At 47.9% G+C, this 279,241-nt stretch overlaps 15 protein-coding genes, 2 long non-coding RNA genes and 1 pseudogene across 27 annotated transcripts; 8 read left to right on the top strand and 10 right to left on the bottom strand.

Annotated features, from left to right (window-relative positions):
- Positions 1–6,503: 6,503 nt before the first annotated feature.
- Positions 6,504–20,587, top strand: LOC122895373 (NXPE family member 3-like). The gene is made up of 6 exons (XM_044232739.1): positions 6,504–6,737; positions 8,949–9,063; positions 11,725–12,449; positions 16,889–16,962; positions 17,069–17,281; positions 19,086–20,587. The coding sequence occupies exons 1-6, from the start codon at positions 6,724–6,726 to the stop codon at positions 19,616–19,618; spliced, it is 1,674 nt and encodes a 557-aa protein (XP_044088674.1). The 5' UTR covers positions 6,504–6,723; the 3' UTR covers positions 19,619–20,587.
- A 9,216-nt stretch (positions 20,588–29,803) lies between these two features.
- LOC122895663 (paired immunoglobulin-like type 2 receptor beta-2) lies at positions 29,804–40,125 on the top strand. Its single transcript, XM_044233218.1, has 4 exons — positions 29,804–30,012; positions 30,341–30,730; positions 36,279–36,464; positions 39,689–40,125. The coding sequence occupies exons 1-4, from the start codon at positions 29,958–29,960 to the stop codon at positions 39,691–39,693; spliced, it is 636 nt and encodes a 211-aa protein (XP_044089153.1). The 5' UTR covers positions 29,804–29,957; the 3' UTR covers positions 39,694–40,125.
- MBLAC1 (metallo-beta-lactamase domain containing 1) lies at positions 35,206–45,511 on the bottom strand. Of its 3 annotated transcripts, none has more exons than XR_006382252.1 (3): positions 44,404–45,511; positions 38,628–38,803; positions 35,206–35,243 (listed from the first exon to the last, which is right to left on the bottom strand). XR_006382252.1 is itself a non-coding variant. In XM_044233217.1 (2 exons), exon 1 carries the CDS (start codon positions 45,171–45,173, stop codon positions 44,421–44,423), a length of 753 nt encoding a protein of 250 aa, XP_044089152.1. In that variant the 5' UTR covers positions 45,174–45,511; the 3' UTR covers positions 38,557–38,803; positions 44,404–44,420. The 3 variants fall into 3 exon arrangements, 1 of the variants encoding a protein (XP_044089152.1); XR_006382253.1 differs by lacking the exon at positions 35,206–35,243 and adding an exon at positions 38,422–38,444; XM_044233217.1 differs by lacking the exon at positions 35,206–35,243 and having other exon boundaries at positions 38,557–38,803.
- A 343-nt stretch (positions 45,512–45,854) lies between these two features.
- On the bottom strand, positions 45,855–50,096 carry CNPY4 (canopy FGF signaling regulator 4). Its single transcript, XM_044232553.1, has 6 exons — positions 49,861–50,096; positions 47,925–48,051; positions 47,731–47,827; positions 47,376–47,498; positions 46,753–46,870; positions 45,855–46,658 (listed from the first exon to the last, which is right to left on the bottom strand). Exons 1-6 carry the CDS (start codon positions 49,973–49,975, stop codon positions 46,498–46,500), a joined length of 741 nt encoding a protein of 246 aa, XP_044088488.1. The 5' UTR covers positions 49,976–50,096; the 3' UTR covers positions 45,855–46,497.
- Positions 50,097–50,273: 177 nt separating this feature from the next.
- TAF6 (TATA-box binding protein associated factor 6) lies at positions 50,274–59,087 on the top strand. Of its 2 annotated transcripts, none has more exons than XM_044232549.1 (15): positions 50,274–50,414; positions 54,031–54,246; positions 54,351–54,437; positions 54,581–54,734; positions 54,910–54,966; positions 55,069–55,188; positions 55,404–55,549; positions 55,645–55,722; positions 55,829–55,930; positions 56,022–56,204; positions 56,852–56,926; positions 57,048–57,173; positions 57,689–57,862; positions 58,103–58,300; positions 58,537–59,087. In XM_044232549.1, exons 2-15 carry the CDS (start codon positions 54,091–54,093, stop codon positions 58,915–58,917), a joined length of 2,037 nt encoding a protein of 678 aa, XP_044088484.1. In that variant the 5' UTR covers positions 50,274–50,414; positions 54,031–54,090; the 3' UTR covers positions 58,918–59,087. The 2 variants fall into 2 exon arrangements, with proteins under 2 accessions (XP_044088484.1, XP_044088483.1); XM_044232548.1 differs by having other exon boundaries at positions 50,377–50,393.
- AP4M1 (adaptor related protein complex 4 subunit mu 1) lies at positions 59,073–62,950 on the bottom strand. Of its 2 annotated transcripts, XM_044232552.1 has the most exons (15): positions 62,708–62,949; positions 62,518–62,606; positions 62,094–62,200; positions 61,912–62,008; positions 61,670–61,780; positions 61,511–61,591; positions 61,237–61,299; positions 61,062–61,128; positions 60,903–60,956; positions 60,660–60,766; positions 60,464–60,558; positions 60,152–60,196; positions 59,879–59,929; positions 59,636–59,747; positions 59,073–59,498 (listed from the first exon to the last, which is right to left on the bottom strand). In XM_044232552.1, exons 1-15 carry the CDS (start codon positions 62,763–62,765, stop codon positions 59,277–59,279), a joined length of 1,359 nt encoding a protein of 452 aa, XP_044088487.1. In that variant the 5' UTR covers positions 62,766–62,949; the 3' UTR covers positions 59,073–59,276. The 2 variants fall into 2 exon arrangements, with proteins under 2 accessions (XP_044088487.1, XP_044088486.1); XM_044232551.1 differs by lacking the exon at positions 62,094–62,200 and having other exon boundaries at positions 62,708–62,950.
- A 125-nt stretch (positions 62,951–63,075) lies between these two features.
- MCM7 (minichromosome maintenance complex component 7) lies at positions 63,076–70,308 on the top strand. 3 transcript variants are annotated; one of them, XM_044233060.1, is made up of 16 exons: positions 63,974–64,111; positions 64,213–64,308; positions 64,403–64,482; positions 64,769–64,933; positions 65,102–65,226; positions 65,301–65,481; positions 65,786–65,923; positions 66,193–66,342; positions 66,494–66,608; positions 66,700–66,831; positions 67,087–67,170; positions 67,405–67,798; positions 68,064–68,147; positions 68,741–68,909; positions 69,693–69,802; positions 69,941–70,308. In XM_044233060.1, the coding sequence occupies exons 4-16, from the start codon at positions 64,799–64,801 to the stop codon at positions 70,140–70,142; spliced, it is 2,019 nt and encodes a 672-aa protein (XP_044088995.1). In that variant the 5' UTR covers positions 63,974–64,111; positions 64,213–64,308; positions 64,403–64,482; positions 64,769–64,798; the 3' UTR covers positions 70,143–70,308. The 3 variants fall into 3 exon arrangements, with proteins under 3 accessions (XP_044088994.1, XP_044088995.1, XP_044088996.1); XM_044233059.1 differs by lacking the exons at positions 63,974–64,111; positions 64,213–64,308 and adding an exon at positions 63,076–63,210; XM_044233061.1 differs by lacking the exon at positions 64,213–64,308.
- An 845-nt stretch (positions 70,309–71,153) lies between these two features.
- Positions 71,154–76,942, bottom strand: COPS6 (COP9 signalosome subunit 6). 2 transcript variants are annotated; one of them, XM_044233320.1, is made up of 10 exons: positions 76,853–76,942; positions 73,600–73,725; positions 73,260–73,391; positions 72,839–72,927; positions 72,687–72,749; positions 72,323–72,370; positions 72,132–72,246; positions 71,947–72,039; positions 71,521–71,621; positions 71,154–71,413 (listed from the first exon to the last, which is right to left on the bottom strand). In XM_044233320.1, exons 2-10 carry the CDS (start codon positions 73,709–73,711, stop codon positions 71,273–71,275), a joined length of 894 nt encoding a protein of 297 aa, XP_044089255.1. In that variant the 5' UTR covers positions 73,712–73,725; positions 76,853–76,942; the 3' UTR covers positions 71,154–71,272. The 2 variants fall into 2 exon arrangements, with proteins under 2 accessions (XP_044089255.1, XP_044089254.1); XM_044233319.1 differs by lacking the exon at positions 76,853–76,942 and adding an exon at positions 73,947–74,070.
- Positions 76,943–78,536: 1,594 nt separating this feature from the next.
- On the bottom strand, positions 78,537–85,150 carry LOC122895706. Of its 2 annotated transcripts, none has more exons than XR_006382259.1 (4): positions 85,029–85,150; positions 80,646–80,738; positions 80,053–80,222; positions 78,537–78,608 (listed from the first exon to the last, which is right to left on the bottom strand). It is a non-coding gene; the product is annotated as an uncharacterized LOC122895706 (long non-coding RNA). The 2 variants fall into 2 exon arrangements; XR_006382258.1 differs by having other exon boundaries at positions 78,570–78,670.
- Positions 85,151–92,424: 7,274 nt separating this feature from the next.
- Positions 92,425–123,280, bottom strand: LOC122896050 (putative zinc finger protein 286B). The gene is made up of 10 exons (XM_044233991.1): positions 123,232–123,280; positions 116,080–116,119; positions 112,452–112,943; positions 111,626–111,815; positions 109,250–110,075; positions 102,443–102,557; positions 98,536–98,620; positions 97,231–97,322; positions 96,860–96,986; positions 92,425–95,191 (listed from the first exon to the last, which is right to left on the bottom strand). Exons 3-10 carry the CDS (start codon positions 112,839–112,841, stop codon positions 94,122–94,124), a joined length of 2,895 nt encoding a protein of 964 aa, XP_044089926.1. The 5' UTR covers positions 112,842–112,943; positions 116,080–116,119; positions 123,232–123,280; the 3' UTR covers positions 92,425–94,121.
- Positions 123,281–130,304: 7,024 nt separating this feature from the next.
- On the bottom strand, positions 130,305–132,560 carry LOC122895361. The gene is made up of 3 exons (XR_006382192.1): positions 132,538–132,560; positions 131,610–131,645; positions 130,305–130,345 (listed from the first exon to the last, which is right to left on the bottom strand). It is a non-coding gene; the product is annotated as an uncharacterized LOC122895361 (long non-coding RNA).
- A 63-nt stretch (positions 132,561–132,623) lies between these two features.
- ZKSCAN1 (zinc finger with KRAB and SCAN domains 1) lies at positions 132,624–180,116 on the bottom strand. 3 transcript variants are annotated; one of them, XM_044232691.1, is made up of 6 exons: positions 179,876–180,116; positions 145,062–145,577; positions 144,662–144,815; positions 142,332–142,423; positions 141,928–142,054; positions 132,624–139,563 (listed from the first exon to the last, which is right to left on the bottom strand). In XM_044232691.1, the coding sequence occupies exons 2-6, from the start codon at positions 145,485–145,487 to the stop codon at positions 138,671–138,673; spliced, it is 1,692 nt and encodes a 563-aa protein (XP_044088626.1). In that variant the 5' UTR covers positions 145,488–145,577; positions 179,876–180,116; the 3' UTR covers positions 132,624–138,670. The 3 variants fall into 3 exon arrangements, with proteins under 3 accessions (XP_044088626.1, XP_044088625.1, XP_044088627.1); XM_044232690.1 differs by lacking the exon at positions 179,876–180,116 and adding an exon at positions 155,235–155,376; XM_044232692.1 differs by lacking the exons at positions 141,928–142,054; positions 142,332–142,423; positions 179,876–180,116 and adding an exon at positions 155,235–155,376.
- Positions 180,117–185,984: 5,868 nt separating this feature from the next.
- Positions 185,985–192,058, bottom strand: AZGP1 (alpha-2-glycoprotein 1, zinc-binding). The gene is made up of 4 exons (XM_044232705.1): positions 191,916–192,058; positions 189,509–189,769; positions 187,077–187,352; positions 185,985–186,555 (listed from the first exon to the last, which is right to left on the bottom strand). Exons 1-4 carry the CDS (start codon positions 191,989–191,991, stop codon positions 186,200–186,202), a joined length of 969 nt encoding a protein of 322 aa, XP_044088640.1. The 5' UTR covers positions 191,992–192,058; the 3' UTR covers positions 185,985–186,199.
- A 22,603-nt stretch (positions 192,059–214,661) lies between these two features.
- On the bottom strand, positions 214,662–215,124 carry LOC122895357 (60S ribosomal protein L17-like). Its single transcript, XM_044232709.1, has one exon. The coding sequence runs from the start codon at positions 215,088–215,090 to the stop codon at positions 214,662–214,664; it is 429 nt and encodes a 142-aa protein (XP_044088644.1). The 5' UTR covers positions 215,091–215,124.
- Positions 215,125–223,327: 8,203 nt separating this feature from the next.
- Positions 223,328–224,305, top strand: GJC3 (gap junction protein gamma 3). The gene is given in 2 exon segments (XM_044232708.1): positions 223,328–224,268; positions 224,271–224,305. Coding segments are annotated over 2 exon segments (894 nt in total). The 5' UTR covers positions 223,328–223,409.
- A 957-nt stretch (positions 224,306–225,262) lies between these two features.
- LOC122896216 lies at positions 225,263–225,359 on the top strand (annotated as a pseudogene).
- A 3,852-nt stretch (positions 225,360–229,211) lies between these two features.
- Positions 229,212–248,001, top strand: TRIM4 (tripartite motif containing 4). Its single transcript, XM_044232698.1, has 6 exons — positions 229,212–229,764; positions 236,077–236,172; positions 236,815–237,045; positions 241,550–241,572; positions 241,810–241,907; positions 246,169–248,001. The coding sequence occupies exons 1-6, from the start codon at positions 229,372–229,374 to the stop codon at positions 246,750–246,752; spliced, it is 1,425 nt and encodes a 474-aa protein (XP_044088633.1). The 5' UTR covers positions 229,212–229,371; the 3' UTR covers positions 246,753–248,001.
- Positions 248,002–263,061: 15,060 nt separating this feature from the next.
- On the top strand, positions 263,062–264,006 carry LOC122895354 (olfactory receptor 2AE1). The gene has a single exon (XM_044232707.1). It carries the CDS (start codon positions 263,062–263,064, stop codon positions 264,004–264,006), a length of 945 nt encoding a protein of 314 aa, XP_044088642.1.
- Positions 264,007–279,241: the final 15,235 nt, after the last annotated feature.

Raw genomic sequence — 279,241 nt, 5'->3', positions numbered from 1 at the left:
AAAAAAGAAAAAAGAGGGGCACCTGGGTGGCTCAGTGGGTTAAGCCTCTGCCTTCGGCCCGGGTCATGATCTCAGGGTTCTGGGATCGAGCCCCGCATCGGGCTCTCTGCTCAGCGGGAAGCCTGCTTCCCCCTCTCTCTCTCTGCCTGCTTCTCTGCCTACTTGTGATCTCTCTCTCTCTGTCAGATAAATAAATAAAATTTTTTAAAAAAAGACAAAAAGGAAAGAGTTTAGGATGTTTGAATACCTGATGGACCCAGCACGTTGAATGAAAATCCGTCCATTCCCCGTAGCTCTGCCTCATAAATCAGGTGTTGGTTTACAGTTTTGTTTTGGGGCTGTCTATTCTGTTCTGTCTGTACCAGCACAAATACCACCCAGTCTTCCTAAGTGAGGTTCTGGAGTAATTCTGCATTTCTACAGGACAAAACCTACACTTTTGTTCTTTAAAGGGGTCTGGGCAGGTTTTGGGGTGTGTATGTGTGTGTGTGTGTGTGTGCGTGTGCGTGTGCGTGTGTGTGTGTGGTTTTTTTGGCCTTTTGCGCTTCCGTAGAAATCTTTTAACCAATTTATGAAATTGAAAAGAAAATTCCTGTTGGATTATGTTGTGATTATATTGAATAACTGTGATTATACTGAATTTGTAGTTCAGTTTGGTTTCAGCTGAGATATAATGAACATCTTTCCACTGGTACTATTTTTGTCATTGATTTCTGATGTAATTACACTGTGACCAGAGAATATATGTCATATAATTTAGTCTTTTGAGATTTGATGAGCCTTGCTTTTTGGCCCAGTATACAATCAATTTTTGTAAATGTTCCACATGCAGATTCTGCAATTTATAGTTCTATTGTCAATGTAGGACTAGTTGGTTTTTTAAAGTCTTTTACTTATTTAGGGATGCTTAGCTGGTTGAGCATCTGCCTTAGGCTTGGGTCATGATCTCAGGGTCCTGGACTGAGCCCTGCATTGGGCTTCCTGCTCAGTGGAGAGCCTGCTTCTCCCTCTCCCTCTGGCCCTCCTCCCCGCTTGTACTCTCTCTCTTTTTCTCAAATATTTAAGAGGGAAAACACACACATACCAGTGCAAGTGGACAGGGGTCACGGAACGCTCCTTCCTTTATGAAACCCTCTTTTCTCTCAGCTTCCATAATATCCCGTCCTTCTATTCAGACATGAGTGACCTAAAAAATAAGGTCCACACAAGAGTCCATTTTGCTGGGAAGAGCGACATCAGAGGTATGTGGCTGTCTGGCTGGCTTCCTTCATTCCTTCCTTCCTTCCTTCCTGCATGGACGGGTGTTTCTGTAGGGTGTCCCCTGGTGGTGGCTTTGCTGATTCTTCCTTCCTTCCTTTCATGGCTTTCAAGAGGTAGAGGTGGTTGCAAGGTCAGGCTCCTGACACAAAAATGGCACCCTTGGGGGCTCCTGGGTGGCACAGTCGGTTGTCTGCCTTCAGGTCTGGTCCTGATCCTGGGGTCCTGGGATCAAGCCCTGCATCGGGCTCCCTGCTCAATGGAAAGCCTGCTTCTCCCTCTTCCTCTCTCCCTCCCCGCACTTGTGTTTGCGTGCTGGCTCTCTCTCTGTCAAATAAGTAAATAAAATCTTTTTAAAAATTTGGCATCCTTGGTGTAAACAACAGTGGGAATTTCTCCTACTGCTTAGGCAGGCGGTAGCAGTGGTGGTGAATACCTCAGAGCATGGTGTGGGGTCTAATTCCTAGAAGCTTAGCATTCAAGCTTGCTTTTCGAGTCTCCGAGCAGTATTTGGGGTACCCAGAATCCTCCTATTAACATCCATGATTCTTTACTCGGGCGAATTAACTCCTGTTTCTGGAAAGTAAGAACTCTGATTAATCAGAGTAAGCAATCATCCTGCCCCTGGTGACCGGCAATTACAGTTTCATGTAAGGGGTGAGCTATGAGAGTATACAGGTAGGCATGTGGCCCAGCCTTTGGGGCCTAGGGAAGAATTCCACAAAGGGAAGATACTTGAAGTGAGTTCTAAAAGAGGATTGTGAGTGGGGCGCCTGGGTGGCTCAGTCGTTAAGCATCGCCCTCAGCTCAGGTCACAATCCCAAGGTCCTGGGATGAAGCCCCACATCAGACTCCCTACTCACTGGGAAGTCTGCTTCTCCTTCTCCTTCTCCCTCTCTCTGCCTGCCACTCCTCCTGCTTGTGTGCTTTCTATCTCTTTCAAATAAACTTTTTTTAAAAACTTAAAAAAAAAAAAAAGATTTAAGGGGCGCCTGGGTGGCTCAGTGGGTTAAGCCGCTGCCTTCGGCTCAGTTCCTGATCTCAGGGTCCTGGGATCGAGTCCTGCGTCCGGCTCTCTGCTCAGCAGGGAGCCTGCTTCCCTCTCTCTCTCTCTGCCTGCCTCTCTGTCTACTTGTGATCTCTGTCTGTCAAATAAGTAAATAAAATCTTTAAAAAAAAAGATTAAAAAAAGAAGAGGATTGTGAGTTATTCAGGCACAGAGAGCATTCTAGGATATTCTAGATCAAAGGGCATTCCAGGTTGGGAAACGGAGATGCCCAGGGATGATATAAATCACATGGCAACATTTCTGAGATGGGGACAGGGTGAGGGAAGAGGTAAGAGAGGAGAATTAAGCAAGAAGAAGATCCCTGAGGATTTATATACTATGCCCAAAGTGGTTTCTTGGACAAGTAACACGGCTTGAGCCCTTGCCTTGGAATGTATACCCTAGGAAAAGGTAGATGCTTGATGCTTCCTGGCTATGATTTTTAGATGAGGACGTACTCTGTATTCAGTTCTCAAACTTGCCTGAAAATTCAGGGAAGAGCTAGCTGAAAGTGACCATAGCCCGTGATGGATACGCCTGACCCAGAAAGAAACCAGAATGCTGGACCCGAACTCCTGAGCACGACTCCCCTCCCTGTGTCAGCTCTGAACCAGGTCAGCCAAACTCGATTCCCTTAGAGACCTTGTTCTCTCAAGTTCTCCCCCAGACAAGCTTCCTCCCTCCCCATGTCTTCTATAGTATAGTTAACAGCATTTTTCTCTAAAGCTGTATCTTATTGTTCTATATGGATAGATGTTTCTGTGATTTGTCCCGCAGAACTGACCACCCGGACCTGCACGTACACAGGCAGGCCAAGGAATATTGTTTGTGAGACTTGTGCCATGGGAATGACCTTGGGAGCCTGATGGTTTGAGATATATCATCTGGCCTCCAGATCAGAACTGTTCTTCTGTTCTGGACGCCAAGAGCTATAAATCCTGTGTCATATCCCCTCCTGCTCCAGGCTGGGCTGGACCCCCGGGATAGAATCCAGGAGGGGAGGCAGACACACATAACCCAGGCTCCTTGAAAATACAGAAAAATGATAACATGGCTCGCTCCAAACTGCACATCGGCCAACAAATGTTTAATTTCAAACCCTGTTACTTGCCCTATAATTACGGCCCTTTGGGGAATGGCCAGTTGGAAGCCTCACCCGACGAGAGGACACCCCATCCAGGCCTGTCCGTCAGAACGCCAGCCTGGCTATTTCCATGGGTTTCCCCCAGCTGAAGAGGTTGAGTGTTGTTAAGTACCTGATCTGATGTAACTAGCCTTATTTTCATTTACTGCCTACTGTTAACCTTCATCTGTATGTAGATTGCTTTCCTCTGGCTATTCCCGTCTGCTTCTTAAGGGATCGCTGCTTGGGTCCCGTTCCAATGAGCATCACCTGCTTTCCTCTTGCTGACAACACCTGATCGTTGCACAGAGCCTGATGCAGTGGTGCTTTTCCCACCACTTTCAGAATGAGTTGAACAGTGCCCTTCTACAGAGCGTTATCTCCATGGACTCCTATGTTTCTCAATTTTCATCATTCTAACAACCTCTCTCGGCTCCCTCAGTCCCAAGGGTGGTGGCTGCTTCCTGCGGTTGGAATCCACACTACACAGTGTTCTCATTCTGCTTTTCCAATTACCTCTGCGCAACTCTGTGTACCTGGTTAATGATTCATTATATTAAATTCTGTGTGTGATCTGGTGAGATTTCTGTCTCCTTACCAGACCCTGACCTAAATACTTTCCTCTCTGCTTCCTGAGTTTTCCTTTTTGTAAATCAATCTTTCTTATCTCGTCTGGTCAAATAATTTGTATTATGTATTTTGGAAGTAGAATCAAAAATAATATTTTCCTATACAAACTATGGATTTCAGAGTTTCTCTTTTCCCCCAACCTTCCATGCATTTCCTTCCATGCATTGGGAACCTTTCTCCCAGCTTGAGCCCCCTTTTCTCCTCTTAGTGCTTGAGGGCTACCTAGAAGACAATGAAAATTCACCCTCAGGAAAAAAGCACTCAGTCTTTTTTTTTTAAATATATTTAAAGATTTTATTTATTTACTTGACAGAGAGAGGCACAGCAAGTGAGGAAACACAGCAGAGGAGTGGGAGAGGGAGAAGCAGGCTTCCCACTGAGCAGGGAGCCTGATGCGGGGCTCGATCCCAGGACCCCAGGATCATGAACTGAGCTAAAGACAGAGGCTTAATGACTGAGCCACCCAGGCGCCCCAGCACTCAGTCTTTAAGCAAGGACATCATCCCCTGACAATTCCCTACATCTGCTTAGGTATGGGATTCAAGCCTAGTTTCTCTTTTAAAAGGACACAAACATGGCCCTCTCCCCAGGATGTTGCTCTGTTCTACAGATGTCAGTAGCAAAGGCCTTCTAGTGAGTGGGAAGAGGAAGTCATTATGCTTTGTCTGGGGGTTTGGACCATAGTGTTCTACAGTGGTTAAGCGCCTCTTGCCTGCAGACTTATTCCCACATTTCTTCTTTGCTGTTGCGTTCTCAGACTCTAAGTTTATTCTGCTGCAAAGCGTGGCTGTCTTTCCTACCACAGCGGTGTCTCTGCACATTGGGCTTCATCCTGGATGCCTGACTGGCTCCATCATCCACATGTTTGGAGATGCTGTACTTTGGAAATATTTGAAGCACTAGCATGACGTTACCCTGTGAGTTGCTATGAAGAGAGGAAACAAGACTTTGGGGACTTTGTAGAGGAAGGAAAGAAAGAGTAAGAAGCACTGGGAGGTATCCTGAGATGAGGTAAGCGGGCTTATGCTTCAGAAAGGAAATGTGAGCAAAGGAGGTAGACACATGGGCAGACTCAGGTTGAGGGAACAGGGAATTTGGGCTACTTGTCAAGCATGATTTGCCCAAATCATGAACTGGGAAAATTACTGTCTTTAATGTTTTGTGGAATACAAAGAATACACAAGATATGGTGCCTGGTTTTGAGAAAGTGATATATTGAACTAGAACATTGGGTAATGGACACAGAAGGGGGATGTGAGGCAACGCCAAGTGGTCAAGAAGACAGGAGACTCTGGTAAGGCTTCAGGATGGAGAAAGTAGTCAACATTTCAATACTGCTGGGAAACTTGAGAAAGCTAGTGGAGAAAGAGACCTCAGAGATGGCAGTTAGCACTGGCAACCCTGTGGAGAACTCGAAGCAGGTTCATGGTTGGGGGTGGTGGTGAGATGGACCTTTTATTTCTAGAAGATTGGAGTGTCTGTAGGATAGGATACCAGATGTCCACCCTTGAAAGTCAGTAGCCAGCATCCAACTGTACAAAGACAAGGATAATGTCTAAGCCATCTTGGAGTGTGGTGCTACACACCCACAGCCGACCCTGTGGTTCTGTAACCTACCTCATGGTTTCCCTGCAAGCTCATTCTCATTCATGAACTGGGTGAAAGGCGAAAGGGAGGTGGCTTTGGGTGGCAGGGGACCATCTTATTTCCCTTTTTGCTCCTATCGACCGTTGCCTGATGTGTGGCAATCATGTAGGTGGTCCTGAATACAGTGCTGGCTGGGAACCATGCCTGCTGATTGCCACCCAAATTTCCAAAGTATGTTCAAGTCTAGGTACAGTAGTGACTTACTCATCCACTAGCTGAACAAGCTTCTCTGACATGACTTTGCTGGCACCCCTTTGGGGACTGAAATATGACATCAACTTGACTCATCCCTGGGCAACATTTATAATTAGGAAGATTGATTCCTCCTCTTGGTCTGCCCTCGCTGAACGTGTCTGCCTAGGTCCCAGAGCTGTGTTGGGGAAAACATGGAGCCTACAACCTAGTCCCAGGAGTGAAAAGGAGCAACTGAGGGGTAGAATGTCTGGAATTTCTAAGGGAGGGTGGTCTGGATTCCTAGGTCTTTCAACAGCCCCAACAAGTAAGTGCGGAGGAGGACATAGCTCCTTCTTAAAGGAGGAGCTGGAAGGGGAGGAATCAAAGGTGAGGCAGCAGTTGCTTTATGAAGCTGGGAAAGAGATACCTGGCTCCATCTCAAGTGAAATTCTCCTATTAGTATTTGCCTTAGCTTTGATAAGATGTTGAATAAACATGATGTGGTAATAATTTGGAAGCAGATGCCCGACAGCGTAGGATGACTGCATTTATTACAGCAGTGCCAGCAGATCTTATATTTTTTTCAATTTTTAAAAAGATTTTATTTATTTGAAAGAGAGAGCACGCACAAGGTGGGGAGGAGCAGAGGGAGAGAGAGAACAGACTCCCCTGACGAGCAGGCAGCCTGACGGGGGCCTCGATGCCAGACCACGGGATCATGACCTGAGCCAAAGGCAGACACCTGACCGACTGAGCCACCCAGGCGCCCAGTTCTTGGATTTTGAAGGAAGTCTGTCCGGTGTTATGGGTGCAGGAAAGCAGGGCTGGAGTTTCTAGGTGCTTGATGGAGGTGAGTAGGTGAGTAAAACTTGGGGCTAAGTCCTCGCATTTCAAAGGGGAATCCAGAGGGAGAGGGAGAGAGAGAGAATCCCAAGCTCAGCACAGAGCCTGAGGTGGGGCTCTATCTCACGACCCTGAGATCATGACCTGGGCCAAAATCAAGAGTGGGGTGCTCAACTGACCGAGCTAGTCAGGCACTTCTGGGACCTCGTAATTTTTTTTAAAGATTTTATTTATTTACTTATTTATTTGACAGAGAGAGAGATCACAAGTAGGCAGAGAGGTAGGCAGAGAGAGAGGGGAAAGCAGTCTCCCCGCTGAGCAGAGGAGCCCGATGCGGGGCTTGATCCCAGGACCCTGAGATCATGACCCGAGCTAAAGGCAGAGGCCCAACCCACTGAGCCACCCAGGCACCCCGGGACCTCATGATTTTAATTGCATTTGCATGTTGTATATTTACTTGGTCTCCACATAGGCTCTGTTGGAGACCATAATATAGAAAATTATAATGGTATTGGTAACACCACTTACTGGCTTTATTGCTTTGGCCCAGGCCTTTTTGCTCTTCTGGATTAGAGAACAGACAGAAATTAATGCAGATGGTTGGGGTGCCTGAGTGGGTCAGTCAGTTAAGCATGTACCTCTTGATTTCAGCTCAGGTCTTGATCTCAGGGTGGTGTGTTAAAGCCCTGTGTATGTATCTATGTATTATGAATGAATGAATGAATGAATGAATGAATGAATAAGAAATGAATGCAGAAGGCCAAGAGGAGTCTCGGTTTATCCTCAGCTTTATGGTCCCCCATCCTACCCAACAGCCAGGTGGCCACTGCGTCTGGCAGAATGAACTCTTTGCCATTCCCAGGATTCATGCTGGACAGTGGAAGGCCTAGTTCTCAAGCTCCAGGCCAGGTTTCTAGTGGAGGTAACTCCCTCCGGCTGTAGACCGCCTATGTGCCCTATAGAAGTAGTCTTCTGAGCCCTCCCTTGGCTTTGCTCCTGGGCCACTAGGTCCTTCTTTAGCTCCTGACTCAAGTCCTTGGTCTTCTACGTTAACATGTAACCGAGGCAGTACTTAGGGCTATGCCTGTCTTTGCCCTCACTTAATCCTGTCTTTTCTTGGGATTTAGCAGAGGAGGAAGAGAATTCCTCCCCAAAAGTACGCTTTTTATTTCCACAATTAAACAGTGATCGTAGAGGAGCACCTGGGTAGCTCAGTCCGTTGAACATCCAACACTGGACGTCAGCTCAGGTCATGATTTCAGAGTCCTGAGATTGAGCCCTGCCCCGGGCTGGGCGAGCCTGCTTGAGATTCTGTTTTTCCCCTCTCCTTCTGTCCCTCCCCCAGTGCTTTCTCTTGGAAAAAAAAAAAAAGTGATCATATAAATAACACATGCTTTTTACTTGAATTTGAACAACACATGGAAATATAAAGGAGAAAATAAAAGACACCTGAAATCTCATTACCTTGGCATAACTAATTATTTGGTAACCATCCTTTCAAGAACTTCTTTATGCATTCAGGCATACGTGTGTATAGTTTTACATGAATGGGATCATATTACACATCCTTTGTGTGTGTGCGTGTGTGTGTGCGTGCGCACATTTTAAGTCATAGATTCTTTTCTCTCTCCCTATCTCTTCTTCCTAAATGAACACCCTGTCTCCCTGTTTCTGTCCTACATATGATCAATATTATTATCTACTGTGTGCCCTTCTATATTCTTCATATCCTATTACTATCATACAGATATATATGTATGTTTACATATCTATGCTTATATAATATGTATATATTTTATAAATAATTAGATAGGTTTTTTCCCCTTGCTTTTGAAATGTGATATCCTTTAATCCATATTTTCTTTCATCATGTTTTCTTTTTCTTGCTAGTTATTATTCAGTTGTAGGAACATATCAAAAGGTGCTTATCTAATCTTCCACTGGTGGATATTTCTGTATTCTTTTTCAATTTGGGACTATGATGAATAAGGCTGCTATGAACATTCCGATGTGGTTTTTTTGTGGACATAAATAGAATTGCTGGATCATAGTTGGTCCAAGGGACTTGTTGGAACTTCTCCATTGGACACCTGAACGTGGGCAGAAGCCTTCTCATCCACAGTCATTGTCATTATTGGTCTTCTTTGTAGGAGAGATCGTAGGAAACTCTTACTTCGCCATGACCATAATGACACTCCTTCTGATTTTCCACTCTTATCTACCTAGGCTCTTGATCACGTACCAGATGACTAGTAAACCATTCCAGGTTCCCACAGACCTGTTCATCAGACAGTTCAAGTGGCACATGACCATGATTGTGGGATCAGTTGTTGCAATTTGTGTAAGTATATTTCCTTCCATTTGTCTCTGTCCCTAAAGCTTGAACCGTTGCTTTCCATCTAGGAGAAGGAGGCTGAGGGAAGCTTTCCATTTTTTCGTTCCTTTTTTCCTCTTTCTAATCCAGAAACAGAAGTGGCAAAGAGGGACAAGCTCTTAGAAAAACAATGAGCAGGGCGCCTGGGTGGCTCAGTGGGTTAAGCCTCTGCCTTCGGCTCGGGTCATGATCTCGGGGTCCTGGGATCAAGCCCCACATCGGGCTCTTTGCTCAGCGGGGAGCCTGCTTCCCGCTTTCTCTCTGCCTGCTTCTCTGCCTACTTGCGATCTTTCTCTCTGTCAAGTAAATAAATAAAATCTAATATATGTGTGTGTGTGTGTGTGTGTGTATTTTTTTTAAAAGAAAAGAAAAACAATGAGCATATTATATCAGGGAAGGGTAGCTGTAATGGAGTCCAAAACATTAGCCCAAAAAGCAGTTTGTCTGAGGGGAGGGTGGAAACTTGAGCTCTCCGTGCTTTCTCCTTTCTCAAGGTGCTGTATTTCTGCTCCAGCCCACCTGACTCCTTTCTAGTTCTTCAAACTGAGATAGGCTCCATACCTTGTCTCTGAGGATACCTTGCTCTCCCTCTCTACCTCTGTGCATATGTAGAAGTTTTCTTTTCCTCTTGGTTCTGCTGAAAAATAGTTGAATTCTTCAAAAAGAAGCTTTATTGGGAATAAATAGAAGAAAAAGTAAAAGAAACCTTAAAGATAGACATCTATGTATTTACAAAGAACAAATTGTTTATCTGTGTATTTATTTGTTTATTTATTTAAAGATTTTTATTTCTTTATTTGACACAGAGAGCACAAGTAGACAGGGCGGCAGGCGGAGGGAGAGGGAGAAGCAGGCTCCCCGCTGAGCAGGGAACCCGATGCAGGGCTTGATCCCAGAACCCTGGGTTCATGCCCTGAGGTGAAGGCAGGTGCTTAACCGACTGAGCCACCCAGGGGACCCACAAATCATTTATGTTATGCTAGATAACAGTTGTCTTCAAACTGAGTTGCTTCCACAGCTCCTTTTTCTGGGCATTGGTTCAAAGTCTTTGTCATTTAACCTGGGATGAGTTTATGTTGTTGGTATGACTAGTTCTGGTGAAACTGAGAATCTCTTCTTTTTTTTTTTTTTTTGAAGATTTTTATTATTTATTCAACAGAGAGATAAAGAGCACAAGTAGGCAGAGTGGTAGGCAGAAGGAGAGGGAGAAGCAGGCTCCCCGCTGAGCATATTGCAAGATGGCCAACACACCTCCAGAGACTGAATCCCCATCACAGGTGGAAATAAAATAGGGGTGACCTCAGCTTTGTTGTTGCGTGACAGCTGTCTCAGATACTTCTCCTCAGACCTCTGCTTGTATCTTATTAGCCAGAACTGAGAAACTCTCAAGAACACTGGAGAAGTGTAGGGGTGCCCGGATGGCTCAGACACTTAAGCATCTGCCTTCGGCTTGGGTCATGATCCCAGGAGTCTGGGGGTCAAGCCCCACATTGGGTTCCTTTCTCAATGGGGAGCCTGCTTCTCTCCACTCCTGTTCTCTCTAACTCTCTCTCTCAAATAAAATCTTAAAAAAAAAAAAAAGCTTGCATTGCATTTTAAAAAGAAGGGGAAGTGTGGAATGTGACTGTTGGGACCAGCTCAAGCCAGTAATAATACCCCACATGATAATAACATAGCTCATTTGGCTGTATTATGTCCCAAACAAAAATGGGGTATTGGATAGGCAACCAACAGTGTCTGTCACAAACACCCTCCCTGAGTCTAGACCTGTCTCACAGACACATGCCTTGAGAGTTTAGAATGAAGGAATACAGAGAACAAGGAAGAAGGGCCTTCAGGGCCAACGGGACTCCCAAACTATCACTGCGCCAGACCCGCAACCACCAAAGTTAGAAAATGATAGCAAAATCCCATCCCTCTGAGCTGTGAGCCCAAGAAACAATATTCCCAGAGCCTAATACAATTCAATCTCTGGTTTTGGCAAAGAACAAAGCTGGGTTTCAGAGGTAGCTGAAGGCAAGTCAGTAGGCAGAGAAGACAAAAGCTTCTTGGTTTCGGCCTCACCAGAGGCTGGTCTGCACTGGTTGTCTGAAGTCCACAACCTATGAACTTGAATTCTGCTGGGACATTCCCCGCACTGAGGGTGACTGTCCTGTGCATATTCTAGCAGGGGGGAAAAAACCACGTCTGCCTGTTTCTTCCTCTTCCAGACAGTAGGGTGTGGGACATTCCCTTCCTTCTGAAAAATGTGGAAATGCATAATAGCAAAACCGTCATTGTCAGATCTTACTGGAAGGGTCCATCTTCCCCAGATCATGTATGTTTGAAACATCTCAATTTCCTGTTCTCCTTTAAGTTCCACGGTCCTGATATCCAACTGCTGTGTAAGGTGTGGGTTCTGTAAATGACCAACCTTGAGAAATATGGCAAAACCCACAGACATATGGTTTTAAACATGAGTTAGCATCTGCATACGTGTTTGGTGGTGACTGAGACACCAGCTTTGGTTCAGAAGGAACATGAGGTAGGGCAGGTGGGAGCACTAGGTCTGGTGGGCTGACCATGCCTTCCCAGAAGAAAGGTGAAGAGACATGAACGACTGACAGGTTCTTCTTTCTCTACCCACAGATCTTGTACATCAGAGTTTCCTGGCGTGACGGCACCGTTCCTCTGCCCCCACAGCCCCACCCAGCCTGCAAGTCTTCTGGCTCTTTCCTCCAGGAGCTCTTGGACCTGACCCATCTTCTGCACTGGCCTCCTACCCCAGGAGATGGAGGGAACCTTTTGTCCTCTACCAGTCCCCAGACCTCCACTTACCACCTGAGGGGACCTTCCCAGGCCAGCTACACCCTGGGCGGCTACCTGGAGGCCGTTCTTGTCGCCAGAGACCACCAGGGCAGGCCCAAGACCCATGGTGGGGATCTGTTTCGGGCACAGCTCCTGAGTCCCTACCTGAAGGCAGGAGTCCCTGGGGATATCCGGGATCTGGAGAACGGCACCTACCTGTTGACCTTCCCCCTACTCTGGGCTGGACAGGTCCAGGTGCAAGTGCGGCTGATCCACTCCAGTGAGGCTGTTGGGGTCCTGCGGGGAATCTGGAGAGACCAGTGGGCCACGGTTGATTTCACGGGCTATTTTCGAGGACCCACAGGACATGAAGAAATTGTGACTTGCAATGTGAATCCCCTACTAACTGGGGAAGAAGAATCCACCTGTCACTACAGGGATGAAGACACTGGTGAGCTCTGGTTCTGTGCTCGGCCTCCCACCCTGCCCTGCGACTCGCTGGTGGGCCATTCAAGTGGACATTATTGGAATGTGACCACACCACACGAGGAGGCCCTGCTGGCATGGTAAGAAACCCAGCATCGTCTGGGATATCGGCCTCGCACCCCCCAAACCCTGGTCCCTGTGATTTTTCTGCCCCAGCTGCCTTTATTCATAAAGCTACCTTTATTCATCTGTTCCCTTCTATCAAACATGTTTCCTGCTGTGGGCCAGGTCTCCTAGTAACTTCTGGCTACTTTCATGCAATGGTTGGCATCCCTGCCCTCTCCAAATTTTCAGTGAAGAGACTCATGGCTTTTGAAAACCCACAGTGTGATGAGTACTTAAGTGTAGTATTCACAGCGTGGGGTGAGGGCACAAACAAGGGGCACCCCACCTGGTAGGTCAGGCAGGTGGCAACTTAGCTAAGCTTCAAGGAGAACCAGGGACCTCTGGCAAAAGAAAAGCATTCCAGGACTCGCTGCTCTCCTGAGGGCTCTTGGGAGGAGAGAAGTGGTGCTGAAATCACCAGCATATGTGGTCAGGGAGTATGGAGGGTAGATGTGACCTCCCTGAGTCAGAGGGGAGCAGAGCCTGCAGCCTGGAAGCTGGGAAGGGCTGAGAACTGTCCTCAGTCTTGGGGGAGCAAGGCTCCCTGGGGGGACAGAGAATGGGAGAGAGGGAAGACGTGGCTCACTGTGAGCCTTACTGTCCCTGAGATCTAAGGCGTGGTGGGTGGGGACAGAGAGATCCCAAGGAGGAGAGGGGTATTTTGAGAGACCCCAAGAAAGAGGGAGGCATTTTTTTTTTTAAGGCAGGAGACATGGGCATCTGGTCTCCAGCAGGGAGAATAGGAAATGGAGGCAAAAACAGGGTCCCAGAAGAAGGCAGGGGTGCAGGGACACCCTCACTGAGTGCGGGGAGAGAAGAGCCAGAGGTGTTTGCGGCGAGGGCTGGCAGCTGGGATGCGTGCTGTTCCGTGGTCCCAAGGAACATGGAAGTTCTCACGGGCTGCCATGAGGATGGGAGGAGGTGAGCCAAGCTGGAGATGCCCGAGCTGCCAGGGTGCCTGCTGGCCCCACAAGACGCTTGTCTCTGAGAGGCGCTCAGGAGCTCAGACTGGGGAATTCCCATTAACACTGACTTTCTGGCATGAGAATTTAGTGCCAAGAAACCTTGGTCTTTCCAGACCAATTCTTATGCTCCCTTTGGTCAGAAAAGGAGAACCACACACCCTTTCTGCATTGGTCGATTAAAAGTAATTCTAAGATGAAATTACAGGAACCATCGCGGGATGGCGCTCGGGGTACAGCCCAGGAGTCTCTGGAGGGAGAGTGTGTGGGTTCTGATCCCGGCTCCACCTGCTCCGACTTGACAGCTTCCATCTGTGTGATCTCTGGGAAGTCACTTTACCTCTCTGTTCTCTCATCCATAGAGGGGAATAATAATAGAACTTCCCTCAGAGGCTTGTGGTAAAGAACAAATAAAGGAATGTGTGTAAAGTGCTTAGAACAGGGACAGCATATAGCGGCTCTGATGGCTCTTACAATCATGTCCCAAGTATTTTGCTGCTGTCGAGTGGCCCCTGCTCTGTCGGACATTGTCCAAAGGCCTGGAGGTCCTGGGGATGGGAGAGCAGGGCAGAAGTGGCCCCGTCCCGCGGGAGCCACAGTGTGCTGATAGAAGACGGGCGTTAAAGAGATAACCACACATGTACACATGTGGCAAATGTGTAGTTGCCATGCATTTGCAGCCCCAAGGTCAGGTGTTTTCTTTACATCAACTTTAATCCCATCTGAGGACCCCTGCAGCTGGGCTGGTGGCAAGAGCTCCCTCACCTAAGGTCCTGCAAAGAAACTGACACCTTGGCCATCTGGGATCCTTCCTTGGCCCTCTGGTCACCCCAAGGTGCCCACTGTCCAGACTTGTGTAACCTTGGGGTCTGCTGGGAGGGCAGCCAACCTCACCTGGGTCCAGTTTGGGACCATCCTTCACCCGCTTCCGGAAGCTTTTGCCTCTAGAGGGCGCTAGAGCCCTGACATTCAAGGAAGGCCATCCACAGGCATTTTTCTAGATTGTAGGGATATTCTCATCCCTTTCTCCCCAGAAGCAAATTCCTCTCTCCTCCTCAGACACAGCCCTTCAGGCAGTCCGTTCCTTCATTCAGCAAATGCAAGCTGAGCATGTCTGCCTGCATGGGCCTGCTGGAGGCCCTGGGAAGGCAACCACATGTACCCTGCTCCCGTAAAGCTTCCTTACGACAGGAGGGAGGGCCAGAAACAGTGAACATGGCAAGACCTAAGTAGTGTATAGAATGTTAGAAGGAGATACGGGAGCACCTGGGTGGCTTAGCTGGTTAAGCAGCTGCCTTCAGCTCAGGTCATGATCCTGCAGTCCTGGAATCGAGTCCTGCATCGGGCTCCCAGCTCCATGGGAAGGCTGCTTCTCCTTCTGGCCTCCCCTCTCATGCTTTCTCTCTCAAATAAATAAATACAATCTTTTTTTTTTTTTTTAAAGAAGGAGATACAGGTTGGGGGAAATTAAAATACACAGGAGTTGAGGACTAGGAGTATGGTGGGTTGCATGGTTAGGAGTATGGTTGCAATGTTAAATAGGGGGTCAGGGTAGACTTCATTAAGAAGGTGACATCTGAGCCAAGACTTGAAGGGGATGAGAGAGTTGACCCAGGCTATACCCGAGAGAAGAGGTTCGAGGCAGAGGAAATGCTGTGGTGTGCCTGGTGTGTCTAAGGAACAGCAAGGAAGTCCAATAACTGAGAGGGGGCAGAGGACAGGGAGGTGGCAGGGGAAGACCAGTAGCATTAAGGGAAGGACATGGCATGACCAGGAAGGGCTCTGTAGGCAACGTAATTTGGGGTGTAAGTGAAAAGGGAGTCACTTGCAGGATTTTGAGCAGAAGACAGGCACCCCGATCACATTTTTAAAGGGTCTCTCAGACCGTTGTTTTGAGGATGGATTGCAGGTTAAGGGAGAAAGGTGGGAGACCTTTGCTTCAGGTGGCGGTAGTCAAGGTGTCTAAAGTGATTCATTTCTGGGTATACTCTGAAGGCAGTACCTATAGGATGTCCTGAGAGAACAAGGAATGTGCCAAAAAGTGAGAGATCACAGGTGAGTGTGGGGTCTGGGGCCTGCTCACGTGGAAGGACAGTTGCCATCAGCTGGAGTGAGAAAGTGGCAGGTGGGGTGTCGGGGGCTGGAGAGGGGGAGTTTGGTCATGTGTATTAGACACCAAGCGGGGATGTTGAACAAATGACTAGACTCACAAACCTGGAATTCGGCAGAGAAGACTGGGCTGGAGATCTTGGTTGAGTGAGACCACCAAGGGAGGGAGTGTGATCTCGAAAGAGGAGCCAAGGGCTCTGGCCGGAGCCTGGGAAGAAGGGGCTCCTGCAACAGGTCCCTGGAGGGGTCCAGGGACCAGGGAGCAACTGCTGGCTTGATGATGGTCAGGGAGACTCCAGCAGGAGGGGGCTCAGTGAGACCACAAGGAGAGTCAGCACTTCTTGCAAAAAACATTCCAAGCCTATGAATCATGGGGTTTTTGTTTGTTTGTTTGTTGTTGTCGTTCTTTGTTGTTGTTTTTAAGAGAGCTCCGTGCCTGGTGGAGGGGGAGCTGTAATCTTAAGCAGGCTCCACCACACTCAGCGCAGAGCCCGAATCGGGGCTTAGTCTCATGACCTTGAGATCATGCCCTGAGCTGATTGAAGAGTTGGATACTTAACGGATTGAGCCACCCAGGCACCCCGAATCATGCTTTTAATTTCCTGTACTTCTGTGATGCTTTGACACCTTGGGGACTTGTGGACCAAGGAGGGGTGGCCACTCCCCAGGTTAGCTAGCTCCTGGAGAGAGCAAACAACCTGCCTTCAGCACAATCACCCACTCCTAAGTGCACACCGCCCCCTGCCTCCTTTTCTCGGGCTCTTACAGTCCTAGCCAACACCCCTGGCCGGTACTGATGATTAGAATCTCCCTCTATAGCCCAGAGCCTGCTGACGTTCCTCAAAGGATCCAATCCTAACACCCCCCACCCCCGCTCCTTGCCCTTCCTTGCCTATTCCTTCCTATGAAAATCACAACAAAGGTTTTGCCCTCTGCCCTTGCTCCCTCTGCCCCCGACTGACCCTGGTGCTTCTCTGTGTGCCCCTGCCTCTCAGGAACTCTGGGTAATCCCTTATCTTTCTCATGGCATCATCTCCTGATCCGTTGGCCTCCGCAATACCTAAATAAAACCGAAATCCTGGATACATTGTAAAACAGCTCTGCTTTCGGCACTGACGGAATCCCCAAGGCAAAGAACCCGGGTCCCTGGATCCCTGAACTCCAGCAATCCTCTCCTGGCCCCAGACCCGCACTGTCTCCCAGAAGCCCTGACACTGGACAGTTGCCCTTGACATTGAGGACATCCTTTCGTCCAAGAAGCCCCATGTCACTTCAGCCCAGGATTCCTTCCCATCACACATTCCCATTAAGGGCTCCCCTCTCGCCAATTGGTTTCTCTTCAGGAATGTGACAGACAAGGACCTCCCTCAGGGTATTTCTCCAATCTGGGTGGCCAAGGAGAGCAACAAGAGTCTGGGTAAGTGACACCAGGGCTTGCAGAAAAGGCAGCACTTCTTCCATGCCCGTGGCTTTGGACTCTTCTGCACCCCCAGATTGCTTTGCTTACAAATAATTATTTACAGTTGTGTCTCCTCAACAACCATGCCGCCCTGGGATCCCGGGCCCGAGGCCCTCTGGCTTCTACCACCGAGCTGTGTGGCACTCCCTGTCCTGCTCTGGCCGCTCCTTCTCTACCGCTGCCAGCGTCCTGGGCTGCCTGGCTGGCCGCATCGTCCACATGATGGGGGACTCCACGCTCCGGCAGTGGTGGGAGTATCTGCGGGACACCGTGCCCTGTGAGTGGCTGTGAGGGAAGGGGGGGGCGCTCCTCGGAAGAGAGAAGAGCCAGGGCTTTGAGAAGGCACAGAAGATTTCAGGACAAGGACCTGAAGGATCCCTGGGGAAGGACCAGATGCCTGGGTTTGGGGCAGAAACAGGGATGGGGAACAGGATGCCCAGTTACACATAATCTCAACAATTGGGTTGATGATGGGAGGCTCTCACAGGAGGGGGAATGGGTTTGAAGAATGATGAGTACATAACCCCATAACCCTCGCCGGAAGTGAGGATTTGCTGGGGGGCGGGCAGTAGATACTAAAGGAATCGAGTTCCAATTTAAGAAAAATATTGGAGGGAAACCAGGGAGTTGTCTTGTGACATTGGGGAGACGCTGAATGTTTGCAGAGTTTTCAGTTTGCTGGATTGATTGGATTGAAAAAGGAAAGTCCAAAGACCAGTTCCTCGTTAGGGGAGGTCAGTATGCAGGCCGGGTCAGCAGTCCAGGAACCACCATCCTGAAGGAACCGACAGCTTGTTGACTGATTGATTCTAGAGAGGGGGGAGGTGCCCAGGTAACTAGGGGTAAACGGAAACGGACTCAGAATGGGAGATCCTGGCGGGCCTGACTAGATGTGGGAGCAAGAAGCAGCAGTGGGAGGCGATGGTGTATTTATTTTATATTCTTCACATTGGGTTGAACAGGTGAGGAGGGGTCTTCCGGGGAGGGTGTGCATGAAGCTTTTGAACACGGGATTGGAACTGAATGGAGATGTCTGAGCTTCAGAGAGAGTTTCATGTTTATTCCCTGGAGGAGAAAAGTTAAAAGAGGCGAGTGTTGTGCAAGCGGGGTCCCATCAGAGCCTCCACGTTGTGGGCACAGATCCTACCATGTAACGTGACATGGGTTATCGAGGATGCTTGACTGGGGAGTGGGGGCAACATGACAGCCGAGGAAAGAAGGAACGTCAGCACCAAACCTTACCTCCCCTCACTGTCCCGCCATCACTCCAGAGAAGCGTGCAGAGCCCACAGGGCACAAGAGGGATGTGAGCCGCCGTTTGCTTACAGAAGTCCTAAAAGTACCCACTGGTCCCACCTAGAGACCTTAAGGTCTGTGGGATGTCATCTACCCTCCTGCTGCAGGAATTGAAGGCCCTTGCCTCCCAGGCAGATTAGCCTGGGTGAAGCCCCTTCCTTTGGGGGAAAACAAGAGCTCCAGTTCCAACTAATCTGATGTGTAAGCAACGTCAAGTGACCCCTGCCCCCCGGGTCACTTTGGGACAATTCTGCACATGGCAGGTGGAGGAGGTGACTTTCTTAAGCAGGAGATGTCTCTAGAGATGAACAGAAGCTCGAGTCAGAAAGTGGGGAAAACCAGATCCTCTGCTAGCCGATGTGGCACCTTCCTGTGAGATAGAAAAAGGGGCCCCTGTGCCCACAGAGCCCTGAAGCACAAGGTGAGGCAAACAGGCAGGGACTGTGTGCAGAGAAAGGAGGGTGAATCTGAGTTGAAGTGCTGGGTCAGACAGGAGACCGCAGAGAGTGACCACACACTGCTAAGAAAGGCGGGGGCAGCCAAAGGAACATCGACGAGACAAAATGCTCCAGGGGGCCAGGGAGGCCCAGGACCCAGAAGAGATCTGGGGTCTTGGAAACTGGGAGGTCACTGGCAATCTTACAGATTAGGGAGAGCACAACCTGCTGATAAGGCCAGAAGCTACTTGAGTCCTAAGAGGAAAGTGATGCTAGACCTTTTGTGTTTTTAAATGAGGAAGTACAGGCCCAGATTAACCCCTAAGCCTCCTCTTGTCCTCCCCACAGCTCTGAAGCCTGTGGATCTACATGCCACGTATCACACGGGGCCCCTGATGGCAGTGGAGACCACTCGGGACATTGTGCTGCACTGGCGGGCCCACAGCTGGCCCCTGCGCTCCCTGCGCACACCGGTGGCCTCCCTGCACTCTGTGGCGCGGGAACTGGGGGGCCTGGCCGGGGGCCCCCACACCGTGGTGGTGCTGGGCCTGGGCGCCCACTTCACCACGTTTCCCCCGTCTGTCTTTGTGCAACGCCTCGCAGGGATCAGGGCGGCGGTGGCAGCGCTGCTGGCCCGGGAGCCCCACACTCTCGTGGTCATCAAGCTGGCCAACACCGGCTACAAGTCCGTGTATGGCAGTGACTGGTTCACCCTCCAGGTGAACCGGCTCCTCCGAGCTGCCTTTGCGGACCTCCGTGTGGCCTTTGTGGACGCCTGGGAGATGACCTCCAGTCTGGGCCTGCCCGACAGGATCCACCCAGGCCGGCTTATCGTCCGCAATGAAGTCAACGTCTTCCTGTCCTTCGTTTGCCCCACTTGAGCGCTGCTGCGGGTCCTGGGCTGGGTGGACAGAGAAGCTGATGGGATGATCAAGCCTGGACGTCCTTCCCTTCAGCCGTCCTCACCTCTTCGCTGACTTTTCTCATGCCCAGGCCATATATCAGCCAGCAAGAATTGCGAGGGAAGCCTGGCAATGGTCCAGCGACATCTGTCACATCCGTGCCTGTGAGGATTGTCATTTTATGTGCCGGAGTCTCCATTTAGAGTGTCAGCGAGCCTTCGAAGTCAAACTTCAGTCAAACAAGAGATTACAGATAGGACCTGGCAATTCCGCTTCTGGGTATTTATCTGAAGGAAAGGGAAACACTAACTCAGAAATGTATCTGTACCCCCACACCTTCACTGTCGGCAGCTTTATTTACAACAGCCAAGACACAGAAGGAACCTGAGTGTCCACCAGTGGTTAAATGGATAAAGGAAATGTGGCCTCGATGAGATGGAGAAGGACCCTGGGAACAAGGCCCTCCCTGTGGACTCTCACCCCTTTCCTGCAGTGCACGAACCAAGGAGCAAACTCAGACCACTTCAAAATGATGCCAGACACATGGTCGCCAAAATTGACTTTTCATGGACTGTCCTCCTCATTTTAATGCTAAAAACATGCCCAGAGGTGGAGACTCCACATGCAAATGAAAGCCCAGGGTACGAAGGAGCAGGTTGTGTCAGATGCAGATACCGCCCACTTTCCTGGGAGTCCCCGCTCCTGCCTGCCGGGCATCATTCCTTTTTCCCACCTCAGCCCCTTTAAAACTTGCCCTGGCTGTTATTGAGAGAGCCAATGTGACACCTTAGTCGTGACTGTGTCTCCCTTCAGCGGTAGCTGCTGCCCCAAGAAAGCCTTGCCTGTACCTTTAAATTTGGGGTCCAGCCTTGGTTTCTATTGTAGCTGGGTACAAGGACCCAAGTCTGTATATAAGAGTCTGGTAACATATATACACAATAAAATATTAATCAGCCATAAGAGAGAAAGAAATCGGGACGCCTGGGTGGCTCAGTCGTCAAGCATCTGCCTTTGGCTCAGACCCTGATCCCAGGGTGCTGGGATGGAGTCCCACATGGGGCTCCCAGCTTGGCAGGAGGCCTGCTTCTCCCTCTCCTACTCCCTCTGCTTGTGTTTCCTCTCTTCCTGTCAAATAAATAAAATCTTTTAAGGAAAGAAAGAAGGAAAAAAATCCTGCCATTTGGAACAATGTGGTTGGCTTTTGAGGGCCTTATGCTTACGGAATACAACAGAGAAAGACAAATGATCTTACTTACATGTGGAATCCGGGGGGGTGGGGAAATGAAGAAACTCATAGGGAGAACAAAGCAGTGGCTGCCAGAGGTGGGGAAGGGGCCACCATGGGTGGAGGAGGTCATGTTAGGGTCCGTGATCAAAGGATTGAGACTAATACAAATTGAAGATCAAGCAAAGCTTTATTTTGCGCCAAGCATGGAGAATCAAACCAACCGTCAGAGCTGCCTCTTAGAGAGAGGGCGACTCCTCCCAGCCTCACAGACTAACTTTTATAGAGCAAAGGCCCTGTGGTGGAGCCTGGCCACACACAGGTGGCCAGTGAGATTGCAACATAGAGAGAAAGTTGCATAGTCATACTAGGCCACACACCAATTGAATTACAATTCACCCCATAGTAGCTATTTGAACTAGACTTTCACCTTGGTCAGGATTGGCTCCCAAAAGGGGCCTGACAGGCAGGACCCACGCTCCTTGGTAGCTAGGGAGACAGTATGCGCGCCCCACTGACTGGATGTCTCCATCTGGCCCGACTCATCCCTGCATTCGGGCTGTGTTATCTCCACCTGACCTCACCCACCCTTGTATTTGGGCTTTTTTATCAGGGACTGGTCGACCACATTTTACTGGTTTCCCAGACTTGCTTCTAAGTAAGTTCCTCTGGTGGGGGGAAGGGCAGGATCAGTTTAAGTTTTACTGCATAAACAACAAAATCCCTGTTTAACGGAGATGAAATCACTCGGGCTAAATAGGCTCTTACTTTCCTCCCTTTTCTTTGCATATTAGTCAAATCCTTGACTTTTCAGCCAGTCTATGTCCTCTTTTAATGGCTGCCAGACTGTTTTTAATGCCTCCAGTGTGATTTACCCAGAAACAGCATTCCTCTCCTAGGGCTATGCAGAGCCCCCCTTTTTCTAGAAATAGTATTTCAAGCCCTCCTCTATTTTGCAATTGTCTATACATCCCACCTATATTTTAACAATAGGAGCAACAATGAACTCAATGAACTCATTGTTTTTTGAGTCTTAGCTTTGGTCCATGATCTGTGGGGTCCATTGGCAGTGGCATCCATCCTGGGGTGCATTCTCGTCCTCGGCTCATTTGACAAGACCCATGTGAATCCAGGCCCTGATGCCTTCTACTTTCTTGCTGTGGCCGTGGTCAGGATGACAGTAAATGGTCCCGTCCAGTGAAGCTCCAAGTTTCCCACTCAGTGGCAGCATATTCAAACCAAGTCTCCGGGTTGGTAAGGATGTGTTTCCACTTCCGTCTCTGTCTCAGTGTGGGCAGTTCGGAATACTTTTACATCTCTGTAAATTACAGATAACTTAAGGAAAAATTTCCCTAGTCTGGAAGAACAAACATTACAGAACGAGTAATTGTTTAAAATAAGACAAAACATTAAGAGACACAACATTACAATCTTTCAGTTCATCTAGTCCCATGTAACTAATTCTGGTTTAGTCTGAATACAACTCTTACTTCTGGAAATTCTTACCCATTTCAGTTCCAGGATTTCAACCTATCAAAGACCTGAATTTGTCCTGAAATTCTCCCATATGAATTTCCTTTAAGGCAGAATTCATTTTACAAGAGAATTAAAACAATTACAAATGACAAAATCTCAGAATAGATATGGTTAAATATCAACTGATGACCCTATCAAAACATTAAAACTTTAGGAAATGTATAGAACCTCTAGAATAGTTACAGCATTTACCCAAATATAATCCAAGGTTTATGATTGGTTTAGCAGTACTTCCTGAGTAACTTAGCATATCAAGGAAAAGCCATATGAGTCAAGAGATATCCTTTACAGTTCTGGGCGGGCAAACAGAAAACCATTTACAATCTTCTGAGAAGCATCTCAATCTCTAGTGAAGACTAAATATTAACCAATTGTGAACTGTTACAACAGATTTCTTAGAAGGCAAATTTATGAATCAGTTAAGCACAAAACATGTTCACCAACAGATTTCAAAAGTGCAAACCTGGTTCAAGCAACCAGCACTCTAGCATTTTATCCCATTTAGTTAAGACCTAGATGTCCAACAAATTTAATTCCATTTGTCAGCCAAGCAAAACTTTAACATTTCAGGTTACCAAAGACTCTGAAAGCTCCTTTAACAATTACCCATTAAAACTTTGAGACAGGGCGCCTGGGTGGCTCAGTGGGTTAAGCCGCTGCCTTTGGCTCGGGTCATGATCTCAGGGTCCTGGGATCGAGTCCCGCATCGGGCTCTCTGCTCAGCAGGGAGCCTGCTTCCTCCTCTCTCTCTCTGCCTGCCTCTCCGTCTACTTGTGATCTCTCTCTGTCAAATAAATAAATAAAATCTTTAAAAAAAAAAAAAAACTTTGAGACAGACAATTAACCATTAGTTTTAGTCATCTCTTTGCTGACAGATGTCAACAAATAACACAAGCTTATTTGACCCTCAGTAAACTTTGATTGAAGTTTCACATTTACTGCTGTTAACTCAAAAGACATGTTCATCCTAATTAAACCAACAAACTTAACTTAGCTCAAATACTGATTTACGTCCCCACCTGGGCCCACTCCACTTTGAATGTTTACCTGAGACATGGGTGGGAAGGTCCAGAGTGGGGGGGTGTTAGGTCCAGGGGGTGCTCTTCTTGCTCCTTGAGAGTGAAGAGGGAAGGAGTTGTGGTGCAGGAAGCACCGAGGATGGTCTAGAGGCCAGTTATGCAGGCCGCACCCAAGTTGGTGCAGAAACAGAGCGGGGAGACAGAAGAACAAAGTGCCACCAGAAGGCAGAGAAAGGGTTACCAGGTTGAGAGCTTATCAGCTCCAACAGAGGAGCAGACGCCATGCTTTCCCACCAGCAAGGGGGAGGGGCTAGGCAGTCCACATCAGGCCAGAGAAGGCAAGGAATTTCCCCAAAACGAAGAGAGTTTCGGCAGCTGCTTGGGAATATTCCTTAAAGTCTCTGTCTCGAGTTAGACTAACCACAGTTGTCTCCAGTTATAGCCATTAACACAAGAAATAAGTAAGGGAGAAGCCCCACATCTATTAGGAGGAATGGAGAGATGAAAGTCAGAGTCCCCCTACTCTACTTACCCCACACAACAGACAACAAAAAGACAAGACAAAGACAACCACAGACCCTGAGGCCCTTACTCAGAACCTGCTGCTGGTGGGGATCTTCTCGGTCCCCTATAAATATAACAAGCAACACAACAGACAACAAAAAGACAAGACAGACAACCGCAGACCCAACAGCCGGTGGAGATTTTCTTGGTCCCCTGCAAACACCCACTGGTGGGGATTTTCTCCATCTCCTGACCACATAGGGGGACCCGAACCCCCTGGCAATCTACCAGAGGAGGGATGGGGCATCCCCGCATCCACTCCAGCCCTAGGGAGCAAAGCCGCGTCCAACTTCTCTCCAGTGGGCTATACCCTGGAGCTCTGCAATCAGGCAGACAGACTGGATCTCACAGAATAAAATCTTGAGATCGTACCTCTGGAGGCTTTTCCCAGGAATTCTGATGCTGGCTCAGTCTCGTTGTTTGATCCCAGATGAGCCCCCAAATGTTAGGGTCCGTGATCAAAGAAGCGAGACTGATAGAAAGCGAAGGTCAAGCAAAGCTTTATTTCACGCCAAGCATGGAGAATCAAACCAACCGGTTGGGGCCGCCTCTTACAGAGAGGGCGACCCCTCCCAGCCTCACAGACTAACTTTTATAGAGCAAAGGCCATGTGGTTGAGCCTGGCCACACACAGGTGGCCAATGAGATTGTAACGCACAGAGAAAGTCAACGAGACGTATTGTGATGATCGTTTGAAATAATACAAATATCAAATCATTATGTTGTGTACCTGAAGCTAATACAGTTCTATATGTCAATTATATTTTAATTCAAAAAATTAAAAACAGTGTTTCTTGGGTTAGCCGTGTGATAGACTTTTCCCAAGACCTACTGGTGTTCTTAGACAAAGGACTGTTGTGTAATTTGGCATTGCTGTGGATTAAAAAATACGTTATTTGGAAATATTGCTTATAACAACATATTCAGTGCTTTTACTGAGAGAAAAGATAATTTTTATGACATAAATATGTAATACTTGAAATTCCACATCTTTAACGTCCTGCAAATATCGCCAACCCCCAAACAGATCATCCAGGATCGTGTAATAATAATCAGTACAGTTGACTTTGTTTTGCTAACTTTTATTTGTGTAAAAACACATTTCTCAGCTCTGTATTAGGATGGTAGACTCCTCAGGGCAGAGAGATCTTATTTGGAGGATTATGATAACTTAAACAGTCTCCATAGGGCATGGGGCTGTGGTTGTGCTCTGACCCAGGTCTCACACAACCGATAGGCACAAACCCACCATCCAGAAGGAAGGTGACCCGGCCCAGAGGGAACCTGACCACAGCCCTGCAGGGTGCTGCCCTGCTGGCCTGAGGGACGCCAGGTGCCCCCACGTGACCACATCTCCCCGCTCCCCAACAGGATCCAGATGCTGCTCCCATTGGCTGAGTACAAGGGGGCGTCCGTCCATCAAACCGTGAAGAGCCTGGGCGACTGGGGCTCAGGCCAGTGAGGGAGGGAGAACGGGCCCCAGGTCCCACCAGAGGGCGTGTGCCCTGCTTTGGTACAGGAAGCCCAACTCTGAGTGACGCCACCTGCTTTGGTATCATCTCTACCTTTACTTCTTTTTTTTTTTTTTTTTGGTAGATTTTTGTTTATTTGTCAGAGACAGTGACAGAGGGAATACAAGCAGGGGTAGTGGGAGAGGGAGAAGCAGACATCCCGCTGAGCAGGGAGCCCAATGAGGGGCTCAGGGCTGATCCCAGGACCCTGATATCATGACCTGAGCCAAAGGCAGACGCTTAACGGACTGAGCCAGCCAGGCGCCCCATCCGCCTTTTCTTTTTAATCAGCTTTCCTAAGCAATTCATTAATCAGGCAGCATCCCATCCCACAAGCAGAGATGCTCCCCGTCTCCGCCTTCAGAAACGACATTCTCCAGTTTGTACCGAGAAACAGTGACTTTTGCTCGGACCAAAGTATTCCTTTTCTCCAGAGACCACAAGTTAAAACCTTAAAAAGAAAAAATTCCTTTATCTCACAGGATTGGACTGAAAAGGAAAGGTAAACACAAGACATGTCTTCCATGTCCATGTCCTTGCCCCAGGGCAGTGGTTCTCAAACTTCAACAGTCTGGAGTGGGGCCCGAGACTTCATTTTCACAAGTTCCCACATGCGGCTGGTCCATACTGTGATACAAGGTACATGTGTGTGGATGTGAAGTAGGTCTAACTTTGTAAGGAATGGCTGAATATTTGCACCTCTGTGCATTCACCCCAGCAGTGGATAACATCCCCAGTTGCTCCACTCCCTTGTCAACACTTAGCATTGGCTGGTCTTTCAGTTTGAGCCATTTAACAGATATGTGATGTGATCTCAATATGGTTTTCATTCACATTTCCCTAATGACTAATGTTCTTACACATCTTTTCATGCGGTCGTGAGCTGTATGTTTTCTTTGACAAAGTATATCTTCAAATCTTGAGCTCATGTTTTCAACTGGAATTTTTTTTTCACAAATGCTGAGGGTTCTTTGTGTATTTGGGATACAGATCCTTTGTGAGTTACATGATTTGCCAATATTTGCCAATATCTCCCAGTCTGTAGTGTCTCCTTACATTTTCTTGACAGTATCTTTTGAAGAACAGATTTCACTTTGAGGGGCTCCAATTTGTTAATATTTTCTTTAATACTTGTGGTGTTGAATCTAAGAAATCTGTACCTAACCCAAAGTCACAAAGATTTTCTCGGTTTTTTTTTTTTTCTTGACTTAAATAATTTAGGACTTCCATTTAGACTGATGATTCATTTTGAGTTAATTTTTGTAGATAGTGCAAAATATGAATTGAAGTTCATTTTTAAATGTAAATTTCCAGTTATTCAAAAGACTGGTTTCTCCACTGAATTGCATTTGCATCTTTGTTAGAAATAAACTGACCCCAGAATTGTGGATCTCTTTCCTTACTCTGTTCTGTTCCATTGATCTATTTCTCTGTCTTGACACCAGTACATTTTGATTACAGTATCTTTATACTAAGTGTTAAAGTCAGGTAGCGTAAACTTTGTTCTTCATTTTCAGTTTTTAGCCATTCTAACTTCTTTGAATTTCTATAGGAATTTTAGAATTGACTTGCCAATTTCCACAAAAGAGCCTGCTGAAATTTGGTTGGGATTGTGTTCTATGTACATATGAATGGGGAGAGAATTGACATCTGAACGGTATTGAATACTGTTCATACATATGTATGACATCTCCATTCATTAATCTTTAATTTCTCTCAGTAACATGTTATATTTTTGTGTTCAGATCATACACATCTTCTCTTGTATATATTTCTAAGTGTTTCATATTTTGAAGCTATTGTAAGTGGTACCATTTTCATTTAACTTCCATTTTTTTTCATTAGTATATAGCAAAACAATGGATTTTCATGTATTGCTCTTATATCCGGTGACCTTGCTTAAATCACTTACAGCTCTAGTAGCTTTTTTTGTCCATTTCATTGGATCTTCAACATATACAATCAAGTCATCTATAAATGAAGAGCTTTTCCTTCTTTCTTTCCAATCTGGATTTCTTTTGGCTCAATTCTTTTGGGGGGGGCGGGCTTGATTCTTATACTCACAGGGTTTTAATTTGTACAGGTGACTGAGTGATGACATAGAGCGGGTAATAACAGTGAAAGAAGATTTTGAGAACTTTCCTGCAAAGAATGAAAATGCTATGCCACAGAGGGCCTCCTGGGGAAGCACTAGAGGAGGTAGAAGCAAGACCAAGGAAAACACACACACCAGAGCCTTTAGTTTGTTTTCCCCTGGCAAGATAAGCAAGGAAGGGGAAACAGCTTAGGACTGGCTAGTTTGATTAATTCTCATGGGCTTTGGGCTACAAGTACTATCTCAAGTTCTCGGGCACCTGGCACAGGATTGAGTCAGGGCAGAGGAAATAGTGACTTGGTGTGTGAGAGTTAGATAAAGGAGGTGGTTTAGAGGATGGGCCCTGGATAATTTAGTTCGCATAGGAACTAGGAATGCCCTAGGAATGCCCTTTGCTTTAAGAACAGGTTAGCCCTGGGAGGGGCCATCTCTCCCCAGTCAGCAAGGCCTCATGTGTCAGAGCATCAAGAGTGCAGATAAGTTTTTTTTTTAATTAATAAATTGACCTGGATGAATGAATGCCAAATACATAATTACAAATCTAGAAAACACAAAACACTTTTGTCTCTTTGTCCTGCCTTACTGCAAGACAGTAAGGGCTACAACCTCCATCACAATAAATGGAGGTAGTGAGACCAAGCATCTTTGCCTTATTCCTGGTCTTGGGGTAAAGCAGGAGCAGGGTGAGGTACCCTGGAGTAAGAAGGGACTGCGGTAGTGATAGATGTGGCCAGTGAGGAGGGGAGAACAGAAACTTAGGAGAATTTGGGAGAAGCTCTGAGGTGATATTTTCAAAATGTGGCCCACCACTCACAGCCCTTGCTCTCTCTCTCTCTCTCTTTCTCCTCATCACATGGCTTCTGACCCCTCCCATATGATCACCTTCTGGGCTGAAAAGCTATATTTAGGCTCTGCCCATCTACGAATCGGAACTCCAGGCCCTCCTGCTCCCAGAACCCCACTCCGTGAGTAGAGTCACAACTCAAGGCTGATGACTGGTCCCTCTCATTGCTTCCACTGCCAGAAGACGAGGCCACTTCCTGTGACGGAATCGTGCTCTCCCACCATCACCATCTCCGCAGTAAGCCAACGCCAACCTCATCGTGGGGAGGGAGGGAGCAGAACCTCCTAAAACCTGCCCAGTGAGTCAGCAAAGGTCCTAGCCCAATGCTCTCACCCCCAACCGCCACCAGGCGCAAGCTGGCAGTGCGATCCTTTGGAGGTGGTCCAGAGACTGTCACCAGGGTGACTCTGTTGCTCTCGGCCTTATATCCCTCCTAGTCAAGGAAGGCTTTGGATGAGTCAGGAATCTCCCAGCTCTGGAGGGAATCACCCAAGGAGCATTAGAAAACTATAGCCTCCGGAGAGTCACCCTCCAGAACTCTGCTCTCAGGAGCTAAGGCCCAGAGGTTTTGTGGGACAACCAGACAGAAGCATCCAGAAGGAGCAGAATGGTCTGTGGACTCAGCAAGACTGGAGTTTGGGTCTTGGGCCTCCTACCTGAGAGTCATGCCACCTGGTGCGGGTCTCCTCTGAGCCTTGGTCTCCTCACCTAGAGTGGAGAACAGAAGGACCTACAGATACGGTCTAGCATCCTGGGGGTCAAAGAATGGCCTCCAGAAGGCCCCCTCACCTCTTAACCACAGGGAGGGTGTGAGGTTGCACAAAAGGATCTGATCAGGGTAGGGAAAGGGTCTGGTAGGCCTGGGTCCTGCACAGGACAGCAGGGGAGGGGCTGAAGGGGAACCCCTGCTGGGAAGGACAGGGAACAAGAGCAAGTTGGATGTTCCTAGTGCTGGGGCTGAAAGTCGAGGGCATCTCAACACCAGTGGGTCCCTCCTCCTTCTCTCTTCTCAGAGACTCCTGGCTGCCTGTCCTCTCGCTGACAGACCTGGAGCTGGTCCTGCTGGCACCCCTTCCCCCGGGAGGACAGACAGAGGCCAAGAGACACTCAGCCAATGAAAAGGAGAGCTAGAGAGACAGAGACTGACTCCTAAGGAGAGGTAGAGGTGCTGGCAGGGGCCAGGAGCGGAGGCAGCAGAGGAGAGGCCACACATGGCCAAGGGCAGAACCACGGCCCTCAGCATGAGGATAAAGCTGGGGCCTCTCTCATGGCTCTCTGGGCTCTGACCACAAGGAAGCACTTTTGCAATATAGGAAAAGAAGAAACCAGATTGATAAAGGAAGTGCTGGTCATTCTGGGGGCCAGTGAGTTTGGGGAAGGCTCTCACCCTCCCTTGCTCTTCTGAAGGGGCCCGATCCTCGCTCTCTGGGTGTTTCCTGACTCCCCAAGGAGGCACCTCCTAGGGCCTCCCCTCTGGCCTTGACAGAGCTGCTGTCGTCTCCTCCCCGGTGAGGAGAGTGAGAAATGGGTCCGTTCCTGGTGCTGTCTCTGCTGCTGCTGCCGTCACGTCTGCAGGCCGGTGAGTGTCCGGGACACCCTGGCTCTGTCCCAAGGCCCAGCGAGTCCCCAGCAAGGGCTGTGGCTGGGCAGCTGGACAGGGGGTCTGCTGGGGGAGCTGGCCAGGCCTCCCAGTCCCAGGAAGAGACGGGCTGGTCCCATAGTGCTGGTCAGCCCCAACCCTTCACCCTCCTCCCTACCCCATGCCTAGTAAGGGGAACACCCAGGCCAGGGAGCCAGTCCTACCATCTGTCCCACTACCGCCCGTGGGGGAGGGTGTCAGAAGGGCTGGGGTTATCGTCTTCATCTCTCCCCGTGGCTTCAAGTCTCTCCTCTCCCCGTTCCTGCAGGTAGATCAGCAGAGTGTGTTACAAATACTAACTATGGAATCAAGCAACCAGACCGCCTCTCAGCCCCCCAGGGTGGCTCCGTCCGGATCCCTTTCTCCTTCTATCAGGACTTGGAGTTAGCCAAGGATCCCAGAGTGAGTGTAGCCTTGAGACAGACACACTTCCATGGGGAGATCATCTACAACAGTACTCGGCGTTTCATCCGTAACGACTACAAGAACCGGATCTCCCTTGAATTATCACTGGGTCAGAGGTCTGGCTCCCTGCAGATATCGAACCTGCAGGAGAAGGATGGGAATATGTACTTTTGCCGGATCCAAGTGGAAACATTAAGATGCGGCAAGAAGGTGTGGCAGGCCATCAACGGGACCAAACTCACCATCACCCCTGGTGAGTCCAGCTGCCCCGGTAGCCACCACGCTCCCCCTGAGGCTCTTAAAGGCCATGGCGCCCGCATCCCCCCAGGCCTGGCCCAGGCCCCACTCTTCCTGTGTGTCTTTCTCTCAAACTCCTCTCCCCACACCACCTCCTCCCCAGCCCTCTGAGGACTTGACTCTTTCTCCGCCATCTCCCCAGGCCCGGGCTGCCCTCCTTGCCACCCCCTCACGGCTCCATCCAGACCCAGGCCCCACGCCCCCAGCCTCAGCACCTTCTGGGCTGCCCAGTTATCCTCCCTTCCTGCCCTAAGCAGAGGTTCCAGCCTGCCTCCCTGCCCTGCCCCCAGGCCGTCCTGATGTCTTCAGGATGTGGGCCGCCTTCCCTTTTTCATGCGTCCACATGTGCAGCCCCAGCCTGCCCCAGTCTTGCATCTCCCCAGCCAGGGGCTCAGCCCAGCACCCAGCAGGTACCCAAAGATGACCCACCCGAGAGCCCGGTCCCCTGGCAACGCCCCATGACCTGTTTTCCAGATCCCCCCACTTCCTCCTGCTCTGCTCCTCAGAACCCAGACCACAGTGCTCCCCGCCCAGCCCATCCCTCCTCTCCTTTCCCATCTCCCTCTTCCCCTGCCTCCATCCTCTTTCCCCTCCTTGCTCCCCCATCCCTAGTCCCCGCCTCTGCCTGTACTGTCCCCGCTGTCCCCTCCGATCCGGCCCCTCCGTGCTGGCGGTTGGAGGCACGGCTGCAGCACAGGTACAGCCGCTCCCGCTCACTGTGCCCTGTGGGGTGAACACTTGGTAGCATCTCCCTGGTCAACCTGCCCCACGGCCCTACAGTAACAGCAGGTACTGCCTTGTCTTCCTGCCACAGGTAGGGACACTGAGGCCACCATCTAGTGCAGGTGGTTCTTGAACCCAGCTTAACCCCGGAGCCTCCACTCTTAACCAGTAACTGCTCAGCCTCACCAGCTGACCTGAGGCTATCATTGTCTTGACCTATTGTTCATGAATAATGGATGTGCTACATTACTAGATCCTCCATGTAACCCGGCAGCCCATAGGAACTTGAACCTGCATTTGTCCCCACAGCAGGGGGGAGGGCATCTCTCCCAGGAGCAGGCACTGGGGGGTGCGCTGTGTAGACTTCCTTAAAAATGAAAAACCGTAGGTTTGCTTTTTACAGCTACTCGCGCTGGCTGTTTCAAACTATACATCACTGCTCCTGGCGGGAAGGTCACACTGTCTGTGTCCCCAGCCCTGGTAACCAAGCCCCGTAGGAGCACCGGGCTGGTTTTAGAGCAAACAGAAAATGGCTCACGACTGAATTAGGCCAGACAGGCTTGGGTTTATATTTCGGGCACTTCCTGCATCTTCCCTTAAATGGCCATTTTGGGGAGATTTTGGCTCTTCTCAGACCCCTCCTCCTCTTCCGTCCTTAATTCTCCTAACTCTTCTCATTTCTCAGTTTCAGTCACATTCACTTGAGTTTTTCATCAATAAATTAATTTTTTCAGTTAGTACAACTAATTGGATATTCATGCTCATAATTTTTTAAAATACATGGAAGTAATAAAAAGAGGAAGTCTTTACCTAAGTGAAGTATGACCACACAAAAACATCCCCCTAAGGGAAATTTGCAGCAAGTAGAACTGAGAAGTCTGTGGTTGGCTTAACCATGCTTTTTACATCCAGATGTTTTCTTTTTGTATCCAAGTCTCACTGCGTTCTCCTCTGTAAATTCCTCTTTTTAGCCCAAAGTCTGGTATTCCACTAGAAGCTGAAAATACTTTATTTTCTTCTGATTTTTGTATGCTTTCTTTTGGCAGTAAAACTCACTGATCTAGTGAGGATTTCTTTTGGTATATGGTGTGAGGTAAAGAAGTAAATTGATCTTCATAGCAAGAAACAAATCAATCGTCCCAGCTAGATTTATGGAATCTTTTTTCTCTTCTCCATTGACTCATAGGCCTGGACTTTTTGTAGGATAGCATCCACTTCTGGTCTGTCAACCTCATTTCCCTGTCTTTTCCCTTGTCGCTACCAACACTGTTCTAGGGATTGTAACTTGTCACGGTTCAGTGGCTGGTAAGTCTATGTCCATCAGAACCACGTTACTTCCCTAAAAACCTTACTATTGTTTTGGTCTGTTGTGTCACATGAATATTAGAATAAGCTCACCAAGTTCTGAAGAAAACACTTAGAGGTATTTTTAAAACCAGAATTGCATTAAACCTATAAGGCAATTGACAGAAACGGAAATCAGTGTGAGTCCAATCTTCCCACCAGAATGGCCCCTAATTTATATCCCTCAATAACCTCCGCAGTGTTCTTCCACAGACTATGTAAATATCTCACAAGACGCTTTCCTCTAAATCCTCTATTTTTTTTAACGAATATGCAACATTATTTTTTGAATGTTCATTTTCTATAATTTTCACTAGAAAACATTACATAAATTCGGGCCAAATGACGGGTTATATGCATGTTTACCTCTCCTCCCTACCAAACTCTATTAAAATGACAGCAAAGGGAAATTTTTTAACTTTTATTTTTTAATAAACATATAATGTATTATTAGCCCCAGGGATACAGGTCTGTGAATCGCCAGGTTTACATACTTCAAAGTACTCACCATAGCAGACACCCTCCCCAATGTCCATAACCCCACCACCCTCTCCCGACCCCCCTTCCCCCAGCCCCCCTCAGTTTGTTTTGAGAAGAGTCTCTTATGCTTTGTCTCCCTCCCTAGCCCATCTTTTTTCATTTATTCTTTTCCTACCCTCCAAACCTCTCACATTGCATCTCCACGTCTTCATATCAGGGAGATCGTATGATAGTTGTCTTTCTCCAATTGACTTATTTCACTAAGCATGATACCCTCTAGTTCCATCCACGGTGTCTCAATGGCAAGATTTCATTTCTTTTGATGGCTGCATAGTATTCCATTGTACATATATACCACCTCTTCTTTATCCATTCATCTGTTGATGGACTTACAGGTTCTTTCCGTAGTTTGGCTATCATGGACATTGCTGCTATAAACATTCGGGTGCACATACCCCTTTGGATCACTACGTTTGTATCTTCAGGGTGAATACCCAGTAGTGCAAATGCTGGGTCGTCGGGTAGCTCTATTTTCAACTTTTGGAGGAAACTCCGTGCTGTTTTCCAGAGTGGCTGCACCAGCTTGCATTCCCACCAACAGTGTAGGAGGGTTCCCCTTTCTCCACATGCTCACCAGCATCTGTCATTTCCTGACTTGTTAATTTTAGCCATTCTGACTGGTGTGAGGCGGTATCTCATTGTGGTTTTGATTTGTATTTCCCTGATGCCAAAGGACGTGGAGCACTTTTTCATGGGTCTGTTGGCCATCTGGATGTCTTCTTTGCAGAAATTTCTGTTCAAGTCGTCTGCCCATTTCTTGATTGGGTTATTTGTTCTTTGGGTGTTGAGTTTGCTAAGCTCTTTATAGATTTTGGATACTAGCCCTTTATCTGATAGGTCATTTGCAAATGTCTTCTCCCATTCTGTCAGTTGTCTTTTGGTTTTGTTAACTGTTTCCTTTGCTGTGCAAAAGATTTTGATCTGGATGAAGTGCCAATAGTTCATTTGTGCCCTTGCTTCCCTTGCCTTTGGCGATGTTCCTAGGAAGAAGTGGCTGCAGCTGAGGTCGAAGAGGTTGCTGCCTGTGTTCTCCTCAAGGGTTTTGATGGAGTCCTTTCTCACATAGAGGTCCTTCGTCCATTTTGAGTCTATTTTCATGTGTGGTGTAAGGAAATGATCCAATTTCATTTTTCTGCATGTGGCTGTCCAATTTTCCCAACACCATTTGTTGAAGAGGCTGTCTTTTTTCCATTGGACATTCTTTCCTGCTTTGTCGAAGATTAGTTGACCATAGAGTTGAGGGTCCATTTCTGGGCTCTCTATTCTGTTCCTTTGGTCTACGTGTCTGTTTTTGTGCCAGTACCATACTGTCTTGATGATGACAGCTTTGGAATAGAGCTTGAGGTCTGGGATTGTGATGTCACCAACTTTGGCTTTCTTTTTCAATATTGCTTTGGCTATTCGAGGTCTTTTCTGGTTCCCTATAAATTTTAGGATTCTTTGTTCCATTTCTTTGAAAAAAACTGGAAGGGATTTTGATAGGGATTGCATTGAATGTGTGGATTGTTCTAGGTAGCATAGACATTTTCACAGTGTTTGTTCTTCCAATCCATGAGCATGGAACATTTATCCATTTCTTTGTGTCTTCCTCAATTTCTTTCATGAGTACTTTATAGTTCTCTGAGTACAGATTCTTTGCCTCTTTGGTTAGGTTTATTCCTAAGTATCTTGTGGTTTGGGGTGCAGTTGTAAATGGGATTGACTCCTTAATTTCTCTTTCTTCTGTCTTGTTGTTGGTGTAAAGAAATGCAACTGATTTCTGTGCATTGATTTTATATCCTGACACTTTACTAAATTCCGTACAAATTGGAGCAGATTTGGAGTGGAGTCTTTTGGGTTTTCCATATATCGTACCATGTCATCTGCAAAGAGTGACCTCTTTTAGCAAAGAGGATTTTTAAAAAGTTTGACTTCTTCTAGCAAAGGGAATTTTAAAAGACAAAATGCTCAAGGACAAAAAAAATATGTGAGTCATGTGGTCAAAATCAGTATTTGGGAAGCTAGAAACACATACACTAATTACCTGGCCTAGGAGACCAGGGGAGCTTAGCCCTAAACCAGCAACGGGGAGACCAGGAAGAAAGTCGATTATTTAACAACAAAAACCCGCTGATGGTTCAGCAAGGGCGTCCCAGGAACGCCTGACAGTGGGAGTGCAAGGGCGTCAGAAAGCTGGAGGATTGGGCGAGAATCTATTTAAGAAGCAGGGAAAGCTCTGGGCCCCCTCCCCATCCAGCAGACTGGAGATTTGCTTTCCAGAAAGGATGGACCAGAGGGACTTTGGGAGCACTACCCCAGGCATACTGGGGGCAAGGGATCAGTCCTTAAAACTGGAGATTTGGTGAACTGATGAGACCCTAAACGCCCAGCCCCCTTAGATGCCTCCCAGTTCTCAGGCAACCCAGCTGGTATCCCCCATCCTGTGAGGGGCAAGAAATCAGGAGATTCTTCTCTGGGAAATATCTCTGATGGAAACCCCAAAGGATCCAGAAATCCTAACAGATCCTACAGCCCAGTAGCTGACAAGCACTTTCTCCCAGGCCTCCAGTCAGCGTGGCTTCTGTACATTGGCCCTCCAAGAGGACAAGGACATGGGGTCTTGGCCTCTCTGGGAATCTCCCAGCCCTGAGGATTACCTCTGCTGTGCCTGAGGGTAGAGTTTAGGGATCCCTATTTGTCAGCGATGAAATGAGGTTCTGAGGTCACACCACTGATGGGAGGTACAGTCAGCATCTGTGCTGGGTGATGTGGATTCATAACCCGCTCCCTGTGTGAGAGCTTCAGAGAGTGGTCCCCACCCCCAGTGTTCCCCAAAGTAGGGAACAAGATATGATGGTTTCATCCAGAAACCTCCAGTCCTCCAGGCGAGAATATGCTAAATTCTCATGTCTTCTCAGCTCTCGAGATGACCACCACTGCCCCCACGACTGCTGCCCCCACCAGTGGTGTCTTGGAAGGCAATTGGAGCTCAGCACCTTCACCCATGGGTGTAGGACCTATGGTCATAGTGACACTGGCTGACATTGTGCTCAAAATTGCAATTTTGGGACTGATACTCTACCTCAGGTGGAAGAGGAGCAAAGGTAAGTGGTTCTGGGCCATGGTCCCCACCAAGCTTCCCTACTGAGTGTTTCTCTGAACCACCTGCATCAGAATGACCCCGGGTCATTCTACTTTGAAAAATGCAGCTCCTTGCTGGGCTTGAGGTCTGGGCTTGGGAATTTGCATTTTTAGTTTTTTTAATTTTATGTTTTTAATAGGATTTATTTATTTTTAAAGATTTTATTTATTGATTTGACAGAGATCACAAGTAGGCAGAGCAGCAGGCAGAGAGAGAGGGGGAAGCAGGCTCCCCGCTGAGCTGAGAGCCCAATTCCAGGCTCCATCCCAGGACCCCAGGATCATGACCCCAGCCAAAGGCAGAGGCCTTGAACCACTGAGCCACCCAGGTGCCCTGGAATCTACATTTTTAAAGTCAAGTGTTTTTGTGTGAGTGATCAAGTTTGAGAACCAGTGCTCCATACCCTGGAGCAGGGTGACTGGAGATAACAAATGTAAATAGAGCATAGGTCCTGCGTTCAAGGAGCTCAGAGCTGGAGGCAGGAGAGCCCTTTGCCTCACTTGCAAAGAGCTGTGTAGGTCTGGAGAAAGGAGGGGAATCAGGGAGGACTTCCCATAGGAAGTGTCCCTATAAAATGTGAGGGTGGTGAAGAGGTCACTATCCATATAGGGGCAGGAAGTCAGTGAGGAAACTGTAGGTAGCTCAGTGCTGTGGAGGAGGCCGGCAATGGGAGAAGAGAACCTTGTAAATGACTCGCAAGAGCCTCTGATCCCAGAGGCAACGTGAAGCAGGGAAGTGGCCACCTCAGCTCTGCCTTTAAGATCCATCAGTCTGTGCTGGTGGGGCCAGAGGTGGGGCCAGAGGTGGGCCAGGCAGGGCCAGTCTAAGGCAATGGCAGTGGGTGGAGTGAGAGAGCCAGGTCCTAGAAAGTTTAAGAAGGGAAACCAGTAAGACATGGGGGTTGGGCTGGTGTAGAGGTGAGGGAGTGGGAAGAACTAGGGTGAATGAGTCCTTGGGGAAACCACCAAGCAAATTAGAGAACACGGAGGTCAAGACCATGTTTGGGGGAGGACGATGGTTCCTTAGTCTGGGGTATGTTGGAGATGTGCCTATGTGGCCTCTGCGTAGAGATGTCCCTCAGCAGTGTGGGTGTCTGCATCTATAGCTCAAGAGGACAGGGCTAGAGGCGTTCATCATTTACACCCCACCAGCCTCCAGGATTGATCTGAAATTCCTCTGAGGAAAACTTTCAGTGAGAGGAGATTAGCTGCGGGAGATACTAAAGCACAGAGTGAAGAGCACAGAGTCTGGGCTACTGCAGGCAGGTCCTGGCTGCGGAAACGCCAGTGCAATGGTCCTATTACTCTCTGCCCCAGCTCACCCGTCGGTGAAATGAGAAGAGTAATAACACTCACCCCAGGGTTGTCATGACAATCACATGTAACGCATCGAGTCTAGATCCCAGCACAGAATAAGGACATATACATTAGCGCCTGCAATTTTAAGCTGTAATGATTAAAATGATTAGATCCTGTCCTATGGAAACACAGATAAACCAATATCTGAGAAGAGAAAAGCCCCAAAATAGGCAGGATGTAACAGATCAAAGTATATTCAGAATTTAGTAGGTTAATCAGCAGCATTTCTAATCAATGGGGAAGGATGAGAGTCATTCAGTACACGGTGCTGGAACGAGTGAGCGGCCATCTGGGGAAAATAATATTATCTCATAATTTGCACCAAAAGAACTTCACAGATCAACCAAGGAGTTAAATGGGGCGGGAGGGGAGTAACCCTAGTACTCGAGGAAAGCACGTGAGACCATCTCATGTCCATGAAGTGGAGATGGCCTCCCTATGTATGACATAAAACCAAAAAGCCATGAAGAAAAGTGTTGACAAACTCAACATACACAAATTGTTTTTTATTCTGCAGAGGAAAAGTCACAACGGCTGTCTCTAGAATGAGGCTGAGGGTCGGAGAGGAAGAGCTGTGACAGTCACTGAGGGAACAGAAGATGGTATTTCAGGATTCCACCAGATGAGAAGCCAGAGCTCTCTAAAGCCCCTGATCATGCCTGTGCATGATCATGTCTCCCCGGTGCAGGTGTAGAAACTTCTAGAACTTGTTGGTTAGAAGTTATGTTCCCCTGCTGGCATCAGAGACAAACAGTAACAGGGCTTACCTTAGACAGAGTTCCTTGTTTCCCCTCACAGAAAAGGAGGAGGGAGGAGGATGGCAGAGGCCACTGTCCTCGGGCACTCAGGCTTCTAGCTTCCTGCTCACTGTCCTGGCTACTGGCTTCTGTCCCGAAGGTTGCCTCATGATCCAAGATGGCTGCTCGGACTCCAGCCATCATTTCTGTATCCAGGCAGGAAATAGGAGGAAGAAAGGACAAAAAGACCACGCTGCAGCTGTTTGTCCTTTAGTCCGTCTCCCTGAGAATCCTACCCACAACTTCCCCTTGAATCGTATTGGTGAGGATGCAGTCATATTCCCCACATCTGTCGGTAGGGAAGCACGCTGCCACCCCAAATAAAGTCAAGGTTCTATAACTGAGTAGAAAGAAATAAATGGAAATTGGGTAAGCAAAGAGCGTCCGCTGTCATAGGCCTCTTCCAGAATTAGAGATGTGTCAGCTAAGTGTGGCCTAAGGACAGGGGAACAGGAGAGGTCAAGGAGCTCGTGAGAGGGGGAATGCAGAGGAGAGGGTCAGCAGGGAGCTTGGACAGCCGGAAAGAAAGTGGATTATTAAGGGACAAGAGTTCATGGGGTCAAAGCGCAGGCATAGCAAGCAGGATGATAACAGGAGAAAACTGGAAGGAAAGAAAGTTGTAGCAGAGACGTGATGCTGGCATTTAATATTGCGGAGTTCTCAGTCCCATGGATTTAAAAAAAGAAAAAAAAAAAAAGTCCAGGGTATGGCAGGATAGAGGGTCTTGGAGTAGGAGTCCCGTGTGTCCAGAGGGTTGTCTCCAAGGATGGTGGAACCTCCCAGGATGGTGTTGGGTGGTGGAGGCATGTCTGTGATGCAGGGGCCAATTCTTGGGAAACGCCCCAGAAAGACTCTGGAGGATGAGGAAGGAAGGGGCTGGTGGGGAGACTGGCGGGTTTCGGGGTGGATGGAGGGTGGAGAGGAACGGGCTGCAGCTCAGACCCAGGTTCCAGCCATGAGGCTTACAAGGCAGGAGAGAAACAGCTGCCAGTACCTGTCCACGGTCTCACCCCCTTCTTCCTTCTCGCCAGGATGAAGCCCAGGACGACAGCCCCCACCCTCTATGCCTCCCGCACCCTCTCCAGCTCCTCATCACGGGCAGCACCTCCCCACCTCCCTCCCAAGGAGGCCCCCCAGGAGGAGACCCTATATTCTCTCGTAAAGACCTGACAAGTGGGACTGGAGAATGACTTCCTTTGACTGAGCTGCCCAGCGGGTCACAGCCTCTGATAATGACCCCGGCCAGACGGGAAGACTCAGAAGCCAGTGGCTGTGGAAGGCCTCCAAGGACCACAGAGAGACAGAGCCATCTGCTCCAACCCCCTCTCCACCTTCCCAGCCCTTGCCCAGAGAGTCACAGGGCTGGTGGAATTTGCCCGAAGGCATCTAAGGAGAAAACTGATGGCACCTTCCACTTCTGTCTTCTGCTTCTCTCCAAGAATGAATTATAATAAAAGGTCACACCCGAGATCCCTCCCCCAGTACTGGAGTTGGGTGACTGCCTTGGGGCGGGACACAATAAACCCGACAGCGCTGGTAGCCAGACCAGAAGCCAGGGGCTGCCCCTCTGCCCATTCCCCTTCCCCTCCGATCAGAACGAGCACACACTTGCCGAGTGCACCACCTCGTTTAGGCGCCTCCAACCAGCTGTGCCCGGACTGGATGCGCTCACCCAAGCCGTGAACAGGACCACAGGGGTTAGCGCTTTTCTCCAGGCCACGCGCCTAGTAAGTGGCTGAGCCGGGGTCTGAACCCAGACCTGCCCTCCCGGACGACGTCGGCCTTCTCCCAGGACTCAGGTGTCCCGGCCTTCCCACATCCCTCAGACTGTGCCAGCCTCCTGCAGACACAGGGACGTGCCCCAGGGAGCGGAGGGGAGGGAGGGAAGCCGAAGGGAAGCACGGGGGTTAGAGACCAGCTGCGGAGAGCTGGATCCTGTTTTATTAACACGGGAACTGCACAGCTAGGACTTCGGCCAGTTGACCTGTAGCCGGTGACCAAGCCCCACACTTAACAGCTTCTCAGGGACCCTCTGAGGGGCTCCCCCTGCAGCGGACAGGGAAGGGGGCGATAGAGCAGCAGGGAGCCAGGTGCACACAGCTATTCCTCGAAGAAGGCCAAGGTGAAGTCCCCGGCGGCATCTCCACACCACGGCTCCTCCAGCTGCTCTGGCTCCGTCCCAACATCTTCCAGGAACTGCTCCAGGTCCAGGTCACTGGAGGCGTCATCGTCAGCAGGTCACTTCCAGCCTCCTGAGGCTGTGGCTCCTTGGGTCCCGGCCCTTCTTCTCCCCTCCCCTCCCCCCACCATGGGACAGGCCCCCGGGGATGAGCTGGTGGGATCAGGCTCAGACAGGCTGGTTGCTTGCTTCGGGGAACTTCTTGTTATTTAGCCCGATTATTTTTTTCTCCCTCCTACAGCTTTGACCCATCAACTCTCAACCCATCCTGGGATCCCGGCCCCAAAGCCCCCCAAAGCAAGACACCTGGAGCTTCCCGTAGGAAGACGGGAACGGGGAGGACTTTGAGTGGTGCCCCTGTGTTTGCAGAGCGGACAGGATACTGGAACTTCTCCAGAAGCTGGGCAGGGTCAGACACTGATGTCCTGGGCAAGGAGTCAGAGCTGGGCCACAGGGAACAGATGCCCAGAGAAGTGAGGAAATGAGCAGTGTTTATTAATGGTGTTTACAGAGAAAACACCAAGTTCTGGAGCACTCAGAGGAACATTTTTCTCAGTTTCTGCTCTCAAGGAACACAGTGGGGAAAGGACATTACGCAAGAAAAGAACCAACACCAGCACATCTACTGCTCTGTGAATAATAAAGGGAATGCGTTACAAGAGTTTAAAGTATGGATGGAAAATTCAGAGGGCATTTTTCTGTACGGGATGAGCTGAGTTGAGCCTGGATGGTTGGGATGGTACAGGAGAAGGAGGACAGCAGGAAAGAGAGCGGGATCAGAGGCCTGCAGGAGAAGGCAGAAGGCGGTGACACAGGCCGACCCAGCCCAGCTAGAGCAGAGTTGGTTTTAGGTTGGGAGCGGAAGTTTGGGTTATTCTGCAGGCAAGGTGGAGCCCCTGAATATCTGTGAGTAGAAGCATCTAACCATATGGGTCAAGTTTTCCCAAGAGTTTAAACAAAAGGGAAGCTGGGAAAAACTTCTAAGAGGATAATCACCCTGGGCCTCACCCTCCAAGGCTGCCTTCCCACGGTTCCTTCAGCCTCTCTAATGGGTCATTTCCACGAGTGTTTGTATCCTCCCAGGACTCCTCTTGCTGTGACTGAAACAGCAGCTCAGGCAGCAAAGGAGGGGATTAGCCCAGGTGACTGAAGAATGCAGGGGTTGGTCCGGCTTTCAGAGCTCTAGCTAGTCTCTCTCCGGATGTTTTTCTCTGAACTGCTCACTTCTGCCCCCTACTGTTCAGCTTCATCCTCGGCCTCCACTGGGTCTCCAGGCCCACGGGCTCTTCCCACAAGGTGGCATATGACCTACTTTCTCATGTCAGTTTTTTAAGTTTTTATTTTTTTAATTTTTTAAAAAGATTTTATGTATTTATTTGACAGAGAGAGGGATCACAAGTAGGCAGAGAGGCAGGGAGAGAGGGGAGAAGCAGGCTCCCTGCTGCGGAGCCCCAATGCAGGGCTTGATCCCAGGACCCGGGGATCATGACCTGAGGTGAAGGCAGAAGCTTAACCCACTAAGCCACCCAGGCGCCCCTACGTTTTTATTTAAATTCCAGTTAGCTAACAGTGGAGTATTGGTTTCAGGTGTACACACTGTGATATATGTAACTATAGGGATTCAACAGTTCCAGAACTTTCCCATGTTGGTCTTTCAGGGAAGAACTACTTTTTTCCACTAACTCCAGCAAAACCCCTCAGATGGCCACGCCTCAACTAGCTTAGGTGACCTGTCCATCCTGGAAACAATCAGTGCGGCCATAGAGATGTGTTGCTCTCTACATGACCAGACCTGAGTCATGGGCAGAGGTACACGTTCTGGAAAAAGAGAGTCAGGACTGGAGTTTTTACTTGTATGAGTTGAAAGTGCATTGTTCTACATAACCCCCATCTGCCCCTTTTTCATCCTCCCTACAGCCCTGAAGGTGTTGGGAGCTGCACTCCGCATATCAGCCGGGGTCCCTGAAGGCCACAGTGCTGCAGTGATGGGCCCACAGCGGTGCCTGTACTCTCTTCCACACACACTGCGTGGCCCAGAAGCTAGAAGAGCTGCCCAAGGGCCCCCACGGCACGGCAGTTCTGAGGCCGGGTCCACCACATCGCCACCTTCACTCCATTTGTCTTTACGTGGTGACTGGCAGGGATCTGGACAAGCTGTGGCTGAACTGTTGGCCTGGGAACCCTGCACTCTGGGGTCATCAAACTGGCCAACACAGACTCCAAGTCTGTGTCTAGGGCAGCTTCTGGTTTCCCCTCTAGGTGAACCGGCCCCTCTGCGCTGCATTTGGGGCCCTCCACCTGGCCTTTGTGGACACCAGGGAAATAACCCCCAATCAGGCCCTGGCCACATGGCACCCCCCCCCCAGGGTGGTTCATCTGCAACAAGGTGGATTTGCTCCTCCCCTTCATCTGCCCCATCTGAGTGCTTCTGTGGGTCCTGCGACTGTGTGGGTGGAGGGCCAGGAACACAGTTGTGAAGAGGACCAGAGCCATAATAGGAATTCTAGGATAAAAGCAGGTGTCACTGACTTCTCTGGCCTGAAAGGCCACAGTAGTTTCTTAACCAGTCCAGCCCATTCTATTTTCATCCTACTCTGACCACTTCTCTACTCAGAACAAGAGTAGTTACTTCATTTTTTTTTTTTTTAAGAGTAGTTACTTTAAATGAGACCGTCATTAGCCTGCTCAAAAGCCGAAGCCAAATTTATATCTCAGTATAAATCCAAGTCCCTAACTGTGGTCCAACTTTCGGCCCGGCCGAACCCTACATCATTTGTTGTCACTCTCCTCTGCCGTCCAACCCCATGCTCTTCTTCCTGCTCAAGCAAGTCAAGTCGTCCGGCCTCAGGACCTTTATACCTGCTGTTCCTGTGCCTGGAATGCACATCTGCCAGACCCTCATATGGCTGGCTTTCTTCCCATTCAGCTCCCTGATTAAAAATCGTCTCCTCATAGGCTTTTCCTGACCACCTTCAATAAAAGAAGCCATCTTCCTATCCAGGCACTCTACCCCTGTCTTGCTCTCCTTTTCTTTCATATCACTAAACACAATCTGTAATTATCTGGTTTACTATTATTAGTTGTCTGTCTCTCCGGAGTGTAAGCTCCGTAAGGAACAGGGAGTTTGTCTAGCTTACTCACTGTCGCATCCCCATGACCTAGGGCAGTGCTTGAACCATTCCTCCAATGAACAGATGAATCAAAGGCAGGTGATTAAGGTGTTACTTCTGTGCCCTGCACCTTCTCTCAGCAATCCTGCATCTTGTAAGAAGTAAGCAATTGGCCCAAGTGCCCCTCTGTTGCGGTTGCTAATTACCAAACTTGCAGGATTATCTCCGTTAAGGATTCGCATTTACCTTAGGGCTTTATGATTTTCTATGCAGTTGCCTATTTTTATTTTGGACGACCCTCCCAAGAACATTCTCCTACTTTACGGGGGACCCTGAGAGGTGGCACACGGCTGAGCCAGTCTTTGGTCCTAGTTTGGTTGCAGAACCAGTGATAGAGATGACTGTCCTCGCTGGAAAACCGGCCTCTTGCAAGGGGGCTGGAAGCGATCACACTGACCTCTGGTCTTCTGGACATCAGTTCCGTGGCTGAGGGGCTTCTCTGACCACCCTAAAGGGGGCTCCGTGACCAGGCACGACTACGTCCGCAGTATCTAGGACCCTCTTCCGGCTCCGCTCCTGGGCCACCGGGTCTTCGCTCAGCGCTTGCCATGAGTCTTCGTCTCCGCTGCGTTCAAACACGTCGCCTGCCACCACCACGGTGCCCAGGGCCGTGCCCGCCACCACCACGCTCACGTCCCGCTGGCCCCCATGGCCCGGCGTGGCCCACACCTCGAGCCCGGGGCCCAGCTGCAGGGGCCGCTCCTCACCTAGCCCGTGGGGGAGGTAGCGGCCTCCGGGCAGGCAGAAGTCGTGCGAGACCAGCAGAGCCGCCCCAGGAAAAAGCCCCAGGTTCCCGATGTGATCCGAGTGTCCGTGGGTGCCCACCACCAGCGTCACGTCTCCAGGGGCCACGCCCTGCCCCGCCAGGGCCCCCAGGAGCGCCTCCCGAGCCCAGGGGCCCCCAGTGTCCACGAGGATGGGGCCACGGGCCGCCTCTTCCAGGGCGGTCTTCGCCCCGCCGCTGTGGGGCGGGGACTCTTGGAGGCTGGTGGCTGAGCCCCAGGCCTGAGGCAGCACAAGCGTCACGGAGCCGTCGGCGCGTACCGCGTCGTCGACCCCCTCCGGCTCCGCGTAGCCCTGAAGCAGGACCACCACCGAGTAGGGGTCGCCGCGCACCAGCAGAGGCGGCTCCCCGCGCAGCGGCTCGGTCCGCACCGCAGCGCTCATGGCAGGATCGGGACGGCTGGGGAAGGGAAGTGCGGATGTAGGCGACGGCCCAGTCTCTTTGGGTTCCCACGTGCGCCCCGCCTCCTCCAAGTAGCACCTTCCACGGCTGTTCTTTGCCACCCCCTAACTCCCTCAAGATGGTATCGCCCTAACCCCCTATCCGTAGATGGTCTCGTCCAAGCTTCCCTTAGCGCGAACCCCGCCAGTCCCTCGGTTTTCGGCCTTCGCCACGCTTCTCTTGTGGTAGGTCCTCACCCATCATCCCACAAAGGACATCCTCTTTATTTCCCTCAATCTAACCGAGGCGCTTCCCGCCTTGGACCTAGTGTCACCGCTTCTCCTAATCCTTCCCTCCCTGCCAGGTTAGCTCCGCCCCCCGGAAAAGCGCGCGAAATTTTGTCCTCTGCGAGCTCCCGTAAACCCGGAGGATGGTGGCCGAGACGCGCTGCCGGACGCGGTCTCTTAATTCCGGTGCCTTCCCCCGCACGCGCCGAGAGCCTGGCACTGCCCCGCGCCTAAATGGTTATCAGCCGGGGCACCCCTGCCAGCCTCCCTGGACTGCAAATTACAAACCACCATTAGCTTCCAACAGCGGGCGACGAACGGCCCCATTCTCTGGGCGCTGCTATATCGGCCAGGTATGAAGTGTGCAGGGAAGTTGTTTGAAACTAGGGGCCCAGGTGATGTTTTAAAAAATTTACTAGCAATGTAGAAAATTTGGCACCTGTGAAATTACATGGTGGGCCCTCGGTGATATTTGTATGAAGTAGACCGAATATCTACCCCACCTAACTTAACATCATTGCCCCATCTTCATAGTGTCCCCTTTTTTGTTCAGTTTCTTGGGTTGTAGCCTTGACGCAGGCGGTGTGTATAGGTCGTAGAGAATGTCCAAGCTGGCTTCTTCCTTGTAGGGATCTAAAAACGGACCCGAAGGACAAAGTGCCTTTCGCCTTAGACCCATAGGTCCAATGGCTTCACTGACCTCTGGGTGGGGTGGGAAGTAGTAGAGAGATTTAAAGGGGAAAGCCTTCAGCATTGTCACCACACACACACACCTGCCAGTTAAGGGGCTCTGTGGCAGGCAGAGGACTCATCGGTTGAAGCAGGCCTTCTGCCTCCTGTTCCTGGTTTTGTCCCCATAGCCTTGCTATGCTACACCACTAGGATCCTACCTGAGACCAGACAGGTGAGAACAGCTACAAGCTCCGGGGTGGGATCACTCACACATACACACATGCCCTTATGTGGAGCACAGAGAGCTCAGATTTCAGAGGGTTCTTCTCCATGACTCCTGCCCCTCCTGGGGGCTCAAAGGCAAGAGTCAGAGATCCTCAGGGTCATGCTTGGAGTGCCCTGGTGTGTTGATCCTCTCTTCCTCCTCTTCCTCTTCTTCCTCCTCCTGATCGTGTTCCTCCTCCCCTTCTGTCTTCTCTTGCCCATCCGTGATCTTTTCCTTTCCAGTCCAAGTTTCCTGTAGACATGCTAGGTTGGGTGTTAGAAAAACAATTTAGATATTCGTCTGGGGGATAGGGGAGGTTGTGGCTTGGCAGCAAAGGGGCCAGCCCCACACACTTACCAGTTTCAGCAGGGGGGAGCACATGACCTTCACAGAGAAAATGCTGTAACGGCTGTTCCTGATGATGGAAGTACCAGTCTCCCACGACATCTTCAAACTCCTCCAGCATTGTCTCACACTGATCAAGTACAAGGGTCAGAAGGGAGTCTACTCTGCTGGGCTTTGGAAACCCTCCTTTCTGCTCTACACTCCTGTCTGCCCACCCCACCCTGAAGAGCAGGAAGCTAAACTTGGCTTCCGAGGCGGTGATCCTCATTCATTCAAACAAACGTTTACTAGCACCTCTTCTGCCAAGTAGGCTATTAAACACTCTGTGTCTCAGCTCCTTGCCTATAAAATGGGACATGGTAACAGTACCTACCACATAAAGTTGTTGTGAGGGTAAAATGAGGCAGCAGCTGGAAAGTATGTGGGTCCAAATCTGGCACATAGTAGTGCTCAATATGTGGTAGTAGATATTATCAGCCTCTATTATTATTCCTTGATATGTTTCTGGGCCCACTTCAATCAATGACAGAGTTCTCATTCTGTCCCCTTCTCCCTGCTCAGCCTGGAGCAGGTGGACTCCCCAAGGATCTAGGTTCCCTTCTCGTTGCCCTGGGCAGTGCAGTATCATGTCCTACCTGCTTCTTGAGGAATGTGACTTCCACGCTGGGCTCGTCCCACAGCTCCAGAGGGATCCCCAGATCCACCTTCACCCCCTTCTGCACCAGACCTTTCAGCGTTGCCATGGTCTGACTCTGACCCTGAGAGACAGGAATCTGGGATCAGCCCAGCTCACTGCTTCACCTCCTTCCCCTTTCTGCCACAGCTGCATTGGTCAACTACCATAGACTGAGGGGTGAACTCCATGAGGGCGATGTGAGGGAGTCTAACGATGCGGAGGGGACGCTCTCCAGAGCCAGAGAGCTATGGGTCCCAGGGGATACCCACTGTTGTTTCTGAAAAGTGGGACGCTGCCCTAGGGAAGAGTCTGACCTTGGCATATCTCAGTGAGCCCTTGCGCTCAGCATGAACACTGTAGTCCAGGATCCGGTCACACAAATTCTCCAAGGCCTCTTCCAGCCTTGTCTCTCTGTGAGAAGAGGGGAAACAAAGATTTCTTAGATGCTGTAGGAGCTCCCAGGCATCCCTCGGGGTCAGAAGGTAGAGGATCAACAAGAGTAACTCACGAAACACTGTAGGGGATGTGCCTCTTTCTCTTGCCAGTGTCTAGCACCTGCCCCAGCTCCAGCACCTCTCGAGATCGGCCAGTGCGACTCAGCTTTTCCTGCAGCTCCAGGCTCAGCAACTTACACACTAGATGTCCACAAGGATGTGAAAGATAAACAGACATTCCCACAACTCATTCTGTCGGTGAGCAAAAGCAGCAGACTCAAGCCAGACTGGCTGGATTAGAATCCTGACTCAGCCACTTAATAGCTGTGTGGCAATTCTGCTGTGCCTTGGTTATGTGCCCTCCGCAAAACCTCACACCTGTTATTGAGATAACAATAGCGCAGAACCTCCTTCGTAGGCGTATGGTGAGGATTAAATAAATCAAGCTCGGTAAAGCCCCTAGAATAATGCCTGGCATATAGTGGGCACTGTATAAATGTTCGCTTTTATTCTGCAGTTATCTTTTGAGCTCCTGTATGCATGAGAGCAATAAGACCCACTGTCCCTATCCACAGGACATTGCTGATGTAGCTGGGTAAAAATGATGACAGTGCGGTGTGATGGGCCCCACACTAGAGGTTAACAAGAGATTCGGTCTCTTTAGGAAACACAAAATGCATTCAGCGGCCTTTTACTGACTTGCTGCTAGCTTGTGATTTCCTGAAGGATGAGCATTGCGTCTGGTGCCACCCTGTCTGCTAGCAACTAGCACCTGACCTGGTATGAGGTGGGTCGCAAGAAAGGGAGTGGCCTACAAAGAAGTACCAAGCAAGCTAAACACAGGGCAGGTAACAAAAGTGCCTAAGATGTTCCAGGCACTATGCTAGGACCTTGGAGACACAGGTACTCTCCTTCCCTCCAAGGGCTTACAATATAGTGGGAGGTGACAGAAAAGGAAGAAGGCTTCCAAAGAAATTGACATCTAAACTTGGTCTTGAAGAGTCAAATATAGAAGGGAGAGGGTTATTTCAGGCCAAGGGAAAAAGTGTGCTGAGCCACAGAGCGCAAGGGGATAAGGCCGGCTTAGTGACAGCTGTGAAGTTCAATGTGGCTGAATCATGGGCACTTTGAGGACAGGAGCGGAGGTACAGAAATATAAGAGCGGTGGGGGCCATACAGCAAAGAGACGTCTATAGTGTGCCCGAAACGGGTGTATTCTGATTGCAGCAGGAGGCCTGCGGAGGTGTTATAGCAAGGAGGAGAGGCGAGGTAGGCTCAGGTCATCTGGAAATGCAGGGTGGGGTAGGGTGAGGGGAAAAAGAATACAGGGAAGAAATTAAAGTCAGGAAGGCAACAAACCAGGGAATCCGGGAACTCAGTGGTGCAGCCCTGGTGTCCCCCCCGCCTCAGTCACCACTGTCATGCAGCCACATAAGACGCTGCTCACAGTAAAATCCATAAGTACACACACTTCGCAAAACCTCACACGTATGGGGAACTCCTCCATTTCTGGGGCCTCCTCTTTATGAGCTTCAGGGCGTTATTTGCATACACCCAAACCCTCCCCACAGCGTGGGGCCTGTAATTTGAGAGCTTCTCTGCAGGGGTGGAGCACAGGATGTCCACTGGTATGAGCCTCACACCCAGCTCCTGCAGGCTCCCCAGGCTTAGGTTTAGTGTCATGGGGGGGAACACACTTTAGATGCTCAGGAGAGTGGGTGATCCCGGGATTATAGTCTCTGAACTACAATTCCCACAGATCCGTGGGGCTACGCAAGCAAGAAAAAGCGGACTTCCTCTGGATGCCCTGTGGGAATTGTAGTGCCACAGCTGTGGGGTTGCTTTATGCATTCCCTCCCTTGACCCCCTTCGAATTCAGCCAGGCTTCACCAGAATCTCCCTCAGGTCTTCAAGGAGATCGAGTGGCCCGCCAATCACGGTCCATTTGGTCCTGTCCAGACTAAGGAGATGGGCTGAGGGATGCGAATAGGGGCCACTCCCTTTAGATACCTTCACATTTGCTGGGCAAGCGTTCTGTGTCATCGTCTTCCTCCTTCGGCGTCGCAACCCAAGCGCCATACACAGCCAAAATGAAAAGCAACATCCCCAACCGTACAGGTCCCATGACAAAGTGCTGTCCACAACCAACAAGCCCTTGCCTTCAGACCAACTTCGGGAAGGCAGCGGGCCCTTTAAATTCCGAGGTGGTCGGCGGGAATTTCCATCCAGCCTGGCCTGGGAGGCGCACGCGCAGTTCCGGGCCGGAAGTGGGAGGGGCCTCGTTGCCCTCCTGGCTATCCCGCCTAGGTTTTGTGGCGCTTCCTCGGGTCCTGGCCGCCGGGTAGTAAAAGTATAAACTGAAGTAATTGTAGCAGGAGGGTGTGCTCCTTGCACGTAGAGAGAAAACTCCGTTTTTAATTCCATTTCAGGCCGTGAGCCCAGGAGACTCATTCCGGCTCGGGGAAGGGGCAGTGACTCCCTCTCCGTCTCTGCCAGGACCTGCTCCTGGGAGGGGGCGGGGCCAACATGGCGCCGAGCGCCGGGTGAGCGGCGCTTTGGCGGCGGTGAGAGTCTTTTTCTGCGTGGGGCGTTCGGCTGGCGGGGGCGGGTCTGAGTGCCACCTGGGACTAGGCCCTTTGAGGGGTCTATGTGGGAGTCTGGAGGAGGACGGTGGGTTGTGTGTCCGCGCGCGTGCGGACTCTCTGTGTGCGTGTGTGTTTGCACTGGAGGATGTTGGGGGGATGAGGTGGGCTCTCAGCACCTTCTTCCACGCTGTACCCCATTGCTCGGGGAGCTTCGACTCGCTTCCTTGCTGGGGAAGCCACTACCCACATCCAGTTCAAGTTAACCCTCTTCTGTGAAGCTTTCCTGCCGGCTCCACTGACCCGAGGGGCTCCTGAGGTCGTAGCGTGTTTTGTGAGCTGTACGGAGGGTATTGAAGGCTTAGTAAGAGTTCGCCAGTGACCTCTGGGATACGACAGTGTCTTATATACCCGGCGCCAGGCACAGATATGCGTGGAATAAATGTGTTCCCTAAACATAAGGCAACAGTGGAGGAGGAGACCAAATTCTCTTTCGCCCCCGTGCTCACCCCTCCAGCACGCCATCATCAACACCCCGCAGTCAGTCCTAAACACTTTTGACAGTAGTCTTCCTAGTGCCAACTTCAAGCGAGCCACTTTCCTTTTGGCCACAAAGCATGTTCCAAGCTGGGACCTGTATCTTGTTCATCTCGACAATCGTGGTCGATCATAAATACCGTGAATTTATTGAACACCTACATCTCTAAGACTTATAATTCACTGATTTATTCAACAAATGATTTACTGAGTACAGATGCTCAGGTGCCGGTGTGGGATCTTGTATACATCGGTGAGCATAACAGACTTTTGTCCACACAGTTGGGGGGGGTGGAAAGGGCATGTGTGGTGGTGATAAATAATTAGAAATGATACAGTATCTCTTAGTAGATGTTAAATACCTTGAAGGGGAAAACCAGAGTGGGATTGGAGAGGGGTGCTGAATAGGGTGATGGGAATAGGCAGCCAAGCTGGCATCTGGGGAAGAGCATTCGAGGCAAAAGGAAAAGAGCAAAGGTCATAAAGCAAGAGCTTACCTGGGTGGTTTGAATAGTAGGAAGACATTGGGGCTGGAACAAGATGGAAGAAGGAAGGAAAGCAGACCAGAGATGTGGTAGGGAGAGAGGGCAAATTATGAAGGGCCTTATAGACTGTAATTAGAATTTTGGATTTTACTCTGTGGCAAGTGGGGAGCCATTACAGGGTTTTGAGCAGAGAAATGACCTAGTGTGACTTCTATTTTGACAGACTCGCTCTGACCGCTGTGTTGGGAATAGAGTGGGGAGCAAGGATGGAAGCAGGAAGACCTTGTCAGGAGACTGTGGAAGGTAGCCAGGCGAGAAATAATGGCGACTTGGCCATGCAGTGGGAGTGAAGAATCAGGTTGGGTCACCAGGCTGATTTGATGTGAGGGCTTACCTAAAGAGTGAGTTCCTGGATAGACGGCATTTTCATGAACTTGAAGAAAAACAAAGCAGATGGGGAGGGAGATTTAGTTGTAGAAGTTGTAGGAGTTTAGTTGTAGAAGAGATTTTAAGTCGAGAGGTTGATACACAAGTCCGATGTTAGGAAAGAACATTCTTGGCTGAGGGTATAAACTTGGCCGCTGTTAGCCTATTATCAGTACTAAAAATTGAGGGTAGTTGACATCACCAAAGGAGCACGTGTAGCTACAGAAGAAAACCAAAGACCGAGCCTACAATGCTCCAGCATTAGGCAGATGAGAAGAGGAAAAACTGGTCAAGGAAACCAAGAGGGGGTGGCCAGGGGGGTAGAAGGAAAGCCAGAAGGCAGCAGAGTAAGGAGTTTTCAGGAGGGAGTAGTCAGCTAGAGTGTGTGCTGTTGGCAGGTCAGTATGATGAGGAGGAAGAGTGGACCTTGGATTCAACAATGTGGAGTCATCAGTGACCTTGATGAGTGGTTTCGGGGACCTGGTGGTGTCGAAAGCCTGCGTGGAGTAGGTGCAGGAGAAGAGAGGAGAGGAATTAGAAAGTTAAGATAACTCAGGGAGTTTGGTTGCAAGGAGGAGCTAAAAACCGGGGTATATATTGGAGAGAAAGTGGAATGAAAAAAATACTGTTTTATATTTGTAATTGTGAAATACACAAAAGCTCACCATTCTAAACCAATTCAAGTATACAGTGTAGTGGGATTAAGTATGTTCACCTCATTATACGACTGTCACACCATCCGTCCTTCCAGAATTCTTCATGTTGTAAATCTGGAACTCAGTTGCCATCAAACACTGACTCCCCGTTTTTCCCTGCCCTACCCGCGGTAACCCATTTCCACTTGCGGAGTCTGTGAATTTGACGACTCTAAGAACCTCACGTTAGTGGAATCGTACATCATCTCTCCTTTTGTGGCTGCTTGATTATACTCCTCATCGTGTCCTCAGGGTTCATCCGTGGTATGGCACAGGTCCGAATCTCCTTCCTTTTTAAGGCTGAAAACAATTCCATTGCATGGATAGACCACCGTTTTGTTTTCTTAAGATGGGAGGAATAACCACATTTTGTAGACTGGCCGGAATGGCTGATTGGGTAGGTAGAAACCTTGGTGGAGATGCCGGGAGGAAGCAGTGTTGGGAGTTGGTGAGGGGCCCAAGCAGCTTCTCTTAGGTTGGGGATGCCTGGGTGGTTAAGCATCCAACTTTTTTTTTTTTTTTTTTTTTAAGATTATTTATTTATTTATTTGAGAGGGTGCATAAGCAGAGGGAGAAGCAGACTCCCTACTAAGCAGGGATCCCAGACGTGAGGCTCGATCCCAGGACCCTGGGATCATGACCTGAGCTGAAGGCAGACACTTAGCAACTGAGCCACCCAGGTACCCCAAGCGTCCAGCTCTTGATCTCAGCCCAGGTCTTGATCTCAGGGTCGTGAGTTCAAGCCCCGTAATGGGTGCTGTGCTGAGTGTAGAGCCTATTTAAATATTTAAGGTAGCAGGTGAGGAGGCAGAGGATGTGGGTGCCGGTGCTGTTAGGTCGGTAGATGTCGTGGGAATCTGTGGAGGTCTCTTCTGATGGCCTGAAGGAGGAGGAGAGGAGGTGTCACATGGGACAGAGGGAGACTGAGGGCACAGAGGTGTAGCACATGAAGAGCGGTTGTCCGGCAGCATGAGGGGTTCCTTCGAAGTTCACGGCCATGAGTTTAAAGTAAGAACTGGTCGGGGTGGTTGTGTGTGTCTTTTCACGCTCAGTTGTATGGGTGTATGGGCTCAGAGCGGGAGCGTTGTATCTGTTACTGCGTGTGCATCAAACACGAATAATGGTGCAAGAAGGGGCAGGAGAGGCGCAGGTGTACACAAAACCGCCTCAGGAAACCAGGCCCGTTCCGCATCCCAAATAATGGGGAAGAAATCCAGAGCTGGGAGAATGTCAGTAATTTGCCCAAATAACCCAGCTAGGGAATCGAGGGCCAGGATTTCCACCAAGGCCATGTCTGTTCACCTTGCCCAGCACTGGACACAGGATCGGAGCTCAGTACACTGTGTGCCACTGCGGATTGCTACCTGCTTCTGTTACCCTTGGTGCTGACATTTTTTTGTTTGTTTGTTTCTTTTTTTTTTTAAATCTCTTCTGCCCGCCCCCTCCACCTGCCAGGGTCTCCATCTCTCCACCCTGGGGTGTCACTCTTTGGGGGAGGGAAGGCGGGGCTCCAGAATGGCCGAAGAGAAGAAGCTGAAACTCAGCAACACGGTGCTGCCCTCCGAGTCGATGAAGGTGGTGGCCGAGTCCATGGGGATCGCCCAGATTCAGGAGGAGACCTGCCAGCTGCTGACCGATGAGGTCAGCTACCGCATCAAGGAGATTGCCCAGGTAACCTGACCGGTCCGCCCAGCGGTGCATCGTGTCAAGGCCGCCCTGCCCAGGACCCTTCTTCAAGCTGTCAGGCTGATGTCTGTCTGTCTCCCACCCCCCAGGATGCCTTGAAGTTCATGCACATGGGGAAGCGGCAGAAACTCACCACCAGTGACATTGACTACGCGCTGAAGCTAAAGAATGTCGAGGTGATCGGGACACGTAGGGTTGAGGCGGGCGCGGGGGCCGGGGGCGGCGGCAGGGTGGTGAGACCCGTCCTCTCCGGTGCTGCGTTTGCCTTCAGCCGTGCCTCCTCGGGCTCCCTACTTATCCCGGTGTCTCTCTCCTATAGCCACTCTACGGCTTCCACGCTCAGGAGTTCATTCCTTTCCGTTTCGCCTCTGGCGGGGGCCGGGAGCTTTACTTCTACGAGGAGAAGGAGGTTGATCTGAGCGACATCATCAATACCCCTCTGCCCCGGGTGCCCCTGGACGTCTGCCTCAAAGGTCAGGGGCGGGGAGAGCAAGGTGGTGGGGAGGAGGGAAAGGGGGTCGGGGTCGCAAGCGGAGAAGCCGCTGCGTGAGATGGCTTGTGACTTGCAGGAAGTGGGAGCAGCACAGGGGGGCTCCTTAGTGTCCATGTCCAGCCCGCAGTTCAACTTGACACCTTCTTTCCTTGCAGCTCATTGGCTGAGCATCGAAGGCTGCCAGCCGGCCATCCCAGAAAATCCGCCCCCAGGTAACCTTGTCCAGAGCCCACCCCCTCCACCTCCCCTCCCCTCTCCTTCCTTTCCAACCCCTGCCACTCTCGTCACCCCTGCTGTGACTGCTTTGCCACCAGCTCCCAAAGAACAGCAGAAGGCTGAGGCCACGGAACCCCTGAAGTCAGCAAAGCCAGGCCAGGAGGAAGATGGGCCCTTGAAAGGCAAAGGTCAAGGGGCTGCTCCAGCCGACGGCAAAGGTCAGTACTGCTAGGCCAGGCCTCCCCGGCTCCTGTGCCAGAGCCAGATGGTGAGCTGTGAGGCGGCTGAGGGCTGGGCAGGGGGCGAGACCGGTGGCGAGGGAGCCCTGAAAGGAGCCAGGCCCGGGTCTCACTGGGTGGGGAGCACAGGCTTGTCTGGTGTGAGGTCTCTCTTGGAGCTTTTGTTTTCAAACCTGTCTTCCCCATTCACCCAGGGAAAGAGAAGAAGGCACCACCCCTGCTGGAGGGCGCCCCTTTGCGACTGAAGCCGCGCAGTATCCACGAGCTGTCTGTGGAGCAGCAGCTGTACTACAAGGAGATCACCGAGGCCTGCGTGGGCTCCTGTGAGGCCAAGAGAGCGGTGAGGCCCCACTGCCCCTGCCCCCCGGGTCCCTTCCTCCCCAAAGCCCCACGGATCCCTGCCTGCCCTCCCCGACTCACGCCCTCCCCCCACAGGAGGCTCTGCAGAGCATTGCGACGGACCCGGGGCTCTATCAGATGCTGCCACGATTCAGCACCTTCATCTCGGAGGGGGTGAGCGCAGGCAGACGGCCGGGACGGAGGAGCAGGTTCCGGGTGGTGAGGCGGCGCTGGGGGAGCTCACCCGAGGGCCTCGCTGTCCTGTCCCGTCTCCCAACAGGTCCGTGTGAATGTGGTGCAGAACAATCTGGCCCTGCTCATCTACCTGATGCGCATGGTGAAGGCGCTGATGGACAACCCCACGCTGTACCTCGAGAAATACGTGAGCCGCCCTGCCCAGCCCCCTTGCCCCACCACGGCTGCCAGCGAGAATCCGCTTGTCTGAATCCGCCAGCTCTCGCCTTCTTCCTTAGGTGCACGAATTGATTCCGGCTGTGATGACATGCATTGTGAGCAGACAGCTGTGCCTACGGCCAGATGTGGACAATCACTGGGCCCTCCGGGACTTTGCTGCCCGCCTCGTGGCCCAGATCTGCAAGCATTTCAGCACGACCACTAACAACATCCAGTCCCGGATCACCAAGACCTTCACCAAGGTGAGCAAGAAACAGGAGCGTGGGGGCGCCTGGGCGGCTCAGCGGGCTGGGCGCTGGGCTCTTGATTTCAGCTCAGGTCGTGATCTCGGTCGTGGAATTGAGCTCTGGTGGCCCGTGCTCAGCAGGGAGTCTGCCTGAGAGTCTCTCTCCGTCTGCCTCTGCCCACCACCTCCCCCTCAAATTAGTAAATAAATCTTAAAGAATGAGGAGTGTAAACAGTTTTGCCAACCCAGGGTGGTGACCAGGACAAAGGTCTTCAGCCAAGCCAGAGGCCAGTCAGTGTGGAGCGAGGAAAGGACACTGAAAACAGGGCAGAGGGGCAGGGCCTCGAACTCGGGCCTTCTCTGTAATGCCTTAATGATTCACAATAAAAGGGTGTTCATGAGACTCGGTCCTTAATAGTCTCTCAGGCCCCCCACATTTTTTTAAGATTTTATTTATTTGACACAGATCACAAGTAGGCTGAAGGCAGGCAGAGAGAGAGGAAGGAAAGCAGGCTCCTTGCTGAGCAGAGAGCCCAGTGCGGGGCTCGATCCCAGGACCCTGGGATCATGACCTGAGCTGAAGGCAGAGGCTTTAACCCACTGAGCCACCCAGGCGCCTCCTTGCAGGCCCCTTGACCCAGGTTTTTATTCTTTCCCCAACAGAGCTGGGTGGACGAGAAGACTCCGTGGACCACGCGTTACGGCTCCATCGCCGGCCTGGCAGAGCTGGGACACGATGTGAGGCCCCGGGAGTGGGGGGATCGTGGAGGAAAGGAGCTATCTTGGGTCCTAGTGGGCAAGAGCCTCACCCGGGAGACCCCATGGTGACCCCAGGTTCCTGACTTCACTTTTCCAACAGGTGATTAAGACTCTGATTCTGCCACGGCTGCAGCAGGAGGGGGAGCGGATCCGCAGCGTCCTGGACGGCCCTGTGCTGAGCAACATTGACCGCATCGGAGCTGACCACGTGCAGAGCCTCCTCCTGGTGACCAGAGCCCCCATCCCTGCCCTCCCTGCCTTCTTCGCACTTCTATCCCGCCCCCTCCCCACACACACACTATCTTCAGCCAGGGTTGGCTTTTATTCCCTCACCCCGTCCTTGTCTCATACATTCAGAGCCCAGTACTGCTGTGCAGATGGAGACCAAGGCATGGAGAGGTTAACTAAGAAAAGAGATCATAACTCTCAGCCTAGGACGTCCCCTAGTTGGGACTGCCCAAGGCTTCTGCGTCACTGCGCTCCGTTCTGTGCAAGGCCTCACCCTATGGACCAACCACCCCTTAGAAATCACCAGTGTATTCAGCAAGCCGCCCAGTCACACCAGTGGGTGCTTGTTCTCTTCTGCAGAAAAACCAGTGGCCCTCACACACACGGCAACCCCAGCAGTCCGGCCTGCGCCCGGAGCATATTGAAATATCAGGCGTCTCCTCCTCACCCCTTCCCTGTCCCACTTCCTGGCGGGCCCGGCCTCCACCTACTGGCTTTTTGCTTTCTCTGCAGAAACACTGTGCCCCTGTGCTGGCAAAGCTGCGCCTGCCACCTGACAATCAGGATGCTTATCGGGCAGAATTTGGGTCCCTCGGACCCCTCCTCTGCTCCCATGTTGTCAAGGCCCGGGCCCAGGCCGCCCTCCAGGCTCAGCAGGTCAACAGGACCACTCTGACCATCACTCAGGTCTGTGATGGGGGCGGTGGGGGGCGGGCGGTTGGTGAAGAAACACGTGGAGGGCGGCACTCACACAGACTTGAGCTTGCTTTTGGAAATCACAGGCCCTCTGAGAGGATAGTGTTGGGGGAGTCCGGGCCCCCTTCGTGGATGATTCCCCAACCCCAGGGAGACCCGCCGAGGAGCAGCAACAGGGGCCCTTCCTTTCCTTAGACGTTGACGTTTTGTTCCCGCCTCTTCTTCCTGCAGCCCCGGCCCACGCTGACCCTCTCACAGGCCCCTCAGCCCGGCCCTCGCACCCCTGGCTTGCTGAAGGTCCCAGGCTCCATCGCACTGCCGGTGCAGACGTTGGTGTCCGCGCGGGCTGCTGCCCCGCCTCAGCCGTCCCCTCCCCCGACCAAGTTTATTGTAATGTCGTCCTCCTCCAGCGCCTCCTCCACCCAGCAGGTACTGGGAGCCATGTGGGACCAGGGGGGAGAGGGGGAGAGCATGACCAGGGTTACCTCCAAGTACCTTGGGGGCCCCAGAGTAGAGCCCAGTTCCCTCTGGGCCCAAAGACGAGAGCAGGAAGGGGCACTCTGAGGAGGCCCACGAGGCCATGGCCGCTCGTCCCTGAGCAGCGCGCTCGGGCTGGCAGCAGCCTGCAGGCTCCCCCAGGCAGCGCCTTTCCTTCCCTCCCCCAGGTCCTGTCCCTCAGCACTTCAGCCCCTGGCTCAGGCTCCACCACTACCTCTCCCGTCACCACCACAGTCCCCAGCGTGCAGCCCATCGTCAAGCTGGTCTCCACGGCCACCACCGCCCCCCCCAGCACTGCTCCGTCTGGGCCCGGCAGCGTCCAGAAGTACATCGTGGTCTCTCTCCCCCCTACAGGGGAGGGCAAAGGAGGCCCCGCCTCCCACCCTTCTCCGGCTCCTCCCCCGTCCTCAGCCCCCTCCCCGCTTGGGGGCAGTGCCCTGTGTGGGGGGAAACAGGAAGCTGGGGATAGCCCCCCTCCGGCTCCAGGGACTCCGAAAGCTAATGGCTCCCAGCCCCCTGGGTCTGGCTCCCCTCAGCCTGCGCCTTAATGCTGTTGCACATCTGCCAACTTTCTTCTGTCCTCAACTCTGTCTCTCTCATGCGCACGTGCGGGGTCGAAGGAAGTAATAGTTTGCTTCCTCCGTGTTACTTTTTTTTTTTTTTTTAAGATATTGTACAGCCAGTTCCTCAGAATAAAAGTCTGATTTGTAAGTTCTGATCCACCTCAGCCCTTCCTGTGTCAGGTGCCACGGGAAGGTGGAGCCTGCCGACCCGGCCTCGTCTCCGGGCCTCTCAGGACTCCCCAGCCAGGTCCACAGCCACGGGCCAGAAGCTGGACGAGATAGGGTCGTCCTCTCCAGCTGCACAGACGACCACCTCTGCTGCCTGGGGCCTGGTCTGGGGAGCCTCAGATCCGGATGACGTAGGCATCGCTGTGGCTCAGGTGTCGCACCCACTTGTGGGGGTTGGTGTTGCCGCAGGGTCTGAACGCCAGCCTGAGGAAGCGAACCTGGAGGCCGGAGCACGTGTGCCGGGGAAGTTCAAACGAGAGGCTGGCAGGGCCCAGACCCAGAGGGGCCGAGGTGGAGGGTCCTTGACCGGGAGGCCCGGGGAGGCCTGGAACATCCATCTGGAAGGGACAGAGGCCAGGGAGAGGTTCTTAGGCCCAGAGAGGATGGAGAGCAGGGAGGCCCACCGCGGGAGGAGGGACGGGTTGGGGCTGAACGTGCAGGCGGATGAGAGGATCTGAGAGTCCGAAGCTTGTACCTGGAAAAGGCCTGACAGCTGGGAGCCGCCCTGAACCCGAGGCAGGTCCCAGCGAAGGGCGCCCTCCCCCAGCTCTGCCTTCTGCTCGGGGCCGCTCAGCTCCTGAGACAGGCTGGAATTCGGAGAAACGCTGGGCTCAGTCCCCGCCTTCCCGGGGCAGGCCAGTTCCACCCTTCCCGGGGCCACCCTCTCATCCAGGGAAGTGGGTGCAACTGCCCGAGCCCCCGTGGCTCGCCCACTAACCTGACCACCCCTCGTGGCAGGGGAAGGTGCAGTCTGACATTGAGAGCTTGGCTGCAAAGGAAAAAGGAACAGAGTCAGCCCCGTGTTTCATTAACGTCACAACTAGGGATCAGCACCAATGCTCCCCCGTCCCCTTCCCCTTCCCGAGCCCTCCTGCCTCTAACTGAACAGGATTCTGAAGCTGGCGGATGCACCTGAAGGCAGGAGCAGTCGGTATGTGGGCCCTGTGTCCATCTCCCCCCCAGAAGGAGCTAGGCTAACCCCCGCCTGTACCTTTTTGGGGGCAGGTCGCATCGTAACTTCAGGTAAACCTGGAGCCTGGGTGGAAGGGCACGGTGGTGTTACTGGCAGCTCACATCCTCCCTCTCACCCCCCTGCCCCTCACAACCCCACGGCCTCCGTGCATGGCTGCTGGTGAGTCGTGCCCCAAGCAACGGATCCACTAAGGGCTGAATCCACGTTGGGGGGAGGGTGTTTTTTTCTGACTTCTGTCCTGTTACCACCACTCCTCCGTAATGAGTTTTGGGAACATCTTTGTATTAGCTTAGACTTCAGAGAAGTTCCAGAACAGGGAAATGGTCTCACCTGCCTGAGCCTCGGTCCCACTGCACAGAGGGAAAGAGCCGGAAGGGGAGCGGGGAGGGGAGGTCGTCTGAGAGTTGGTACCGCATCACAGTCAGCTGGGACCAGACAAGAACGGAGATCAGTTTGGTCTCCTCACCCCTGAACTGCCTTCCTTCCCCATAGTGGATGGAACACGCTAGGCCAGCCCGATCCTCACCTCGCCCTGAGGGGGCTGTAGGCGCAGAATTCGATGAGACTCAAACTCTTCCAGAAGCACTGAGCTGTGAAACGAGACCTCATCCACCCGGATCCCCGGTCCGTAGCCTGGAAGGAGAGAGAGTCTCTTGGAACCCACGTGTGGGAGAGGAGAGCAGCCGGGGAGAGCTGGGCGAGAACGTCTCTCTGTCCCGCGCCACTTCCGGCTGGTGATGCAGGAGCGGGAGACCTACTTTCTTCTCACCTCTCAGTTCTGACTTCCCCACACAAAATTCTTCCGTCAGACCGATGCGCATTTCTGTCAGAGAAAAGAATGTCAGGAAAGGCTGCCAGATACCACCGTACACGGCACCAAGGAGCCTGTGCCAGAACCCACCCTGGGCCAAGCCTACACGCTTCTCACCAGAGCCACTGGGAAGAAAGCTCTTGAGCCGGATCTCTCCCTGCACGTCTACCTTCAGCAACGAGCCCTAAGAATAGCAGAGAGCTCAATGCCCAGAGGTGACACCCCGCAACGCCCCAGACATTTTTCCAAATGCCGACTGTCCTCAGCTTCAGGGCTGGGGGCCCAAACTTACATTAGAGGCTATGAGCACGGACAACCTCTCGACCACATCCAAAAACACTTCGTTCTTTTGGCTCTGAGGAAGAGAGATTTGGATGCTTGGAGGCTGAACGGCCTGTGTCCTCAAGTGGACAGACAGAAAGGACAGGGCAGTGGAGGCTAGAACCCTGGGGTGGGGACACGGGGGTTAGGGAAGAGATAATCCACATCTAGCAACGCAAGGATCTCCATCTCTGGCGTCCCAGGAAAAAAATCAGAGGGTCTGAACCCATCACACCTGTCCTCACCTGGTCAGAGCGGCTGGCCAGGACGGGGCGGCTGGCTGCACTGCTCGGGGCCACTTTGCTCTGCTGCGTCTCGGCCCCGAACTGGAAAGCACCCAGAACAACAATATTCAGGTTCGACGCCACCCACCAACCCTCCTCCTCCTCCTCCCCTTGACTAACCAAGCCAACACTGCTGAGGTCAAAAAGGCTGAAGGGCTTGCTGACCACAGCCTCCGTCTGGATGAAGTTTCGCAGCATCTCCATGGACGTGGTCTGTACATAGCCATAGTCCTGCGGGCAGAGGAAGGACAACCCGTGGGTGATCAGCGGAGGAAAGGGGTGAAAATCAATGTACTCAGCCTCCCCATCGCAGCACATCAGCAGGGTGTGGAGTGCCCTGGGGGAGACCCCCTGGCCCTCACCAGCACTTCATCCAGGAGTTCGTAGACAAGAGCCACGTTGCGGGAGATGGTCCCCTCATTCAAGGAGCCACAGTAATCGCCCAGGAGAGTGGCCAACCTGAAAAAACAGGGCGGTCGGAGTGTGCATATCCTCCTGCGCGCGTGCATCCCCGCGCCCCGGTGCCCGGTCCTGCCCTCCTCACCGGGAGAGCAGCTCTAGGAGGCTGAAGGGAGAAATGTTTTCTGAAGTCGTGGCCACCAAATAGAGGCCGCTGTGTCTGATGTGAATGAAATGACGGTCATCGTGGTGCTGAGGCAGAGGCGGGGAAGAGAGCGTTAGGGACAGAACTGTGCGAAGGGCCCGCGAGACTTCCCAGCGGTGGGCCTTGGGGTGAGCCAGGGACCCAGCTGCTTCATGTGTCGGCGGAGGGAGTCCCCAGCACCAACTCCGGAGTGGCGGAGCTGTGCCCGGTATAGCGTTAGCGCTCGAGAAACTGTCGCTCGGATTATTTGGTAGCGTGTACCCCCCACCAAGCACAAGCTCTCAGGGAAACAGCGCCGGGAGGAAGGAGGCGCCCCCCACTCCCAGGCCGACGGGAGCCTACCCCACGCCCCGCCACTGGTTACCATGACAACCGGGGACTCATCTCCGGACAGTCCCGTCAGCTTCCGGTAGAAGAGCTCGGCCACATCCCGACCGCCAGTGTCCCCGCGGACTGGCCGGATGGAAAGACAGCTAAGGAGTCAGCGACACAGGCTGGCTCTGGGGCGCTACTCCCACCCAGGCCCCTCCTCCCGCCCCGCAGGTCAAGGATACAATCCTTGTAGATGAGCGGGTCCCCTTTGGAGGACAGAATGAAGAACTGGGAGATCATGGCGGTTCCGGAGAGTAGGCAAGGAGACAGCGAAAGTTGGCCCTGCCCCGCCCTGCGGCCCCGGAACAAAAGGACGCGAGGAGGCTGGCCCTTTAAGAGCGATCTCTCCTCTGCCGGTGCCAGCTCGGACCGCGGGAAAGCCGGCGCCCGCCCCGCCCCGTCCCGCCTTTTCCTCCCGGTGCCCGCGATGCTGCCCCGTCACTCAGTCCACGCTCGCCCGGTAATTGGCCGAGGCTGGTGCCTGGGAGGGGCGAAGAGCCTCCTCTCTGATAGGCCTGCTCGCAGCGGCGCCGGTCACGTGGGGCGCGACGTTTCGCGCCAATTTCGGTTGGTCCTGAGCAGCCCGCCGCGCGGACGCCTTCTGCCGTCCCAGGAGTGAGAACCTTCAACTCGCCAACTGCTGCCGCACGGGCAATGGCAGTTAAGGACTACGTGCTCGAGAAAGGTGAGGGTGTGCAGACTTGGGAGGAGCGTCCTGCGCAGGAAGCCTTCCGGCCAACACCTGTTGGTGTGAACCGGCGTCCCGGGGGTCTGGGGTCGGTGCGCGAGGCCAGAGGCAGGGTCGGGAGGCGGCGGGACCGAGGCAGACGGTGCCTGGGAGGCGCGCGGGCCGCCGAGGTCGGAGAAGAGTCGGTCATCTTGTTTGGGGAAGGAGTGGGGGGTTCGCGGGGTGTGGGGGGTCTGATAGCCGGGCTGGGGGCTCCAGAGGAGAGGGTCGCGCCCAGGAGAAACCAAGAGCTCAGAAGACCCTGCCCAAGGGCCCCGCGTCCGCAGGGACGGCCACCCCGGGTTCGCTTAACTCCGCGCCCTTAAGCATTCGGAGCGCCCGCGTCCTTCGGAGACGCGCCGGAGTCCCGGGGGCGGGCGGGCCCGGGCCGCTGCGCGTCGGGATTGGCCACTTTAGGCCAACCTCCAAGCGGAAGTGAAGGCGGGCGGAAGTTGCGCGACGTCGCTGGAGGGAGTGTCGTGTGTAAACAGTGTCCTTCCGCGCGGCGGCCCGGGGGAGAGCTGCTCGGGGCGGGGGCGTGCCTGGAACTGGGGGGCTTCGCGGAAGCCCCGGGGAGGAGGTGGTGCGGCGGCACGGCGCGGCCTTTGACGAGCCGGCCAATCGCCGGACGGGCTCCCGCCCTGGGCGGAGGAATCCCGGGCTGTGAGGCGGCTGCATCTGGGCCCATGTGCTTCTTTGTTTACTAAGAGCGGAAGCAGTGGCGGGAGAGGGGGTGGGGTGGAGCACGGGCCTAGGGGAGAGGTTGAGGAGCCCGAAAGAAAAGGGGGACTCTTAGGCGTGGAAGAAAAGCTGAGAACCTTGAGCTCGGAGTGTGTGGCGGAGTGCGGGAGCCCTTTGGGTAAGGGTACTGAGAATTTTAACTAAGAGCCTGGAATTCCCTGGGGGCGGGCGTAGGTTTTTGGGTAATGCTCTAACTGCCCGGGGCCCCTTCTTCCGTAGGTAGGAACGGACTTGTGAGAAGGAGTTCTGTCCTACTTGGGGAGAATTCCAAAGGCTTTCTTCGATGTTCATGTAAACTGATTACTTCATACATTTGTAAGCGAAGCGAGTTTTTTAGGTTTGCATCAAGGGGTTTTTTTGGCAAAGTATCTGAAAGACTGATTCTGGTGGTTTTACATCTTTTTTCTAGAAAAGGTTAAGAAATTCCTACAGGAGTTTTACCAGGATGATGAATTTGGCAAGAAACAGTTCAAATATGGGAACCAGTTGGTAAGTTTAAGATAAAGTGGAGGGAATGGGTGTTTGCTTAAGGAGTTATAAAAGGTGTTCGGTTGATTTTCTTAAGTATATGTTGTAAGTGATCGCTGGGGTGTTCTATTTAGTACTTAGTAAGTGGGTGTAGTTGTACATGTTTAAAGATCAGAGTGTACTTTACGAGTTAGGATGTCTTTGGGGGGCTGAGAAGGGAGTATTACTTGGTCTTTCCCCACTGTGGCGGGTGGACACTGCCCGGCGCGGTAAAGCGTGGCTCTGTTGCTGTCTCTTCTTGCCGCAGGTTCGACTGGCTCATCGGGAGCAAGTGGCAATGTACGTAGACTTAGACGATGTAGCTGAGGACGACCCCGAGTTGGTGGACTCGATCTGTGAGAACGCCAGGCGCTACGTAAGGCTCTTCGCCGACGCTGTGCAGGAGCTGCTTCCTCAGTACAAGGAGAGGGAGGTGAGTGGTTGCAGAAAACCGCAGGGCGAGGGACAAGTTGCTTTTGGGACGCTTCTCAGATACTGGCGATTTTCTTGCTGGCAGAAAGAGAGCAGTCAGTTCTGCCTTGTGCCCTTCGTGGTCTTTGCTTACCTCATTCAGCTCCTCCTTTTTCTCATCTTTCTTTAGGTGGTAAACAAAGATGTTTTGGATGTTTACATCGAGCACCGGCTGATGATGGAGCAGCGTAGCCGTGACCCTGGGGCAGCCCGAAGTCCGCAAAACCAGTACCCCCCTGAGCTCATGCGCAGATTGTGAGTGGTCTCCGTGAGGGAGGCTGTGGGAATTTGTTCTCCAGGACGTTAATGTGACCGTTTTCTACACGTAGCGAGCTGTACTTTCAAGGCCCAAGCAGTAACAAGCCTCGTGTGATCCGGGAAGTGCGGGCTGACTCTGTGGGGAAGTTGGTCACTGTGCGTGGAATTGTCACTCGTGTCTCTGAAGTCAAACCCAGAATGGTGGTGGCCACTTACACTTGTGACCAGTGTGGGGCAGAAACCTACCAGCCGGTATGTACAGAGCAAGAAATAGAAACATATTTAATTGTTGGTGATTTTGTCCAGAATTAGTTTATGTGCTGATGTTTGTTTGTCATTTATTTTATTCTTGTTAAACGTGACTGTGTTCACTTGCTGGTCTTTTTCTGGTCTGTAGTGGTCGTTTCATCTATTTTGTGTTTTTTGGTCGTATCATCATTTCGCTCCAGACGGGTCAAGACATCCTTTACCATTTGTGGTGTGTGCTGTGAGGAGGAAGTGTTCACTCAGGTGACTGACTTCCGTTTCCTTCTGCTTTTCCTTTCTCACATCCCAGATCCAGTCCCCTACTTTCATGCCTCTGATCATGTGCCCGAGCCAAGAGTGCCAGACCAACCGCTCAGGAGGGCGGCTGTATCTGCAGACGCGCGGCTCCAAATTCATCAAATTCCAGGAGATGAAGATGCAGGAACATGTGAGTTTGGGGTACGGGGCCTGGGGAAAGAGAGTTGAAGTGTCCACTCAGGTTCCGCAGCCACTCACAGAGCGGAAGGAAGAAAAAACAAAGAGGCCGAGGCAGAGGGGTGACCTAGAGCAGGAGGGAGATTTGGCAAAGATGATCTCGGGGTCCCTTCTTTTGGCTCCTCAGGCTGAGAAGCGGGGTGGGATGCGTAGGCCCAGAAGATGAGGGCCTCGTCGGCTTCATGTACCTTCCTCCTTGCCCGCGGGCTTTCTCCCCTGTAGAGTGACCAAGTGCCTGTGGGAAACATCCCTCGGAGCATCACCGTGCTGGTAGAAGGCGAGAACACGAGGCTCGCCCAGCCCGGGGACCACGTCAGTGTCACTGGTATCTTCTTGCCGATCCTGCGCACTGGCTTCCGACAGGTCGTACAGGTAGGAAAGGGGCTTGAAAGGAGGAAAGATGTGCTTTTCTCTGCCTCCATTCTCGCCACCCCCGCCCCCCAAGAGAGAACCGTCAGTGGCAAAGTAGCACAAATGCCGGTGAACGGGCCTTCACCCGTGTCCTGGCGTTTTCCCACCCAAGGGTCTCCTCTCTGAAACCTACCTGGAGGCCCATCGGGTCGTGAAGATGAACAAGAGCGACGACGACGAGGCTGTGGCTGGCGAGCTAAGCGCGGAGGAGCTGAGGCACATTGCAGGTGAGGGGCCTGGGCGAGCCTGGGAACGGGGTTTTCTTTCTGATTTCCTCCCCCCCCCGCCCCCCAGCAAGTACTCTAAACTTTCCCGCAGAGGAGGATTTCTATGAGAAGCTGGCGGCCTCCATCGCCCCAGAGATCTATGGGCACGAAGACGTGAAAAAGGCTCTGCTGCTTCTGCTGGTGGGAGGGGTCGACCAGTCTCCTCGGGGCATGAAGATCAGGGGTAAGGCCGGGGGAGGGAAAGGGGGGGACAGGGCAGGTGGGAGGGAGCCAGAATGTCAAGGGCCCAGCGTCCTGTGACAAGTCCAATCTGGGACCTCTGTGTCACAGAATAAGAGAGCATGCGGGCTTCGTGGGCACGGGGCGGGGTGGGGGGTTGAGAAGTAGCGCTGGCTGTCGGGGAGCATCTCAGGAGTACGTGTTGTCGGGCAGCGCGCGTGGAGAGAAGGGGTCAGCTGGAGTTCAACCCTTCTTCCAGGCAACATCAACATCTGCCTGATGGGCGATCCCGGCGTGGCCAAGTCTCAGCTCCTGTCTTACATCGATCGCCTGGCGCCCCGCAGTGAGTAACAACCCTGGGAGGGGTGAATGTACCAGACAGCGGGGCCCTATGCTTCTCTGTTCCTCGGGGGATCGGGGAGAGCACGTGGTTCCGGAGCCAACACCCGATTTCAGAGGCCTCGGGAAACCCCGGACCTGGCGGGCCCCACCTCCGTCCTGTCCTTGCTTCTTCCCTTGTTCTTTTCCTCTTCTTCAACGTGTCTGCTTTTTCCCTGTTCCTGATGGTGTCGTTTAGGCCAGTACACCACGGGCCGGGGCTCCTCGGGAGTGGGACTCACAGCGGCTGTGCTCAGAGACTCGGTGACCGGAGAGCTGACCTTGGAGGGCGGGGCCCTGGTGCTGGCCGACCAGGGCGTGTGCTGCATCGACGAGTTCGACAAGATGGCGGAGGCCGACCGCACGGCCATCCACGAGGTCATGGAGCAGCAGACCATCTCCATTGCCAAGGCCGGCATTCTCACCACGCTCAACGCCCGCTGTTCCATCCTGGCTGCCGCCAACCCTGCCTATGGGCGCTACAACCCTCGCCGCAGCCTGGAGCAGAACATACAGCTTCCTGCCGCGCTGCTCTCCCGATTCGACCTCCTCTGGCTGATCCAGGACCGGCCTGACCGGGACAATGACTTACGGTAAGTGGAGCTCAGCACTGCAGGACACACCGCCGTGGTGCTCCGCAGGGAGGGAGAAGGTGTTGGAAACCCCTCCAGTTCCCTGCTTACGGGAGCTCTGGAGCCTTTCCTTCCTACATGGGAGTCCTCGGTTCTTCAGGGAGATAGGGAGTCGGGACTAAAACCCCAGCGAGGATTCCACACTGTGAAGAGCTGGTGGCCTGGGACGGGGCACGGGGTATGTGGCCCCAAGGAGAACGTGTCTGCTTGCCTCCGCTCTGCCCAGGTTGGCCCAGCACATCACCTACGTGCACCAGCACAGCCGCCAGCCCCCAGCCCAGTTTGAACCCTTGGACATGAAGCTGATGAGGTAGGACAGCGGGGGCAAGGCCAGCGTGCCGGGCCCGTCCCCCCACATGACAGCAGCTTGGGCCGTGTGTGCGTCTCCTGGAATGGGGTGTTTCTCACCACCGCCCTGCTCCCCTCTGGGGCTGAGAGCAGGGAGTCTGTGCCCACCCCCACCCCACTGGTGGCCTCATAAGACCTGGCATCAGAGCCTTTCTTGCCAGCTGCCCGTCTCGGGTGGAGGCAGCTGCCCGTCTCGGGTGGAGGCAGGTCCAGATTTCAGAAGTGGCTGGACACTGTTCCGTGGAGTTGATGGGTTTGCTCCAAGGGGCCCCAGGAGCCCCCAGTTCTCCTGGTCTTGTCCCTGTTCTCTTGTTCTATTGCAGTGAACAAAGCACAGTGGGGCCCCCGTCCCAGGTTAAGGGGAGGGGACTTGACCATCTTTTATGACTGGTGGATTTTTCCTGTAAAATCCTTTTTCTGAAAACTTTGAAGTCCTTTGGAAGGTGCCATGGGGAGAACTCCAGCGGTGCTCAAGCGAATTTGTTTTTCCTACTTGGGGGAGCAGGTGTTGCCTTCAGTGGAGAACTCTTGCTTTCCCACAAACCTCTTCCGCAGACGTTACATCGCCATGTGCCGGGAGAAGCAGCCCACGGTGCCGGAGTCTCTGGCCGACTACATCACAGCCGCGTACGTGGAAATGAGGCGGGAGGCCTGGGCCAGCAAGGACGCCACCTACACTTCCGCCCGGACCCTGCTGGCCATCCTGCGGCTGTCCACAGCTCTGGTGAGCGCCCGGGCCCGCTCCGCCGGCGGGGGGGCCGTTCCAACGTTCCCCGGGCAGCCCCCACCCCCCTCACCACCCCCCGCCCCAGCACCCCGGCCCCGCTGTCCCCGCGGCCGCCTCCCTCCCGCTCAGGCCCTGCCGGTGCTAAAGTGCTGACAGTGCAGATAGCGGTCCTGCGGGCTACCGCACTGTGGGTACTTGCTGCTCCGGCAGGGCACGCACGGCGTCCCGGGAGGGAGAGGCCTGCCCCCGCTGCTCCAGCCTCACGGCGGGGGGAAGGGGGTCGCCTGCGCTCCCCCGTGTCCTCCGTCCTTGCTAGAAACCTGCAGTTTGTCCGCACACCTTGGACCTTAGTCCCAGGGGCTCCAAAGTGCTGTTCGTGCAGGTAGTGTGATTACCTGACCTACTGCTGAGCTAGCACTTCCCGAGCCCCAGGGACGCGACCTCTCTGCCAGCCGCCTTCCTGGCCGAGCTCCCCCTGCTCTGTCTGTCGTGGTGGGGAGCCCAGGGGTGCTCCGGAGGGTCTGGTCTCCCTCACAGGACAGCGGAAGCCCGGGACTGGCCAGCGTTGCAAGGCGGAGACTTGGGCAATTGCTGGACGCTGCCCGCGCATTGCACTTGTCTCGGTCTGACAGTGCCGGCCCCGCACTGCGGCTGCTGGGCTGGGGGCTCTCCTCTCGTCTTCGGGGCTGCCCTTCTTGAAGCTGGAGCCGGGTGGCGGGGGGGCCCTGAGGTGGTTCCCTCTCCTCCTCCCGTGCCCATCTCTCCTTCCCTTCCCCTCAGGCGCGGCTGCGGATGGTGGACACAGTGGAGAAGGAAGATGTGAACGAAGCCATCAGGCTCATGGAGATGTCCAAGGACTCCCTGCTGGGTGACAAGGGGCAGACGGCGAGGTGAGCCACACCAGGCCCCGTGCCTCACTTGCCTGACTTAGCCTTACGGCTCCCGCATCCTCACGTGTGTGGTGCTGGCCTCGGCGCTAACGTGGCCAACGGTCCTCTGACCTTATACCGCCCTGCTGTTCCCTATAGGACCCAGAGGCCCGCAGATGTGATATTTGCCACCGTGCGGGAGCTGGTCTCCGACGGCCGGAGCGTGCGCTTTGCAGAGGCGGAGCAGCGCTGCATCTCCCGGGGCTTCACCCCTGCCCAGTTCCAAGCGGCGCTCGATGAGTACGAGGAGTTAAACGTCTGGCAGGTTAACACCGCCCGGACACGGATCACTTTTGTCTGAGTCCATCCTGCTGGTGAGACTCTGCATTCCATGTGGTGACACCCCCCCCCCCAAAAGAGCCCGTGGTGCCTTTGAGGGGAAAAGAGGACCCCCTCGTTTCTCTTGAACTGCACTTGTTTTATTCTTCTTGCTAATAAAGTGTTTGTAGGTTGCTTTATTCTATTCAGACAGGGTTTTAAGAATTTTCTAGATTCTTACCTTGTTCCCTTCGTGCTTCTTACCCGGTTCACTCCATAAACTGACCGAGTAATGCGCCCGCTCTACCTGCCAGACACTGTTACTCCTTGCTGCGTCCCCAGCCTGTAAGTCCCGCTGTGCGGAGATGACACGAAAGATTGGTCTCCAGTCCCTTTCCCGGTCCTACTGTGCCTCGCGGCTCTGGAGGTTCACCTTGCGGAGGTGAACCGCAAGGCTTCCAGGCAACTCCTCCCCTTGTCTACTTCCTGAAATGCCTCAACGCTCAGACCTTCTGTTGCCAACTCTCCCTCTAAAGCTTTGTTCAGGGGTGAGGACAGGGAGCTGAAGGGTGGCACAGGGAGGTGGGACACCACGGACAGGTGATCACAGGTACCAGTCCCCGCATTCACACCTGGCTCTCTAGTGTGGTCCCCCCCACCTGCTAGGGGTGAGGTGCCAAGGGTCAGATGTGGCGCTGTCCTAAGCACTGAACTTCCTCTTGGCAGTAGACCAGGCCCATAAAGCTTCCGGGTTGTCCAAAAAAGACCAATTCACTTAGCTTGGAGAATCAGTCACTAGTCAAGTGTATAGAGTTGGTTTCTGCACTGCTGTCCTAGGGAGACCTTAAGAAATGGCTCGCTTAGGCAGAAGCAGGCAGCCTTTGACTCAGATGTAGACTCCTTCACCTGACCAGACCTGGGGTCCCCTCAAGTGGCAGCGAGCTCCCCACCACTGCAGGCTGTCCTGCCTGAGCAAGGCTAGAACCAAGGCCCTTCCTTAAGATCAAGTTGAAAAGGCTGTGTGGTGCCCAACAGAGAGGACAGAGCCACTGGAAGGGGTGCTGAGGGGCTGCTCCCCTTTTATTATCGACAGGAGATTTTTCTATGGGAGTGTGACACCCCTCCCCTGTGGGACCATTGTCCGACCTGTGTGTCGTCCCTTCAAATACCCTCTCAGAAGAAGAGCCCCCGCATCCGCCTGCCGATGCCTTGTCGATCGTAGAGGACGTTGAACTTGTTCACAAACTGGTTCATGGTGTTGCAGGTTTTGGTGATGGTGCCGAGGTAGGCCATGAGCCCCACGTCATTGCATTGCTGGAAGGAAAAGACCAGTTGTCCAGGGGACAGCGGACTGTCCCGTGTCCTGCATACAGACATGATGTACAAAAGCCCCACCTACCCAGCCTGGGTTTTATACTCACATCATAAAAGTCTGTCTTGAACTTGTCTGTGCTAAGCACTGGTAGGCAATGACACAGAGCATAGGCCTCCCGTAGGATCTCATGGTTGAAGGGGACCTCTCCTAAAGGTGCAAAAGGACTGCGTTAATGTAGATACTGTCGGGGCGCCTGGGTGGCTCAGTGGGTTAAAGCCTCTGCCTTCGGCTCAGGTCATGATCCCGGAGTCCTGGGATCGAGCCCCACATCGGCTCTCTGCTCAGCAGGGAGCCTGCTTTCTCCTCTCTCTCTGTGCCTGCCTCTCTGCCTACTTGTGATTTCTGTCTGTCAAATAAATAAATAAAATCTTAAAAAAAAAAAAAAAAAAAAAAGTAGATACTATCACCTCCCCAGGAGGGAGACGAAGTGATCTCCCAGGAGGGAAGGAGTGCCAGGGAGACACTGTCCTACCCGCTTCGGAGGCCTTGACGTACTCCAAGATGAGCTTGACCCGGCTGTGCAGCATCTTAATGGCGCTGTGTTGCGCGATCAGGTGCTCGGCCACTGCAGGGAGACAGGAACAGGCCAACATGTAAAATGAGCGTGGCCAGACTTTCCAGCCCCACGGCCGAGGAAGCCCCTCCAGCCTTCCTTACCCGTGGAGTTCTCGCCGCTGCCAGTGGCTGTCATCCGGGCTACATGGTCCACACCAATGCGTTCAGCTTCCTCCGTGGCCAGAGTGTAGGTCAGTTCAGCAAACAGCATGGTGGCCTACAGGGCACAAAGGCAGAGTCAGAAGCAGGAAAGGCCCGGGGCATGATCAGAGGGTTGAAGGGCAGGCCATTACCTCTCCATTGATTATATCGATGACAGACTCAAAAACGCTGACGGGAAGCTGTAAAGAAACAGCGGAGACGGCGTGACATCAAGTGCCCCTGAGCTACTACAGGCCAAACGCTGGGCTTGGCTCTTCCACCGTAGACTTTTCCATCCAATCTTCCCAAAGACCCACTGAAGTAAGGATAATCCCCATCTCACACGTGAGGCAAAAAGCAGTTTAGAGGTTTAATGACTAACCCAAAGTCACAGCTGCTGAGTGGGAGAATTCCCCTCAGGTGAAGATTCAGCCAGACGGAGATGGGAAAGGAAGGACAGGCCGGGGGTGGGGGGGAAGAAGGCTACAAAACAGGCACAGGGTCAGCATTACTCACATCTGTGTGCTTGGTCATAGGGTTCAACTTAAGAAAGAGTGGGCTCTCGATGATCTCGCACACCTGGAAGAGGGGATGGTGGGCACGAGTGTCAAGGCCCGTCTTTCTCCCTCCCGTCACGCTCCCCCAGCACGCACGTGTGAGCACTGTACCTGCTTGTGGACGTGGATGTCGGAGGGGTCAGGCGGCCCACCGGTGGTATACCAGCCCAGAAACTCCAGTTCCTTGAACACCTGTTTGACTGCGGAGAAAGAACCAGAGCACAGGGTTATTTCTTTAAACCACCCTCCCGTAACTGGAAGCACCTGGTATATTTTTCATCGACTTCTCCCCTCCCCACTCAACTCCTGGCTCAACTCACAATAATTAATCCCTTCTATCTTCTCTTGTCCTTTACTGTCATTTGGGGGGAATGCCTAAATGCGGTCTCTTTCTGAGATCCTTCCCACTACTCACTCCCCCGCCCCTTCTTGTCCCATTCTATTTCTTCCCAACACTCGGGCATCTCCCCCACTCTGCCTTTGTTTCTTACTCCCACTCCTCCCTCCCCCTCCAAGCCTCTTCCCCTCTCACACTGCTCCTCCTTGGTGTAGTAATATTCCTTGTCAATGATAATCTTCTCCTCCACAGTGTGGGAGAGCAGCTCAAAGGAGTTCATCACCTCGATATTTCGGCCCTCCTGTTTCCCGATCAGAGCCCCGATCACTGCGGGGAGAGAACGACACGTGAGACATGAGGGTTAGGAATCTTGTCCCTCATAACTACAGCCCAAGGGTCGAGTTCAGTGTGAACCAAACGCTGGAGCCACGGTGACCTGGGGGACGGGGAACCGGTCTCAGGAACGGAATGGGCCAAGACCCCTATTTGGGGGAGGTGACCGAGAGGAGGTGGGAGAATTACGCCGAACACGCACCCTGCATAGGCCGCCCCTCCTGGGAGCGCATGCGAATCCAATGGTCTGAAATGTTGAGAATGACGAGGGGATGAAGAGCGACGGAGACACTCCCCGTCACACCGGAGGCCATCACGCTGGGGACTACTGAGGGTGGAGGAAAAGGAGGGCGAGTGAGATTCGGCGCGGCACATCCTGCCCCGGGGCTGCGAGCGGGAGACGGCGGAGCCGGAGCCAGACATCCCTCCCGCAAATTAGTCCAGGGGGAGGTGTTGCCGTCCTGCCTGCTGACTCCTCCCGGGAGTCCAGGGGGGCCTTGTCGCTCCCCGAGGGGCGTCACCAGAGGAGGCCCCCGCAAGGCCCGTTACCTGCTGCATCCACCTCCATCCCGCTGCTCCCTCCAGTCCCGTTCGCCGCCGCCGCCATTTTCCCCGCGCCCGCCAGCCTCGGCCCCGCCCCCTCCCTGCCGGCTTCCGTAGGTCGGCGGCGCATGCTCAGTGGGCGCAGGGCCTCGGCGGGCGGGGCGTACTGCCCCGAGGCCGCCGGGCTCCGGAAGACCCGGTCCTGGGTGTCACCTGCAGCTGCGGAAGCCCTGGAACAAATATCTTAACTCTGTTCCCTCCCAACCTTAGCGTCCTCGTCAGTAAAATTGAAATAAAACGGCCTAGTTCCTAAGGCTGTTGCACGAGGAATGAAAAATCATGTGTTTGCCCTCAGGATGAAATCCAGGCCACGTGCAAGGCCCTGCAGTATCCGGCCCCGCCTGCCAGCCGGCCTGTCCTCTGCTCTGCCCCTTGGTCCTCCTGCTGCAGCCGCACGGGCTCTCGGGGCAGTTCCCTTCGCATGCCCCGCTCGCTCCCACGGGAGGGCCTCTGTGACCAACGCCACACCTGACACACAGGAACCCAAGTAGTTTTCAGCGGATGGTTATTTGGAAGTGGTTTCACTCCAAATACCGTATTCCCCACAGGACTAGGGACATCCCCAGCACTCAAAGCCTTCCCGACCTCTCTACCCTCCGTCTCCAGCAGCCTCGCAAAACTGGCTTGTGGCAAACCTCGCCCTCTCCAGACCTCCCCCAACTCCTACACTCCAGCAGGCTGAGGGCTGCATTTACCGCCCCCCCCACCTTGCTGCCCCTACAGTTTGTCCCGCTGGCTCTTTTACTATGTGTCTGTGCCACACCCAAAGTGTAAGCCCTCAGAAAGCAGGTGGACACCTGTGTCCCGACCCCGCAGAGCCCACCCCAGGCCCCACAGGCAGCAGGTACCCGGAGATGTGTGCTGCTTTATCACTTTCTATCTTCAAGTCCAGTCTTTTAGCCGCGTCTTCGAATCTCTTTCTTTGTCCCTCTGTTCCCTTTGTCACATCACCTTCAGTAATAAAACTGCCTCCCTGCTTCCTTCCTATAAAGACACCCTGCATTCCACGTAGTGCCCACTGGGATAACCCAGGATAATCTCCCCATCTGAAGATCCTTAACCTAATCATAAATCCCTGACAATCTCCCAATCTGAAGATCTTAATTATAAATCCACAATAATCTCCCCATCTGAAGATCCATATTTTAATGAGATCTGCAAAATCTCTTTTCCCTGTAAAGTAACATTCACAGGTTCCAAGGACTGGGACCTGGCTGTTTTGGGGGCCACTGTTCAGCCCGCCACAGCACACTGTGGGGGAGCTGGAGAGCATTGTCTTCATGATCTAGCATTATGTCAGTCCATGAAGAGAATCCTGGTGGCTGAAGCAGAATTAAGTTGGAATTCGCTAAGCTCCCTTTTGGCTGGGCTGTACCCAGAGGATTGGAATTCCCTAGGCTCCCTTTTGGCTACCACCAGGCTGGCCCCAGGGTAGCCATGCAGTGGGAGGCAGGGGGAGGGAGAGAAGTGTCAAACCAAGAAATGGTCAGGACATAATCTTTAATTTTCAAAACAAGTCTAGAAAGCCTTCCTTTCCTCCTGATTGTTACCCAAGAGATGGCTGAGCAGGAGGAGATGAACACTTTCAGGGAACAGCCACATTTAGCAACCAGGATGTCTTACTAAGGTCTGTGGGCCAGGAGGAGGTAAGGGAGGTCGGGATGATCTGGAGGAGGCCGTCCCAGCCCTTGGGACTCAGATGCTGAGGATGGTGGGGAGTGTAGGATGTCCATGCAACACCTTGACTACTGACCCATTGTTGGGTAGCTTTTGTGAGATAAAGCTTCATGCACCCCAATGTCAGACTGTAGATGGTCTGCAAAACCTAAAACATGACACGGTTTAGTTTCAAGGGCCATAATGATGTAGCCTAAGTCAGGGGATCAGACTAGAACAGGGACATCAGCACCAAGAAAGACCCAAGGAGGTGTCGAAGGTTCAATGGAATTAGTTTAGGTGTGGGCGGGAGCTTCTGGCCAGTACAGGCTTGATCAGCATCTTAAAAGTGCCAGTCTTACCAGAGACCAGGCCCCACCATGGGCAAGCACACGAGTGACTCGACTGTCAGAGCTAAGGTGTGTTCACTGCTCCCAAAGCACATGCTTTTCATCTTCTCCGTCAGCTTCAAGGGGCCAAGCGAGCAGCCAGCCATTGGCTGACAGCCCAAGTCAGCGAAACGTCACCAGCCTCCTCGTGGGGAGTGCTGGCCAGATGCATGATGAGAATAGCCTTGAGTTTGCCCACTGAGCAGAGCTGTGACATTGGCTTTCAGTTTTGGGGCAGCTGGCCCTGAAGCTGGGCAGCAGCAGCTCCCCAGTGGACCCCATCAGGGCTCACCCCATCAGGAGCCATCAGGGAACCAAGCCCAGGCATTCAGGGGAGACTCTGAGACCTCCAGTCCCTACTGATCCACGTCTTGGGTTCAAGTTCCTTACAAAGCCGTAGTGCCACTTCATGTAAGACCCCTCCGGGAGCACACGGACTGTGCCCTTAAACAGGCCATTCCTGTCTCACCAGTGAGGTCTGCTAGGCTCTGCTGATCTTGCCATCCATCAGCTTTGACTTGATTCACCCCAAAATGGGAGTATTGCGTTAGAGAATTACCAAGCCCCCTGGGTCTGGAGTCCTTCAGGAGCAGGTGTGCCCCTAGCTGTGTCCTGCAGGTGGCGCTGTTCACCGACACTGACGACGCATGGTAGGCAAGCTGTGATTTCCCTTCCTCCTCCTCTGCTTAGCCATCTGCGGGTCCCACTGTCCCCAGCAGCACACAGCAGGCCCTGAATGGGGAAATCCCCTCTAACTCTTAAGGGGCTGGAAAATTGCGGGCATATCCCCCTCCAGTTCCCACTTACGTCTTTAGGTGCAGAAGCAGCAGAGACACTGGGCCGCACGCAAGATCACTTGGGCTTGGCTTCTCCACCGCAAACCCTGTCCAGACCCTGCGGCTGGATTCGGGCATGTCTTCCCCTACAGGAACAAGGACCAAGGAATTTAGCCCGTTTGTCAGGGGTTACAACAACAACCAGCGGGAGACCAGACTAATCCTCCAGACCAGACAGCGAGGGCAGGGCCTGATGGAGGCCCCTAAGGGAAAACTGAACCCTCAGGCTGGTTTTTTGACTTTGGCCTCAAGCTCTGGGGTCAGCAGCCACAATTCGTACTGCCTCTGCCCTGGGGTGGGGGTACCTCCTGGCTCTCTGTGACAGGCTCTCTCCCCAAGCTTAGTTTAGGAGGGCTGCCTTCCCTCAGAGGCCTGACGAGGATTGCGAGGGGCACCTGGGCTCCCAAAGTAGCTGCTGGAGCCGGTTACCAGCTGCCACAACCACACTCCCAGCGTGGCTTTGGGAATAATATAGCTCATGCACTTGGCGTTTCCTCTGGGAGAGATCTGACCATGCTTCCCAGCTGCCTTTCCTCAGGCTGCAGCCCCAACCCTACAGGATGATTGACCCGGCAGCTGCCCCATCTCCACGGCTTCAGGGCAGTCCAGACGGAGATGGAAGGAGTGAAAAAGAACTTGAACCCATTTGGTTCACTGAGAGACACACTGTAGAGAGGGCAGCTGGCCCATGCTTGTCCCCAGGCCAGCCCAGGAGCAAGGGCGGCCTTCCTCCACTCCAGCCTCCCGCTCAGGAACCTCCACCACTGGGGGGACCAGTTTCCTCTGATTGCCCGGCCCCTCCTGTCTAACATCCCAGGGCAGAGCCCAAGAGAAGCATCTGACTACTGGGGAGTCCCGGGCACGTGGAGACAGAGCAGGCAGAAGCGATGGAGAGGGACAGACAGGACGTCTGGACATCCTTCCGCTATAGCTCTACGGATGGGAGCACCAGAACTGGGGACCCTCTGGACCCCGAATGAATGATGGCGATACTCCAGCTCGGTTTTAGTTGTTATTGGAAATGGATGCCTGATTCCACAGTTCACTTTCCCCTTTAAACCAAGTGCACTGAGACTGTGCAAGGATGGTCTCTGCGAGCCGAGCCGTGGAGTAAGAGGGTCTCTTAATCCTTACCTTTGTGTCAGAGGCGCTGTGCTAGTTCCTTGGGGTCACCCCTTTACCAGGTACTTCCCCGTGGCAACGGCAGCTCTGGGGTGTCACCATGCGGAGGGCTCCCTGCCCGGGATTGGAGGTTCACTGTCCCGGGGAGTGCCTAGTGCCGCACCCAGTGTTTCATCAGTGCTTACAACGCCCCCACTCCAGGGGGAAGTGGGGAAGGGAGGGCGATGCAGGACGCAGAGAGATCGCAGAATCCGAAGGTGGGATCCAAGTCAGAGCTGGGGCTCGTGGGACCTCGGGGCCACAGCTGCTGTCTAGGCAAACGGGCCCAGCTTTCTCCCTTGTGCGTCTGAGCACAAGTCACCCCCACCCCCACCCCCGCTCACCCACGAGCACGCACATGGGACCACAGGACCCATCTGGAGACGCATTTAGGGGCTCGGCTGTATCTCATCTGTCCTGAAGGCTTCTCTAAGGCTAGAGGCCCGGCGGAACCAGACTCACATCCACGAGTGCTTCCCATGGACGGCACGGGGCAGGAAGGCCTTAGCTGGGCAGTGGGGGGGCTGGCAGGTGAGTTCAACTCACTGGACCGGCAGTATTTTCAGCTGTGGCAAAAAGTCATGCAGGTTTTGTGCAAGTGAATGTTCCCTCCTTCCTTCCTTCCTTCCTTTTTAGAGAAGGGGGAGAGAGAGCGAGTGGGTGCAAGGGAGGCAGGGATGCAGAGGGAGAGAGAATCTGAAGTGGGCTCCACGCTGGTCTCAATCTCACGACCCTGAGATCACAACCTGAGACAAAATCAAGAGGCTGCCGCTTGCTTAGCCAACTGAGCACCCCCCGCCAAGGCACCCAGAATTTTTCACTTTCAGATAAACAGCCACAGCACCTGGGTGGGCCCTGTGAGTGGCTCTGTGCACAGATGCGGCTGGGCTGGAGCCCAGAGCCTCACTGCCTCTTTGCGGTGAAGGGAGCTGCCCTCCTTCCATAGGCCGTGTCTCCCAGGGGCTACAGCTGGCTGTGACCCGGGCCCTTGTCCCCACGGCGGCTGCTCATCTCCCCAGGCATGCCTGCAGCTGACTGGCTTCTAATAAAGTTGCGGAAGACTACAGAAACCAAAATTCAGTTTTTAGATTAAATAATGGATTTTTCCTAATTTAAAAATACAAGAGGGGCGCCTGGGTGACTCAGTCAGTCTGCCTTTGATTCAGGTCATGATTATGGAGTCCTGGGATCAGGTCCCGCATCAGGCTCTCTGCTCAGTGTGGAGCCCGCTTCTCCCTCTGCCTGCCGCTCCCCCTGCTTGTGCGCATTTGCTCTCTCTCTGGCAAATAAATATTTTTTAAAAATATGAGAATTGAGTCGAACAGTATTTCCTTTAAAATTTTTTGAGGAATGTCAGTCAATATTGTATGATGATGTATCACATGGCTTAACCCAAGAGTCGGTCTGATCTTTTCTTTTTTTAAAGAATTTATTTATTTATTTGACAGACAGAGATCACAAGTAGGCAGAGAGGCTGGCAGAGAGAAGGAAGCAGGCTCCCCACTGAGTAGAGAGCCCGAGGCGGGACCCGATCCCAGGACCCCGAGATCATGACCTGAGCTGAAGGCAGAGGCTTAACCCACTGAGCCACCCAGGCACCCCCAGTCTGATCTTTTACTTGGAGTCTGTTTCTGAGGCAGCTGAGTGGCCCATAGCAACAGGTTTGCCTCCTGGCCAGGCTGGCCCAGCACGTGCTGTGAAGAAGGTTTGCTTGTGCTGAAGAGCCTCATTTATGAACTGGGCCGAGGAATGCATGGGGGGCTCGGCTGGGTGTCTGCCTTCAGCTCAGGTCATGACCCCGGGGTCCTGGGATCGAGCCCCACATTGGGCTCCCTGCTTAGCGGGGAGTCTGCTTCTCCCTCTGCCCATCCCCCTGCTCATGTTCTCTATCTCTCTCTCTCTCTCTCATAAATAAATAAAATCTTGAAGAACATAACTCACGCCTTGTTCTCCTTCAGAAGGCAAGTCACTGGAAATTAATCAAATTTTCTGCAAAAGTTAGTGGATTACCTTGATTTGTCTAAAGAAGTGTTTACAGATGTCAACAAGTCTAGGAGCTACTTCTGTGCTCGCAGAATCCAGCAGAAGGTATTAAAGTACAAAGACACACGCCAGAGACTTGTTTTCCACATCCAAGGGCCACCTGTGCTGTCAGCTTTCATTCCAACGGCATCTTCCTCCTGCCAACCAGAATGTTGACCCTGGGTAGATCATCAGTCTTTGCTGGACCCCTTTCCCGGTAAAGGGTTTATAATCTCTACTCTGAAAGCTGAGGGTTCTTTTTAGTTCTTTGGCTTCTGTTATTAGGGTGAAAACAGACATATGTGAGAGAGGTCTGGCTGTTGGAGAACTATGTCCCCACGGAGCTCCTTCCACTCACCGCAGTTACCTTTTTTTTTTTTTTTAAAGAAGATTTTATTTATTTATTTGACAGAGAGATCACAAGTAGGCAGAGAGGCAGGCAGAGAGAGAGGGGGAAGCAGACTGCCTGCTGAGCAGAGAGCCGGATGTGGGGCTCGATCCCAGGACCTTGAGATCATGACCCGAGCCGAAGGCAGAGGCTTTAACCCACTGAGCCACCCAGGCGCCCTCACCACAATTACCTTAAGGGGATTCTCGTCCTGAGCCAACAAGGCCAGCAAGCCTCTGGGCCTTCCTTTCGATGAATCTCTTCCCAGCTCACAGGATCGCTACCTCTGTGGGATCAAGCACAAGAGCTCTGGGTTCAGTTTCCCCACAGTTAAAAACAAAAGGCTGATCTCACATAGAATTCCTTAACTTAATTAGATCTGTGAAGACCGCTTTTCCAAATAAAATAGCATTTAGAAGTTCCAGGGATTGGGGCTTGACACCCTTGGGCAGCCGTCACGGAACCTACTACGGCAGAGTATCTTAACTAATGACAAGATCTATTTGAGAGGCAGATTTCACTGGAAGCAGGAGATGAAGTTTATTCTTCATTTCTTTTTCCTCATCTATCAGATTGGGCCCTTCTCCACTTCTCTGGATGGGTTACTGCTTCCAGTGTGTTGACAGCATCCCTCTGTCACCCAGAGACCACAGGTAGTGACAAAATGTGGGTGACAGGCTGGTTGGGGGGCAGGGGGCAGGGACGCAGAGGCAGAGGCAAGCAGGACAGGCCGCGGCTAGAGCTGAAATATCTTCCTAGGGGAGATGTAGTGAGCAGAGGATAGAAACATCAAGAACACGGACTATGAGTGTGGGACACAGGGGCATTCTTCTTAAACTTCCTCTTCTTAGCAGCTGTCAGAAACCCACACTGACCTCTGTGTGAAGAAGGACAATGCACTTAGCTAGTGTTTTTGTTGTGGTTGCTATTTTTATTTATTTACTTTTTTTTTTTTTTTCAGTAATCTCTCCATCCAACATAGGGCTCGAACTCACAACCCTGAGAGGAAGAGAAGAGTCCCACCAACTGAACCAGCCGGCGCCCCAGCAGGTGCATTTGGGAGATGACACCAGCTCCTGTCTACTGAATTCATACGGCAGTGCCTGAGGCCTTTACACACATTCTGTATCCAGAAGAATCCATGAACAAGGCCTGAGGAAACAGACTCAGGGTCTCCAAGCAATTCAGGGGGGAGTCAGAATTCTCGCTGCGGCTCTGTCTGCCTCGAGGGTCCGGGCTGCCTGCCCCTTTATCTCAGAGGCATGTAACTCATTCTAGACTTTTTGTGAAATGTCTCTTTTCTTTGCCACAGAGATTGATGACATTTGCCTTTTCTATTTTTTGTTCTCTTAGACCAAACACTGACAACCAGGAATAAGCAGAGTACTCCAGGGGGAGCGGATATAAAAAGGAAGACTTGATGAGTATTCTAAATTTGCAAGCTGTTTAGAAACAGCAGCAAAATTCCACAAGAAAGAGAGGAAAGTATTCCCTTCCCCAAGTGTTCAAGCAGAGCAACAGTCTTCCCCAGAAAACCACCCCCCACTGGAGAAAAAGCCTGCAAGCAGAGGAAAGCCAACAGAAATGTCAATGTCGCATAAGAAGAAGGATCTTATAGGACATCCAGTTGACTTGGTCGGTAGAGCACACAACTCCTGATCATGAGCTTGTGAGTTCAAGCCCCACAATGGGCATGGAGCCCACTTAAAAAAAAAAAAAAACAACTTGGGGAGCGCCTGGGTGGTTCAGTTGATTAGGTGTCCAACTCTTGATTTCAGCTCAGGTCTCGATCTCAGGGTGGTGAGTTCAAGCCCCGTGCTGGGCATGGAAAAAATCTTTTTAAAATTTTTAAATAATTAAAAAAAAAAAGAAAGAAGAAAGAAGAAAGATCCTATAAGAAATGTAAATCGGCAGGGCGCCTGGGTTGCTCAGTGGGTTAAGCCTCTGCCTTCAGCTCAGGTCATGATCTCGGGGTCCTGGGATGGAGCCCTGCATCAGGCTCTCTGCTCAGCAGGGAGCCTGTTTCCTCCTCTCACTCTCTGCCTGCCTCTTTGCCTACTTGGGATCTCTGTCTGTCAAATAAATAAATAAAATATTAAAAAAAAAAAGAAATGTAAATTGGGTTGCTCAGCCATTGGTAAGCATCAGAAAATCCCCAGACTAACGAAACCTTACTATGTAGTGATTGTGGAAAAGCCTATGTCAGAAGCCACACATTCTAGCATCTGAGGAAACACGCAGGAAGGAAGCCCTTACTCAGCTCTGGAAAAATCCGTCATGGGGAGAACTCACTTCTGCACACTGACTGTGGAAAAGCCAAAACGCACCTCACTGAAGTCAGAGAATTTGTTCTCTTGGGGAAACCATATAAATGGGAGTGTGGAAAAGCCTTCAGGAATTGCTCACAGGTTTCTCAACGCCAGAGGCTCCACCCTGGAGGGAAATCTTTCAGAAACCAAGTCTGATCACACACCGGAGGGCGCACACTGGGGAGAGACCTCACACGCGCGTTCGCGGTGGGAAAACTTGGCGATCAGGTCTTCTCACAGGACAGAGAATCCTCGCTGCAGAGAAACCTCATAAATGCAGCGGCTGTGGGAAAGCCTTCTGCCAGAGTCAAAGTTCATCATCACACACCGAATCATTCACATCAGAGAGAGGCCACATCTGTGTAACAAACATTCATGGTGCAAACATCATGGTGCTTACACTGTAGAGAAGCAAACAGCAAGAAATGCTTTTGTCAAAAGTCAACTCTTCTCACCCATCATTGTGTCCCCGCTGGAGAAAGACCTCGAGGCTGTGCCGGGTATGACAGAGCACTGCACCCTGATAGGGCTCTGAGCAGACACCAGAGGGCCAGGCTACAGAGAAACCCTATAAATGTCGCACGTGTGAGACCACTTTCAGTCAGAGCTTGAGTCCTATGATCATCAGTACCACACGAGAGAGAGGCCCCAGGCACGTGGTCAGTGCGAGAGAAACCTCTGTGTCAACAGGGCCCTTAGCCCAGCACCTGGGTGGCTCAGTTGATTAAGCATCTGACTCTTTTTTTTTTTTAAAGATTTTATTTATTTTATTTGACAGACAGAGATCACAAGCAGATATAGAGGCAGGCAGAGAGAGAGAGAGAGGAGGAAGCAGGCTCCCCGCTGAGCAGAGAGCCTGATGCAGGGCTCGATCCCAGAACCCTGGGATCACGACCCGAGGCAAAGGCAGAGGCTTAACCCACTGAGCCACCCAGGCACCCCAAGCATCTGACTCTTGATTTCAGCTCAGGTCATGATCTCAGGGTCCTGGGATCGAGCCCCACATCGGGCTCCCTGATCGGTAGGGAGCCTGCTTCTCCCTCTGCCTGCCACTCCCCCTGCCTGTGTGGGTGCTCTCTCTTTCCTTCAAATAAATATATAAATCTTAAAAAAATTAAAATAAAATTAACCCCCCAAAGTGTACTGTGCTCGGTGTATGCAATAAATCCCATTTTTAAAAAGATTTTATTTATGAGAGACGGAGAATGAGCAGGAAGAGGAGCAGAGAAAGGGAGAAGCAGGTTCCCCGCTGAGCAGGGAGCCCGATGCCAGCCTTTATCCCAGGACCTCGGGATCGTGACCTGAGCCAAAGGCAGACACCTAACCATCTGAGCCACCCAGGCTCCCCGAATCTCCCCCACCTTTTTTTTTTTTTTAACAAAAAAGGCTAACCAATATTTTAATATATTCGGAAACTGTGGAGTCTATCTTTGGAGAAAATTTAAGAACATGTTAAAGACAGGGGCACCTGGGTGGCTCAGCGGGTTAAGCCGCTGCCTTCGGCTCAGGTCATGATCCCAGGGTCCTGGGATTGAGCCCTGCGTCGGGCTCTCTGCTCAATGGGGAGCCTGCTTCCCCCTCTCTCTCTGCCTGCCTCTCTGCCTACTTGTGATCTCTCTGTCAAATAAATAAATAAAATCTTAAAAAGAAAAAAAGGTGTCTCAGTTCCACCAGACGCGATCACATTTCGAGTTCATTGTGCTATTCATACTAACAAAGGAACAGCCCATGTTTAGGACACATCAATTTCATTCCTGATCCTGATTTTTCTCTGCTGCTGTCCAACATGAGTCCTTGGTCCCTTGTCCGCGGGAGTCAGACCACAGACCGTGGGCACTTGGCTGGAGCCCTCCTGTGGCTCAGGCTCACTTGGGGAACAGGTTGAACCGTGGGGGGCTGCCAGCCGGTACAAGACACGCCCCCACGTCAGTCCGAGGAGAGACGCGGACCAGACCGAGAGCTTTCCTGCAGCGGAGTGGCTTGGCGGATTGCTGGGGCCTGGCCAAGGGAGGGTGAGACGCATAGGGCAGGCCGTCAGGAAGGGAGGCCGCACGCCCGCTCAAGCTCAAGCCACTGCCCACAGGTGGAATTCCCTCTGGGAAAGGAGATCTGCTCTGAGGCTTCCAAGGGCTTGACTCAGTCCAACCCAGGTTACCAAGGACAATGGCACTTAGAGCTCTGATCACAGGGACAAACTACACGCCCCTTAGTCTTTGGTTGAAGAGTGTCCTGACAAGCTGACCCACGAAACCATCACATCCCCTTACCTCTTGGACCTGACTTTCTCCTGCTTCACCCCGTTCTTTGCTGACCGGTTATCTCTGGCCCCATTTGAACAGGGGCTCCAGGGACTGCTGGGCCCCCGACTGTACCGCAGGCCTCCCCCAGGGCCCAGGAAGCTGCTTAACAAATATTAACTGAATAATGCATGTGCAGCCTTTCAGGCAATGCTTGAACCTCTGCCTCAACCCTCGGCCTCTTTCTGAACTTCCCCGCCCCCGTTCCTGGCAGCTTGCTCTCTGCTCAGGCCTTCACCTCCTGACAACCTGACCAAACCTGTCTCTGGCCACTGACCGTGACCGGCCTTCGTCTCCCTTCCCTGGCATGGCCCTTCCCCGTTTTCCTTGAGCACGGGAGCGCGGGCTGGCCTCTGCCACTGCCCGGCCCCCACACCCCCCCCAGCCCATGGTTCTCCCTGCTTGTCCCTCCCGGGGTGCAATGGCTCTCACATCCCACGCCGCACCTGACCACCTCGGAACCGGGGGGGCTTTGCTGTCAGGCCCAGTGTATCTTGCTCAGCTACAGACAAGCACTCTTCAGGATCAACTTGCTTGTACACCTCCGACTTGCTGAGACCCGGCAGAAGGTGAGAACTCAGCTTACCATGAAAGGCCCTTCCCTGTCTGACCCTCACCAGGGTCTCCCGCCATCCTCCCGGGGGCACCCTCTCCTCGGCCACCTGCCCTCCTTCCCCTACACACCGGGTCCTCTCCAGCCGGAGATGAGTGCACCCCGGGTTTCTCCGCCATGAGAAACCTGTCTCCATCCTGCAAGCGGGTCTCCTGTGCGGGGACGCGCTCTGGCCAGCAGAGCCGCTCGTCCCGCTTTGGTGTTTACTTCCGTGGACTTCCATGGGTAGAGTCCAGGCAAGTCGCATTCTCCTCCCGGGAGCTGGGCCTCAGCCTCGGCTCCCTGCAGCCGTGACCCCAAGCGCCACCTGGCCCAGGGCCAGCATGTCAGCGCTAGCCTGCCTGGCCCGAAGGTGACGGGTTTAGAGAGAGCTCCCAGTCGCTGGCTGCAGGGATTCAGGGGCTCAGGAAATGTCCCCAACGGGGTGCGTGTTCTACCGAGCAAGCAAGCGGCAGGGAAAGGACTGGATGGATGAACAGGCCGGGAAGCGAGCGAGCGCGCTGTGGCTTTCCCACTTCCCCTGGTGATCCACCGTGCACACTGCCAGCTGGCCAGCAAGGGGAGTGAAGTCCAGGTCCCCAAACTTGGTTATGCATCGAAGTCCCCCTCGGGTGGGGGTGGGGGTGTGTAGGGAACCTGAGCATTGCAGGCGCTGCCCGCAAAGGCCCGACCCCACCTGGGCAGTGTGCGGGTGTGCTTGGATCCAGGAATCCGACCCATGTGCCGCGCGGCACCACAGTCTGCAGCCTCCCGGGGTCAGAGGGGGCCAGAGGAGCAAGTCCCGCACTGCCTGGATGGGGGTCGCTGGGGGGTGCCACACCGCCACACATACCACCCCCACCTCCGCCCCCCTGGGTCTGGAAGCTGGTCCAGCAGGGGAGGGGCTGTCGCAGCGATCCCCGTGCTCCCCACGCGTGCAGTCGGTCTGACCGTCTCCCACTTCCATGTCGGGCTGGGGCGGGGGACCCTCTCCATCTGGCAGGACGTGTGGGCTCCGCGGGACCCCATCACCAGCTCCGCACCCCTCTGATCAGCGCCCCCCCCAACCAGGGCTTCTCAAGCCCTCTTCCCTACCTGTCAGCCCCGCCTTTCCCAAACAGCGTGCTTCCTGTCTCACCAAATCAACCTGCCCTTGAACATCAGGAGCCCTCAAGTGCACTGTGTTCTGCACTGGACATACATTATTTTGTCTACTCAACAATCCATGAGGCAGTTACTTTAAATTTTTTAAATGTTTTAAAATGAGGGCATCCAGCTGCCTCAGTGGGTTAAGCATCTGCCTTTGGCTCAGGTCATGATCCCAGGGTCCTGGGATGAGTCCCCTGTAAGGCTCCCTGCTCAGTGGGGGGCCTACTTCTCTCTCTGCCTCTGCCTCTCTCTCTCCCTGTCTCTCCTGAATAAGTATAAAAAACTCAGTGAGTTTTTCTTCTGTTTTCCAGTTCTACAAATTTTAGCACATGTGTACAGATTCAGGGAACCCCTGCAGAACGGTTCAACTTTTCCGGGACTGCTGTACCATTTTCTATTCCCACCAGCGACTGGTTTCTTGGTACACGGGGAGGGATAATTTTACATGGCAGTGTGACTGGGCTAAGGGATGCCCAGAGAGCTGGTAAGACATTGTTCCTGGGTGCATCTGTGAGGGTGGCTGCTGAGGGACTCGCATTCAAACAGACTGAGTAAAGAAGACCTACCCTCGCCAGTGTGAACAGGCATCAGCTTCAGGGCTGAGGGCCTCAACAGAACAAAAAAGCAGAGAACAGGTAACTGCCTCTCTCCCTCTCTTCCCTCCCTCCATCTCATCCATCCTCTGCCCTCTGGCATTGGGGTTGTCCTGGCTTCTCAGACCTTCAGACTCTGGGAGTTACACTGGCCCTTTGGACTCAGACTGAATACACCATGAGCCTTCCTGGTTCTAGAGCTTGTAAGTGGGATATCATGGCGCAGGAGCTAATTCCCATGATAAGTCCCCCCTCTTCTGTATCACTCTATATCCTATCGTTTCTGCTTTTCTGGAGAACCCTAACTACTGACACCCAAAGCATAAGGAACCAAAAGATAAATGGACAAACTGGACACCACCAAAATTAAAAACTTCTGGCTTCAAAGGACACCATTAAGAAAGTCAAAGGAGGGGCACCTGGGTGGCTCAGTGAGTTAAGCCTCTGCCTTCGGCTCAGGTCATGATCTCAAGGTCCTGGGATCGAACCCCGCATCAGGCTCTCTGCTCAGCAGAGAGCTTGCTTTGCCCCCACCCCACCGACTTGTGATCTCTCTCTGTCAAATAAATAAATACATCCTTTTAAAAAAAAGTCAAAGGAGAACCTATAGAATGGTAGAAAATTTTTGTAAATCAGGCATATCTGATAAGACTTACACCTAAACCGTATCCTACAACTCAATAATAAAAACCCAACCAGTTAAAAGATAGGCAAAGGGTCTGAATAGACATTTCTCCAAAAAAAGAACACAAATGGGGGTCACTTGGGTGGCTAGGTTGGTTAAGCAGCTGCCCTTGGCTCAGCTCAGGATCTCAGGGTTCTGGGATCTAGCCCTGCGTCGGGCTCCCCACTCAGAAAGGAGTCTGCTTCTTCCTCTCCATCTGCCGCTTGCCCACACACACGTGGGGCTCTCTTTCATATAAATAAAATCCACGGGGGAAAAAAGATACTACAAGCAAGGGGAAAGATGCTAGCCGTCAGAGAGATGCAAATCAAACCAGAAAGAGAGCACTTCGCACCCAAGTAGAACTGCTATAATAAGGATTGTGGCAAGGGCCGTGGAGGATACAGAAGAATCAGAAGCCCGTAACTAACTGCTGGTGGGCATGTAACATGGACAACCACTTGGGAAGAGTGTCTGGCATTCTCTCGAAAGGTTAAATAAAGCATTTGACTCAGAAATTCCTATCCTGAGTCTATACCCAAGAGAAATAAAAACACACAACCGGACAAAAACCAGTACACGATGTTCATCACACATCATTCTTAATGGCCCAAACGTGGCAACAGCCCCAAATGCCCCCCAGCGGAGGAGAGAATGAACAGACTGGCAAATGGATACAATGGAGGGTTGTTCAGCCGTTAACAAGGATGAAGTGTAGATTCACATGGCAACGCACATGAATGAAGCTTGACCTCGTCATGAGAAGCCAAAGAAGCCAGACACAACAGGCCTCCTATTGTGCCATGGCGATCCCATTCATGGGAAATGTCTAGAATAGACAAATCCAGAGAGACGGACAGTGGATGGGTAGTTGCCAGGGGCTGAGGGGTTCTGGGGGGGGGTAGTGACAGCCAAAGGGTATGGAGTCTCTTTGGGGTGATGAAAATGTTCTCAGATTGATTCTGGTGATCCTGGAGAGCTCTGAATACTAAAAACCACTGAACTGTACACTTCCAATGGGTAAACTGTGCAGTGAATGGATGATAATACAGTGGGTATTTAAAAACACAAGCACAGGGGCGTCTGGGCGGCTCAGCGGGTTAAGGTCTGCCTTCAGCTCGGGTCAGGATCGGGGGTCCTGGGGTGGATCCCCGTTTCTCCCTCTGCCTGCTGCTCCCCCTGCTTGTGCTTGATGTCAAATAAATAAATCTTTAAAAAAATAATAAAAATAAAAGTAAATAAACACACACACAAATAAACCCAAGCCATCAAGCAGTTAAGGGAGCGTTAAGGCACACAGAGCCTTTGCCAAGGGGTGAGCCTTGGTAGAGCAGCGGGGATCCACACTGAGGTGAACCCTGGCACCTGAATGTCTACACAGGCTGCTTTTCTTTTCTTTTTTCGTTTTTCAGATTTTATTTATTTGAGAGAGTGAGCCTGAGCAGGGAGAGGAGCAGAGGGAGATGATCTCGCGCAGACTCCATGCCACGGGTAGCGCCCAGTGCACAATGCTGAGCTGATGAGCTGAGCGGAAATCAAAAGCTGGTGCCTTAAGCCGAGAGTCCCCGGGCACCCCTTGTGCTGCTCAGGAGAGGCTGCTTATGAAGGTCAGATGCGGCTTGACATGAAAAGATTCATGCCATCAGGTACCCTTGTGTATTAAAGACAGCCAAATTTTCCTTTTTTTTTTTTTTTAAAGGCAGCCAGATTTTCTATCAGGATTTCAAGTGTATTAAGGATCCAGGATTTTGTAGAAGAGCCCCTCCCATCTGATGATCTGACTTTCAGAACACAGATTCCTTCCTAGATCGCTGTGCCCCTGCGCGTCCTGGAAGGCGGCCAGCGCATTCCTCCTCACATTGCTGGGAAGAGTGAGAAGATGAAGCCCGGGCTGGCGGCTCCAAACGCCTTTGGGCCTCACGGAACCATTTACTGTGCCCCTGGGGGGCTCCTCGCTGTCCCTCCTTCCTTCCTCCTTTCCTGAGGAAAGGGAATAGAGACGGGGACAAGAAAAGCAATTACTGTCACAGAATTGTGATGATTGAATTAAGTGACATATAAAGTACTTAGAACAATGCCTGACACATACTAAGTGTTCAGTGGATGCTGTCTCTTGCTACTTTTTTTTTTTAAGATTTATTTATTTTAGAAAGACAGCAGGGGCCAAGGGAGAGGAAGAGAGGATCTCCAGCAGACATCCCACTGAGCACTGAGCCCTTCAGGGGGCTTGATCTCACGACCCTGAGATCATGAACTGAGCCAAAATCAAGAGTCAGTCGCTCAACAAACTGAGCCACCTAGGTGCCCCTATTTTCACTTTCTTAATATTTACTATTTTCTTTTTTTTTTTTAAGATTTCATTTTTATTGTTTTGACAGAGATCACAAGTAGGCAGAGAGAAAGGGGGAAGCAGTCTCCCCACTGAGCAGAGAGCCCGATGTGGGGCTCAATCCCAGGATTCTGGGATCATGACCTGAGACAAAGGCAGAGGGTTAACCCACTGAGCCACCCAGGCGCCCCAATATTTACTGTTTTCTGATTAAGAAAGCAATGCTTATTTGTGGTAGAAAAGTGTGAAAATGTAGAGTTAAACACCACAGTGAGAGTCAGATACATGACCCAACAACGAGTAAGCACAGGAGTACACACAAGACGCAGAGGTGGCTCGTGGGAAATGAACTTGAGGGGTGGAGGGTGTGGGGAGGGACAGGCACCACTCCTGGAAAGGCTCCACAGAAAAGGTGAAGCTCTCGAGGTTTGCAAAGGTGCACGGGGTGCAAAGGTGTTTGTTAGGTGGGCGAGGAGGGGTGGGCCCTCACTATAGGACTCAGGAGCTCGAATTTTCTTCTTTTAAGGGAGAAGCCACTGAAGGAGTGACAAGATAGGAGCAGAGCTCTAGGAAGACGGAGAGAAAATAAACAGAACAATCCACGAGGAAACTATTTATATAACCCAGGGGAGAAGAAATAAGGGCCTGTACTCTAGGCTTAGCGGCGATGGAAGCAAGAACACCAGAGGTTGTAGAATCGTAAGGGACAAGGCAAGGAGGTCGCCTGGGTGAGGTTCTCCCACACAGGCCTCCCCACCTCACACGGGAGCCATCCGGGCCGGGGGTGCAACCTCCCGCCAACTAGAGCAATGCAGGGTCTTCCAGTCTCTGAGCTCACGGTCATGTCTCATCTGGCAAGTTCAATGGTTTCTTCGTCTGTAAGATGGGGTACCCCACACAGGGTTGTGAGGATTACATGATTTAACATCGGAAAACCACTTGGAAGCGGGCCAGGCGGGGGACATGCCACGTGTCGGCTACTATTGCTACCACCACTTGGAAATCCCACCTCCCCCAGGACCTCAACTCTGATGAAACCCTCCCCGCGACAATAATCTCTCTCCACTCTAGGCCCACGGCGCCTGCCCAGGACTTGACGCCGGTCAGCTGGAGGACGACAGTAACCAAAGAAAACTCGGGCCGTCTGACCCGGGGTTTACAGCAATTCTGAGAGGGAGCAGTTTATGGGAAAGATGTATCTGGTTTGTGAAACACCTGAACTTGAAACTTTTGGAAGTCCAAGTACGAATGCCCAGCCGTCTGCCGGAGACCCAAGGCTGGAACCTGGGAGAGGTTAGGAGCACAGGGACAGATTTAAAACTTATTTGTACAGATAAGAGTTGAGACCACAGGAGTAAGTGGTTCTAAGGGTAACAGTAAAGAGACAAACGGATATCATACCCCAGCATTAAGAAATACTCGGGGACTAAAAAAAAGAAAAAAAAAATACTCAGGGACTGAGAAGAATCATAATGGGAGACAGGAATAATCAGGAAAACCAGATGAATAAAATGCTCTGGCAGCTTCAAAGAGATGTAAAAAATAAATACAATTTTCATACAATGGTTGAGATCATTCCCAGGTCTCACGGAGATGCTCTGAAGGAGGGGGGGGGTAGGGGCAGGGAGGGGACCAGTGTGCAGGCAGAGAAGTGGCTGGTTCTTGTCTACGCTAACTATTCATGGCCTAGCAGTTTGACCTGTGCGGGGGTCTTTCCTAGACCTCCACAGTCTCAATCTCCACGGGAGTGGCCATGCTCAGCGCCGCCCCTCCCCCCACAACCCCCAAAAGGTCCTGCCCGGAGCCTCTTCTCTAAAACATACACTATTTTACAAGACCCTGCTCATCTCCTTCCAGAAATATTTTCTGTTCCATTACTGGTTCTTCCTTTTCAGTGGACGTTTTTAGGCTCTAACCTCAGAAATTAGCTGACAGGTCTGATTTGGGGGTTCAGAAACCTGCATGACAGACAAGCGGGCTAGCGATTGTGAACAGGGAGAGTCCATGGCCGAATCTCAAAGAAGAGCCAAAAGACTGGGGAGTTTCATTACGGCTTTAAGAAATCAAAAACATATTGGGACGTCGATCACAACATATGCTCCAAGGTCTTTAGACGGCAGTTCCAGACAGTTCCCCAACTTCTCTGTAACACTTTCCTCTCCGCCTTCTCCATGAATGACTTCCTCTCGCCCACAGCTGGAACAAGAATCTACATATGCCCCCTGTGACCCAAAACCCAAGTACACGCTGGTAAGGGCCCCCCCGCCCCCAGTAACACCTTTCTAGTTTGGGTTGCTGGTCCTAAGTACTGTACCACACAGAATGCCAGGCCGCACACGAAATCCAACATGTGGGTACGAGCTGGGAGCAAATGTGTGCGTGACTGAGTCTGTGGCGGTATCTAGAGGAATAGGACAGGAGTCTTGACAGCCAGAGGTCGTATGTGTGTGAAAGAAAAACAGTTAAAAAATATATATATATCTTGAGTAAATTTTAAAGATTCCAGTTATACTCACGATTTCCTATTTTAATTCAAATAAATTTGGCTCCTGCACAGAAACACACTCAATCTCTCCTTCTAAAAAACTATTCTGTTTAATAGTGCACTTCGTTTATGCTACAGGATGAGCAGGATTGGGAAAACAGAACGAAAGATCATCCCTTCAGCTGGGCACCCTCGGAAGCTCCAGCCTAACCCAGCAAGGAGCCTGGCAGCCAGGTCAGGCCAGAGCCTCCCCTTCTCTGGGCTTTGCGCTTCCTTTGCTGCCAAAGTCAGAGATGGGGTCACGGGAGATCCGGCTGCTGGGGCCAGATGTCACAGGTCATAGGTGATGGAGGGCAGGGCAAGCTGGCTGAGTGAGCTCCTTAAAAGCATTCTAGTCTGAGCAACTGGGGGTTTGGATTAAATCACTCTTCAGCACAGGAGCGGGGAGAGGAACAGCCAGAGAGGACAGAAGCAGGCCAACGCTTAATGCTTTCAATCCTTCCCCTGTGAGACTTTCTTCATCAGATGGATTTCCCAATCAGACCCATCACAGTGGAGAAGGACAAGGAGCTCTCCCAACAAAACCGCCTCGCTGCTCTTGGAAACGGGCTTGCTGCTCCAAGAGCCCCCCAAAATATAGTTATCACAGAAAACCTCACAGAATCCCCCCACCAATAAAATAACAAATCCCTCAGCACCAAATTTCCATTAATTGACGAAATCATGGAACAAAAAAAGTAGCAACAAATAGCAAAGGTTCCTTACCAGAACCTAAAGCTGGATTAGGGACAGTGGCTTTGAAAGACAGCCTCTGTGTCCCCTTGTTAGCAAACAGCAGGACCCGGGACATTCTTTCCACTGCCTTCGGTGCCGACTACACGGACTCCAACCAGAGGAGTCCTGGGGATTTTCTTCCTACTGTGCTTCCACTCCCCACCTTGGAAGGAAAGGCTCCTCTGGTGCTAGAGAAGCGGACTAGTGCAAACTCCCTTCCAAAACGGAAGGTGACCGGTCCCAGAGCTTCCCTGGCGTTCCTCAACCTGCCGCTCGCTTCCGGGTGTCACTCCTGGGGAAAGTGACCAGGCAGCTGGTCACGAGGGTGTGCCGGGATGATCTCCCCCATCTGCCCCGTTCTCTAAAGTGAAAGGTTTGAGCCGGAAAGGACACGTTCTAAGATGTTCATACTTATGTAGTAAGGCAGGAGCTCGTCAGACTCAGAGGAAGTGAGGAAAACAGGTGTGCGGCTCTCTCTCAGGCAGACTCTCTGATACTGAGCTCGGCAGCGACTCTGAGAGAACTTTTGCTCATTCCCATTACATTCAAAGGCTTCTCTCCAGTGTGAATTCTCTGATGGCGGACCAGAGCTGAGCTGTATCGGAAGGCTTTCCCACACTCACTACATTCGTAGGGATTCTCCCCGGTGTGGATTCTTTGATGCTGAATAAGGCCTGAACTGTAGGTAAACTTTCCTCCGCATTCCATACATTCATAGGGCTTCTCTCCAGTGTGGATTCTCTGGTGCTGGTAGAGGTGCGAGCTCTGGCTGAAGGCCTTCCCGCACTCGTTACATTCATAGGGCTTCTCTCCAGTGTGGATTCTCTGGTGATGGATGAGGGTAGAGCTCCTGCTGAAGGCCTTCCCGCATTCATTACAGGCGTACGGTTTCTCTCCAGTGTGGATTCTCTGGTGATGAGTAAGGGTAGAGCTCCAGCTGAAGGTTTTCCCACATTCGCTACATTCGTAGGGCTTCTCCCCGGTGTGGATCCTTCGGTGGAGGATGAGGGCAGAGCTGCAGCTGAAGGTCTTCCCACAATCGTTACATTCGTACGGCTTCTCTCCGGTGTGGATTCTCTGATGCTGAATGAGATGCGAGCTCTGGCTGAAGGCCTTCCCACACTCACTACATTCATAGGGTTTCTCCCCAGTGTGGATTCTCTGATGCTGAATGAGGTCTGAAGTTCGATTAAAGCTCTTGCTACATTCATCGCACTTATGGGGTCTGTCTCCCACAGGAAGTCTCTGATGCGAAATAAGGTTAGAACTCACAGCGAGGCTGTTCCCAAAATCATTGTATTTCTCACTTCTCTCTCCCACAGGGGTTAGCTTTTCCTCATCCGTCACTTGACCGAAATCTTGTATCTTCCTGGTCAGTCTTTCTCCAGAGGAGCTCCCCAGCTGCCTCTTAAGACCGACTTCTTGGTCATAGGCGTCTTTGAATTTAAGACCCTGAGAAATATCCTTTTGGAATCTTCCCAACAGCACCCCATGTGATCCCGTATCTTCAGACATTTCTTGATCGTGCTCAGTTCTGGTCTCACCATCTGGCACAATACAAAATACAAACATCACTTGGTCCTTGCGGAAGAACGGATCGAGACCAGCGGGCAGGATAATGACGACAAGGGTGTTTACAGGGTTAAAAGCACATGCCTCTCATCTGCGTGCAGACCTGCCCGGGCTGGGGCCAGCTGGAGCACACAGAGAGATCAGCGTCGAGGAAATCAGGAAGGAGAAACGCAAGCAGCAAAATCAAAGTGGAAAGAGCTGGAAGCATAGAGAAGGCTGGAGATAGGAGAAGAGGAAGACAGACCCGGCAGGGGCGGGAACCGGAAACAGAAGGGAACGGACATGCTGTTTAACGAAGTGGCAAACTCCTCGCGGAGGTCAGATGCTGGGGAGATGGTGGCTTCCAGAAGACAGGGGAGAAGAAACATAAGCAAGCGAGCGCAGAAGGGTGATGGGAAATAGTCGCGGAGCAGGAAGAAGCGACAAAGGGGAGGCCACAGAGACTGCCACGGCCCCAGGTGAAAAGAACGATATCCAGCAGGCCACACACTCCAAACCCATGGAAACAGGCAAAAGACGGAGCTCAGTCCGCCTCTGGGCCCGAGGCCTCAAAGGCTGGGCTAAGATGTGAGGATCCATAAACCGTCTTCTTGTCTGACTTCCTTATTTTCACTGCTTTAGGGTTTTCAAAGGGCGCTCTGAGCAGAGAGGAGGATGAAAAGGGTCTAGACAGTTAGCATTTTTAGTCTGTCAATATTTGAAGAAGTAAAGACAAGGCAATGGGCGTCAGAGAACAGAAACAGCTGTTTCCCTCACCTGAACAGGCGTCCCTGGGGACCCTCCTGTTCTCAGCTCCCTTGAAACCCAGCACCCCCAGCTCTTCCTCTCAGGGCAGCCCAAAGATGGTGTCAAAATCCAGACACGGAAATCCTCCCCACGGGACAAGTCCTGCTCATACCACGTGGTCCCAGAGCTGGGTTCCGCACCCTGGATGTCAGGGGACAGCACGGAAACGGGCAGGCAGTCTCCAGTGGGAGTGATGGAGACGCCCTGGACCGCCCAATGTTTTCGCTGCGGTGCGTGACGGACAAGGAGTTAACAGGCCACAGACTAAAGGTTAAAGACGCCAGCTGCTCCCTGAAACAAGCGGAGAAACTTCTCCGGGAGCTGCAGCCACACTGGTTCTGAACAAAGCAACAGATTCCTTGAGGTGGTACAGCGGAGAAGGGAAGGAAGAGTTCCAGAATGTGCACGTGGGCACAGAGCAGCACCACATGTGTTTAGGGATCCTGAGATGCTCATCTTTTGGAAAAGGCTCTGAATTATTATACATGAAGAAATTACATGGCAAAAAAGCAGCAGATCTGGAGCTGGAAGACCAGGGCTCGAGTCCTGCTACTGGCGAGCACCCCCCGTGCAGCACTGAGGACCTCCGACTTCTCTTTCCCCACCAAGAACACCAGCAGAACACTAGCGACCTCCGTTACTGTGTTACTGGGAGGTTTCCACGAGACAACGTAGAGGAAAGCTCTTTATAAACTGCCAATTACTCTACAAGCAGGAGTTACTATTAGTATTGTCGTCAGAATCTCCTGAGACCACGTCAATCCTCGGCTGATCATTTTGTGACTCAAGTGTCCCTAGCCCACAAGGAAACAAAGAAATGCCAAGGGAGTTTGACTAAGAAAGCGTTAACTCCTTACCCAGCGAGAACACATTCCCGTAATTCTCCAGCATCACATCCCTATAGAGGTCCCTCTGAGCAGGCTCCAAACGTTTCCACTCCTTCCGGATGAAGTACACAGCCACGTCCTCAAACGTCACCAACTCCTGAAACAACACGGTCTCGCATGCAATTTCAGGGTAAGGGACGGACCAGCAGCACCAAAAATGATTGGGGATGGGGAGGAATCATGAGTATCTAAGAGGGAGGGGAAAGCAGGTTATGGCGGAGGAAGAGGGGTCCATTATTCAGCAGAAAGGACCATGTTCCCAATGGAGGGAATCACGGTTTGGGGCACAAGGTTTCCAAGAAGACGGAAGGAAAAGAAGGATAAAGGGAACCACAGCTCACCTGGGACTTGGCCTTCAGGAGTGCAGCTGCCAACATCTCATCCCCCAGGCTGTCCTTGTTGGAAAATGCAGGAACTTTCGAGGAAGGAAGAGCTAAAGGGCGAGAAAAGGGTCCACGAGTGAACCCATCTGCTCTGTGGCCTCCCAACCCAGAGACGTCACAGGGTCCTAGGACAACCTAGGACTCACTCCCTCGGGAGGTGAGGTGTCCAAAGCTCTGTGGATCCTGCTCTCAAGCTCCAGGGCCCTTCCTTTCTGTCCGGTCACTGCACCCTCCCAGAAACCGGCCCAGTCCACCCGCTGGTGAGAAGCACCTTCTTGTCCTTTCTCCCAAGCCTGGCCAGCAACGCAGACAATCCCGCTCACGTCCCTTCCACCCCCTCCGCATCTCTGAACTCGAACTTGTGCACAAAGGTCTCTTAGACCAGAGGAAACCAGCAGCTTTACCCAACCCCGACTGAACACCACAATGCCCGTTCTTCTTTCTCTTTACCCCCAGATCAAATCTAAACACTACAAATGTTTCCTTTTTTTTTTTTTTTTAAGATTTTATTTATTTATTTGACAGACAGAGATCACAAGCAGTCAGGGAGGCAGACAGAGAGAGAGGGGGAAGCAGGCTCCCCGCCGAGCAGAGAGCCCGATGCGGGGCTCGAACCCAGAACCCTGGGATCATGACCTGAGCCGAAGGCAGAGGCTTTAACCCACTGAGCCACCCAGGAGCCTCTAAACACTACAAATGTTTCCTGTTTCTGGGCTTGATCACATCTCTTCTTCTATAATTCTTAAATTAACATATTTGTCCCTGACAGACTCTAAACCCCTAGAGACACAAGACTGTGTATAATCAACGGGACAAAGAGATCCTTAAATGCTTTCTCCTTAAATGCCATTGGCTCCAAAGTCAATGGCAGAGGCCACGACAGCAGAATACGAATGCTCATTTCATCCTCAAGCCTGTGACCTACAAAGTGATTTCCCAAGAGCCTCCCGTGAGAGTCTGCTCCTAGAGAACACAAAGTAGGACTACGGGTCAGTTACTGCCACGCGCCTGGAATTCTGTGACTGTGTCACGGTTTTCTTAACCCTGCACGAGGTCCCAACGGCCCTTCACAAATACCTCGGCTGTCAAGTCCAACAACACCCGTTGTTGGCCTCAGTCAGCTTTCCCACTAGGCTGTAAGCTGGGAAGGACTGTGTCTTAGCCGCACCTGGATTCCAGGGGTTAGCATGGTTCCCCGTGAGCAAGACGGGCGGCGTGGCTGCTGAATGGCCGAATGCAAGAATAAATGAATCTGTTTCTTACCACTCTCAAGCAGGGCCTGCGGTTCCTGAGATACACAATCAGCCTGAGTTTCCATGAGTAGGGCTAGAAGTTCTGGGCCTCCGGTCTACTGTCTGCAGACTCAGCAGGAAGCACTGCAGAAGCAGAGTCCAAGGTTCAATGATAAAAAAATAAAATTAAAAAACAAAACAAAATAAAACCCACCTCCCCGGAGCTAGCATTTCAGTTAGTACCCAAGATTAGCAATAGGAATCGCAGCAACCAGGACAGTCTCCCAGATCCTGGTGAGGACTGCCCTTGCTCCCTTTGGTGAGATTCCATGATCACCACAGAAAGGGCCCCTGTTCCTGAACAATATTCCACCTTTGCCTCCCACAACATACCCAGTGATATTTATAACAAGAAAACATGGAACCCTGGCGACCCTAACAGAATGAAATACTAAGAAACAACTGAAATTTGAAAAAAACAAAAAACAAGAAACAGGATAAAGTGTAAAAGTGTGTACATATAGATTTTGCAAAAGTGTATGTACTGTATAAACTTTTTTTTTAAAGATATTATTTATTTATTTATTTATTTGAGAGGGAGAGAGAGTGAGAGGAGTGGTCAGTGGGAGAAGCAGACTCCCTCCTGAGCAAGGAAGCCCGACGTGGGACTCGATCTCGGGACTCCAGGATCATGACCTGAGCCAAAGGCAGTCGCCCAACCAACGGAGTCACCCAGGTGCCCTGTATTGTATAAACTGTTAAGAATGTCTGTGGTAGAGGCACCTGGGTGGCTCGGTGGGTTAAGGCCTCTGCCTTCGGCCCAGGTCATGATCCCAGGGTGCTGGGATCAAGCCCGGCATCGGGTTCTCTGCTCGTCGGGGAGCCTACTTCTCCCTCTCTGCCTACTTGTGATCTCTCTGTGTCAAATAAATAAATAATATCTTTTAAAAAAAATTATTTATTTTTAAGTAAATGTGGGGCTTGAACTCAGGATCCTGAGATCATCAGACCTGAGATCAAGAGTCAGAGGCTTAACCGGCTGAGACACCCAGGTGCTTCTGTTTACAGATTTAAAAAAAAAAACAACTCATAAACAGTAGAGCCAACAGAAAAAAAAATTTACTTTATTAGGTTATTAGCTGTTATATTACACTGAGGGTGTACTACACTTTGAAGAAAAGGGGTCACAAAACAGCACCCAAATAAAAAAAAGAGATCAGTGAAACTTTTCATGAGTTCTCCTTCTCTCATTTAAAAAACCCTGGGGAGGGCGCCTCGGTGGCTCAGTGGACTGGGTCTCTGCCTTAGGCTCAGGTCATGATATCAGGGTCCTGGGATCCAGCCCTGCACCAGGCTCCCTGCTCACTGCTTCACACCTCCCCCGCCCTCCGCCCCCACCCTTCTCTGCCTGCCTCTCTGCCTACTTGTGATCTCTGTCAAATAAATAAATAAAATCTTTAAATAAATAAATAACCCTGGGGATATAAGAGCTGACACCCAGAATTAAGGCAAATAGCTCCAATCTATTAATTATATTAGAGAAATGCTTCCTGCCCTTTCTGAGACAGCTGTCTGCTTCCAGTCTCAGCCGAAGGCAGGATGATACTGGGGGATGGGCCTCAGTGCAGTGTCATCGCAGGGAGCCGGGAGCAGCAGGCCTTCTTTCTATCTCCCTTTTCTCTAATACATTTCCTTGGATTGGAATATAAGTCCCTGACACAGGAACCAACACTTTAAAAAAAAACAAAAGCACATAAGATTACTTATTGGGGCGCCTGGGTGGCTCAGTGGTTAAAGCCTCTGCCTTCGGCTCAGGTCATGATCCCAGGGTCCTGGGATCGAGCCCTGCATCGGGCTCTCTGCTCAGTGGGGAGCCTGCTTCCCCCTCTCTCTCTGCCTGCCTCTCTACCTACTTGTGATTTCTTCCTCTGTCAAATAAATAAATAAAATCTTAAAAAAAAATTACTTATTACTCCATTTTTATCCCTGCTGATGTCCCCATTCCCCAGATGCTATGACAATCAAGAGAGGTCTATTCTCTGTGGCTCTACTGAATAAAACAGAACGTGTGAGTATCTAGACAAAGGTCTGGATCTCAGGTAGAAGATTCTACTCCACACTCGAATGCCGTGACAAGAATCAACAGGCCAAGAACAGGCGAAGCAGCCACCAGAGCTTTCTTACACTTGGGCAAGAGTAAAGAAAATAAAGCCCTGCATTTTGTCTACCTCCCTCTTTATTTGCTCATGTAACAAACCACTGCTGAGTGTCACTACATCGCAAGGCACTATTGAAAGGAACGTGAACTGTATCTGCTTTATCACTATAAACAGTTGCATTCACATAAAAGCATAAAAAGGGGAGGGGCCCTGAGAGTCAAGAGTTCACAGACCTCTAGTGTTTGGGCAACAAGCGGGTACAGAATGCCCACCGATGCCTTTATACAGAGAAAGGCACTGAATGAGCCGTGAGCCAGGCCCAGGGGCAATCAAGGTGCCACGAGCGCCCTCCTCCCGGGGTCCCTTCCACTCTATCTCAGAGCCAGCCATCTTTTGTCCCGAACAACCAACTTTACGATTTCCAGGACTGTTTATAAGCAGACACGTCCAACAAATCAGCTCTCCATCCAAACTCTCTTTAGAAAGGAAACTCAGAGACTCTGACTCCAGAGGGAAAAAGCAAGCCTCCCTCCTCACAGCTGGGTTACCCAAAGCTGGAACTCAAAGGCATATTGTTAAGAACAAGTCCCCAGTGTCTGCATCGGCACACAATGTTTCTCATAGAAAAATCTCCATTGTGCCCCCACAGCTTCAGGTCCAGGCAGTGCCCGACCCTCTGCCCCGCTCTGCCAACGCCCCTCCCTAAAGCTGCTCCTGGGGACTCACAAAGATGACCTGGCAGTAAGAACAAGTCATGAAAAGCTTTACCTGCTGGAATCTTTCCTTCCTTCTTTGGAGTTAGGTCCTAGAAGACCAGAGTAGCAATTATCGGGGATTTGGAAGCCTCAGTGCAAGTTCCTGGGAATTCTAATTTAAGTTGATGGCAATGCTGTACAATTAAGGGGGGAAAGAGAATTAAAAATATTCATGTAAACTTCATTTCTACTCAAATACAAGAAAAAGAAGAGAACATCTATTAATCAACACAATTAAGACAGAACTGGTTATCTGTGTTGCACCCCTGGAGAGCTCAAAGGCCACTGAAGGTTCTCCAGGTTAACCTCTCACCCAAGTGAAAGAAATGCCTTCTCAAGTTCTCAATGTTTTGACCCCTCACTTGCGAGAAACTCTGGATTTCAGGACAGAGTCTGGTCTGTTGATGTAAAGCTTCACCACCAGAAAGGTTTTGGGTTGGTAATATATTCCATATATTTCGGGTTCATCACCCTGCCTAGTCTCCCCTGGAGCTGACAAATGCCATTCAGAGCGGAAACATCCATCTGTGTTCAATCCCACGTCAGGGATCTAACACAATTGAAAGCGGGAGCCAGACACGGCTGTATCATTGCCCGTAAGGAACTCTATTGACTGAGCGCCAGCGGGATTATTCCCGGGATCTAAGTTTGCACCGCAAACTCCCCCGCTCCCGTCCCGCATTCCAGACCTAGTTCTAACTGCGAACACTTCGTGGAACTCCTACTCAGATCTCAGAGCCGGCGAAGTACAGACTTCTGCCACTGGCGCGAATCACTGTGTTAACACCAAATAAAAGCGTCTGGGAGAATTACCAAGTTAGGGGAGCTGTCATCAGCTGTTCTAAAGAGAGGGGCCCGTTTGCAGCCATACTGGAACTTTCATGGGCTCGAGCTGAGCTGTCACAAGCCCAGTACCGGAGCCCCTTTCCTCCCCTCCTGGCAGGGCCCCGTTTGGCGGAGGGAGGTCCCCGGGGAAGCGGAGTTGGGGACCGGCTGCGGGGGAGGGAGCGGCGCCTCCCGGCACCCTGCTCCGGGCGGGCCTGGGGACCCCGCGGGCCGCAGCGGCGCGGACACCACCCCTTTCCCTGGCGGGCACAGCCTCCGTCTCACCGCGAGCCCCGGGGGCCGCCGGACTCACCCTGGGGGCAGGGACGGGAGATTTGGGGGGCCGGACACAGGCCAGGCCCCGTTGGACCCTGTCACAGACCCACACACCGGGACAGAACAAAGAACGGAAGTTCTCTCTATTTCGCTTCCGGGTCGGACCTTTTCACTACCCATCCCATCCCCGCAGCCCCCACGCCCACTTGTTCTCTCTAGGAACTCTGGAGGAGTTCGCCTCTCGGTGATTCGCTAGCTCCGGGCCTAGGCCGCGCGGCTCCCGCGCTGACGCCAACGCCCGCCCTGGAGCTCCCGCCCGCCGCCGCGCGCCCCCTGATGGCCGGGCTGGGCGAAGCGCCGCGCCCCTCGGCCTCAGGGCGCAAGTTCGGGCGCCGCAGACCCGAGGCGGCGGGGGCGGCGTGGGTATCCCGCGTGTGGGCGAGGGCAGAGGAAAACGCACCTTGCCAGAGCGGCCGGGGTGCCGAGCCCACCCGCAGCCAACAGGAAGACTTCCGAAGTTTTCATCACTAGAAAAAATTCACCTTTATTTGAAATGTCCAAATAAACCGAGTTTTGTGTTTGTTTCATGTAAAAAATACCCACTTTGAAATCCGAAGAGAATGTTCCAGCCCATCAGAGAGTTCCCGTGAGGGCAAAACCTATACAAGCGATGAGAGAAAACAAACTCGGGGAAACTGGCAAGAGGCCCCCCCCAGGAGCCAAATGTGTGAAATGCTTGGGGGCGGGAGGGGAAGGCTTCGTGGTTCGTGGTTTGCTCACTTTTTTTTTTTTTTTAAAGATTTTTAAAGAAATTTATTTTATTTGACAGAGATCACAGATAGGCAGAGACGCAGGCAGACAGAGGGGGAAGCCGGCTCCCTGCCAAGCAGAGAGCCCGATGCTGCGATGCTGCGGGTCTCGATTCCAGAATTCTGGGATCATGACCGGAGCCAAAGGCAGAGGCTTTAACCCACTGAGCCACCCAGGTTTGCTCACTTTTATGCCCTCACAGGAGTAATCCCATAAGTGTCGGAATCAAATCCTTCCAGGTCACGACAGAATGACATCTTGTGATATTCTGAGTAAGGAGGGCGCTCCTGGTGCCCCTTCCGGCCCTGCCTCCCATTGATTCCGTTTGCACTGGATCCCGTCTTTATGGCGCCGACAGTCCCCTGGGCGAATGCAGCAGCTCTCACTCTCCCGGGACGGCAGTTTAAGCACAGTAATCTAAGTGACCAATTCCGGCAAAATATGGAAACTGCTAGGAAAGGAGACTTTGCAGAGGTACTGCAGGGCCGCGAGGGCGGGGAAAGGGACCTCCAGGCAGAGGTAACAGCCAGGACAAAGGCCTGGGGGCAGGACAGAGCAATGCACAATCACTAATACCACTCGAGGGGTGGCCTGAGATGGTGGGGGCGGGACTGGTGTGCAGTCCTTGCAGACCACAGTGAGAAATTGAGCAAATGCTTGGGATAGCCAAGCCACTCAGTAAACTCCATACCCAACCCCACTCCACCAAAACACCACACACACACACACACACACACACACACAAACACATACACTCTCCCCACCCTGATTTTTTATTGGTTTTTAAACTCTCCTCAATTCCTTTTTCTTCCACTTCTACCTCCAGGACAAGAAGAACAGAGATGAGGAAGGAGGCAGAGAGGCAAGGAGAACAGGATGGAAATGGTCTCCTCAAAAGCGGGATGGTTTGTTCTGCAAAGGTCCCCTAATGACAATCCGAAAGGAACAGCTCTGACTACCAGCATGTTCGTGCTGTCAACTAACTCTCTCACTCTGGGGCTGAGAAGTCAATTTGTAGCTCATGGTTGCTGTTTGCCCCAGAGCCCAGCCAGCTGGGTAATTCCCAGCAAGTTCTCGAAGGCCATGCTCTGAATGGGCTTATTCTTCGGAGTGTCATAAGTCACCTAGGGGAGGCTCGAGGCAATCCCCCAAGGTGGGAAAGGGAGTGTTTGAACTTCTGTAAAGCTTTTATCTAAAAAAAAAAAGAAAGAAAGAAAGAAAAGGGAAAAATAAGAGTAAAAAAGTAAGCCTACGAAAAGTCAACAGAAGGGAGTCCTCACTGGTGTCCTCACTGGGGTCTTGTGTCAAAATACAGCTGTTTTCAGACAAGGATGTGACCAAAATACCAGGTATGGATGGGGAATGGAGAACACAAATATCTCAGAGTGTTTGTGTAGACAGCTCGTTTTGAGAGAATCAATTGCCAGAGCCTTGTATTTTCTATCTATATACCTTTAAAATTGCTCCCTTGGTGAGGGTACCCTTCACAGCCATCTTCCCTCCTGATGAAGATAGCCCGGTTTCCCACCGCAAATCTGGCTTCTTAGACTACATATATGACAGTCAACCTCAGCTCAGAGAGAGAGAGCACAAGCAGGGGGAGCGGCAGGCAGAGGGAGAAGGGGACTCCTGGTTGAGTGAGGAGCCCGAGGCAGGACTCGATCCCAGGACCTGGGGTCATGACCAGAACCAAAGTCAAATGTTTAGCTGACTGAGCCACCCAGGTGTCCCAATGTGAGCTCATTTCAGATTGGTCCCAGTGTCATTCCAATATAACCTCATTAAATTTGAAAACCTTTTGACACAAAATCCTCAGGTTCACTTTTTTCTAAATATAAAATTAGCTATTTCTCTGAGGAACACTGGTGCCACATAGTTGGGGTGGGAGGGGGAAATATATACATATTGGGGTTCACATTATTTCTGGGCAACTGCTCTTGGACAGAAATAAAAAAAGGTATCTTACTGTAAAGGAATGAGTTAATATTGATACTGCCAGTCAATTTTTAAATTCTTTTTTAGAACTATACTGCTTTATCTTCTATGGGTAAACCTTCATTAAAAAAAAAAAAAAGCTTAAAAACTTTTAAAAGATTTTATTTATTTGAGAGAGAAAGAGTAAGAGAAGGAGCAGGGAGAGAGGGTAAGCAGATACCCTGCTTTACAGGGAGCCCGACATGGGGCTTGATCCTGGAACTCCAGGACCTGAGCTGAAATCAAACACTTAATCGAGTCAGGTGTTACCCCCAAAAAACTTTTTTTCTTCCCCAAAAAACTTTTTTAAAGTAATCTCTACCCCCAACATGGGCCTCAGAATCAAGACCCTGAGATCAAGTCACATGCTCTACTGACTGAGCCAGCCAGGTGCCCCCTACATTTCAAACTAAATAAATATAATGGTTTATTTTTTCTGACATTTCAAGTAAATAGTTCTCAAAATAACAATACAGTATTCATACAAATGATACAATTACTGAATAAAGTGTAAAACTTTTAGTCTTTTTTTCCCCATCACTGTCTTTAATGCTGCCGCCCCTTTTTAAAAAAATTTTATTTATTTGACAGAGAGAGAGAGAGATCAAGATCACAAGTAGGCAGAGAGGCAGACAGAGAGAGAGGGGAAAGCAGGCTCCCTGCTGAGCGAAGAGCCCGATGTGGGGCTCGATTCCAGGACCCCGAGATCATGACCTGAGCTGAAGGCAGAGGCTTAACCCACTGAGCCACCCAGGTGCCCCTGCTGCCCCCTTTTTAAAAATTTTATTTCCAGGGGTGCCTGGGTGGCTCAGCGGGTTGAGCATCCAAACTCCTGATTTGCTCTCAGAGTTGTGGGACTGAGCCCTGAGTTGAGTTCTGTGCTGAGGGTAGAGCCTGCGTGTCTTTCTCCCTCTGTTCTCCCCGCTACCCCAGCTCTCCTTCTCTTAAATAAATAAATAAAACCTTTAAAAAAATTAAAATGAGATTTTTTTTAAAGATTTTATTTGACAGAGAAATCACAAGTACTCAGAGAGGCAGGTAGAGAGAGAGGGGGAAGCAGGTCCCCCGCTGAGCAGAGAGCCCGATGTGGGTCTCGATCCCAGGACCCTGAGATCATGACCTGAGCTGAAGGCAGAGGCTTAACCCACTGAGCCATCCAGGTGCCCCAAGATGTTTTCTTTTTTTAAAGATTTCATTTATTTGAGAGAGTGAGAGAGTATGAGTGGGGTGGGAGGGGGGTGAGGAGCAGAGGGAGAGGGAGAAGCAGACTCCATGCTGAGCAGGGACCCCAATGGGGGGTTCGATCCCAGGGCCTTGGGATCATGACTTGTCCCGAAGGCAGACACCCAACCAACTGAACCACCCAGGTACCCCCTAAAATGAGATCTTTTCTATTAGCCTGGAATGAATTTAAAGCTTACATGTCTTTAATAAGTTATATATTTTTAAGGTGTATAACATGGTACATTTTGTTGTGTATTTTACAATTTAAAAGGTTGAAAAAAGTGAAATGTGAACATATAGTAGCTCTGATATTACTACAAATGTAGCAGTAAGAGTGAAAACTGGTTTATTCATCTAGAATCGTATTTTTGAATCATATACTTGGACTGTATGTAAGTCATGGTAGACAGACTGGACGGGGTGAAATTAAGCCATTACATAGAAATGTGCAAACAGCTATGTGTTATTTCCCATCTCAAGCTAGATCGGACACTTCTGTCTCCTAGCAGCAGGCAGTCTCCACCAGAGAGAATTCTGGAGGCGGTCTGCAAGGAAAGGGCCACTGCCCTGATTTCCAGGCTAGTACTAAGGGGCTATTCTAGATTTTATAGTCACAGCGTATTTCCTGGGATGCACAAAGCTGCCACCTCATCCACAAATATATTTTACGGGTGTAAGTGAGTCTCCTCAGTTCATCAGATTTTACCACATTTGGGGAGACAAACGGTTGGAAGCACCGCTGCCTTCAGATGCCAGGGGCGGGACTGCAAGATACACGATGCCCAGCGAAAAATTTGAATTTCAGATAAACACTGAATCATTTTTTTAGTGTAAGTATGCCCCCAATATTATGTAGAATCCAAATAGAAGTCTTGTGCATTTGCCTGCGTGTGTGTAAAGATGCGTATTTGGGGGATATGGGGGGTGCGTGGCTCACAGCATCTTCAGACCGACAGCCCCAAAGCCCCTGGGGACAGTTTCTTCCCAGTCTACCAGGGGTTCTCAGCCACTCTGCCGGAGCCGAGGAGGCACTGCATCCTAACCACAGCTGGGCACCGGGATGGGATCAGAGCTCGGGTATACCAGTTGCTCCCATTTGTTGTGTTGTTCTGTAAAGGTCCCCAGATTTGAGTACTAGTTGCCTACAGAAGCCACCAGCTCAACAGTGCACCCGCTCCTGGTTTCGTCCTTCCCTCCTTTCCTGCTCCTTCACACCTGGCTTCCTGGAATCATCTCCCTAAATAAACTATCTGCCCTTAAGCCCTTGTCACGGGCTGTTTTAGGGGAAATCCAACCTGTTAACAGTTGGTACTGGAAGTGGCCCTAGAAACGGCGCCCTCAGGATGGGATCCCGGGAACAGGTCACTCACTGGTCAGATGGTAGTAAGAGGAGCCTGTCAGGAAGGTTCCCACCGGTTACGGCAGGGGATGAGATTCAGGTAGAAAAGGAAGCATTAGCTTCTGTAGTAGTCCCAGAACTTGAAACATTATTGGCATAGAGGCAATTACGAGGACTCGTTTCTCTCTCAAGCTGTGAAGAAAGAAAATTACAGGCTTAGTTCGGCCAACTATCATTTCAGGGCATGTTGTGAAAGCCCTAGTCGCCCACAGGAGGGATTACAGAGATCCCCATCTTCTGTAGCAAGAGCAGACGGGCCTCAACACCAGCTCACGGCCGACTGCGAGGGTGGCAGCACTGCAGAGACAGCGAAATGCCGAGTCTTGTCAAGTCATTTATCCCCAAACTCTGGGCCCCGACTGGGAGAGAGACTGGGATCCTGATGCATGGGACATCTGGGGAGGTGTGCTCGAGTACCTCAAGCCCCCAATTCTCCAGAACCCTCCAGCCCAACAAACACATCTCCCTACTCCCCTTGCTGTAGGAGATTAGGCTCTTCTTGGAGACCACGCAAAGATCTCACCTGACTCCAGGCGGGGACAGACAGGATGGACTTAAAGGAATCATGCTGGATCTTACTGAGGTGTGAGGTTTATAGAAGGAAACTTCAGAGTCGGATTTTTAGACTGTGGCAGAGGCATATACAATCAAAACGCACACGAGGCTGACACATGTCCTCCCTGATGAAAACAATGTGTTCGGCATACAGAAAAAAATAAAATAAAATAAAATAAAGCACAATGTAGACCAAGATGCAGCTGCTCTACCCCAATTTCCTGATCCGTACCTTCACGAGCACGAAAAGTTCTAATTACCCCAAATCCATATTTCCCCGAAGCTAAAACCAGTAGGAATAGCTTCCTCTCTTGAGAACAGTGTTCAGTAACCAACACACATGTAACAGTCCAGAGGCAAGTTTACAAGATGTTGTAAGTTTATTCCGAATCAGATTAAATTGCGTTCCATGTGGCTCGATTCTTTACAAATCCTATTTCTTGAATATATGTTAAAACGGTTTAACAGTTTCAGTGTTTCTTCCTTAATTATACGGGATATACTCAGTTTTAACTATACAAGAAGCAGTGCCGGCCTGGCTGATGGGACCCAAAGCGTGTGAGGGGACCGCGCTCAGCGGCCCACCAGCACCTCCTTCCCATGGAGCCACCACTGAACACCCTCTCCTCGGGCACCCCTTGATGTCGAGTGAAACAAAATCTACGACTAGAGTTTATATCGCAATTACTGGGCTTCTCCCTAGCATCCAACGGCTAAAGTTTAATAAAAACAAACGCCACAGAGAGAGCATTACTTGACAGTTAAAGCCCTTCTCCCTCTCCGGTGTGGACTCGCTGATGTTTGGAAAGATTGGACTTACTACAGAAGGTTTTTCCACAGTGATTACACCAGTAGGGCTTCTCCCCGGTATGGATTCTATGGTGTTTATTAAAATTTGAGCTGTGGTTGAAGGCTTTCCCACACTCCTTACATTTGTACGGCTTCTCTCCGGTGTGGAGCCTCTGGTGAGAACTGAGACCTGCGTGCTGGCTAAAGCTCTTTCCACACTCGTTACACTGGTAAGGTTTCTCCCCAGTGTGGATCCGATAGTGTCGGATGAGGCTGCCTTTCCCACTGAAAGCTTTTCCGCAATCTTTACACTGATAGGGCGCCTCTTCCGTGTGCATTCGCTGATGTTTAAGGAGGTCTGAGCTCTGACCAAAGGCTTTCCCACACTTACAGTCATAGGGCCGGTCCACCAAGTGCGTTCGGTAATGGAGGGTCAGGTTTGAGCTGTGGCTGAAAGCTTTCCCACATTTGGTGCACACGTAGGGCTTCTCCCCAGTGTGCGTTCTCCGGTGCTTGGTAAGATTTGAGCTATTACTAAAGGCTTTTCCGCACTCGGCACAGATGTAACGCCTCTCTCCTGGGGCAGGTTTAGTGGGAATCAATTCTCTGCCTTTCTTGGAACCTTTGTCTAGAAGAGGAGTTTTTGTTCCTCTTTCCTTTTCAAGGTTTGCCCACTGCCTTTCTAACCTGGCCTCACATTTACTGGCAACGACCATGGGAGTAACCTCCCTTTTGAGTTCCTGAGACTCTTCAGAAGTCTTCTGCTCATCTATGGAGTCCTCATTCTGGGTGTTCGAGTTACGATCTGAAACAAGAAGGAGAGTAAGGGCAGGTCAGTTGTTTTATTTTCTGAGAAGGAACCTGAAGGAGAAACAGAAACGTCAGCTGGCGTTGGGAGCAAGTACTGCTCGGTGGCACGTCACAACACGACACGGACACAAGTCACCCCCACACCTAGCTTGCAGTCCGAGGCTTCCACACCAGCCCCCAGCCCAGCAGCAGCTACGACGGTATGACGAGCACACAGCTTTCTCTGCCGGGAGAAGAGCTTCACATAAAGAGGGCAGGAGGGCCACACCAGGCCTCCTGGGACAGGAGCAAAGGAGCTGGGTGATGGTCAGGCACAAACAACAGGTAAGAAACAGTGCCGAATGGTCCAAGTTGATTAAGGAAAATAAACAGGGTGATTAAGGGAGATGAGGCCAGTGGCAAACTCATGAGACCCACGTGCTCACAGAAGTGGAATATAAAAGCAACAAAAGAGGACCTTCAGTCCGTGTAGACCAGGCTAGTCCCGGATCGTCTTTACATCAAAGTGCTCACCTCCCAGGAGGGTCTGAGTCCCAGCGTGTACCCGACAGCGGCTGTGTCTCACGCTTCTTTCGGTTCTCAAGTTAATACTGCTACAACCAGACTGAAGCCAACCATCTTTTTCAGAGCACACACGAGGCCGCCACACTTTCAGGCGCACACACACGGAAAAGGGGAGTAAGAGAAATCCACACTGAACCAGGGGCCCCCCGAGACCTGCTGGCCCCCAGGAGTACAGAAGTCTCTGTCAACACAGTACTTTCCTCTTAGCCCCTTCCCTGGTCCCTGGAGCTCCCTCTCCACTCTACCATCTCTTTGTCCTGGCCACGGGCAGCGACAGATACGTGTCCCTTTCACTCTGGGTGATGAGCAGTCGCCCGGCTACATGTACAGACTTTCCTTCAAGCTGCCGTGTACTACGTGTGGGAAATAAGTAGCTCAATAAATAAGCAAAATATTTTAAATAACCTTATGAGGCAGAAGCTGAAAAGAATTTACCTGGGACCATTTCTGCACAATCCCATGCTGATTTTAACAGCTCCTTCGTTCAGTCATTGAACAAGCATCACTTATCACTGTTTCTTCAACCTGGTACACCTCTGTGAACAGTGCCCCCCAACTTTTTTTTACAGCTTTTCTTTGATACAGACAGAGAGAGCACAAGCAAGGGGAGCGGCAGACAGAGGGAGAAGCAGTCTCCCCACGGAGCAAGGAGCCTGATGTGGGACCTGATCCCAGGACCCTGGGATCATGACCCGATCGGAAGGCAGACGCTTAAACTGACTGAGCCATCCAGGTGCCCCAAACAGTCCTGCTTTTAAACTCACTCTGACCAACCCTTTTAAGAGTACGTCCTGTCCCTACGCTGACTCTCTGCGTGAGACGCACTTGGGAGGAAGGGGAGGCACTCGTCCTGCCTAGGCACCCAGACCAGGCAAGTCAGTCTAGGGGCAGTGCCTCACAATCAGTAATTAGAATTATTCTGTTTCTTCCACCACAAAGGCGTGGGGGCACCAAGCACACAGCATGACAGACAGTCCCTACCTTGACTCTTTCTCAGCTCTGGAGTGAGATCCTCCTCTTCCCCAGTCTCCTGGATGTACAAGGGCTCCCAACCCTCGCTTTTGTGACTGGTCTCCGCAGACTGGGGCTGTGCGCTGCTTGGAAACGCTGCTGTTCCCGAGCAGGACCTCTTCTCCCACACCTGTTGCTGTTCCTTTGGAGGAGGTGAGACCTACAGACAACCAGGAACGGTGGGGTTTGTACACAGCTCATCTCAGAACTACAGGTGATCCCAAAACACGAGTCTGAACTACACAGGCCCACTTACACCTGTATTTTTTTTTTTTTTTGGATATACACAGTACAGTAAATGTACTTACTCTTCTTACGGTTTTCTTAATGTTTCCCTTTCTCTAGCTTACTTTATTGTAAGAACATGGCATATAACACACATAACATACAAAATAAGTGTTAACTGGCTATGTATGTTGTCGGTAAAGCTTCCAGTCAACAGGAGGCCATTTAGAAGTTAAGCTTTGGGGGAATCAAAAAAGTTAAAGCGGGATTTTCAAATGAACGTGTGCTGGAAGGTGGGGCGAGGTTAACAACCCTAACCCCTGTGTTGTTCAAGGGTCCACTGCAGAATGAAAGCGAGCCCCAGGAGGGCTAAAGCACAACCGCTTGGAAAAAGAAAGCAAACACGTCCACAGCTAAAGATCAATCCTGGACAGGAGAAGGGAAACAGGAGGAAACGTGAGCTAAGTCAGCAGAAACTTCTACTCAGCTCCTCCCACTGGACAGATAAACCCAGTCCTGCCCAGAGCGCTCCATTCCCAGCCTCACAGCATGTGAGGTGTCCCCAGTCTACCTGCTGTGCTGGCTCGTCCAGTTCCTGCTCCAGATCCTCGAGGAGAGTGACGGCCTCTTCGGCGCTCTGCGGGCAGTGCTCCTGCACCCAGGCCTGGAGCTCCTGGGGCAGGATGGTCAGGAACTGCTCCAGCACCAGCAGCTCCAGGATCTGCTCCTTGGTGTGGATCTCGGGCCTCAGCCACTCGCAGCACAGCACCCGGAGCTGGCTCAGGGCCTCCCGGGGCCCAGGTGTGTCATGGTAGCCAAACTGCCGGAAGCGCTGGCGGAACACCTCCAGGCTGGGAAGGCTCTGCCTTTCCTCTTCGTCCTCATCTTTAACCACCAGAGGCCCCCTCTCCCGTGGAGGCCGAGGGCCCCGAACTGCAGCCATGCCCAAAACCTTGGTCATCGCACCGATTCCAGAAAGAGCCTCACTACAGGTGGTGGGACTCTGTGGAGCCGGAGTATCGGTTCCTTTGAGTTTCTGGTTCTTCAGGGCTACACGTTAAACCTGAGAAAATATTTACCATAAATTACAGAAAAAAAGAAAAAAAAAAGATGCTTTTTAGGTCTTGACAGCCACACCTTTAGCAGACAAAATTGTGGAAATTATGGCCACTATAAAACTATCACAAAAATTATGGTTCGGGGCGTCCGGGTTGCTCAGCTCTTAAGCCTTCAGCTTAAGATGCCTTCAGCTCGGGTCATGATTCCGGGACCCTGGAATCGAGCCCTGCATCAGGCTCCCTGCTCAGTGGGAAGCCTGCTTCTCCCTCTCCCACTCCCCCTGCTTGTGTTCCCCCTCTGTGTCTCTCTATGTCAAATAAATAAATGAAATCTTAAAAAAAAAAAAATTACAGTTCAAACTCATTTGGGAGTCAGCTTGGGATATCCTACTTAATCTTACTTTGTCTCTACTCTAATAAAAAGTGTACAATGTTATAATTTTAAAATTATTTTAAACTAACTTTGCTCCAAAAACTGTTTCAGAATCTTATAACTCCGGGGCGCTTGGGTGACTCAGTGGGTTAAGGCCTCTGCCTTCGGCTCAGGTCATGATCCCAGGGTCCTGGGATCGAGCCCCACATCGGGCTCTCTGCTGAACAGAGAGCCTGCCTCCCTTCCTCTCTCTCTGCCTACCTGTGATCTCTGTCAAATAAATAAATAAAACCTTTAAAAAAATAATAACTGAGTCATTAGTTAATGATGTAATTTAAAAAAATCTGTTTGTTTCAAAGATCCCATTTATTTATTTGAGAGAGAGACTGTGAGCATGTAGGAGGCAGGGGGAGACAAGCAGACTCTGCACTGAGCTTGGAGCCCTACAAAGGCTGACCCCATGACCCTGAGATCATAAATTGAGCCAAAACCAAGAGTCCAGTGCTTAAGTGACTGACTGAGCCCCAATGATGTAATTTTGAGCCTCACTTGATGTAAGGTGCCCCAATGATGTAATTTTGAGCCTCACTTGACCCACTTTTAAGTAGGGCACATGCAAGTTTTTAAATGTCCTTTACCTTTAGGTTTCACAGAAGGACAACTGGAATGACAGAGATTAGACTAACAGTAACCTATACTCTTACAGAGGTATTCACTTTGAGGACATATATATTGCTGAGAAGAAACTGGAAAAAAAATTAAACACGGTAAATTATACAAATATAACATGCTTAAAAGTATTTTTCTTTTAAATATTAAATATTTTAGGGGCGCCTGAGTGGCTCAGTGGGTTAAGCCGCTGCCTTCGGCTCAGGTCATGATCTCAGGGTCCTGGGATTGAGCCCCGCATCGGGCTCTCTGCTCGGCAGGGAGCCTGCTTCCCTCTCTCTCTGCCTGCCTCTCTGCCTACTTGTGATCTCTGTCTGTCAAATAAGTAAATAAATAATCTTTTTTTTTTTTTAAGATTTTATTTATTTGTCAGAGAGGGAGGGAGAGCGAGCGAGCACAGGCAGACAGAGAGGCAGGCAGAGGCAGAGGGAGAAGCAGGCTCCCTGCCGAGCAAGGAGCCCGATGTGGGACTCGATCCCAGGACGCTGGGATCATGACCTGAGCCGAAGGCAGCTGCTTAACCAACTGAGCCACCCAGGCGTCCCAGTAAATAAATAATCTTAAAAACTTTTTAAATATTTTAAATATGTCAGTCAGTTGATACATTAGAACATCAAAAATAGGGCGCCTGGGCGGCTCAGTGGGTTAAGCCGCTGCCTTCGGCTCAGGTCATGATCTCAGGGTCCTGGGATTGAGTCCTGCATTGGGCTCTCTGCTCAGTGGGGAGCCTGCTTCCCTTCCTCTCTCTCTGCCTGCTTCTCTGCCTACTTGTGATCTCTCTCTGTCAAATAAATAAATAAAATCTTTAAAAAAAAAAAAGAACATCAAAAATATGTGCAGTAAATACAATTACTTCAATTTTCTTCATTTGACAAACAAGTGAAGTCCATTCATTCAACATCCCCTCGAAGGCCTGCCGTGGGCTTGGTGCTGGGGGCGCGGTGATGAGAAAACTAGACGCGCTCCCACCCCCACGGAGCTTGCAAGTTTGGGCGGGAGATGGAAAATACATGAGTAAAGAGATATCAGAATCAGACTATAAATATCAGCACTCATTAAACATACTCTGAAAGAAACGTGCATAAATTAGCCCTCCATGCTGTGACTGGCTTTCCTGAGCATGTTTCCAACCCGTAAGCAGCACTCGTCATGTCACAGAGATGTCCCATTCTGGGTATGGATAACTGACAGCAGGAAAACTCCAGCGGAAGTCTCAACAAAGAACCAAACAGATAAAAACCTATGTGGGTTTGGGTGGCTCAGTAGGTTAAGCCTCTGCCTTCGGCTCAGGTCATGATCTCAGGGTCCTGGGATCGAGTCCCGCATCGGGCTCTCTGCTCAGCGGGGAGCCTGCTTCCCCCCTCTCTCTGCCTGCCTCTCTGCCTACTGGTGATCTCTGTCAAATAAATAAACAAAATCTTAAAAAAAAACAAAAACCTATGTGGGTTTTTGTTACGCGAACCAAGTTGATAACAAGGGTAGTGCCCCTAATAACAAGGAGGCACAAATGGCTCACAGAAGATGAGGAAATAAGAGGAGGAAACAGGAATCACAGATAACCTAAATCTAAAGCATTTAAGAACGGAGTATGAAAAAAAAAATAAAAATGCAAATAAAAACGTGAGTATGCTCACGGCTCCTATGCACATCGTTTTCCACAGATCTGGCTTGTATCACCCGGACATCAAGTCTCACATAAGGCCCCATCATCATAGCAAAGGAAAAAGGGTAACATGCGAATAGTCATATTGCTGGGTTATAGATGACTTCAGGTTTTATTTTTTTATATGTATTTATTTTTAAGATTTTATGTATTTGAGACACACAGAGAGAGAATGTGCAGGGAGGGGGTGAGAGCAGGAGAGGAAGAAGCAGACTCCCCACTGAGCAAGGAGCCTGATGTGGGGCTCGATCCCTCGAATCCTGGGATCATGACCTGAGCCGATGGCAGATGCTGAACCGACTGAGGCACCCAGGAGTCCCTGACCTCAGTTTTTCAAATTCTTTTTTTATTTCCCAAATTTTCTACAATAGGTATTATTACTTCTTTATCAGAAAATCAGAATATCATTAAAGACAAACAAAACAGGTTTTCTCACCAATGCCCAAACTTCATGCCCTCCAAAAATAAAACGACCCCTAGAAAACAAAAAAGCAATGCCACACCACACAGAAACTGCCACCACAAATGTACGTTATAGCTTTTGTATTGAGTTTTGTATTAAGTTATTTAGTTTCAAACATTTAGTAAACACACATTAAAAACATATATTTTATACGAACTGCCAAATCTGGTAATTAAAAAAGAAATGGGATTCTAGCACTAGAACCTCAGTATGTAACCTTTTAGGAGAAATGCAATAATTTTTGGCTGCTAATTATAATTAGTTCAGAATTCTAGGGATGCCAGTACTTGGGACTCCCCTCCACCATACCCCATTCTGAAGCATCCTATGATATGTCAACCGAGGTCCTGATCGGGTGAACCAGAATCAGCACCACCCACTCCCTCCTGCTGCCCCGCACACCCAACACACTGCTGCGGTGCCCACGCTGAGGATAACTTGACAGCAGCCGGGCAGGAGCACACCAGCTCGCTTCCTAAGATGAAGGCACTAGCACTCAAGGCTAAAATAACCTCAAAATAACAGAGGCAGCAGTGCCAGAAGCATTCATCTGAAATGCTCAGAAGCGCGTCTCCCCAGTGCTCAAACGCTTTTTCGTAACCGGTTACAAAATTTCACACTCCACCCAGAGCAGGGCAAACCTACAACAGGACGCTGTTCCAACAGACCCTGGAATCCATTCGGGCTGCTCAGCTTCTGGGATCACGCCTGGGAAACTCCGCAAGACACGAGGAGTTCCAGAACACAGGTGGCATTAAAGAGGGAGTGACCTATCATTCCTGGGCATCTGTTCCCAGAGGGGCATATCCAAACCCACAGATCACATAACGACCTCTGAAAAACATGTACACGGAGACAAATAAAGAAAAAGTTGGGGTGCGTGTCCAGCTCAGATCGTCGAGTGTGTGACTCTTGATCTCGGAGTTGTAAGTCTGAGCCCCACACTGGGTACAGAGATAACTCGAAAACAAAAAAAAATCTTAAGAGAAAGTTTCCCTTAGATGCTGCGCACAATTTAAATTCATGTCTTTGCGAGACCACAAATGAGCGAAGGGCCAGGTGCCTTGGTCCTCGCGGCACTCATCCTGCTTGTGGAGATTTCATCCGGTCGCAAGGCTAGAAACTGCCATCCCCACGGCCGGTTCATTTCCAGCCTGGACCTCTCCTTTGAACTCGAGACTGTTAAGACCAACCACTACTTGCCGTCGCCACCAGCATGTGCAATGGTACCTCAAGTTTAACATGTCCAAAACTGCAGTCCCCATCATCGCCCCCAAAACTGTTCATCTCAGTTAATGGCAACTCTACCATTCTGTTTTCTTGGACCAAAAAACCTGGATAATCCCCCAGACTCCTCCTTCACATTCTACATGTAATTTGTCAGCAAATCCTGTGAGCTCTACATCCAAAAGACCCCAAGGTTCAACCAATTCTCACTGCCTCCAACACTGCCATCCCATTCCATCACCTGTTGGCCCGTGCCCTGTAAGAGCCTCTGAAGCGCTTCCCCGGCCCTCAGTGTATTGCCAACGGGCAGCCAGAGGGATCCTGTTAAAACTCAAGTCAGATCACAGCATTCCTCTGCTCACGCCTTCCAAGGCGGTATCTCAAGAGGAAAAGGCAAGGTCATCACAGAGGCCAAGAAGGCTTCGAAGGTCTCAGCACTGTTGTCTCTAATTTCATCTACCTCTCCCTCGTTCATTCCACCCCAACCACACTGTTACCCGCACGTGTGAGGCACCTCAAAGCATTCGTTGTTCCTCTGCCCAACGCTTCCTCCAGATTACAAATGGCTGGTCTGTACTCCTATGTTCTCGCTGAGCCAGCCCTGGTCACCCTCTTTTGAAACACACACAACCCTCCCTCACCCCAGAACTCCTTATTCTCCTAATCGACGCTTTCCCTCCATATCACTTATCTCTAGACCTAACACGGAGCTCAAACCCATAACCCCAAGATCGGGAGTCCTGTGCTCTTCCAACTGAGCGAGACTGCTGCTCCTACCCTTTAAAAAAACAAAAACAAAAAACAGAAACCACGTTTCCTTCTTGAATATCAACTCCGGAGGGCGGGGACTTTCAACTGTTTTTTTCTTTTTCTGCTATTTCCAAATACCTACAATATGCCCAGTATTTGCAGGTACTGAGTTATCTGTGGAAAGAATGAATGTCATATATGGATCTCTGGGGCTACTCACGGGGTAAAAACTATAAAACTGGGCTTTAAAAAAATATCAGGACAGTGCACCTGGACAGCTAAATTGGTTAAGCCTCTGCCTTCAGCTCAGGTCATGATTTCAGGTCCTGGGACTGAGCCCCACATCAGGCTCCTTGCTCAGCGGGGAGTCTCCCCTGCCCCAACTCATGCTCCCTCTCTCTCAAATAATAAAATCTTAAAAAATTTTTTCAGTACAATTTAAGCTAAAAAAATACAGAAGCAGCATAAAGTCATGCTTAGTTTACTACTGATACAGGTGGATACAGGATTGGGTAAGGGTGTGCACAGGAGTTAGTATACAGATATTTACTTCCTAGCTCTGTCTGCTATGAAGGTTTAGAAGCAATGACATCCCACAATCAGCACCCCCAGAGCCCAGGTCTTGGTTTCTAAGTATCATTCTCCAATAAAAACTACTAGAAAATGGAGAAATGGTTGATTCTAGGCTGGGGAGCATATAAAATGAGCCTGGAGCATCCTGTGGTGACAAAAAGTTCCATGATCCCAGCTGAAACAATTTGAGCAACAAAATACAGTACTGGGTTATAATCTGGAAGCGGAAATAATTTTCTGTCCACACTACGTAAAGGGGGGGGGCGGGAGGAAGGTGGGAATGAAAACAGAGGAAAAGAGACAAATACCACAACCAGAACTTATTTACGTAGATACTCCTTTGTCAAGAAGGTGGACTGCACTTAGGAACTTGCTTCCATAAGGAGAGTATGGAAGGGGAACCGGCTCACCAAGGTCAACATCACCGGTGGCTATGTTGATGAGAACAGCGACAAAGGCACATTACCTCTATGGCCTTCCTCCTCCACACCCACCCTGAGGGCCATGCTATAGGATATCTGACCTATACGTCTCCAAACTATCAAGGTCATCAAAAACAAGGAAAGCCTGAGAAACTGTCACTGATCAGGGGGCACTAAGCGAACTTGAAGACAAATATAATGTGGTACCCTAGACGGGATCCTGGAACGGAAAAAGGATACTAGGGAAAAACTAGTGAAATTCCAAGAAATTGTGCAGCTTAGTTCATAGTAATGTACCAGTGTTGGTTCCTTGGTTGTGACAAATGTAGATAGTAACATAAGCAGTTAACAGTAACTGGAGAAGAGGTGAATGGGAGTTCTGTACTATCTATGAGCTTTTCTAGAAATATCAACTATTCTAAAATAAAACATTTACAGGGTGCCTGACTGGTTTAGTCAGCAGTGCATGTGACTCTTGATTTCAGGGTTGTGAGTTTGAGCCCCACACTGGGTATAGGTATCACTTAAAAAAAATCTTTGGGGGCACCTGGGTGACTCAGTCAGTTAAGCGGCCAATTCTTGATCTTGGCTCAGGTCATGATCTCAGGGTTGTGTCATCGAGCCCCACCTCAGGATCTGCACTCAGCCGGGAGTCTGCTTGAGATCTCTCCTTCTCACTCCACCTCTCTCCCTGTGTGTGTGCGTGCGCTCCCTCTCTCAAATAAATAAATCCATCTTTAAAAACAAAATAAAATCTTAAGAAACAATAGAATAAAATATTTAAATTTTTAAAATATGGGGAAGTGGGGGTAAAGCAGCTTTCATAAATGCTATTCTATTACGGAGTGACAGTAAAGAAAAATACGTTAGTTGTTAACTTCAATACTTATAATGTTGAAGCAGACCACTATTAGAGTTCATGAGATAGTTTTTAAAAAGTTATGAAGTGTTTTTCTTTTACAATTATTTTTTTTAAAAGGTGCCTGCTTGGGGCGCCTGGGTGTCTCAGTGGGTTGAGCCTCTGCCTCCGGCTCAGGTCATGATCTCAGGGTCTGGGATCAAGCCCCACCTTGGGCTCTCTGCTCAGAAGGGAGCCTGCTTCCCCCTCTCTCTGCCTACTCGTGATTTTTTTAAACCTTTATTTATTTATTTGACAGAGAGATCACAAGTAGGCAGAGAGGCAGGCAGAGAGAGGGGGGAACCAGGCTCCCCACCCAGCAGAGAGCCCGATGAGGACCCTGAGATTACAACCTGAGCCGAAGACAAAGGCTTAACCCACTGAGCCACCCAGGCACCCTTGAAAATAAAGTTTCTAACAGATCTATTGTAAACATTACACAATGTTTACTTTTACTTTTATCAAACACTTTTAACTAGTTGACAATGTTATGACAATCTTATCCTCCTCTGAAATCACACAAGTCATTTTCCAGTTTGGCAACTCCCAACTCCAAAGCTCAAAGGCTACCAGCAGAGGTTTACGGATTTATTTTTTATTAAAAAGAAAGAAAGAAAGAAAAAAGATTGGGGAGGTGGGGACACCTGGCTGGCTCAGTCAGAAAAGCACGTGACTTTTGATCTCGGGGTTGTGAGTTTGAGCCCCTCATTCGGCATAGCGCTTACCTTAAAAAAAAAAAAAAAAAAAATTCAACAGGAGAAAATCAAATTCAGCTTTGTATGTACAGGGACCCACATAGACGTGAAATTCTGAAGGCAGTCAGGCAACACGGAGGTTTAAATAACAACCTGAGCTAAGGAGGGGGTCTGAGGATACTAAGATGAGGAAAATCATCAGCAGGAAGGTGAGAGGAGATGTTTGGAAAACCAAGGGTGCCCTATCATACAGGTTTTTTATATAAAGAACAATCTCTTTTAATAGCTCTCTTTCTGGTATAGCCGGGCACTTGAGGAGAAAGGTGAAGAGCCTTTCCTGAATCTGCTGGGTTTCAACTGCTTTTAACTCAAAATACCATTCATGCTAAAGTGCCCCATTTTGCAGCAGCCTGCCCTTAGCAACTAAGTTCCCTCCTCGGAAAAATCGAAGTTTCACACTTTGTTAAGTCTAGTACCAGCAGAGGTTTAGCATACAAATCTGCACAGAACAGTCAGCTGTTTACAACCATTTTATTAATTTCTCTGTTTGGCACACAAAAGTCACAGCCCGGCCTCTGCCTCCTCACACCGTCTCATCAGTGCTCACTTTTCAGGGCAGATTTCTATTTGTTTTTCAAATCTCAGCTTAATAATAAATACACAAAAAGATATTTAACCTTAGTTATAATACAAGACATGAAAATTAAAGCTTCAACAAAATGCTTCCATCTATCTATCAGACTGGCAATGATTTTTTAAAAAAAATGCAATAATGCTCAGTCTTGATTCCCTCCCCCCGCCCCGCAGCAAGCCAGTTATTTCACATTCAGTCATGTTGAGTGTGCCTAAAGGTTCACTCAGGGATGCCCTCCAGGCCTTGGCTTCTGAATTTTTCCTTTTTTTTTTTTTTCTGGACATTTATTGATTGATTGACTGTAAGCTCCAAGCCCAGTGTGGGGCTTGAACTCACGACCTTGAGATCAAGAGTCACATGTTCTACCAAGAGTCAGTCAGGCTCCCAAGCTTCTGAAGTCTTCTTAACAAAGTGTTTATAAAATCAAAAGCATGTGGATAGAAAACAAGAAGCTTCATTACTGGGGCGCCTGGGTGGCTCAGTGGGTTAAGCCTCTGCCTTCGGCTCCGGTCATGATCTCAGAGTTCTGGGATCGAGCCCCGCAGCAGGCTCTCTGCTCAGCAGGGAGCCTGCTTCCCTCCCTCTCTCTGCCTGCCTCTCTGCCTACTTGTAATCTTTCTCTCTCTGTCAAATAAATAAATAAAATCTTTAAAAAAAAAAAAAGCTTCATTACTAAATCACACTGTCTTCAACCACAGTGAACTATTTTTTTTTTAAGATTTCATTCATTTATTTGAGAGAGAGAGAGAGATGGAGAGTGATAGAAATTGTGAGAGAGCCCAAGTGGGTAGGAGAGGGAGAAGCAGGCTCCCAGTGAGCAGGGAGTCCAATGTGGGGCTGGATCCCAAGACCCCAGGATCATGACCCAAGCCGAAGGCAGATGCTTAACCAGGTGTCCCACAGTGAACTACTTTCTTTAGGATACCGAGAATGTTTAGCACAAGAAACTCTTAAGTTCACAGTCTACCATAAGAGAATCGTTTGGGTTTCCATGGTCTTGTGGTTTTCTTCCCCTCGGTTTATGACAATTTCCCAAAATGTATACTCTAATAAAAGTGTCCCAAATCCATTATGAAACAAGATGAGGCATAAATAAAACAAATTATCACAGATTCTAACAACTGAGTGGTACTTACCAACTAATTCTAGAATGCCTTTAACACATACCTTGTGTACCTGAAAACCCGTAGGCAGGCACATTTGGTAACTGAGGCACAGAATTCTACTGTGCAGCACCTACTTTCTTGACAGCAGCCTTCCAACCCCTGAAAATAACTGCTTTTTGGCTCTCAACTCCCTTCTTCACAGTTCTTTCAACTGTTCCTTACATAACATAGGTTTCCAAGAACCTCACCCACCAGATCACCTTGGTCTCGCCCAACTATTTATAAACGGTAAAGTAAAAATGCATTTCCAAAATCGAGCAGATGCCTGTTGTGTGTGTGCTTTCTAATCTGAACAAAGCCCAACGGTACTATTCCTCCTCTTGGATGAGTCACGACCCGGGACTTCTAATGAGGCTCGGTTTCCCACAGCAGGTCCCCAAGCCCCTCAGGCGTGTTCTCATCGATTATCCCTGAGCTCGGATTTCCTACTGAGAGCCAGGGAAAAACAGAATGCAACTCGGGTCCGACTGACAGACGGTTCGGCTCAGGCAGAGCACAGAAAAACAGCTCTGGAACGAGAATGAGGCAGTTTCTTTGTGAAACCCCCGGGGCGGGGAGAAAAAGGCTTTCCCGGGAGCTGGCGCCTCCACTACCTGGGGCTGGGCAGGAGCACGGGGCTCCTCCCTGAAGACCTCCCGGGACCGGTCCGCGGGGGTTCTCCAGAGGCCACAACTTCTCAACCTACTCCTCCCTCCCCGAACCCTTTCGGCCAAGGCTCCCTCTCTCGCCCGCCACGCGAACCAGGAACCGACAGACTCACCGGATTTGAAACCGCTCGAAGCGCTCGGACACCTCGACGCACCCCGCGGCCGGCGCAGCCGGAAGTGCGTCAGAGCCCCGCCCCCGCGGGAGTCTAACGGGGCCATAGCGGTCCCTCTAGGAACTGGGGAAGATCCTCTTTTCGTCTCGGTGTCTCGGGTTCGTCGGGGGTCGAGGCGCTTTAGGGACGGGAGGAGTCGCTCCACTACGGAAACAAGGACCTAGTTCCACCCACCAACCCCCTTTTAACCAAGGAAATGCCAACCAGGTCAAGGCTTTGGCAGTTCTCCCACCCAATCCCTGACGTCCCCGTCCAGGGAGAGTGTTCCCTCCCGGACTTAGGAGCCTGGTTCACCCGACCCGGGCCCGTCACTTGATCCACGTTTATCACGTGGATCACGGGGACACGGAGCCCCACGTTTGGCTCACGAAGCCAGAGACTGAGTGATCACTGTCAGACTTGAGTCACGGTGGCATCAATCGGAACAGAATTCTGGGCAGAAATCTCAGAGGCTGCTGCCTTCTAAGGTGCTCCTGATGCTGGGGGGCTTGTGAAAGTAGTCTCTGCCTACCGCTTTCTCCCGCTGCTTCTGCTCGGTCGCAGAGTCCAGACTAGATTCCCTGTTTATTTCTGCACACCCCCTCCAGCTCCCACTGAGTTTGATTTTGGCCTGATCCACTCAAAAGGCGCACATGCGGAAGGACAGCAGCATGCCTACACGTGAAATTCCCTGCCTAAATGCACCCTAACTTTATAGAAACATGGTATTATTTCCCCCTCTTTTGGGGGGGTTCGTTACTTTTTTTTTTAAAGATTTTATTTATCAGACAGATCACAAGTAGGCAGAGAGGCAGGCAGAGATAGAGGCAGGCAGAGATTTTATTTATCAGACAGATCACAAGTAGGCAGAGAGGCAGGCAGAGATAGAGGAGGAAGCAGGCTCCCGGCGGAGCAGAGACCCCCAATGCGGGGCTGGATCCCGGGACCCTGAGATCATGACCTGAGCCAAAGGCAGAGGCTTTAACCCACTGAGCCACCCCGGCGCGCCCCCCTTTTTTTCAAAGACGTAGAGAGGATGACAGCGAGCCTCCATGTACCAACTGGCCAGTTTCAACCGTCATCACATGGTCAGTCTTGTTTCATTCATTCATTTCCCCCATGCATGGTCAGACATCTAAGATGGGTGGATTCTGGCTGCCACCTGTTAAGAGGCACCCAAAAACTAATGGTGGCCCAGAAGTGGGCAAATTGGAGAGTGTGAGGTCTGAACACCATACCATTCCACTGGAGAGAATCTGGAGAATTTTTTCTTTCTTTAGGTAGGAGAAGAGGAGGGGAGAATGAGGAACAAAGTAGTCATAGTTTCCAAATATGTAAAGAGTTGTCATTTCCAAAAGAAATGTGTTTTATAGGACCCCGGAATTCAGAACTAAGACCAGTGAATGGAAATGCTAGAAAAGTTCAATATAAGGAAGAAGCTCCTAATGGAGTTACTCAAAGTGGCCACCTCCTATATCATCTGGCGCTGTCTTGGAGAGGTGGGAAAGCCCGGAGGATGGGAGGACAGGAATACTGCAGAGGGCATCTTTGCGCTAGATGACCTTTAACATCTTCCTACAGCTTGCCCCATACTCCTATTGGTTTCTCCTTGACTTCCAGTCCTTTCACAGCACTCCTTCGCTGGTGGTGTTCCCTCCATATATGTCCTTAGAACACTTATTATGGGCAAGGTACTGCTAAGACTTGGTTTCGCTTCCTTATTGCTACATTAAAAAACTCAAAATCGGGGCGCCTGGGTGGCTCAGTGGGTTAAGCCGCTGCCTTCGGCTCAGGTCATGATCTCAGGGTCCTGGGATCAAGTCCCGCATCGGGCTCTCTGCTCAGCAGGGAGCCTGCTTCCCTCTCTCTCTCTCTGCCTGCCTCTCCATCTACTTGTGATTTCTCTCTGTCAAATAAATAAATAAAATCTTTAAAAAAAAAAAACTCAAAACGTAGTGACTTAACACAACAATCATTTCTCATACAAGCTGACAAATCTGTGGATTTCCTGGGTTCTCCTGCTTCCTGGGGTGTCAACTAAGCAGCTGGGAGGGCTGGCCCACAGATTGGAAGCTCAGCCGGGGATGTCGGCCTGGGGGTTCAGCGTTCCTGTGTGAGTGTCTCCCCATGGCTCCCTGGGCTTCCTCATGATGTGACTGGTTTCCTGAGGTGGTCAAGGTAGAACTTGCCGATGGTTAGGGCTCAGCCTTGGAAATCACACAACATCATTTCCACCATGTTAGATTGTTGAGCCACTGGGCCAGATTCAAGGGGAAGAAAAGACAGACTCTATTTCTTGGTCACATTGAGAAAGGGGTGGGGGATGGGAGATAATGTAGTGACCAACTTTGGAAACAATCTACATACATGTATCCTCATGATATCAATCCTATGAAATATTACAGTCCTGAGAATACTTCCCCAGTAAAATATTAAAATCTGTTTTACATGCCAGGAAACTGTAAGCACCAGCACAGAAAAGTAAGTACCTTGACCAGGGTCATACAAAGTGATCTGTGGGAAAGCAAGATTCAAACCTGGCTTTCTCCAAAGCCTATGCTTTTAGGCACTCTGCTGTCTCAGAATTAGACTGGAGGAAGAGATGGTTGAAGGGAACAGAATCACTTGAGTGAGTTGCATGTGTGTTGATGCCTTGATAGTGCTCTATCCAGCCTCTTAGTCAAAATGATCTCTGCCTAGCCATGAAACCAGTGAGCTGTGATGCTGAGGCTTGAAAGAAATCTTTCCATTTCCAGCCTTGTTGCTCTTTCTAAAGCAAAGGAGGGGTGCCTGGGTGGCTCAGACTGTTGAGTGTCCGACTCTTGATTTTGACCCAGGTCATGATCTCAGGGTCATGAGATCAAGCCCCGCATTGGGCTCTGCATTCAGCTGGGGGTTGGCTTGAGATTCTCTCCTTTTCCCTCTGCCCCTCCCCCTGCTTGTGCGCTCGCTCACTCTCTCTCTCTCAAATAAAAAAGTTAATTTTAGAAAATCTTAAAAAAAAAAAGAGGCCCAGAGTTGGAAAATATTAATGCCAAAATAGACCTTAAGGATGATCTGGTTAAGCTCTGGTTTTCAGGTGAAGAAACCAAGGCCTGGGGAGGTCAGATCCAAGGCACATGAGTGAGCTAGTTAGTAGTGGACCTGAGAGTGGGTCAAGACTCTCTGATTCAATCCTGTGTCCTTACTGTATCTCAATAGATTTTTAAAAATAGCATCAGGAAGATCAATATGCTATCCAAATCATCCTATATCATAGCAAGTTAACTCAGGATGAGTTATTCTTTTCTTCCATTAATATAACGATGACCATATGGTACAACCATAAGAAAGCAAATGAGAAGTTAGCTACCTCACCTAGTGGCTCACTGTGGTGTGTTAACTGCATTTCCTCTTCAGAGCAGTTTTGAACCTGGTCTTGATCGGCCCTGTTCTCTGACAAAATGCAGTCATTCTTCTTGTCAGTCCTTCAAAATATTTGAACACTATGATGTCCCAGCGACTTCCTACACGGTTCCATGATCTTATCTGAAGGTTGCTTCTGAATCTTGGACCATACACGTTTGCTTGGGTGGCACATACACTCATCTTGGACTGTAAAATATTCGAACTGACCTAAGGCCCTTGGGGGGTCCACAGTTTCTAAATGACCTCCACATTCCCATCTTTCTCTACGCTACCAAACTGTCTTTTGTCTTGAAAGAGAAAAAGAGGGGCACGTGGGTGGCTCAGTGGGTTAAGCCTCTGCCTTCGGCTCAGATCATGGTCTCAGGGTCCTGGGATCGAGCCCCACATCGGGCTCTCTGCTCAGTGGGGAGCCTGCTTCCCCCCTCTCTCTGCCTGCCTCTCTGCCTACTCTCTTTCTCTGTCAAACAAATAAATAAAATCTTAAAAAAAAAAAAGAAAAAAGAAAGAGAAAAGCATTCCCCTCTCCTTTGTGGCTGAAGTCTGGAAGGGAAAAATCTACCAGTGGTTACTGTAGGCTCTAGCTTCCTCCTTCCCCTTCCAGCAGCGTGGTGGTCATGTTTCTCCCTCATATGGTGGCTTTCTAGATCTTGCTTGCACATTCTGGCCTTGCTTATTTTTGCTGCTGTCATTATGCTTGGTCAGTAGAGGGTAATCATACCTTGACCTCTCCTAGAACAGGGCCGGGCAAACTTCTCACCAAGGACAGCTGTGAAAACTTGCTTTTTTATTTCCCAGGAGTCCGCATGTACCACATGTTGGGGAGCTGCAAAGACATTCATTTAGCTAAAGAAAATGAAAGGAGGGATGCCTGGCTGTCTCGGTTGGAAGATGCTTGATAAGCATAGCATGCTCTTCCAACCGAGACAGCCAGGCATCCCTCCTTTCATTTGAGTCCCATGTTGGGTGCAGAGATTACTTAAAAAAAATAAATATTAAGAAAGAAAAAAAAAGAAACTTAAAGGAAAAGAGAATACAAGCAAGAGTGATGTAGTTAGACAACCCGTAGCTTACAGCTAGAGCCCTGTGGCTAGTGAGCCTTGGGAGATTTAGATCTGCAACTTGATTACCTGGAAGACAGGCAAAGCACTACCTCCTCTGACAACTTTAAGAAATCCCCACCCCCAGTGTGGGGCTCAAAGTCACAACCTGGAGGTCAAGAGTTGCAAGCCTACCAACTGAGCCAGCCAGATGCTGCACCTTCTCTGACAACTTTAAAGCATTTGGATCACATGAAAGTGAACCAACTGAGTAACTGACTACCCCAACAGTAAGAGATTTGTAATCTTCAACATTCTTCTATTGTTTCTGATCTCCTCTCTAGTTTAATGTTACCCCCTTTCCCCCTTCCCCAGGGATAGAGATGTGGCTCCACCTGTCACAAATCCTTGTTTTTAGTTCTGCCCTCTCTGGTGAGAACCCCCTGCCTTTTCCTTATTAAGAGAGGTTAGGGACGCCTGGGTGGCTTGGTTGGTTAAGCCTCTTTCTCTCTCTCTTTTTAAAGACTTATTTATTTGACAGAAAGAGCGAAAGAGGGAACACGGGCAGGGGGAGTGGGAGAGGGAGAAGCAGGCTTCCGCTGAGCAGGGAGCCCGAATGTGGGGTTCAATCCCAGGACCCTGGGATCATGACCCAATCTGAAGGCAGACCCTTCACAACTGAGCCACCCAGGTGCCCAAGCCTCTCTAACTCTTGACTTCCTCTCACATCCTGATCTCAGGGTCATGAGATGGAGTCCCACCTCTGAGCCCCTAGACCTGGTCGTGCTCAGAGGGGAGTCGACTTGACATTCTCTCTCCCATTCCCTCCGCCCCTCTCTCCACTTGTACCTGTGCTCGCTCTCTCCAAAAAAATAAATCTTAAAAATAAAAAGATTAAAAAAAAATAAGAGAGGGTAAAGCTTCCTGCCAAGACTTTTACAAGAGTAGGTTGCAAGCTGTTCCCCTAGTTTCTGGAAGAACCCGGAAAAATTTGCATTCTCTTAGAATAGAAGGAGATCACAAAGGACATCTGGCCCAGCCCTCCTTCATGCAAAATCCCTTCCTGTGTGGGTCCCCTGATGTCCCCCAGCTCAAAGCCTGGATTAATGCAGCTCTGGCTGGTTCTGCACCAGGTTCTTCCTTCTGCCCGTGGCTTCCGCAAAGGTTGCTCCCGCTTGTGCAACTCCCTGCACCATCCTGGGGCCACCATTCACCTTATCAGGGAGTGATCAGTGAACTTCACGGTTATCACAACTTGCCAACAGAAGGCAGTCAAGTAAGTGTCCTGAGCAAGGGGTCCCTTTTTCTAATTTGTCCGAGTCCTGGGAGCCACAAGAGCTGCCTCGATTATCTGCCCTACTCGTTGACGTACCGCTTTCCTTTTCTTATTCCTCATGCATGGCCTGACAATAATGTTTGTTGAAAAGGACTTTTGTTCCTATGTCTTGGACTCATGCAGAGCAAACCGAGTCCCTCTCGCATCCCTCTTCAGATATTTGAGGGCAGAGACCAAGTTCCCCGTGAGTTTTCTCCTCACTTGGGGAATCCTTTGTACGAGGTGGTTTGCTTTCCCTATCCTGCACTTGGACTGTTTCTCTTTTAAAATGTGGAATCCAGAAGCAAGTTTCGGGCACACAATAAAGATAATGCAGGTAGGGGAGACTCAAGAATCTGGAGTGGAGGCCATGCTTTAGACTTGGGGGCTGCGGTGACTACTAGCAGAGGGACTCAGGTGGCTTGGGACAAGTAAGGCTGCTTAAGCCTGGGCAGCAATTTCCATTATTCTGGGGGTAATCCGGCTCCTTGGAGGATCTGGGATTGCAAAGGGACACACATCAGCTGAGGGTGTGGGGGGAACTTGAGAGAAGCCCAGATGCCATGTGAAATTTTGTACCTAACATTTGGGACTGAAATGGGCCCAGAGCCAGGGTCCCCAACTTCACAAAGACCTGATTTCAAGGTTACATGTGTTTCAGGGACTCATGGCATGGAGGACATGCCAGCATGTTTCATTTTTTAAAAATGAGACTTTAGTGAGGGGTAAATAAACATCGAGAAGATTGAGAGGCCCCTGGAGGAAGTACGAACAGGTAATATTTTTGGCACACTTATGTCAGGCACGGTTGTCCATGCTTTACATAACGGCTCGTTTAATGCTTATAGTAACTCTACGCCCATTTGGCAGATGAGGTAACTAAGACACAGTGAGTACGTGGTGGGTAAAGATTCGATCGTCCACTTGATGCCTGTGGACAGTTAACCACTGTGCTAGGCTGCTCCAAAACGTAGCTGTGGGATCACGCAAGTGACTTATGAAGGAGGGAGAATTGAGCTCATAAAAGAGAACAAGGGACAAGGAAGCAGTGGAAAGAATCCCGTTGTTGCTAGAGTCACACGCTTGAAGATCTGGCTCTAGGCGCGCCTGCCCGCCTCAGCGGAGCCTGCGATTCTTGTTTTTGATCTCAGGTTGTCAATTCAAGCCCCGCGTTGGGTGTAGAGATTACTTAAAAATAAGTAAGTAAACTTACAGAAAATACAATAAAATCCAGCTCTGCCATTTATCTGGTAAGCTGCTTCATGTCCTGGGCTAGCTTCTGCACTTGTAAAACGAGGCAACCATCTTTGCAAAACTGTGTGGATTAAAGAAAATTCATGGTTATCATTTGTGAGTGAAGGACAGAGAGGGGCTGAAGGACAAAGCCACTGACAAGAGTTTCAAGGAAATGGCCAAACGTTCTAGAAAAGGGAGAATGGAGATGAGAGAAAATGGTGTCAAGAACACCCGTGATCTATTGTGACATGGTTTAAGTGGTTGGGGAAGAGCTGAATTCCCGGAGCTTTAAGAGGGAGCTAGGCAGGTGGCTCAGTGGGTTAAGCCTCTGCCTTCAGCTCAGGTCATGATCTCAGGGTTCTGGGATTGGGTCCCGAGTCAGGCTCTATGATCAGCAGGGAGCCTGCTTCCCCCTCTCTGCCTGCCTCTCTGCCTACTTGTGATCTCTGTCAAATAAATAAATGAAGTCTTAAAAAAAAAAAAAAGAAGAAGAGGGAGCTAGGCAGTGGAGAGATGTGGTCATGGTCCATTCGGGAAAGGAATTTGGTCATCAAGAGGAAAGGACAGTCAAACAAAAGACTGTCTTGCTCCTTAAGGCTACAGGTGTTTCAGGGTGAGGAGGGGCATGGAGGCACCAGAGAGCAAGGCCAGGGGCTCCAGGGAGCAGGGACCAGCTGGTGAAGCGTGTCCCAGGGACCTCGGGCCCTTGGGAAGGAACATAGAGAGGCATCTGCAGAGAGTGACCATGATCGGCATGGGGCTTTGGCGATCGGGAGACACCCGCACCGGGAACCCACGTCTGCATGTTTCCCTCAGGCAGCTGTGAGGAAGGTCCAGGCATAGAGGGTTGGCAGCCACCAGGTTTGACTGCACAGAAACTGTGGGTCTGCACAGAGTGGAAAGTTGAGGAGGGAAGCTCCTGGAAGGAACCCTAGTCCTTGACTTTTGTGTGTCCTGAGGGCTGCAGTTAAGGCACTGTCCTCTCTGTGCCCAAGGCTGATTTTTTTTTTTTTTTCTTAAAAACCAGTTCCCGGAGGAGTCCAGCCGCTCTGGGACCCCAAGGCTGATTTTATCAGCTCAGGGCCGGAATCTGCCACCAACCCCATCCTCCACAGCAGTGACCAAGTTCAAGAACATATTAGATTTCTCCCCATTTCTGCCTGCCCTGTCCCTCAATTTGGTTCTCTGGAATCACTTCCCAAGGCACACAAACCCTCACTTTAGTTTCTGCTTTCTGGGAGGGCCCAGGCCAGGCCAGTGGCCCAGGAAAAGGTGAACTTCCCCTGAACTGTGAAGATCAATGCAGAAAAATGCCCCCCCCCAACGTGCCACCTTTTACTTACTTCAAGTTAAAAAAAATTGTTTATTCCACTAATGCCCTGGAAAGCAAGCAGGGAAGAGTTAGTATTCCTTCAGGATCCTGAAACCAAAGCAGATAAACACTTTGTGCCTTGATTCTGGTCTCTAAATAGGGCGAATAAATCATTTATTTAAATGAGACAAAGTAACAAAAACAATCGGAGTTTGTTTCACTATATTATGCAATAACAAAACCAGGTTATTGGGTGAGAGGTCAGTGTCCAAGTTTGAACTATCAGATCACAGGCTGACTATTAGGGTGTTCTGTTTTTTCTGAGTTTCATAAATCGGTCAAAAGTTTTACTTTAGGGGCACCTGGGTGGCTCAGTGGGTTGAGCCGCTGCCTTCGGCTCAGGTCATGATCTCAGAGTCCTGGGATCGAGTCCCACATCGGGCTCTCTGCTCAGCAGGGAGCCTGCTTCCCTCTCTCTCTCTCTGCCTGCCTCTCTGCCTACTGTGATCTCTCTCTGTCAAATAAATAAATAAAATCTTTTTTTTTTTTTAAGATTTATTTATTTATTTATTTATTTGAGAGAGAGAGAGACAGTGAGAGAGAGCATGAGCGAGGAGGTCAGAGAGCGAAGCAGACTCCCCATGGAGCTGGGAGCCTGATGTGGGACTCGATCCCGGGACTCCAGGATCACGCCCTGAGCCGAAGGCAGTCGTCCAACCAACTGAGCCACCCAGGCGTCCCAATAAATAAAATCTTTAAAAGAAAAAAAAGTTTTACTTTAACGGTTCCATCTTCTGATAAGATTGTATTGGGGGGGAATCACTGAAAACTACTTTACTCCACCGTTTTTTGATCTGGCTGCCCCCTTCCAAGAAGCTACCTAGAACTTGGAAGCTCGCCTGAAGGAGAACATGTTCATTGCGCGAGGAGGGCCTGCGGGTCACAGTTCCAGTTTTTACCTTTGAAATTATGTGCGTTTTTTTGCCTCATCCAAAATGTGAGCATTTATGCAACCAAGAGTGAGAAAAAACAAACGCCACCAACATTGCCACCTAGAGGTGATAATTTATTGTTTTACCATGACCCAGAAGAGAAACGACATAGAGATATTTATTACAATTCCCCACAATTTCCTTCCCCATCTGCTCTAACATTTGTCAGACACCACCAGCCTCCTAAAATGGACCACTGACTATAAATGCATGTAAATGGTAATTTGCTGCCATTTCTCGTGATAGAAACTTTAGTCCTCCATCAAGTTTTCAAATTATTTCCAATAGAGGAGTCCCCTAGCTTTTTAAAAAACAAACCACTTTTCCTCTAAGATTCCATTATTTACTCAAAGCAGCCTTCCTAGAAAGGTTAATGAGGATTTTAAATGAACAGATTCAATTTAAAAATCACCTACTGAACATCTACCAAGCATCTGGACTCTTCTACAACTAGTGAAATGAAAGGCCAGGTTTCAACAGTAATAACTTAATTCGTAGGTATACAAAGACGAGTTTCTTCTTTTGGTCTAATTTATTCTAAACTAAGAAACTAGGGACTGACAACACAGGAAAGGTTTGTTTTACCCAGTCTACAGATAAACAAGACAATGCCTGAGTTAGCTCTCTATATATATTTAGGCTTATCATGTCGACCTGGTTGTAATAATCTATATTTAACTACAAGTTAATAAAAATACATATGTTCATTTTAAAATAATCGCTGATTTTCCTTGCAATGTACCCCCCCTTAAACTCATATTATTTTTAGACCAAGATTTTCCTGCACAATCACCGTCCACTGTCCCCCCTCCCCCCATCTATTTGATCTCACGGAAGAACCCCGGCTACTAGCAGAAGCAGCTCTAAGCCTAACATGCTTTGTCCTTGCTAGGGCAGAAAGAAACCTTACCTAAACTGTTCAGAGGTTAAGGTGAGGGGGAAGGCAAGCGAGCACAGACCCACCTGAGTGGGGGCGCCTGCAACTGCCTAGTCCCTTCCCTGGACCCAAGGAACTTAAAACCCAAATCTGAAACCGGAATGAAATCCGAGTTTTAATGCCACCTTTTACTCACAGGTCTCATTTTTTTTTTCCCCAGTACCTTAAAACACTCAGCCTCACTGCTTAATGCGTGCTTGTGGAAGGGAGAAAGTTTCACTTTAGGACCAATTAGCTCTGCTGACCACTGTATAACTCTTAGATGAGGCATGATTCTTTAATGGGGGGGAGAAATCTTAAAGACATTTCTTTTAAAGCTGTTGAAATAACATTGCTTAGAAGTCAACCTAATGACTCTCCTTACCTTCCACTGTTTCAGGATAAAGAGAAAAACATGAGGTTTGTGGTATCCGCTGTGAAAACAGGACCAGACAATATGAAAACTATGTTCTCACGTTAAGACATTCTGTCGGATGAGACGTTCGAAGTGTTTCTCCAACTTTTGTGTGACCTGCAGAATTGGAGATGGCTTAGCCTCCCTAGAACTTCAAGTTTGTTTTACAAAGCTTTGAAAAGTAAAACAGATAATTTCATCTTCAGATAGAATAAAAAATTAATTTGAGTAGCAAAATAAGTAACTGCTTTTAAATGTACAGTAGTGTGTCCATTCTAAAAACAAAACCTAAACCTATGTTAGGAAAGCTTTTCAAATAATGTTTATTGAATTCTCCAGTAGTAGGTGAAATAAAAATCTACTCTAACTTCTATAAAAAGATCTATTTATACCACTTAATTTCCTCTTCTCTGATTCTACATTTCACTTTGCAATCTGCAGACCTTCATTTGGTTTCCCAGATGGGGAACCCAGCCCCCTCATAAATATTTCTGAGAAGTTGCTCAGAGTGGGACACACAAAACCATGGCCCCTCTGGTAAGTATTGCTGTCACTGTCTGACTACGTTTTAATACTGTTACTCCAATTCACGTAACGAATGTTTCATGAGTATGGCAGGATGAACCTGGTTAGCTAGCTTCTGATGAGGACTTCAGGGTGACCAGACCCTGGAAGAAAAGGCGATCTACTCTAGGATAAAAAGGAGGAAAAAATTCCTTCACAGCTACAAATCTTCAAAAGCCTTTCAACAGTCGTGGGGAAGGAACCACCCAGGGAAGAAAGTTGGGGGCAGGGAAGGTACACAGGAGCGCAGCCAAAGGGAATACAAAAATGCTTCTCCAGCCTTGTCAGAAGAACTTCCTGCCATGCCAGGAAGTGGAAGTATCCATGCCCATTTTCCAGGAAAGGGCCCATCTTGCTGCTTTGCTATCCCAAATTTCCTAAGCATGAAGATGAGTTAGTAGGGGAAGCAGGACTATGGTTTCCACTGTCTGGTCAGGTTAAGTAATCCCACTGGCCTTTCCAGGGCACTCTCCACTCTCAATTCATGGAGAAGCCCCTCTCCCCGCCGGAAGCTCAGAGAACCCATTTTCTTTGCCTGGAATGGTGAGCTGGCAGCTAAGGAGTCTGCTTTCTGGCTTTGAAGAGAACACACCCAAGAAGCTGCATGTTTCTAGGAACCGTTCCACTTCAGGGCCCTATTAACCTGTCTCTCCTAAGGAAACTTCCTAATTTCCTCTCCAGATTTGGTAAGCACCAAACTATGAAGGTTTTCTCTCATATTCCCCCACTTCAGGTCTGTAAACGGACTTTCTGTCTATGCCCACCACCAACCCCTTCACCACTCACTCCAAAACTTTGCTCTTTTGGAGTGATGTGTTCTGTCAAATAGATTAAAATAAAATACATTATCTGTCTACAGGGAATATACAGAGTAACAACCGGGGCCAGATGTACAAAACACGGACACGGACATTGTGGTCATACAAAATATACAGAAGTACTCAGCATGAACAATTTTTGCCTTCTTTTTAGCATTTCCCCACTTTTTCTTCTTCTTCTTCTTTTTCTTCTTCTGTGGATCCTCTGGGGTTAAGATCGAGCTTCCTCTGCAGTGTTTCTGAAAGTCATCACATGATTGGAACAGACTGACGGAATTCATTTTCTGTCCGAAGCAATGAGTAGTATACGTGAAAGTTTCCCTCACATACAATATTAATAAAGTTTATTTACAGCGTAAGCTTTCTGATGCTAAGGGCTGAGATGGCATGGAAGGCTTTGCCACACGAATCGCATTCATGAGGTTCCTTTCTGGAATGAATTCTCTGATGTATGTGAGATGTCAACTGACACACACGTCAAACACGGCGAACTCTCTGTACAAATTTTGCACAGTCTCACTTTTATGCCTTTAACCGAATACTAAGGGTCTTACTAATCAGGATGCCTCAGAGGTCTATAGTCTCAGGCTGTCGCTTTGCCTGCCAGGCCGGAGCAGAAACAAATTCCCCGCAATCTGAAGAACTGCACTTCTCGTCCTGGCAAGGCTTCTTTCATAAGGCATATTCTGAAAAACCTTCAAAAACTTCCATTAGGTCAACGAGCATGCCAATGGTTAACTACGGAGTTCCTCAGCTGTGAACACACTGCAGCCGCTCACGCGCTTCTGACCGTCCCGGCGCTGAGGAGCCGAGGCGAGCCCGTCTGACCATGACCCAGTTACGCTTCGCACTGGGCAGCCGAGGAACGGACGCGACGTGAACGGTTTTCACGAGCAGTCGGAGCCTGGCTTCTTCAAAGAGCCCGTTTTCGGGTGGCTGCTTGAAGGCAGGGCGCCTGCCACACACCCGCGGCAACCCTGGGGACCACCCCGTGGCTGGCGCGGGGCAGAAACGCGAGGCGCAGGCGGCGCTGAACTTTCTAAAACACAGGCGAGGGCTGCGTGAGGCCAGCGCGCGCCTGCGGCTCGGGAGAGGCCCACGTGGAAGCAGCCGCAGGCGGGGCTCGCTGCCTCTCCAGAACAGTCGGCGCTGTGCGCGGTCCCCGGCGCCTCAGAGCTCTCGGGGCTTCCCGGGGGCGAGTCTCGGCTGCAGAGCCGGCGGGGGCGAGCGACCCCTCCGCGGCGGCTCACTGGCCGCAGCACGCCTTCAGAGCTCTTCCTCCGCCGCCGGACCTGCTTGACGCCGCCGCAGGCAACGCTGGCGGACAGGCTCCGGAGCTGCGGGGAGGTCGTGGCTGGTCCCAGTCACGGAGAGAGGCCAGAGACTCGCTGCTGCGCAGAAGGGAAGTCTGCTCTGGAGCTGAGGCCCCAGCTGCTCGCTGGCTCCCCATAAAGCCCGGCCGGCCGCTGGGCTCGAGTGGTCGGTCCGCGAACAGCTGGTGGAGGGTGAGTTTTCGTTGTTTCTTGAGGGATAAACTCAAACTCTACGTGGGGCTCTCCGGTGAGGGGCAGAGTCTTCGGGTCTGCTCTTGGTCTGCTTCTAGGTTCCCGTGGGGCTGTCCACCATCATCTACACGCTCTTGAGAGCAGAGACCTCTCCACCCAAGGCCCTGAGGGCAGCCGACGTGGCCCATGATTCCTGGCTCCCCCGGGTGTGTACCCGAAAACCGTCTGTCATTAGCTTCTAGGCGGCGGGTTGCTTCTTCCGGCTTTCACAGCCCCTCCCCCACCCTCTGCCTTCAGGCATGAGAAACAGAGAAGACCCTGTGCAGTCCAGGGGTGAGACGACCAACCACATCTCAGCTTGTCGCTTGTCGGTGAACTCGGAGCAATGAATACAGTAATTGCCAGCTAACGGCATCAAATACTTTTGCAAAGCTTCTGGAAAGTATGGGGGTGGAAAATCGCACTCCACACCTTTCCTTGTTCTGAAAAGCAATAAAAAAAAAAAATCACATCTTTTGCACTGTATTATTTAGTTACAAAGGATTCAGAAAGTGCCTAAATGATCACGTTGTCCATCAGCTGACTGAAGAGAATTCTGGCTAAGATATTTTTGCCCCAGAAAGGTGTCAGGACACGGCCTTAGGAACGTTGCTATTTTTCTGAAGATGACGACGAGAGTCGTTTCTGACATTCCATGGTATTTACTCACAGATCTGTGTGTAGAAGAGTCTATGCAGGCAGCTAGCCAGTGGCTTTCTTCTATAGTCAGGACAAAAGGAGAGTCAGACCCTGGAGCTGTAGCATGCTCGCACTCCGAAGGTCGGCTTCAGAAGCTGGGCCAGGCTACCCTACTTCAGGTACTCATGACTGACACAGGACTTCACCGGAAGCGTGGAAGTCCTGCTGGAAGTCAGGGGGAACGAGTGCCTCTTACGTGTTCAGCACCGTGTCCAGTGCTGTTGGGATACAGACGGATCCCCTGACAATCGAAGCATCTCTCTGGGGAGGGGGCATGATGAAAACTCGCATACACGAGACAACAGAGAAGTATAAGACAGTCTAGGATCGATCAAGCGCTAACTTGTGGAGAAATGCATTTTGGAGTGCGACAGTGTTTCGGGATTTCAAGAAGGGAGAGAAGGGTTTTGAATCGTTGTTGCCGTTTCAGGAGGATTTATCTCAGCGATGAGGATAGAACCATCTACATTTGTTGAGATCCTTTGGAACTGTAGACTGGTGCACATACCCTCTTTCAGGAAGAGCTAGAAATCTTTGGTTTGACACCGATCAGCACAGTCCTAGATTTCTATAGCTTTGGCAGGCTACCAGTGATCATATATATAACTTATCGTGTATATATAACTAGGTTGAGCAGCACGTCCCAATGCAGTTTATTTTAGCGATTCCTCTTTTTTTTTTTTTTTTTTTTTGAGAAATAAGGTATACCAAGATGTTGGCCAAGTAGGGCTTGTTTGCGGAAAGCAGCTTTAAAAACCCCAGTATGGCTTTCCCGGAGCCAATCTTAATCTTTCGATTCTATGTTGTGGTTGCTGAGTCCGAGAGCGCCTTAAAGGTATCCTCATTACTGAAAAGCTGGACGTCTGACTGTATGTGTGCTTTTATCTTGTGTGGAAAGAGTGTGTGGATTCTCCATAGGACTAGCTTTTCCCTGCAGGGATCGTGTGGGAGGATTACACGCCCACCAGACGATGCAAAGGCGGAACACTGCTGATGGAACTACAAGGATCCTGAAGTGTGAGTTTTCTTCCTTTTAATCTGTTGAGGCCCTCTTTTTTTTCCCCTCCGTGGGCACACACCTCTGAAGCAGTTTTTGGAAACAAAAGGGGGAAATGGCTTGTTGATGAATTCTGGAACTCTCGCTCTACACACAGCTTTTCAGGAAGGCGCCAAATGCATCGAGGGAAGCGGGGCTGTACTCGGAGGCCCGCTCTCTGGTGTGGATCCTGTGATGCAGAGTGAGGGTCGAGCTCCGCGTGAAGGCCTTGCCGCACTTAGTGCACTTATAGGGCTTTTCTCGGGTGTGAATTCTCCGATGCAAAATAAGGTACGAGTTTCGGTTGAAAGCTTTCCCACATTCACTACATTCATAGGGTTTCTCCCCCGTGTGGATCCTCTGATGCTTAGTCAGGTCTGAGCTCTGGCTGAAGGCCTTCCCACATTCGTTACATTCATAGGGTTTCTCTCCAGAGTGGATCCGCTGATGGAGAATGAGATTCGAACTGTGACTGAAGGCTTTGCCACACTCGTTACATTCATGAGGTTTCTCTCCTGTGTGGATTCTCTGATGCAGGACCAGGTTTGAGTTGAGGCTGAAGGCTTTCCCACACTCACTACATTCATAGGGCTTTTCTCCGGTATGGATTATTTTATGGCGAATAAGGCTTGAACTCCTCGTGAAGCATTTACCACATTCATCACATCTGTGGGACTTCGCTCCTGTTGGAGCTTCTTCAGGGGTGTTAAAGTTTGAACTCAGGCTGAAACTTCTTCCCAAACCTTTACCCTTCTCCCTTGGACCTCTCTCGCCCGCGGTGGGTTTTTTTTCCTTGACCGTAGCTGGGCCCGAATCTTTTTTTTCTCTTCCAGTTTTTTCCTCAGGGTTTCTCTGTTGCCTTTCTACTGTTCTGCCCTGCTGTTCACGTTTTTCTCCAAAATCTTTCTGGAATCTTCCTGTTGTCTCCCCACGTGGCGCTGAGTCTTCTGCGACTTCAGCCTTTGAGGTTGACTCCTCATTCTCACTCCTGTTTTCACAACCTGACACAATAGAAAATACAAATGGCACCATTTTCTTTTGAATATGTGGGTTAATCAACTGACACTGTTTTCCTGGAAGCTTCTACTTGCCTGCAAAATGACCTTGCAGTATTAATCGGAGATGAAATCGGAGAAAAACAGGGGAATGAATCAGGACAAAAGGGAGCAGAGCTAGGGAAGGAGAGGGCGGGCTGAATGGGAGGACAGCAGAGGGAGCACCGGGAGAGGGTGGGAATGCACACATGGGAGGAGGGTGGGGGGGGGAGACCAGAGGGAGCAGAACAAGTTAGGGAAGGAAGGGAGAGGAAAAAAGTAACGTAAGGGGTCACAATTCACAGTTGTAGGATTTGATCATCCAGTAATTAATATGAAGGAATATACATTTTAAAAAAAAACATCATGTGGGGCACCTGGGTGGCTCAGTGGGCTAAAGCCTCTACTTTCAGCTCAGGTCATGGTCCCAGGGTCCTGGGATCGAGCCCCGCATCGGGCTCTCTGCTCAGTGGGGAGCCTGCTTCCCTCTCTCTCTATCTGCCTCTCTGCCTATTTGTGATCTCTATCTGTCAAATAAATAAAATCTTAAAAAACAAAACAAAACAAAACATCATGTTCTGTTTCTAATATTAAGTATGAGTTTGAACAAAGGGAATAGAGAGGTCTCTCATAGAAACGGTAAGTGGTACTAGCCCACAAAGGAAGACATATACATAGTTAATAAAGGAAAAGTGAATACTCTGGTTCTGTGAGAATTTTAACAAGTCCACAGTGAGTGGACAGCACAGGAGCTCTGGCCTTGGCACGTTACAGCGGTCTTCAGACACAGGAATTTCTCGCCCCCAGCGAGAGGAGCACAGAGGTGCCAGCGCTCCATTGTCACAGATGAGGGTGAGGAAGCAGCTGATTGGGGCATTAGTAAACGTACCTAAAACCTTCACTGACAGCCCAGGGAGAACACCCGAGAACAGAAAAGAAACTGGAAACAATTCTGGATATGGCCCACGAAGGAGATGATGTAAAAAACCCAAATTTTACAAATGCAAAGCTGATCCTGTCATTAAACCAGCACATTAAAACACTGAAGTACATCTTTACTGCAGTTAGATTCAGTCTGTTGTTATTTTTAAATTGAGAATGAAAATTGTCCAATGCACATGCACTACTTTATAGCCGTTCACATTTATCTAGGAAAAAACCCAAGTTACTACAATTCTATTCTTTGTTTAGCAGGCTTTAAGAGCCCTTTCTAGGTGGGCCTGCACTACCCCACAGAGGCCCCTGAATGCAACCACGGAAAGCTGAGTAGTACCTACATCCTAACTTTAGTGATGAAATCACTAGAAATACCGAACCAGTCATAAGAGAAGGAAATCGGTCCACTTCTTTTGAATTCCAAGCCAAAGTCCTTGGTTACTGGGATAATTCCCAGACCGTCTGCTACTAGTGTTTGCTTTTTGAAGTTATCATGGGGTAGGTAATACCCAGCTCAGAAACACAGATCAGTTCTTTGGCTTATTTTTCAGAATCTGGTCCAAAGAGCAAGTACCAAGAAACCACCACTCGGTTAGGTCTATGGTTCAAAATAAAACCTGAGGCTTCTTTAGTAACTTTCTTTCTTCAGTTCCCTTCACTCACCCTCCCTCTGTCCTCCCGAGGCAGAAGTCTCACTGTGGCTATCCCATAACGCAACTCATTTGAGAGCTGCTTTGCAGTACGGTCTTCCGGGGACTGAAGGAAGGGGACAAATGGGAATGTGTGTCAGTTGCGTCACCTTGTCTTATATGGCTGATGCCTCTGAGAGCTTGTTTTTGTTCTTACTACACATCCAGGAGCAGACTTCTCCGGAGAAGATCACCATTAGGTTTGGAAATGGGGAATCCTAATTGCCTGGGAGCAGTGCTCATGGGATGGAAGAAGACAGAAAGCCCACGGAAGGATGACTGTTAAGTCCAAGAATGCGGCCCTAGGTTAGGATTAGACTGAGGATGATTAGGTCTCACTCGAACCTCTAGAATAGGAAATACAGAATCCATCCCCTTGACAGAGGCGCCTACACTACAACTGATGGGGACTGGAGAAGAATGGCTGAAGAGGTGAGAACTCAGAACTTAAAAGAGTATTTCTGATTTCGAACAGCAAAAACTACCTAAAAGTAAAAAAATCCACTTGGAATCAGGGACTCACAGTTTCAGGCTCTGAGGGTTAAGCGAACACAAACGTGCTCCCGCTCTATCTAGCCTGAAGAAAAGGGGCTCAGTAGCCTCTCAATCCTTGTCAACTCTCAAGTGAATACATCAGAGATCGCACAACTAACGAAAAAAAGAAGATGCAAAACAATCTTAGACAATAATCCTGCATCAGTCTTACCCTGGGAAAACACGTTCCCATAATTCTCCTGCCTGTTGTCCCTATTGAGATTCCTCCGAGCCAGGTTCTGACATCCCCATTCCTCCAGGATGAGGGACACGGCCATGTCCTCGATCTTCACCATTGCCTGAAATAATACGAGATCCCCACACTCAGTTCTCCCAAAGCTCAGGGACAACCCCGTCACCCAAACTTGGGAGTCAGGGACAGAGTTGACTGCAAACCTACAGGATGCTGGGAAAGAAAAGGTGATCATGCCAGGTTCTGGTGGATGGGGAGGGCGGGACTGGGGCCACTCTGTGGGAAGGGGCATCAAGATGGTGTCCGGGGTGGAGGGAGGTAAAAGAGCTCCAGGAAGAGGCAGACATGAGGGTCTCAGGAAGGCAGAGGGGCCCACCGCTCACCTGGGAATCTGCTGTGAATAGTGCAGATGCCATCGCCTGGTCTCTGGGACTCCCCTCGTGATGAGGGGCAGGAACGTGGGTGGCAGGGAGAGCTGAGGGAGGAGAAAGGAGCTTTGAGTAAAACCACCTCTGCTCTGGCCTCCCCTCCAAGAAGGGCCCGGGGCCTCTCTTTCCTGCCCCAGCACGTGTGATGTTCAGTGTTCAACTACAGAGTAGGTAACTGCAGAGAAGCTAACGAAGAGAAAGTATGACCTCTGCTATTCCAAGTCACAAGGAGTCATAAAAGGATCCTTAAAATCACCTGGTCCAATCCCTTTCATTTAAAGAGGGGGAAACCAAACACCTAGAAAGTCAATGACTTGCCTAATGTCACACAGCTAAGAGTAGCAGAGCCAGAATTACAACCCGGCTTCCTAGTCTTCCTTATCTATGGAAGTGGGTAACTTCCAGTCCATGATTCAAGTCTGGCTCACCACTTAATTTTCTCCAGTCCAAGGAACAGCACCAGAGCATCAAAATCTCATTCAGTTGTGCAAAATATAACACGAGCGTTAACAATCTTTAGTGGTAATATCTTGAAACACAGGGCACAAAGAGGGGGTCCTTTCTGGCCATTTTTGGTCCTCCTACTTTTCTCCCTCACTTAGCCACAGTTTTCTGACTAAACGTTCTGTAAGGCTCAAATGTCGATGAGACATTTGCTAGTTCGCAGAAATGTGGGTCGACACTGACCTAAGACAAGATGTCTAGCAGACGATCACTGCTGACGGTCACACACGATCCACTAGGCCATGTGTAAGAACAACTATACAGATTTTTAAACTGCAAAAATTAAAATCTTCCCTTGCCAAGCTGTATTAGATTTGGAAATGTTACTGGATAAACAGATGATGTTACTGAGCTGCAAAGACGAAAGAGAAATGAATTTGAAACTGATTACTAAACCTTGTAACTATTTCAAGCCACACAGTTATAAAGCAAGCTAAAGCAAAATGTGCAGAAAGACCAAGTAGTTAGCATTTTTACCTTCTGAGAATTAGGAAAAAGACTCTGGAAGAATAGCCCGAGAGGGACTTGAGGGTAAAGGCGTATGGCTGAATTCCCTGCAAAACTATTTACTAAGCATCAACGGTCTGTGCCCAGGTTTCTAAAACTGCTACGCTGGGGACAGGAAGCTCTAATCTGGCACTGAAAGCTACCAATATCCTCTTCAATTTTCTGCTTCTCTCCGTGTAGAGCATGGAAAAACCTCCCAAACCCTGTACAGGACACGCGTGGGACTGGATGGACAGTGGTGTGGATCAATCATCACAACGCACTGATTTACAGATTTCTCCAGAATGCACAAGAGGAGAATGTTTTCTGAAGTTCTAATATTCCCGCCTTAAATGTCATCACAAATGAACCCTGGCTGAGGAATGTGCCTCTATCCACGCTTCTTGAACAACGGGATTTTTAATATGTTCTTATTTTTACTGATAGTCTACATACCTACTTTGATTTCTAAATTAGTTAAGGATATTGTTAATATTTCCCCGAAAGGAAAAAAAAATTTAAACTGATTTTTACGTATGACCTTGAAATGATTTTTCTCATGTTCCTGAAACAAAAACAAAATGTTTTTTCCATCCTTTTCTCACTGTTTAAAATTTCTGAAAGCGAGAAAAAGAGGCTATACTACATTTTTATACATTAATAAAATGTATTTTAAAAAATGATCCTTTTCAGGCGCCTGGGTGGCTCAGTGGGTTAAGCCTCTGCCTTCGGCTCAAATCATGATCTCAGGGTCCTGGGACCAAGTCCTGCATCGGTCTCTCTGCTCGGCAGGGAGCCTGTTTCCTCATCTCTCTCTCTCTGCCTGCCTCTCTGCCTACTTGTGATCTCTGTCTAACAAATAAATAAAATTAAAAATAAAATAAAATTAAATAAAAAATGATCCTTTTCAAGGTAACTTATGATATTAGCCAGTGTTTCAAAACCCAGGCTGGAAATATATTACCTCTTCCCAGCAATTTTGTGTTAAAAAAAATATAAATAAATAAATAAAAAAAATAAATCTGCTGGACATTCAAAATGCTAACAACTCCAAGAATAATGTAATGTCCACCAAAGTACATGACATACATTTCATTTACCTTCTCAGTAACATTATCTTCTGAGGTTGGTCTGTAAATTAGATTCTCCCCATATTTAGTAATAGGGACAATAATGTATAATGATTAAAAAAAAAACCCATCTTTTTTTTTTTAAACTACAGGCCCTCAGCAACACAGTAAGGGCACCCCCACCCAGTTGTTTTTTTTTTCCCCACATGAAACCTTGCTTCTTACCGCGTGACTGTAAGAGGCGAGGTTTCCGAGCTGAATGCTTGAAATGGGACTGGGTGGCCTCATGATGAAGGTCAAAGCTCGAGGACTCCTGCACTGGATCCAGAGGCACCATCCCCCTTGCGAGCATCTCAGGTCCATGAACTTGACCTGGCACCTGAGGATAAACAGGGTGGGCTTGTGGGTAAATCACTTTTAAAATAGGAATTTAAACAAACCAAAAGCTGGTAAGCGGACCCATGGACGCAGGAGCAGGAGGCCGGCACACCTTTTAGCATCCAAGCAGAGCAGAAAGTCACCACCACAAGGACGACGAGTGCCAGCTTTCCACTGTAACTTGCTCTTTGCCCCCAGCTTAAAGCCCAGGCACTACTTACAGAGAATCGGTTTCACCTCGTCTTACCTGCTGTCCTGATAAATCAAGCTCCAAATCTTCCAGGAGGGTCACGGCCTCCTCCCCACTATCGGGACGGTATTCCTGCAGCCAGACCTGGAGCTCCTTGGGCAGGATGGAAAGGAACTGCTCCAGCACCAGCAGCTCCAGGATCTGCTCCTTGGTGTTGATCTCCGGCCGGAGCCACTGATGACAAAGTTCCTTCAGTCGACTCAGAGCCTCCCGAGGCCCAAAAGTGTTCTGGTAACAGAAGTGCCTGAACCGCTGGCGGAAAATCTCCGGGTCGGGAGCAGGCGTCTCCTGCAGGCTGGAATCCTGCCCCCACATGTGGTCTTCTTCATCTTCCTCTTCTACCTTCACTATAACGATCCCATCCTTCTCCTGGGCAGCCTGCGGGGACAGACCTGTGGCTTCCCTTGACTCTGCAGTCATCATTCAGGCTCAGGGGGTGGACTTGATCCAAATAGGGTCTGTGCTCTCCTTCCTGGCCTGGGAGATGTTCGCTGGTATGTTTCAGCACCGTTCCTGACACAGTAAACAAAATTATTAGTACTTTTATGAAAAGTGACCTGTGTTATTAGCACTTCACACAGAGCTGGACATCGAGGCACTGAAAACACCTCTGAAAAGCAAAAGAAAAAGCCTCCAGAGGTGCACTGTTTTCACGGTCACTTTATATATTAAGGTTTGCAGAGGGGTTCCTGGCTGCCTTGGTCGGGAGAGCAAGTGACACTCTTGACCTTGGGGTGCTGAGTTTGTAGGGATTACTTAAAAATAAAATCTTAAAAGGGGTGCCCAGGAAGCTCAATCAGTTAAGCGCCTGATTAGGCTTAGGTCATGATCTCAGGGTCTTGGGATCGAGCCCCGTGTTGGGCTCCCAGCTCAGCAGGGAGTCTGCTGGGCCCTCTCTCTCTACCCCCTCCCCCTGCCTGTGCTGTCTCCATCTCTCTCAGGTAAAGAAAATGATTTTAAAAGATTGTATTTATTTATTTGATACACAGAGAGAGAGATCGCAAGTAGGCAGAGCAGCAGGCAGAGAGACGGGGGGAAGCAGGCTTCCTGCTAAGCAGAGAGCCCAATGTGGGGCTCGATCCCAGGACCCTGAGATCATGACCCAAGCTGAAGGCAGAGGTTTACCCCAATGAGCCACCCAGGTGCCCCTTGGGTAAAGAAAATCTTAAAAAAAGAAAAAAAAAATGGTTTGCAGAGAGAAACCTCCACTAGGCCAATTCAAGCCTTGGGACTCTGCCTGAGTCCGAACACCTAACCTTCCGGGGGATGGCAGGTTAGGACACCAGAGACTTAAGCACTCAGCCCGGTGAGAGAAGAGCCTTAGCGGGCGCCAGGCATCAGGCTTCAAGCAGTCCTCGCATCCTCTTATTTCCTCCCCCAGCAGCCCCAGCAAGGAGGCACAACCACTAGTGCCGTTTTACAGATGGCGCGTTGTGACTGCCATCAACACCCTCCCTTGGTTCAATGCTGACCGGTCCCATGTCACTGAGTGCATCCCAAGGAAAAAGTGGGAGCCTCCCTCCCCCACAGAGAGCTGCCAAAGTGCCCTCGTTTCACGTGCTCACTCTTAGATACTGTGGTATTTCCCAGTTTATCTGAGACCAGTTATGTGGAATAACAGATTATTTTATCTACATTGAATGAATCCTTTCATAAGAGAGAAGAACGGGGGCTAGGCAAACTGGGCGAAGGGGGTCAAATGATAGACTTCCGGGTCTCAAATAAATGAGCCACAGGAATATAATACACACAGTGGTGACCAGAGTTAGTAATACTGTGTCATGTTATCTGAAAGTTGCTAAGTGATCTTAAAAATTCTCATCATAAGAAAAAACATTCGGGTGCCTGGGTGGCTCAGTTGGTTTAGTGTTGGTTTTGCCTTCGGCTCAGGTCATGATTGTAGAGTTCCAGGATTGAGTCCCACATTGAGCTCCCTGCTCTGCAGGGAGTCTGCTTTTCCCTCTCCCTCTGCTGATCCCTCTGCTTGTGCTCTCTCTCTCAAATAAATAAGGAAAATCTTAAAAAAAAAAATCTTTGTTAAAAAAAAAGCAAAAAAAAATCTGAAATTTCTTTCTAGATGTTAACTAGATTTACTATGATCATTCTGCCCAAATATCAAATCATTACTTTGCATACCTGCAACTCCCATATTGTTATATGTCAATTACAGCTCAAAAGAAAAGAAAAAAGACAAGCAGCCTAAAGACTTTGGCAGAGAAACTACAATTTGAGGAAATGCTAATGGTGCAAATACACGTGAAGAAACAAACTGCACAGATGAAGCTTCTATCTACAGAAATGTCTTACCCAGATTAGGAAGTAAAAACCAATGTCAATCTAAAATCAAACAAGATGTCAACCAATAAGTAACAAAGTAGCTGGAAAAAAATGTTACAAAAGACTATTATGGGGCACTTGGGTGGCTCAGTTGGTTAAGCAACTGCCTTTAGGTCAGGTCATGATCCCAAGGATCCTGGAATCGAGTCCCACATCCGGCTCCTTGCTCAGTGGGGACCCTGCTTCTTCCTCTCTCTCTACCTACTACTCCGCCTGCTTGTGTTCTCTCTGTCAAATAAAAAATAAATAAATAAATAAATAAACTATTATGGTAATAGTCCTATGCTGGGAAACAGTCTCCACTGTTATGTAATTTTAACTGCCAAAAATGATACTCAGTATCCTGGAAAAACTTCATCATCTATACACTTGAAAAACAAGTAAATATTTCCTACTGTTTAAAATCTTCCAAATGAAGAATTTTATGAATCTTAAAAATCTGGTTTTTAAAAACATGAAACACCTTTTGATTTTTTTTTTTAAGTAGGCTCTATGCCCAATGTGGGGCTTTAACCATTGATCTACAATATCATGCCCTACTGACTGAGCCAGCCAGGCATCCCACCTTTTGATGAGTTTTTAAGAACAGGTGATTTAAAGGTATGGGAAATGGAGATGCACTAGCTGAATTTCAACAACCAAAATTTGGCACAGTGGACAGGACCAGTCATGAGTTACTAAGCGGAGCTGACAATGTGTTTTCTTCCACTTGAATTGACAAATCTTTGTGAGGTTTTCTTTTTCAATTCAACAGCACCAAATTCAAGATTTAGAGACAGAGCATCCAACTGCTGTACCATCCAAAGCCAGAAATTTTATTTATTTATATTTTTGAGATTTTATTTATTCGAGAGAGACAACACAAGTGGTGTGGAGGGGCGGAGGGAGAAGCAGACTCCCCGCTGAGCAGGGAGCCAGATACAGGGCTCCATCCCAGGACCCTGAGATCATGACCTGAGCCGAAGGCAGACACTTAACCAAGGGAGCCACCCAGGCGCCCCTCAAGTCAGGAATTTTAAACTAGCAAGGAAATTTTAATTACATGGCTCTCATGAAAAAGATTATAAATAATTTTGATGGAAAAGGAATCTTGTGCATTTAAAGCACAAAAATTCTTTTTCTTTTTTTTATTATTTATTTATTTGACAGACAGAGATCACAAGTAGGCAGAGGCAGGCAGAGAGAGAGAGGAGGAAGCAGGCTCCCCGCTGAGCAGACAGCCCGACGCGGGACTCGATCCCAGGACCCTGAGATCATGACCCGAGCCGAAGGCAGCGGCTTAACCCACTGAGCCACCCAGGCGTCCCCCAAAATTATTTTTCAATAGCACAATTTAATGTATTTTTTTGGTTTTATTATACAAAATGCTGGGATAGGAGTGCATGTATACAATTCTTAAAGTAATTTTTACAGATAGGAGTGTGTGTCCAAAAACAGGTTTGGAGAGGACTGTTTTTTGTTTTGTTTTGTCTTGAGCGGTATGCTTCATGAATTTGCCTGGCATCCCTGTGCGGAGGCCACGTCCATCTTCTCTGTATCATTCTAGCTCTAGCATACGTGACGCCAAAGTGAGCACTGGAGAGGACTGTTTCAGTGGCAAAAACTATGACTTTAGTCTGAGATTTACCACACAGATTAGTTTTTCTATCTTAACTTTTTTGCCCTTAAAAAAAATTAAAGTCCTTATTAAAGTAGCAGACTATGAGGATGATAAAAAAAAAAAAAACCCCTTCAAAAAGGCTTTCTATATAAACTGAGAGAATGTGGGGATTCAGTCCTTTTTTTCCCCATGATTTTTAAGCTGGTGACGCCCAGGGCAAACCATCCTCCAGCCCTGCCCACTGATTTCCTTCAGACCAGTTCTGCACCCACCGCCCTTGCTGCAGTAAACAGATGTTTCTCAACTTCAGAGCGGCTTTTGTAAAGTCCTTCCAGCTACAATCATTCAAATTCCTAAACATCTCCAGATCTACAGTAGGCAGAGTGTCCTCCTAGACTGCGGGGAACACAGAGATGACTCCTATTTTTACATAAATAATTATAGTACAAAGCAGAACGTGCCAACCGTTCTAAGGAGGTTTCAACACCAGCGCTAGAGGAGCTAGCGAAATAACTCATGTGTCAACAAGGCAGCTTCTAGCAAGAGGCACCCTGGAGCTGGGGCATCAGAATGGCCAAGACCTCCCTGGGAACGCTTCCTCCACTGGAAGAGGCAGTGAGTGGGCAGGCCGAGAAATCACTCCTAGCTTCTTCTCAACTAGAGGCTAAATAATTCCTATGAGCCTTAGTTTCTCTAATTTCATTCTGCAAAGTCAAAAGAAAGACTACCTTTTCCTGCTACGCCTCCCACGATTACTTTCCACCACCCTAATTCAGGCTCCCCATCTCCCGTCTAGACTGGTGACAGGGTCCCCTGGTTTCCCAGCTGCAATTTCTCCCCAGTCCAACACGAACGACAAACCGAGGTTGGTGCAGTATTGTCAAAGAATGCTTCTGGTCATTCCCTCCTTCCCCTCAATTCGAGTCAGTGAATCCTTCGTTATCTACCAAGTTCATGTTCAAAGAATACACCCTATTCTACTTTTCCAGTCTGATCTCCCACTACTTTTGTTAGTAGTGACTCCCCCACTATGCACGCGCATGCGCACACAGATACACACACACACACACACACACACAGACACACACACACACACACACACAGACACACACACTTCAGCCCATCTGGCCATTTATGTTCCCTTCGCACAAGGTGTGATGTTCCCTCTTCAAGCCTCTGCTGTGCACAATTTCCCACCGTAACAACTTTGTTGGTCCAATTTGTACTTACTCTTCAAAATACAGAATCTCTCCTGATATTCCAAATTAAATAAGATACCTTCCTCTTTTGAACACCCTCGATCTTTCTCTCTTCTTATTTATGCCATGTATATTCTCCTCATATTATCTGGGCTGCAGTTTCTATCACTTCCCAACTAAATTCTAAGCCCCTCGAAGACGGAAAAGTCGTCTTTGTACTTACCCGTTAGAGGACCTGGCAGTTTAATTCCAGAAACAAGAAGTACTCAAAATATCACCTCTCCCCCTGTAACTTATTTCCTGTTAGTGGCAATTAGTGATCAGATATTCTACTAATACCTTAGTCACTAAAACCCAGGATCTCACCTTCCTGGATTCCTCTCCTTACATGGATTCAAGGAGAACTGAATTCCTTGCTTGGTCTCCAAGCACCGGGGAGAATGGTCGAGATCCATCAGGTCCCCCTTCTCTTTGCTTCCCTGCCTTCCCTCCCCTTCCCACTACTACATGCCCTACCTTACGCTCAGATTATTTTTACCAAAACCCGATGCCTTCCAGGCACCGCCCCCCAGTACCTGGTCCTAGCTTCCCCTCACAATTCACGGTCCATCATCGATTTCTTCCCCTCTCCCGCATGAGCCTTCTCTAACCACAAAATGAGAATCTTCTAATGAGGCCTTGGATTCTTTTTTTTTTTTTTTTTTTAAGATTTTATTTATTTGACAGAGAGAGATCACAAGTAGACAGAGAGGCAGGTGCAGAGAGAGAGAGAGAGGGAAGCAGGCTCCCTGCTGAGCAGAGAGCCCGATGCGGGACTCGATCCCAGGACCCCGAGATCATGACCTGAGCCGAAGGCAGCGGCTTAACCCACTGAGCCACCCAGGCGCCCCGAGGCCTTGGATTCTGATCGCCATCCATTTCTCCCAGCGCAGTCAGTGTCTGGAATTTCCTCTCCCAGTCTCCTCTGCCTTTTGAAATCCTCCTCATTCTTCAGAGCTTAGCTGAAATGCCACTCCCCCCTCATCGTTGTTCAATTCAAGAACATTCGCTCAGAGGCATAACGGTAAGGGCGGGTGTTCACTGAGCGCGGTCCATGGACCAGATCCGAAGTTTTGCACGGAACAGTCTCAGCAGAAATCAGCTTCTATTATCACCTCACTTTACAGTGCCAAAACTCAAGTTTACTGACGTTAAAGAACACACCCAAGGTCATACAGCAATTAAAGGGTAGAGCCAGGATTTGAAATTCCGTCTGTGGGACCCCTCAGTTCAAGCTCTAACCATCATACCAAGCTCATTCGGTAAAGCACAGTTATCTCTGTGTAAGCAAGAGCTACTGGGTACACACACATTCTTTTCAAGAGGGGGGGCTGAGGAAGGTGTCTGTGAAGGATGGCGACCCAGAACGGGCCTCATCTGTCACCTGCTGTTTTTACCAGACAGCAGTGTGGCTAAGGAGACACAGCAGGAGATGCGAGTAGGAATCATGTCAAATCTAACGGGGTGGTGGGGGTGGGGACCATCCAACAGGAAAACTGAGCAGGACAGGTGCGGAAACTAGCCTAGCATCATAAAACTCTATTTTTATGAAAATTTTATCCTGTCTCAGCTATACTAAGGAGGAAAAAGGAAAGGAATCTTGATCTGTGTTGCACGCAGACCAGAGTTTTAAAGAGTGCGATATTTTGGGGGGCAGTTGGCTGGTTCAATCGGTGGAGCGTGCAACTCTTGATATTGGGGTTGTGAGTTTAACCCCCATGACAGGTGCAGAGCTTGCTTGGTGGGGGGTGTTAAAAAAAAAAAAAAAGAGTGGGATACTTCTTGAGTCAGTGGGACTCAAAAGGAAGGGACTGAAGAGGAAGAGAGACCCAAAGGGACAGAGATGAGGGCGCGGGCACATTCCCTCTGCGCCCCCCTTGGCAGGTCCTCTTCCCCAACTCTGGACATTTCTGCTCCTGCGCTGGGGAAGAAAAAGTCCCAATGGCATTTGAAGGGCTGGGTTTTACTTTAGGTTTCTCAGACAATCTCAGCAAACAATCTTTTCTCCTCTCTCTAAACTTCTGGCCCAAATGCTCTCTGCCAAGCATCTGCCATGGAACGTTCTTATCTTTCTCTGTAATTTAAATTTTCATGCTCCTTCCTCAACTGGACTAGTGCTAGGGGTACGCTTCTTTGTCTCCTTACTAAAGTAAGCTCTACTCTACGCCCAAAGTGGGGCTCGAACCCACCCACCTGAGAAGAGTCACCCGCTCCACCAACTGAGCCAGCCAGACTGCCTCGGCCAGGCTTCTTTGTACCTCTTGGACCACTTAGTACCATTCCTTGCGAACATTAGTTTTTAAGAATTAATTGACTGAATTTGTGGTGTTACTATTTTTGTGCCCACACCTGCAGCACTCGATACTTCCCTCAAATTTTAGCCCCAGGGGCTACCTGGAAGAGTTTCAATAAGCTGAACCACCACTTACCAGCCGATAATTTTAGGCAGGTTAATCTCTCTCTGCATTTGTGCAATGGGATAAAAAACGTTCCTCTCCTCACAGGGTTGTGCGGATTACATGAGTTAACAGATATAAAGCAGCTATTTATTTATTTATTTATTTTTAAAGATTTTACTTATTTGACAGAGAGAGCGTAAGTAGGCAGAGAGGCAGGCAGAGAGAGAGAGGGGGAAGCAGGCACCTTGCCGAGCAGAGAGCCCGATGCGGGGCTCTATTCCAAGACCGTGCCTCAGCTGAAGGCAGAGGCTTTTAACCCACTGAGCCATCCATGCGCTCTGATATAAAATAAAGCACTTAAAACAGGGTCCAGCATTTGGTAGGCAAGAGAGAGGTGCTTTAATTTTTTCAATAAACAGTAAGAGAGATAACTGTGCTTTACAATTCTCAGCCCGCTTAAAAGACTAAGCAACAGGAGAATTCCTGTAATACTGAAAGCAGCAAAGGTTGGAATACCTACATTCTAGTCTCCCAAAATAAGTTACACACCCCGAGTGAGTTATTTAACCTCTCTGGCACTTAGTATCCTTATCTGTCACATGGGGGAGGGGAGCAGAAAACTACCTCTGGGATCCCTCCGAACTGAAAAACATTCTGACACCCTATCTGACTGAGATAAGATTACTCCCAGCAACTGGTTTTCACCGAGGATGAATATCAACAATTTTCTTACAAAAAGGGCTTGGAGTTACAAGTTCAGTTTATTTCAAAGGCTGTCTTCTAAACAGGCCAGTCTTTTCTAGGGCACAGTCTTGAAAGTTTAAACAAACTGCATGCCACCCCATTCCGATTTCTGAACAGAGCTTTAAAAAAAAAAACAAACAAACTAAGATTTTATGTATTTGAGAGAGAGAGAATGCAAGAGAACACAAGCAGGGGGAGCAGCAGGCTCCCCACAGAGCAGGGAGGGAGCCCAACCCAGCTCTCCATGCCAGGACCCTGGGATCATGACCTGAGCTGAAGGGCCGAAGGCAGACACTTAACTGACTGAGTCACCCAGGCGTCCCCCAATTTTTTTTTTTTAGTATGAAAAGGCTCCCTTTAAAAGACAGCCACCTACCCAAAGAATACCAAGTACCTCAGAATGACAAGGTAAAATTTAACATAACCAATCACCTAATTGTATTTAGATGCAATATAAAGTCAGAAAAAAATTAAATGTTTAGATCAAGTAGAGAATCAGTAAAAGACTACGTATATTAAGAAGTTAGTTTCCTTGTTTATACATTAACACTGGTGAAAACGGCCTGAAATAACTAACGGGCACCTTGCACGATAATTCGGAGACAACACAAACTCGGAGATATATTCTGGGGCAAATTATCATTCTGGTTCCCTATGTAATGTAAGCCATTTCTCCACATTTGGCCAGCATATATACCAACAGTACTTCGTTGATCTGGTTACAATGAATGCTCCACAATTCCATTCAACAAGTATTTACTGACCACCTCCAATCCGCCCTGCACTGGCCTGTACAATAAATGCTTTCTTTGGTCCCAGGCCATGTAACAGCCACTCTCTATAATGAAAGTATCTTATTGTGTGCCAGAGGCACTGCAGGAAAGGGAGGGGAGGGGCGCCGTGTCGGGCTAAACTGTGGCTGAATTTTTCAGTTACACGGACCAAATACTTTCAAAGTTGGAAGGGCCTTTGAGAAAATCAAGTTCATTTTATTCAAAGATGACAAAACTGAGAGCTGGAGAAGAGTACTATCCAAGGTCACTCAGGCCATCAGTCTCCTAGTGGCCTGGTGCAATTTCCACAAACTCCCTTCACTCTTCACCCGCCCCAAGACAAGCAATGAGTAATCCAGAACCGGGGAAAAGAAAAATCCACCTAATCTTCCGGACAGATCATTTTTAAAGGTCTTCACAATATTCCGCAGGACATAAAGCGAGTGGGATGTATAAAATCCAAATCACGTCTTTATCCACGCTAAGCTTCAAATACACTTTTAATAACCGCTTGGGGGTGGGGGTGGGGTGAGAAGCAGGTGATTTGGAAACACGTAAGCGGCACCTCGGAACGTGTCCATTGCTCAGCCTTCCGCATTTTTCACCTCGAGGTCCTGAAGGATCCCGAAAAAAGAAGCAACAACAACAAAAACTCCCCAAACCCTTTCACTGGAATCAAAGCAAATGGCGACGAAGGGAGGGCAGTAATATCAGACAGGGGTCGGCTCAATCGCGAACCCGGTTCTCAGAAACGTCAAGTGACAATGATGACACTGCGGGCGAGGGGCCAGGAAGGGGCCCGCAGACGGCTTCTCCCCAGGTCTCCGTGCACTCCCGGCCACTAGACCCTCGCCCCCTCCCCGCCTGGGCCCGGGGAGCGGGTTGGGGCGGGTTGGGACGTCTCCCGGGGGACGGCGCTTCCAACCGCCGGGTCTGGGGACGGACAGGGGCTTGGGCTCTCTCCACATTCCGTCCGAGCCTCCTGGAGGGGACCCCGGGGCCGCAGCTGCAGAGCCCACCCTCACGCACACACCCTGCGGCGCCGCCCGCCCTCCCCAGAGGCCGGCCCCAAGTCTCACCGTGAGCCCCGGGAGCGGCCTGGGGCCGCTGGGCGAGAAAGGGGAGCTGACTCTGGGGCTCAGGCCGGCCGAAGGGCGCTGCACACGGACCTAGGCCCTCCCGACGCCTCGACACAGACACAATGACTCACAAAGGCCGGAAGTGTGTCAGCACCTCGCCTTCCGGGACTGCGCTGCACTTCCGGGTTCTCTCTAGGAGCGCGGGAGGATTTGGCATCTCGGTTGCCGAATCGCTGGACCCGGCTCCCGGCCTCGGAGCTCGGCTCTAGCTTCCAGCCGCGAGGCTCCCCCAGCCCGGCTTGTGCGCCGGGAGTTAACGCGGGGGACGGACGCGAGGCGGGGTTCCGAAGTCCCACAGACAACCAGGCTGCCCGGCTCCCACAGCAGTCCATATGATAATTCGATTTCTCCTGTGCTTTCCATCCAGTAATTATAGTTATTATCAAGCAATAATAATTCTTAGTAATTGCATGCCTGTGGCAGAGCCGCTGAAGCAAGGGTGTGTCAACAGAAGACGAGCAAAAGGAAGCCGGGGTGTCTGGTTTCACAAAACTGCGCTGCCAGCTTCTCTCTGGCCCCGGAGACGTCGTCCAATGGAGTGCGTGGTGTTTTCAAATATTTTGGCCTGTGGACATAGGATGTATTTCCACAATCAACGTAGATATATATATAGATAGATATAGATATAATATATATTATTATATTATTATATCTATTATATATATAATAGATATAATAATATAATAATATATATTATATCTATATCTATCTATCTATCTATATATATAGCACGTGTTTTGTCCATGTGGCATATGCTACTACAGCAGTTTGAAAGGAGCTTACTCTGAAAACTTTCGCCCTCCGGGTGCTTTCACAACCTACAACAACCCTGGCTTTCACTTTTACCTGAGAAATTCAACTTTGCTCCACTTTCTGTGCTGCAAGGCTGGCCGGGCTTTACCGGCTGCAGATTTGCTCTGTGTTCCAAGTCAAGTTCAGGAGAGGGACTGAATTTAGCAGTGGATCCATGACTCCTATCCCTTGGGAGGGATCACTTGGGGGAAAAAAAAAAAACTTGAAAACTAAAAAGCAATTACAGGGGGCGCCTGGGTGCCTCAGTGGGTTAAAGCCTCTGCCTTCAGCTGCTGTCGGGTTGGTCGTGGTCTCAGGGTCCTAGGATGGAGCCCCACATCAGGCTCTCTGCTCAGCAGGGAGCCTGCTTCCCGCTACCCCCCACCCCTCGCCTCTCTGCCTACTTGCGATCTGTCAAATAAATAAATAAAATCTTTATTTTTTTAAAAAAAAAGCAATTACAGTATCATTAAATGAAGATCGCAAAGTGGAGAAACGAACTCACTCCTAATCCCTTCCCTGTCACCACTTACCCCCTTTCTCTCTGCTTTCAGATATATGTCATATCTTTATTTATATTATTATTTTTTAAAGATTTTATTTATTTATTTGACATGAGAGAGAGAACAAGCATGGGGGAAAGCAGAGGGAGAGAGACAGGCAGGCTTCCCGCCAACCGAGGTGCCTAATGCCGGGTTGGATCCTAGAACCTGGGATCAGGACCGGAGCCGAAGGCAGACGCAGAACTGATTGAGCCACGCAGCTGCCCCATGTTTGGGGCTTTTTAATAACCTCTCTCTAAGCTTTCAGTTTTTTAATCTGTAAAATGATGATAGTTAATTACTAATAATTACAATATTTGATAATTATTGATAATAACTGGTAGCTGATCATGGTGACGCCAACCTCACAATGTCTCTGTGTGAGTTAAATGACTGAATGTGTATAAAGTTCACAGCAAAGCACTTGGCACATGGTGAACACTCAGTGTTACTCACCACGATTATTGTTACTTATATCATAATCAAAAATAAGAAAAGGAAACCACAGCATTGACATCAGGATGGGGGAAAAGAGACAATAACCAAAGAAGACACTGGTGGTAGAATTACGGGAAAAGCAAAACATCTGTGCTCATGATCATTAAAGACATCTCGGATTATTTCCTAAGGACAGAATCCAAGAAATAAGATTGCTGGTCCCACACGTAGTCAGAGGGTCTACATGAAATCGTGCTGGTGACCCCAAGGTTCTACATCTACTGGCAAATAGCCCTGGTAGTGAGAGCAGGTGACATCCGCATAAGAGTTTCGAAAGAACTGGAAGTACCACTAAATGTAATGATTTACTATTACAAAGAAACAATGTACTTTAGGCCTGGCAGGTTGCCCAGAACAAGTAAAAGTTTCGGGAGGGCACTCCAGAAACTGTGGGCTCTTGCTTGGGAAAACTGGTGGGGTTAATTCTGAAGGGACACATCTCCAAGTGTGCTGCGGACACCAGGCACTAGGGCTCTTGGGGTGTTTTCTCAAGTATCTAGTGATTTCCTGTTGTGAGCTACTCAGGGTTCTCCCTGTGGGAGCCAGGTGGGTGCTGGGTCTAGAATGAGAATCTGTTTGATTCAGTCTTGTACCCAGAAACATGAATACGTTGGGGTCACTATTAGCTAAATTTAGCTAGAGGGCTGGCTCACTGGTGGAGCACGAAGCTCTTGATCTCAGGGTTGTGAGTTCGGGTCCCATGCTGGGTGTGTAGATTACTTAAAAATAAACTCTTTAAAAAATATTTTATTGGGGGGTGCCTGAGTGGCTCAGTGGGTTAAAGTCTCTGCCTTCGGCTCAGGTCATGATCTCAGGGTCCTGGGATCAAGCCCCACGTTGGGCTCCCTGCTCGGCAGGCAGTCTGCCTCCCTCTCCCACTCCCCCTGCTTCTCTTCCCTCCCTCACTGTGTCTCTGTCAAAATGAATAAATATAATCTTTTAAAAATGTATTTTATTTATTTGAGAGAGAGTACGAGCTGGAGAGAGGCAGAAGGAGGGGGAGAGGTATGGCCTGATTTCCCGATGAGCGTGAAGCCCGACATGGGGCTTGAAACCCAGAACCCTGAGATCATGACCAGAGCTGAAATCAGATGCTTAACAGATTTTAGATGCCCCTAAAAATAAAATCTTTTAAAAAATGTACTTGGAGATTCTTTTGGTCACTCAGTGTGATTTCAGGTACCAAACCTTTGTCAGAGTGGCCTTGTGCTTAGGAATTTTCCAAGACCCAAAATAGCAACATATTCCCATAGTCTTCTCTGGTGTGGGTTTTACTTTTATCCACCTTTTGTGGTGTTGTCCTTTGAGATTCCTAGCTTTAGGCAGAAGACTCAATCCCTGGCTTTGTCTCCCATCCCCCTTACATGTGGCCTATTAAAACCCATATTCTGGGTGTCAGAGAAGAGCAGACACTCCAGGGATAAGTCTCCCTGAGGATGTGCTTATCCCTCTGGATTACGGCTTTCTTGTCATTTCTGGTCTCCAAGGAATTCCCTTACTTTTCCATCAGCTCATTCATGAGTAAGTAGAAGATGGTTTTTGCATGGAACCCATCATTTCTCAGTGCGCTATATGGAGAGGGTTTCTCTGCTCATCTTGGCTGCCATATGGCCAGAAGTGGAAGTCTAGGAGGATATATATTTAAGACTTGCGAGTCTGAAAAATTACAGATGGCGTGGCTGGATTAAAAGAGGCTTGATCATTATCTTAGAACACTAGAATGAAAAAGCGCAAGCAGAGTACAAAGGACAAATACCAGGAGACCAACCATAATAGACTCTTAAACACAGGAAACAAACAGAGGGTTGCTGGAGGGGAGAAAGGTAGAGGGACGGGGTAACTGGGTGATGGACATTAAGGAAAGCACGTGATGCCACGATCACTGGGTGTTATATAAGACTGATGAATCACTGACCTCTACCTCTGAAACCAGTAATACATTATATATTAATTCACTGACTTAAACAAAAAAACAAAACAAAACAAAAAACAAAGGACAAATACTTAGAGATACTACTTTGTAGAGAAGATAATGTGTTTATGGATCTTATTCTGGCGGGACAAGCCCTCCATGAGTGCTTGCTGATTGGATGGAAGCCAGGGAAGGGAAGAGTTGGACGGAGTTTTTAGTTGGTTGAATTAACAGACCCAAATCATATTAACAAACTCCCAGCAACTCTGAAGGTACTCTCCAGAGCCAGCTGTTACTGGGTTCTCTCCCATTTCCTGTTCAACAGGATCCTTTTATAGGTACTTTATGCAAACTGTTTCCTGTTTTATCAACGTTATATATGGGAATGTTGGGGACAGAAAGTTGGATTTGTACATGACCCTAAGCCAACAGCATTAACTTGGATGTTGAAGGAGGAAAAGCAACCCTTTTCCTGACACCCATGCCCCCAAACAAGGAATGGGTGAGTTAAAATGTAATAGGGCCAAATGTTCTGCGTGCAGATGGAAAAGTCTACAACACATCCTGTAGCCACCATCCATGATGGAACATCTGGAAAAAATAAGTAGGAAAGGACTGGATGTGGAAGATCGAGCTTTTGACAGCAATAGTGGTGAGCAAGGCCCAGGGCTCCTCATGGGCTGTGAACTCCGAGTGAGCCAAGAGTGTAGTTCAATAGCAGTTGAGCAAGTCTTGGCCATGGACAGCAGCACACAGTCCAAACATGAAGCAAGAGGCATGGCTTCCTCTGCAAAGACTAGGACACCTGGGCACAGGGCTTTGCCTTCTAGGCACCTGGACAAGCCAGAGTGCAGGGAGAAGGAGATTAGCAACACAGGGAAGGAGCCTTGGAAGCTTGTCTTCTAGGTTCTGCAAAAGCGAGGTTGGCTTAGATTGAAGTAGGAGCTCGGGAGGGAGGGTGTCAGCAGGCCTGGTTCATTCTGAGGCCTCTTTCCTTGGTTTGTAGATGGCTGTCTTCTCTGTCCCGTCCATGTGCCTTCATGTGGCCTTCCTGCTGTGTCTGTATCCTTTTTTTTTATTTTAAGATTTTTAAAAAAGATTTTATTTATTTATTTGACAGAGAGAAATCACAAGTAGATGGAGAGGCAGGCAGAGAGAGAGAGGAGGAAGCAGGCTCCCTGCTGAGCAGAGAGCCCGATGCGGGACTCGATCCCAGGACTCTGAGATCATGACCTGAGCCGAAGGCAGCAGCCTAACCCACTGAGCCACCCAGGCGCCCCTATTTTAAGATTTTATTTATTCATTTGACAGACAGAGATCGCAAATAGGCAGAGAGGCAGGCAGGGAGAGAGAAGGAAGCAGGCTCCCTGTTGAGCAGAGAGCCCGATGTGGGGCTTGATCCTAGGATTCTGGGATCATGACCTGAGCTGAAGGTAGAGGCTTTAACCCACTGAGCCACCCAAGCACCCCACCATAGTTACATTTTTTTCTTTTTTTTTTTTTTAAAGATTTTATTTATTTGACTGAGAGAAATCACAAGTAGGCAGAGAGGCAGGCAGAGAGAGAGAGAGGGAAGCAGGCTCCCTGCTGAGCAGAGAGCCCGATGTGGGACTCGATCCCAGGACTCTGAGATCATGACCTGAGCCGAAGGCAGCGGCTTAACCCACTGAGCCACCCAGGGGAGATCTTTTAGGATCTACTCTCTTGGCAAATTTCAAATATGTAATACATGCAATTAACATTAGTTGCCATGCTGCACACCGTGTCCTCATAACTTACTTATTTTTTTTATTAATTTATCTATTTGAGAGAGAGAGAGTGTGCATGTACAATTGGGGGAGAGGGGCAGAGAAAGATCTACGCTGAGTGTAGATCCTGACATGGGCTCATTCCCACGACTCTGAGATCATGACCTGAGCTAACATCAAGAGTTGGTCAATCACTCAACCAACTGAACCATCCAGGTGCCCCTTATTTATTTTATAACTTGAAGTTTGTACCTTTGACATCTTTTACTCATTTTGCTTAATCCCCTACCTTAGCCGCCTCTGGCAACCACCAATCTGTTCTCTGTATTTATGAACTTTTTTTACCCCTTGATTCCACATGTAAGTGGGCTCATACATATGTCATTTGTCTTTCTCTGTCAGACTTATTTCACTGAGCATAATGTCCTCGAGGTTCACCCTTATTGTGCCAAATGGCAAGATTTCATTTTTTTTTAAAGATTTTATTTATTTATTTGACAGAGAGAAATCACAAGTAGGCATAGAGGCAAGCAGAGAGAGAGAGAGAGAAGGAAGCAGGCTCCCCGCCGAGCAGAGAGCCCGATGCGGGACTCGATCCCAGGACCCTGAGATCATGACCTGAGCCGAAGGCAGCGGCTTAACCCACTGAGCCAGCCAGGTGCCCCAAGATTTCATTTTTTATGGCTGAATAGTATTTCATTGTAGGAGCATATCTATCTATCTGTGTATATAAATATATATACATATATGTACATTATATACATTACATGTATGTATACATAAATAATACATATACATTATACATACATAAATGTAATATATACACATAAATGCACATTATATATATACATCAATAAATTAGGTTATTTCCAGGGGCGCCTGGGTGGCTCAGTGGGTTAAGCCACTGCCTTCGGCTCAGGTCATGATCTCAGGGTCCTGGGATCGAGTCCTGCATCGGGCTCTCTGCTCAGCAGGGAGCCTGCTTCCCTCCCTCTCTCTCTGCCTGCCTCTCAGTCTACTTGTGATCTCTGTCTGTCAAATAAATAAATAAAATCTTTAAAAAAAAATTAGGTTATTTCCATGTCTTGGTTATTATAAATAATGCTGCAATGAACATGGGAGAGCAGATATGTTTTGGAGTTAGTTTAAATTTTTAAAAGTTGGGACGCCTGGGTGGCTCAGTTGGTTGGACGACTGCCTTCGGCTCAGGGCGTGATCCTGGAGTCCCGGGATCGAGTCCCACATTGGGCTCCCAGCTCCATGGGAAGTCTGCTTCGCTCTCTGACCTTCTCCTCGCTCATGCTCTCTCTCACTGTCTCTCTCTCTCTCAAATAAATAAATAAAAAATCTTTAAAAAAAATTTTTTTTAAAAAGTTAATTAATTAATTAATTAATTTTAAATTAACATATAATGTATTATTAGCCCCAGGGGTACAAGTCTGTGTTTACATTTTAAATGTAGGGATTCTGATCCTTATGCTTAGAACAGTGGTTGGACTGCAACAAGGTGACCCGGAGGGAGGAGGAAGTCCAGGCCAGCTCGGTTTTGCTCAGTTGGGACCACTGGTGATTCTCCTGCAGGGGAGCTCCCCCTCTTGAAAGGCCCATTCATATCAGGGAAGGATGTAAGGGGACCCAGCTAACCAGTGGGTCCCAGCAGAAGGAAGCCCACTGGAGGAACAGACTTCGAGGACCTGCCATTCCCGGCCAGGTGATCCCTAAAGCTTCTGGTTCCGGGAGTCACAGCCTGATTTTAACAATCGACGACAGGCACTAAATGTCAGCAAAGAATAAGGAAGGACCCAGGTCATTGTAGGGTTCAGATGGTGCTCGTTCTCATCTTATCTGTATTGTGTTCTCTCAGGCTAGTTATGTGACCTCTTGGAGCCTCAGTTTTTCGGCAGAACTGGGATAATATACCCCCATCAGGCTGCAGTGAGGCTCTAGCTGAACTGATCCCCATCAAGCCACAGGCAGAGTCCATGCCATGCGGAGAACCAGGTGGCTAGCAGCGCCTCTGCCATCATGATTATATTTCCGGACTCACACGGAACACAAGATGGGTTGAGGGCTCTGGACTGTTGAATGACCCATGGGCTTAGGCTGCACATGTAGGCCCATCCGCCAGCCCTTCCTGCCTGTATGTCAGCGACAGGCAGCCCCTGTCTGCCGCACACAGAGGAGGCAGGGTGGTAGGAGAACTCACTACAACTCCAGTGGCTCTGGCCAGCAGCCAGCCGGAACAGGGTGGCCTTCCTCACCCTTTAAGAACCAAAGTAAAGAAGACACTGATACCACTGGGCCGTGTCCCCAGGTCTGGCCTTTCATTTCCCCGAGGCGTATGCAAATTTTGCACGACCCTCTCTGAAATTCTGGGATTCAACCTGAGGACATAATACTAAGGTTTTTCTGATCACCATCGGAGCATCAATCACAGGGAGACTGAGAGTCATTTATAACAGTGCCTCCTCCCGGGGGGCCTCTGGGTGGCTCAGTGGGTTAAGCATCTGCCTTTGGCTCAGGTCATGATACCAGGGTTCTGGGATCAAGCCCCGCATTGGCCTCCAAGCAATGTGGGGAGTCTGCTTCTCCCTCTCCCTCTGCCCACCCCCACTCCTGTATCTCTCTCTGCTCTCTTTCTCGAAAAAGAAAAAAAAGAAATAAAAAAATCTTTACAGGGTCTCCCCCAAATTGCCTTTGGTATAGGGCAAATGGCAGAGGAGAAAGATACACGCATAGAGATGCATCTCGGAGTCAGGCCAGAGCCTGGAGAGCCGCTGAACCAACCCCAGAGCCCAGAGCTTCCTCTAAACTTCAGAGCAGTCTGTCAAGGGAGGGGATCCTCCTGAGGATCATCATGGTGGATATGACAATGCTTTATAAATTATTTTTTAGATTCATTTTTTAAAGTAATCTCTACAGCCAACATGGGGCTCAAACTCGTGATTAAGACTCTACTGACTGAGCTCAGCCAGGCACCCGTGACCATGCTTTTTAAACCACAAGTCACCTTACAGGTGGCAAACAGCACCATTCTTTAGGTGCTGAAAACTGCCTTTCTCCCAAACTTGCAAAATGCAACTGAGGGAAAGATCCTGGACAATTTGTCTGGTGTACGTCTGAATTAAAGGAAAAAAAAAAAAAAACCCAAAAAACAAAAAAACCAAACCCAGTACTTTTTTTTACTTTTTTTTTTTTTTTACCAAATTGTCCACATTCATGCTCAAAGAAGAGACACCATCTCTTCAGAAAGCCTGTTGTCAGGGGGTTGCCTCCCTAGACGCCCTAGAACACAGCCGGTGCCTGACCTGCAAATGCTCCCCCCTGCCAAAAGGCTCTGCTAGAGAAGAGCCAGATGGCCAAGGCCACCTCCCTCCCTGTGCAAACATCTGTCACCCAGCAGAGTAAACAGGCCTCCCTGGGTAAGAGGAGCCCCCATGCTGCTTCTGTGGGGTGTAGCCCAGAAACAAGGAGGCTCAGCCAGGGGCTCTGCACTGGGGCTCTGTCTTCAATCTGGGCCCCCAAGCAACAGGGTCATCTGTTTTGGCTCCTTCTCTGTGTAAACAGGGCTGGCAGCCCATGTGGTTTGAGGACGGCCAGGCCCTGCTCTCCCTCCTCCCCACGCAAACACATTACAAAGAATCTTTGTAACTGTCCAGCAGAGTCGCCCAGCCCAGAGGAAGGGAGCCTGCATCCGGGAGGGGGTGAGGGGAGAGGGACGTGCTGGAGGGTGGCAAGGGGAGGTGGCCGAGGGACGGTACCCAGCAACTCCCCATACTGTATGATGTGGGGGCATCCGCGTTGCTGTGTCTAACCACCAGAGGAAAGGGTCTGTCCCCTGCAGCAGAAACCAGGGGGCTGAGAGAAAGGGAGGGAATGAGGGCTGATATCCCACAGTTCCAACACCTTTTTCAAAGAAAGGACTAAGCCTGGGGCCCCTGGGTGGGACTACACCCTCCAGCTCAGGACAGAAGAAAGAATATTACTTCGAAGGTTGAGAAAACAGATTATGTTCCTGCCTCCACCTTGCAATGAGCTGTGTGCCCTTTGGATGGTGCCTTAACCTCTCTGAAATTCCTTGTCTGGATAAATTAGAATCATACTCTCTGCCATTCATTGAGCTCCCCCCATGGGACAGGGACTTCAGGTATGTTAGTCTATTAATGCACACAGCTACCCAGCAAGGTCGGAGTGGTTACTCCCACTTTCCAGATAAAGAAAGTGAGCCTCGGCAAGCAGAACGGACTTGCACAGAAAAACACACCAAGTGGCAGAAGGACCTCTTCTCTGTGCCGAACTCCATCCTGCCCCTGCAACTCAGAAAGGTGGGACATCTTTCCTTGATGTGAAAGTCAAGACTAAACAGGTACTGGCCTACCTAGAACAGGCTTTATTGCTGGAAACAGAGGCTCTGACTCAGATAAGCCCGTGGCCTGGGAGTCAGGGCTCTGGCTCCGAGCCTCCACCTTTCCCAGAGATCTCCTCCCCCGGTCCTCATTTATCACCTTGGTTAAAATCCAGGGAAAGAGAACAATCAACAACTTGTTCCACCCCGGGGAGAACTTGGCAGCGGGTCTTGGAGTTCCTGTTACCACGGCTTCCACTCCGAGGCATTTCATAAATGTCTAAATTTCCATGCGTGGGGGAGGGAGGAAACCTGTAACCCTTATACCTACAGACAGAAATGAGCACTGGGAGGCTTCGCTAAGGGGAAGAGTAAGACAGGGTAAGAGGATTTTTTTTTAAAGACTTATTTATGTATTTGAGGGCCCATGGGTGGCTCAGTGGGTTAAAGCCTTGGCCTTCCCCTCAGGTCATGATCTCAGGGTCCTGGGATCCAGCCCTGCATCCAGCTCTCTGCTCAGCAAGGAGTCTGCTTCCTCCCCCAGCTTTGCCTGCCTCTCTGCCTACGTATGATCTCTGTCTGTTATATAAATACATACATACATACATAAATAAATAAATCTTTTTTAAAAAAAGACTGATTCGGGCGCCTGGGTGGCTCAGTGGGTTAAGCCGCTGCCTTTGGCTCAGGTCATGATCTCAGAGTCCTGGGATCGAGTCCCGCATCGGGCTCTCTGCTCAGCAGGGAGCCTGCTTCCTCCTTTCTCTCTCTGCCTGCCTCTCTGCCTACTTGTGATCTCTCTCTGTCAAATAAATAAATAAAAAATCTTTAAAAAAAATAAATAAAAATAAAAAGACTGATTCATGTATTTGAGAGAGAGAGAGCGCACACAAGTGGGAGGGAGAGAGAATTATCAAGCATACTCGTGCCTAATACAGAGTCCAATGGGGTCTCGATCTCACGACCAGGGGATGATGACCCGAGCCAAAGCCAAGAGTCAGATGCCTAACTGACTGAACCCCCCTGGCGCCCCTAGGTTCAGAGGATTTTGACGATAATCTCTTAATGATGATATTCTAGGAAGGGGGAGGGATCCTTAAACTTCTGCCCCTGGGCCAAAATCAGCTCACCACTTGTTTCTGTAGTCAGAGAACTAAGAATTCCATGTTTTAATTGTTGAAAAAAGGGGCACCTGGGGGCTCAGTCGAGGAAGGGTCTGCCATCGGCACAGGTCATGATTCCGGGGTCCTGGGATTGAGCCCTGTGTCGTCAGGCACTCTGCTCAGAGGGGACCCTCTTCTCCCTCTCTCTTTGCCTCTCCACCCTGCTGGTGGTCTCTTTCTCTCAGATGAACACACAAAACATCTTAAAAAGAAATTGTTGAAAAACAATAAAAAGAATAAAAAGAATTGCGACATGTGAAAATTAGATTAAATTCAAATTTCAGTGTCCATAAATAAAGTGATTCTGGAATGCAGCCACGATCGGTCATTCACAGAGCGGCTGCGGTTGCTTCTGCCCTGCGGTGGCTGAGTTGGGTAGTTGTGACATCAACCATGTGGCCTGAAAAGCCTAAAATATTCACCATCTGGCCCTTTCCAAAAAAAAGTTTGCTGTCTCCTGTTCTAGGAAGAGGCATGTGCTTAGGGGGAGGGTGCCACCATCCTGGAGGTAGATATTCATTGACTCCATAGTGTTCGATGTAGCACCCACCCCTCTTCTGGGCCTGGTGTCCCCAGGGCCAGCAGGGTCTGGTGGGTAGCCTGAGGGGCGTGGCCTCTCAGACCCACCATCCCTCCATTGGTCCTGCTCTCCCTGGTCCCACCCTTCAAAGGTCAAGCCCCCCATCCCCCAATCCAGAGTGCTGGCATCCAGCCAACCTTGGGCTCCTGGGGAGGGAGACTGGATGGTACCCAACCCCCTCCAGACAGACCAAGAGACAAGATGAAGACACTGACAGTTGGGAGTCAAGTTCCCACCGGATCATCTAAGGGAATCTCATAGGGGACAAAGCCTGCCCACACGCAGAGCTTTGCAAGGGAGCTTCCCCGAGTCCCATGCCAACATGTGTGAATGGACAGCCAAGACGTTTGAGGAAAGCCCTTATTTTAAGGCTGGGTGTGGTGAGAGCCCCCGCTTGGGGCTGATCCAGAAGGCAGGACACCACGTGAGAGTGCCTTCCAACGTGTTTTACTGGGTGGACCGTGCACAGGATTGCATGAAAGGGACCTTGCAGGGCGCCTGGGTGGCTCAGTGGGTTAAGTCGCTGCCTTGGACTCAGGTCATGATCTCAGGGTCCTGGGATCGAGTCCCACATCGGGCTCTCTGCTCAGCAGGGAGCCTGCTTCCATCTCTCTCTCTCTCTCTCTCTGCCTGCCTCTCCATCTACTTGTGATCTCTCTCTATCAAATAAATAAATAAAAATCTTAAAAAAAAAAAAAAAGAAAGGGACCTTGCAGACACAGCGGCAGCACAGGGGGGTGGTGGTGGTGGTGGGGAGTGGGGAGTAGGGCAAAAGAACACTCAGGAGAGAGAGGACTAGGACAGAGGACTTTCCTGTCTAGGTGAGGTCACCCACCAGCACAGTGGGGGGTCTTCTGGGTCAGGAAATCCTAAAAGCAGGATTGGCTTGGGGGCTTTTATTGCCCTGGGGTTGGTCTTATCTAGAGCTAATGGATGTTGGGTGCAATTTTGCAAAGCAGGCAGGCTCTCCATGACTAAAAATACGTTTTGGTGTCTGTGTTCGAACCAGTAGGATGTGTAAGAATTTGAGTTTAGGGCTGGTGGGCTTTGAGCCTGCCTCGAGGTAAACAACCCAGGGGCCATCTTTAGCCCGTTTCTGTATCAGCAGGCCACAGAAGAGAAAGACCAGGAAACCATGACAGACGCGGGAGCAGAAGGGAACATTTAACCAAACCTCTGCACTTCTGTCTGCAGAGATAGGAGAAGAAATTGCAGGATGCTCTATAAAAGGAACATTCAGAAAACAGAAGGAGTATCTTGGGAAATAATATTAGGCAAAGATGAACGCTTAGGAGAGGTGAAGGAAATATGCCAGCAATTAGAATGAAAAGGACTTGGGGCACCTGGGTGGCTCAGTGGGTTAAAGCCTCTGCCTTCGGCTCAGGTCATGATCCCAGAGTCCTGGGATGGAGCCAGCATTGGGCTCTCTGCTCAGCGGGGAGCCTGCTTCCCCCTCTCTCTCTGCCTGCTTCTCTGCCTACTTGTGATCTCTGTCTGTCAAATAAATAAATAAAATCTTAAAAAAAAAAGAAAAAGAGAAAGAAAAGGCCAAGAGTTTGGAAGTATGAGTGAAAAACATATGAAAATTGAAGAAGCCAACCCAGGAGCTCCCACAGCTGAGTTTCCGAAATTTCGGAAAGAGAATGGAGGAGGCCAAGTAGGCGAGGGCGGGGGCGCGGGCGCGGAATCCGCAATAAAAGAATTTAGGAAAATGTCAGAGAAATCCAAAACACGTACAGTCTGCTGCATGCTCAGTGAAAATGAATTTGGTGGTGGGGGGGGTGTGCCTGGGAGGCTCAGTCCGTTGAGCTTCTGCCTTTGGCTCAGATCAGGATCCCTCACTGGGCTCTCTGCTCACCAGGGAGTCTCTTTCTCCCTCTCCTCTGCTCCTATCCCCTCTGGTGCACTCTCTCTCAACTAAATAAAACCCATCTTTTCAATAAATGAATTTTGGAAAGAAAGAAAGAAAGAAAGAATACCTACTCATGGATGTGAAATTTACTATCCAAAGGTTTCTAGAAATTTAAAAAAAAAAAAAAAAAAGCAGTCTCCTATGGAGAACTAAGAATCAGAATGCTCCCGGATTTCTTAACGGCAACACTGAAAGTTAGAAGACAAAATCCCAAGGAAAAATAGTGTCCGAACTCGAATTTTATACCCACACCGGAAAAAGGGTGATGAGAGTAGAAGGACATTTTCAGATACGCAAGATCTCAAAGTATTTATTTACTCGGTGGGCACTCTGTCTCGGGAGGCTTATGGAAGGATATGGGACACCCAAAGAAAGTGTACTTGGGAGAGATATGGGCTCCAGTAGCAGGAGACCCAACATGGGGTGGAGCTGGGGCTGACGTTGGGTCTAGGGCTCCCTGAGTGCTGCTGATGGGAGACACATGTCCTGAGGTGACAGGTGTGACGGAGCTGGGATGGCAGCCTGGGCATTTTGGAGCAGGAAGAAAGAGCTCTAGGATTTTTCTTTTGCCCCTTCTTCCTCCTCCTTCTCCTCCCTGCCATCCCCTCCTCATTCCTTTTTTTTTTTCTTTAAAGATTTCATTTTTTAAAAAAAAGATTTATTTAGGGGCGCCTGGGTGGCTCAGTGGGTTAAAGCCTCTGCCTTCGGCTCAGGTCATGATCCCAGAGTCCTGGGATCGAGCCCCGCATCGGGCTCTCTGCTCCGCAGGGAGCCTGCTTTCTCCTCTCTCTCTGCCTGCCTCTCTGCCTACTTGTAATCTCTGCCTGTCAAATAAATAAATAAAATCTTTAAAAAAAAAAAAGATTTATTTATTTATTTGAGGCAGGGAGGGGGTAGGGGGAGAGGAAGAGAGAGAATCTTAAGCAGACTCTAAGGCCAGCATGAAGCCCAACATAGGACTTGATCTCGTGACTCTGAGATCACGACCTGAGCCAACATCAAGAGCTGGACACTCAACTGACTGAGCCACCCAGGTGCCCTGAAAAGATTTTATTTTTGAGTAATCTCTACACCTAACATGGGGCTCGAACTTACAACCCTGAGATCAAAAGTCACATGCTCTACCCACCAAGCCAGCTGGGCACTCCAAAAGAATGCCAGGATTTTTCTAAAGAGTAAAATACATAGCTGTTCTCGGGATATAGATCAAATTGTTCTCAAAACCTAAAAAAGAGGGGCGCCTGGGTGGCTCAGCTGTTAAGTGTCTGCCTTTGGCTCAGGTCATGATCCCAGGGTCCTGGGACTGAGCCCTATGTCAGGCTCTCTGCTCATCAGCAAGCCTGCTTCTCCCTCTCCCACTCTCCCTGCCTTGTATTGCCTCTCTCTCTGTCAAATTAAAAAAAAAAAAATCTTAAAAACAAAACTAAAAAAGACATTGTACCCCTATGGAAAAGGGGTACAATTCCCCCATTTTTTAAGCCCCCCCTTTTTGTTTTGTCGCTGTTGTTTGGCAATTAAAAAAAAAAAGATTTTATTTGGGGCACCTGGGTGGCTCAGTAGGTTAAACGTCTGCCTTCAGCTCAGGTCATGTTCTCAGGGTCCTGGGATTGAGCCCCGCATCGGGCTCTCTGCTCAGCAGGGAGCCTGCTTCCCTCTCTCTCTGCCTGCCCCTCTGCCTACTTGTGATCTCTCTCTCTCTGTCAAATAAATAAATAAAACCTTAAAAAAAAGATTTTATTTATTTATTTGACAGAGAGAGAGAGCGGGAGCACAAGCAGGGGGAGTGGTAGGCAGAGGGAGAGGGAGAAGCAGGCTCCTTGCTGAGCAGGGAGCCTGATGTGGGGCTCAATCCCAAGACCCTGGGATCATGACCCGAGCCGAAGCAGACGCTGAACTGACTGAGCCACCCGGATGCCCCTTAACTTGAAATAATCTTTATGCCCAAGTGGCACATTTTGGGCGTCTCCCCCTGCACCCCTACTGCCCTGGAAGTCCCACATGTTACAAGTTGAGCAGGTATATAGCTGATCTCACTGAGCCAGCCTTGGTCCCGACGACAGGTCAGTTTAGTTAAACTCATTTTAAGAGGCGGCATCATTCAGCAATTTTCAAAAAGCAATTAAGTCCTTCAGGTTTTCCACGTCATCTATCATTTGTGTGTCTACTTGGTAAGAGGAAGAAGCCAGAGCTTCTTGGAAGGAATATTCTGTCATCTCTGGCTGTTTCCGAATGCGAGATCATACTACCTTTTATCTCCAACACCTTAATTTTCCTCTTCTACATTATGTAGCAAAACTTCCCCAAATGTGCACAGCTCAGGGGCTTTCCGGACAGGCTGGAGCTTGTTCGAAAATGCACGCGCAGGTCTGGGAGACATGCCGTGCCTCTCAGCCAGCCTCCGGAGCCCGGATGAATTCCTGCCATGCCCTCCGCTGGTGGTTAAGCATCTGAAAGACAGCTCTTGTCTTCATTCTGGGTAGAGAGGAAAATAAGAGCCTCTATCTGGAGAAGGCTTTTAGCGAAAAGAGCCCGAGTCTTGAACCTGAGCTGGCTTGACTCACTGGCCGAGCTGTCTGGCCCTCTGTTTCCTCATTAAGGTTCCGGGCATGATGATGCCAACCTCCCAGGGCTGTTCTGGGTTTTAAAAGTGATCTTATCATGGATACAAAGTATGGAGTAGCTTTCCTGGTTCTCAGCAGGTGCTTAACACTTTGTGGCTGTTAATGTGTTACTGCTACACAGTTTCCACAGGGGTTTCCTCTGTCCTATCTCACTGATCCCTCAAGTTTTTTTTTTTTTTAAGATTTTATTTATTCATTTCACAGAGGGAGAGAGATCACAAGTAGGCAGAGAGGCAGGCAGAGAGAGAGGGGGAAGCAGGCTCCCAGCTGAGCAGAGAGCCTGATGTGGGGCCTGATCCCAGGACCCTGAGATCATGACCTGAGCCGAAGGCAGAGGCTTTAGCCCACTGAGCCACCCAGGTGTCCCTGATCCCTCAAGTATTAGGTTCTATTTAAAAACAGACAAACCCAGGCTCCGCAATAGGCTAGTAGTATAGGACTGCTCCTTTGGGGCATAGTACGACTGGGCAATGTTATAACACAGACAGAGCCCTTGGGAAAGGAACTTCCTTCAAAGAGCAGTCATCCACCAGTGGTTTTTCACCTCCAGTCCCTTTACAGCAGCAGAACCCCGTGGAGAACAGACTGCGATTAAAGACCTGCTCCCACAAAGAGGGCATTTTAATGTTCCAGGTGGGACCAGTGGGATAAGCGATGACAGGGGACAGAGTGGATTCACTGAATAATGTTTTTATAACCATTGCCCAAAAGGAAATTGGAAAACAAGTGTGTATGTGTCACTTCAGTCTTGTAAATACACTGACTACATAAATGGGGTCAGAAATACCAGGGAAGTTTGCAATAAGGTTTGAGAAATAAGCACTAAGTTCCAAGCAAAGGACAGAGTTTATTTGTTTTATTTTTAAAGAGGCTTGGGGTTCCTCTTTGAACATTACAAGGTAAATATTTGTGTCGAACCATGTTTTTAAAATGGTGGGCGTATGGAAAGGGTTGTGCCAAGGGTTGAATTTTAAACAAATTCAGACTTCTTGAGTCACTAGAAATAACTTTTAAAAAAACATGAGAGACTATTGTAGTAAGTGACATGAAAGCAGGATTCATGTTTAATTGAGCAAATTTTCTGAGTATATGAGGTTTCAGCTTACATTTTCTTTGAAAAGAAATGTACAGAGAAATTAAGAAAGTTATGTAGGTAGGATCACTTCATGTTGGGCAAAGAACCCACAATGTCCCCGAGGACGTCACTGTGTAAAGGTTGTGTGTCATGTTGACTGAGGCAGGAAAAATGAGTTAAATCACGTCCCCACAGGAAAGCGTCATAAATTTTAGCCAGATTTCCATGCAGAGTGATTAAAAGTGTTATTTCTCAAAACATTAGCAAGAAGCCAATAAATGTGGGTTGCATGCAGAAAAAAATTACGTCCACAGCAAAGTATTACAAGAGTAAAATACTAACATATAAATGGTTATTTAAAATAAATGATTGAGGGCACCTGGGTGGCTCAGTGGGTTAAACCACTGCCTTCGGCTCAGGTCATGATCTCAGGGTCCTGGGATCGAGTCCCGCATTGGGCTCTCTGCTCTGCAGGGAGCCTGCTTCCCTCTCTCTCTCTCTGCCTGCCTCTCTGTCTACTTGTGATCTCTGCCTGTCAAATAAATAAATAAAATCTTTAAAAAAATAAAATAAATGATTGAGATGCTCGTATCCGCCCCTCCCCCCCGCCCTGTCATTTCACGTGGGTGTTTGTGGCCTTCTCTCTTCCCAATACCTTTGTATCTCTGGATAATCCTTGGTCAAGTAGTCCATGATTAGTGTTATATTGAAATTCACAAACGGGGAAAGAGCGTGAGATGGTGGAGGGCAGCACCTTTCCTAAGGTAAAGGCGGGTGATGGAAAATGTCCCTGTGGCAGGGACACAAGGAAGGGACTTGTGTGCCTGTGTGCGTGGCTGCCTGATGTGACACAAGGGAACGGTGAGCAGTGACGGGCAGGAAAGGGTGGCACTGAGGACAGGTGTGTGGGGGGGTAGCTGTGGGGGGTGTGGGGGTGTTTCCCAGAGGTGATGACAAAGAGGTGCCAGATTAGCTGTATCCTGCTTAGTTCCTGCTTTGGGGTCAAAGCCTTCAGGGGGAGGGGATGGGGCGGTGGGGGTGGGGCTGGGGAGGTGGGGGTGGGGCTGGGGCAGAGGGAGGGTGGGAGAGGAGGAGGCAGGAGGGTCTGGCTGCTGTCCTCTGAACATTTAGGCGCTAGTAACCCGAGGACTCCCCGTACAGTGTCTACTTCAATCTCATCTGCCCACCCTTCTCTCCCACGCGTTTTCCCAGTTTCTGATCACTGTGCATCTCCACTCTAGAAGCAAAATTGATTATCCATCATACCCCCTCCTGAGCATTTAAAAAAAAAAAAAAAGTAGCTTGAGAGGTGACGGAAAGGAGCAGAAGAAAGCGGCAGAGTCTGCTTCGCTAGAATATGTTCCTGGGGCCTGTGATTAGCACACAGACACTTGGTAAAGGGGGAGAATGGCGTTAGCGAAATGGCAAGTCCTGTTGTTTCTGTGCAAGTTTTCTCAGCATGTTAACGTCTTGTGCTGCTAGGCAACAGCGCCCGGAAGCAAAGCAGGGAGGAAAGCTGAATTCGGCAAGCGGTGGGCAACTTGAGGACAGCACACACCCTTCTTCCCTCCGGGCAGCTCAGGTAGCTACCTGCTTTATTTTGGAAAGACTTATTGCACGGTTGGCTCCGATCTCCATGTATGTGCCCGTGTCTCCCTAACTCAAAGGCCTCAACCTCCCCTCTCAGCCTATGAGTCAAGCTATCTGCTCCTTTTTAATTATACCCTCTTTTTTTCTTTTTAATTTTAAGGAGGCTCCATGCCCAACGTGGGGCTTGATCTCATCACCCCAAGATCGAGAGTTGCCACTGACTAAGCCAGGTAGGCACTCCACACCTGCCTTTTTTTTTTTTTTAAGATTGTATTTATTTATTTGAAGATTTTATTTATTTATTTGACAGAGCGAGATCACAAGCAGGCAGAGAGGCAGGCAGAGAGAGAGGAGGAAGCAGGCTCCCCGCTGAGCAGAGAGCCCGATGCGATGCGGGACTCGATCCCAGGATCCTGAGATCATGACCTGAGCCGAAGGCAGCGGCTTAACCCACTGAGCCACCCAGGCGCCCCTGCCTTTTTTAAAAAAATATTTTATTTATTTATTTTAGTGGGGGGGAGGGGCAGAGGGAGAGGGAGAGAGAATCCCAAGCCAACTCCTCACTGAGCACATGGAGCCCAACTCGAGGCTCTACCCCGCTATTGAGATCACGACCTGAGCTGAAATCAAGAGTCGGATGCTTAACCGACTGAACCACCCAGGCCCCCCAGCTCCTTTTATTTTAAACGATCTTCCCAGTTCTACTGGTATATAACTGACACATTGTATTAGTTTAAGGTGTAGGATGTAATGATTTGATATATGTATACATTACAAAATAGTCACTATAATAAGTTAACATTCACCATCATACATAGTTACAAAAATTTTTTTCTTGTGATAAGAACTTTTAAGATTGACTCTCTCAGCAACTTTCAAATATACAATACAGTATTGCTAACTATAGGCACCATACTGAACATTACACTGCCAGAAATTGCCTTATAATTGGAAGTTTGTACCTTTTAACCACCTTTACTCATTTTCCTCAATCTCCAAGCCTCTGGCGATCACCAATCTGTTCTGTTTCTAGATTTTTTTTAGATTTGTTTCTGTTCTTTTTTTTAGATTTTACATATAAGTAAGATCATAAATATGTCTTTCTGCGTGTGACTTGTTTCACTTAACATAATGACTCAATGTCCAGTTGTATTGTTGCAAACAGGATTTCCTTCTTTTCTATGGCTGAATAATACTCCATCATACATACGTGTGTGTGTGTGTGTCTGTGTATCTGACATTTTCTTCATCCATTTATCTTCAGAAGGACACTAGCTTGCTTCCATGTGTTGGTTATTGTAAATAATGCCATGATGAACAACACATGGGTATAGATAGCTTTTGGAGACAGTGATTTCATTTCCTTTAAATAAACACCCAGAAATGGAATTGCTAAATCATATAGTAAAAATAGGTAGCTGTTCAGCAATGTCCACAATAGCCAAACTACAGAAAGATCCGAGATGTCCACTGATGAATGAATGGAGAAGGAAGTTGTGGGGTGTGTGTGTGTGTGTGTGTGTGTGTACAACACACAGACATATATGTATGTACACACACACACACACACACACACAAGGTAATATTATTCAGACATCAGAAGGATGGACACTCATCATTTACATCAAGATGGATGGAACTGGAGGGTATGAACCTGGGCAAAATAAATCATTCAGGAATGACTGGGTGGCTCAGTGGGTTAGGTGACTGCTTTCAGCTCAGGTCATGATCCCAGGGTCCTGGGATCCAGCCCCACATCAGGCTCTCTGCTCGGTGGGGATCCTGCCTCCCCCTCTCTCTCTGCTTGCTCTTCTGCCTACTTGTGCTCTTTATCTCTCTGTCAAATAAATAAATAAAAATCTTTAAAAGAAATAAGTCAGGGGCGCCTGAATGGCTCAGTGGGTTGAAGCCTCTGCCTTCAGCTCAGGTCGTGATCTCAAGGTCCTGGGACTGAGCCCCGCATTGGGCTCTCTTCTTGGTGGAGAGTCTGCTTCTCTCTCTCTCTCTCTCTGCCTGCCTCTCTGCCTACTTGTGATCTCTGTCTGTCAAATAAATAAATAAATAATATTAAAAAAAAAGAAATAAGTCAATCAGAGGAAGACAATTATCATATGGTTTCACTCATATGAGGAATATAATAAACAGTGCAGAGCATCATGGGGAAGGGAGGGAAAAACGGAATGGGAGGAAACCAGAGGGAGACAAACCGCGGGAGACTCTTAACTACAGGAAAGAAACAAGGTTGCTAGAGATGAGGTTGTTGGGAGGAATGGGGTAACTGGGTGATGGGCATTAAAGAGAGCATGAGCAGTGGGTGTTATATGCACTTATGAATTATTGAACTCTACATCTGAAACTAATGATGTTCTACATATTGGCTAATTGTATTTAAATTAAAAATAAAAAAAATAGGTAGCTATTTTAAATTTTTTGCCATACTTCTCTATTCTTCATAGTGGCTGCACCGATTTATACTCCACCAACAGTACATGAGGCTTCCCTTCTCCACATCCTCACCAGCTTGTTGGGTCTTATCTTCTTGTGGATAGCCATTCTAAAAAGGTGTGGTGTGATGCCTCATTGTGGTTTTGATTTGCATTTCCTAATTATTAGGGCTGTTGAGCATCTTTTCATGTGCCTGTTGGCCATTTGTAGGGGGTTTACTCTTTTATTTACTTATGTATTTTTTAAAAGTAATCTTTACACCCCATATGGGGTTTGAACACTTGACCCTCAGATCAACAGTAACATGCTCTACCGACTGAGCCAGCCAGGCCCGTCCTTTATTTATTTATCATTTTTTAAGAAAATATTTTGTTTATTTATCTGACAGAGAGAGAGAGAGAGAGAGACCACAAGTAGGCAGAGAGGCAGGCAGAGAGAGAGAAAGGAAGAAGCAGGCTCCCTGCTGAGCAGAGAGCCTGATGCGGGGCTCCATCCCAGGACCCTGAGATCATGACCTGAGCTGAAGGCAGAGGCTTAACCCATTGAGCCAACCAGGTGCCCCCTATTTATAATTTTTAAAAAAGATTTTGAGGGGCGCCTGGATGGCTCAGTCATTAAGCGTCTTCCTTTGGCTCAGGTCATGATCCCAGGGCCCTGGGATTGGACCGCGTTGGGCTCTCTGCTTGGCGGGAAGCCTGCTTCTCCCTCTTCCACTCCCCCTGCTTGTGTTCCCTCTCTCACTGTGTCTCTCTCTGTCAAGTAAATAAAATATTGAAAAAAAAAAAAGATTTATTTTGAGAGAGGGAGCAAGCTCGAGCCCCAGGGAGGGACAGAGTGAGAGAAACTTTCAAGTGGATTCCCCTCCCCGGCCCCACAGTGAGGAGTTGGATGTGTGGGTTGATCCCACAACTCAGGAGATCATGACTTAGCCCAAACCAGGACTTGGACAGTTAAGCAAATGAGCAATCCAGGTACCCCTCCCTTTATTTTCAAAATATATATTCCTGGGGCACCTGGGTGGCTCAGTGGGTTAAGCCTCTGCTTTCGGCTCAGGTTGTGATCCCAGAGTCCTGGGATCAAGCTGAGCGTTGGGCTCTCTGCTCAGCCAGGAGCCTGCTTCCCCCTCTCGCTGCTTGCCTCTCACCCTACTTGTGATCTCTGTCTATCAAATACATAAATAAAAATCTTTAAAACATATATTCCTGTACCTTATAATATCCCTTTACTTACAAGGAATTCAATGACTTTTTAAAGTGTGCTAACATTTTCTTTTATTTTGAAGTAGGCTCCACACCCAACATGGGGCTTGAACTCACCACCCTGAGATCAAGAGTCCCGTGTTCTAACACTCTGTGCCAACACTCTAAATTAGGCTTGTTACTGTTTTCCCTTAAGTTCTGGTTACAAAAAAAAAAAACCACAAAAAACAAAAAAAACCCCTCATCTATATATAGATAGATAGAGAGAGAATGTGAGTGGGAGGGGCAGAAGGAGAGGGAGAATCTCAAGCAGATGCCTTGCTGAGCGTAGAGTCCAACATGGGACTCAATCTCAGGACCCTGAGATCACCACCTGAGCCAAAGCAAAGAGTCAGATAACTGTGTAACCTAAGGCAAAATATATAGTTTTGAGGAGTCTCCCCAACTCTAATTAGCCTTGGACCTATTTTGAGTGATTTTGGGGGGGGGGGGATGAAGATTTGCAGAATATCAAGTTCTTAGGAACGCATAGTTCACAATTCAGCAGAAAGGTCTGTATATAAGCCCAAAGAAGAAGAATACACTTGAGTTCAAGCCCGAAAAAGAAACGAAAGGAGAAAGTCTAGTCAAAGAAACAAAAATCTTGAAAAAGCAGAACAGAAACAAAGACACCAAGACACAGACCTGTACCCTTGAAACAAATAATACATTATACGTTAGTAATAATAATAAAAAAAGAAAGACACCAAGAAAAGTGCCAGATGTCTGGGCTGATTCAAGAAAAAATAAGGAGGGACATCACTTCAAATCAAGTGAGTAAAGATATAGGACGATCCTATCCTACCCTATTCCATCCTATCCTAGGAGAACCTTCAGTACCTGCCACACATTTCAGGCAGGTGCTTATAGTTATTACCTCATTCACTGCTCCTTATTAAATACTATTATTATCCCTCCTTTAGAAACAAGGACCTGAGGATCCGAAAGATTAAGAAAATTGCCCGAGGTCACACAGCCTGTTAAGCGGAATCCACACTACCTCTAGAAAACAAAACCAGGTGTTTTTTACTTTTATTATTTTTTTTAAGAGTCTCGGCTATTTCCAGCAGACGCGTTTTAACAATCTCCAGGGCGGGGCCTTGCGGTCATACACATTCTGTAATCTCCACAACCCAGCACAGAATTAACATTGATCCGGATGGTGTTGAAATATTCACCCCTCTCCCGGCAGCTCCCCACCCCCCACACCTTTCCACCTTTGTGCTTTTGCTCCAGCCCCACCTGGAATGTTCCAGGCCGGTAGGCGGTTCCACAGCTGCGCCCCCAGCGCCCCCTCGCGCTAGCAGCCGCCTCACCGAGTCGCCCCGCCCGGATGCCCGGAGAGCTCCGCGCCCGCTCTCGGGTGCATCTCACACCGTCTCCGTATATCCCCGGAACACACCCGTCCGTATATACCCGTCCGTTCCCTTGCTAGGGTCCCCCCGGCTGGCACAGACGAGAACCTAGTGAGTCCTCACTCCTCCTCCCCCTCCTCGCCCAGAGCGCGGGGTGCTAAGTGTGCCTGGAACCGGGAGAACGCAGAGTCGAGGGATCCAGAGCCCGTCCCGCAGTTCAACAACCGTTTCTTTTCAAAAACGACCCGTCCTGCGCAGCAACACGGATCACGCAGAGAGCGGGTTTGGCCCGAATTCTGGGGCAGAACGAGGGGTCAAACCGCGGGCCCCGCCCCCACCGCACCCCTAGTCTTGGATGGTTCCTCGCCGGCCGGCGGCACAACGGGATGGCGAGGCCGGTACGCGGGGACAAGTAGAGACGCGGCCCCCGCGGCGGACAGTCGGGCCTCCTCACGGGTCCCCCAGGTGACGCCGAGCCACGCGACAGCAGGGACCCCGGCGGCCGAAGCTCAGAGAACTGACCCCCCCGGGCCGCCGTCACCCGCAAACACACAAAGGCCGGAAGTGCGCCCCCGCCGGCCTGTGGAGGCGCCTCTCTAGGACCCGGGAGGTCTCGTCTCTCGGTGGTTCCCCAGGCTCGCTGGACGTCCGGGACCGGACCACGCCAGACCCCGGACGGTAGTCCCGGGGTGGGGGCGTGTACCCCAGCCAGGGGCAGCAAAATGAGTCAAAAGGAAAAAAATGGAGCTCGAATCCAGAACTCACCTGTGGGAGAGAATGTCCACTTCACCTGTATCCGGGCCTGCGTTTCAGCTGAGGGGCTGGAGCGCGATGTAGTTCTTGATCTTGCTGGCTTCCCGCAGAGGAGGAGCAAACGAGGCCTGGAGAAACTTCTTTCCTGCGCAGGGTCTCCCGGCGACAGCTGAGTCAGAACCCAGGACTTGTGCCACCGCGGCCTGGGGCCCTTGCCCCTGCCTGGGGCTGCCTCTCATCCGAAATGAACACCCTGGAAATGTAAAACCGACGTGTTCAAAATGGCAGGAAATAGCGAACAGTTTCAAAAATCGACGAAATGGGGGGGGGAACCCCACAAAAATTAAAAAAAGATTAAAAACAAAGCAAAACACCAAGATCGACCAAAGGGAGTGTGCAGGAATTCAGAGAAGTATCTCCTACCCATGAGGATGGCTACTAGCCAAAAAACAAACATTTTGTTTACCTAGTCACTCTTCTATGGACACTTGGGTTTTTCCACCTTTCTTGACCTTTAAAGAAGGAAATGACATGATCTCACCTGTTTTGTCAGGGCAGCAAGGATGATAGGAAAGGCCAGAGATTGGGGAGGACTGCACACTACCCCAGGGAGGCATAGTCAGACAGGAGCAATCTGGGTGGAGAAAAGGACGGGAGTGAGAGCGTATTTTGGTTTTGGTGACATCTAGGCTGTCTGGGACGAAAGGGAGGGGACAGGAATGAAAGGTCTTAGTTTGGATGGTTAGGAGGGTAAGGATGCCCTCAATGGAGATGGAGAAATCAAGAGGAGGGGGAAAGGGAGGAGCGGGAGAAGAGGGAAGAGGAGAAGGGGGGAGACGGAGGAGGGAGGGGGTAGGGGAAGAGGGGAAATTGTTCTGGTTTCTTCTAGGGATGGGTTGGAGGGGGAAGATCACGCTGGTATTTGAATTCGCGATTCTGAGGGGTCTTCAGGATATTCAGGTGGAAATGTTTGGGGGGGGCAGCTGTGAAAACGAAGTGAGATGACCTCCTAATTATAAAAGATCTGGAAACATAGTTGACGAGCCGCGCCAACCAGGCTTCTCATGAGCCCTACACGTCCTTAAAGCTCCTGGGAGAACCTCTCCCAATCCGTTAGCATGGCACATAGTGCCCTCTCGTGGCAATACGGTGCAGCTGCAGCGGAGCCTACCGCTTAGATAGAAAATCTCTTTCTGATGAATCATGATAGGGGACAGTCCTGCCGCTTAGCCTGAGAAGGAAATCTGACACTGACACTGACTCGCCCAAGTGAGGACTGGGTGCTCAAGGGTCCAGGGAAGCGGACTGCTCCCTCAGCAGGTGTTGTGAGCCTAGGAGGCACCTGTGGGACAGCATGACTGAGATAAGGCAAGGCAGTCAATGGTCCGTAAAGAAGTGAGAACACCATGTACATGGAAACTATTTTGGGGTCACCCTCAGGCTCCCACATTTCCTTTCAACTATTAAAGTACAACTATTAATATTTAATTTTCCAGCCAGGTAGCTTTAGTTTAAGGAAATTGTCTACCTGGGTGGTCCCTAAGCAACATTACTACCTGGGAAACATTTTGCTTTTGCTTTGAGCTTCTTTCTTCTTCTTCTTAAAAAACCCTATTTAGGGGCACCTGGGTGGCTCAGCGGGTTAAAGCCTCTGTCTTCGGCTCAGGTCATGATCCCAGGGTCCTGGGATCGAGCCCCGCATCGGTCTCTCTGCTCAGCAGGGAGCCTGCTTCCCCCCCTCTCTCTGCCTGCTTCTCTGCCTGCTTGTCATCTCTGTCTGTCAAATAAATAAATAAAATCTTTTTTAAAAACCCCTATTTATTTAATTAAAATAGGCTCCACACCCATCGTGTGGCTCCAACTCACAACCCTGACATCAAGAGCTGCCATGCTCCACTGACCCATCAACCTGGAGGAAAACATCTAGTCATTCCTGGGCACTTTATTTGTATTCCTTTTCAAGAGATTGTGGTTGGGTTCCCTTTTTTCTTTAATATTTCCCAAAGATGTGTCGTTGGTATATATGCAATCTATTGATCTTGTGTATTTGCTTGTCACCCACATTTCTGAAGTCTTTGACTTATTTCAGGGAATTGGCCATTGATTTTCTTGAGTGTTGTGGGTAGGAAGGCAGAGCGTCTGCTAATAAGTGTCAGTTCATTTCATGGTGGTTAATATTTGAACTTCTCATTTCCTCTTGTGTTAAGGAATTAACTTAGAAGTTCCAGAAAAATCCTGAATAGTTGTGGAAATAGGAATTCTGTTTTATTCTTGACATTAATGGGAATGTGCTAATGTTTCATTAAGTAAGGTAACTCCCTGAAGTTGGCACTGGGGTTTGAAGTTCAAAGCCAAACGCAAGCTCTTGTACCAGAGCAGGCGAGAGCGTAACGGGTCAGGTCTGCAGAAGGAAACAAACTCTGGGGCAGCTACTGGCAGGAGCAGGGCCAAGGGGGCTTCTCAGAAGCGTTCAGTTGATCTTTTCCTCTCTCTGCTGGCTCTTAGTTTAGGAATGATCGAAAGCAGTAATTCACCAACCATGTTGAAAGCATTTCTGCTTCTCGGAGCTCTGCTGTTGTCAGGAATATAAACCCAGCCACCTTGGCTTCCTGGGTTCCAGGGGTGCGTGTACGTTTCCTCGCCCTCAGGCGTAGGGGAGACCCCGCCCAGGGGAGCACGACCAGCCTGCAACTTTGTCTTTCCACCACGAGGGGGCGCGGGGACCACGCGGAAGCCGCGTCTGGAGAGCCGGGGAGGAGAAGCGTCTGGAAGGAGCTGCTCGGGTGTGCCGGGAGGGTGGGGTCCGGTAGGGGGAGGATGCCAACGTGGGGGCGAAATTGGGACCTTAGCTTGCAGCTAGGGCTGGTGGGAGAGAAGACAAAGATCTCAGCTGTAAGAGCGAGGAAGGACGCAGCGGAAGGACTAGCACGGATTGGTTTGGAGGCTGGCTCTGGGTGGGGGAGTTACACTGGGAACCCGGGCAGGGACTGGGAGTATTCTATTCCCGGTGGGTCATCTTGAACATGTGTCCTCAGATGAGAAGCAGGAAGCTTCCAGGGGCAGTAGGGATCAGGTGGAGTGAGAGCCATCCCGGGGGGGGGGGGGGCTCAGGCTGGAGGCTGCGTGAGACACAGCCTGCCAGGAGGGGACCTCCGGAAATGACTCAGATCCAAGACCTGGGATTCGAATTTGAGTCACCGCTCCCGTCTTCTCCGCGCACCTCATGGCTAACCCCTCGGCAAACTCAGGGCTCATTGGGTCCATCTGCGAATCCTTCAGGCTTGATGTCCAGAATGTATCCTGAACTCTGGCTGCTAGCTACCGTCACAGCTGCTCCCATCCGAGTCCATTCCAGTGCGAGTCCGTCCCCCGGATTTGTTTCTGGTCTCCCTGTTTCCATCCTTGTGTCACCATTGTCTCTTCCTCACACAGCAGCCAAAGCGATGTTTTAACACCCTAAAGCAGGGTCGCCTGGGTGGCTCAGTGGGTTAAGCCTCTGACCTCGGCTCAGGTCATGATCTCAGCATCCAAGAACTGAGTCCCTGCTCAGCGGGGAGGATACTTCTCTCTGGCCCTCTGGCCCTCTCCCTGCTCCTGCTCTCTCTCGCTCTCAAATAAATAAGATCTTAAAACAAAAGAAAACAAAACAAAAAACCAAAAAACGAAAGTAAATCCTATTGCCATCTTGGTTAGAACCTACCAGGTGAGGCCATTGGCAGTAGAAACTCCTTCCCAAGGCTAACCATGCCTTCCTTGCAGGATCTGACCATTACCAGCCTTTTCAGCATCTTCTGACTCTCCTTGTGTTCATGATGGTCCCACCCACTGGTCCTTATTCTGCCTTTCAAACACCATGATTGTTCCTGCCCGAGGGACTGGGCATTTGCTGTGCCCTCTGCCCCAAATGCTCTTTCCCCAGATACTCCCATCTTTGATTCTTTTCCTTTCACTTGGAAAAGGAACAAAAAGGAGAATGGTCTGGGATGCTAAGATGGTGTGGTCATTGGCTTTACTCACTGTCTTTCTGGAAATCTTCCCTGATATTTCTGAGAGACATCACAGCATGGACAAGTCTATATTGGAAATAGTGATCATGGTGGTGGTCCCAGGAGGAGGTAAGATGTGGGTTGAGCCTTGACGGAGGGTATTGTTTTAATAAGCAGAAGAGGGGTAAACTCCATGCAGGGAGGGGAGACACCCACTTGTTCTGCTTGGTCTTTATTAGAGTACCAAAGCAGAAAATAAATACTCAATATAGAATTCTTGAGTGAATGCACCAATACATGAGCAAAGGAAATGGAGAACTCTAAATGTATCTGTTTGTCAAGTTCTAGTGACAAGCCAGGTTGAAAGGCAGCGTTCAGCCAAATTGGAGAGGACCTTAACAGTGACTACAGTTAAGTCCTGTACCCTGGTGACATCTCCTGCGTAAACCCAAGCCCTCCATCCTTCATGTCTAGCTGGTGAACTGTCTCCAGAGGAATCTTCGAGAGAGACAAGGTAGCACTAAGTGACTGAGGAATGGCCAAGGAGAGAGTTTGTGGCAATGAGGTCCTCCTGGGGTGGGGCATCCTCAAAGAACACTTGAACTTGGTCCTGCCTGCAGGAGAATCTGTTGCTGGTTCTCTCTCTCTCTCTCTCTTTTTTTAAGATATTATTTATTTATTTGTCAGACCAAGAGAGATCACAAGTAGGCAGAGAGGAAGGCAAAGGGGGAGGGGGAGGCAGGCTCCCTGCTGAGCAGAGAGCCCCATGTGGGGCTTGATCTCAAGACCCTGAGATCATGACCTGAGCGGAAGGCAGAGGCTTAACCCACTGAGCCACCCAGACGCCCTCATTGGTGGTTCTCTGTTGGGCGGGCAGGAGGTGCTCATGGAAGGATCCACATTTGCTCCTCTAAGCCCCTCATCCTCCCTGGTGTGCCCGGTGATGCCCACAGCCCATCCCCACCATCACTCATGTCCCTTGTCAGGCCCCTGTGGCCCTCCCCTCCACCACTCATACCCCACTGGTCAGGAATAATCTTTTCTCTCTTCTTGGCAGCTATCTTGGCCTTCACTTCCTTCTCTGAAATCTGAATCCCTCCAGGAAATTTCTCTGGGTGTCTGAGTGGCTCTGGGTCCCTCTGGGTCCCTCTCCCCTTCCCCCACAGCTGGCCAGGACTGGGGTCTCCAGAGGTTCCCTCCCCCTGCCCACCCCAACCCATCTCTCCTGCTGTGGTGGGGTGGGATCTCGCATTCCAGTCTGCCTTAGCCTGGCCTGTTCCTGTGGACTTTGGGGTGGACTTTGGACTTATTGATCTGAAATTCTTCTCCTGTCATGTGGTTTTCTTTATCTGTTCATGGCTATATTTTCCCTTCTTGACCATGTGGATTGTTTTCCTCCGCAGCCTCTACTGTTCAAACCGGAGTTTTGTTTTTTGTTTTTTGTTTCTTCTCATCCGGTTCCAGAGGAGAGGAATGTGGATTTCGCACAGACTGAGGAGGTATTTCCTCGGCTTTGATTTCCGTACCGGGTCAAAGTATCAAAAATAACAAGTTGAACCTTCACATTCAGGCTCTCAAGAAAGATTAAGGGTTGGCTCAGAGTTCTGGATGCTCGGGGTGATTTCCTTAAGGAGCTCAGCTTGGAGGCCAGGCCGGGGAGGGAAAGGGAAGGAAGTCTGCATCACACAAACGGACTCCATAGAAAGGTCAGGTGTGGGAGCCCTGCTGTGTCTTTTGGGGTTTTTAAACCTGTGGAGGGTGGTGGGTAACTGGGTTAAAAAACAAAACAAAACAAAAATACATTCAAGTGAATTTGGAAGGAAACCAATTAGCTATGGTCTGGGGAGTTTCCAGGACCCAAAGGTGTGCGGAAGGTCAAGCCCCTGGAATGGAGGAGGGCTCCGTCTCAGGGAGGAGGTGCGTCTGGACCACTGAGGCACAGAAGAGATGTGGGTTTGTGTGAAAGAGGGTCTATAACCTCACAACAGAGGAGATGTCCCCAGTGGGCTCTTGAACAAGGCCCGAGGGCCCAGCTGGTCCACGCCACGCACAGAGGGACACCCGTGTCCCCCAAGGCAGGATGCTTTGAGTTGATAGCAAGAATTTCAGATGAATGAAGGCTTAGGAAAACAGGATGAAGGGTCATATCTACCCCCATTTTTATATCATGTCCGTTTAAAAATGCTTTTCTACACTGGGTGCTAGGCAAGGGGATTACTGTTGATTTGATTCGATTAGATCAGACGGATCAGATCATGGGGCTTTGCAAGTCAGTTCAGCCCAGAGTCAGCTCAAGGGCCGGTTACTTGAGTCTTCCCTCCTTCGAGTGTCTGAACTCACCACCGGACCCCTAGCTCCTCTCTCTTGCCAGGAGGTGGGGTGGCTCCTGTCCCCGGGGGCCCTCGGAGCCGTCAGCCCTTGCTCCGGGCCACAGCACAGTGAGGGGCTGGGCCAGGCTGCTGTGCCTCACGCGGCAGGAGTAGGAGTCCGAGGCTCTGTCCTGCGGGGAAGCTGACATTACCACCCAGGACTGGTAAGTGCTGTTTCCGCTGGGAAGCACGTCTCCCCCCGACTCGGTCTCCTGTGTATCGCCCCCACGAATCCAGTGCAGCTCAATTTCTCGTGGGTAGAAGCCATCAGCCCGGCACTTGAGTGTCTGAGTTTCTCCGGGGGTCCCGTGGCTGGTGATGGACACGGAGGGGCGATCTGTGGAGGGACAGAGCGTGGATAGCAAGAGCCTGCTCTCGATGGCTCCCTGCTCCCTCCCCTTTCTGGGCATCAGTGATGAGAACTCCAAGCTCAGTGTCTGTCTTCCCAGGGAAACTTGGCGAAGATCAGGGAAGGCCGACGGTTCCCAGGAGCCTCCCCGTTGGATCGTGGAATGACCGCCGCTGGCCTTGGGCTCCCCATCCCATTCCCAGACTTCTGGGTGAGTTTTGCGGCTGCTTCCTCCTGTGGCTCTGTCCATCAGACCCCTCCCTGCTCTGCAGGGCCCTCGTTCTCACTGCTTCCCAAACCCAAGGCTTGCGACAACCAGGCTGTGACAGGCAGGCATTTCCTACACCTGCCTTCATGCTGGGCTCTGCCTGGAGGCATTGTCCTAGAGACGCCACCGTGGGATTGGCCGGAGATGCCCACCCCACCCCCCCAACCCCACTCCCAGCCTGAGATCACCTTGGTTTTTCTCAGCTCAGCTTGGGGGGAGCAGGACAGAGGAAGCGGGGTACCTTGTCGGTCCAGGTAGGTCTTGCCGTGTTGCAGGAACCTCCGCAGCATCGCGGGGCACTCCTCTTCCAGGTAGGCCTTGGCCCGCAGCACGTACACTTCTTCCGCCTCCCACTTCTGCTTGGTGATCAGAGCGGCGGGGTCCTGGGGAACCCAGGCGGGGATTTCTTTGTTGAACTCGATGAAGTTCCTTCCATCATAGGCGTACCTCCAGAATGCTCCACTGTTTTTGTCATTCCGCAGCTCACAGCCAAACATTCCCTGAAAGGTGTGAGACCCTGCACCCTCCCCGGCCACCCCCGGGGAAGTTAGCTTGGCACGCACTGCACTGTGTTTTAATGACTTTCACTGCTACCCAGTTTGCAGAAACAACAACGGAAACAAGGTTTTGGAGATCTAAGCACGTGGTCCCTTTGTTTTGGCGAATGGGTTATGAGCCAGTTATAGAGCAGAAAACAGAAAGGTGCTTTGGTTTGGTGTTTCAGGCCCCTCTGGGCTAAAATGCATCCTTCCTGGCGGGGAGGGTCAGGGATACCAGACCACACCGTGTTCCCAGCTCCCCTGTTCCTGCATTTAGTGAACTGCGAATACCCTGGGGGTTCTTAGGAACCCCACAGAACCACACTGAAGTGCCATCTCCAAGTTAAACAGAAATTATTTGGAGTTTAATACAGATTACCAAATCTTTCCTTTTTTTCCCTCTGTTCTAAGTGGAGCGGATGTCACCACTTGAGTAAACTCTTTCCTGGGGATTGCTATCCTCATCAGGAATCTCTGCGTCCCCTCTCTTCCTAGGGAGCCACAAGTCTTGGAACCTGGCCTCCTCTGGGAGGCGGGACACGACCGGTGGGGACCCGATATCGATTAGCGCTGTGGGCCCAGGCTCTGATCTCAAGCTCCCTGGGCTCAGACTACAGATCTCTCTGAGCCCCGACCTGGCTTGAACGTGAGCGTTTAACCTCCCCCTGCTTTGGTCTTCTCCGCTTGTAAACAGCAGCGGCCATGTAGGGGTTCAGAGGGTTGCTGGGAGCACTACCAGCCAGCGTCGGCACCCGTGCCCGGTACACAGTAGGTGCTCAGGAAACGCTCATGATTCTCTCGCACCCTCTGTTCCTCTCTTTACCCTCTTTACTGGTAATGACTTGCTTCAGCATTTTTATTCCAGCCGATCAGATGTCTGCTGTGGTCCTTTCCAGGCCCCTGTGCCTTACCCTCTCCTACTTCTGATGCACAGTGAGGGCCATTTTCCTTACCAGGCCTTCCCATTTCTTATCCTTCCTATTTGAGCATGGCTCTGGCCTCCTTTAGGAAATTTTCAGATTCCACATAGCTTCTTAGGCATTTTTGTGCTCAGAAACCCATCTCTCAGGGCGCCTGGGTGGCTCAGTGGGTTAAAGCGTCTGCCTTCGGCTCAAGTCATGATCCCAGGGTCCTGGGATCGAGTCCCGCATCGGGTTCTCTGCTCAGTGGGGAGCCTGTTTCCTCCTTTTTCTCTCTCTGCCTGCCTCTCTGCCTACTTGTGATCTCTCTCTCCGTGTCGAATAAATAAATAAAATCTTAAAAAAAAAAAAGAAACCCATCTCTCGACCCTCACCCTATGATGATTAAGCATCAAGAGTTCACCAGCCCATGACTAACTGATTCAGGAGACTGGCGGTGGGGGGTGGGGGTGGGGGTGTCCCGGCTCCTCATCTTCCTCCTACCACAAGTCCATGAGGCCTCCCGAGTCTGTTCCTTACAGACAGGAGGGTCTTCAGGACTCCATATAACTCTATCAGTGTGTGGCTTTGAAGTCAATCCCTGCTGGGTTCCCAGTATGGGCCACGGTTTGTGTGAGGCATTTTCTCTCAATCATTCAATATATTTCACTGGAGCAGGTTATTCGTGGCCGTCCCAGGTGATGGGACGATCAGGGAGATCAAGACTGACGAGGTTCTAGCCTTCATGGAATTTACAGAGGTAAGTTTTATGGAATCCTTGGAGGTTCCGGTTTGTGGGCTCAGACCAGGTTATTAAGAACATGTTCACTGTCAAACAGCTAGTGATTGGCCGCGACACGATGCGAACCAGATCTGATTGACTCTAGGGTTAGCTCACTCCCTCCCTGACATCCCTAGGCAGGGGAGCCTGATGCCTTCTAAAGTAGGATCAGCCTCAGGCAGGTCGGAGTGTGGGGTGGAGAGGTGACGTGTGCCTGGATGAGCGCTGACTCTGATGTCACTTCCTGGGAGACCCGAGGCCTGGGAGTGAGGATGGGGATAGGATGGGGCAGGAGGAGAGCAGGTGCACTGTGGGGTTGGGGGGGATGCAGAGTGCCTATGAATTTCTACCCTTGTCTCTGTTATTTCCACCCTGCTGACCCCTTTCCACTTACCCCTGCAGGGCTGCCCGTTGAGCTAAGACACCCCCCCCCAGCAGTCCACTGTTCACTGACCTTCTTTGTCCTTGTAGTAGTCCATGATGTCCTTCAGGGTCACCATGAAGATCTCCTCCCTGGCCTTCTGGAGTTCACTCTCCTTCTCCCAGTCCTCTAGTCCTTCCATCTGGCTCCACGGGTATTGGGGTATGGCCTTCCTGTCTTCACTGTCATAGTGAAAGAAATCCTGGTCATTGAGGTAGGCTGTGGCCTGGAAGCTGGGGAAGCCGTCCCTGGGCCTGGAGAGCCCGGTGTAGAAGAAGCTCAGAGAGTAAGGCCCTGAAAAAGAGGAGAGCACTTTGAGGTGTGGGGTCCATGCAGGGGAGGCCCAACGTGGGGCAGCAGAAGGCCAGGAAGGGGCCTGTGGCCACTGGGCCCCTCTGGAGGCTCATTCAAGTGAAAAGGGCCCTATGTCTATCCTGGGGATGGTACTTTAGACACCATTCTGTGTTTTCACCGCACTGTTTCTTCTTGACACACAAGATCATATTTCTCAGCCTCCTTGTACATATATTGGGATCATGCTATTGAATTCTGGGGATGTGAGAGGGAATGATGTCTTTTTTCTGGTCTGAGGCCCTATGAACTCATTTGCTCATTCATTTATTTATTTTTAAGGATTTTATTTATATAGAGCACAAGTAGGCAGAGAGGCAGGCAGGTGGAGAAGGAGAAGCAGACTACCCACTGAGCAGAGAGCCTGGCATGGGGCTCGATCCCAGGACCCTGAGATTATGACCTGAACTGAAGGCAGATGCTTAACTGACTGAACCACCCAGGTGCCCCTGTCTTTCTTTTTTTTTTTTTTAATGTGATGACTGTGGAGACTTCGGGATGAAAACAGGAGTCCCAAGATGCAAATAGGCCAGATTCCTGAGTCACCTCAGGGAAGACAGGAAAGTTGCCTTGTCTGTTTTCACTTTACACGAGCAAGAAATAAACATTTGTTAGGGTAAGCCACTAAAAACTTTGTTACTGAAGCATAACCTAGTCTAAGACATAGAATTCGAATGCATAGGAAGAATTTACCAGAAAACTCAGGAGATGACTTAGAATGGATTGGCACAAGGTAAGAGCAGGATCTGGATCTCAGAATTCCCAGAGTTGCACCTTGCATTTTGGCAGGGACTTGGAGAGCAGGGAGCATTTCCAATAATTAATTTGTGATACAATTCATATTGGTGTTAATAACGTTGGAGGTCTTATGGCAGATTCCTAGATCAAGTGCTGAAATTATTCTTGGTGACTAGTTTCTAAATGTGATTAACTTTAGACCTTTGGTAAAGCAAATTACCCTTTGCAGTGGGTGGGCCTCATCTAATCAGTTGAAGGCCACAAGAAAGAAGCCCAGTTCCCCAAAGAAGAATTCTGCCTTTCTGCCTTCAGGTTGCCTTTGGACTCAAGGCAACAACACTGACTCTTCTCCACATCTCCAGCCTGCAGATTTCAATTGTGCTAGTCAGTTCCTTAAAATCAATCTCTTTATATACGTCCTCTTTGTTCTGTTTCTCTGGAGAACCCTGACTGATACAGATTTTGGTGTAGGATGCGATTAACATTTTATTTTATTTTTAATTTTTTAAAAAAGATTTTATTTATTTATTAGACACACAGAGAGAGATCACAAGTAGGCAGAGAGGCAGGCAGAGAGAGAGGGGGAAGCGGGCTCCCCGCTGAGCAGAGAGCCCGATACGGGATTCCATTCCAGGACCTGGGATCATGACCTGAGCCAAAGGCAGAGGCTTTAACCCACTGAGCTACCCAGGCGCCCCTCTGATTAACATTTTAAAATAAAACATATATTCTCATAGTTTTTAAGCGTCACAAATTTCAAACATGCACAGTTTACTTTCCATTTCTTCATCCTGAAGTTGGTGGCCATGAAGCAGCCTCATTTTCCTATTCTAGTGTTGACTCTGGTGCTTCCCAGATTCCAGCTGGCTTCTTTCCCACTAACTTGCCTTCAGGGCGAATGGGCAGCACTGTGGTCTGATGGCAAGGGGGAGGGGACAGATTTCCTTCTACAACCCTCCAGTTAACCTGCCTTCACATCTGCTGCTTAGGGTTGTTCCCTCTTTCTCTGTGAGCCAGACAGACTCATCCAGCCACTGGAAGAAAGGAGGGAACAGGATGTTCTACTCGTGTGGCTCCTGCACTGTCCTGGCTGTGTGACCCTGGCCAGGTCACTTCACCTCTCTGGTCTTGGTTTTGCTCAATTGTAAGCTAAGGGTTTTAGCTTCTGATTCTCTAAAGCCTCATTTAGCATGACTCCAGAGGCTCCCCCAATCCTTCTTGAAGTTTGGGAGCTGAGTTAGGTGACAGCCTGGGACACCTCTTCCCACAGTATCCTTGGGAATCTCCGCTGCACTAGAGGTCCTTCTCCAGCCCATCTGTCCCTCAGAGCCACCCTGGCTTCCTTACTCACCAGCTTGGGTTTCCTGAGGGACTGCAGGCCCCAGAAGGAGTAGCAGGGACAGCAGGACAGACACCATTGTGTCCATGCTGCCTGACCGGAAGGTTCTGGACTGCCCTGGTGGTAGAGCTCGGAGCAGACTACTTGGAAATAAAGCCAGGTGTAGTTATGGGAATGGTTGGGCTATGAGCCCAGCCTGGGAAAGGTGACTTCACAGCCAATGAGCCTGCAGGACAGGCTCCTCCTCTGACAGTGACAGAGAAGGGTGCACAAGCCACGCTGGGCAGAGGTGGCCCTCAGCCAGTTCACGGACAGTGTGTAGACTGAGAGCCGCAACAGCTGGCTGCAGGCTGGGACTTTGTGCGTCCCCCGGGTGACAGAATACAAGTGGATGAGGGAGGAGGGAAGGGGGGCTGTTAAGTGGTAGATGCCTGGGGTGTGTGTTCCTTTCAGTGGGGAGACTGGGGTGTTGTCAGATGCCCTCTGGAAAAGCTCTGCACATGGCCAGAGCCCAGGCTTGGGCAGACCCCAGCTAGGGTGGGACCCCCTCTCACACCCTGCACACTGGCGTTCTGCACAGAGCACATCCACATCTCTGGCTCCCTCCCTTCCTTCCTTTTTGTTCTGTTTTCTTTTTTAAAAAAAGATTTATTTATTTATTTGAGAGAGAGAGTGTGTATATTTACACATGCGGGGGAGGGGCACAGGGAGAGGCAGAGGAAGAGAACCCCTAGCATACCCCTAGCTGAGTACCAAGAGCCAGACATGGGGCTTGATCGTACAACCCTGAGATCATGAAAGCAAGAGTGGGATGCTCAACCGACAGAGCCAGCCAGGCACCCCTGCCTCCCCCCAACCCCTTTCTATGCTTGGGGAATCCAGGGCTTTCCATCGTGGAGGCAGAAGTAGCCCGATTCCCCTTTGGGCTTGGTCCAGCAGATGCTGGTGCCCTGGAGGCTGAGGCTGGTATCAGTGTAGCAAAGAAGAAGGCAAATGTGGGCAGCCCTTTCTGGGGAGCTCAGCAGCGGCTGTCACTGCCGTGTCCTGGAAGCCGCGGGGCTACAAGCTGTAGGGGTTCCCATGTCCGGTGAGGGGGTGTCATTTGTCCATACAGCTGGCAGCGGTGTGTGTTCACAGGACTTGCTCTGTGGCGTGATTTTCCCCTGTGCTTCTCCCGCCTAACTCTGAGCCGGGGTTTTCTGGTCTCTCCATTGATTCCGAGGGCTAACCAATAAATCTGTTTATTCTCTGCTTCAAGTCAGAATTCGGTTCTGTTTCAGCAACTGAGGATCCTGACTGATAATGGAATTGGGACAGGGAGATGGAGGGAGGGTAACTGGACTTGACCATGGGGCCGGACTGTGGCTGAATGAAGACACGATCCAAATGTTTCGGGAACTTTCTGGCAGTCTGTGGTTTTACTCTGCGGAGGGCTAAACACCTGACTGAGTTATCTCCTGTGGTCGGCCAGAGGGAAGTGCTCATTGAAGGCAAGATTTTAGGTCCTAAGCAGCTGCTACCACAGGACAGTGTGAAGGGCTTAAGGAAATCAGGGACCAAAGCGTGGGAAGGTAGAGTCCAGAAGCATTGGAGAGCCTGAAGAAAAAGAGTGTGGATTCAGAAGCAAGAATTACTGACTTCAAGCACAGTCTGAAAATCAGGCAATTTTCTATGACAGTGTGGAAAGAATCTTTTGTCTTTTGCAATTACAAGGATGAAACATGAAAACCCAACACTGGTTAATGGTTAGAACTGAACAGCAGAAAATCAGGTTGCATAACCGAATTACAAAAACCTAATAAATATTTTTTAAAAAGATTTATTTATTTATTTATCAGAGAGAGAGAGAGAAAGAGAGAGTGCACAAGTAGGCAGAGCAGCAGGCAGAGAGAGAGGGAGAAGCAGGCCCCCCGCTGAGCAGGGAGTCAGATGGGGGACTCGATCCCCAGACCCTGGGATCATGACCTGAGCTGAAGGCAGATGCTTAACTGACTGAGCCACTGAGGCACCCCGAAAACCTAATAAATCTAATAACCAAGAGGGGTCAGGCCTCTCCTGCTGCTCTCCTATGATGGATGCTAATAAGACATTATTAGAGAAGGAACTCAAATCTGGAAGTCAGGAAAAAGGCAGCATGGGAGATGTTGTGGTTGAACAGGGCACGGAACAAGATATATATATATATATATATATATATATATATATATATACACACACACATATATACACATATTTTTAAATTTTTATTTAAATTATTTATTTAAATATTTTAAATATTATTTAAATTTCATTTTTAGGGGCACCTGGGTGTTCAATCAAATGTCCAATTCTTGGTCTCAGCTCAGGTCTTGATCTCGGGGTTTTGAGTTCAAGGTCCAGGTTGGGCTCCATGCTGGGCATGGAGACTACTTAAAAAATATTATTTTAAAGTAGCCTCTACACCCAGTCCAGGGCTCGAACTCACAGCCCCAGAATCCCGAGTTGCATGCTCCATCGACTGAGTCAGCGAGGTGCCTCAGAAATGCCAAATTCTGTTGGCAGATAAAGGGCAAATTGTGTAAGGACAGGGATGATGTCTGTCGTGTTCATTTTTCTGTCCCTAGTGCTTGGCCTATTACTTGACAGAGAGAAAGACAATCAAATAACACTCACAAAAATAGACCAACGGATACGTGAGCAAAGGCAAAAAGAGATGGTACCAGACCTATGTGAGGGTCACTAAGGCCAATTTGGTGCAAATTGGGCTCATGAAGATTGAGGGGTTGGACAGGTGGGGTGACAAATTCAAAAGGGAGGTTGGAATCAGGTTCCGGAGGGCCCCAATCCAACGAATATCCAATACCATCCAATAAATGAGTCACATCCCACTCCTGCGTCTTGCCCCTAACAGCCTGTGGGCTCTGCCTACCCCACCCTCTACTCAGTGGTTCTTGGCCTTTTCTGTCATCTCCTCCCTTGCCAGTTAACCTCAAGATAATTTTAAATTTTTTTTAAAGTTTAAAACTTCATTTTCTTTCAAGATAGTTTTTTCTTTTTTAAAGTAGTCTCCATTACACTCAGCATGGAGCTCAGCGCAGGGCTTGAACTCAAGACCCTGGGATTAAGACCTGAGCCGAAATCAAGAGTCAGATGCTTAACTGACCAAGCCATCCAGGCGACCCCCAAGATAATTTTAAATGCATAAAATAAAATACGGAGGATATGAAGGAAGTCAATTACATGGAAACACAGGTCTTCCCATGTACACTTAGGGCTGATGGGCTGTTTGCAGAGTGGTCCGCCAATATAGAGTGATATGCAATTCCAAAGTGGCTGAGGAATTGCCAAGAAGAAGACAGTTTGTGGCAATGAGGTCATCTTGGGCTGGGGTGTTCTCAGAGCCCACTTGAACTTGGCCCTGCCTGCAGGAGAATCTGTTGCTGGTTCTCTGTTGGGCGGGCAGGAGGTGCTGATGGAAGGATCCACATTTGCTCCTCTAAGCCCCTCATCCTCCCTGGTGTGCCCGGTGATGCCCACAGCCCATCCCCACCATCACTCATGTCCCTTGTCAGGCCCCTGTGGCCCTCCCCTCCGCCACTCACACCCCACTGGTCAGGAGCAATCTTCTCTCTCTTCTTGGCAGCTGTCTTGGCCTTCACTTCCTTCTCTGAAATCTGAATCCCTCCAGGAAACTTCTCTGGGTGTCTGAGTGGCTCTGGGTCCCTCTCCCCTTCCCCCACAGCTGGCCAGGACTGGGGTCTCCAGAGGTTCCCTCCCCCTGCCCACCCCAACCCATCTCTCCTGCTGTGGTGGGGTGGGATCTCGCATTCCAGTCTGCCTTAGCTTGGCCTGTTCCTGTGGACTTTGGGTTTCCTTATTGATCTGAAATTCTTCTCCTGTCATGTGGTTTTTTCAAATTTGTTCAAAGGGCCAGAAGTTGCTTTGAAATACCACTGGCTGAATTGTTTCCTTCTGAGTTATTTGGTTTCTCTTCCATGACCAAGTATCAAAGACAGTATTTTCACATGTTGTGCACCAATTAGGCATGAGAAAAACTATGAATGAGAGAGAAGCAAAAGGTCCATGGGGCTTAACCAGGCAAGTTTCTCCCTGGGGAGCTCAAGATAAGGACAGAATCTGAACTTAGGTACCTTCCTTGAGGGTCAGAGTGAGCTGGCAATGTCCTTCCCTGTTCTCATTCTTGTCCTGAATGCAGAGCTTTTAAGAATTATTTTTAGTGGGTTAGGGGCACCTGGGTGGCTCCGTGGGTTAAGCCTCTGCCTTCGGCTCAGGTCATGATCTCAGGGTCCTGGGATCGAGTCCCACATCGGGCTCTCTGCTCGTCAGGGAGCCTGCTTCCCCCCCACCCCACCCTCTGCCTACTTGTGATCTCTCTCTCTCTCTCTCTCTCTCTGTCAAATAAATAAATAAAATCTTTAAAAAAAAAGAATTATTTTTAGTGGGTTAAGTAGGATTCTGAGGAACATCAGTCTATACTTTGAAGCCCTCTTTCTCTTCCACTGGACCTTTGACATGCTATGTCCCCTCTTGTCAAGGTTTCTTGGCCCTTCTCTTGCTCATTGCTGGTGAGTAGAACACAGGGAACACTGAACACTTAGTCCCGGGAGCAGGTGATCCCTCAGAGCGTATCAGGGCTTTCCTCCTCCCGGGAGGCCTCAGCCACTTGACTGGGATGTTCTCAGATTCCCACTTCTGATTGGCATCCAGGTCTACAGGGTCCAAGGGCACACAGGCTAGGGTTTCTTTGTTGAATTTGATGAATCCATTCATTGTGGTAGGTGTATCTCCAGAACACTACCTTGCGTTTTAAATTTTTTACTCTAGAGCTCTCAGTTCAAATTCTGCAGAAGGAGCAAGACCCTGAATGTAGTCCCCTGCTCCGCCGCCAGCTAGTCTGGCCTCATTTCCATCTGTTGTTTTTCTTAACATTTTTTTTATTAGTGACTTTAGCCTAAAAAGCTATAAAAGCAGTTGATGGTTGAGTTAGTTTTTTGTTTAAAATAAATTTCTGGGGGTGCCTGGATGCTTTAGTCAGTTGAACATCCAACTTGTGGTTTCAACTCAGGTCATGATCTCAGGATCTCAGGGTTTTGAGATTTAGTCCCAAGTCAGGCTCTGCGCTCAGTGTGGAGTCTGCTTCAGATTCTCTCTCCCTCTTCCTTACTCTCTCTCTCTCAAATAAATAAATAAACAAATAAAATCTTTAAAAAAATAATAAAATGAATTTTCAGTGGGTGCCTGGGTGGCTCAGTCCGTGGAGCCCGTGACTCTTGATCTCAGGGCTCTAATTTTTTTTTTAAAGATTTATTTATTTGACAGATGGAGATCACAGAGAGGCAGAGAGAATGGAGGAAGCAGGCTCCCTGCTGAGCAGAGAGCCCGATGCAAGACTCGATCCCAAGACCCTGAGATAATGACCTGAGCCGAAGGCAGAGGCTTAACCCACTGAGCCACCCAGGCTCAGGCGCCCCTGCTTTCTATGTTCTTATTCAACAGCAACCTCCTCACCAATCATACTAATCTTGTCTCAACACACGCGGAGAGTCACCAAAGAGAAATATAGGAGCGCCTTTTGGATGTGACCCTGCCTCACCAGTAGGAGCAATCATTCTGCGAGTGCAGAGCTCGCACCGACAACTGGTTAACCCAGCACAGAGGTGGGGATGGCACGGTCAAGGGTGCATTGGGGCAGGGCAATCTGCCATTCTCCTCGAGTTTCCTGCATGTTCTCACAACGCCAAGCCTTTATCTGGGCCATATCTCAGGGCAGTGTTTGCAGTGAACGACCTTAAGAGATGACTTTTGGAAAAAAATGGGATTCATGATAACTCACTGGAAAAGCATGCATTCCTCAAGGTCAGTGTTCCTTGACTGTACCCCAAGCCTACTGCCTGTGGAGCATCCACTTGCATTCCTTTAGAGTTACTGTCTGAGATTTAGGGGTGCAGGGCAACCCTGGTCAACATGATGCTCATACTGCTTGCCTTGCCACGACCCACAGTCCTTTGTCTATGTCCCAGAGTTCTGTCTTCTGCCAGCATCCATGAAACAATAACAGGTTAATTTATGGGCTCCAGTAGGGTTAAATCCCAAACTGACAAGCCCTTGCCTCAGGGGGTGGTCCCGTGTCCCTCCCATCTGCATTTGGATCCCTGCTGGCAGAGGGGCTTCTGTGTGCCGAGGTGACCAACCCACCTGTGTGCTCCAGTCTTGGTAGAGGGGGGTTGAGCAGGGAAGGAAGTGAGCAGCACTGATATGCTGGTGCAATTTTGGGAAAGCTGGTCTACCACCGCAGGGCGAACAGGGTGATCTAGCCCTCACTGCTGACCCCCTGGAGCTGTGGCGGACCTGCACACCTAGTGTCCTTACTTCTGGTCCAAGCCAGACATTGCCACTCAGATGGGTGTTTCTTGAGCCTCAGAGGTGATATCCCATTTGCCACAAGAAGGCGCTTACCCATGGCTGGGAGAGAGACATCAGACCTGCGGATGCTCTCTGTCAGTTGAACAGAATTTATTTCCTTGGGTATCTTGTGAATATTGACGGAACCCGACACAACAATATTCGTAGGTGTTCCAAAACCAAATAAAAACTATTCTTAATCTTTATATTACTTGCAATTTTTCTTTGCACTCAACTGAAGAGTTCAACTGTCCAGTTGTGGGGTTGTAGAGTGATTATGTGAGCTCCTTTATTCTTTTACTATTCTCCTCCATCCCCAATTTCCAGACGTCCTCATCAACCCCACCCATTTTCAATAACACTCCGTTATTTTATCCTCTCTGAACAGGCACTCTCTGGGATCAATATAATCCCTACCTAGGGCTGCCTCTTCACTCTTTCTGATTATTCAAAACAGTAATGTTTAACACAGTGGAAGTTTTGCTTAGTGATCCTGGTTTCATGGATAGCCTGTCTGCATTTGATCCCAGCTCCACCACCACCTACTAAATTTGCGACCTTCAGCAAATTAGATAATTCCTCTGTGCTTCAGTTTCCTCATTGCTAATTATAGTAATAGCTTTGTCACAAAGGTGTTTCGGGGTGTGAATTAAATATGATCACAGGTACCCAGGACATAGTCCTTCCTTGATAAATGCCATCTATTATAATCACCTAGTGTTTTCCTCTTTCTCTCTTTATCTGTCATCTCTGTCACTAATGACTTCTGAACTCAACTTTTCTGTCCCAGGCAAAGTCCTTTCCAGTCCTCTGTGCCTTAATCACGCCTGCATAGGAGACATAGTCCAGGCTCTTTCCCTGATTCATCCTCCTGGAGATTCTTTGCAGCTATGGGGATGTTTTGTTCTTGAATCCCACTCTTTGCTCCTAATTTTGTGCCTTGGTATCAACAACTTATGGGGTCTGAGGAACTGGCCCCTTGTCTTGCTTGGCATCTTACAGTTTGTATGACTCACAGACTTGATGCATTCCGAGTCTGCTTCCTCTTATGTGAAATAGCCTGGAGGATCCTTCAGGTTCCATGTGGCTGTAACAGTCGATGGAAAGGAATTCATTCAGGGAAAACTCTGAATGGACTGTGAACTCTGGGCCGTGTTTAATGAGAAGACTGTAAATGCTGAGCAATGTCCTTGGCAATGGGGGAAACAGGATGGGTCGAGAGAAATGCCATCCCTTGTTCACATGCACCTTACACAGGCCAGTTTTTAAAAATTGGAATTCTCATATGTGGAAAACCCAAAAGACTCCACTCCAAAACTGCTAGAACTTGTACAGGAATTCAGTAAAGTGTCAGGATATAAAATCAATGCACAGAAATCAGTTGCATTTCTCTACACCAACAACAAGACAGAAGAAAGAGAAATTAAGGAGTCAATCCCATTTACAATTGCACCCCAAACCATAAGATACCTAGGAATAAACCTAACCAAAGAGACTAAGAATCTATACTCAGAAAACTACAAAGTACTCATGAAAGAAATTGAGGAAGACACAAAGAAATGGAAAAATGTTCCATGCTCCTGGATTGGAAGAATAAACATTGTGAAAATGTCTATGCTACCTAAAGCAATCTACACATTTAATGCAATTCCTATCAAAGTACCATCCATCTTTTTCAAAGAAACGGAACAAATAATTCTAAAATTTATATGGAACCAGAAAAGATCAATGGAACAGAATAGAGAGCCCAGAAATAGACCCTCAACTCTATGGTCAACTAATCTTCGACAAAGCAGGAAAGAATGTCCAATGGAAAAAAGACAGCCTCTTCAATAAGTGGTGTTGGGAAAATTGGACAGCCACATGCAGAAAAATGAAATTGGACCATTTCCTTACACCACACACAAAAATAGACTCAAAATGGATGAAGGACCTCAATGTGAGAAAGGAATCCATCAAAATCCTTGAGGAGAACACAGGCAGCAACCTCTTAGACCTCAGCCGCAGCAACATCTTCCTAGGAACATCACCAAAGGCAAGGGAAACAAGGGCAAAAATGAACTATTGAGATTTCATCAAAATCAAAAGCTTTTGCACAGCAAAGGAAACAGTGAACAAAATCAAAAGACAACTGACAGAATGGGAGAAGATATTTGCAAATGACATATCAGATAAAGGACCAAAATCTATAAAGAACTTAGCAAACTCAACACCCAAAGAACAAATAATCCAATCAAGAAATGGGCAGAGGACATGAACAGACATTTCTGCAAAGAAGACATCCAGATGGCCAACAGACACATGAAAAAGTGCTCCATATCACTCGGCATCAGGGAAATACAAATCAAAACCACAATGAGATATCACCTCACACCAGTCAGAATGGCTAAAATCAACAAGTCAGGAAATGACAGATGCTGGCGAGGATGTGGAGAAAGGGGAACCCTCCTACACTGTTGGTGGGAATGCAAGCTGGTACAACCACTCTGGAAAACAGCATGGAGGTTCCTCAAAATGTTGAAAATAGAACTGCCCTATGACCCAGAAATTGCACTACTGGGTATTTACCCTAAAGATACAAACGTAGTGATCCAAAGGGGCACGTGCACCCAAATGTTTACAGCAGCAATGTCCACAATAGCCAAACTATGGAAAGAACCTAGATGTCCATCAACAGATGAATGGATAAAGAAGATGTGGTATATATACACAATGGAATACTATGCAGCCATCAAAAGAAATGAAATCTTGCCATCTGCGACAACATGGATGGAACTAGAGCGTATCATGCTTAGCAAAATAAGTCAAGCAGAGAAAGACAACTACCATATGATCTCCCTGATATGAAGAAGTGGTGATGCAACATGGGGGCTTAAGTGGGTAGGAGAAGAATAAATGAAACAAGATGGGATTGGGAGGGAGACAAACCATAAGTGACTCTTAATCTTACAAAACAAACTGTGGGTTGCTGGGGGGTGGGGGGTTGGGAGAAGGGGGGTGGGGTTATGGACATTGGGGAGGGTATGTGCTTTGGTGAGTGCTGTGAAGTGTGTAAACCTGGCGATTCACAGACCTGTACTCCTGGGGATAAAAATATATGTTTATAAAAAATTAAAAATTAAAAAAAATTGGAATTCTCACAATAACTGTTAAAAGGAGTTGTTAATGCAAAGTAGTCCAGATGATTAAGTCACTTGATTAAGCCACTGTGAAGTATCTAGTGACTAGCAGAGCCACTACATGAATGACCCAAGAATGGGGTCAGAATGACCCCAAAGTCGCTCATTTTCTACCCACCAACCCTGCGCAGGGGTGAGTCTGATGCTTTCTAAAGTGGGATCAGCCTCAGATGGGTCGGGGTGTGGTTAGATCTACCTGGATGAGTGCTGATTCTGACACCGCTTCCCTCTGAGAGCTGAGAGTCTGGAAGTGAGGAAGGGAATATGACAGGGAAGGTGGAGATGCATTGTGGGGTGGGGTGGGACGCACAGTCTCTGCATATTTTTACCTGTGTTTTTTGTTGATCATTGGGGTTCTGATATTTCTTTCCTGCTAACTCCTGTTTTCATGCCTACTAGGGATTGCTCCTTGAGCTTGTGGAAATAGCATAGCACTCAGTCTGCTGTCATCATCTCTCCTTGGAATAGTCCATGACATCTTTTTTAAAAGACATCATGGTCTTATGAACCTGGTCTTATGAACTTGGCTTTCTTCTTGTCCTCCGTCCCCACCACTTGGTGCTAGGACCCCAGGGCTTCCTGCCTTTATAATCATGGAGAAAGAAGGTCTGATTGTTGGGGGTGGGGCAGGACCTAAGACCTGGGGAAGACTTCACTAGCTCTGGAAAATCTTGTATAAAGGAAGTCACAGGTTAAGGACCTGCCAAAGTGGAGAACACTTTGAGGTATGGGTCAAGTGTGAGTCCCACTGTGGGGCAGCAGAAGGTCAAGGAGGAAAATCTCTGTCTTTGGGATCAACAGCTATTCATGGCCTCTGGTCTCCAGGCTTTTCTTCCTGTGAGCCTCCTAGCATTGAAAGTTTGAATGGGGCAAGAGCTTGCAAAGCTTTATATGGTACAAAGTTCAGGAAGGAGAATTTTCTAGAAATGCTGGTAATGAGCCAGATGGGATTCAGCATGGAAAAAAAAGACCAGGATGCTGCCTCTGTATCACCAGTTCTTTGAGTAAACTTGCTGCTAAGTTGAATTCTTGCCATACTGGTGAGAAATGCATTTGTTGACTATTTGATAATATTACAGATTTTTAATCTTAAGAAATTATTAGTTTATATATTTGTTTGTTCCAGATTTTCATGTGATGATGGGTGTAGGACTGGCTTAGCTCTCCAGGTCGGGTAGTGTCCCAGGTGCAGTGCTGCTGTATTCAGTTCTCTGAGCAGGTGTTTTCCTTCTTGTTCTGCCACTATCCATCTGCTGACCCCTCCTCAGCCCTTGCCCGTAGTTATTTCTCACTCAAAACCAGATAGAGACATCCCACTGTGGAAGAGGAGGGAGGGAGGGAGGAAAGGTTTCGCCGGTCCTAGTGGATAAAGAGACGCCAGGCCTCCACACTTCTTTCTACCCCCCACCCTTGGGTGATCCCTGCACGCTGCTGCTCCAGGTCAGGGCACAGGCCATCAACATATGGCTGGGGGAGGAGGCTGGTCTCAAAGAGCGCGCTGTTTGGTGGAATAAAGGAGTGGGATGCGAGTTCTCTTTACCCTCAGGGGCTTCTTTCCTGGCACCAATCCTCAGAAACTTATCGTGAAAGAGAAGTTTGTCTGGGTGCTTTTGCGTCTTATCAGAAGCTTAGAAACAACTAGGCAAAAACCCCCTCTCCCCAACCCCCCCAGCACAAAACTTAGCCTCCTCCCCTGATACCCACACTGACCCCGGGCACTGAGGACATTTATAAATGGAGCCATTGAGGAATCTGGAGAAATTCATCCAACTTTGAAAAGTGCCCCTATTCCTTGGGCTCTGTGCACCTCCCCACTTTCCACCCCCACTTCAGACATTTAGACAAGGACTTTGGTCACTCTGGCTGGACCATCTGCATAGCCCTGAATGCAGGGTCATAGCTCTTGGTTTCCAAGGAGACAATCACATGCTGTGAGCAAAGATGTGCTAAAGGCACCTAGCTCAGTGCTAAGTTAGGTGCTAAAGCCACCTAACTCAGTGCTCCTCATTGAGAAGCTGTTTGGCAGAGAGGGAAGAGTCTGACCCTAGAGTCACCTTTAGCTCCCATCCTGCCTCTTCCAGAGCAGAAGGAAATGAAATAGAGATCAGAAACACAAGAGAAAAGGGCAGTGAAACTAAGAGCTGCTTTTTTTGAAAAGATAAATCAAATGAACAAAACTTTAGCTAGGCTTCCAAGAAAAAAAGAGAGGACTCCACAAAATTACAAACAAGAAAGGATATATTACAATGGATACCACAAAAATACAAAGGAGCACAGGACACTATTATGAACAATTATATAACAACAAATTGGACAACCTAGGAGAAATGGATAAATTCCTAGAAACATATGAGCTACCAAATCTGAATCATGAATAGAAAATCTGAACAGCAGATCAATGGTAAGTAAGGAAATTGAATTAGTGACCAAAAATCCCCCAATATTAAAGTCTAAGACCAGATGGCTTCGCAGATGAATTTTACCCAAAATGAAAAAAATTAATGCCAGTCCTTCTCAAACTCTTCCAAAATATAGAAAAGGAGGAAATACTTCCAAACTAGTTTTACAAAGTTAGCATTACCTTGATAGCAAAACCAGACAAGGATATTACAAGAAAAGAAACTATAGACCAATAACCCTAATGCATATAAATGCAAAAATTCTCAACAAAACACTAGCAAACAAAATTCAACAGCAAATTAAAAGCATCGGACACCATGACAAAGTGGAATTTATCCCTGGGATGTGAGGTTGGTGCAATATATACAAAGCAATAAATGTGATGAAATTATATTAATAGAATGAAGGACAAACATCATATGATCACCTAATTGATACAGAAAAAGCGTTTGACAAAATTCAGTGCCCTTTCATGACAAAAACTCTCAAAAAGTCGGGTACAGAAGGAACACATCTCAACATAATAAAAGCCATATATGATAAACCCTTGGCTAACATCATACTCAACAATGATAGGGTTGAATGCTTTCCCTCTAAGATTGGAAACAAGAAAAAGATGCTCTTATCACCACTCCTATTCAGCATAGTAGTGGAAATAGTAGTGGAAGCCAGAGCAATTAGGCAAGAAAAAGAAATAAAATGTATCCAAGTGGAAAGGTAGAAGTCAAACTGTTTCTATTTGCTGATGACATGTATCTTGTGTATAGAAAAGCCTAGAGACCCTACCAAAAACATGTTAGAACTGATCAATGAGTTCAGTAAAGTTGCAGAATACAAAATCAACACACGAAAATGAGCTGTGTTTCTATATACCAACAATGAACTGGATGAAAAAGAAACAATTCCACTTATAATAGCATAAGAAACAATAAGATACTTGTAAATAAATTTAACCAAGGGACTGACGGTTCTTTATTTTTTAAGTTATTATTTTTTAAAGATTTTATTTATTTGACAGGGAGATGCAGTGAGAGAGGGAACACAAGCTGGGGGAGTGGGAGAAGCAAGCTTCCCTCCAAGCAGGGAGCCTGATGTGGGGCTCGATCCCAGGACCCTGGGATCATGACCTGAGCTGAAGGCAGATGCTTAATGACTGAGCCACCCAGGTGCCCCTGAAGGATCTTTATACAAAATACTATAATAAGTCTTGATAAATGAAAGTGAAGAGATGAATAATTGGAAATATACTCCATGTTCATGGATTGGGAAAGTTAATATTGTTAAAATGCCCATACTACCCAAATCTGTCTATAGATTCAATGCAATCTCTATCAAAATTCTAACAGCATTTTTCATAGAAATAGAAAAAGCAAAGCTTTGATTTGTACAGAACCACTAAAGACCCCAAACAGCCAAAGCAATCTTGAGAAGAACAAAGTTTGCGGCCTCACACTTCCTGATTTCAAGCCGCATTATAAAGCTTATAGTAATCAAAAGAGTATAGAACTGGCATTAAAAACAGACACAGTGACCAATGGAACAGAATCAAGAGCCCAGAAATAAACCCATGCATATATGGCCAACTAATATTTGACAAGAAAACCAAGCATACTCAATGAGGGAAGGATAGTCTCTTTAATAAATGGTGTTGCAAAAATTGAATATTCACTTGTAAAAGAATGAAACTGGACCTCTGTCTTACTACACTGCTCACAAAAATTAGCTGAAAAATGAATTGACGACCTAAACATAAGACCTGAAACTGTAGAACTCCCAGGAGAAAATATAGGGAAATATCTCCTTGAGATTTATCTTGGCAATGATTTTTTGGATATGACACTAAAAGGACAAGCATCATTCAACATCAAAGTAAAATGTTTCTGTAGAGCAAAAGAAACAATTAAGAAAATGGAAACATAACCTTTGGAATGGGAGAAAATACTTGCAAACTCTAATAGTGGGTTAATATCCAAAATATATAAGCGACTCGTATAACTTGCTAGCAAAAACACCTCCCAAACAATCCAAATTAAAAATGTGCAGAGGGAGGCACCTGGCTGGCTCCATCAGAAGAGTGTGTGACTCTTGATCTCAGAGTTATGAGTTCAAGTCCCATGCTGAGTGTAGAGATTACTAAAAAAAAAAAAAATAAATAAACTACAATGTGTGAGGACTTGAATAGTCTTTTTTTTTCCACAGAGAAGATACCCAAATGGCCAATATATATATCAAAAGGTGCTCAACATTACCATTCATCAGGGAAATGCTGGTAAAAACCACAGTGGGGTATCGCCTCACACCTGTTGGAATGGCTGTTATGAAAAAGACAAGAGGCAATAAATCTTGGTTTGGATGTGGAGAAAGAGAACCCTGGGGCACCACTGGTGGGAATTTAAACACTATGGAAAAGACTATGATGGTTTCTCAAAACTAAACAACAAAACAAGACAAAGAAAAACAAAGTGCATTTGTTCTTTAGCAATTCCACATCTGGGAATATATCCAAAGAAAATGAAATCAGGACCTCAAAGAGATATCTGAACTCCCATGTTCATCGCAGCATTATTTACAATGGCCACAGTGTGGAGACAACTTAAATGTCCATCTATGGATGAACGAATAAGCGAAATGGCACACACATGCACTACGTGTGTGTGCACGCATGTGGACACACTGAAATATTATTCAGCCATGAAAATGAAGGACAGCCTGCTGTTTGTGATGACATGGGTGGGCCTGGAGGGCATTATGCTAAGTGAAATGAACCAGATAAGAAAAGAGAAATACTGCATGCTCTCACATATATGCAGAATTTAAAAACACTGAACTCATAGAAACAGAGAGTAGAATGGCGGCTGCCAGGGGCTGAGGGGTGAGGGACATGGGGAGATGTTGGTCAAAGGGTACTGTCAGTTATAACATGAGTAAGTGACTATAGTTAAATACTGTATTGTCTACTTGGAAGTTGCTGTGAGGAGAACTGTAACGTTCCTGCCATAACATCAACAACAATAACAAAAAATGGTAATTATCAATTGCGAGGTAAAGGATGAGTTAACTAACCTTATTGGTGTAAACATTCTGTAATGTATATGCATATTAAATCATTGCGTAGTATACCTTACATTGCATGCAATTATATGTCAATTATACCCTAATAGTTGGGAAAAAAGTGCTGGAAAGTATATGGAGAAAATGAAAAATCTACATTGCCACTGGGAATGTAAAATGTTGCCGCCACTTTGGAAAACAATCTGTCAGTTCTTCAAAAAGTTAAATACCAATTTTCTATAAATGAAAACCCATGTCCACACAAAAGCTTGTACACAAATATTCACAGTGGCATTATCTGAAAAGGGGCACAACCAAAATGCCCATTAACTGATGAATGATAAATAAAAATGGTATATCCATGCAATAGAATATTATTTAGCAATAAAAAGGAGTGAAGTCTTGGGCGCCTGGGTGGCTCAGTGGGTTAAGCCGTTGCCTTCGGCTTAGGTCATGATCTCAGGGTCCTGGGATCGAGTCCCACATCAGGCTCTCTGCTCAGCGGGGAGCCTGCTTTCCTCTCTCTCTCTCTCTGCCTGTCTCTCGGTCTACTTGTGATCTCTCTCTGTCAAATAAATAAAATCTTAAAAAAAAAGGAGTGAAGTCCTGATACACACTATACCCTGGTTGAACCTTGAAGACATTATGCTAAATGAAAAGGGCTAGTCACAAAAGGCCACACAGAATTCCATTTATGCTGTGAAGCCTAGAATAGGAAAAATCTATAGAGATGGTAAGTATGTTAATGGTTGTCCTGGGATGGGGATAAGGGAGTGGAGATGGGGAGTTACTATCCATGACTACAGGGTTTCCTTTTCGTGTGATGAAATTTTCTAAGATTACAGAGTGGTGATGCACAACATTTTGAATACACCCCACTGAATTGTAGAGTTAAAAAGTGGATTTTATGGCATAGGAATCATATCTCAATAAAGCTCTTATTAAAAAGGTAGACGGACAGCCAAATTTGGGTATGGAGTAATAGATACAATAAAAAGAGATAAGAGGCATGCCTGGGTGGCTCAGTGGGTTAAAGCCTCTGCCTCTGATTCAGGTCATGATCCCAGGGTCCTGGGATCGAGCCCCACATTGGGCTCTCTGCTCGGCGGGGAGCCTGTTTCCCTCCCCTCTCTGCCTACTCCTCTGCCTACTTGTGATCTCTCTCTGTCAAATAAATAAATAAAATCTTAAAAAAAAAAGATCAAGAAAAGCCACCTTCATGCAAATCCTAAGCTCTTCATTTCCGAGCCAAGTTAGTTCTGAGCACTGTTAATTTTAAGTAAGTTAGACGGAGAGCCTATTGATTGAAGATGCAGTTGGAGCTCCATGTGGACAGAGTCATGTCAGGTGTATGTAGTAGTGATTCCCTGAGTGCTTCCCCATGGTAACCTATAGTCACTTACTCAAAGAAGCCATGCAAAAGGGAAGGGGAATCCTGAAATCTTCTGAGGACAGTTGGATACATGATTCGACTTGACACTGACAAACCTGAGGACACTCCACCATAATGCATATGGAGGTCTGGCAATAAATGGAGACCTGGTCCAGTTCTCTCTCCCAGTACATCTTATAGTCACTGGCTCTACCCATATGGTAGTCCCATATGGTAGTCACTTTCCATGCTCCAGAATGTAAAATTAGGATGGATAAGCTTAGTGTGTGGCTAAATCCAACATAGGTTCCTTGACCAATGGAGTAATACTATTACAATTGACCCTTCAAACCTACATTGTTTGGGTTTGAACTGTGTGGGTCCACTTATATGAAGATTTTTTCTTTTCTTTTTTTTTTTAAATTGCAATTTTTAAATTTTTTTTTAAATTTAAATTCAATTAATTAACAAAAATGTATTATTAATTTCAGAGGTAGAAGTCGATGATTCATCAGTCTTATATAATACACAGGGCTCATTACTTCACATGCCCTCCTTAGTGTCATCACCCAGTTACCCTATCCTCCCACAGAACTGGAACACTTTCCTTTTTTTTTTTTTTTTGCCTCTATGATTAGGCATAAATTTTATGGTTTGTCTCCCTCTCTGATTTCATCTTGTTTTATTTTTTTTCTCTGTTCCCCTCATTAACCTCTGTTTTGTTGCTTAAATTCCACATGAGTGAAAGCATATGATAATTGTCTTTCTCTGATTGACTTATTTTTGCTTAGCGTAATATTCTCTAGTACCATCCATGTTGCTGCAAATGGCAAGATTTCATTTTTTTGGTGGCTGAGTAGTATTCCATTGTGTATATATACCACATCTTCTTTATTCATTCATCTGTCAATAGACATTGAGCTCTTTCCATAGTCTGGCTATTGTGGACACTGCTGCTATAAACATTGGGGTACAGGTACCTCTTTGGACCACTACATTTGTATGTTTAGGGTAAATACCCAGTAGTGTGTTGCTGGGTCATAAGGTAGCACTATTTTCAACTTTTTGAGGAAGCTCCATACTGTTTTCCAGAGTGGCAGCGCCAGCTTGCATTCCCACCAACAGTGTAAGGGTGTTCCCCTTTATCCACATCCTTGCCAACATCTGCCATTGCCTGACTTACTAATTTTAGCCATCGGGCTGGTGTGAGGTGGTATCTCATTGTGGTTTTGATTTGTATTTCCCTGATGCTGAGGGATGTTGAGCATTTTATCTTGTGTCTGTTGGCTATTTCGATGTCTTCTTTGGAGAAAAGTCTGCTCATGTCTTCTGCCCATTTTTTTTTTTAAAGATTTTATTTGTTTATTTGACAGACAGAGATCACAAGTACACAGAGAGGCAGGCAGAGAGAGAGAGAGAGAGAGAGAGGGAAGCAGGCTCCCCGCTGAGCAGAGAGCCCGATGCCCATTTTTTGATTGGATTATTTGTTCTTTGGGTGTTGAGTTTGATAAGTTCTTTATAGATTTTGGGTACTAGCCCTTTATCTGATAAGACATTTGCAAATATCTACTCCCATTCGGTTGTTTTTCTTTTGGTCTTGTTGACTGTTTCCTTTGCTGTGCCAAAGCTTTTTTTCTTGATGAAGTCCCAATAGTTCATTTTGGCCTTTGTTTCCCTTGCCCTTGGAGATGTGTCTAACAAGCAGTTGCTCTGGCTGAGGTCAAAGCAGTTTCTCCCTGTGTTCTCCTCTACAATTTTGATGGATTCTTGTCTCACATTTAGGTCTTTCATCCATTTATCTTTGTGCATGGTGTAAGAAGACGGTCCAGTTTCATTCTTCTGCTTGTGGTTGTCCAATTTTCCCAACACCAATTGTTGAAGAGACTGTCATTTTTCCATTGGATATTCTTTCCTGCTTTGTCGACAATTAGTTGACCTCAGAGTTGAGGGTCTGTCTATTCTGTTCTATGGATCTATGTGTCTGTTTTTGTACCAGCACCATACTGTATTGATGATTACAGCTTTGTAATAAAGTTTGAAGTCTGGCATTGTGATGCCACCAGCTTTGGTTTTCTTTTCCAACATCCTTTTGGCTTTTTGGCATCTTTTCTGGTTCCATACAAATTTTAGGATTACTTGTTCCATTTCTTTGAAAGAAGTTGATGGTATTTTGATAGGGATTGCATTAAATGTGTAGACTGTTCTAGGTAGCATGACATTTTCACAATATTTGTGAAAATATTTCCAATCCATGAGCATGGAATGTTTTTTCATTTCTTTGGGTCTTCCTCAATTTACTTCATGAGTGTACCATAGTTTTCTGAGTACAGATCCTTTGCCTCTTTGGTTGGGTTTATTACTAAGTATCTTATGGGTTTTGGTGCAATCATAAATGGGATCAAGTCCTTAATTTCCCTTTCTTCTGTTTCATTGTTAGTGTATAGAAATGCAACTGATTTCTGTACATTGATTTTTATATCCTGCCTCGTTCCTGAACTCCTATATGAGTTCTACCAATTTGAGGGTGGAGTCTTTTGGGTTTTCCACATAGAGTATCATGTCATCTGTGAAGAGTGGGAGTTTGACATCTTCTTTGCCAATTCTGTGAAGAGTGGGAGTTTGACATCTTCTTTGCCAATTCTGTGAAGAGTGGGAGTTTGACATCTTCTTTGCCAATTCGGATGCTTTTTTTTTTTTCTTTTTGTTGTCTGATTGCTAGGGCTAGGACTTCTAGTACTATGTTGAACAACAGTGGTGAGAGTGGGCATCCCTGCTGTGTTCCTGACCTTAGGGGGAAAGCTCTCAGTCTTTTTTCAGTGAGAATGATATTTTATATGTTTTTTTCATAGATGGCTTTTATGATATTGAGGTACATGCCTTCTATCCCTACACTGTGGAGAGTTTTAATCAAAAAAGGATACTATACTTTATCAAATGCTTTTTCTGCAACTATTGAGAGGATCATATGGTTCTTGTCCCTTCTTTCATTAATGTAGTATACTACCTTGATTGATTTGCAGATGTTGAACCACCCTTCCAGCCCAGGAATAAATCTCACTTGGTTGTGGTGAATAATCCTGTTAATGTACTGTTGGATCCTACTGGTTAGCATTTTGGTGAGGATTTTTGCCTCTGTATTCACTGGGGATATTGGTCTGTAGTTCTCCTTTCTGGTGAGGTGTTTGCCTGGTTTTGGGATCAAAGTAATGCTGGCCTCATAGAAAGAGCTTAGAAGTTTCCCTTCCATTTCTACTTTCTGAAACAGCTTCAGAAGAATAAATATTAATTCTTCTGTAAACATTTGGTAGAATTTCCCTGGGAAGCCATCCAGTCCTGGACTCTGGTTTGTTGGGAGTGTTTGATGACTGCTTCAATTTCCTTACTGGTTATGGATCTGTTCAGGTTTTCCATTTTTTCCTGTTTCAGTTTTGGTAGTTTATACTTTTCTAGGAATGCATCCATTTCTTCCAGATTGCCTGATTTGTTGGCATATAGTTGCTCATAATATGTTCTTATAATTCTATTTCTTTGGTGTTGGTTGTGATCCCTCCTCTTTCACTGATGATTTTATTAATTTGGGTCCTTTCTCTTTTCTTTTTGATAAGTCTGGCTAGGGTAAGGTTAGCAATCTTATTAATTCTTTTAACAAACCAGTTCCTAGTTTCGTTGTTCCGTTCTACTGTTCTTTCAGTTTCTATTTCATTGACTTCTGCTCTAATCTTTATTTTTTCTCTTCCCCTGCTGGGTTTAGGCTTTATTTGCTTTTCTCTCTCCAGCTCCTTTAGGTGTAGGGTTAGGTTGTATATTTGAGACCTTTCCTATTTCTTTTTTTTTAAATTTTATTTATTTATTTGACAGACAGAGATCACAGAGAAGCAGGCAGAGAGAGAGGAGGAAGCAGGCTCCCTGCTGAGCAGAGAGCCCAATGTGGGGCTCGATCCCAGGACCCTGGGATCATGACCTGAGCTGAAGGCAGAGGCTTTAACCCACTGAGCCATCCAGGCGCCCCAGACTTTTCCTATTTCTTGAGAAAGGCTTGTATTGCTATATACTTCCCTCTTAGGTCTGCCTTTGTTGAATCCCAAGTGCTCTGAACAGTTGAGTTTTCATTTTCATTTGTTTCCATGAATTTTTAAAATTATTCTTTAATTTCCTGATGGACCCATTCACTCTTCAGTAGGATGTCTTTAGCCTTATTTGAAGATAATTTCAATAAACATATTGGAAACATTTTGGGGGAGATTTGAAACAATTTGAAAACTTTTGAGTCACAGATGAACCATATAGCCTAGAAATATTGAAAATATTAAGTAAAAGGTATATCATATATGTAGATACAATCTGTTTTATCATTTACTACCATGAAAAATCATGGGTCTATTTTATTTTATTTTTTAAGATTTTTAAAAAAGTAATCTCTACACCCAATATGGGGCTTGAACTCACAGCCCTGAGATTAAGAGTCATATGCTCCACCGAGTGAGCCAGTTAGGTGCCCCCACAAATCTTATTTTAAAAAGTTAAAATTTATCAAAACTTACACACACACTTGCAGACTATACATAGTGCTATTTGCAATCAAGAGAAATGTAAACAAATGTAAAGATGTGGTCTTAAATCCTAACTGCACAAAATTAGCTGCAGTACATATTTTACCGTCATGATTTCATAGCCACTTCCTGTTGCTACTGCGGTGAACTCAAGTGTGAGTACCCATTTAAAACATCAGATGCTGGGGCGCCTGGATGGCTCAGTGGGTTAAAGCCTCTGCCTTCGGCTCGGGTCATGATTCCAGGGTCCTGGGATGGAGCCCCACGTTGGGCTCTGCTCAGCAGGGAGCCTGCTTCTTCCTCTCTCTCTGCCTGCCTCTCTGCCTACCTGTGATCTTTCTCTCTGTCAAATAAATAAATAAAATATTAAAAAAAATAAAACATCAGATGCTAATCATCTCCCAGAGAGCAGTTCTTCTCTCCAGGAAATGATGTATTGCAATAAAAATGATCTCTTGCAGTTCTATTACTGGTTGAGTTTTTGGAGAGTCAAAAGTTATACATGGATTTTCAATGGCACAGGGGTCACTGTCCCTAACCCCTGCACCGTTCAAGGGTCAAATGTGGGTTGCAAAGGCTAAACGAACCCTTCTCCCCACAAACTCACACTCGGCCAAGATAGTAAATGGAAAACAATATTACATCGTAGGAGAAATAGCAGAAATCAGCGGCATCTACAGATAATTACGAAATGCATGGGAGTGGTCTCCATCGTATTCCCACTGAATTCATTAGTCTGGGCCTTCAATAATGGATCATAGAATGGATAATAACAGATGGCGGTGGACCACTGAAAAATTAACCCAGTAGGAGACCCAATTTTTTAAAAAAGATTTTATTTTATTTATTTGATAGACGGAGATCACAAGTAGGCAGAGAGGCAGACAGAAAAAGAGGAGGAAGCAGGTTCCCCGCGGAGCAGAGAGCCCAATGTGGGGCTCCATCCCAGGACCCTGAGATCATGACCTGAGCTGAAGGTAGAGGCTTTAACCCACTGAGCCACCCAGGCACCCATAGGAGCCCCAATTTTTAACCATTGCATCAGATGTAGTATAGTTAGCAGAGCAAAATAACATAGCTTTTGTTATGTGGTAAGAAGCTATTGATCTGATTAGTATACAAACTGATTCCATGTTAGAAATATGTGTAAAATCCTTATCATAACTAGCAGTGAATAATGTATAGAATTGTCAAATCACTATATCATACATTTGAAACTAATATTAACACTGTATGTTAACTCTCCTGGAATTAAAATTTTACATCTATAGATCTATATCTCTCTATATATATGTATCGAGCATATATAAATATATATTGATTAAAATAATTATTATTGACTTGTATTTCAAAATGTTCTAATTTCTTTTTTTTTTTTTTATGGTTTTATTTATTCATTTGACAGAGAGAGAGAGAGAGCGTGCACAAGCAGGGTAAGCAGTAGACAGAGGGAGAGGGAGAAGCAGGCTTCCCATTGAGCAAGGGGCCCAGACACGGGGCTCAATCCTAATCCCAGGACCCTGGGATCACAACCTGAGCTGAAGACAGATGTTTAACCAACTGAGCCACCCAGCCACTCCCAAAAAGTCAAAATTTAACATAAATTCATCTCTGGCTATTTTATTTTTATTTTTTTTAAGGTGGGCTTCACACCCAGCATGGGGTTTGATCTCACAACCCTGAGATGATGACCAGAGCTGAAACCAAGAGTCAGATGCTTAGCCGACTGTACCACTCAGGCTCCTCATGAAGAAATTATTTTATTTTTATTTTTTATTTTTATTTGCATTTATTCTGTGCAAATTTACTCCTCGGCCATAAGTTTTTGTTTCTTCTGGGATATCTTTTTCTTCTGTGCAACCTCCTCTTCTGGTTTAGGAACAATCTGCTCTTTTTCAGTAAGGATCATCTCAGTGTGGCAGGGAGAGCTCACGTATGGGTTAATGCGACCATGAGCCCTGTAAGTCCTACGCCGCATCTTGGGGGCTTTGTTCACCTGAATGTGCTCAATGACCAGGGAATCGACATCTAAGCCCTTAAGTTCAGCATTACTCTCTGCATTTTTAAGCATGTGCAGTAAAAATTCAGCACTCTTTTTGGGCCACCGACCTTGTGTCCAGCCCCACTGTCTGGCCTGGGCACACCTACCAACTCCACCACTGTAGTGACGGAATGGCACACACTGCTGCAAAGTGACGTCTTTCAGATACTTGGTGGCTTTTCGGATATGCATACCCTTGATGGCCTGAGCAGTTTCATGTGTGTTCTTAAAGTGAACATGGAGATTTGAACCTCTTTTTTTTTTTTTAATTTTTTTTTTTTAAAGATTTTTATTTATCAGAGAGAGAGAGGGGGAGAGAGCAAGCACAGGCAGACAGAATGGCAGGCAGAGGCAGAGGGAGAAGCAGGCTCCCTGCTGAGCAAGGAGCCCGATGTGGGACTCGATCCCCGGACGCTGGGATCATGACCTGAGCCGAAGGCAGCTGCTTAACCAACTGAGCCACCCAGGCGTCCCAGATTTGAACCTCTTGACTTGCATGATTTCGTAGGGTTTTCCGGGTCAAGCGAATAGCTAATGATTTTCAGAGGTCACTCCAGGCCGCTGAGAGGAAGAGCACGAGGAAATTTCTTACTAAATTCACTATTGGCTGAAAGTGTCTCTTAATATAATCAACCCTATTACCTTAATTTCTATTAGAACAGATAGCTTTTTTTTTTTTTAAAGATTTGATTTATTTATTTGATAGACAGAGATCACAAGTAGGCAGAGAGGCAGGCAGAGAGAGAGAGAGTGGGGGAGGCAGACTCAGCTGAGCAGAGAGCCTGATGTGGGGCTCTAACCCAGGACCCTGGGATCAAGACCTGAGCTGAAGGCAGACGCTTTAACCCTCTGAGCCACCCAGGCGCCCCCTTTTGCCTCCTTTTTTATAAGGAATCCTGTGATGTCGTCAGGCCCACTCAGACAATCCATGAGTGCCCACATCTCAGGATCCTTAACTTAATCACATCTGCAGAGTCCCATTTCCGATATAAGTCAACATTCACAGGCTCTGGGGATTATGATGTGGGTATCTTGGGGGGCATCATGTGGTCTACTATAGGCATTTTACAGAAAAGACAAAAACCCACTAGATAGGAGAAGGCAATTAAATAATACCTTTAAAGTTCTGAAAGAAAATAACCATCAATCAAGAATTCTCTAGCCAACTAAATAATAGTTCAAGATTGAGGATAAAATGAAAGCACTTTAAGACCAAAGAGGATGAAAAGAGTTTACCCCCGACAGTTCCCCGGTAGAAAAACTATAGAAGGTTGTGTTTCTAGAAGAAGGAAATTTGGCACACCTGTGTTCACAGCAGCCGTATTCACAATCACCAAGAAGGTTTGAAAGCAATCCAGATTCCATCAGTGGATGAATGAATGAACAGAATTTGATATATACACACATACACCCAATGAATATTAGTTGAGAAGATGTTGGTCCATGAAGGAGAGGTTGTCGGTGATGATGCCCAAGTTTTTGGTTGGGATCCAGGATGAATGGTCAAGTTAGTCAATGAGGTGTAGAACATATAAGGAGAAGATGTTAATTTTCTTGAGGGTACGAAATTACAATGGGTTTACAGTCAGAAGCCCTTTCAAGGTGCTGATTTGAATAATGGGGAAGCTAGTCATACTGTAGTGTTTAAGGGTTTGCCATCTGTAATCACACTGCCTATTCAAATCCCAACTTCTCCAACTCACTAGCTGGTCAACCTTGAATAAGTTACATCACCTCTCTCCTCTGTAAAAGAGGATAACAGACTTTTATCATGAGGTTGTCATGGGGGATAAGCGAATTAGTAGCCATCTAGCACTTAGAAAATTCACCATTTACTTACTAAGTACTGAATAAATGTTAGTGTAACAGGGCTTAAGTTGGAAAACTTGGGGTTTCGAGATATAATGTTTTAAAAAATACAGCATGTATGAATTCTGAAGTGATTTGCTAATCTGAGATGAAATATTTCAAGGGGGAAAAAAAAGCCCCCAATAAATGAATACATAATGATTATGTCATTCTCAAGCTCTGTGCCCACATCTGAGTTGTATAACATGGCGGAGCTGTTGGAAGTCAGAGAGAGAATTATCTTTGGAAAGAGATATGCCGTTAGTTCTCCTCAAGGGCAAGGGGTGAAGGTGCCACTTCCTTCATCTTAAGCCTAGAGAGGGGGACTAGGACATGTTCATCGACTCCTGCCTGAAAAGTGAAAAAGGCAAGAGACAGACTCTCCGGCAGATGAAGGGGAGGAGATGGCGCTGCACTGGAACTGTATGCTTAGAGTTTTTTGGCCCTAAGGTTGCATGCAAATATCCTGTGGACCAGATGTGAACATAAAGATGCCAACTTATATCTTGCTTAATGGAATCCCCTGGAGGAGTTAAAAGGCTCCAAGGGTTAAAAAAAAAAAAATCATTCGGCAAACTGTCAAGGAGATGGAATCACTTAAAATGTGAAGACTATCAAGCTGGACTTAAACTTCTCTGTAACAATGTTAAATGCTAGAAGATAGGGAACGATGCCCCAAAGGCCCACAGGGGTAGCATCTGGAACCGAGGGGCCCTCCAGCTCTCCTTGAAGAGAGCAGGGTTGGCTCTGGTCAAGGGATGTTCTCTTACCCACTGCCTGCTGACCCAGTCTTGCCCCTTCCTTCCTCTGAAGGGGCTCCTGGCTCCAGCAATGGGGACAGGAATGGGTGCAGGCAGGTGTCGCAGTTCTCTCTGGGACTGGTGGAGAGGGCTGGGTTCCCTAAACTGCTGAGGGACGTGGAGCAGATGCCCACCATGCTGAGGGGAAGCCTGTGCTATTTCTCCCAGCCAAGTGTGTGTGTGCATGCACACACACACATGCACATTCTTTTGTGGGTAAACTTATGCTTTGGATACTTTGCCCAGGAGAGTGGGGGGCTTTGCAGAGAATTAAACTTCTAGAAATTCTATCTGTTGTTGCCTGTGAGCCCTGCCCCTTCCCCCCCATGCTGAGGCCATTGCTCTCCTTCCAGATGATTTCCAAACCCCCCATTTCAGTGTACCTGGAAGAGGTAGCCTCACCCCCAACAAGAGGGTTATTTTCCAGAGCCCCTTTTTCAACAGCAGGGCTGCCTGCTCCTCCAGCTGCCATTCTCATACCCTCCGCTAAGGCTGCCAGGAATGAAGAGGGGAGGGGGAAGACGTGGGTGGTGGCGGGAGGCAGGGCCTGGGGGAGAGCCGGGCCCCTGCTGGCTCCAGCCTGAGGACTCTGCCTGCCTGTTCCCCTGCTGTTGGTGCTCTTGCTAGTGCTGCCAGGTGAGTGCTGGGCAGAGGGCAGCTGGGCTGGCCCAGGGCTCTGGGGGGAGCAGGAGTGGGGGTTGCCTGGGTGCTACACTGGGCGTCTCTAACTCAAATGCAACTGCCAGGGACCGGCGGGGGGGTGGTGGTGGTGGGGTATTACTACAATTCAGATTTGATTTGCTAAGCCTGGAATGCAGCCTGAGAACTTGCATTCCTGGAAATGCCAGTGCATCAGGGAATCACATTTTGGGTAAAAAGTCTGGAATGTTTTCCAGGCCAGACGGGGAACTATGGGAGCAGTGAGCCGGGTCCAGCACTGTCCTCAGGGGCACATCTCTTCCTCATGCCTTACTTGGCTGAGAGGGCTTCTGTTACCACCGGAATCCTGAAATTCTTCTCCCAAAGAATAGAGATGCTTAGAAAAATTCTTAGCAAAATCATGATGGAATTTAAAAAAAAAAAAACTATTTACATGTTTGAAAATCCCGTCATACTCTGGGCTTTCCACCCTCCTCCAAATCTTGAGCTCATGGGTATTGCTTTATCAACTAAAATCTCGACAGTGTTCATATCCTTCCAACTCCTTCCCTAAAGATTTATTTTCAAACTATTTCTCCACTCCTGGAAACAGAGTGGTGTCCTTGAGTGGAGCCTTGAAAAGAAGGCTGAGCCCTCAGCTTTCCTGGTCCAGCTCTAGCTCAGGGGCTCAGGATCCATGGGCAAAGCTGCAGATGTGTTTGTGGGAGGCCAGTGTGGGTCTCAGAGAATGAAGCCAGAGGGCTAACAGACGGGGGGACCATGGGCTCCCAAGAAAACAGGGGATGAGGGAGGAGGCAGGCCCGTGTTTAGGTCCTGGATTTTTAAGGAAAACCCCTTCGGTCTGAAGACTTTAGGAGATGGAGCACGATTTTGTGTGAACCTTCCAGGAGGTCCCAGAATTTGTGGTGTCACAGGCAAGAGGATCAGAAGGGGGCTCAGAATTAGAAATGGCAGCTTCAAATCAAGTCCTTTAGTCCTGCTTTTTCCTCTCTCCCTCCCAAATCTCCAAGTTCTCTGGTGAGCTCTGGAGACCCCAGTTCAGGTCCCAGAGCCTCTCAGAAGATGTTAGGTGTCTGGTTATGGATCTGTGGTGGGCACAGGAGGGAGAGAAGAGCCAGAGATAGGGCCTCCAAGAATGACTCAAAATCCGGGTCGCCTGGGTGGCTCAGTCAGTCAAGCGTCTGCGTTTGGCTCAGGTCATGATCCCGGGGTCCTGGGATCAAGCTCCACATGGGCTCCCTGCTCATCTGCTTCTCCCTCTCCCTCTGTCCTTCTGCCTCCCCCTGCTTGTGCTCTCTCTCTCTCTCTCTCAATTCAAATAAATAGAATCTTAAAAAAAAAAAAAAAAGAACTACTCAATCTCCCAGCATTGGACTATGCCAAGCCTGCTCTGTGTTAGATCCCAGGTTTCCTGGGAATACTGGAAATGCATTTAGAGTGTGCTGGGTCTGCCCTTTGAAATGAAGTGAGGCTGAGAGCCAGATCTGAGAATTTACCATACTAGTCTTTAGTCTGGCAATGCTCCAGGAGAACCAGGGCAGGAGCCCCCAGCAGCCGAGGCTGCCTCCCCTAAGTGCAAGGACCTTGTGGAAGAATGAGGCAGGGAGGGGCTGCAGGCTTCCTCACAGACAGGGCTTGTGGAGGGAGGATGTGCAAGCAGCCCAGAAACGGGCTGATCATCATGTCCCACCAAATGCAAGCCCTCTGAGATGTGCCAGTATGGAGGTCTTGCCTTTCAGAACTGGAGTAGTGATGGGCCAGTGTCCTCCTAAGGCTGTGGTTCTCAGCCAGGGGTGAATCGGCCCCCATGGGACATTCAGCAGTGTCCAGAGATATCTGGGGGTTGGAGGGGAGAAGCGTGCTGCTGGCATCCAGTGGACTGAGGCCAGGAATGCTGCCAAATGTCTCACTACGCATCCAAACAAAATGCTTAGGTCCGAGATATCACTGGTGCTGAGGCTGAGACCCACGGCCAGCATTGGAAGCCGGCCTTCCTTCTGGTCCTCTGTGGAACTCAGGATCTCTCCAAACACAACCTGCTCTTTTCCAGGCACGTCACCAAGTGTTTTCTCATCCAATAAATAAGCGAGTGACTTTGCTTTATTGTGGTCTTGATTTTCAAATTAGGACACAGATTTCCCGTATCTATTTGCCTTTTCTTATTTTTAACAATTCCTTTTCTTTCTCTGAATTCCAGAAGAATAACCTGGTATGCTGGCCAAAACCACAGTCTGATTTGCTTTCAAAGTGGATTGTTGTTGTGCTATAAGTCGTGTGATATCTCTCTTGTTGGTAGTGAGTTTAAACACTTAAAGATCCATCTATTCTTGTTTTCAAGGAGTCTCAGGAATGAGAGGGGATAAATTTCTATCTTCAATCTGCCATCTTTAATCATGAGGCCAATTTTGCCTCTTTCTAAGGACTGAAAATAGATTTCTTCTAAAAGATTTTAACCTAATTTTATGGAGAAGAATCTTCAGTGGTTTGATATACTTCTGATTTTTCATAGTCTATGATGGAGGTAGAAACCTAGGACTGAGAAGCACGTAGAAGAGGCTCGAACTCCGACTGGCAGTGGCTCCAAATATGGTTTCTCACGGTTGGTGGATGGTGGCATGGTCCTCTGGTCAATTAAGCCCTTTTTAATGGTTCCCTTGGAAGCATCTCAATCCAACCCTTTCTACTGCACAGAAGTGACCATTCTGCCTAAGGGTCAGCATAACAGCTTGTCCTTATCTATACAGGTGACCCTTGAACAACACGGATGTGAACCCTGCTGGACCACTTGCATGTGGATTTTTAAAAAAGTAATCTCCAGCCCAATGGGGGGCTCAGACTTGCCAGGGCAGGCGTGGGCCCTGGGTTCCTACCCACCGGGCCCAGACTCCTCCTCAAGGCAGCTCCTGGAGGTGGGCATGCATGGGTAGCTGAAGCTGTTGATGGCCACAGGCTAGTGGCACACCTCCAGGCAGATGGGGTGGCCATCCCTGCCTGAGGGGTCACCTGGAAGCTGCCACTGTTGGGCGGAGGCCCCCATGCTATGGCACATCATTGTCCTGGGGCGAAGCCGGTCGCTGCAGCTGCCCCTGCCTCTACCTCACATCTCCACATGGGTTTTTTCCCAATATACACACACTACTGTGAATGTATTTTCTCTTCCTTAGGATTTTCTCAGTAACATTTTCTTCTCTGTAGCCAACTTCTCCTGTAAGAATGCAGCATATAGTACCCATAACATACAAAATGTGCGTGAATTGACTATTTATGTTGTTGGTAAGGCTTTTGCTTAACAGAAGGCTTAAGTAGTTAATTTTGGGGGAGGAGCCAAAGGTTATAAGCGGATTTTTGACTGTAGAGGGGTCAGTGTCCCAACCCCCACTCTGTTTAAGGGTCAACTGCCATTTATTTATTTATTTTTTCCATTTTTTAAAAATTTATTTTCAGCGTAACAGTATTCATTGTTTTTTGCACCACACCCAGTGCTCCATGCAATCCGTGCCCTCTCTAATACCCACCACCTGGTTCCCCCAACCTCCCACCCCCCGCCCCTTCAAAACCCTCAGATTGTTTTTCAGAGTCCATAGTCTCTCATGGTTCACCACCCCTTCCAATTTCCCTCAACACCCTTCTCCTCTCTAACTCCCCTTGTCCTCCATGCTATTTGTTATGCTCCACAAATAAGTGAAACCATATGATAATTGACTCTCTCTGCTTGACTTATTTCACTTAGCATAATCTCTTCCAGTCCCGTCCATGTTGCTACAAAAGTTGGGTATTCATCCTTTCTGATGGAGGCATAATACTCCATAGTGTATATGGACCACATCTTCCTTATCCATTCGTCCGTTGAAGGGCATCTCGGTTCTTTCCACAGTTTGGTGACTGTGGCCATTGGGGTACAGATGGCCCTTCTTTTCACGACATCTGTATCTTTGGGGTAAATACCCAGTTCAACTGCCATTTATCACATGAGGCCCATTTCAATGGCCTTGCACGTCTTTCCAGGTGTTTTAATCGGGAAGCTGATACGACGCAAAATTAGGTGTGTCTCATTTGCTCCTGTGTCCAAAAGTTAGAAATTCAGTCAAAAGGGAGACAGGTGCCTAAGCAAGTGCAGAGAGGAAACAAGGGTGGGTAAGTCCTTGTTGCAGCCGGAAGGGCCTAAGGACGCAGGTCTGGGAGGGAGCATGGCCTTGGGCAAGTGGCTGCTTCTCTCTCAATGATGATGCTACGGAAGGCAGAGGCCCAAGAGGGGGGGCTCCTTGGTTCCCCGTCAATCTCTATTTTCCGTGGGGAGTAAAAGGTTCGCAGGGTCTTCTGCGACTGAGGGGATCAGTGTGTAAGAGTTTGGGCGGAACAGGGACGGCTGGACCCAGAGGAGGGCTCCGTGGGGTGACAAGTACGGGCTTGCAGCCAGGATGCTCTTCTATCCCAAGGACTGAGGGATTCCTGAAGTCTGTTCCTGACTAAGGTCTCCTTTCGCCACATGGGAGCGATGAGCCTAAGGAAAAATGCACAAAGCAGGAGGAATTTCAAGTTTTTATCCAGTCAGCTCTGGCTCTGGCCTCACACCTTATTACATTCACTGAGTAGATTCTGCTGGGTTTTCCTTAAAACGTTCTCCTTTTCCAAAGCGGGTTGGGTCTCAAGAACACCAGACTCAGGAGGGCCTTGACATTCTGATCAGCTGATCCACAGCGAGCCCCCTGACCTGATTTTATCTCCATCTGGGAGCAGAGGCCAGACCCCCACACCTGCGAGCAGCTAGGGCTTGGTGCTGGAGAAAAGCAGGGGGCACGAGAATGCTTGGTCCCCTGGGGTCAGCCCTGTGTCAGGTGCCACTGACCGTAGTCGGCCCAGGCCTGGTGGCCGTCAACTGGGGAAGCAGTTCTCTGGACTCTGACTAGCCTTTGGTTAAGGGACTGAGGGATGGAGGCAAAGAGGGTGATGCAGACTGAGCCTGGTACGGAAGGGGGCAGAAGAGAGAGCCGTCCCCACATCCACTAATTTACAGAGATGACTCCGTTACCTAGAACAAGGAGCTGTCAGTCTTGGTAATAAGTCAGCCAGGTCCTTGGAGAGGAGCAGGAAGGATTGCTTTACCTCTCCTTGGATTCGCAGTGAAGCGGTGGCCTTGCCCTCCTCCCAAGAAGGACTGGGAGCAACACGCCCGCCCTCCTTATCATCCTCTCTCCCTAACAGGATGTGCGGCAGGTTCCTGAGGCAGCTGCTGGCTGAAGAGAGCCGGCATGCCACCGCTGTGGGGCGCCTCCTGCTTCCTGTGCTCCTGGGATCCCGCCTCGTGCTGCTGGCTGCTGGCGGGCCCGGGATCTACGGCGACGAGCAGCGCGAATTCCTGTGCCACACTCAGCAGGCGGGCTGCAAGGTCGTCTGCTACGATGCCTCCCACCCCTTCTCCCCGCTGCGCTTCTGGGCCTTCCAGATCATCTTGGTGGCTGTGCCCAGCGCCCTCTATGTGGGTTTTACTCTGTATCATCTGATCTGGCATTGGGAAGAATCAGGGAAGGTGAAGGAGGAGATGCTGATTCACCAAGGGGAGAAGAGCAGAGATGCCCCCAGGGCGGGAAGCCCCAGGCTGCTCTGGGCCTATGTGGCACAGCTGGGGGTGCGGCTGGTCCTGGAGGGGGCAGCCTTGGGGGTGCAGTACCATCTGTATGGGCTCAAGGTGCCCAGCTCCTTTGCCTGCCGTCAGGAGCCTTGCCTCGGTAGTACAACCTGTTACCTGTCCCGCCCCTTTGAGAAGACCATCTTCCTCAGGACCATGTTTGGGGTCAGCGGGCTCTGTCTCTTGTTTACTCTTCTGGAGCTTGTGCTCCTGGGTCTGGGGAGATGCTGGAGGACCTGGAAGCACCAGTCTCCTCCTTCTAACTACTGCCCAACTGCAGAGAGCACCAAAAAACACAAGGAACCGACTGATAGCTTCCAGCCAGTGGAAGCCAAAGAGCCATTCCGAGAAGCAGGTGAGAAGGCAATGATGTCCCCTCTTCTTCCTGCTTCTGAGGTCTCTGTCCTCATGATTTCCCACGGCAGGTCCCTCTACCCCTCCCGCATGTTACAAAACAGAAAACCAGGTTCTAGGCAGATGTCTTCTGACGCCTGTTTCCCGCCCATCCCCCAGCCCACCCCCATCGGTTTGACCATTCCTTCCGACCAACCAGGACCAGGGCGCTCAGTCAGTCTACCTCCCGCCTTTCCACTTAGGACTCTTTATACTCAGAAAAAGTCTCAGCTCCCGCTTGCTTCTCTACTTTGCAGAGTTATGAGGTCACCTGCCTCACCTCGAAGGGAACCTACGACTGGATCTTCTTCTGCACATCCAGTGAGTGGGGATTTATTTCTGTGACAAAGCAGAGGCTGTTGAAGCATCTCCAAGGGCCACGGCGGGCCATGCTGCCTGAAGCGCCTCCTGGGAGAACTCTTGCTCCTGCCTTCCCTGCAGAATCTTCTGGTATCAGAGGCAGTTATCACGGGCTTGGTTCCAGAGGCAGCCGGCAGAGGCCTCCATAAAACTGTGCTTCTCCCCTGTAATAAACACCTGTTGCTCAACACCACCTTCCTGTCGAGGTGACTCTACTTACCTCTCCCCTTGGTTCCACGCTCTCAGCTCCCCCCAGCTTCCAAGTCCTGTCACCACCGGAGGTCCCCAGCCCCACAGTGTTTGTCATATTTAGACTAGTCTTCTTTGCATCTCTAATCTAGCATCCTTTAACATTCAGATCTGATTTATTCAAACACCCGGCCACATCCTGTAGGCAGGATCACTGTGAATTCTGCTCAATTCTTGTCTTCCACTTGGCGCACAGCAGCTGGCTTTGTCTCCAGCCCAGCAGCAACTCACACGAAGGGCCAAATGCCTACTTTTTAAACGCAGACCCCTCATTTCTGCCCAGAAAAGACAGGAGAGTTTTCCTGCTGGTTCAGGGGTAACAGGAAGGGAGAATGATTGCATCACAGTATGATTCGACGGACAATTTAAAGCTAAATATCAAGCTTCTCTTTTTAAAGAGATTTTATTTATTTATTTGACACAGAGAGAGCTTTGCGCAGTGGCAGTATCATAGCCAATGAGGTTTATCCGAGGCGCGATTATTGCTAATTGACACAGAGAGAAAGAGAGAGAGAGAGAGATCACAAGCAGGCAGAAGGGCAGGCAGAGAGACATGTGGGGAAGCAAGCTCCCTATTGAGCAGAGAGCCTGATGCGGGGCTTGATCCCAGGACCCTGAGATCACAACCTGAGCCGAAGGCAGAGGCTTAACCCACTGAGCCACCCAGGCATCCCAAGCTTCTCTTTTCTCGAATCTCTTTGTCCCATCTGCCCGAGGGGATTGTAGCCCCCCACCTTTCTACAGAAACAGCTTTCCCCTCAGTTCTTCCTGCCCTCAAATTCTCAACAAAGAGCAGTTACCTGTTTGGTTTTCTCCTTCTGAGTACCAAATTATCCCAGAGTAAATCAGTAAGGCTCCTTCCTAAAGAAAGATATTTGGTCCCTCAAGGGACCGGCAACTAGGAAATTAATAATTTTTCTTTCTGCTACTCAACTGTTTTTATAAAGAATCCCTCCTCTACTATAACCAGAGTCCAGCCAAGTGACCAAGGATGGGGGGTGGGTAGCAAATGTCATCATTCGGAATTCACTCGATAATCCTTTTTAAACGGCTTTATTGGAATATAGTTCACATAACACATAATCCATCCACTTGAAGCATGTAATTCAACGGCTTTTAGTATAATCACAGAGTTGTACATTTATGAGTACAATTTTAGGACATTTTCATCAACTCAAAAAGAAACGCTACAACCCTTTTTACCCCCAAACCTCCATGCTCCCCAAAACTTAAGCAACCACTGATAAACTTTCTCTCTGTATATTTCTCTATATATAAATTTTCCTATTCTGGACCTTTCATATATACAGAATTAGTCATTCAATACTTGGTCTTTGTGACTGGTTTCTTTCATTTAGCATAATATTTTGGAAATTTGTGTTGTAGTACGTATCACTACTTCATTCCTTTTTATGGTTTAACGATTTCGTTGTAAGGCTTACTACACATTTTGGTCCACTTTTAGTTCATGGACATTTGAACTGTTTCTACTTGTTGGCTATTAGGAATAATGGTGCTACGAACATTCATATACTAGTTCTTGTGTGGATGTATGTTTTTCCATTCTCTTGAGTAAATACCTAAGAGCAGAATTGCTGGTGAATACAGTGACTCTTTTTAGCTATTTTCCACAGGAGGAGCAGGATTTTCATTCCCAGGAGCAATGTATAAATCAGTTCCAATTTATCCACATCCTTGCCAACACATGGTTATGTCCTTCCTACTTTTCTTTTCTCTTGTCTTGTCTTTCTTTCTTTTTCTCTCTCATTTTTCCTTTCTCTTTTTAAATTATAGCCATCCTAGGGGGGTGAAGAGGTGTCCCATTGTGCTACGATTTGCATTTCCCTAATGATATTGAGGGTCTTTTCATGTGCTTATTGACTATTGGTATATTTTCTTTGGAGAAATGTCTACTCAGATCCTTTGGCCATTTTTTAATCACGTTGTCTGTACCTCTGTTGTTGAGTTCTTTACATATTCTGGGTACTAGCTCCAGATATATATTCTGGGTATTTAGGATTACATAGGATATAGGATTTCCCTTCATGCATTCAGTGGGCTGTCTTTTACTTCACTGATTGTGTCCTTCAAGGCACAAGTTTTTAATTTTGAAGAAATTCAACTTATCAGTTTTTCTTTTGCTGTTTGTGATTTTGGTGTTGTTTTAAAGAAACTGATGCCTAGTCCTAGGCGGTGTGGATGGACACCTATGTTTCCTTCTAAGAGTTTTACAGTTTCAGCTTTACATTTAGATCTGATTGACTTTCAGTTAATTCTTACATATGGTATAAGGGTTCAACTTCATTCTTTTGCATGTGGATATCCAGTTGTCCCAACACCATTTGCTGAAAAGCCCATTTTTCTTCCATGATTTTCGGCATCCTTGTTGCAAATCCATTGCTTGCCAATGTTTAGCAGTTATTTCTGGACTCTCAATTCTCTTCCATTGACTTGTATGTTTATCCCTATCCCAGCACCACATGTTGTGATTGTTGTTGCTTTGGAATAAGGTCTGAAACTGGGAAGGGTGAATCCTCTTACGTCGTCCTTCTTTCTCAAGGTTGTTCAGCTATTTGGGGGTGTCTTGACCCCATATGAATAAAATTGTCACTTAGCAGTCCTCAATATTTTCAGTAAAGACAGAAGTTCATCTCTGGAGTATGGCGGGATGGACGATATAAGGACCTTAAGGTGTCATAGGACCTTATGTTTGCCACTCAGTAACAGGCAGACATACAGACACATACATGCTAATATCACATTCACGGCAAAAATCAGCAACTGAAGAGAGCACTTCTTCCTGCTTGGTCCATAATAAGACTCAGATTCCTTCTCAATACAGATTTCAATTTTCAAAGAAAATGCATTTATTTGTTGTATGAACATCTAAAAAAGTAGATATTCTGTCTTTTGTCAAAACCCTCCACGCAGAGATCACAGGAACCCCATTCCAAGTCACTTAATTAGACATTTGAGAACTACTTACTGAGCATATTATGGGAAGGGCAGTATCTGATATTGGGATACAGGAGGAATTTAAAAATTTCATTCATAAGAAAAGGAATAAAGTGACAAGAATAAAATAAAAAATCCAAGGATGGGAAACGGATAATTCCCTGAAACAGGCAAGTATACTGTTTGCTGAAAGTCTCAATGGATGTTTCTTGAGATAGCAAAGTAGTGGTTGTTCAAGTTGGGTACCAAAACGGATCTATCTATGCTTCCCAATCTTAACCACTCCCACTTAAAGAAAAAACTGATTTCCCTTCCACCCACGTTCTGGTCCCATCAGATTATTCTTAATGTCCTCCTTAGGACACTTACAGCTCCACTCCCCAGGCTTTGTTCTGGGCTCAACCTCCTCAGGTAGGAGGGTCGGGAATTGCTCCAGCAGCTAGGGCTGCAGCTACAGGATCTGCTCCCTTCTAGCATCTTCGATAAGAGCCACTCAGCAGATCACCCTGAGGGGGCTTAAAGCATCCCATACCCACAGACCTGTCGAGAGCTGAACAACCTAAGACACTGGTGGGAAGCCTCCTGTCCGGGTAGGATCATCTAACCCTAGATTCTTCACCCTGACTTAACTGTCAGTAGTCTTATCTGCGCTGGGATTTGTCCCACGCTCTAGGAATGAGCTGCTTTTACGTGGTGTTTGTCTCCTGGGAGACAAGGTCACAGGGTGAACAGCCCCCCTCCCCACTAGCACGTGCGGGCTAAACACTCCCTCTCCTGTTCGCCTCTCCGAACACTGGCTCTTCAATGTATCCAGCTCCTCCAACACCAGAATAAGTGGGCTTCACGGGGGCAAGTCGAGAATCCTGCCTTTCCAAGAACTCAACTAGCCCTTGCGGTTGGAGACCGAGAACGAAGTCCGGAGGTCTTGCAGACCGAAGAACGAATGAAAAGAACGGGCTTGTGGGAGAGCAAGCTTAACAGGCCCAGCGCCTTCCTTGTCCCCCACTCCAGGCCCAGCTGCACAACCCCCTCTGGTCCTCCGAGCCCTGGGGCTGCCGCACGCCCAGAATGCCCGACCGCCGGGCTGCAGCTCGCCGAGGAAGTCAGAACTTAAGTCTCCCCGCGCCGCAAGCGAACGCGGACCTCACCTCTCCGGCGTGAAGGGCAGCGCAGCCTCACGGGCGCCTCCCGGCTTGGCTCCTCCAGCGACGGCTGGCGAGGGCTCCTCGCGTCCTCTCTAGGCGTTCGGGAGCGAGCTCCGCAGCTCTATCGTTGGCCCGAGGCGCGGCGCGCGTCCCGTCGTGCCCCGCGGCCAGGCCCGAACCGCCTCGGCGCGCCCTCGCGTCGCGGAAATCCTGCGGCGGCCGTGCTCGCGCTCGCGCTCAGAACCTGCAGCGCGCGCATGAGGAAGAGCCGCCGCCCGACCGGCGCGCGCCCGGCCGGGGTCCCGAGCCCCCAGGGGAGCCGCCGCGCTTTCCCCAACCAGCCGCCCGCGGAGAGCCGGCCGCGCCCGCGCCCGCGCCCGCGCCTCGCCGCGACTCCGACCCCCACCCCGACCACGACCCCGACGCAGAGAAGCGTCATGGAAGCCGAGGACCTGCAGGAAGATCTGACCTGCGCCATCTGCCTGGACTATTTCGAGGACCCGGTGTCCATCGAGTGCGGCCACAACTTCTGTCGCGGCTGCCTGCACCGCAGCTGGGGGCCGGGCGGCGGCTCGTTCCCCTGCCCCGAGTGCCGCCAGCCATCGTCGTTCTCCGCGCTGCGGCCCAACTGGGCCCTGGCCCGGCTGACCGAAAGGGCGCGGCGCCGGCGCCAGGGCCCCGTGCCCCCGGGCCAGTGCGGCCGCCACTGGGAAGCGCTGCGGCTCTTCTGCGAGGACGACCAGCGGCCCGTGTGCTTGGTGTGCAGGGAGTCCCAGGAGCACCAGGGCCACACCATGGCGCCCATCGACGAGGCCTCCTGCAGCTACCGGGTGAGCGGGCCGTAGCGGGGCTGCAGCTCTTCCCAGGAAGGCTTACCGTTGACCTCATTCTCATCCAAGCACCCACGAGGTGGCTGCTGTTCCCCTTGAAAGTACAGTCCCCACCCTGCCTCCAGGTGCAAAGAAGCTAAGCATCGCATAGATCTCAGAGCTGGGCTTAAAACTGGGATGGGGAGGGTCTGCATAGAATTTTCAAGATACGGGCTCCCGGCAGCTCCTAGTTTAATAAGACAGTCACACCGACAGGGTGTATGCCCGTGCTGTCCGATAGAAACAGGATGCGAGCCACGTATGTAATAAAACTTCCCTAGTGGTACAAAGAAACAGGTGATGCTAATGGCTATGAAAAGTTACCAGTGAGATATTTTACTTTGGTTTTTCATAATAGGCCTTTGAAATCTGTGTTTATATGCACGGCACGTGTCAGTTAGGACCATCCACATTTTGGGTGCTCACCTGGCTAAGGGGGGCTGTATTGCACCGTGCAGGTGTATACCTACAGGTCTAACAGACAGCTGATGATTTGGGAAACGTCAGGCATGGAGTGGTGAAGCTGGGATTTGTTCCCAGCTTCCTTCATCAGTTGGGGAAAATCACTTAATGTTTGAATTTGGAGATTATCTGTCCTACCTATTTTATGGGTTAAGGAGTTTACGTTGCATAAATCAGTTTATCGTACTCTGCTCCAGCCCCACTGTCTTCTTGCTTTTGTTTCAAGCCTGTTCTTTCTCTACCCCCACCTTCCATCCTTTACATCTTTTTAGCTTTTAGCTTGAAGACCTTCCTTGATCATCCTTTCCAGAGTAGTCCTACCCCCTTCTATGGTGTAACTCCAGTGGTCTCCAACAGAATTGGTTTCTAGTAAGTACTGGTTGAATACACGGGTTTAATGGTACAAGTTTTATAAACTATAAAATGCTGCACAGTTTTATCAATTTATTACAAACAGGAGATATGCAAAGTGGCAGTACAAAGTGTATTTCCACTCAGTACCTTAGTACTGTCTAGGTACTAGGTTACTAGGCATTGTTCTAGGATCTGGACATAAACGGATAAGAAAGTTAGAGCCCTTGTCTTGTAGGGGACACAAGCACGCAGACCAAAAATTTCAGTATGTGAGTGGATTATCCAAGTTTGTATGAAGTACATGACTTCCTCAGTGAGGAGTCAGTGGGGAGTCAGAAATGGTTTCACAGAGCTGAATGTGAACTCACTCTTGAAGGGTGAGTACAATAGGTATGGAGGGGATATTCAGGCCAAGGGAACAGTATATTCCTCGGTATGGTGGCTTAAAATGGCATGTGATAATTGTCGGAGGACTGGAAGTTGCTCAGTTCTTCTGGAATGTAGGGGGAGGAAGAGCGCTGGGAATTAGTGTTGAAGAACTGCTTGGTGTTGCCCTCCTGCCACCTTGTGGCAGTTTCTGTTATTGCAGGGAACGAGTTTTCTTTTCTTTTCTTTTTTTTTTTTTTTTAAAGGTTTTATTTATTTATTTGACAGAGAGAGATCACAAGCAGGCAGAGAGGCAGGCAGAGAGAGAGGAGGAAGCAGGCTCCCTGCCGAGCAGAGAGCCCGACGCGGGCCTCGATCCCAGGACCCTGAGATCATGACCTGAGCCGAAGGCAGCGGCTTAACCCACTGAGCCACCCAGGCGCCCGGGAACGAGTTTTCTAATGTCCCCAGAATGCCGGGTTTTATTCATGAGCCCCAGTCAGATTCCAACTGTGGCAGGATTCCAAAAGACTTAGGTAGAGTCTTATTAAAAATAAATAAATAAAAAATTAAGACTTAGGTAGAGTCTTGGACTAGAACCAACGATATGGGATATTTCATGCATACTGGAATTGTTAAGGGCTTTTAAAAAATTGAAAAATTCTATTTAAAAGATGATTGTTTTTTCATTATTAAGTAAAAGTGAAAACTTGAAAAGAAATCTTGGTGCCATTCAAAACAGCTCTCTGATCAATACATCAGATTTGACAGTGATCACAAAGTAACAGTTATATCATTGATAAAGGAATAAAATTACTGGAAATAGCTTCTGAAGTAGCAGGATTATATACCTATTTAAGTTAACAATTAAGGGCAATAAATGGATTACATGTTAGACTACACTGTATTAGAAAGAAATCTGCACAGGTGATTTGGTGATGTACAACCTAATTTCATCCCCCCCCATTTTAATACGCAGTTTCCAAGCAAACATAAATTTTATAACACCAGTAGACCCTCATCTAGATTCTGCCATTAGCATTTTACTCTGTGTATTGCCTACCTATCCATCTTTTCTCTGCGTCCAGCAATTCTTACTTCCTTTTGAGACATTTAAAGTTTTTTTTTTTAAGATTTAATTTTTTTTTTGACAGACAGATCACAAGGAGGTGGAGAGGCAGGCAGAGAGAGGGAGAGGAGGAAGCAGGCTCCCTGCTGAGCAGAGAACCCGATGTGGGGCTCGATCCCAGGATGCTGGGATCATGACCTGAGCCACCCAGGCGCCCCAGAGGCATTTAAAGTTAATTGCAGACTTCCTCCTACCCTTTCACTTGCATACATCAATCACACTTAACATGTGTTTGTGGTATTTTTTGAAGTTACATTTAATACAATTAAATACGCACATCTTTAGTGCACATTTGCTGAGCTTGGACAAATGCATATCCCTGGGCACCCCAAATCCTTCTCAAGATAAGCAACATTCCCAGGGCTCCTGATGGGTTCAGTCGGTGGAGCCCGTGTCTCTTGATCTCAGATTTGCAAGTTCAAGCCCCAGACTGGGTGTGGAGATTACTTAAAAGTAAAATCTTAAAAAAAAAAAAAAGGGAACAGTATCATCACCCCAGAAGCTCCGCCACCCACTTCTCAGTTAATCTCTGCCCCCTCCCTCTACCCTACCACTGTTCTGATTTTTTTTCTACTGAACATGACTTTTGCCTGTTCTGGAACGTCACATAAATGGATCATATAGTCTGTACTTCTCTCTACAGGCTCCTTTTGCTCAGTGTATCTTGGGATTCACCCATTTTGTGCACATCAGTAGCCCGTTTCTTTTTACTGCTGCATCGTATTCTGTTCTGGGACCGTAGCGCAGTTGACGCAGCTTTCTCTCCCTGCGTACCTAAGCTGTGTCTAGTTTTTGGCTCTTGGGAATAGAACTGATGTATCTCATACGGGTCTTTTTGTGGACGCACACCTAGGAGTAGAACCGCTGGGCCTGGGTTTGATGTGTCTTTAGTCTGATGCCAGACCTATGCCTAGAGCTGCTGTTGCCCTTGACACGGCCACCCGAGTCCTGTGAGAGCCCTGGGTGCACCACAGCTTCACCGGCTTTGGAGCCGTCCCTCTTTCCAGTGACCTCACTTTGTTTTAGCCATTGTTATTTGTAAATGATCAGAAGACAAGTGATACCTACTAGTTTTCATGCTTCTCCTAGGGAAGAATTTAAAAAAAACCTTGTCAGGCTTATTTCTGAGTTCTGTTCATTTCTTTTTCTTTTAGCCTTTTATTTTGACACGCATTCACTCTTCAGGAAGCTGCCCTAGGCCACTCTGCGGCCTTTGGCAGTCTTTGCCAGATTTTATTTACATTTTCTATTGCTTTGGTGTCGAAGAAGCCATCCTTTTTTGTTTTTTCACTGGCCACCACCCAGTTTCTTGGCAGGATTTTCATCCTCTACACCTTCCTTAAATGCAGTTGTTCCCAGTTCTAGCCTGGACCCCCTTCTTGATAGGCTCTTACTGGGGGATTTTACTCACACCCTGGCTTCACCTGCTACCGGTGCTCTACCTCCCCAATCTGCTTCTGCAGCTCAGATCTCTCTCCCTCTCTTAAGATTTTATTTATTTATTTGACAGACAGAGATCACAAGTAGGCAGACAGGCAGGCGGAGAGAGAGGAGGAAGCAGGCTCCCTGCTAAGCAGAGAGCCCAATGTGGGGCTCGATCCCAGGACCTTGGGATCATGACCTGAGCTGAAGGCAGAGGCTTTAACCCACTGAGCCACCCAGGCACCCCCCCCCTTTTAAAAAGATTTTATTTATTTGAGAGAGAGAGCATATGAGGGTAGGGGGAGAGGCAGAGGGAGAGGGAGAAGCAGACTCCTTCTCTGAGCAGGGAGCCTGACGTGGGCTTAATCCCAGGACCTTGGGATCATGACCTGAGCCCAAGGCAGACGCTCAACCGGCTAAGCCACCCTGGTGCCCTGTAGATCTCTTTCTTGACCCTTAGCTGCTAATTAACTGTACCCATTGGCATATCCCCCACACAGCTCAAACTCAAATTTTCAAGTCAAATATGATTTCCCACCTTTCATTTACATACCGCTCATTTCCGTATATTTCCTAATTTGGTAAATAGCTTATAGTCCTTCTAGCTGTCAAGCCAGAAACCACAGGCTAAATCTGGACTCCTTCCTCCTATAGACATCTGGTTACCAGTTCCTGTTGGTTTTCCTTTTTTTTTTTTTTTTTTTTTTAAGATTTTATTTATTTATTTGACAGAGAGAGATCCCAAGTAGGCAGAGAGGCAGGCAGAGGGAGAGGGGGAAGCAGGTCCCTGCTGAGCAGAGATTCCCCAATGTGGGGCTCGATCCCAGGACCCTGAGATCATGACCTGAGCTGAAGGCAGAGGCTTAACCCACTGAGCCACCCAGGTGTGCCCTGCCCCCCTTTTTAAAAGATTTTACTTATTTATTTGAGAGAGAGAGTGAGAACATGATGGGGTTGGAGAATAAGAAGCCGACTGCCCGCTGAGCAGGGAGCCCAATGCAGGGCTTGATCCTTGTTTCGGGACTCCGGGATCATGACCTGAACCGAAGGCAGATGCCAAACCCACTGAGCCCCCCGGGCCCCCCACCTGCCCGTTTTCCTCTTGTGTGTACACCTCTAACCCGCCTGCTGCTGTCTGAGGTCACGTTTGACCTTCTGCTACCAGGTGCTTCCCCTCCTCAGACCACACTGTTAATGCCGATTGACTCCTTTTATTTTTTTTAACAGGTCATTCAGGTATAAATGTATGTATTTATAAAGATTTTATTTATTTATTTGACGGAGACAGCACAAGCAGGGGGAGCAGCAGGCAGAGGGAGAAGCAGGCTCCCCAGGGAGCAAGGAGCCTGATAATGGGACTTGATCCCTGGAACCTGGGATCATGACCTGAGCCAAAGGTAGCGGCTTAACCAACTGAGCCACCCAGGCGCCCTATCATTCAGGTTTTTAAATTACAAAATGGTACATGCCTCATGTAGAAAATCAAGCAAAACAGAAATTTATGAAATTTTTAGTCTCCTCGCCCCAATTTCCAAGACATTTCTATTCCACAGAAAAAACCAGTGTTAGTAATACTTAGGTATATATTCTTCCAGCCTTTCCTTCTATTTAAATACTAACATACACCCAGGGGTACCAGGGTGGCTCAGTTGGTTGAGCATCGGCTCTTGATTGCATTTCAGGTCCTGGTCTCAGGGTGATGGGGTTGGGCCTGGTGGAGGGCTCCACGCTCAGCGGGGCGTCCGCCTGCTGTGCTCGGCCTCTGCTCCTCGCCCTGCTCAGGCGTTACCACTCTCTCTAAAGTAAATAAAACAACATAAATACATTCGTAGTTTTTCTTTTCAAAACAAAATTATACAATACTATTGTCCAACAGCTTAGTTTTTTTTTAACTTAACGATGTCAGTATATCGAGAGCTACTGGAGATTGGCATTAGAGTAGCAAAACCCCATAATTTATTTGATAATTCCCCGTTGATGGATAATGAACCATGCTGCAGAGAACAGACTATACCTATTAATATGTATTATTTTTGCCAGTGCTTCATCGCGCAGGTTATTGGAAGTAGGCTTATGCATTTTAAATGATTCTCAGTCCCTTCTGTTGCCCTTCACAAAGATGGCACCTTTCTTTTGTTTGCTTTTTGGTCTTTTTCTTGTATGAGAATTGATGAATTAATTAATTTTAAAAAAATTACTAATGGTGTACTAGATGTTGGCCAACTGAACGGACGATGGCACCTTTTTACAAAAATCTGTCACCACTGCAGTATCAGAGGCTTCCCTTGCCAATATTAGGTATTTATTAATCCTTTATTTAATAGTTTTCATTTTTTGCCAACCTATTAGGCAGACTCTGTATAGTGACTCTTACAGTGTTGTGAAGGTTTCAGCCCGGAATACTTTTTATGCCTGGGTCTGTAGCTGTCCTGAACATTTTCTCCACCTTGTTCCCTGTTTGGATTAGGTGGCTTTTAGCTTTTGAACAGGCAGGGTGCTGGCGGAGAGGGGGATTTCTCTGATACGCGTTTCTGCCGCAGGAAAAGCTGCTTAAGGCCCAGTCCAGTCTGAAGGACAAGATGAAGAAAGCCCTATATTTTCAGGACATGGAGGTGAAGAATGCCACCGCGTGGAAGGTAACAGAAGCCGAGGGGGCAGTGCTCGCCCCGGAGGCCCCTTGGTCGTGTTGGGAAGAGTTGTCAGGCTCTTTGCACATGAGGTGACAGAACAGGTGACAGGCTCTCTTCTGACCTGTGGTTTCGGGGGATGGGACTTTGGCATGCTTTATCCCCATGTCTCTAAGCTAGTGCCCCTCTGCTTCCCACTTTTCCTAACTATATTCCTAGGTCGTTGCTGGTTTGGGCCCACGGCATCATGGAAAGTAAACGGGCTTTGCTTTGAGAGAGACTCATTTAGGGGGGAGGCACGATGCGCTCTGCTGCACATCGAAAGGTTTAACAACACTAAACTGTCGGTGCCCTGGAGGCTGAACCAAATACTGAATGTGAAAGTGTATTCTCGTTTAAGGGGCGGACGCACAAGGCGTTGCCGTCAGTGGGACAGCCTCCCGTGTTAGGAAACACGAACTCATACTCTACAGGCTAGTGCAGAGATGCCAAGTCGTAGAACTAGATGAGCAGACGTCGGGGGCGGGGGGGGGGTGGGCCGGGCTGGGCCTCTCTGGGGGCCGAGATCAGGACGGGAGCCCCACGGGCTGCGGGGGAGTCGCGCCCTCGGCCAGTCCGGGCCAGGGCTGAGCGCATCTCCTGTGGCTGTAGGAGGAGATGAAGAATCAGCGGGTGAGACTGAGCGCCGAGTTCGCAAAGCTGCGCCTCTTTCTGGAGGAAGAAGAGCAGCTGTTCCTTCAGAGACTGAGCGAAGAAGAAGAGGAGACGAAGAAGAAGCAGAATGAGAACACGTTAAAGCTCCATCAGAAAATCACGTCCCTGAAGCAGCTCATCTTGGAGGTCAGGGAGAAGAGCGAGAGCTCGACCCTCGAGCTGCTCAAGGTGAGGCCGGCGGGGCGGGGCGGGGGGGGGGGTCCCGAGCGGCGCTCCCGGGGCTCCGCTGCTGGTCTTCAGAGCTACGGGCCTTTCCTCGGGAGTGGGAAACCCTTTCAAGGGTTATGACTGTGAAAGTCAGGTGTGCTGAGCTCAGGTATTCTGAGACACCTGGGTTCACTGGGGCCCACGGTTTGTCTCGGATCTGAAGCGCATCTGAGACTTTTCCATTCATCGTATTTGTCCACTTGTAATCCTTTGTTAGAGTAGTAAAACAAAGCACACCTAAAAATCACAAAGTAGATAACTGTCTGGACGGTTTTTAAGATACATTTATTTTTTTTCCTAATTTATTATTATTTTTTGAAGATTTTATTTATTAATTAGAGAGTACACTCTGCCTGCAGAGTGGCAGGCAGAGGGAGAGAAGAAGCAGGCTCCCCACTGAGCAGGGAGCCCAGCAAGGGGCTGGATCTCAGGATCCTGAGATCATGACCTGAGCTGAAGGCAGACGCTTAACTGACTGAGCCACCCAGGCGCCCTCTAACTAATTTTTAATCATTACGATCATAACTTTGCTCTTAGCCCCAGATTTTGATTGATAACATTCATTTAAATAATTTCTAGTATCTAGCAACTTAGGAGTGTCTGGCTGGGTCAATTAGCAGAGCATGTGGTCTTGATCCTAGGGTTGAGAGTTCAAGCCCCATACTGGGCATGGAGCTTCCTAAAGAAAAAAAAGTTAAAAAAAAAAACCACAGTAATTCATTAGTCCTTAGATTTGGGACTTCTAAGTCAGTTTATCAGCAGTAGTCCTTTACCTTTGTATCCTCATCAGGTAAATGTCCTTCTACCTCTTTCCGTTTTCGGGTAGGATCTAACATTTGTGCCGGTCTCTTTTTTTCTGCTGGGTTTATTTGCCTTTGGTCTTAGAGCCCTCAGAACCTCTCTTTCTTCCATATGTGACCGAAGAGGAAAGAACTATTGAAGGGGTCCTTCAATCTGTGATTACATTTTTTAAAAAAAAGATTTTATTTATTTGTCAGAGAGAGAGAGAGAGAAAGGGCCCAAGGGGCTCGATCCCAGGACTCTCATATCAGGACCGGAGCTGAAGGCAGAGGCTTTTTCTGCATCAATTGAGAGAACCATGTATGTGGTTTTTCTCTCTTCCCTTATTGATTTGTTCTATCACATAGACTGATTTGCGAATGTTGAACCATCCTTGTAGCCCAGGGATGAATCCCACCTGGTCATGGTGGATAATCTTTTTAATGTGCTGTTGGATCCTGTTTGCTAGGATCTTGTTGAGAATCTTAGCATCCATATTCATCAGTGATATTGGTCTGAAATTCTCCTTTTTGGTGGGGTCTTTGCCTGGTTTGGGGATCAGAGTAAGGCTGGCTTCATAAAAAGAGTCAGGAAGTTTTCCTTCTGCTTCAATTTTTTGAAACAGCTTCAGGAGAATAGGTGTTATTTCTTCTTTGAAAGTTTGGTAGAATTCCCCAGGGAATCCATCAGGTCCTGGGCTCTTGTTTTTTGGGAGGTTTTTGATCACTGCTTCAATCTTAACCCATTGAGCCACCCAGGTGCTCCACTTTCTTTTTTGCTTATCACGAGACAACATTCTCTTCTACCTTTAAGGAAGAGAGACATAGGAACCCACTCACCAGTTGCTTTCAGCAGGAGGTTGCTAGCGGGATGTTATATGCCATCTAAGTGTAATGATTTATAAGAATTGTCTAGAACTTTCTCAACGTGCTTGAACCATGAAGTTCTGGTTACATATCCAAATGTGTACTTTAGCAGAATCTTTGAAATAACACATTTAAATAGTTTTTTTCAATATAGATTTAATATCTGCTCAGAATCTGAAACCTCAAAGGTGCACATGAACCAGAAGGCTTACAAAAAAGTCTATCAGCCCAAATAAGGGCAAGGGTAGGGAAATGTTTCAAGAACATAGAACTGGATCATAGTATCCTAGGGCCTAAGAGAACTTATTTTACTGATGTGTTCACCCATCCATTTTTTCCTTTATTCCTTCATTTTTAGCCTTTAAATCACTTCCATTCTTGGAACTATAGACACATTAAAAAAAAAAAAAGAACTATAGGAACATCAAAAAAATACTTTTGTTCCTAAATTTTACCTCTTACTTGAATGTGTTCTTGCACAATACACAATATTGCTTTGGTTTATGTGTTTTTAATTTATTCATTGATTTAATCTTACTGCATTCTGCCCCTTGCTTTTTTCCTTAGGCACTCACTATGTCTTTGAGATCCATTCCTATTGCCGTATGTACCTTGGACCCATGTGTCCGTCCACCACATTTTGCCATTCCTTCCTCCAGTGATGGAAATCCAGGTTCTTCTAACACCATTATCACTACCATTAACGCTTCAATGACATCATTAACATCTGCTCTTCCAATTTTATAATTCTTAAAAAGATTTTATTTATTTATTAGACAGAGATCATAAGTAGGCAGAGAGGCAGACAGAGAGAGAGGGGGAAGCAGGCTCCCTGCTGAGCAGAGAGCCTGATGCAGGGCTCGATCCCAGGACCCTGGGATCATGACCTGAGCTGAACACAGAAGCTTAACCCACTGAACCACCCAGGTGCCCCTATAATTGTTATTTTCTTAATTAGTTCTTGGGGTTGCTCTGTAGCTCTGGTTCTTTCTCAGCCTCCAGAACTGGCATGCTTAGCCCATCTACACTGACCCTTTCTTTTGCTGGTAAATGTTTTTAACTCTACTTTCCCCTGTAAGTATTACTGTGTCCACGGATTCAGACGGCATCATTTTTAATACAGTGCAATACAATCAATCATAAACTTGACAGATTATCACCAAGGGACCCATCTATGGAAACACCAGCCAAATGAAGTGATAGGACGAATAGCTTGGGCCGGGGTGCTAGACACCCCCTGCATGGCCCCGTCAACACCCCTTCCCTTTTCTGCGAGGCTGTTCTTCCTCTGGACTTCTCATGCAGTTTTGTCTTGCCTGTTTTTGAATAAGAGTCTTCAGTATGTGCTGCTTTTTCCTGACATCATGTTGTGTGACTAACCCATGTCATTGTAGATGGTTGTTTGTCCATCACTGCGGAGCACTTTGCAGCCTGGAGAGATCTTGTGCTTCCCACGGGCAGTGTTGGAGACATTTTTGGTTGTCACAGCTCGGGGGCGGCTTTTACTGTCACAGAAAAGCAGTTAGGAATGTGGTCCACCTTTCTGTCTGTTGTGGGTCTGTGAAAGCAGTTCCTGGTCACAGGGCGGATGTTGGTTCATGTTCCAAATCATTTCCCAAAGTGCTTGCACCAGTTGCCATGGTTCCTGGCAGTGAGAGAGAGAGAGAGAGCTCGCGGCCCTGTCCACTTGGCCCTACTTCGCATGTCTTCCATGTCAGCCGTCCCAGATGCAACAGCGTGTTAGCTCAGGCCCTCAGTCAGCACCCCTGCGCCCCACTCCAACGGTAGCTGCGTTTCCCTACTGACCAATGAGGTTGAGTACTTTTTCATGTGGCAATTAACCATTTTGATACTTCTTTTTTCTAAGGTTTTCTTAAGGTATCATGTACATATCTTATAATTCACCCATTTGAGGTGTACTTTTTTGTAGCTAAGTAAGTGATTTTACCAAGTTGTGGAAGTCTTGGTTGTGGAACTGGGCTTACCAAAGTCCAGTTCTAGAACATTTCCATCTCCCCAATAAGACCACATGGTGCTTGTTTATAGCTGATCTCTGTTGCTGCTTCCAGCCTCAGACAGTCTGGTTTCTGACTCTAGATTTCCTTTTCTGAGTATTTCTGTAGACAGAGTCATATAGTCTGTGATCTTTTGTGTATGGAATCTTTCATTTATACTGTTTTTGAGGCTCATTTATGTTGTAGCATTCGTTAGTATTGTATTTATAGTCCTCTTTTTATTCCCGAATAGTATTTCACTATAAAATATGTCACATTTTGTGGATTGGCTCATGAACTGATGCACATTTGGGTTTTTCCACCTTTTGGCTATAATGGATGATGCTGATGTGAACAGTCGCCCGTCCCTCTTTGTCTGGACATACACTTTTGTTTCTCTTGGGTGGATGGTAGGAGCGGAATTGCTGGGCTGTATCATATATTTAATTTGTTAGAAACTGCCAAACTATTTTCCAAAGAGGCTGACCATTTTGTATCCTCACCACATTCTCACCAACACTTGTTACTGTCCTGGGTGAAAGAGAATGGATGGAGAAGTAGGCAAAAAGCCAAGAGAGAGTTCGTGTTGAAGTGCCAAAGGAGGAAGAGTAGGGTTTCAAAAAGGTATTGGTTACCATTGTCGAACAGTGCAGAGGGGTCCTGCGAAGAAAAAGACACTGTGTGTTCAGTCCATTGGGTTTGGCAGCACGAGATCACCCGTGATATTAGCAAATGCGACTGATGTAAAACACCTGCTCACAAAGTTGAGTACCAGATCTTGGGAGGAGGGGACATAACTTGCTTATGTTTTTCTTCTCTTCACAGAATCCAAAAGATCTGTTGGCCAGGTATGAGCTGCTGCTTTTTCACGGGGCCCTGAGTGGAGGGGAGACAGGCCTGGGCTCCGGAGAGCAGTCTGGGCACACCTGAGAGTCGGTGGAGGAGGAACTTCCACTGCTCGCTTTCGCAAGGGGGAATGGGCATGTGGTGGTCTAAGCTTTGGGCTTGGAACCCTCAGTGGGAGTTGGGAGCCTTGGCTGCCCGAGTTGTCTCCGAAAAAGAGTAGCCTTCTCTGCTTTCCTTAGGAGTGAGAACCAGGATGTGGACTATTCCACTGAAGTTTTAACGGTGAAGAATGTGTGCCAGATTCCAATGATGAAGGAAATGCTGAAGCGATTCCAAGGTAAGCAAGGTTGCATCTCCCAGAAATCTTTAATATAAGAGAATAAGCACTGAGAAGAGTCTAGAAAAGAAAGAGGAAATAGAACATAGGGCCAGCAGGAGGGTCAGGAAAAATGATGATAACTAGAATACCTGGCTATATGCTTCATTCAGGAAACATTCACTTAATGTAAACCATGCATTATTAGCTGCTAGCGATACAGAAAGAAAAAGACCTATTCTAAGAATGTAAGTCAACTGGAGAGAGAGACTCCTATCATTTGCTGTAACATAGTGGGATCTCCTGTTTTTCATGGTACGAGTAAGATACCATGGGAGGTCAGAGAAAAAGCCCTGTTGGGGATGAAGTAGGGAAGTTTTCACACAAAGGTGACATTGTTCTGGGATTTGAGGGATGAATAGGAGTTTGCCAAGTGGAAAATGGAGGTATACTCGTGTAAGCAGAGGGAGCAGCAAGAGCTAAGCTGTGGAGAGAACGGAGGAAGGGTATCCAAAGTGACTAAACTATAAGGTACGTTGTGGGGAAAGGCAGGAGCTGAGGTGGAGACGGTGAGTGTAGGAAAGTCTGCAGATAAGGTGACTGGATCTCTGGGGACATGCTGAGGCTTGTCGGTTTGTAAACACGACACAGGCAGTTCTCTCGTGCACATCACTGATGAGGAACCCTGTGGTGGTAGCTGTCTACTAAGATGAAGTAATGGGGACCGGATTTCCGCTTCGGCCTGAAACTTAGCTAGCTGAAAAAACTAAAACAAGACAACACAGCACCTGAAGTAACTGTTTTCCCAACCCTGGATGTCAGGCAGGCAGTACAGGACAAGGAAAGGCGAAACAGATGAGGTGAGCTCTGGGATGGCTCCAGCCTCCAGCCTGACGAGCTTCCGGGCCATCGCAGGGGGCGGGGAGGGTTGTGGAGGCGCAGCCAGGTGGAGGAGTGGGTTGAGTCCAGGGAGGACAAAGCTGGGAGAGGTCGGAGAGCACTGGCCAGAGTACTGGCGAGGAGAGAGCCGTCCAGCGGGCAGTGATCTACAGAGGTGGCCCCTGAGCATTTAGCAGAATACTGACCAGCAGATGCCTGTGAAAAACCACCTTAGGCTGAGGAAGGACGTTTCCAAAATGATTAGAAGGAACAGTTCCTAGTGCTCCCACAGAGCCCAAACAATGCCCGGTCCTAGCAGCCTGACTAGAAAACTCCTAATTCCTGGGAAAATATTGCCTCATTAGTGGACCCACCTTATAAATCACGAACACCAGCTCTGAAAGGATCAAATTATTTCCAGGTAACTGCATCCCAGGACAAAGCTCAAGAAGATTTTATTTTTTTTATTTTTTATTTTTTAAAGATTTTATTTATTTATTTGACAGACAGAGATCACAAGCAGGCAGAAAGGCAGGCAGAGAAAGAGGGGAAAGCAGGCTCCCTGCTGAGCAGAGAGCCCGATGCGGGGCTCCATCCCAGGACCCTGAGATCATGACCTGAGCCTAAGGCAGAGGCTTAAACCACTGAGCCACCCAGGCGCCCCTCAAGAAGATTTTAAAAAATGAGTACCTGATGTCTGACATCCAGTCACAATGTCTGAAATCCAGTCAAAGATGACCAGGCATGTAAAAAGGTCGGAAAGTATGACACATGATGAGAATAATAGATTGAAATTGACCCAGGATTGACCCAGATGTTAGAATAAGCACAGAAGGACTTTAATCAGCTATCCTATAAGAGGTATTTGGAGATGTGGAAGATCTAAAAAAAAGTCTCAGATCAAACCTCTGGAGGTAAAACTACAGTGATGGAGAAGAACCCACTGGTTGGGATTAATAGAAAAAAAGATGATTGAATTTGAAGGTGCACCAATGGAAGCTACAAAACGAATGCAGAAAAAATCCTTAAAACGTGGGTGAGCTGGAGGACAATCTCATGCAGGCTTATGGGTGCTAAGTGGGATCCTTGAGGAGACGAGTAGGATGGGGATGAGACGGGGAAAATATCTGAAGGAATAATGGCCCCAGGGCCCCAGGGTGGCTCATTCAGTTATATGGTTGCCATCAGCTCAGGTCATGATCTCAGGGTCCTGGGATCAAGCCCTATGTCGGGCTTCCTCCTCAGCAGGGAGTCTGCTTTTCTTTCTGCTCCTCCTGGTCCCACTCCTTTTTTTTCTCTCTCTTTCTCTCAAATAAATAAAATCTTAAAAAAAGTCTCCAAATTTTCCAAATTTGGTGAAGACCGTAAGTCCACAGATTAAATAAGGTTGATAAGCCCTCAGCACAAGAAATATGAAGGGAACTACACCAAAACCAGGGTAAAGAGAACAATTTTGATGCAAGAAGAGGAAAAGAACATGTTAAATGGAAAAAAAAAAAGATGATGTCCCATTCCTCTGAATTTACCAATCGTATAAGAAATAAATATCCATTCTACATGAACTCTTAACAAAACACTAAAGAGGGAACAATGCCTAATTCAGTCTCCACGGTCTGCATTAGCATGATACCCAAATCAGACAGACATTACAAGAGAAAAGGGCTATAGATCAGTGTCTTTCATGGACACAGAAGAATTCTGAAGGTAATTTTAGCAAATTGAACCTAACAACATATTTATAGATAAAGCATCATAACTGAATGGGTTTTACTCTAGAAAAGCAGGTTGGTTTAATATTTGAAAAACCAGTGTAATTTATATTAGCAAACTAAAAAAAGGAAACCTATATGATCACTTCAGTAGATGCCGAAAAAGCATTTGTTAAAACCTAATATCCATTCCTGATTTAAAAAATTCTGGGTGTTACTACTGTATATTTACCCTAAAGATACAAACATAGTGATCTGAAGGGGCACGTGCACCCGAATGTCCACAATAGCCAAACTGTGGGAAGATCCTAGATGTCCGTCAACAGATGAATGGATACAGAAGATGTGGTATATATATACAATGGAATACTACGCAGCCATCAAAAGAAATGAAATCTTGCCATTTGTGACGACGTGGATGGAACTAGAGGGTATTATGCTTAGCAAAATAGGTCAGTCGGAGAAAGACAACTGTCATATGACCTCCCTGATATGAGGAAGTGGAGATGCCACGTGGGGGTTTGGGGGGTAGGAAAAGAATAAATGAAACAAGATGGGATCAGGAGGGAGACAAACCACAAGAGACTCTTTTTTTTTTTTTTTCCCACAAGAGACTCTTAATCTCACAAAACAAACAGGGTTGCTGGGGGAAAGGTGGTCGGGAGAGGGTGGTGGGGTTATGGACATTGGGGAGGGTATCTGCTATGGTGAGTGCTGTGAAGTGCGTAAATCTGGCGATTCACAGACCTGTACCCCTGGGGCTAATAATACATTATATTTTTATAAAAAATTAAAAAAAAATTCTGGGTGTTCTACGCAAATAGTGAATTGTTGGACACTCCATCAGAAACTAATGATGTACTATATGTTGGCTAACTGAACATAATAAAAAAAATACGGCTTGGTAAAGTAGAGAGACATGGAGAGTCTGGGAGGAAGAAGATTTGGGAGGCCGGGAGGGAGGTCAGAGAGACCGTTAAAGCGGGGGCTGCTAGAGGTCTGAGTGAAGATGGTGGCAGTGAGATGGAGAAGAGGCAGAGAATCTGAGTGCTCTTTCAGAGGTGGAGTTAATAGGGCTTGTGACGAATAACCTGTCCAGGGTCAGAGGGAAATAGGAGTCAGATAACCTTAAGATTTCAAGGGTATGAGTGTTCGGGTAGAGGTCGCGCCCTTGCTGCTCAGAGAACACAGAGGACAAGAAGATGTCTGCATGGGAAGGGGTGGGAGTCCCAAGAGGATGGAAGGGGACGTTGAACGGTCAGGGGCCCCTTGGAGATGCCCAGTGAACGAATGAAGAGAAAACTTGTTAATAGTGTCACCTCTGTGTCCCAGTGCAAAGCACCAGCCAGTCCGCCATCTTGGTCTGGTCCTGATTGAGCAAGTCAGAATCTGGTCATGTTTCTCCCAGTTTGATGCTGATTGTGAAGATTCGGGGCCACAACCTAACGAGCTCCCTGGTTTTTAGGTCTTAGTCCTTTGGAGCAGAAGGGAATGAAGATTTCACCGTGCTAAGGCCACACTGGGGCCTGCCAGGCCCGGCCAAGGATGAGTTGAGAGGTGCTGCGGGGGGTCTCATCGCTAACAGTTCTTGTCTGGAGATGCACACCACTGAGGCTGGGAACGAGGGATGCTTCTGGAGGAGGGCTGCTGGGAAGCCGTCACGTTCTAAACGGCCACTCTCCTTTTCTCTGCAGTGGCTGTAAGTGTCGCTGAAGACACGGCTCATCCCAAGCTCGTCTTCTCCCAGGATGGGCGATTCGTGAAAAATGGAGCATCAGCCAGTTCTTGGCCCTTGTTTTCCTCAGCCTGGAGCTACGTTAGCGGGTGGAGGAATTCTCAGAAGAACGCACCGTTCGTGGGCAGATTTCAGCACTTACCCTGTGTTTTGGGAAAAAACATTTTCACTTCAGGGAAACATTACTGGGAAGTTGAGAGCCGAGATGGCCTGGAGATTGCTGTGGGGGTGTGCCGGGAGGACGTCATGGGGCTCGTCGATGCTTCAGAAATGTGCCCCCATGGGGGCATCTGGGCTCTCTCCTGGGGTTCTGCTGGCTCTCAGCCCCTGACAGGCTCTTCTGGAAGCCCTACCAAGCAGGAGCCCGCTCTTCACCGGGTGGGCGTTTTCCTAGACTTTGGGGCCAGGGACATCTCTTTCTATAGTGCCGTAGATGGCGCACATCTGCACACCTTCTCCTGTCCGGTCTCCCGCCTCCGGCCATTTTTTTGGTTGAGTCCATTAGCGTCTTTAGTCATCCCAGCAGTGACGGGTGGGAAATGAGCCTCTTCTTCCCCTGCCCCAGGAATCTCCCCCTGTACCCCAGCCTGGGGACAGGCATCCCCTGGCCCTCTTCTCTCATTTCCTGTATACTGGCCCAGGGGCACATCCGTCCTGTCTGCTCGGATTTCAGTTTCATGTTCTGTTCCGCTCTTTGCGTGAGCTCTGCACACCCCGGGATGGCGGACCCCATCGGCTGCCTTTCCAGCAGCCACTTGCTCCATTCCCCACCTTCTCTTCTGGTTCTTCCTGACGGAACTGTTGGCTGAGCACCGTCCCTGGGCGGCCCCTGTGGGGCAGTGCTGGCCAGTGAGCTGGAATGAGACATTCCAGGTGATTCTGGGGAAAGATTCTGTAGCTTTAAAAAAGGTGTTTGAGGAGGCACAGCCCCTCTTCTGATGTTAGCAGCCGTCTAGGAACTGAGGAGAGCCCAGTGACAGTGCAGAGGAGGAAGAAATATGGTCTTTGTTGGCATTTCTGGGCTGTTGGAATTTCCTTAATCGGAAACTTGTTATGGGAGATGATTGCTCTCTTATCATATAAGGGAATTAAGGTTGTCTTTTGGTATAGGATTGTCTCACTTTCCCTGAAACTGGACAACTTTGTAGACTCCATTTCTGTTCAGTCATATAATTCTTCTTCTGTCCTGGAAGTCCTGATCCCGCTTACTTCTCCGGATCAGAAAGTTGAGGACATCTCCCCTTACTCTGCCTGCACGGTTCCTCCTCTTCACCTGACCGTGTCTGTGCCCTCACTGTGTTCATTTTGTCACCCGTCTGTCAGATTCTTACATTGTTTATGCAACGAATTAATGTCACACCTAAAATAGGGGGAGGCACTTGCTAAGGGCTCACACTCAGACTGTGCCGCTGGCCTCTTTGGTAACGCTTTCCTGCAGAAGCTTGATGGGCAGGGAGATTAAAATCCTCTTCCTACAAGTAGGAAAACAGAACTTTGGAGTAACTTAGTAAAGTTTAGCTGGCGGAAGGGAGTGTTGGGATTAAAATCCAGATCTGAGCTAAAACCGTGTGCTCTTTTCCATGTTTATTTGTAAGCATTTATTGAATACTGATTATAGGTCAGCATTGTCTTTGTTACACATTTTTAATCTATGCACTTTCCCCTATTTTACCTTCTTTAGATTATAAGGCTTTAGCAGATTGTAACAGGTGCTGGGTAATTATTTTAAAAATAATGGTGGGCATCTAGGTGGCTCAGATTTTAAGGATCTGCCTTTGGCTCAGGTCATGATCTCGGGGTCCTGGGATTGAGTCCTGCATCGGGCTCCCTGCTTGGCGGGAAGCCTGCTTCTCCCTCTCCCACTCCCCCTGCTTGTATTCCCTCTGGCTGTATCTCTGTCTCTGAAATAAATAAAGTCTTAAAAAAATAAAAATAAAGATTGTTTCTCTCTGGTTGTAAAAGGCACTTATAACAGAAAATTTGGAACATACAAAAAGTGTGAAGAAGCTGAAAATGATTGATAATCTCACCACTTCTAGCACTGTAATGGATTTCCTCCCAGATTTTCAGTAAATATTACTGGTAGTGATTGAACTGGGCTTCTCACAAAATTTCCAGCATCTTCCCTGACGCCTCCTCCTCTCTTATGTCCTTGCCCATCCTGACTTGTCTTCCTCTTCAGCCTCAGCAACCCCCTTATTCAGTGATCTCTGCTGAATCCTCCTTCACTTTCCAAGGGACTTGCTCTCAGGAGTTGAATTGTGTCCTCCCAAAAGAAACGATGAAGTCCTACCTGTGGCTACGATCTTACTCGGAAATCAAGATAAGGTCATTAGGGAGGGCCCAAATCCAATATGACTGGGACCTGATAATTACAGAGGGCGATCTGCAGGTGTGCGCAGAAATGCCGTGTGAAGACCCAGAGGGAAGACGGCTGAGGGAGAGACCGGGGTGAGGTTGCCACAAGCCACCTGAGGCTGCTTGAAGTTGGAGAAGGCAAGGAAGAACCCTTCCCTAGAAGCTTCCAAAGGAGCATGGCCCCGCCAACACCTTGAGTTTTAGACTTCTAGCCTCTAGAACCGTGAGACAATAAACTTGTGTCATGTCAAGCCATCTGGTTTGTGGTTTGTTACAGAGCCTTAGGAAACCAGTACCCTCGCCCTGCAGGACTTCTTACAGTATCTAGCACACTCATTTCCAGTCCTTGGGAAACCCATCACTACCTTTCTCCTCTGGGGATGTTGAGCCAGGTTGACTGGTTTCTATTACAAAGTCTTGCCCTCTGACTTCAGGTGGGCTTTTGAGCTGCTTGGTGAACCAACTTCTTAATTTTTTCATCCCTTGACTTCCTTTCACATCTCTGGTGGTAGTGATTCCAAACCATTTCCTCCTTTCTCAAGGCTTCATGAGCCCACCTTCATATTATGGTGGGGAGGCAAACTTTACTCCTACCAGTCTTAGGTTTTCAGCTGCGGCTCTAATAAAAAGTCAGATTAAGGGCGCCTGGGTGGCTCAGAGGGTTAAGCCTCTGCCTTTGGCTCAGGTCATGATCTCAGGGTCCTGGGATCGAGTCCCACATCGGGCTCTCTGCTCAGCAGGGAGCCTGCTTCCTCCTCTCTCTCTCTGCCTGCCTCTCTACCTGCTTGTGATCTCTGTCTGTCAAATAAATAAATAAAATCTTTAAAAAAAAGTCAGATTAATAAGGGAAAAAACAGCTTATTAACACACACAGCACACACCATGCAGGAAAAAAAACCCAAAATGAAGAGTTACTCAAAGTGGAGGCTTAGAATTCTGGCTTACATAATGTTTTTTAACAAAGAACAGTACACTTGTGGAGAAATGACAGGACAACGGAAAAACAGTCTTAGCCTACAAAGGGTGGCAGACTTCGGCAAAGTAAATGTGAGAAAACAGATGGACTAAATATTTGCAGATTCCTTGTTGGCGTGGTCTCCAGTAAAGGAATTGATATCCTGCCATTTGGCAGGAAAGGAGGAGCTTTTCCTGGGTTTGCTGCTCTTAATTGCCTTTAGCTCAAAATTATTTTTATGCCAGAGAGACCTACTTTGGGCTGACACATTCTGGCTTCCTTCATTATTATTAAAGAACTTGCATCTTTTACTGAGAAAAATACTCTCTTTCTCTACCTATTTAATAATTTTTTTTCTCCTCTTAGGTGTCTTGATATTGGCCCCTCTCAGGTATGGGATGGGAGACAGGTATCATATTTACTAAAAGTGGACTAAACTCTTACGATGCTTCTGATGTACAAATAGGATTGAGAATGAACTCGTAGTAGTTTTCAACGTTACCTAGGGATTTCTCTGAGTCTTTACCATGTTGATACGTTATGACTTACACAGGATTTCTCAAGCTTACTCACCGTGGAAGCTAGCGCAGGGAGCAGCAACTGAGACTTCCCAGAAGACAATTTGTCAATGACTATCCTACACTTTCTCCAGATGATCTTGGCGATCTTTCAAACTGCACTTGCACTGTATAAAATTGGTGTTTCTTTATTTGATTTTTTTGTAATTGTATTTTTTTCAGTGTTCCAAGATTCATTGTTTATGCACCACACCCAGTGCTCCATGCAATACATGCCACACATTTAATGAAGTTATTAATATAGTTGAGTTTAAATCTATCAACTTGCTTGTTTTAAAACCCTTTTGGTTTTTCTCTATTACTCTTCTTGTGCTTTCTTTTGAGCTAATAAAATATTTAAAATTTTTGTTTTATCTTTTGGGTCTCCTTAGAGCTATACTTCTATTAAAAAAATAAAAGGCTTTAAATTTGATGTTTTGGGGACGCCTGGGTGGCGCACTTGGTTAAACGACTGCCTCCGGCTCAGGGCGTGATCCTGGAGTCCCGGGATCGAGTCCCACATCAGGCTCCCAGCTCCATGGGGAGTCTGCTTCTCCCTCTGACCTTCTCCTCGCTCATGCTCTCTCTCACTGTCTCTCTCTCTCAAATAAATAAAATAAAATCTTAAAAAAAAAAAAGAAAAAAAAGAAATTATTTAAAAAAAAAATTTTGATGTTTTGGTCAATTGTTCTTCAACAAGGATGGCAAGAATACAGAATAAGGAAATTATAGGCTCTTCAATAAGTGGTTTTTGGGAAATTAGACTCTTACACAAAAAAACTTAAAATGGTTTAAAGAATTAGATGTAAGATCTGAAGCTGTAAAACACCTAGAAGAAAACATAGAGGAAAAATCTTGGCCTTCACAATGATTTCTTAGTTATGACACCAAAAGCACAGGCAGCAAAAGCAAAACAAAAACAAAAACAAAAACAAACAAAATAACCCATCCAAAAATAACAAATGGGATTACGTAGAACTAAAATGTTGCACAGCAAAGCAAATAATCAAAAAATGAAAAGGCAACCTATGGAATGGGAAAAAATACTTGCAAACCATGATCTGATAAATGGTTAGTAACAAAAATATATAAGAAATTTCTACCACTCAATACCAAAAATCAAATAACCCTATTAAAAAAGGGCAAAGGGTCTGGGTCTAGATATTTTCCCAAAGAAGACATACAAATGGCCAACAGGTACTTGGGAAAAGTGCTCCAATGACTAATCGTCAGGAAAATCAAATCGAAACTTCAATGAGATATTGCCTCACATTTATCTGGATGGCTATTATCAAGAAAGCAAAAGATTATAGGAAACAGTATGGAGGTTCCTGAAAAAATTAAAAATAGAACTATCATATGAGCTAAAATTCCCACTTCTAACTATATACCCCAAAGACTTGAAATCAGTATCTTAGATATCTGCATTCCCATTGCAGCATTAATCACAACAACCAAATCATGGAAGCAAAGCTAATGTCCATCAGATCATGGATAGCATGATGAGTGGATAAAGAAACTGTGATATGTATATACAATGGAATATTATTCGCCTTTAAAAAAAGTTTTTTTTAAGAGAGGGAGAGAGAGAATCCTAAGTAGGCTCCATGCCCAGTGCAGAACCTGACATGGGACTTGATCCCATGACCCTAAGGTCATGACCTCAGTCAAAATCAAGAGTTGGACACCTAACTGACTGAGCCACCCAGGTGCCCCACGGTCCTGCCATTTTTGACAACGTGGATGAATTTGGAGGATAGCTAAGTAAAAGAAGTCAGACACAAAAGGACAAATGTTACATGATATCACACACATTTAAAGAAGCTAAGCTAGTCAAACTCAAAGAAGCACAGATTAGAGTGGTGGTTGCAATGAACAGGGTAGGGGGAGAAATGGGGAAGTATTAGTTAAAGGGCATAAAGTTTCAGTTATAAAAGAAGAATAAGGGGCACCTGGGTGGCTCAGTGTGTTAAAGCCTCTGCCTTCAGCTCAGGTCATGATCCAGGATGTTGGGATCGAGCCCCGCACTGGGCTCTCTGCTCAGCGGGGAGTCTGCTTCCTCCTCCCTCTCTGCCTGCCTCTCTGCCTACTGTGATCTCTGCCTGTCAAATAAATAAATAAAATCTTTAAAAAGAAAAAAAAGAAGAAGTCCTAGAGTTATGCTGTATAGCATAGGTCCTATAGTTAAAAATACTGTATTGTATACTTAATAATTTGCTAAGAGTGAGATCTTATGCTGTGTTCTTATCACAAAAAAATAATAATGAAGGCAGGAGGAAATTTTGGAGGTGATGGGTATGTTTATGGTATCAAATATAGTCATGGTTTCATATACATGCATTTATCTCCAAACTCATCAAGCTTTATTCATTAAATACATACACCTCTTCGTATGTCAGTCAAACCTCAATAAAGTGGTTTGAACACAACAGAATATCTACTTATTTCTCTTCTGATTTCTCCTTTGATATGCATGAGAGTTGTGCTATTTAGTTAATATTTGAAGTTTTTCTGGAAATGTTTGATTTCTAATTGTGATCTGAAAAAATACTTCGTATGACTTAAATTCTTTATAAATTTACTGATGCTCTGATTACGGCCCAGAATATCATCTGTCTTGATGCATGTTCTATGTGTACTTGGAAGAGGTGTATTATTATTTGTTGAGTGGGGTGTTCTACAAGGTCAGTTAGGTCTATTTAGATCATAGTGTTTTTATTATTTCCTCAAATACTTTTTTCTTTTTTAAAAATTTTTTATTTCTCCCCCCAACCTCCCACCCCCACCACTTCAAAACCCTCAGATTGTTTTTCAGAGTCCATAGTCTGTCATGGTTCACCTCCCCTTCCAATTTCCCTCAACTCCCTTCTCCTCTCCATCTCCCCTTGTCCTCCATGCTATTTGTTATGCTCCACAAATAAGTGAAACCATATGATAATTGACTCTGTTTTCTATCCCTTCTCTCTCTGCTCTTTCAGGACTCCGGTTATATGTATACTAGACCGTTTAAGGTTGTTAAGCTCAGAGATGCTCTGCTCACTGATTTTTTAGTTTAGACTTTTTTCTCTCTCATTTCATTTTGGATAGCTTTTATTGCTATGTCTTCATACACCAGTATTTTCTTTTGCAATGTCCAATTTGCTGCTAATTATTCTGAATTATTTTTCATTATAGACATTGTAGCTTTCATTGCTAGAAATGTAGTGTGTGTGTGTGTTATCTTTCTTGTCTCTACTAACATGCCTAGTCTTTCCTTTAGCATTTTGAACAGAATACCATTGTAGTAAGTGCAAGGTCTTTGCTAGTTCTGTCTGATCTAAATAACATAGTCAATAAGATACTTCAAATTGGTATATTGAATATCAGTTCTGGGTTGGTTTCAAGTCACAGATTTTTCTATTTATTATGGGTAATATTTTCCTGTTTCTTTGCATGCTTTCTAATTTTTCATTGGGTGCTAGACCTTGTGAATTTTACCTTGTTGTGTCCTGGATATTTTTGTATTACTACAAATACTTTTGAGCTTTATTCTGGAATGCAGTTAGGGTATTGAGAATTGAATCCTTTTGGGTCTTACTTTTTAGGATTTTCTAGGCAGAACCATAGCAGGGTATAGTCTATGCCTGATTATTCCTCAAGAGCCTTCAGCATATTACACCAATACTTTGAAACCGGTTTTCTGGTTTGGTGGTGAGAACAGGCACTACTCCTGGCCTGGCCCAGGTCCAGGTACTGTTCCAAACTTTAGGAAGTTGCATCAAACACAAATGCTCATCAGTATTCTGCTAAATATCCAAGGGAAAGCTCCTGCACATCCCTCGGTTTCACTCTCTGTGCAGTTTTTCTTTTGCATACTCTGCTCTAAAATTCCAATAAATTTGGAATTTTCAAATTATCGACTCTTATCTTCTCAACTCAGGGGGTTGGCTTGTTTCCACTGGTTTCTTCCAGCACTGAAGCCTGAAACTCTCAAGGCAGGGATCACTGTCCTTTTTAATTTTTTAAAAAGATTTTATTTGTTTTTGAGAGAGTGAGCACGAGTGGGGGAGGGAGGGACAGAGGGAGAAGCAGACTCTCCATTGAGCAATGAACCCAATGTGGGACTTGATCCCAGAATCCTGGGATCATGAGTCAAGCCAAAGGCAGATGCTCAACTGACTGAGCCACCCAGGTGCCCTCACTGTCCTTTTTAAAAAAAACCTGATGTCCATTGTCTTAAACTGTGGTTTCATACATTTTGAGCAGTTTTTTTTTTTTTAGTTATTTCAGGCAGAAGGGAAAATCTCATGCATGTCAATCCATCTTCAGAAGCAGAAGTCCCTACAAGGATATTTTAATCAACTAGAAAAGGATTTTTCTTATGCTTGAACCCTCTCTTTTCCTCTTGTTCTGATTCTGTTTTCACTAGACAACAGGTTTTACATAATTGGATTTCTTGAGGACCTTAATACTTGTCATATTCTAATTCAATTGTGTAACTTGAATGTATAATATACATTATCACAAAGTAAAGCAGCTGTATGAGCAGAGAAATTCGAACAGATATGTTAAATTTCTGGCTTTTTCCCTAACCACTCTTGGTAATGTGGTTCTGTGAAATTCTTTGTGATCAAAAAACTCAAATCCCGTTTTAGGTGCTGAGAATACATCAGTGAAGGAAACAGACAAATCACTGTCCTCATAGAGCTTACATTCATTATTCTCATGGATAATAAGAGCTTACAGTTACATAGCACTCATCATGCAACAGGCACCATGAAACTATTCGATGTGTTTTAGACGTTTAACTTACTGAATTCTCATAAAACTCTGTGAAGTATAGATTATTTTCACCATCATTTTTCAAGAGGAAATAAGAACAGCTGCTGAAGAAACTTGCCTGAGAAATAGCCAGTAAGGGGACGCCTGGGTGGCTCAGTTGGTTGGACAACATCCCAGTCGCCAAACTATGGAAAGAACCAAGATGCCCTTCAACGGATGAATGGATAAGGAAGATGTGGTCCATATACACTATGGAGTATTATGCCTCCATCAGAAAGGATGAATACCCAACTTTTGTAGCAACATGGACGGGACTGGAAGAGATTATGCTGAGTGAAATAAGTCAAGCAGAGAGAGTCAATTATCATATGGTTTCACTTATTTGTGGAGCATAACAAATAGCATGGAGGACAAGGGGCGTTAGAGAGGAGTAGGGAATTTGGGTAAATTGGAAGGGCAGGTGAACCATGAGAGACTATGGACTCTGAAAAACAATCTGAGGGGTTTGAAGTGGCGGGGGGGTGGGAGGTTGGGGGTACCAGGTGGTGGGTAGTATAGAGGGCACGGCTTGCATGGAGCACTGGGTGTGGTGAAAAAATAATGAATACCGTTTTTCTGAAAATAAATAAATTGGAAAAAAAAACTTAAAAAAAATTGATGTTGTATACACTTCAGAGAATGCCCTTTAACATTACCGTATTTTCTTTGTCTTTCATGCCTTTGGAGTTGAATTCTAATTTTTCAGATGGTAAGATCAGAATCCTTAGTTTTTAAACTTTTCATTTAGCTCAGCCCCTCCTTTTATTTTTAGCTTTATGAACTACTTTTTTTTAGAGTTACGTTAAAAAAAAATATTGCGTAGAGTTCAGTTTTGCTTTATGACCGAATTTGAAAATCCTTTTGTGTGAAAAACTGGGGAAGTTGGTTTGCATTTATTCATAGCCCAGCTATCTTTGTCCTGAATTCTTTCTCATTGTATTCATGTTTTCTGCTCTTATTTTTTTAAAATCTTTATATACATATCTACCTTTTTTTTTGTTTTAGTTATGAAATTTAAGAAAATTGTATATTTTTGTCCTAGTAGTTTCTCTCATTAATAATTTTACATGATACCCTTAAAACTTTGTTTTAAAAGGCAGTTTTTTCAGTCTTCTTTTGTGAGAGTTCCTTATGCTCAACTCCCACATTAAATAAATCATCAGGTTATGTTAATGTCACCCTCCTAAAATACCATGAAATTATTTCCCACTGCAAACTTAGTCTGTTTGTTTCTCCTTGAGATAGAACAACAGCCTCATATATGGCTTCCCTGCTTCTGTCCGTATCCCTTACGCATCATCTTGTGTGAACTTTAAAACGTGTTAAGTTTTATCTTGCTACTCCTTTGTTTAGAAGCTTTTTAAAAACTCTGAATAAAATCTTCAAGGTCTTGCTTTTTCTCTTTTTGGACTCATGCATACTTCCCTGATGTCATTTCCTACCTCTGTCTCCTCACTGTAGCTCCTATCACTCTGGCTTCCTTTCGGCTCCTCAAGCACACCATGAATTGTCTCAGCTCATGGATTTTACAAGTCTTGGCTTTTATCTGGACCTCTTTTTGCTTTTGATTACCTGGTTAAGCCTTACCCTGATTCAGAGATCTTAGCTTAGGGGATCGCTTTCTTTCTTTCTAGATTTATGTATTTGAGAAAGAGAGTGAATGCACATGTGTGAAGGGAAGGGCAGAGGGAGAGAAGGAATCCCAAGCAGACTCGCTGCTGAGTGTGAGACCCACATGGGGCTGGCTGGATCTCATGACCTGTAGTCAAAATCACAAGTTAGCATGGAGGACAAGGGGTGTTAGAGAGGAGAAGGGAGTTGGGTTAAATTGGAAGGGGAGGTAAATCATGAGAGACTATGGACTCTGAAAAACTATCTGAGGGGTTTGAAGTGGCAGAGGGGTGGGAGGTTGGGGTACCAGGTGGTGGGTATTATAGAGGGCATGGATTGCATGGAGCACTGGGTGTGGTGAAAAATAATGAATACTGTTTTTCTGAAAATAAATAAATTGAGAAAAAAAAAAAGCATTAACAAGATGAAAAAAAAATCACAAGTTAGACACTTAACCAACCAAGCCACCTAGGTGACCCGATGCCACTTCTTTAAAGATGCTTTCCCATATGACCCATCCTAATATAATGGCCTCCCTGGTTTACTCTAACATAGTGAATTCTTCCCTATCACACGTTAGTAGGGGGCATGCACTGTTTTATCTTTTATAGACTCTTTTCCTACTTCTGTTTAAGTCACACCTTCACAACTATGGTTTCTTTGTGATATCACTTTGCTCCAGATCCATTTGATTCTGGGTTCCATTACCACCCTACCTGTCCCAGGCAAGTGCATTATTTTACTTCGGGCTCTGGCACACAGTGATTACTTCAGGGAGTGGCCACCAGGCAGAACCACTGAACAGATTTTCCCCTGGAGTTTTCTGAATTGGAGGTGGTAGAACATTGGATGGGAAGCCAAAAGTATGTATATATACTTCCAGCTGTATGTATACCCTCTAAATAAAAATGCCTGAGCGAGTATCAACACAGAGACTCAAGCCAAGATGAACAATGGGAAAAGTAGACACATTATTCATGTTACTGAATCTAACTGATTCTGAAGTCAGTTCTAGCCCATTCATTGCTATGATACTGTGCCCTTTCTTTACTCATAGTATAAGTTTTGTTTTTTGTCACTTGAGTATGGTCACGATGATATCACTTAGCACAAACTCTTAGTCCAACATGAAATATTTGTTTATTTATTTGCTTTATCTGTAAGTCTCATGGGAGAATGGACTATGCTTGCATGTTAATCTACCCAATACAGTGTTTGGGGCATAACAGATGCTCATCAAATGTTTTTCAAATAAATTGATGAATTAGATAAATAACATGGCTGCCTTAATTAATGAGAGATTACATTCTGGTGAGTGAAAGCACCAGGTAAAAGTATTAGACAATAGGTTTTTAAAAAAACTTTATTTTTAAGTAATCTCTCAACCCAATGTAGGGCTCAAACTTAGAACCCTGAGATCAAGAATTGCATGTTCTACTGACTGAGCCAGCCAGGTGCTCCAATGGTAGGTTTTGAAGAAAGTAATTATACACTGAATCTGCTCAAAGAATAAACAACAAGCTAAGCTCAGACAAAATGTCTGAGTTGAGATAGAGAAACAAAGAATAGCTCAATATATCCCTTAACGAAGAGGAAGAGCCCGGTGTGAGAATGAGATGGTAGTAAATAAAAAGATGATATACAGATGTGTCATTTTCTTTTTTAACTTCTATATTCTGATTGGGCTCTCAAAAGGGTTGGATGGAAAGGGGCTAGAGGGATCTGAGTTCTAAGATAAAAAACAAGCCAGAACTCTAAGGATTATTTGACTCCATGGTTAATTGGTCCTTGGAGAAGATATTCCCATGTTATCTTCAGACTTACACTCCTCAAAATAGCTTATTCCCCTGATCCCTACAAGTAAACTTCAAGCAAAGCAAAGGTCATTCCCCTGGCCCCTACAAGTAAACTTCAAGCAAAGCCCTTTGGGAAAGCTTATCTCGATGCATAGGGCAAGTCTAATTGGCATCCTGAGTAATGGTTTCCACAAGAGATTCAAGATGTGTCCTGTGGGTTGGGATCCCTGATGCCATATGTTTAGTGTCCTCAGTTTGCCTCAGCCTACATCATAGGTCCTCTGGGTTAGGGGGATGTTCTATTTCTCACAGATGGTGCTCCTCTGTCCTCAAGAATCGTTCATGTCAGGTCCAGTTTATCCCTATTCTAACCCCTATGATTCTTGCTGAGAAATCATTCATGCAGTTAAGAAGGGGCTTATTCTAAAAATGCCTGTGCTAGAAACATTCTTATTTTATTAATCAAGAAACAAGGTATAAAGCTAAAAAATGATTGAGTGCCTTGAGTGATTAAAGCCTTGAGTGATTAAAGATAGGAGAAAACCCAAAACAGATTTTCTTTTGACTCTGGACTCCCTGATGATTAAACTAGTATTCAATGCAGCTTCTTAATCAGGTCACATTGATGCAAATTCTTATTGCCCAAGCTTGCATTGTCATTTTGGGATGACCAGTGGTTCAGATATATGTTTAGAGGCAGAGGAAACATATGCATGATTCAAAGCCCCAAGCGGTAGAGGTTAAAGAAGTTTAGTTACTCAATCTGTCCTGATGTGTGCTACTGGAGTTCAAAATCTGAGCATGGATTGCAAGAGCATTACAGAATTACAATTACTCTTGTTCCTGGTGATACTCTGTCACTAGGGTAATTAGTGACAACAATGGTGACTGTGTAGAAAAATGTCTTCCATGTCATTCCACCAGTAAATGGAGATTTTTCAGAAGTAGACAAGGAAATCTGATGAGCACCTCAGGAAAGACCTGTTTGAGTGATCAGTAGCCAGTGTGCGAGTCACTGTGGACCTATTCAGCCCTCTCCATTCCACTTCTGCACTTGTTGTGCCCACAAGTCTCTGCAGAGGGAATTCCAGGTAAGGTAATGCTGGGCCTTGAGGTGTCTAGGAAACTTTTATTAGATGCTAGGGCATCCTCTGGCATTGTCAGCTTATTTCCTCATCTCTTTAGTCACTGGGTGATATTCAGTCAATCTATGAAGAAGGTTGTCAGAGAAGGCAGAAGAAAAAGTCAGGCAAGGGCAGCAAAAACAGAATGGGAAATGATCAGGAAATTTGTCTAAGACAGCACGAAACAGGTGATAGAAAAGCTTACACTATGGAGCCTTACAGGAAAAAAGATGGAAACAGAGGAGGAAGGAGATAGGGGAGAGTATGGATACTGAAGTAAAAGTGAAATATGTGATCTTTTGGCTGGGTTGGAGTGATTGGAGGAAGCATGGAGAAAGTTGGGCTCTTAGTCCCCAAGAGGCTAAAATCTGAAATAACAATATGAGGTGGTGGCCAAAAAGATAATCTTAGGCTGCATTAATATGGAGAGATTTTATTTATTTATTTGTCAGAGACAGAGGGAGAGAGAGCGAGTGAGCACAGGCAGACAGAGAGGCAGGCAGAGGCAGAGGGAGAAGCAGGCTCCCTGCCGAGCAAGGAGCCCGATGTGGGACTCGATCCCAGGACACTGGGATCACGACCCGAGCCGAAGGCAGCGGCTTAACCCACTGAGCCACTCAGGCAGGAGAGAAAGAGTAATAAATTGGACCTCTTTCTTACTGGTCAAATTATACTCTGAAGAATACATTGAGTTTTGAGTTAATCTTCTTTAAAATTTAAGTAGATAATCTAGACTACATGAAAATCTAGGGAAATTTTCAGGAGGAAAAACACAAAGAGAGATGTGTGTGGATATTTTGGGGTCAATTTGAACAACTATTTATTTGAGCTGGGCTTCATCATGGAGACCAAGCTATCATTATGATCAGTATTCACGTAAGAATTAGATAAACGGCTAACTGAAAAATGTGGCGGATTTAATGTTATAATCCTAGTTTTATCAGCCTGATTTGAAGGCTCTCAGGTATACCTAGGACATATCTCTTATTTGTATTCAGGTGCATACAGATGGTGGCTTTGCTATGTGTCTACTTGGTACTTGTATACACAACTCTTTAAACCATACTTGATCTCCAGATAAAGACAATACCAAGTTACTCTTCCACCTAACATGATACACCTATCCCATGTACAACCCAAAACACATTAACGTTCTCCTAAGAAGAGGATATAAAACACACCAAGTATTTACCCATAAGATGATACAAAATCTCCTTTTTATCTTTATATGAAATTCACTCTACTATCTCATTTATACTCCCTCTTGTAGACTATAATTTAAATACTGAACCTGAGGGTTACTGGGGGGAGGAGGGCTGGGAGAGGGTGGCTGGGTTATGGACATTGGGAAGGGGATGTGCTATGGTGAGTGCTGTGAAGTGTGTAAGCCTGACAATTCACAGACCTGTAACCCTGGGGCTAATAATACACTATATGTTAATAAAAATAAAAAAATTATAAAATATAAAAAACCCGAGATATGAAGTTAACTATAAATGTATCTGATGTTAGGAAAAGGGAGAACCAAGGGGAAGAAAAACAAAACATATGGGAAATAGACGTATGCAAAATGTTCTTATCAAAATAAGGAAGAAATGCCTATGATACGTTTTGTTTCTGTAGCTGCTTTCCTGGTCATGGTAGGTGTTTATAACTATCTTCTTTTACTTCCCACTCTATATTCCCTTTGTCCACAGTTGGTCATGCTTCTTTGTATGTGGAGTGACCCAAACCTTCATTCCTGAAGGATCTGGGCCATTATCAGAATTGGGTTGTTATAGTTTTCCATTGACTTTTATCACAGGACATTCAAGCCAGAGAGGCACCCTAGAAAATATCTACATTCCTGGGGCGCCTGGGTGGCTCAGTAGGTTAAGCCTCTGCCTTCCGCTCAGGTCACAATCCCAGGGTCCTGGGATCAAGCCCCGCATCGGGCTCTCTGCTCAGCGGGGAGCCTGCTTCCCCCTCTCTCTCTGCCTGCCTCTCTGCCTGCTTGTGATCTCTGTCTGTTAAATAAATAAATAAAATCTTAAAAAAAGAAAATATCCTACATTCCTGACATGCTCCTCCTTATCCCCATGGTGTAGGAACAACTCAGTTTCTCCTTACTAGTCAGGAGCATTCACACCCAACCAGTAGAATAACCTCCTTTGCTTGTTGTTTCAGTGATGTGAGGAGCCCAAAGTGACAGGATGACAATCTCAACACTCAGGAAGGGGAATCATTGTTGTGTTACTTGGTGGAAGAATCTCTCCCTTTGGAAATAAGACCTCTAAACCAGCAAAGGCTAAAAGTGCAGGGCCAGGAAGCAAAAATTTTGCTGGTGGATCATAGTCATAGGCGTTATAGTGAGAAGACTCACTCCCATTCCCACTGCTTGATTCCTGGTCCTGCGGACCCTTGTGTTGGGAGAAACAGCACCATAAGTTGGATGCAGGTTTAAAGCATATAGCACATCCTGGAAGATACCAGCAATGGGAAGTGTTGCCAACTAGCTGTTGCTATAACTTTTGAGTCTTCAAAAGGCTGTTCTACTGCTCTACTATTTAATCAAGTCAGTTGTTTCAGGATAACAGAGCATGGGCCTAATCCCACACTTCATTTGTGATGAAATCAGTTCCTTAGTCAGAAGCAATGCTTCTTGGAATACCATTATGCTGCACAAAGGATCTCTCTGTCCACAGGTGGTAGCTGTGACAATAGCACTGTAGGCAAGGAAGGCAAAACCGTATCTGAAGTGTCTATCCCAGTAAGACAAAGTACTGTCCCTCCCACGACGGAAGCAGTCTAACATAATCAGTCTGCCACCAAGGAGTTGGCTGATTCCCCTGGGGAATGCTGCCATATCAGGGACTCCATGTTGGTCTGTTAGTGGCCGACTGGGCGCCCAGCAGTGGCTGTAGCTAGACTGGTCTTGGTGAGTGGAGGTCCATGTTGCTGAGCTCAGGTGTAGCCTCCATCCCTGCTGTTCTTGTGAGTCCACTGATAGGAACAGGAGTGACTGAAAGAGGGCTAGCTGATGTCCACAGAATGGGTTGGCACTTAGATAAATGACTTTTGTGGAATGGGTATTGTTTTATATGAATATTATATTTTATACAAATACTTATATGAATATTATATTGTATATGAATAGTATATGGATATCTTACACATTTTTGGTTGTATGCAGGATAGTTATGTTAGGCAGAAGGATGACTTTGTTGTGTTCATTGGCTTAAGGAGATATGGATGAATGTCAAACCAACAGGGGATGGGGGCTGGTGGTTTTGTAATGTGTCAGTGTGTCTAGGGGGAACTACATTCCTCAGAATTCCCATTTTTGTGCATTTCTGGAGAAAGCAGGCCATAGGAGAGATTCTGAGCAGAGGGCCCCCTACGGGGCTCGATCCTAGGACCCTGAGATCATGACCCGAGCCAAAGGCAGAGGCTTTAACCCACTGGGCCACCCAGGCGCCCCTATTTGAAGTTATTTTTTAAAAGTTATTTTAATAATTAGAGCTGTTGAAAAATCAGAAATAGAAAAAAATTCTCTTCACAAATGCTTTGGTAGATCAAAAGGTGCTTATTGTCAGGTCTGCCAAACCCCAGTATTTCTGATATCACACTTCATCTCTGCTTCCTCTTTCCCCAGAGACTGAGAGAGGGGAGATGTGGCAGAGGAATCAGACCTCTCTGGCAGACTTCATCCTTGAAGGCCTCTTTGATGACTCTCTTACCCACCGTTTCCTTTTCTCCTTAACCATAGTGGTCTTCCTTATTGCAGTGAGTGGCAACACGCTCACCATTCTCCTCATCTGTGCTGATGCCCAGCTTCATACGCCCATGTACTTCCTGCTCAGCCAGCTCTCTCTCATGGATCTGATGCATGTCTCCACAACCATCCCGAAGATGGCTACCAACTACCTCTCTGGCAAGAAGACCATCTCCTTTGTGGGCTGCGCTACCCAGCACTTCCTCTATTTGTCTCTGGGTGGTGCCGAGTGTATTCTCTTGGCTCTCATGTCCTATGACCGCTATGTGGCCATTTGTCATCCACTTCGTTATACCGTTCTCATGAACAGAAGGGTGGAAGTGATGATGGCTGTCATGTCGTGGTTGGGAGCGTCTATAAACTCTCTAATTCACACAACGATCTTGATGCACTTCCCTTTCTGTGGGTCTCGAAAAATCCACCACTTCTACTGTGAGTTTCCAGCTGTTGTGAAGTTGGTGTGTGGAGACATCACTGTTTATGAGACCACAGTGTACATCAGCAGCATCATACTTCTCCTCTTCCCCATCTTCCTGGTTTCTACATCCTACGCCTTTATCCTCCACAGTGTCATTCAGATGCATTCAGCTGGGAGTAAGAGAAATGCCTTTGCTACTTGTAGTTCTCACTTCATTGTGGTTTCCTTCTGGTTTGGTGCCTGCATCTTCTCATACATGAGGCCCAGGTCCCAGCACACTCCATTGCAAGACAAAGTTGGTTCTGTGTTCTATAGCATCATTACTCCCACGCTGAATCCTTTGATTTATACTCTCCGGAATAAGGATGTAGCTAAGGCTCTGAGAAGACTGCTGGGGAGGGATATTCTCACTCAGAGACAGTAATTGACATTGCCCTGAATATAAGAGTGGAATGGGATAAGCTCCCTAAGTTGATCTGCATAAACCTCTAAGCTCTTCAAGAGTTCAGATCCCTGATGACTACTGCAAAAATAAAGTGGTGAACACACAATTCCAGTATTCTAACTTGCTCTCAGGCATCTAAGTACTGTAGAATATTGTCTTTGTCCATTTGGGCTACTATTGCAAAAATACCATAGACTAGGTGGCTTCAACAACAAAACATTTTATTTTCTCACAGTTCTGGAGGCTGAGAAGTCCAAGATCAACGTTTAAAATTGCTAGACACTCTCTCATTTCCTTTTGATTTCTTTAAAAGTGTAACCTTGCCAAAACATGCTTCCCTAAGGGAAATAAGTAAGATAAAGACAAATACCACATGATTTCACTCATATGTGGAATTTAAGAAATAAAACAGATGGACATATGGGATAGGGGAAATAAAGAGAAGGAAACAAATCATAACCCACTCTTAACGATAGAGAACAAAGGGTTGATGGAGGTGGGTGGGGGATGGGCTAGATGGGTGATGGGGATTAAGGGGCCACTTGTGATGAGCACTGGATGCTCTATGTAAGTAATGTATCACTGAATTCTACTCCTGAAACCAATATTGCACTGTATGTTAACTAGAATTTAAATTAAAAAATTGGGAAAAAGGAAAAAAAATAAAACAGCACTCTGCATCTTCTGTCCCCTGTTTCTATTTTATAATACTACTTTGCATGATGTTGTGTATTAATTTATTTTTTTAAGATTTTATTTATTTATCTGAGACAGAGAGAGAGAGCAGAAGCAGGGGAAAAAGCAGAGGGAGAGGGAAAAGCAGGCTCCCTGCTGAGCAAGGAGCCCAACGAGAGGCTCCATCCCAGGACCCTTGATTCCAGGACGGTGGGATCATGACTTGAGCCAAAGGCAGATGCTTAATGACTGAGCCACCCAGGTGCCCCATATTGATAGTCTCACCAGAATGTGAGCTCCCAAGGTCAAGGACTTGACTTTGCTTACTTTTGTCTTGCCAGACCCAAGAAAAGAGCCTGATAAGAAATAGGTATTCAGTAGCTATTTCTTGCACAGATCATAAACAAAAGGAACCTAGACTGTTAACTATCCCATGACATTAATGATATTTAACTCAGAAAGGGGAAGAAATTATAAAAATGAGATACGGTAGATGGCTTTGGCGGACATCCTTGGCCCCAGACAGCCAGATGTTAATTCCACATAAATACAGAGAGGCCTGACATCTCAGTGAACTTTTCTGGGATCTAATGTTCTGAGGAATTCCGAAGTAAGGACAAATTTCTATATCTTGCTTCCATATTAGTTAAAAAAAAAGAGTCATAAATCCCTAGGACCATCTTCAGAAGAATAAGAGCTTAAATCTAAAAGCCAAGTTACAGGCGCCTGGGTGGCTCAGTGGGTTAAAGCTGCTGCCTTCGGCTCAGGTCATGATCTCAGGGTCCTGGGATCGAGGCCCGCATCAGGCTCTCTGCTCAGCAGGGAGCCTGCTTCCTCCTCTCTCTCTGCCTGCCTCTCTGCCTGCTTGTGATCTCTCTCTGTCAAATAAATAAATAAAATCTTAAAAAAAAAAAAAAGCCAAGTTACATCTTTTTCACAAGAAAGTATTTTCTTTTTGAGAAATAGCTTTTTTTGGGGGGGGGCATTCTATAAAATGAGCCACCAGTTGCATGCCTAAGAATGCCTAGGAATGAAACAAGCAAGTGAAAGATTTGTATGCTGAAAAGACAACCTATGGAAAGAGAGAAGGTATTTATAAGCCATATATCTGATAATGGGTTAATATCCAGGGCATATAAAGAATGACAACAACACAGCAACAATAAAATAAGCATATTTAAAAATAAGCAAAGGACTTGAATAGAAATTTCTCCAAACAACTTATACAAGTGACCAACAAGCACATGAAAAGATGGCCACCATCACTAATCATTAGGGATATGATTAGGAAAAAAATCAACTCAAACTGGATTAAAGACTTGAAAGTAAGACCTGAAACCATAAAATTATTAGAAGAAAATGTAGGGGGTGGTCTTTTTGACACCAGTCTTGTCAAATGAGTTTTTGGATTTGATACCAAAGCCAAGACAATAAAAACAAAGACAAACAACAAATGAGACTATATCAAACCATAAAACTTCTGACAGAGAAAATTATTAACAAAATGAAAAGGTAACCTACGGAATGGGAGAAAATATTTGGAAATCATATATCTGATAAGTGGTTAGTATCCAAAATGTATAAGAAACTCCTCCAACTCAATAGCCAAAAAAAAAAAAATTTTTTTTTTAATTTAAAAATGGGCAGAGGAACCAAACAGCTTCCAAAGAAGACATGCAAATGGCCAACAGGTAAATGAAAAGGTGCTCACCATCCTTAAGCATCGGGGAAATGCAAATCAAAACTACAATGAAAAAATAATGAATACTGTTTTTCTGAAAATAAATAAATTTGAAAAAAAAAAGAAAATACAAGATTTGAAAAAGCAAAAAAAAAAAAAATTACAATGGGATACTCCATCACACCTGTTTGAATGGCAACTGCCAAAAAGACAAGAGATAAGTTCTTGCAAGGATGTGGAGAAAAGGAGCACAGGGAACAGCTATGTGCTGTTGGTGGGAGTGTAAAGTGGTATGGCTGCTACTGAAAACAGTATGGAGGCTTCTAAAAAAATTAAAAATAGAACTACAATATGGCCAAGCAATTCCAGTTCTGGGTATATATCCAAAGGAAGTGAAATCACTATCACAAAAAGATAGATGTCCCCCATGTTCATTCCAGCATTATTTATAATTGCCAAGACATGCAAATGACCTAAATGTTCACCTATGGATTGATTAATGGATAAAGAAAATATGCCTACCCATACACACACACAATGGAATATTATTCAGCCATAAAAAGAAGGAAATCCTGCCTTTTGCAGCAACACGGATGGACCTGGAGGTCTATTCATTATGGAGATTGGTGTGAAGATATTTAACACTACTGAAATGACACTTAAAAATAATTAAGATAGTAAATTTTGTTATGTATATTTCATTGTAATTTTTGAAAAATTATGTAAGAAATTAAGTTGGAAACAACATGTGTTGGAGAGGATGTGGAGAAAGGGGAACCCTCTTACACTGTTGGTGGGAATGCAGGTTGGTGCAGCCACTTTGGAGAACAGTGTGGAGATTCCTCAAGAAACTACAAATAGAGCTTCCCTATGACCCTGCAATGGCACTACTGGGTATTTACCCCAAAGATACAGATGTAGTGAAAAGAAGGGCCATCTGTACCCCAATGTTTATAGCAGCAATGGCCACGGTCACCAAACTGTGGAAAGAACCAAGATGCTCTTCAACGGACGAATGGATAAGGAAGATGTGGTCCATATACACTATGGAGTATTATGCCTCCATCAGAAAGGATGAATCCCCCCCAACTTTTGTAGCAACATGGACGGGACTGGAAGAGATTACGCTGAGTGAAATAAGTCAAGCAGAGAGAGTCAATTATCATATGGTTTCACTTATTTGTGGAGCAAAACAAATAGCATGGAGGACAAGGGGTGAGGGAGAGGAGAAGGGAGTTGAGGGAAATTGGAAGGGGAGGTGAACCATGAGAGACTATGGACTCTGAAAAACAATCTGAGGGTTTTGAAGGGGCGGGGGGGGGGGTGGGAAGTTGGGGGAACCAGGTGGTGGGTATTAAGGAGGGCACGAATTGCATGGAGCACTGGGTGTGGTGCAAAAATAATAAATACTGTTATGCTGAAAATAAAAAAAAAAGAAATTAAGTTGGATTAAATAGAGAACACTTTCATCATTAATGAAATACTCATTTGGATTTTAAAAAGGTATTATCCCCAAACCTACCATGACATAAATTTTAATGGAAAAAATACAAGAAACATTCCCACTAAAGCCAAGAACAATACACAGCCCACAATTACTACTACTATACTACTACTATTAAGCATTATATAAACTTGTCAATACAATTAGAAGGATAAAACTTAAGCAGAAACATTTTACTTATATTGAAATTTTTTTTGATTTTTAAAATTATGTTAGTCACATATGGTGCATTATTAGTTTTTATGTAGTGTTCCATGATTCATTGTTTGCATATATTATATTAATTTTTATACCTTACATGTCCAAGAGAATCAACTTACAATGAACTGGAACAAGTAAGCTCAAGAAATGTATAGAAGCAATATATTACTTAACAATCCAAATAACCCAGTCAGAAAATATAACAAAGCATTAATAAATAAGATGAAAATGAAAATGGAGATAAAGTATATACCCACATGGGAAACTTTATTGCAAAGGGGTCAGTTCTTCCACAACTTAATCTTTAAATTCAAAATGATTGTAACCCAAATCTCTTAGTATGTATCAAGGAGTTTGCCAAGACAATTCAAAAAGTCAAATCAAAGAGAAAATCTGTAAGAATAAGTACAAAATAACTGAAAAAGAGCAACAATGACAAGCAGGTGGTATCAGCTGTCAGAACATGCTATGAAATTCAGAAAATTAACCTAGTGTGGCATTCATTCAAGGAAAGAATCAATGAATGAATAGTGAGTCCAGAACACAGATTTATATACAGGAATTTAGTTTATAATAACCATGACATTTCAAATCAGGGGGAAAATGATGTTAGAACATTTACATATCCACGGCAAGGTATGGGGAGAGAATGTTCAAGTACTGTTTAATTTTCAGCCTTTCTAAATATTTTATGAAATCCATGATGTAGAACCTTAGAATATTTATGTTCCCCCTAGAGGTTTTTTTTAAAATTTTATTTATTTACTTATTTTAGAGAGAGCGTGAGTGCAGCTGGGGGGAGGGGCAGAAGGAGAGAGAGAATCTCAAGTGGACCTCATGCTGAGTGCAGAGCCCCCATGTGGGGCTCGATCTCACAACCCCAAGATCATGACGTGAGCCAAAATCAAGGGTCAGCTGCTTAACTGACTGAGCTACCCAGGGGCACCTCCTCTAGAGTTGGTTTTACCGCTTAATCCTGGCAAGGTATTCTTATCTGGCTTTGGGAGAATATTCCAGGACTTTGAGGCAAAGATGGATTCTAGTAACCTAGCACTGGAAGCCAAGATAGAAAAGATCTCGACAGCTGCCATTACCATAACTTAGGTGCTATTATACACAGGGAGGTATTGATTCAGGCACTAGAGAACACTAAATAGTCAGGAACTTGGCTACAGTGAAAGTGTCAGGCAGGCTCCTGGCCAAGAAATCCAAGGTGAAGCTTTCAAGGGCCAAGGAACCCAAATATCCTAAGGAAAGGGAGACCATAATGACCGATCTCTCACTGCACACAGTGTAAAGGAAGATAGGCTCCGAAAGTGCATCTATGTCCACTAAAGCTGGAGAGGTTCCCAACCAGACTACACAGAAAGTCACTTGTATCAGTGAGCAGATGGGGATGCCGGAATTAGGTGCCCCTGATAACCACTGTCTCAGCTTTCTCCCTGGTGTTGTGATCTTGGAAGCCAGAGCTTCAGTGATGGTGTTTGGCCAAAATGGTGGAAACAGCCACAGTGAATAGGACGCCTAATGTCATCTGTTGGAGGATGAAGCTGGAAGTACTGGGATGGCCAACAAAGAGTCAGGAACAAAGAAAGCACAGGGTGGGGGAGATGAACAGGATGTAGCTGAGAACTTGGTTATTAGCTTTGACATGGGAGTTTCCCTATATTTCATAAAAATCTCAAGAACCACAGCTGTAAGGACAGACAAATTAAGGGCTACACAGGCATGCACCGTCGCCAAAGATCCTCATCACCCAAGAATGATCTTTGAGAGGCAATGATCTCCACCACTATTTGTGTATTTTGGATACTTCATACATTGCTTCATATCTGGCAATAAAAACAAAGGGCCATTATCTTGAATTCAGTTGATCTCATGAGCTCCCCAAATACTCATCTTTGGCCAAATCACTATAGATACCAAATAAAGGAATGTTATAGAGAGTAAAATTTCAGGCTAATGATGTCTATTTTTTTTCTTAGCATATCAAGGGCCAAGCAGCCAGGATCACCTCTTTTGTTGATCCTCCATATGCAAGGAAACAAGTTCTTTTTTCTATAAACAAAAATTATACCCAACCCTATCTCTTAAATATAGGTGGAAGGAAACAGTCGAGGAAACAAAGAGGCAACCCACGGAATGGGAGAAGATATTTGCAAATGACAGTACAGACAAAAGTTTGATATCCAGGATCTATAAAGAACTTCTCAAACTCAACACACACAAAATAGGCAATCATATCAAAAAATGGGCAGAAGATATGGATAGACACTTCTCCAATGAAGACATACAAATAGCTATCAGACACATGAAAAAATGTTCATCATCACTAGCCATCAGGGAGATTCACATTAAAACTACATTGCAATATCACTTTACACCAGTTAGAATGGCCAAAATTAGCAAGACAGGAAACAACATGTGTTGGAGGGGATGTGGAGAAAGGGGAACCCTCTTACACTGTTGGTGGGAATGCAAGTTGGTGCAGCCTCTTTGGAGAACAGTGTGGAGATTCCTCAAGAAATTAAAAATAGAACTTCCCTATGATCTTGCCATTGCACTCCTGGGTATTTACCCCAAAGATACAGATGTAGTGAAAAGAAGGGCCATCTGTACCCCAATGTTTATAGCAGCAATGGCCACGGTCACCAAACTGTGGAAAGAACCAAGATGCCCTTCAACGGACGAATGGATAAGGAAGATGTGGTCCATATACACTATGGAGTATTATGCCTCCATCAGAAAGGATGAATCTCCCCCAACTTTTGTAGCAACATGGACGGGACTGGAAGAGATTATGCTGAGTGAAATAAGTCAAGCAGAGAGAGTCAATTATCATATGGTTTCACTTATTTGTGGAGCATAACAAATAGCATGGAGGACAAGGGGTGAGGGAGAGGAGAAGGGAGTTGAGGGAAATTGGAAGGGGAGGTGAACCATGAGAGACTATGGACTCTGAAAAACAATCTGAGGGTTTTGAAGGAGCGGGGGTGGGGGGGTGGGGGGGAGGTCCGGGAACCAGGTGGTGGGTATTATAGAGGGCACGGATTGCATGGAGCACTGGGTGTGGTGCAAAAATAATGAATACGTTATGCTGAAAATAAAAAATAAATTAAAAAAATATAGGTGGTGGAGGACATATCCTGGATTCAGTCACTTAAAAGCAAGCATTTATCAATAACCTGCAGTGACACAGATAATATCCCAAGTTCTGCAGATAAAGATGACAAGACAAACACTTTCACTTAAGATTCTCTTAAAAAAAAAAAAGGTGGGGGGCGCCTGGGTGGTTCAGTGGTTAAAGCCTCTGTCTTTGGCTCAGGTCATGATCCCAGGGTCCTGGAATCAAGCATCGCATCAGGCTCTCTGCTTGGCAGGGAGCCTGCTTCCCCCCTCTCTCTCTGCCTGCCTCTCTGCCTACTTGTGATCTCTGTCAAATAAATAAATAAAATCTTAAAAAAAACCCTTTCACTTAAGTTTCAAATTTACATTATTTCTGTTATCTAAGTAATTGCAAACCTACCTCCTATTGATCATCACTTCCACTAACTTGTTAAGATTTGAGTAACTTCTATTTTAACAAAATAACTCCCTAACGAGCCACCCTGTTTTCTGTTTTGAATATTTCTCATCTCTCATCCATTCAATCACACCCATTAATGTTTTTTTCATATTACTTTTTTGCTTAAAATTCCACAATCATTCCTCCTCGGCTAGAGCAAGAACTCTCAGGCATCAAGTGAGCATTGGAATCATCTGGAGGGCTCATTAAAGCAGTTTGCTAGAACTTACCACCAGAGTTTCTGATTCAGAAACTTGAAATTTACATTTCTTTTTCTTATTAAAGATTGTATTTATTTATATGAGAAAGAGCAAGGGTAGGGGGAGGGAAGAGGGATAGAGAGAAGCAGGCTCCCTGCTGAGAACCCGAATGGGCCTGAATCCCAGAACCCTGAGATCATGACCCAAGCCACAGCGGCTTTATCCCACGGAGCCCCCCAGGCGCCCCCAGGCTGACTCTTCTTGATACAGCTTATATCTTACTTCTCACACAATCTTGTGAGGCAGGTAGTATCAACCCATTTCGCAAAAGGACATAATTGAGGCTTGAAGAGGTCAAGTAACTCACCTAAGATCTTGGAGTTCTGGAAGGCAGGGCTAAGATCCGGGCTGACTCAGGGCGAGGCGGCAGGATTGGGTGAAGCAAATGAGACGCGGGGGAGTGAGGGGGAGCGGGGGAGGGGGGAATTTAAGGAAGAACTCACCTTCACCTGTGGTCTTGCAGGACCCAGAGAGTGAGTGCCTCCTTAAATTCTGCATCCCCAGCAGCTCACCTTACCCTAGTTCTGGCCTATTCAGGACTATCTGACTCCAAAGCTTGTCATTTTTCCATTGCACACCTTTTGTTAACTTTAATAGTCACAGCAGTACTTTCTCTTAAAAAGTTTAGGAAGCTTTGTAGAAAATCCTTTTCTCTTTTAGAAAGAGAAAGCTTACTTTCTCTTAAAAAGCCCTCTTAGAGGGCTTAGAGAAGTTTCTGTGGGTTTTTTTGTCCTCAAGAGGTTTCTCAAGATTAATTTCATACATTTGTCACTTAAAAGGAAAACTCTAAAATGCTATAAATTAATTATTAAATAAAATACTAGAAAAATCTCATAAAGTACATTAAAGAAATAGCACACCACAGACAACTTTTTTTTTTTTTTTAATGTTTTCAAATGTGAGAACTTGCAAGGACGTTTTTAACTTAGAGTCAGGAAGAAGAGAGTTCAATATAGTTCAAATATTGGCATCAATTTTATTTCTTATTTTTAAAACAGAGGGGTTTTAAAAGTTTATTTATTAATCATTTTACTAATCTCTACACACAACTGGGGCTTGACCTCCTGACCCCAAGATCAAGAGTCACATGCTCTATCAACTGAGCCAGCCAGGTAGCCCAGCATCAATTTTGTATTGAATTTTAATACATAAAAACAATAAAATTCCTAAAGCTTTCTTTCTTTTCAACTTTATGGTACCGTTCAAATTGAGGGAAAATTATGTTTCCTGCGGGTTTGATGGAATTCCCATGTGAACATGTCCAGACCTAATGCAATTTGGGGAGGGTAGCCCCTCAATATCTCTCTTGAGTTTTCAATTTTGATTCCAGTATAGTTAACATGCAGTGTTAACTTCAGAGTTAGATTCAAGTGTAGGATGTAGTGACTCAACACTTCCATTTATCACCCAGTGCTCCTCACGAGTGCACGCCTTAACCCGCATCACCCATTTCCCCCATCTCCTCATCTCCTCCCCTCTGGGAGCCATCAGTTTGTTCTCTATAGTTAAGAGTCTGTTTCTTTCAAAGCTATATCAAATTCTTAAGAGAAAGCTGTCTTTCAATCTCAGATTGCTCCAATATCCTCATACCTGTGCATATAACACATGCTTTCTCTTCTTCCTGGGACACCATTTCTTCCCTTGCATACCTAACTATGAACACCTGTCTCTAACTGAGCTTGAATTATTTCACCTGGGAAACATGCCTTGCCCAGTTAAGGGTTATTGACTCCTTATTTCCCCAACACATTCTGTTTATATCTTTTTCTTTTAAAAAAAAGCTTATTTATTTATTTATTTATTTATTTATTTTTATTTATTTTCAGCATAACAGTATTCATTGTTTTTGTACCACACCCAAGTGCTCCATGCAATATGTGCCCTCCTTAATACCCACCACCTGGTATCCCAACCTCCCACCCCCTGCCCCTTCAAAACCCTCAGGTTGTTTTTCAGAGTCCATAGTCTCTCATTGTTCACCTCCCCTTCCAATTTCCTGCTCCCTTCTCCTCTCCATCTCCCCATGTCCTCCATGTTATTTGTTATGCTCCACAAATAAGTGAAACCATATGATAATTGACTCTCTCTGCTTGGCTTGTTTCACTCAGCATAATCTCTTCCAGTCCCGTCCATGTTGCTACAAAAGTTGGGTATTCATCCTTTCTGATGGAGGCATAATACTCCATAGTGTATATGGACCACATCTTCCTTATCCATTCGTCCGTTGAAGGGCATCTTGGTTCTTTCCACAGTTTGCCGACCGTGGCCATTGCTTTCCACAGTTGGGCGACTGTGGCCATTGCTGCTATAAACATTGGGGTACAGATGGCCCTTCTTTTCACGACATCTGTATCTTTGGGGTAAATACCCAGTAGTGCAATTGCAGGGTCATAGGGAAGCTCTATTTTTAATTTCTTGAGGAATCTCCACACTGTTTTCCAAAGAGGCTGCACCAACTTGCATTCCCACCAACAGTGCAAGAGGGTTCCCCTTTCTCCACATCCTCTCCAACACATGTTGTTTCCTGTCTTGCTAATTTTGGCCATTCTAACTGGTGTCAGGTGGTATCTCAATGTGGTTTTAATTTGAATCTCCCTGATGGCTAGTGATGATGAACATTTTTTCATGTGTCTGATAGCTATTTGTATGTCTTCATTGGAGAAGTGTCTGTTCAGATCTTCTGCCCATTTTTTTATTTTGATAATATCTATACCCATCACGGGGCTTGAACTCACGGGATTGAGGGTCTCATGCTCCTCGAGCTGAGCCAGTCAGGCACCCTTCCTGTTTATATTTCTAGAATTCCTTTTTACATTCTGTTGCACTTTTTCTTTACTTGCCTGCTTATATCACTAAACTGGAGATGTTCACTGGCAGTGTGGCTTATGTGGAAGAGAACAAGATTTGGAGTTAAAACAGTACTCCAACTTGGGCTTGTTGTTTACTAGGAGTCTGATTTTACTAATCAATTTTGTTAATTAAAAAATTATTCAAGGGGCGCCTGTGTGGCTCAGTCAGTCAAGCGTCTGCCTTCGGCTCAGGTCATGGTCCTGGGGTCCTGGGGTCCTGGGATCGAGCCCCACATCCAGCTCTCTGCTCAGCCGGGAGTCTCCCTCTCCCTCTCCCTCTGTGATCTCTCTCACTTAAAAAAAATATTCAAAACTTGGAAATAACCTAAGAGGATGGCTTCATACCCTTTAAATGGCATACTGCAGCTTTGTTTAACAAGTCAACCTATGGCTTATTTATTTATTTATCTAGCAGAAAGTATCCATTTGACTTTGTGATTGATTTATTTGACTAGACCCCTTTGTACAATCACCTGTTAGCTTGATTTCTGTCTGGGAGAAACACAAACCCAAAGACTATGGTTTTATTGTCCTGTAGGACATTATCCATTTTTCTATTTAACCTAGAAATCTTATTCTCATGTTCTTTGTGGATGTGTTATCAAAAATGCCTTTACTGTTGAACTCTATAAACCTTGGTTTTACAAAACCCCTTGGAAGCCATTTTCTCTTATTGATCTCCATATTTCTTTCTTTTTTTTTTTTTTTAGATTTTATTTATTTATCAGAGAGAGAGAGGGGGAGAGAGCGAGCACAGGCAGACAGAATGGCAGGCAGAGGCAGAGGGAGAAGCAGGCTCCCTGCCGAGCAAGGAGCCCGATGCGGGACTTGATCCCAGGACGCTGGGATCATGACCTGAGCCGAAGGCAGCTGCTTAACCAAGTGAGCCACCCAGGTGTCCCGATCTCCATATTTCTTAACAGCTGAATAAAATCTCTGATACATGGTATGTTTGAAAGTCATGGGCTTAACTTTTAAAAACCTATACTCACAGTAAACTCAACTCAGGGTAAAATGGTAATGCTGATAACACCAAAACTCATAGTTTTTTTTTTTTTTTTAAGATTTTATTTATTCATTTGACAGAGAGAGATCACAAGTAGGCAGAGAGGCAGGCAGAGAGAGAGAGAGGAGGAAGCAGGCTCCCTGCTGAGCAGAGAACCTGATGTGGGGCTGGATCCCAGGACCCTGGGATCATGACCCAAGCTGAAGGCAGAGGCTTTAACCCACTGAGCCACCCAGGCGCCCCAACCTCATAGGTTTTTTATGAAAAAAAAAAAAAAATGAGTATGTGTGTATGTACCTGTAACAGTCTCTCAATAACTGGTTTTTGTAGTTAACACTACTTCCTCTTATATAGGTATATTTTATATTACATAGGTATATTATACAGGTATATCACACCTAACAGGCACTCAATATATATCTGTTGGATCCATACATTGTTGAGCACAAATACAATTATTTGCTGGATGGATAACAATGGGATGAGACAAAATAGTGACACATTCATCTTTAATAAGCACAAATTTTAGGTGTTAACTGACACTAAAAATGCTATTTCTGTCTGCCTTCTTAAATCTGAGCTGTGCAGTTTTTAAATTAATTTTCAATTTTTTTTTAAAAGATTTTATTTATTTATTTGAGAGAGAGAGACAGTGAGAGAGAGCATGAGCGAGGAGAAGGTCAGAGAGCGAAGCAGACTCCCCATGGAGCTGGGAGCCTGATGTGGGACTCGATCCCGGGACTCCAGGATCACGCCCTGAGCCGAAGGCAGTCGTCCAACCAACTGAGCCACCCAGGCGTCCCTTAATTTTCAATTTTTGAGATAACTGTAGAGTCACAAGCAGCTGTGAGAAATAATTCCGTGTGATCTTGGGTCACTTGGCCCTTTACCTTCTCTGATACCACCCTGGCTAGAGATGAGGGGTGGAGAGTGGGGTGCCTTGTAACCTGAAGAAGGTGCGAGTGTTGACTTTCCTCCAAAGGTAACATTGAGCAAAACCACAGTACAATATCACAATTGGAATATTGGTACTGATATTCATTCACTGCTGAAGCTTTCTATTTCTTTGCTAAGGCTTTCTGTTTCTTTGTTTTTTTTTTTTTTGTATGTCTCAAATGTGTACATAATTGCTCATTGGAGCACCTTTTTTTTCCCATTGGGGCATTTTTATGATAATTCTGAGATCTCTGTGATTTCACAAGTTAACTCTCTTTTTTCATTCAGTTTGAGATCTTCCTGGCACTTGTTGTGATGAATACTTTTTGATGGAAACTAGAACATTCTGAGTATTGTGATGTGACGCTCTGGATTTTGTTTCAACCTTCTGTTATATCTGGCTTCCTCTGACATTGCTGTGGCTGGGAAAGGCTGGGGGAGACTGTCTTGTTACCGCCAGGGTGGGCAGAAGTCAAAGTTTTCCACTTAGCCTCTGTTGACACATGATAAAGAGAGATCTCCTCACTTCTGGGTAGGGGAAGGTGTTCTGATTCCCCAAAAGGCCTCACTGATTCCTCTTTGTTGGAAGGAGTATGATGTCTCCCTACTTCTCCCCATGTGGCCACCACCATGCTGTGGGGCAAGGGGTGGCATCCTACTGGCCATGATGAAAGCCCTGATTCTCCACCTGGCCTCCTTTAAGACTACACCAGTAGGAAGAAGGAGGGTCACCTCATCATGGTCACGTGGGGGTGAAAGTCTAGGCATTGCACTTTGTAGGAGGGGCCTGGTTACTGCTCAGTGGTGATGAATATCCTGCCTTCCCACTTGACCTTCTCTGATACCACCCTGGCTAGAGATGAGGGGTGGAGAGTGGGGTGCCTTGTAACCTGAAGAAGGTGCGAGTGTTGACTTCCCACTTGGCCCTTCCTGGTGGGAATGGGCCATAGAATTTTTTTTTCATGATGTTTGGCTAGAGTAGAGTAGTTACTCTCTTATAAATTTCTGTCTTGCCAGGGTGTCCTTTTCCTGCTCCTTTGGCTAGACAGAGCAGGCCCATTCAGTATTTCCTCCCTTCCCCTATGATCCTTTGTGCTGTTTCTTATACCACAAATGAATGAAACCATATGATAATTGTCCTTCTGTGATTGACTTATTTCCCTCAGCATAATACCCTCCAGTCTCTCCCTTGTCGATGTAAATGGTAAGTATTCCTCCTTTCTAATGGCTAAGTAATATTCCATTGTATATATACACACCTTCTTTATCCATTCATCTGTTGATGGACATCTCAGCTCTTTCCACAGTTTGGCTATTGTGGACATTGCTGCTATGAACATTGGGGTGCAGGTGTCCCTTCATATCACTACATTTATATCTTTGGGGTAAATACCTAGTAGTGCAATTCCTGGGTCATAGGGTAGCTCTATTTTCAACTTCTTGAGGAACCTCCATACTGTCTTCCAGAGTGTCTGTACTAGCTTACATTTCCACCAGCAGTATAAGACGGTTCCCTTTTCTCTACACCGTTGCCAACATCTGTTGTTTCAGCCATTCTGACTGTACACTACAATTCTTTAGATGACAGATTTATCAATCAATTAAACAAAAAGCATGTTTATTGATAGACTCAAATATCCTTGGTTTGTGTGCAGTAAGAAGCCAAAAGCACAAACCTAAGTTCAGTAATCAATGCTTTAATATCTTACCTTATTTGGAAAAGATTTAGATGGCCAATGAATTCATCCAATTTATCACTCAAGCAAAACTTTAAAGTTTCAGGTTACCAAACACTTTGGAAAGTATGGTAAAAATTAACCTGGAAAACATTAAGATGGACAAAACTAACCATCTCGTAAAGTTATCTTTTTGTGAACAAATTGCAATCTTATTTGACCTTGAGTAAACCTTGGTAGAATAAAAGTTTCAACTAGTTTAAATACCAAATTATGTTCCACTTGGGTCTGCTTAGAATGAGTCCACTGAGGGAAAGTCCTGAGAAATTCCTGGAGAATCTGGGAAGAGTGATGCTCTTCATCAGTGGCCACCAAATGTGTGTGTGTGCGGGGGGAGGCAGGCTCCCCATGTGGGGCCACCAAATATGGTGTCTAAACAGTGTGCCTGTCCCATTCGGATGGGGGCCCCCCAATTGTGGGGCAATGATTGGGAAGAAGCTGGTGGCACAGTCTGTGAAAGAATTCACCTGAGACAGAACAAAGGAGACAGAAGTTTATTGGTTACACTGCAAGGACACAGTGGCTGGGGACTGTTTGGGGAAGATGAGGCATGGTGACCAAGGGCATTTTCTCTTTTTTGGTAACTGTGCACAGTTATAAGTAGCCCATTGGTAAGTTTGGGTCTATGGATATTTTGAGATGGGTCACCTGATGGGTCTGTCTGTATTCAGCCAGAGGGACCCGATGGGCTCTTTCTACAATCCATCACTCAAGCCTGTTTGCCTAAAAGTGACTTCTGTGGTATGTTCTTTCCAGGAGAAAAGGAGAAGCTGGAAAGGCTGTTATGAACTGGAGTCCATT

The sequence above is a fragment of the Neovison vison genome, chromosome 14, assembly GCF_020171115.1.
Source record: "Neovison vison isolate M4711 chromosome 14, ASM_NN_V1, whole genome shotgun sequence".
In the NCBI taxonomy this organism is placed as follows: Eukaryota; Metazoa; Chordata; class Mammalia; order Carnivora; family Mustelidae; genus Neogale; species Neogale vison.
The sequence above is the reverse complement of the archived record's forward strand: the minus strand, read 5'-3'. Positions and strand labels throughout refer to the sequence as shown.

Excerpts from the sequence above, each read along its gene's own strand:
- LOC122895373 (XM_044232739.1), top strand. Across the intron at positions 9,064-11,724 it reads GATCAGTTGTTGCAATTTGT|ATCTTGTACATCAGAGTTTC; the intron begins GTAAGTATATTT and ends CTCTACCCACAG. Across the intron at positions 16,963-17,068 it reads GGAGAGCAACAAGAGTCTGG|TTGTGTCTCCTCAACAACCA; the intron begins GTAAGTGACACC and ends AATTATTTACAG.
- LOC122895357 (XM_044232709.1), bottom strand. The coding sequence starts at position 215,090 with ATGCATATCCGAAAAGCCACCAAGTATCTGAAAGACGTCACTTTGCAG.
- LOC122895663 (XM_044233218.1), top strand. The coding sequence starts at position 29,958 with ATGGGTCCGTTCCTGGTGCTGTCTCTGCTGCTGCTGCCGTCACGTCTG. Across the intron at positions 30,013-30,340 it reads GCCGTCACGTCTGCAGGCCG|GTAGATCAGCAGAGTGTGTT; the intron begins GTGAGTGTCCGG and ends CCGTTCCTGCAG. Across the intron at positions 30,731-36,278 it reads CAAACTCACCATCACCCCTG|CTCTCGAGATGACCACCACT; the intron begins GTGAGTCCAGCT and ends ATGTCTTCTCAG.
- LOC122895354 (XM_044232707.1), top strand. The coding sequence starts at position 263,062 with ATGTGGCAGAGGAATCAGACCTCTCTGGCAGACTTCATCCTTGAAGGC.
- AZGP1 (XM_044232705.1), bottom strand. The coding sequence starts at position 191,991 with ATGGACACAATGGTGTCTGTCCTGCTGTCCCTGCTACTCCTTCTGGGG. Across the intron at positions 189,770-191,915 it reads CCCTCAGGAAACCCAAGCTG|GGCCTTACTCTCTGAGCTTC; the intron begins GTGAGTAAGGAA and ends CCTCTTTTTCAG. Across the intron at positions 187,353-189,508 it reads CTACTACAAGGACAAAGAAG|GGTCTCACACCTTTCAGGGA; the intron begins GTCAGTGAACAG and ends GGGAGGGTGCAG.
- TRIM4 (XM_044232698.1), top strand. The coding sequence starts at position 229,372 with ATGGAAGCCGAGGACCTGCAGGAAGATCTGACCTGCGCCATCTGCCTG. Across the intron at positions 229,765-236,076 it reads AGGCCTCCTGCAGCTACCGG|GAAAAGCTGCTTAAGGCCCA; the intron begins GTGAGCGGGCCG and ends TTTCTGCCGCAG. Across the intron at positions 241,573-241,809 it reads CCAAAAGATCTGTTGGCCAG|GAGTGAGAACCAGGATGTGG; the intron begins GTATGAGCTGCT and ends TGCTTTCCTTAG.
- MBLAC1 (XM_044233217.1), bottom strand. The coding sequence starts at position 45,173 with ATGAGCGCTGCGGTGCGGACCGAGCCGCTGCGCGGGGAGCCGCCTCTG.
- AP4M1 (XM_044232552.1), bottom strand. The coding sequence starts at position 62,765 with ATGATCTCCCAGTTCTTCATTCTGTCCTCCAAAGGGGACCCGCTCATC. Across the intron at positions 61,781-61,911 it reads AACTCCTGGATGAAGTGCTG|GACTATGGCTATGTACAGAC; the intron begins GTGAGGGCCAGG and ends CTCTGCCCGCAG. Across the intron at positions 59,930-60,151 it reads TGCGACCTGCCCCCAAAAAG|CCAAGCTCTCAATGTCAGAC; the intron begins GTACAGGCGGGG and ends TTTCCTTTGCAG.
- ZKSCAN1 (XM_044232691.1), bottom strand. The coding sequence starts at position 145,487 with ATGATGACTGCAGAGTCAAGGGAAGCCACAGGTCTGTCCCCGCAGGCT. Across the intron at positions 144,816-145,061 it reads TTGATTTATCAGGACAGCAG|GTGCCAGGTCAAGTTCATGG; the intron begins GTAAGACGAGGT and ends GTTTATCCTCAG. Across the intron at positions 142,055-142,331 it reads TATTCACAGCAGATTCCCAG|GCAATGGTGAAGATCGAGGA; the intron begins GTGAGCGGTGGG and ends GTATTATTTCAG.
- LOC122896050 (XM_044233991.1), bottom strand. The coding sequence starts at position 112,841 with ATGACCAAGGTTTTGGGCATGGCTGCAGTTCGGGGCCCTCGGCCTCCA. Across the intron at positions 111,816-112,451 it reads TGGACGAGCCAGCACAGCAG|GTCTCACCTCCTCCAAAGGA; the intron begins GTAGACTGGGGA and ends GGTTGTCTGTAG. Across the intron at positions 95,192-96,859 it reads CGGGAATGTGTTCTCGCTGG|ATGGTGAGACCAGAACTGAG; the intron begins GTAAGGAGTTAA and ends GTATTGTGCCAG.
- CNPY4 (XM_044232553.1), bottom strand. The coding sequence starts at position 49,975 with ATGGGACCTGTACGGTTGGGGATGTTGCTTTTCATTTTGGCTGTGTAT. Across the intron at positions 48,052-49,860 it reads CTTGCCCAGCAAATGTGAAG|TGTGTAAGTTGCTGAGCCTG; the intron begins GTATCTAAAGGG and ends GTGGACATCTAG. Across the intron at positions 46,871-47,375 it reads TCACATTCCTCAAGAAGCAG|TGTGAGACAATGCTGGAGGA; the intron begins GTAGGACATGAT and ends GTACTTGATCAG.
- TAF6 (XM_044232549.1), top strand. The coding sequence starts at position 54,091 with ATGGCCGAAGAGAAGAAGCTGAAACTCAGCAACACGGTGCTGCCCTCC. Across the intron at positions 54,247-54,350 it reads GCATCAAGGAGATTGCCCAG|GATGCCTTGAAGTTCATGCA; the intron begins GTAACCTGACCG and ends CCCACCCCCCAG. Across the intron at positions 55,723-55,828 it reads GCACCTTCATCTCGGAGGGG|GTCCGTGTGAATGTGGTGCA; the intron begins GTGAGCGCAGGC and ends GTCTCCCAACAG.
- COPS6 (XM_044233319.1), bottom strand. The coding sequence starts at position 74,070 with ATGCGCCGCCGACCTACGGAAGCCGGCAGGGAGGGGGCGGGGCCGAGG. Across the intron at positions 73,726-73,946 it reads GATGGAGGTGGATGCAGCAG|TAGTCCCCAGCGTGATGGCC; the intron begins GTAACGGGCCTT and ends CTCCACCCTCAG. Across the intron at positions 72,040-72,131 it reads CAGCGGCGAGAACTCCACGG|TGGCCGAGCACCTGATCGCG; the intron begins GTAAGGAAGGCT and ends GTCTCCCTGCAG.
- MCM7 (XM_044233059.1), top strand. The coding sequence starts at position 63,180 with ATGGCAGTTAAGGACTACGTGCTCGAGAAAG. Across the intron at positions 65,482-65,785 it reads GGGCAGAAACCTACCAGCCG|ATCCAGTCCCCTACTTTCAT; the intron begins GTATGTACAGAG and ends CTCACATCCCAG. Across the intron at positions 65,924-66,192 it reads AGATGAAGATGCAGGAACAT|AGTGACCAAGTGCCTGTGGG; the intron begins GTGAGTTTGGGG and ends TCTCCCCTGTAG.